The sequence below is a fragment of the Stegodyphus dumicola genome, chromosome 2, assembly GCF_044657685.1.
Source record: "Stegodyphus dumicola isolate Sdum_Otavi_A_Nest chromosome 2, ASM4465768v1".
Classification (NCBI taxonomy): Eukaryota; Metazoa; Arthropoda; class Arachnida; order Araneae; family Eresidae; genus Stegodyphus; species Stegodyphus dumicola.
Window position 1 is genome coordinate 38,807,150 of NC_140769.1, and position 288,358 is coordinate 39,095,507.

The 288,358-nt window shown below is 33.2% G+C and overlaps 3 protein-coding genes and 1 long non-coding RNA gene across 8 annotated transcripts; 1 reads left to right on the top strand and 3 right to left on the bottom strand.

Moving 5' to 3' along the window:
* Positions 1-221: 221 nt before the first annotated feature.
* On the bottom strand, positions 222-70,574 carry LOC118190015 (SEC14-like protein 2). The gene is made up of 13 exons (XM_085810611.1): positions 70,451-70,574; positions 57,523-57,602; positions 51,525-51,600; positions 51,280-51,323; positions 49,891-49,950; positions 45,533-45,626; positions 31,055-31,149; positions 24,075-24,153; positions 20,877-20,957; positions 20,705-20,791; positions 17,055-17,161; positions 10,355-10,667; positions 222-430 (listed from the first exon to the last, which is right to left on the bottom strand). Exons 2-13 carry the CDS (start codon positions 57,571-57,573, stop codon positions 324-326), a joined length of 1,194 nt encoding a protein of 397 aa, XP_085666737.1. The 5' UTR covers positions 57,574-57,602; positions 70,451-70,574; the 3' UTR covers positions 222-323.
* Positions 31,850-57,468, top strand: LOC146998383 (uncharacterized). The gene is made up of 4 exons (XR_015039408.1): positions 31,850-32,002; positions 48,822-48,967; positions 56,852-56,988; positions 57,145-57,468. It is a non-coding gene; the product is annotated as an uncharacterized LOC146998383 (long non-coding RNA).
* Positions 70,575-94,483: 23,909 nt separating the features above from the next.
* On the bottom strand, positions 94,484-159,211 carry LOC118196695 (SEC14-like protein 2). Of its 4 annotated transcripts, XM_035368146.2 has the most exons (15): positions 159,049-159,211; positions 154,730-154,806; positions 125,351-125,482; positions 125,160-125,224; positions 124,710-124,785; positions 121,473-121,516; positions 119,350-119,412; positions 116,136-116,229; positions 110,064-110,158; positions 108,277-108,355; positions 106,173-106,310; positions 105,988-106,074; positions 101,676-101,782; positions 97,620-97,926; positions 94,484-94,927 (listed from the first exon to the last, which is right to left on the bottom strand). In XM_035368146.2, the coding sequence occupies exons 4-15, from the start codon at positions 125,202-125,204 to the stop codon at positions 94,824-94,826; spliced, it is 1,239 nt and encodes a 412-aa protein (XP_035224037.1). In that variant the 5' UTR covers positions 125,205-125,224; positions 125,351-125,482; positions 154,730-154,806; positions 159,049-159,211; the 3' UTR covers positions 94,484-94,823. The 4 variants fall into 4 exon arrangements, with proteins under 4 accessions (XP_035224037.1, XP_035224035.1, XP_035224038.1 ...); XM_035368144.2 differs by lacking the exon at positions 154,730-154,806; XM_035368147.2 differs by lacking the exon at positions 154,730-154,806 and having other exon boundaries at positions 106,173-106,253; positions 159,049-159,209.
* A 20,042-nt stretch (positions 159,212-179,253) lies between these two features.
* LOC118196693 (SEC14-like protein 2) lies at positions 179,254-284,389 on the bottom strand. Of its 2 annotated transcripts, XM_085810612.1 has the most exons (13): positions 284,270-284,389; positions 243,049-243,144; positions 234,071-234,146; positions 215,390-215,433; positions 212,911-212,973; positions 210,757-210,850; positions 206,951-207,045; positions 201,114-201,192; positions 195,385-195,465; positions 195,178-195,264; positions 192,815-192,921; positions 189,893-190,199; positions 179,254-180,717 (listed from the first exon to the last, which is right to left on the bottom strand). In XM_085810612.1, exons 2-13 carry the CDS (start codon positions 243,109-243,111, stop codon positions 180,584-180,586), a joined length of 1,230 nt encoding a protein of 409 aa, XP_085666738.1. In that variant the 5' UTR covers positions 243,112-243,144; positions 284,270-284,389; the 3' UTR covers positions 179,254-180,583. The 2 variants fall into 2 exon arrangements, with proteins under 2 accessions (XP_085666738.1, XP_085666739.1); XM_085810613.1 differs by lacking the exon at positions 243,049-243,144 and having other exon boundaries at positions 284,270-284,388.
* Between the last annotated feature and the right edge of the window lie 3,969 nt (positions 284,390-288,358).

Genomic DNA, 288,358 nt, shown 5'->3' on the forward strand with positions numbered 1-288,358 from the left:
ATAGCATATTAGCTGATGCAAATTTACCGTCATTTTTTAAGTCTCCAATATTTTCCCATCACGCTCACAACTTTTAGTTCAATGATTATAAGTATATATTTAAGTTTCGTTTAACCCTGGGTTTTGATTAAATGAGATTGTAATGTATTAGAAACTGTATTTGTTGCCACAGCATGTGTAACCTACAAAAATATTCAATGAAAATAAAATAATCTCATCAATACATTTTAATACAGACATTTTATTTTTGTATTCTTCATTTATATACTTAGATAATAAACTGATGGCAGAATTTGTTGATTCATAAAGTGTTTAACACATTTCTAAGCTGATAATCGTGCTTCGTGCTCCTTAGGACTAACAAGGGTTACTCTATAATAGATTTCTTTTGAACGTATCCAACTGTAGGTGTTGTCAAACAGCATGATGTCTGAAATAGTAATATATTTGTTGTTACACATTAATTCAATATTTTATTAAAACAAAATATGAAAAATACAGTTCTAAAATATCAGTAAAATTTTTATTTTTCAAACTGAACATAAAAGAATAAATTTTTAATCAGGAAGAGAAATTTAAAGGAAAAGCAAATTATTACACATTTAATATATAGCCTCACACATATTGCAGGAACATAAGTAATACACTGATTAAAGTTACAGCTAACAAAATTATTGGAAAAGAAATGTTAGCTATTGGTAGAAAATTATTATTTGAGTTTGTGTCATAGTAGAAGAGTATTTTTTGTCACTAAATTATTTTAAATAGCAGTACATGTCAAAATCAAGACGTAATAAAAATGCTTTAGTTTGCTAAAAGGTACTGATAATAAAACTAATATTTGAGTTTGTATTTCAATAAGCAAAATGCGATATCAGGTACAATTCAGGGTTACTAAACTGAAAGTCACATGTTGCATTAAAAGGTTTTTGTAATTTTAGATTCAGAATTTAGATTCAGAAGTAAAAGACTCGAGTAAATTTGTTTTATCAGTACTATACAAAAAGTTTTGAAAGCAAAATAATTAAATGCATTTAGAACGTCTAAATTAAATTCATATGGAATGATCGTGTAAATTCATTTTATCAGTATTATAAAGAATTTTGGAAGCAAAATAATTAATTACATTTAGACTATCTCAATTAAATTCATATGGAATGATAAAAAAATCTTTCTTTCGGGAGCATAGCAATCTTGTGTATTCGTTGCACTTTATACACATGAGTCATGGAAACGCTGTGATCAGTCGCCATTTTTAGTGAGGTGTTCATTATATTCAGAGTTGCGCATTGTATTGTCATTCTTTCAATCTAGAAAGATTGATGTGGGATTATTTTTTTTCTTGCAGAATTAAACCAATGCAGGTCTGTGGCATACCATGCTATTCTAGAAAACCTCGCGCAGCTGCTTTTGGTAGTTCAGGTAAAACACCTGAATAATTTTTCTATAACTAATCTACTGCAATGATAGCGCAGATATTCATGTTGGTATGGTTGTGATCCACAAACTAGATAACCTTAAATGGAAGAAATGTTTTCTACAATCCAAATCTCTTGCATAAGAAGGCATTATCAGCTGACCCATGGTACATCGCTTGGTGTCCCCAATACTTTTACCTGTACCTGTAGCTATGAGGATTCTGTTGGCTGAATATGCTGCCGAAAAATAGCCGTTCTAGTCGTTCAATGACATAAAGACAATTGTGTCAAACACTTTTATGCGGAAAACAGTGGATTACTACGAAAAGGCCATCTTTGACATGATTCATTAATGGCAGAATTGCCATAAGATCGGCAGAAGTTTCACTAAGAGTGTACCATTGTTGCAAATAACTTTTGAATAAAAAGTTTTGCCAACATTCTTTTTAAACTGTGTGTCAAGTTGTAACATTGAGTTTTAAAAATCAGTCCTGTGGATAAGATAATAAACTAACAGGAAAGATTAATGACTTCTATCAACTTTTTAACTTAAGTTACCGAAAATGTTGTCTTTAAATTTCTTAAATACAGTTAATTTTTTATGATGAAAAAATATTATAGGTAATTCAGAAAGAATTATTTGCTTTCAGATTTTTGTAATTTTAAAAATTTGAAACGTAGAATGGTCAATAATATATAAATATATATGCACAATGTCTAAGTTTTATTTACAATTTGTTATGACTTTGTTATTGACAATTTGTTATTGACATTTCGAAGTATAATATCAAGATCTGGAACTTTCTACCAGATAGGTTCCATTTCGTTAACAGGCTTTCAAAGGAAGAAGCTGTAGAGGCTAATACCTAGGAATCTAGGAGGCTAGGTGCGTGAAACTAAATCATATGATCCATTTCTTTCGACTGACTTTCAACTGGGTTTTGCAAACTATAATACGAAAAACTTTCTTGTGTTTTAAAAATAATTTTCGTTTTTACTTAAAAACATTTTTTAAAACAATAAATTAAAGTTGTTTATTATTTTTACCCGAAAATTTATACATTTTCTCTTTACAGTCATAAAATACTTATCATATTATTTTGTTAACTTTTAAAACTTTATAAATGGGTAGTTGAATGATTCTTTCTGAATAAATAAATAGCTATTATACAATGTTTCAAAACAATTATTTTATCATGAGTAGGAAAAACGTAATTCTAAAGGCGACGTAAGTAACCTCTCGGAAATACCAGAACTAGGTAGCTGAATCTTGTGTAGAAATTAATAGAATATATTAATATTTTATGACTACTACGATTTTTACTTAATCTGACAAGGAGAATTCTGACAAGGAAACTATTTTATGCATATATATGTTTTTAGAGTGGAAAATATATATGAAGGATGTATGTTCGCCGCTAACATTCCTGACATCAATGAAGCACGTGCAAAAAGTCATAGGGGGTTTCCACAATTCAGTGGTGTCCAACAGCAGGAAGTTAAAGTGAGTTTTTCAAATCCAGAATTAACTTAAAATTTCAGTCAGATAATAACCACAGATTAAGTAAAAACGAAGGCTTTCTCAGAGATAATTAATTCATTTCTTGAAGGTTTCACTAATTTCCTTCTTTTATTTTGATAAAAGTACTCAGTTTAGCATTATATTGACATGATATGACTTGTGGAGTCCAGCTTAGATGTAATAATATAAATTATTTTTAAAAATTCTTCAGTGATATAAATGCGTTCTTTATAATATCACCTGGAATTCTTACTTTTATAGGTTTGTATCAAGAAGGATTTCTCGCCATCTTTTTAAAGAATGTTAAAAATAAATTGAAATGAAATTTACTTGTATGTTATTCTTTCCAAGCTTAATTTTGACGATATATATTTATTACAATTTTATATGTGTTTATAGCCAAATTGCTATAATAATTAATAAATTTCATTCAGTTAAACTGTAAGGATCTTAAGTTTTACTAACGTTTATTTTATTTTAAATCTTTACTATCACTTCTTATTTTCTACTTCCGGCCAGAATTATAAGCGTGAAGGTTTTTATGCAAAGTTTGTCTGGCGAACGCCAAGTATTTAAGTGTGGCCTTTTTGCCAAGCGAAAGAGAGGAAGCAGTGAGTTCGAAGCAGGCCGCTTACCTTAGAAGTTACGCAGTTGCTGTTTGCCTTCCAGGCCAGAGGTTTTAATCCTCTTGATAAATTAAACGTATTGTAGTGTTCACAGTCTCTGTGCTACATACGCTTCCTGTTATTACAAGACCAATCTTCCACGTGTATTATTCTAAAGTTAAATTAGAGTTTAGTTTTATTTTTATACTTTTACGTTAGACCCCGAGTGGCGGGTCATTGTATTCCGAAGTACGGAAGTTATTGTATATAGAGAAAAATAAAGGGTTTTGTATACCCTTCGTCTGTATCCTGTCTACTTACCACAATTAGTGAACATAGCTTTAGTAAGCTCTCTGTTCCGAGTCAGGTCCTTGTATGTTCCCGAAGAAGGTTAGAAGGAACATTGAACCTGATAGTGGCGCCCAACGATGAAGAATAACCATGGCCGAGTTTCAAGAAGAACCTGTGCTGCCTGCAGAAACGGCTCAGAATCCAGAAATGCCAGCTGCCGCCCTGGAAGGATTCGGTTACATCGTCCAGACCATGCGCGCTTCGATGAAACCAGAAGCAACGTTTAACGGAAACTCACCGGTAACCAGTTTTTTGGAAAAATTGGAGGACCACTTCATGCTCTACCCCGTGCACGAGTTTCAAAAAGTTACCTTAGCTACCAGCGCTTTGAGGGGCCAAGCGCTTAACTGGTTCAAATGTATAGGCAGAAGTCTCTTGGGTCAAGCAGGAAGTCCCACCTATACTTACGAGAATTTCAAGACTGCCCTACTAAAAGCCTTCCCTGTTGTAAGGGATCGTGCGAAATTAGAAACGGAACTTTTTAGTATATATCAACAAAGAATCGAAAACCTCTCGAGCTTTATTTTAAGAAAAATTCACGTTTTCAAGCTCTTGTATGGAAACCGTCCGGATCCTGAAATAATTCAAGTGATTTTGCCGAGGTTACTGCCCCAAGTGCAAGACTTTATTGAATTAAGAAATCCGACTACACTGGAAAAGTTATTTGAGCTAGCAATCCAGTTTGAAAGTAGAAGAACGGCGGACGTCGAAAGAAGACGCCAATATCAACAGCGAAACCAATTTGGTACGCCAAGACTACAGCAAACTCAAGCATACGGCTACGGAGAAAAAGCGAATCAGTGGGCAAGGAAACCCGAGCATTCAAAAACAGCCGGCGAACGTCGACAGTTCAATAGCAACCCAGGAAAAAAGTCTCAAGGCCAGGGGAAAAAGAAGGAAAGCACGGAAAGGAAAAATAATTTAAACTAAAACGGATTTCTGCTGACGAGAGGGTGCGGAAATCCGAAGGCCACGAAAATCCCTCTTCCTACAAGTTAAATACAGTAATGGTGAAAAATTTGACTCTTCCGAAGATTGAAGTCTTGGTGAATAATATCCCAGCCACCGCTCTCCTGGATACCGGCGCGCAGTGTTCCTGTGTGGCAGAGGAGTTTTTTAGAAAGTATTTTTGCAAATACCGCATATATAATGCGGATAATACAACAGTGTTAGCGGCGCAAGGAGAAAAATGTAAGTGCGTAGGTAAAGTACCTTTGTATATCCGTATCAAGGACGAACAAATAAAGGTGATGTTTTTTATAGTAAAGAATCTGCAAGCACATTTAATCTTAGGGATAGATTTTCTTTCAGACGGACAAGCAACACTGGATTTTAATGAAGCGTCCCTTAAGCTGACAATGAGACCAGTTCGTACTGAAAAGGCTGAACCGCCGATGGTAAATCTTGACCACTTGCCTAATGACGAGCAAGATAGAATCCGACAAGTGGTAAGTGAATTTGCTTCGTTATTTAGTGATATTCCAGGATTTACTCAGTTACTAACCATAGTATTGACACCGGAGATGCATTGCCAGTTCGTCAAAAACCATACCGGTATGATAAGAATAAGGAAAAAATTATAGAATGGCATATTACCGATATGCTACGTAAAAAAATCATAACGCCCATCTCAAGTAGTTATGCTAGCCCGGTGGTTTTATGTAAGAAAAATAATGACTATCCTTTGGAGCATCCAAAAAGGTGGAGATTCGCTATTGATTACCGTAAATTAAATTCCATAACGAAATATCCGGTATATCCGTTACCGATCATAGAAGAAATTTTAAGGAACATAAAATCAACCAAATTTATGACGACTTTAGACTTAACGACTGGTTATTTTCAAATAGGGGTGAGGCCTGAGGACGTGCCTAAGACTGCTTTTATAACCATGTCTGGCACTTATGCATTTTTGCGTATGCCGTTTGGCATTTCAGGCGCCCCGGCAACATTTCAGCGATGCATGGACATTGTGTTAAGACCTGTTCTTGGAAAGTCCACATTTATCTGTTTAGACGATATCATTATTACTAGTGATAATCTCGACCAACATGTACAGGATTTAAGACAGGTGTTTTCTTTATTAAATGAGGCCGGTCTAAAAGTTAATGTCGAAAAATGCAAATTTGCAGCCCCTGAATTAAAATATTTAGGTTACAAAATATCTCAAAAAGGGATCGAGACAGATGAATCAAAAATAATCGCTGTACAAAAGTATCCGACTCCAAACACGGCAAAGAAGCTCTCTTCTTTTCTAGGACTTTGTTCATATTATAGGTCCTTTATAAAAGATTTTGCGGCTATCTCTGAGCCATTGTTAAAATTAAAAAGGAAAAAGGCAAGATTCTCGTGGACGGCCGAAGCCAATAGTGCTTTCGAAAAATTAAAACAAGCATTAACGCAAGCCCCTGTGTTGAAATTTCCTGAAAAGGATGAAAATTTAGAAATTTCAGCGGATGCTTCGGATTATGCGGTAGGAGCGGTACTTTCGCAAAATCAGCAGCCCGTTGCATTTTTTAGCCGAACTTTAAATCAAACACAAAGAAACTATTCCGCGACCGAGAGAGAGGCACTTGCAGTTCTGTTAGCAGTGCAAAAGTTCCGAGTCTATTTTGGAAAGGCGCCGATAACAGTATACTCTGATCATGCGGCGGTAACTAGATTGTACTCAGGGAAAAATTTATCCCCAAGGTTAATAAGATGGGCACTCAAGCTGCAAGAATATAATCTGGTAATCAAGCATACGCCTGGAAAGGAAAATATCGTAGCAGATGCCCTATCAAGGATTAAAATAGACGAACAAGGCAATACCGTAAAGATGGCAATGCTGACAGCATGTACAATAAATTCCCGAGAAACTATAATAACCGAACTGGGCAAGGATCCTGAGTTTGGAAGTATTTATGAGTATTTGAAGGATCCTGAAAATTTTAGCCAGCAAGATATTGTGGCGATAAGAAATAGGACGGCCCATTACGAACTAATAGATGGTCTATTATTCTATACAAAAACTACGAATTCCAACAACGAATTTCGACCTGTTATCCCAGCTAGTCTTAGATTAAATATCCTGCAGGAGCTCCATGACAGCCCTTTAGCTTCTCATGCTGGTATTCGAAAAACTATCCAACGCGTACGCGAGGCAGTCTACTTTCCTGAACTGCAAAAGTTAACAAGGGCGTATGTCCAGTCCTGCCCAACATGTCAAGCCGTTAATTATATTAATTTCCGCCCGGCCGGGTTTCTAAATAGTATTAAATCCGAATTTCCAAATGAAATAATTGGCATCGATTTATTGGGCCCTTTCCCAAAAAGTCAGTTAAATAAAAGTCGCTATCTCCTTGTTATGGTTGATCATTTTAGTAAATGGATCGAAATTGTTCCCTTAAAACGAGCCTCCGCGAAATTAGTTACTGATTCTATTTTAAATAAATATATTTTAAAATACGGGGCGCCCCTAAAAGTTGTATCGGATAATGGTCCTCAATTTGTAAGTAATATATTTGAAGACATGTGCCAAAAACTGGGCATACGTCATTTAAAAATGGTCCCGTATCGGCCGCAATCAAATATAGCGGAACGGGTCAATAGAAATATAGTGAAAATTATCCGTAGTTATGTTAAAAATTTTCATAAAAGCTGGGATAACTATGCAAATGAATTTGCTTTCGCCCTTAGGACCGCAAAACATGATACAACGGGCAAAACTCCTGCTGAGTTATTTCTAGGCAGAAAGATTATAACACCGTTAGATAAATTATTTTATGTGCAACAAAGAGCCCCAGAATTTAAAATGGGTGATATAGAAAAATTAATAAAAGAAGCAAAAAAGAATACGGAAGTAGCACAAAGAAAACAGAAGCTATATTATGATTTGAAACGACGGGGAGTAACTTATCAAGTAGGGGATGAAGTTTTAAAAATTAAGCATTCACTTTCTTCAGCACCAGAAGATAAAACTGCCAAATTTTTTCCACGATTTGAAGGACCATATGTTATAGAAAAAATAACTCACGCTGTTGTAGTGTTAAAAGCCAGAAATGGTGAAACCTGTTCCGCAAACATTGATCAAATCAAGCCCTACTTCGATCGTAATAAAATGCAAATCTTTTCAGATCTTTTGCAGGATCCGGCACGGCAGACACCGCAGGTACAAGTTCCAGAGGTGGAAAAACGACAAGTACAGGGGCAAGCCAATGAGAGACAGAAGCAAGTGAAAAGAAAATTGCCCCGCGGAAAAATTGAAGGTAACAAGAAAAAGAAGCCGTTCCACCGTCCAGAAAACAGAGTTCACGAACACCCCCAGAATGAAGAAGGGAGAAGGACGACGTATGTGAAGAGGACCAGGAGAAATGACGACAACTATAACCCGGCTTTAAAACGGAAGATCTACTCATCCGACAGAACTCTCCGCAGCAAAAGTCGCCGAACTGCAGAAGAGCCATCAGCGGCGGAGGAAAAAGTACAAGGAAAATTTGAACGGCCAACAACGAGGTCCAAGCAGGATCACGACAGAAGTTTCCCGGTTCCGCCAAGACCAGCTGCCTTCAAACGGCCAAGACCACAAGCAGAGGAGAAAAGGAAGGTGTTCAAGGGTGGCCGAACTGGTGAAAAACGGAAGCTTCCAGAGGAAAGCACTGAAGGGCGAGCCCGTACAAGAAGGAGGATAAATCAAGCTACTATCTGCAGTACCTTTAAAGACTGGGCCCAGAAAAGGATGTCCGAATATTACAAAGATAAGTAAAATTTTATGTTACTTTGCAAACTTAAGTTAATCTTTCATTCTTACTGCAAGTGGCAGATTTCAAGAAGTTTTACCTCATGCGAGGTCTACCTTTATCGCCAAAAGGGCGAGAAATGAGTTGTGACCGATTTTCGTATTATGTTTTTCAATTACTCGTGCGTAAAACTAAAGTTGATGTATAATAGCGTTGTGTAAAAACTTAAATATTGTAAAAAGTTATTGTATAAATTTTATTTAAAACATTCTAGCAAGAGAGAAGTTTTAGTCTGAAAGACTTTTTTTGAAATGTAGTATTTCAATGTAGAAAGAATTGGCACTTGCTTTGAAAAGAATAGAAGTTAACAATGTACTACTAATGTATGTTTTCAAATCTGTAAAATTAACGGCATGTTGATATGTTCTGTTATTTTAAATGTTAAGAAATACCTTGATATGGTAAAAGTGAAAGTAATGTTAAAAATTTGTTATTCGTGTGACTGTAAAGACTAAATCATGGCGAATATGTGTTAAAGGTTGAATGATGTAGTTAGGCTCTCTGACGCTACACTTTAGAGTTAGCCACTTTTAGAATAGTACCTCAGGGTTTAGAGTTGAAATTAGGGTGTGTTAAGAGGTCTCGTTATGTTGAATTTTAACACGTTAGTGTTTTGATTGTAGGAGGAAGTGTGGCACACGTAGACAGAAACACATTCGTGTTTGGTGTTCTTTTACAACACATGTCAGAGAGCACGGGGAGAGATAATTAAAATAGTCATGAATGAAATAAGAATGTTAAGAGCAGTATAATTGTATATGTTACTTGCCATGTCATTGTGTAACATTTCATTAAACTAGTTTTCCTTCCAGATCTCTGGAAGGAACCAGAACTGAATAAAAGCTCCTGTGTAGATGCAGTGCAGATGAAAAAAAAATGTTGTATATCCTGAGAGCTGCTATTGTAACAAATTTCTTTCTTTTAAATTTCTAGTTTCTAGAGAAGTTATGTTTGTAAAAGATTGGCCTCGCGTTAGATTCTAGAGCTAAAAGTTTTCAACAAGGTCGTTTTAGACCTCAGTTTCAAACTAATTAACTCTGGCGGGAAGTATGTAAGGATCTTAAGTTTTACTAACGTTTATTTTATTTTAAATCTTTACTATCACTTCTTATTTTCTACTTCCGGCCAGAATTATAAGCGTGAAGGTTTTTACGCAAAGTTTGTCTGGCGAACGCCAAGTATTTAAGTGTGGCCTTTTTGCCAAGCGAAAGAGAGGAAGCAGTGAGTTCGAAGCAGGCCGCTTACCTTAGAAGTTACGCAGTTGCTGTTTGCCTTCCAGGCCAGAGGTTTTAATCCTCTTGATAAATTAAATGTATTGTAGTGTTCACAGTCTCTGTGCTACATACGCTTCCTGTTATTACAAGGCCAATCTTCCACGTGTATTATTCTAAAGTTAAATTAGAGTTTAGTTTTATTTTTATACTTTTACGTTAGACCCTAAGTAGCGGGTCTGTGTACTCCGAAGTACGGAAGTTATTGTAAATAGAGAAAAATAAAGGGTTTTGTATACCCTTCGTCTGTATCCTGTCTACTTATCACAATTAGTGAACATAGCTTTAGTAAGCTCTCTGTTCCGAGTCAGGTCCTTGTATGTTCCCGAAGAAGGTTAGAAGGAACATTGAACCTGATAAAACGGAAAAAATAAAAGAAATGTATTAATTGTAATCGAAGTATACTTACATGTACCCGCTTTTTCACATTTATACATTCCAGTTTCCGCATATTCTTCCGTGTCAATTCTTTCTCGAGGAACTAACTCAGTAATTTTTTCCTCACCATCTGCTACTTCTTGGTAGAAAAGTCCAAATCCTATGTCTCTACACTTGGTTTCGAATTCCCATTCGAGAAGTGAACCAGCTTCTTTCACTTCTACCTTTTCTTCTGAGAAAGATGCTCGGGACAGTGTGATTTTCTTCACACCTTCTGCTTGAGCAAGAGATTTCTTGCTTTTGTGTATGTAGTACTTCTCAGGTACAGGACCACCGTGCAAAATCTGAAACAAAGAAGATTAAGAAGTTTCACAGAACTTATTTAATTTTATTAAAGGTCTATGAATTATTCAGCACAAACTGAGATACTATGCAGGATATCATAGACCTTCATTATAAAAATAAATCACTAATTTTCTGGACTCTTGATAGGTTATTGAGGATACCGCCGCAGCTAAGACCTGATGTCACTTGATTTTTACTGTTTTACTTAAATTATCACTTAAAAGTCTTGGCTTATGTCGACAAGCTATAGACCGGAGCAAGATACGTAAGAGACTGTTGCAGTTGCTGTGAGATTTGTTCTACCGTCATTGACAATTTAGTATTGGAACAGATCTATAGACAATTGACTAGATCTGTAGGCTGTAAACCAGTGGCTGCCATCGGTGACAGTATTGGTTTAACTTCCATCGGTGACAGTATTGGTTTCCTAGGGATCAATGTAATTTTAAAAGGGATGAGTGATGATCAAGGATTCAATTGGGGGTCGACTACCAAACGATCGTCATAATGAAGATCTCTTTGATTACAAAATGAATGTTAGTATTGCAAATTTTATAATTAATTGCTTGATAAAAGCTACATCTTTGTTACATACTCTGCAAACATTAATGTTCGCTTGTAAGAAATTAAAAGTTCAAATATTCCATTATAGCTGATAGAACCTCTGAACTGCGATATATTTGATTTTGATATTATGATTCATTGAAGAAGGGGGTTTTAAAAGGTATTTATCCCTTCCAAGAAGGGTGAGATATACCTTATAAAAGATTTACCTTATATAAGAAAGGTATACCTTATATAAGATATAAAAGATATAACTTATAAAAGATATATCTTATAAAAGATATATCATATATAAGATATACTTTACCTTCGTGGTGTAGTGGTCAACACATTCGGCGCGTATTCGAGAGTCCCGGCGAGGGCATTGCTTATTTTTCACGTCTTTCTGCTTCAAAATATCCTAATGTCTCTACAGTGGCACCTGAATTAGAAAAGGTGGTGGTTTATGATTTTCTACCACCAGAATTTGACGATTGGGTCCCCTAATCCCCAGTCGTTCTTTGAAAGGGCGAGCATATAAGGTATATCCTCCGACTTCTTAGCATGCCTTCGTGATGTAAATGTCAGCACGCTCGGCGCGTATTTGAGAGATCCAAGATTCCAGTCCCGACAAGGGCATTGCTCATTTTTCACTTCTCCGGTTTCGAATCAACTTACTGACTCTGCAGTTTAAGCACAAGTCTTATTCAAAACAAATGTGTAGGTTACGATTTGGAATTTCAAATTCATCCAAGTGAAATATTTCAAAATAAAAATTGTTACCGAACAACATCATTTCTAACCGAATTTTCTTACCGAGTAAAAGTAGGCTCTACCTAACTGAATAACTTATTATGGAAAATAAAAACAGATTGAATATTTTTGAACGAGATGATTTATGTAAGCTAATCAGTTTTATGTCAAAAATTCATAAAATTTGCATCAGTACATCAAGTGCGACCACCGGAATAATTAACATCGAACTTTTGAGCAATTAGATTACATAATTTTGTTTCTAAAATATTGTTTACATTTGCAAAATTAAAAGTATTAATAATCCAAAAAGTAATAAAAACAAATTTAGTAAACCACTTTTTTTCAAAATTGTGTTTATATTTTTGGCGAATTATCATCTTTAAGTTATTTATGTGCGATTATCTGTATCCTGATTATGTAGTATACCATAACATTCTAGGGAAAAATGTAAGAATGAGTCGATGATGAAACCCATTCTTTTAAAAGGAATTAGTTGATGCTAAAAAAGAGAATGGGAATCCCTGCTGTAAACAATGCTGTATATCATTAAATGATACCTTATAGTTCGGAAATCATTCGACAACATGCTGATTTTTACAAGCGTTCATCCATTACAACAGTTACAAAAATAAGCAGTATATAATAATAATAATAATAATAATAATAATAATAATAATAATAATAATAATAATCCTTAGCCTACCTCGCCTCTCAATAGGGCACTACAGGTCATTCGTTATTAATTAATTACAAAACAAATTACATTTATAATTACAATTTGGTGTCAGTTTTCCAACTAACATTGATTAGTTATATTAGTGCAAACAAATTTGATTAGTAATTTGAATATATATATGAAAAAGTGAGTTATTTACATATTTATATAAGGCATGCTGCCTTTTACATATCGTCACTGTTTTAACCTGGTATGACTTGTATGATGGTCTTGTTATTGACGAAGCTGACAATCTGTCTTACTTCCTGGAGACCGTAGAAATCGTTTAGGTAACCTCTGAGACCTTTCCTATGGAGTAGGGCGGTGTTGGCTGGAGATCTAAGCGACTTGGTGAGTGGGCATGAAGTGATGTAATGGACTGCATCTGCTGTGCTGGCGGGTGATCCACAACTGCACTTTACGTTTAACTGTAGAAACCTCTCTAGATATTGGGGGAACCTTCCATGATTGGAAAGGGCCTGAACCGTTTAGTGGTTCGAGTAAACGCGTTATAAGGGTTACAAGGGTTATTGATAGAATTTAAATATTATAGAGATTTATAACAATGTCACCTCTATTAGCGATTCTGCGGCACAAGGGATAGTCAACTTTTTTATGTACTTTTTTTCGAACCGTGATATATAGCAAGAGGGAGAAAATGAAAAGTAAGGATTGAAAAACTTCTTTGGTGCTAATTATAGTAAGCTTATGAACTCCTGAAGCAAGATTTCTAAAGATCGAGATATTTAGAGTAAATTGTTGATATATATATATATATGTATATGTGTGTGTGTGTGTGTGTGTGTTTGTAGGTTTAGTAATTTAGAAAGCTGAAAAATTTAGAGAAGTTGACATCATGTAGATGCGTAAAGAAGAAACTTGCAGACAAAGCCTGATTAATGTGTTCCTTTTATTTGTAGTTGGCAAACACCAGCTTCGTGACAATTTTGAGATGTAATTTTGAAAACAGGCGAAGAAGTAGAATAGTTATCAAGAAATGAGGAAAGTGAAATGTGACGTACTCCACATTCAGGATAAAAGCAAAGTTCAAAAGAAAAAAATTATTTGAAATTTTATCATTGGTTGTTAAAAGTTTTGACATTGACTGTATATCTATATCTATCTATATATTAATTACAGTATCAAAAATTTTTGTTTTAAAGTCTTCGTGAATTTGGTTCTAAATTTCTTACTTTTCGTATATCAAAGTGACATTAAGACTTATCACGGCCGCCTTACAGCGCACGGACTTCGAAACATATTGCTAAATAAAATTACACTGAATTTGAAAAGTCTCAGAAAAGTGTTTTTAGCACAATTTTGGTAAAATACCATTGAAAGTTGCAGTGATTTTACATGTGCTACCATGTAAATATTTGTGTTATAGGTACCATTTACACATTTTCCTTAGAATCTCCTAGATTGAAGTTCACGTAGGCATACAAGGGAATGAAGAAGCTGATGCAGCTGCTAAACAAGCCATAACAAGTGAAAATACACCATTTAATTTGTCTTATCCATGGCCAAAATCATACCTAAAATTTCAACTTAATAATATAAAACTAAACATGTGAAAAAATGTGACTGCCAGTATGGAGAAACGGGCAGAAAACCATATCAGTTTAGCCCACAAGTGTATGAAAACTGTCTAAAAGCTAACAGTCATATTAATTGCTTTCTAGCATGACATGGCCCATTCCCCACATACTTTCATCAAAGGAATATTTCAGTAACAAACTTATGTGTATGTGGGAAAATATGAGATCCAAAACATTATATTAGTACATATTCCCTTACAAGTGCATCACACATCAGAATCCGTAATACAAACATTAACGCCTTCATAAAATTTTCAATAAAAAGTAAATACCTACGGAAAAAAAATGGAAAAGATAATGATATATTTGTCAATCAAGAGGACAATAATGTAGTACCGCGATAAAATAATGTACCTCTATAATAGGGTAGGTTTAATAACTCTGTTATAATTAAACTCTTCGATTCTTTCAAGATTCTCACATGTTCAAGAATTTTCCCAAAACTGACGTATACAAGTTATACATTCATAAGCTAACCATACCTTCAAATTTCTCAGGAACCCTTTTTATCTAATAATTTTATTATTGAATAACTTTATTGTATAAAAACCTTATTATTTAGGAACTTTATTATCTAAGAGTTTTCCAAAAGCTGACTTATACAAGCTAATCAATCATATCGTCAAGTTACTCACGATCTTTTATCCAAGAACTTTAATATCTAAAGTGTTATCTAAGACATTTCAACTATATCTATTCAACTATATCATATATATTATAACTATTCAACTATATCAACGCTTTTTAGGCCTTTATTATTTATAACTTGTGTATTTTTATTACAAGTTATTTAAAAATTATTGTGCGAGTTACTCATAATGTATTATTAGTGTGTTTCGAACACAAAGTAAGTATAATGTACTTGCAAAACACCTTATTTGTTTAATTTACCATATTTGGTTATCACGAATTGTTATGGTTTCGTTAGGATTTATTCATACGAACCCTATTTGATTTATTATTAATTATTACCCTTTTAATATATTATTCATTATTACATGCTAAATATTTTTTCACAAAATTTTAGTGTAAGCAACATTAGTATCAAATATTCTAAGTATTATAAATTTACTGGATATGTATCCAAAGTATATAAGTGCAATGGCGCCGATTGCGAACATTTCTTTTAATCTCTTTAACCATATGTTCTTAATTGTGTATTATGTAACTCATATGTCCTAAATATTAATAAATAATGGAAGTGGAATTAAACTATACCCATTTACTCATAGGAAACATTAGGTGTGCTTTCGCACTTCTGTAGATGTATGTCTACATATACATGTTCATTCTACATGTACATGTATATGTGGTTAGGCTCTAACCTATTACTAAAATGAAAAAAAAAAAAAAAAAAGAGCCGGTCCTGCACCGTACTTCTGCGCTATCATTTCATCGATTATTTGGCTTAACCTCGATAGCAAGTAGTAACCTTGTAGTTTTTTTTAGACGTTTTCCTTTGTTTATGCCTAATTATCTACCTTGGTGTCAAATTTCAAGTATCTAAATCATTTAAATTACGCATGGCTGGTGTATTGCTTTCTTTTCGGTCTGTACTGAGCTTGGCTGAAACGCTGCCGTGTGTCTAAATTATATTTATATCTGACAAAAAAAAATTATTGAACGTATTTAGTCCAGTGCATGGAAATAATTTAGTTCGGGACACTCGAATTAACTCAGATGAATGCAATACGAGACAAAAATAAATAAATAAATGAATGAAAATAAAAAGGTCTAGTTTTTTTTAAATCTTTTTATTTTGTATACTTGTTTCTCATTGAATTAATTTAAAATTAATTCTTTTAATTTTAATTTTCGTAATTAGTTTGCTTTTATCTAGATATGTTTATAAAAGTGGCTCTGTTGGAAACTCTACGGCCGCTCCTAGAAAAATATTAAAGACATTTCAACTACTGTTTAATAAAGTGAGAATTTTCTTTCCTTTTGCTAATGCTTACTAATCTAACTTACTTTTATTTCAGCTTTGCTTTAAAGATTTTTGGAATGTATTACATTATTTTGTGCTTTTCTGTTAGTAATCCTAATGACTTTCTGTTAGTGAGAGTCATGGACTTTTTTGGAAGCAGGAGATGTGAAAAATGAGCAACATCCTCGCCGGGAATCGAAGCACGGACTTCTGGAATACGCGCCCAGCGTGCAGACTACCACACCACGAAGGCATGCTAAGAAGGCGGAAGAAATACCTTATATAATCCCTCTTTTAAAGGACGACTGGGGTTTTTAGGAGACCCAGTCGCCAAAATGTGGTTGTGGAGAGCCATCATCCACAACCATTTTTGCAAGCAGGAGAGATAAAAAAGGAGCAACGCCTTCGCCGGAAATCGAACCAAGAACATCTGGATTACGCGGCCAGCGTGCAGACCAGCACACCACGAAGGCGTGCTAAGAAGGCGAGAAAAATACCTTACAATTTTACCACTACAGAAAGACATTAATTCTGTGTGATTTATGCCTTTACTTTTTAAAATTATTTTCGGAGCATTTTGCGCGATATTAATAATAATTATCATTTAATAATTATTTTTTCAAATTTCTGATCTAATATATATGTATGCATACGTGCATGTAAGAATGCATTCACAAGGCAAAATAAAGGCAAAATCACCTGTAAATATAGGCCCAATATTGCTTACAAATGCAACAGTATGGATAAATCACGTATTAATGCTTAAATCTATCTTGTTATTTTCTTCTTCTGCAACTTGCAATATATACATTAATAATTACAATCATAAAACACTCAAAGCGCTTACAGTTGTTAAGCATAGAGGATTTCCATCTGGATCAGTTTTAGTTCCTCCTAAGAATGCAGGCAGTTGATCGGCATCGAATTGTTCCAATAATGCTTCCTTCCAGCTATCTAAAGATAATAGAATATATTACATGTTTTATGTCAATCGTATGAAGTTTTTTAAAATTTAGCTACATCTCTGAGATAAAAAAATTCACAATAATTATACACTTCAAAAGGAAATTTTAACAAATAATAGGTTTACGTGTAAAGAAGAAAATATTTAATCAATCCAATTTCATCAATCGACTACCTTTAGGTTTTGATTCATATAAGATTATGCAGCATATAGCAATCCATAATCCCCAGATATTTATCCTGTAACAATTTAAAGTCATCACGGTTTATCTGTTGTTGTCTTGTCCATGAACTTTATGAAAGAATGGTTGCCAGGCCTAAAGGAGACTGGGCTTCTGCTTTCTACCCCAATTTTGAGCGCGAGCATGCCGAGGGGGGAGTGTCCGAGGATCTCCACCCTACAAGCAAACCACATGAGAGGACTTTCAGCTCGCCTTATATTTATAGTCCGCTCATGCCACAAGGACATTATACATTTACAAACATCCAAGCCTTCTCCGGCATTCGAATCTGCTGCCTTCGGTACCGCAGTAGGCTACCCTAGCCACTATACCGTCTGGGCGGCAACGAATTACTTTTTGCTAACAATTGATTAAAATAAAGAATAAGGCTGGAGTCTCAGTTTGAAGCAGTGTAGAGCTAATGTAATCAAAAAGATATTTGTGTCATTTGAGCAGAATACTAAAAAAGGGGCGTCATTTCTCAAACTAAACAGTAATTATAACTATTGCAGTAACCGAAAACTTTCTAGTAGGACGGTGAAATAATTATTCCTGACGAAACAGTATTTTAACTGCACTGAGTGGTTATAAAAAAACTCCTCTAGTATATAAACTCCTAGCGGCTTATCCACTCAACCAATCGAAATGAAATTTGAGACACTATATTTTAAAGCAATGGAGCTCCCACGATTATGGTTACGGTGAAAAATTGCGCAATTTTCAAATGGTAACAATCCTGTTTTTGCTGCTCGAATTGTTCAGCGCATTACCCTACTGAGGTACCGAAGTATAAAAACACGTATGACGAAAATTGCTGGCATGAAACATTTACAAAGTAAAGCATTGTAAAAGACCAATAATAACACAAGAGAGGAAATGGAAAAAATTGTTACTGGAATTACTAGTTTTCAGCGTGTATAGCAATTTATTACAGGGTCATTTCCCGTACCTTTGAGAGTTTCGTGGTCACCTTCTTGTCCCGATCTCACTGCGATCGATTTCTGGTTCTGATATTGTGTAAAATCTAAGATGTACACATCAAATATACGTTGTCAGAATTGAAAGATAATATAAAATGTGAAGTTGTTGAAGAAATGTGAAGTAATACAGATTCCTGGAATGTAACGTTCGTTATTGTTGTCAACAATCTCTCGTTTGTAATGCGTTATCGTTTGTGAAGGTGGGCACATTAAAAATATGTAATCCCAATAAAAGTTTTTTTCCTCCGTCTCTTCTTTTGTGTTCTTACTAGTCCTTTACAATGCTGTTCTTTGCAAATGTTTTACCTCAGCAAATTTCGTCATACGTGTATCATTCCAACGTCATTTATGGTGTTTTAAATACTGATAAATTTGTGCAGAAAAAAATTGGGTGTTGCCGTTCAAAACTTCGAAATTTTTTCACTGTAACTGTAACCGTCAAAAATCTTTTATTAGAATTACATGTTATGAATGCGCCCTCCTTCGCAGGTGATAATGCATTGCATGAGGAAGATCATTGACAAAAATGACGAATGTAACATCACAGGAGGAATCTGTATAACTTCACGTTTTATGACTGACAACGTGTATCTGACGTGTACATCTCAGATTTTAGATAATCCTAGACATAGAAATCGATCGCAGTGAGTTCGGAAGATCACGGTGGCCACGAAACTCTAAAGTTACGCTAAAGGATACTGTGTTTAAGTGTTTATATTGAAAACTTGTAATTCCAATAAAAATTTGTTTCCCTCTTCTTTCTTGTGTTATCATTGGTCATTTACAATGCATTTCTTTGCAAACGTTTATGCCGGTACCTTTCGTCATACCTGTATCATTGCAACGCAGTTTATGCTTTTTCAATGCATTAAATCAATTTAAGCAGCAAAGATGTGAATATTGACATTAAAAAATTTCCACATTTTTCACTGCATCTGCAGCCATGAGAGCTTATAACCGTGATCTTTTAAATCATAACAATCTTAAGCATATACCCACAGATGACAAGATCTGAAATTTTATTTCAGTTGCTTGAGTGAATATGCTGTTAGGGTTCAGATATCAAAGAATTTTATTTTATGTCTAGCCTGTATTTATTACGCATCAATGCGATTCTTTTCGTTGAATGTTAGTAAGGAATAAAGATCTTTGTGCATATGATTTCTTAGAAAAATTCCCATTATTTATAAGCGAGGAGACTAAATGTTCATTAAAAGAGTTTTTTCTCGCTAAAATGTGTGAATTTATCTTTTTTATGACTTTTGAATTGAAGTTTTATATGCATGTGAAGTTTCATATGCAGAAGCAATTCAAATGCAGAATGTTTCAAACTACGGCAATTCTAGCCAAGCCACAACTTTTAGTATGAGAATTGCTCAAATTCGGTATCACGCATGACTGTGGTGATAAAATCCTAAAAGGAAAAGCAAAAAAGAAGCGTCTGATGCTTTTAAGCTACCACATTACGCTCGACGAGAGCAGAAAGCTAAGACTGTGATTCCGCCGAAGATGACAGAAACCGCAGTATGCGATCCACTGCTATGCCAAAACCTACATATTTCCATAGAAGGGATCATAATCTACAGAAATATTAGCGAAAATGTCAGGAGAAATGGAAAGCTGTCTGGAAGGATGTTGCGCGTATACCTGTATTGCAATTTTAATACTTTTTGGCGTTATGGCAAGATGCCACATCAATACATTTACCCAGTTCTTCGTGGGCGTGGCGATGATTACGCCTTCGTGGGCGTGGCGATGATCAGAATTGAATTATTTAATGTTAGCAAAGCACACGAAGAAGAAGCTGCCTAAGCTTCAACCCTTTTTGATCACCAAAAGAAGCAGTCCTAGAAACTAAGAACAAAAGTTAACATTTTTTTATTCGTATAAATGTCAATGAAGAGTATTTCCCATCAGAGTTATAAATAGTTAATTAATACACGTAAACATCTTATGAATATGTACAATGACTATCTTACTCTTAGCTTATACTTTACGCTTAACTGGCAAGCGAAACACGTACTTACATACTTGCTTTCTAAAAAAAACTTAGCTTAAAATGCTAATTTAATGCTTCGGTAAATCCTTTGAGAACCATAATTAGCTGCATTCAAATTTATTGTAATGTGGCTAATTAAAAAAGTTACTTTTACATGATCTGCAATACTGTAAATACTTCGATCTTTAAATAGTCTTTATTTTAATGACATAACACATTTCAAAAAGGAAATTATTTAAATATTACGGCACATCAATTTCGTTAGCGTTATTATTTTTGTCCTGAATAACGTGACGCAAAGAATACCTAATACAGAAATTTGAATAAAGCTTACCTGTTGTGTAAATACTTATCTTGTCGATAATACTGCCTCCTAAGAAAGATTTCACGATGGAAAATGGAAGAGAAAAGTACACAGAGGCTGTAATGAAAAAATTATCAAAACATTTCGGAACCCATAATGTGATAAAAACAATATTTAAAAAGTTTATATTAATAACACCTACCATTAATCACAATTGCAGCCTTCAGTAATTCAGGATAATTATCTTGGTAAATTTTAGCAAAAGTAATAAAATCTTCGATTGCTGAAAGAAAAATAAAATATGTGTATTTTTGTTCTCTATCTAGAGAACTTTCCAAACTAAATCATCATGTATTTGGTTCTGGGTGAGCGAAGGCACCCATGAAATTTTTAGTTATGGGCTAAATAACTGTAAACATGGCAGACATACAGATTGCATATTAGATGACTGGAACTTCGGAAAGCAAAACTAGCTTTAGAGTCACAGCATCACTTTATTATTTTTTTGACGCGTAATTTCTTGGATATATCTTAAGACATCCATCTCTTCTTTACGCACACAACACTATGAGTGCAATAATACTCCACAATCGTGTATCACAGATATACGTGTATACATATATACATATAGACGTATATCTCATATATACATATATGTGGGATGGCATCGTTCATTATAATCGGATGACGCGACAAGCTGTGAGAATAAATCTTTTACTTTTAGGATGATCGGAGATCGGAGATCATCATTCGTTAAGTGGTGTTCGACCCGAGGGCCTTTACCACTACATGTTTATCAATCCCCTAAGGACCTGTAAAAGTTCGTTAAATTCCATAAACTGGAAAAGTCCTGTGCACTTGTAATAAAAGTGCAAAGTCTCCAGTAGTGAAGAAGTTGATCAGGGGTGGCGACTTATATCGGCCACAGATGAAGTCTTCGTTGGATAAGCTATAATAGCAACTAAATTTTGGCATATCTTTTACACATTATCGTATATTTGACACAGTATCGTACATTAGTAAGATGAAAAGGATGATAAAAATGAAACAAAATCTAGATTAAATAGTTGAAAATAATAAAATATATACAAGAACTACCATCTAACATTATGATGTATAGTTCTGGGCCGTTTAGAAGTCAGACGATTCCGCCATTAAGACGATGACGCGATTAAAAGATGTTTAATGTTTACATGCCATTAAGACGATTTGCATGTAAAAGGTAATTCCTTCTCTTCATCTGTAAATAATCTCATCTATTTCCTTCTACGTATGTAATTACTTTGTAGTTTATAGCAACTATTCATGTTTCATTAAATATTCAAGTTTTACATAAATCGGACTAGTTTATTAGCCCCTAGACAACCACATAAGGAGTAAGTTTACAGACATCATATTCCTAGACAGTAAGATCCGATTCTACATATATACGTGTATCACATCTTTAAACAGTAGATGAAAGCAGCAAAGTGACAAGACCGGTGTTAGATAAGCAAGAGAAAGAAGAAAAGTAAGTGTATATTCAGCAGGGCTAGTGGTAAAATAAGTTAGAAATTTATTACCAATTCTTTTTCATATTTTATGTCTTATATATATATATCCTTTTGGAGCAGCAGCTCTTGGTAACTTTTAGGCGAGCTTTCTACAATTTTTATTTTTTACTTATTTTGCAGCATATTGCGCAAGATGTTTTCTTGACCAAAATTGGTTTTTCAAAAATTGTTATTACTGCTTTGCTTGATAAATTATATATATATATATATAGAGAGAGAGAGAGAGAGATAAAGAGTAAGAAATTTAACACTCATTCTGCACAAAGACCCAAAAAGACTGAGATTCAATACTAATAAATTTTAAATTTCAAATTATCCAATAAATACAAAATGAGAATTAAAGAAATATGAAATTAAAACAAAAAAATAATAAAAACCTCAAAACGTCTACCAATAAAGTGCCAGGTGCTTCTGCCCTCCGTTACCTGTACAATAGAATTGTGAAAATGTATATCTGTTTTAATGTAATTTCTACCACCCACAAGGGACATATATGTATAGGTATATAACAAGAAGAAAAACTTTAAAATTAGTGAATTTTAAAATTATTCAAAAGAAATACAAAAAGGAAATGCAGTCTTGAAATTTAATAAGAAATTTATAATTGTTTGCATTTAAAGTAAACACTACTGGTGAATGAAATATAACTGGCAAAGCTAGTAAATATAATGATTAATTGTTACAATATAACGGTCTGAGAAGTGCTTCCTCAGCGAGAAAGTAATGTTATGCATTGTGTGCGTACACACTTCAAATGCAAATATCTACTAAAACACCAGTGTTTCGGGCAGTAGGTAACCAAAATGATAATCATCATAGGTCAAGTCATGTGGAACTGAATGTCATCTCAGCAGGAAATTTTATCCGAAAAATATATATAAATAATAAAAAATAAATAGATTTAATGCAAAATTTAAATGAATAGATATTTCAGAACATGTCACGGCAAACGCATTATACAATTAAAACATTATCATCATTATCAATATCGCTAGTTTCAGTTACTGTATGCAATTGTAATATTAACATTCATCACTAAGCATAGTGTTGAGTACAGCATTATAATGCTTGCTATGAATGTTTACCTAAGATTATGATATATACAAATATGTATTAGATGCAAATATATAATAATAGCATTAAAAGCAAATTTGAATATAGAAACGAGGTATGACACAACGCACATGATAAGTTAAAAAAAAAAAAAAAAAAAAAAAAGAAAAAGAAAACATGCTACAAATCACATAAAATTAGATTCAAGCTGCGGGAAGAGTATTATGCAACTGAAGAAAGGATTTTCAAAATTCACAGACACAATCATCTTTTTCCAGCGATCAGAAATTTCCATATATTTAGAAAAACTGTAATTAATAGTCCTTGCAATCCTGAGCTGTATAACTTTTGATGCCTTCCAGTGATCAGGACCCAATGATTTGAGGTATCGAATTAAATGACATTCAGATAGTTTATTAACTCTCTTCCAATACACACATTCACAGATAGATATCTTGTCACTGTATTTAAATCTACTTATACGTAACGTAAAAAACTAACATGTTAAAAACTGACTGAGTTTACAGATGAGTTGGCAGTTAGTTTTGTCCTAACTTTCGGCATCAGCCGATTGATACTACTGCTTGCCGTAGCTTAGTTCCAACGATTCTGCACTGCGAATGCAGACTTTGCACTTCGTAAAAGAACGCAAATTCGAACTTTAATATGGTTTTATACATTCCAAAAAGCATATTACAGGAAAACATTCATTGACAGAAATGAAAACTAAATTATCGAAAATATGTAAATAAAAACGAGTATATATGTGTATATTTTAATGTTATTGTACTCACTTCTTTTATCAGTAGCCTTCGCAAATGTGAGACCTTCCATATCATATATGTAAATACATCCACAGGCTTTTCTTCCGATCTATAAAGCAATAATACGCTGCAGAAAGCAGAGCTAATAATCATTGAATTGTACTATTTTTAAATACAAAAGATTCAAGTGAACGCATTTTTTAAAATTATAAATTTATCTTTATTTTCTTGAGATACGATCCTATGGACTATGAAAATTAAACATTTAAAGCTATGTTGAGGTCTAAAAATATATATCTCATAATCTGGAGTAAGAACGGCAAAACAAATTGCTAGATATAGCCAGCTTACTATATTACATGTTGCAAGTTTGAAACATTCACAGCAGTATTTCACTTTTACTTGTCTACAAAATCAGGCTAAAAATGCATGTTTAAAATTTATTTTCAGTTCTGTGTATTTCTAAATGAATTCGCAGAGACGCATGTGTGACCAAAAGAGGACTTGAGGCATTGAAACCTCCGCATGAAACAATGGACATGTGCTGGAATGCTGCTTGGAAGAATGTAGTTGAGGTTCTTTTAAGTGCTATCTTGTTCAAGGTTTGAGGGAAAGATGGTGGATATGATTAACTAAATATTGTTCAGAATGCTAACTGAAATACTATAGTGACCGTGTATTACGTTGTGAAAATGGTTGTTGGAGAAAGAAAACCTCATAGACTATTACAGCAAAGTTTTTAATCGATAGGTTTTTGGAATGATTTGGTGAGCCAAGGAGTTTGTTACAGTAAAAAAAGGTCCTCTAGTAAGGCCAGATCTACAAAGTGTTCTCATAGAACTTGGAAAATGTGACTAGTTGCAGTTTTAGGTTTTTGTAAATTGCATTGCAAAAATTTCAAGGAGGCTGAGTTGCTTGAGGTTGGAACATTGGTCAGATTCTTAAATTGTGAACCGAACTTGTACTTATGCTCTCAGTTGCATCAGTGCATAAAATTGTATAAATCGTTGTCCTGTATATTTGACTGACTGCCAAATTTAATTGCAGGTCTTGGAAACAAAATACGCAGAATAGTACTCTTCCGAAGCCGCCAATAGTGTATCATTAAGTACTAAAGAAGAATTTATACATAAAAGATTAAAAAGAACTCAAATTTTACCTCAGGCTCTCTCAGTTCTTCGCAACCGTATGTTCCGAAATCAGTGCTGGCTGGGTGGGGGGAGGATACTATTTCTCCATTGATTTTCCTCCAGGTAAACGTCACTGTAAATTTCGAGCTTCGGATGAAACTTGACCCCAATATATTTTTGCTTGAACAATTTTATTTAACCCCTGATGGTAGTATTTGATCTTCAGAGGAACACACAGTATTTTTAAACATTAATCGAGATGGCTTTTGTTATCCACCATTGCTTGAAGACAAGTTTAGACGCTACGGGCAGCATGAGTTAACGTGTCTGTAAACATCGTGGATACATTTTGTAGGATAATGTCTTACAAATACTGGCAGTGATGATAGGTGACTTCTGATATCAGTGAATTATGGAACAATAGCACCATATCAAGTCAGAAATGTAAATAACCATTTACAGTAAAAATCACAGCTTATAACTCTATTTCTTTGTAAACGTTTAGAGTAAAAGTTGTTTAAGCAGATAATAACACAATACACTGCAAATATTTATATGAAATATCATTTTATATTTAATAAGTGTATCAAAAAATTTTTGGTTCTTACGCATTATCTCATTGATCATGAAACTTCAGCCATACAGCGGGATTTAACTCCAATTATGGATAAGCGTGGTATAACATTTGCGCATTCGTTTCATGTAAGCTTGACTGATTCTCAATACCACCTTTTGGTTTTATGAACAGTAGTATAAGAATGACAGTTCTGCGACAGAAAGTCAGAGGGTCAGGTGCATCGTGCAACGTCATCAATGACATCACACTAGGGGCGTGGCCAATGACGTCACAAGTTGAGTTGAGTGGTTTTCGAATTGCTGATTGAGTTGTAGACCTCCCTCTTTTAATTTAAATTTCGTTTTCCAAAAATAGGCAACAGGGAATATTTTTGCACCTTAATTTTGATGATATGACGATGCTGCTCCCTGTTGAAGAAAAAGTTAATTATACGTTTCAGAAATATGTTTTTAAGTCTGGTGTTAAAATTATTCAATCCGCGACTCTGAAACCAATATAAGAGAAATAAATATAAAAAAAGACATCCCTTTAATGACAGTTCATCACGTCATGAAAATGAAACTACAAGATATTTTTTTATTACTCAATTTTATTTTGATACTCTTATCCTTTCTAGTTTTCCATGAGCATTAAAATTATTTCTTAGGTTTTCTATTCATAATAACATATTTGTTTACTGTCATATTTTAACACTTAGCGTTTCTAATTTGTAATATTTTATTTAATTTCCACATATTATAATTTTTTCATATCTTTATATAATTTTTAACATATAATTTTTACGTTAGATTTCACAAACGTAATTTTTCCCGTACATACTGTTTATTTGTTACATTACTTAATTTTAAATGCAATATCGTACTTTTTTAATGCTATAATGTTCAAAATATTATGAATTTTAATTTCATTTACATAACTACTGTTTATTGTAGCATTTAATTTTAAAACATAATTTTTAACATCTGTTTTTTTTTTAAACCTTTCTAGTTTTCTATACACACTTTCATTTTAACTCTCTTGTTTTAAATTCTGTTTAAAAAGAAACGTTTATTATTATTTTTTTTTTATTTTATTTTAATTCTTTTATTTAATTTTCTACAGAATTTCTAATTTCTTTCACATCTTCCTTAAACTACCCAATATTTTATTTTTTTTTTTTTTAATTTTTAAGTCTATAACTGTTAATTACTTTTCTTACGTTAATAATTTCAATTCTTAGTTTATATTTCATAATTCTAGTTTAACTTATTTATTATACTGTTTTTATTTGTGTCTCATCATTCGTAAATCCAACATTTTATTCCATTCTAGACATTAACACGCTTGTTTATAAATATAAATCGTTTTCATTTACTGCATATTCAGACATTTCCTTATGATTTTTTAAATACTTGTTACATTCTCCGATCTTAATTGATCATCTACAGGTTTTATTCAGAAATTTCCATTCACAACTTTACAGTTTAATACCATTTATAACTAAATGTATTTCTTTCTCATATAGTTTTAAGGTCTTCGAAAGTTTCTAACATGATGTTTAGTTTTACATTACCGATTACCTTTAAGTGTATTCATAATTTTCGTTTCTAATTTTATATTACACATCCAGTGTTTCATCCACGAGTACCAAAATATTTCTTACCCATAAAGTGGATGAAAGTGCATGTTTTAAGGAAGTTTTAAGGTCTTCAAAAGTTTCTAACATCATGTTTACTTTTACATTACCGATTACCTTTAAGTGTATTCATAATTTTCGTTTCTAATTTTATATTACACATTGAGTGTTTCATCTACGGATACTAAAATATTTCTTACCCAGAAACTTTTGAAGACCTTAAAACTATATGAGAAACAAATAGTTTTGGATATAAATGGTCTTAAACTGTAAAGTTGTGAAAGGAAATTTCTGAGTAAAACCTGTTATGATCGGAGAATGTAACAAGTATTTTAAAAATTATAAGGAAATGTATGAATATGCACAAAATGCAAACAATTTATATTGTTAAAAAGTGTGTTAATGTCTAAAATGGAATAAAATGTTGGAATTACAAATGATGAGACACAAATAAAAACAGTATAATAAATAAGTTAAACTAATGAAATATAAACTAAGAAGGGAAATTATTAACGTAAGAAAAGTAATTAACAGTTATAGACACAAAAATGTAACAGAAAATATTGGTTGGTGTAAGGAAGACTATATATTACATTGCATTAAACATGTGAAAGAAATTAGAAATTCTGTAGAAAAGTAAAAGAATTAAAATAAAAAAAAAATAAATAAATAAAGGTTTCTTTTTAAACAGAATTTAAAACAAGAGAGTTAAAATGAAAGTGTGTATAGAAAACTATAAAGGTTTAAAAAAAAAAAAAACAGATGTTAAAAATTATGTTTTAAAATTAAATGCTACAATAAACAGTAGTTATGTAAATGAAATTATAATTCATAATATTTTGAACATTATAGCATTAAAAAAGTACGATATTGCATTAATAAACAGTATGTACGGGAAAAATTACGTTTGTGAAATCTAACGTAAAAATTATATGTTAAAAATTATATAAAGATATGAAAAAATTATAATATGTGGAAATTAAATAAAATATTACAAATTAGAAACGCTAAGTGTTAAAATATGACAGTAAACAAATATGTTATTATGAATAGCAAACCTAAGAAATAATTTCAATGCTCATGGAAAACTAGAAAGGATAAGAGTATCAAAATAAAATTGAGTAATAAAAAAATATCTTGTAGTTTCATTTTCATGACGTGATGAACTGTCATTAAAAGGAAGTCTTTTTTTATATTTATTTCTCTTATATTGTTTTCAGAGTCGCGCATTGAATAATTTTAACACCAGACTTAAAAACATGTTTCTAAAACGTATAATTCACTTTTTCATCAACAGAGGGCAGCATCGACATATCATAAGATGCAAAAAATATTCCATGTAGCCAATTTTGAAAAACGAAATTTAAATGAAAAGCGATGGGTCTACAGCTCAATCAGCAACCTAAAAACAACTCAACTCAATTTGTGACGTCATTGGCCACGCCCCTAGTGTGATGTCATTGATGACGTTGCACGATGCACCTGACCCACTTTCTGAAAAATTTCTTATACTAGTATGAACAAAGATATAAGTAAATTGTTATCACTAGTTTTAAAGATAGAGAATCACATTTGCGACTGTACTCCGGTTTATAACACATATAAATAACAGTCTCTACCAAAATGAAAATTAATTCGAGAGCATCTAAGATGAGATTTTCGGATTATAAGACAAAGCGTGTTTTTGCCTCTCAAGGCCACTCGCTAGCTGATATAAGATTTAATTCTTCGACTTTACGCATTATCGTTGCCGACATTTGAATTGCTACCCCGGTGAGAAGTTTGAGCCATTTTCGCGTTAAATCATTTGTGTAGCCCTTGTCTATTAGATTTAGTTTTAAATTTGAATTTACTTCAACTTTAAGTTTCATCGCCACAACAGTTTCCTGATTTTAAGTACGAGTTGTGCATTTATGTTTCAGTTCTGATTTAATTAAAAGGTTTGTTAAGCCTTCTTAAGACTGTATTTCTCCTCATATGAAGCGATAATTCGCTCCAAGTCTGTTAGGAGTTTGGACTTCATGCTACCAAAAAATACAAAATTCCATAAGGTGATCAGTGTCAATAATCCCATTTTAATTTCGAAAAGTAAATTAATCAGAAGTTCTACCGTGGCACTTAACTATGTACTGATTATTCTCTAAAGGAATGATATTGTTACGAAATGTACAGGCGTGGTGAGATACCTTCCCCACAAAGCAGTTTTAGGGTAGCCATAAAATGGCAAGAGAAGGCAGGGTTGCCACATTTTGCGAAAAATCTCCCATTTGGCGACAAAATTGGCGATATGCCATGGATGGATGGAGAACTTTCTGGAACCAATTCTTACCGATTAAGCCCAGACTGTTCTCGAACACAAGCCGAAAGCTATATAAACAGTGCTGCTCCGCAGTTAGTGTGTGTGTGTGTGTGCCTCGCGTAGAGTGCGAGATAGTTGGTATCGAGTTGGTGTCTCGTCTAGTGAGTCAATCGAGTTCGCAGCCGGGCAGCGAATGCCGAGTGTGTCGTCGAGTGCACCAAAGAAGTCTGTTAGTGTATCGCGGTTAGTGCATCGTCAAGAGAGCGCGAACTATCTCTGCCCGTGAGTTCATAGTTAGTACTGACGTGACACAGCAACATCGGATCTCAACAACAGTTGAGTTGTAACATCCTCCGGCCCGGAAGGACATTTTCTGAGTGCGGGATAGTTAGTATCTAGCGTGCGAGATAATTAGTATCTAGGGTTAGGCAGTCCGTGGAGAGTCGATCGAGTTGACAGCCGGGCAGCGAATGGCGAGTGGGTCGTCGAGTTCACCGAAGGAGTCTCTTAGAGACTTAGTGTATCGCGGTTAGTGCATCGTCGAGAGAGCATGTTGAGCTCCGGCAACGACTGAACCGAAGAGTCGGGAGCTGTGCTCATGTGTCGTCGTGTGCATCGCGAGTTGTAGCCTGGAGAGAATCAAGAGTACTTGGAGTTCCGAGAACGACCAAGCAGAGTCGGGAGCTGTACTCTGGTGCTTTGCAGAAAGCTGTCTCCATGGTTATTGCCTGACAGTGTGAAGGTTGTGTCACTGATTGTTCCAGCGTGTTTATAGTAGATCTTCGACGACTGTAAAAAGTGTTGTTAGAGCTGTCCTGATTAATATTGGCTAAATAAAACGTGTTTTGATACTTCATCAAGTGTCTTCGTTATTCACTCCAAATCTACGAACCCCGTATGAACGTGAAGGAAGAAAATAACGTAACAACTGATGTCAGAAAAAGAAAAACGCAACAATATTAAATATTATATTACTTGACATATACAAATGGATAACTAGGCTCAGCGTTTTTTGAGTTGCTATTATCCGTTTTAATATTTATTTAAAGTTGCTTCATGAATGTGAATTCAAAGAATAAGTTTTGCTGAAAAACTAATAAATTAGTACTTTGTGAACAGTTCTCGCATACATAATTTTGTACATCTGTGTCTCGTATATCAGAAATTTAATATAATATTTTATACTAATTTTAGAAAAACGTTTATTTAAAACTTAACGTGCGAATGTGCTCTTTTTGTTCTAGATTAATTCAAAAAAATTATGAAATCGATTCTAACTTTGAATAAAACTCAATGAAATACGAAATTTTTGTTCAAATTCATATTCATATTTTTAATTGCATTAAAATTGCTACAATTCCTTAATTTTTCAGAATTTTTAGCTCTTACCTTCTTTTGAAGTTCTGTCAAATATTGTACGTCAACTTCCAGCTCACACTCAATTGTTTTTAAAAGATCGCTAAATTTAGCTGACATTCTTACACCTAGAACAAAGTAACACACAAAATTGCAGTAAACTCTAATCTTATCGTAAGTATAATAGTGATTATACGAATATGATGACTTAATCATACTATTAATTTAATTTATAGCAGATAATATTGTTTATCATCATGATAATCGTTCAATCTACAGCAGATGGCATTATTTATCATCATGCTAGTCACTTAATTTGTAGAAAACGGCATTATTTACTAATTAAACAAATGTGTGACCTAAAGTTAGGATTAGATTAAATGTAGGACTAATAAAAATTCGAAATTTTAAATACATTTTGTATGTTACAAAGTGCTTGCATTTAAATATCTTAATACATATGTCACAGAAACAGCGTATTTATTAAAATCTGTAGATCTTGAAAAATCTTGATAATATCTCTGTACCTAATGACAATTTTGTTTCTAATATTAATTAATGTGAAAAGATACGCTATTTAAATTTTTATGAGTTCATGTCTGATATTCTTAAAATTTACTTAATACAATATAAAGCATTACAAATGAAATTTTACAAAATGCTGTATTTAATTCTAGCTTAGATAATTAAATTCGATTATAACAATCTTTGCATGCAAGTGTTTTGACGATAAAAATATATCATTTATGTGATAACGATAACGCGCGTGAAGTAAATTTGTTATTGTAATTATGTATAATTACGCAGCAGATCAAAAACTTCTGTCAGTGGACAAGGAACAAAAATTTTTAAAGGCGCAAAATGCAAATTGTTCAAAGTGAAATTTGAATTTTTACCAGCTTCAGAGAATACATGCATTTCTATATATTTGCACGCGTCAAAATTTACGAAATTCTGAGTTTAATTTCTTTTTTATCAAAGGTATTCATTATGTATTCCTCCTTCATTTACATGTATAGTGCAATATCAGTGCAACTCTTAGATGCGTATATGTTAAAGCTCATGAAATTTTTTATTATGTTTTAATTTTTTAATTTCATTAATTCATATATATACATATATATATATATATGTTAAAAATCCTGAAATTCTCTTTCTTCACCCCAAATATATTATTTTCAATTTTATGTTTTCAATTTTATGTATTTTATGTTTATAATTTTATGTCGAAGCAATTTTTTTTGCAAAGAAATCGAATATATGGCATACATATATACGCATTCATATACATACATATGTAAATAAAAATGTATGGCATGATATTTCATAAAGACTACAATTTAAAGTCTTTCTAAAGACATTTCTAAAGTATTTTTAAAGTTTTCTAAAGACTTTCTAAAGTAAATGTAATGTAAAGTGCTGTCTTTAGAAAGAATTTAAATTGTAGTCTTTATGAAATATCATGCCATACATTTTTATTTGATGAAATGCAGTATATGATAAAAAAAAGTAATATTTATCGTTCGCCGTTTATAGACAGTTTTGAATAATTCTGAATTGACTGCAAAGACAATATCAATGATTTTTTTCTTTTCCCTCTGTTTGGAACAATCCTTCCTCTTGAGTTGACTGAATTGAAAATGAGCATGTACATATTATCTAAAGTATTTCTGTAATAATTGTTTAGAACTGTAATGTATAATTTAGTGCATCCTAAGGGCATTATATGTTAGGGGTTTTATTTGACAGTAATAATGCAATGATAATTGTCTTTTTCATTTGTTGTGTTCAATATCCCAGTTTAGGATTTGTTACATTTGCATTCCACATAATATTGCTAAATCATGTTATAAAATTTCCCTGTAGAGATCAGAGGTTTGTTATTTAGATCTATATCAGACATCTATCAGAGGTTTGATATTTGCCATTTAGAATGCAAAATAATCTATAATTATCTCTGTGCAACTAATGTCTCATAATTACGGAAACTTATTCAAATCGTTGCAAGCTTAGTGTTAATTTTTCAAACATGAGTGTTTATTATTATTATTATTCGGCAACATATGTCAAAAATAAGATATATTACTTATACTTATCAAAGATGTTTATTAGTCAAGGCATAAATCGTGGTAAGTATAATTACTACGAGCCTTGACCAATAAACATCTCTGATTAATTATATTTGTTTTCAACTAATGATTTTATGCTGTTACATGATTCCAGGTAAAATAGCTTCCTAATTAAAATCAGTTAGGATTTATCTTAATTTTTTAGGATCTATATCCTGCTTTCATGACTTAAATCGTCTTTCTGTTTAATTATTGCGTACAAATAAAATACCGATTCATTAAGTGTGAAGTTTCTTTCGTTAACAAGAGTTTCACAGCAATTAAATTTTGTAAAATCAGTAATAACTTTTAATGGAATTAAAAATTCTAGTTATTCGTATCGAAAACATTCTAAAAGTAAAAATTTCGGTTCTTCACAGTTTAATGTAAGCAAGGTCTTTTCCCGATTTATAAACGATTAAAATTAAATATAAAAATTTCAGTTTAATTATAAGCCTGTCAAATGGATATTTAAGAAGGCATCCTTAAAGTTAGCGAGGACGAAAGTATCCCTACTCCAGTGACGTCACGAACTGCACGTCGTGGCCTTTAGTTAGTTCTAGGGGGTGTTGGTATAGTCCCGCCGCATTAACTGTGCAGTTCCTTCCCCTTCCTCAATTTTGAGGAGGAAGCCCGAGGGTCTGCCATAACTCTACCCTACCATCATCCTCTCGAGCAGACTTTTGGCTAACCATGTATTCCGTTTGTCGCCTTCGCTTAGAGACATTATACACTTACAACCATCCATGCTTTCTCCGGGATGCAGACCGCGCCTGTCGGTATAGCCCTCAGCGTCAACAACTATACCAGCTGGGCGCCTTTCGATTAGAGCAACAAGTGAGTAAGAAATTGAGTTTTCACCGGGAATGTGGCAAACTGAGAAACCTTTGTATAACCTAAGGCGAAACTTTTTTGCCATGGCCTTAAATTCCATTTGGTGTCCTATTAATATTTACACAAGCAACTCACATTATGAATAAAGAAAGAAGAATTCTGCAGTGAATTAGAAGGTGATTTTAGAAATGTTTAATAAAACTATTGGGAATGGAAGTAAAATGCATTTAGCAGTATTAGAAATTTCTTATTATCAATCTTCTTTATACATAGAGTATAAAATTTTTAATTCAGTTATTTAATTTGTAGAGACATTAGGTACATTTTTGGTAGGAGGAGAATTGAAACATTAGCAACGCCTTCGCCGGGAATCGAACCATGGACCTCTCAATTACGCGTTGAGCGTGTAGACTACTACCCCACGAAAGTTCGTTAAGAAGGCGGGAGAAATACCTGTTATACTCCCCATTTTTTTAAAGGGCGACTGGGGTTTTTAGGGGATACAATCGCCAAATCCTGGGTGTGGAGAATCATCATCCAATACCCGTTTAGTTCGGGCGTCACTGTAGAGTCCAATAGATGAACTTCTTTCTGAAACTGGAGTAGCAGAAAACTACACAAGAGAAGGGTTAATGTACTCTTTATTAAATCTTTGAAAATTTTCAATGCGTCAACTCGACGCTAACAAACTTCGTCTCTGCTTGGGCGGTAACTAAACTAAAAATTTGAAGGTATTAACAAGCGATAGAATTAGACTACAGGGCTCAGCGAGATCTCGTAACTTAAACCCCCTTCGAAGCTAGTGGCAGCAAATAAATGCAATTAAGCCACTTGAACTAGCAATAAGCAAACGTCCTACGGCAGAGGGTTGCCTAACTTTCTCTTTTTCCTACCGAAACTGAGCTTTTAAATACTTTTTACAAAGTAGAAGTATGCATTCCTTCACAAGCGCTACAACATTTAGCCCTTTGCGGCACAGTGTGTCCAATTTGGACACACCTAAAAATTTCCTTCTGTACGCACAGAAAAATTGAATGAAAAATTATTTATAGGTTACTATAGGTTATTCTGAACCTTAACACAAACCAGACCATATATTTTAGCCATGTTTAGTTTTTTAAGACCCTCATTTTTCAAAGAAATCTTCCAGATTTTTTTAGGGTATAAAAGGAATTGTTTGAAAAGAAATTTCTATGTTATTTTTTTGGCTGTACGCTAAGATCCTTATTCTATATTAGTTTTTCCCTAGGTGTGCCCAGACTGGGCTCACTGATAATCTAGGACAACTGAGAGTCTGTATTCTTTGTTTGTCCGCATCTCATCGGTCAGTTCATTGACAACAATGCTCTTTTCAGCACTCTTTTCGAAGCTCTATTCCAATCAGTGTGCCCACTTTGGGCACACCCACAGAATGAAACGATAAGTGCTATCTTCCCAAAATTTTACTTGTGTACTCCTCTAGGCCTAATTAGACTGCCTACCTTTTTTTTAATCAAAACTCCAACTTTAAAAGGTAGCGTGCTGGAAAGGGTTAACTCATCTGGAATAGACAACTAGGGGAATGAAGGCTTATAGGAAAGTTTGAACTTAAACTTTCCTATAAGCCTACTTTTTTAAAGCCAAATCTATTATTATTTCGAGCACCTTATTGATAAAATATAGATAACATACAGATAAAAAATAGAGGTAAAAATAGAACTTAGTCAAAATAAGAAGAAAACGTTAAAATACAAATTTTCTCCAAATGTATTTTTTTTCACGTGGTGAAAAAGTGGAACAAATGGAGAGTGAAGCAAATTTGACCAAGTTTTTTCCGGCGAAGTTCAAATTTTAAAATTTTGGGAGGGATGTGTGTGTGTGTATTTAATTATGGCAAAGCACATTAGGGCTATCTGCCTAAGGGGAGGAATGCCTTCGTGGAGGGCTTTCTAAGGGAAACTGGCTCGTATACACGTTACACATGGGGAAAACCACGAAAACGCCCATGCAGCCAGCCCGTTCGCGGGATTCGAACCTCGAACCGAACTACCAGTGTTCAGCGACTTTACCGCTCGGCCGCTGGTGGGCCTTGGGAGGGATAACTATTAGAACTGAAGTTACTGAAGTAAACCTGAATTGAAAATATCAAATAATTCCTTAATGTAAGTAGTTAAATATTTAACATAAAATAAATATAATAATGCAGGTAATAAAAAGTACAATAATATGCATAATAAATAAGGAATTTATAAAAATACTTAAAATAAAGTGTAGAAATCAGAAGAAAAGTCTATCTTTAAATTATTTGCTTATTTTGTATTTTTTTTAAAATAAAATTAAAAGTCTTAATAGTCTTAAGTAGGAATTTTGATTGATTATTTAAAGTCTTAAGTAGGAATTTTGATTGATTATTAAAAGTCTTTAGTAGGAATTTTCATTGATTTATACTTGAATCAGGTATTTCATTTCGTTTGTGGTCATTAGGCACCCCTTGCTCATTGCTACACTTACAATTAAAAATATTCCAAAACCAACTCGGTTATTTTCCCTTGAAAACTGACGCTTCGTTTAGCTCTTAGTATAAATATAAAAGGAGAAAAAACAAATGGTATTTGATAGAAATTTAATATATGTCTTCAGAAATATCGTTCATGAATTACAACAAAGATGCAAATGTTTTTGGATATGTTTAAATGTATTTTAATTTATTAAATAATTTGATTTTAATTTGTATAAGTTAGACACGCTATTTCAAAACGTTTAACTTATAAGGAACTTTATTTATTGCTTTCGGCTAATTTACTAAAAAGTTACAGGTTGGTTAAATTTTTACAGATAAATTATGTTGTTAGTTTGGCAAAACGTTCAGATATGTTTTGCCAAATAACAACACTAGGTGAGCTGACAATGGTGAGTCGGTGCACAAGGTACATGAAAGATCTAACGTTCTGCCCCACGGCAACGCTTGCTAACATGTGTGTATATGTATGAATGTTAGGGTAACTTAATCTAGCGAACATAACTATCCAAAAACTTTTCACCAACGTGATGAGTATCGACAACACCCCCTAGAATATAACTCATTCAGAGGGTGCTGGTATCGGTATGACGAATTTAACGGCTTCAGAAAGACTTGGAAGCCGGAGCGACATGTGGTCGTCTTTCGTTCTTTCCATAGAATCCTGAATCTTCTCTTGGTTACTGGCTAATGGCATACAACTTGGGTTAGGTTTAATCAGAAAATTCAGGTATTGATCTCCTCAGATATAGTAGTTTTAGTTACTGCACATCCATAAGATATCGGTATAACGCTCAACACGGAGTCTGAAAAATTAGAAACCGACGTCAACTGATTCTTGTTGAGCATCTTCTCGTTTTGATTACTGTATATCCATAAGATGTCACTATAACGCTCAACTCTGAGTTTAAAAAGAAGAATCCAACGTGAACTGATTCTTATTGATCATTAGCCTCGAAGTCAAAAATTTACAATATTTTTCCTCCACCAACTTCTTTTCAATAAAATTATGAGAGTCGACTTTTATTGCATTTCATTATTTTCAAATTGTTCTCTCTTTTCTTGAAAATTCAGGAAGGTATCACAAATATTTTACATTAAGCTGTTCTCATTTAACTTAGTTTTCTGTAGTATGTACATAACGACAATTTGATTGAAATTTTGAAATTCTTTTACATTATTTTTGTTTATCTGATACGCAGCAAAACATATTCATTAAAAGTCCTGTATATCAACTCTTAGTAGAATATGTGTACTCCGTTAAGTCTCAAGGAAAGCGTACATTTCCTTTCTTAGACTGGTTAGAACCAAAATTTAGAAAAAAATTACTCAAAAAGAACATTCCATTAATTAAAGTTTAATTTTTATTATTTTATTTAGGATCAAACTAAAGTTAATTTCTGACATGGTACGGGGTAACTTTAAAGTACTGAGGTGGTTAACTAGGTGTTGGTGTATTTAATTATAGCAAAGCACACGAGGGCTATATGCCTAAGGGGAGGGATGCCTTCGTGGAGGACTTTCTAAGGGAAACTGGCTCGTATACACGTTACACATGGGGAAAACCACGAAAACGCCCATGCAGCCAGCCCGTTCGCGGGATTCGAACCTCAGACCGAACTACCAGTGTTCAGCGACTTTACCGCTCGGCCGCTGGTGGGCCATGGTGGTTAACTAGGAAAGATAAGCTTCACATAAAAACGCAAGCTTAAATTAGCATTATAAATCAAATTGTGGATTTAAAATAGCCACTGAGAATTTGAGGTAATTAGCTCTTTAAAAAAGCTTCTGTCTCGGTCAAAATGTTTATATAAAATTTTGCACCAAACATGGCTCTTAAATTTAATACTTCAATTTCAAAGTTAATAAATAGCTGAATAAAATTGGGAAATATTCAAACTTAAAAACGCACACATACCTACGCACAAATTTATTAATCATTAAATTTGTATTGCTTTTTTACCTTTGGTTTAATAACAGACGGATATGTTAAGACCAGTTTGAAACTGGAACCAATAATATATTCACATTTTACAAAAATGAAAGAAAATATTATTGCTTTACTAATATATTTATTATTGTTTCATTAATTAAGTTATATATATACATATTTACTCGTGTTTACCTCAATACAGATAGCATACAAATTGTGCATTTCAGTGTTATATGACTCCCTTTGCTTATATACAGTACATTTAGTTATTCTGTAGGGTTTATATTTATTTTAACTAACATTTATTTTAAGTTTAAACTATCTTTCCTGTCAAGCCTTACTTTCCCCTGGAACTGCCAATGCCAGAATATGTAAATTTGAGTAGAACGCGCAAGCATTCAAATTATCAGCGGAAGTAGTGTGGTTTAAAATAGAAGGAAACGAGTTCGGTGAGAGAGTTATTCTTACTTCGCGAGCGCGGAGGTAGAAATCGAGAATTAAAGAACCCCGCGTTGCGGCCTATGTGCTTGGCGGGAAGTAGTTGCAATTGTTGCAGTGAGCTTCAAGTCTGCTGAATTAGCTGCGGTATTTGTAAAACGCGGTGAGTTAGTTATTTTAGAGAGCCTCGTAGTTAGAATATTGCCTTTACTTTCTTTTCAGGTTTTTATTTTTATTTGACTGCCTAGTTGGCACAGTTGTAAGCGTCAAGAGGACGCAATTGTAATTTAGTACATTGAATAAAAAGGGACTTAAACCCTTTATAAGACTTTGTGGTTTATACAAGCTTTCACAGTCACCTCTAGGTTGCGTGCTAGTTAGAGGCGCGCAACGTTATATTGGCGCTCGAACACTTATCGAACTGAAATGGCCGAAAACTGGATGGAAGCCGCTGGACAACACCAAGAAATGACAACGCAGTTAGAAGGATTTGGATACCTGGTCCAGACTTTGAGAGCATCAATGAAGCCAAACGTCTGTTTCGACGGAAAAATTTTCGACGGACCGTATTTTTAGAAGGTATAGAAAATCACTTTCAGCTCTATCCTGTGCCTGAAAGACAAAAAGTCGCCATCGCCACATCAGCACTAAGAGGACAGGCCGCGCTATGGTGGAAAAATATAGGCAAATTTCTTCTAGGTGAATTTGGAAGCCCGACGTATACATTTGAAAATTTCAAAAAATCGTTAGTAAAGGCCTTCCCCATAGTGAAAGATCGCGCACGGCTGGAAGCCGAGCTATATAGTTTCTATCAACGGGATACAGCACAATTGACGGACTTTATTTTACGAAAAATCAAGCTAACGGATATGCTGTATGGCAAGAAACCCGATGCGGAGATTATTGAAATAATATTACCAAGATTGTTACCCGCTGTCCAAGACTACTTTGAAATTAGAAACCCAACCACATTGCAGGAACTTTTCGAATTGGCGGTGAAATTTCAAAATCGCAGAATCGCGGAAAGAGCGAGAGGGGAAACATATTCTCAAAGTACCAGAAGGAAGGAGGAAACAAGAAATGGAAATCGCTCATATGGGGGAAAGAACTATCAAGCTAACGCATCGAAACTTGAAGGGCAAGGCCCAAAAAGAAAATTTGAAAATAAGCATCCGCGTACCCAGAAGACACAGATTGAAAGGAAAGCTTTAAACGACTAGAGGGGCCTGTGAAAGGGAGGGTCCAGACCCCGGAAGTTTTAGAAAAACCCTCAAATAGACATCTAAATACAGTCATCGTAAAAAACTCACAGCTACCAATTATACAAGTCCTGGTTGGCGATGTACCAGTAGAAGCCCTCATCGATACAGGAGCAGAAGGAAATTTCATGAGTGAAAAGTTCTTCAAAAAGAATTTTTATAGGATACGACTCTTTAAAACCATAAATACGGAAATTATAGCGGCGCAAGGAAAAACATGTCACTGCATCGGGAAAGTATCATTGAACTTACAGATAAAGGAGGAGGGTCTCAAAGTATTAATTTTTGTGGTGAAGGACCTCCAACACTCTCTTATTTTAGGTATGGACTTTTTAAGGGCCGCGAGGGCCAAATTAAATTTTCAAGATAGTTCCGTGGTTCTGGAGATGGACCAGAGGGTGGTGGAACCGGTGGAGACACCTGAATTGGACCTTAGCCATTTGAATGACCAGGAAAGTAAAGCAATACAGCAAGTGGTGAGTAATTTTTCTCATTTGTTTTCAGAAAAACCGGGAAACTGTCAGATCGTGACTCACAAGATTCAATTAAATGCCGAAAAACCTTGTAGGACTAAACCTTACCGCTATGACAAACAAAAAGATGTAATCATCGAAGAACATATTCAGGAGATGTTAAAGAATAAAATAATAACGCCCATAAATAGTGAATACGCGAGTCCAGTCGTACTATGTAGGAAAAAGAACGAGTTTCCTCCTTCGGATAAAAGGGCTTAGAGGTTTGCTATCGATTATAGAAAACTAAATAGCATAGCAAAATTTCCAGTTTACCCTTTGCCGTTATAGACGAGATCATTAGACAGATCAAATCGACGAGATATATGTCTACTTTGGACTTAACGTCTGGCTACTATCAAATAGCTATGAGACCCGAAGATATACATAAAACCGCGTTTATAACAAAATCGGGCACTTATGCATTTTTACGCATGCCTTTTGGGTTGTGTGGGGCCCCATCAACATTCCAGAGAGCTATGGACATTGTTCTAAAGCCTGTCCTAGGAAAATCAACTTTAATTTATCTAGATGATATAATTATAACGAGTAGTACGTTGGAACAACACATTAGTGACCTCGAACAAGATTTTAAATTATTAAAAGAGGCCGGTCTTACAATTAACGCCTCAAAATGCATGTTCGCAACTAAAGAACTTAAATATCTCGGTTATAAAATTTCGCAAAAGGGTATAGAAACGCAAGATTCAAAAATAAAAGCTATTAAGAATTTCCCACCGCCCAACACCGCCAAGAAACTTTCGTCTTTCCTTGGACTATGTTCTTACTATCGATCTTTCATAAAAGATTTTGCTAATATTGTTGAACCACTCTTAGTAATCAAAAGAAAAAAGAGTAAATTTACGTGGACAGCGGAAGCGAACACAGCTTTTGAAAGATTAAAAGAAGCGCTTATTAATGCCCCTGTTTTAACATTCCCTGAGGGGGACGAAAACCTGGAAATTGCGGCAGATGCATCAGACTATGCGGAGGGCGAGGTTCTTATGCAAAATAACCATCCGCTGGCATTTTTTAGTAAAACATTGAATCAAACACAAAGGAATTATACAGCTACAGAAAGAGAAACATTAGCCGTATTAATGGCTGTACACAAATTTCGAGTTTATTTCGGCAAATCGCCAGTAACAGTCTTTTCGGATCATGCGGCGGTTGGTAGACTTTACTCGGGAAAAAACCTAACGCCCAGGTTAATAAGATGGGCTTTAAAACTCCAAGAATATAATATCACAATAAAATATAAACCGGGTAAGGAAAACAATGTAGCTGACGCACTTTCTCGTATAAAACTGGACGATGAAGGTAATGAACTTAAATGCGCTGTGTTGACTTCAAAAATTTTAGATTCTAGAGATACGGTTATTACTGAACTGAAAGCTGATCCTGAATTTGGAAATATCTATGCTTATTTGAAAGACCCCGAAGGCTTTGAGCATACAGATATCGATGCGATAAGAAATAGAGCAAAAAACTATGAAATAATAGATAATTTATTATTCTATACGAAAACAACGAACGAAAATCTTGAGTATAAGCCAGTCATCCCAGCCTCGCTTCGATTAAGCATTTTGAAGGAGTTGCACGAAAAAAAAACAGCGGGCCACCTCGGGGTCAGAAAGACTTTAAAAAGGGTACGCGAGGCGGTATATTTCCCGAAATTATACAAAATAGTAACGGCGTATGTCAGGTCCTGCAATCAATGTCAGTTAATAAATGATATTAATTACAGCCCGGCCGGGTACTTAAATAGCATTCGCGCTACATTTCCGAATGAAATTTTAGGCATAGATCTCCTTGGTCCCTTCCCCCAGAGCGAGTTAAATAAAAATCGTTTTCTTTTAGTAATAGTAGATCATTTTTCAAAATGGATAGAAATTGTTCCACTTAAACGCGCGTCAGCCAAAACAGTCGCAGATGCATTCTTACACAGATACATTTTAAAATACGGTGCACCGATAAAAGTCATTAGCGATAACGGAAAACAATTCATTAGTCAAATATTTGAAAACATATGCAATGGACTTGATATACGCCATATCAAAATGGTTCCGTATAGACCACAGGCTAACATAGCAGAAAGAGTTAATAAAAACATTGTAAAAATAATTCGCAGTTACGTTAGCACACATCACAAGCGCTGGGATGGCTACATAAATGAATTAGCTTATGCTTTAAGAACGGCACATCATGATACTACGGGAAAAACTCCAGCAGAATTATTTTTAGGCAGAAAGTTAATTACGCCTTTAGATAAATTATTCTTTGTGCAACAAAGAGAGCAGGAATTCAAACAAAAGGACGTGCAAAAGCTAATTGATCAGGCGCTTAAAACCTCGGATACGGCAAGAAATAGACAAAAGTTATATTACGATAGAAAACGCCGTGAAGCAGATTTTAAAGTTGGGGATAAAGTATTGAAACGGAAATTTTCTTTATCAAGTGCCCCAGACAATTTTATGGCAAAGCTAGCTCCAAAGTTTGAAGGCCCCTATGTAATTCAGGAAATCAAAGGAGTAGTCTTATAACTTAAAAACGAGAGAGGGGAAATCTGTAAAGCAAGTTCCGACCAGGTGAAAAAATACTATAATCCCAATGATTTTGAAATCCTTAAAAGTTTCTTGCAGGACTCAAGTCTAAACGAAATAGAAGGGCCAGAGACTGCAACAACTATTCCACCACCCAAGAAACGGAGAACTGAAGAGAGACCTAGCACTTCTACAACCCGGACGTCGGTATCAAAAAGAAAAAAGGATTTTCAAACTCCGGCGTTTAAGAAAAACAAAAATACAGATGAACCGGGTAAAGAAACCGTGGTAAAGACGAAAACACCACCTATAAAAGATGGCAGGAGAAATTACACATCAAGGAGAACGCGCACACGGCCACAGATTCAGGTGCCAGCAAGGCCGCCGTTCCGGAAACTGAAACGCCAACAGGAGGCACAAAAATACGACGAACAGAAGAAATTCAAGAAGGACTCCAGACCGGAGGACGTCAAGACCAGCCGTCCCAGGCAGAAACGCAAAGGACAACAACCAGACGATTACTCCGTCAAGAGGCCAGCATGTAGAGGACGCAAAAGAAAGATCAACGGGGACGACACGCGGAGATCAACAAGGAGAAGATTGACATCCATGACACCTCTAACTTGGGATCAATTTTGTCAAAAACGGATGACGGAGTTTCAAGCATCGAAAACTCAAAGATAAGTTAAAACCTTCTATAATTTTTTTTCTCTTTTGTTCCGAAATGTTATGCATAAGTACAAAGTTCTATGTTTTGACGAAAGTCAATATGTCTCGGTTGAGACTTAGTTTTGTTTTACTTTATTTAGCTAAGGCAAAAGTATTATTTTCTTTAAGTGTAAAAGCTAAAAACAAGCATTTTCTGTTGGTCGAAAGACTAATTCTGTTATGTTAAAGCCAAAATTTGGCCGGAGATAAAAATAACTTCGTATTCTTGTACTAATAAGAATTTTAGTTCCAGTGCCGCCAGCTTGGCGAAGAATGAGTAAAGTAAAAATTTATTTTCTCTTATTCATTTTATGGTAAATTGTAAAAAGCATATGTATTAAACTTTTGTAAATGTATGTAAATACTTGCATGTTATGTAAAAGTAGAATTTAGTCTAGAAGCATAAAATTGTAGATGCTAAAAGTGAATGCTTAAAAGCAATGAAGTCAAAATTTAAGTATTAAACTGTAAAGTCATGCTTTAGAGCGAAAGCCTGCATGTTTAAAGATGAATGAGGGGGAAGTTAGAATGAATGTGTTTTGTAGGGTTCTCCACCTACATTTGAATTTTTAAGAATGTTAAAGTAGCTCATTGAGTTGTAGAATGTCGAGTAAGGTGTGTCTATTTGGTTGTTGAATTCTAACAAATCATGGTGGTTAGGGGAAGTGTTGTAAGACTAAAACACGAATATTCCCGTTTGACACCACACATGGTGGAGAGCCAGGGTAAAGTTAAATTAATGCTTGAAAAATTGAATGAATGTGAAGTAAGCAATAACTAAGAAAAACGAAACGTTAAAAACAAAAATTTATTGTGTCAAGAAAGTGTAAATTATAATGTATGTAGAAAGATACTGATACTTATTCCTTCCAGATGCTGGAAGGAAAGACCAAGATTGATTGATGAAGTCCAGGAAAAGTTGCTGTAAGAAGAAAGCTTTGTAACGACTAACAGAATTTTAATTGTTACATAAGATTTTTTTTGTGTAAACGAGGCTTTCGCCAGTTAGTTCAGAATTAGATAAACTTACAACAGGTCGTTTGTAGGACCTGCTTCCAAGTTTTCCAAATTCTGGCAGCGGCAAATGTAGGGTTTATATTTATTTTAACTAACATTTATTTTAAGTTTAAACTATCTTTCCTGTCAAGCCTTACTTTCCCCTGGAACTGCCAATGCCAGAATATGTAAATTTAGTAGAACGCGCAAGCATTCAAATTATCAGCGGAAGTAGTGTGGTTTAAAATAGAAGGAAACAAGTTCGGTGAGAGAGTTATTCTTACTTCGCGAGCGCGGAGGTAGAAATCGAGAATTAAAGAACCCCGCGTTGCGGCCTATGTGCTTGGCGGGAAGTAGTTGCAATTGTTCCAGTGAGCTTCAAGTCTGCTGAATTAGCTGCGGTATTTGTAAAACGCGGTGAGTTAGTTATTTTAGAGAGCCTCGTAGTTAGAATATTGTCTTTACTTTCTTTTCAGGTTTTTATTTTTATTTGACTGCCTAGTTGGCACAGTTGTAAGCGTCAAGAGGACGCAATTGTAATTTAGTACGTTGAATAAAAAGGGACTTAAACCCTTTATAAGACTTTGTGGTTTATACAAGCTTTCACAGTCACCTCTAGGTTGCGTGCTAGTTAGAGGCGCGCAACGTTATAATTCTAATACTTTAAACGAACTTAATTTTACCTATTGGGTCTGATTTGCCAAAAGGAATGTATCGGGCTGGACATCCATCTTTATCGTATCCACATATACTTTGAGCCATAAATTTCTGCAATACCTAAAATCAATAAAATGAGTAAATTTAAAAAAATCTAGTTGTTTTCTGTAAAAGAAATAAAATTATTTCTAAAAGGAATAAAAAAATGAAATAAATAAAAGTCTAATTTTACTTAAAGAAAGAAGGCCGTATTTAGCGGAGCACACACTACATTAATACAATAATTCACCGTTTCTCAATTTTTTTAAGTGGTGGCCACTTTTATAAATTAGAATATTCCGCGTATCACCTTACTTTTATCCTTCCTTTCAAAGCAATTTTTACCATATATTACAGTGTATTTACATTTTTAAATATGATTCATTCAAATTGATTTAATTTGATACGCTATTAAGAAACTAAGATAACAGAAGAAAATTTATATTCTTTTGAATATATAAGGCTATTAGATTTTGAATAATCTTTATTCTATTATGTAAAACTTCCATAGTTGATATTCACATTAATTAAATGAATGTGCCTGCCGATCCTTGAATAGCTGCTCTGTGTGTGGAAAGCTTAAATTTGAGATCGGTACATACATCAAGCCGATTTTAATACTTTTATTAACTTCCTTTTTAACCTCATTCAATAAGTGATAAAAAATTATTTCTCACATGAATACGTTAAAAAAATGTACTACTGTGCGGTTCAGTATAATCCGTTTTTGTTGGTAATGAGGTTCAGAAATTGGTCATATTATATTAATTAATCAGAAAATATTAATTAATCAAAATCAGAAATTAATCATGACATTATTGGAAATTAATCCTACCTAATAGACAGAGATTTGGTTGATTTAATTTCCATAATACATCTGAAAGATATTCCAGTGTACTTAGTTACATGCATCAGCAAGAAATTTTACATGTATCAGCAAGAGAATAATTAATGAAGTTCGATTTGTTATACGAGGCGTATTCGGAAACTAAGTACCGTTTTGAAAAAAAAAAAAAAAATAGTAAAACAATTTTTTCGAATCCAGTTTCATTTTTACATGAAAATACATGTCTTAAACTATTTTTCAACATAGTTTCCGTCAATGATCAAACACATGTCATAGCGGGTGACCAGTTTTTGTATACCATCGTCAAAGAAACTTCCCGCCAGTTTCGATAACCACGACTCCACAGCATTTTTCGTGTCACCGTCAGATCCAAAGCGCTTGCCACCAAGCTCGCGCTTCATGTGCAGGAACAAGTGATAGTTGGACGGCGCCAAGTCCGGTGACATTGTCACTTCGAACTTTTGTTTTTTCGGAGAATGAGTGTGTCTCCACTCCATCGATAGTTGTTTCGATTCTGGTGTGAAATGACACACCCAAGTTTCATCACCTATCACAATTTGGTTTAAAATGTTTTCTCCCTCATCACTGTACCGCGTGAGAAATGTCAGGGCACTACCAAGTCGCTTTGTTTTGTGAACATCAGTAAGCATTTTTGGAACCCATCGGGAACACAGTTTGCGATAATTCAAGAGGTCGGACACAATTTCGAACAAAACAGTACGTGAAATTTGTGGAAATGCCTCTGAAAGAGTTGTTACTCTGAAGCGTCTGTTCTTATGAATTGCTTCAACTTTCCTTACCAAATCATCGGTGACAACAGAATGCCGACAACTCCGAGCCTCAGCGTGGACATTTGTTCGACCTGCATTAAACATTCTTCACTTTCTCACCATTCCATCACTTATCGCGTATTCACCGTAAACTTCTGTCACTTGACGATAAATTTCGGCCGGTTTAGCATTCCTCGCGTTCAAAAATTTAATAACGGCACGAATCTCACAGTCAGCGGGAGAACTAATTGTCTTAAACATTTTGAATGTGCACAGCAAACTGAAAACACAACATAGAGCAACCAAAATGGCGACAATTGAAAGTCAGTGAACAAGAAAGACTAGTGCGCATGTGCGGGATGCCTATATATATACGGGTATATGTACATAAATGAAACGGTACTTAGTTTCCGAATACGCTACGTATATTTATTGTTCAAATGAAAGATCCATGATAAATTCAGATTCTTCCAGATATTCAATTAAATTGTGATGAAATGAAGCACTCTGAAGTCAATATATTGCCTTGATCAAGAAACTGTCGCTGATGACCATAGCATTTTTGTTTCTTAGTTTAAAAAAGGAGCTATTTAATGTAGAAATTAAGCCAAAACATTTGGTGATTTATCACATTTCATGTCCCCAAGCATAAAAAAAATATTTTCTTTATTACTAATAACTAAATACCAAAATTTGTTGTTTCTTATAAATGTAGAAACCATGTCATATATCACCTGATGAAGGAAAAATGAAAGTTTCTTGTATATTATTTATGTGCATCTTGTTCATAAATTGTATATGTAGTACATAAATTGTTATGTATCAAAGAAGTAATCAATTTCAAAATACAGTTAACTGCATTTCATGATGTAGCGATTCCAAATGTAAAAAATTCACTGGTGAACTTCTTGTAATGTATATAATATATTCTGCTTCTTTGATACATCTACAGAGAGAAATATTTATTAGGAAACTTTTCTGGAGACTGGTAAGGCCAAGAAAACCACACTTAGTCATCTTTTGCACTTTGGGCGACCGAACCATTAGACACAGCTATATTGAGACAACGGACTGAACGCAAATGAATACCAGAATAATCTCGTTTTTCTTTCCTATATCCAGTGATCTCACTTATGTATATCAAAAATATCATTTTTTGTAATGAAGTAAAATCTCTTTTATGAAAAGTGACAATGATAGACATTAATCTACAATTATCAGATTTTCAAAACTAAGGAGCAAAATTTGTCTTGATTGTAAAATTAATATTTCTTTTAATTAAAAACATGCGTCATATTCAGTAGTTGCTTATAATCTGTCCGATGTGACATACAGTATATTCTCCTTCTGAAAGCTAGAAATGTACCTCATTCCAATTTCTGACAATATGAGACACGTGCAAGTTTGTTTGATGCAATAATAGCAGCAGCACAGCGAGCATTTAAGAGACAAACAGCTTGAAAAAGGTCAGCCATGGAAATAAACGAACTATGGGCTAGTTTTTGTCATGTTTTTAAAATGGGGAATTATGCAAAATCGCCGAAAAATGTACAATCTTCTGACAAAGGAACAATTGTTATACTTGTATACTGTTATTTAAAACAGATATTATATTATCAAGAATTTAAAATACTTATAGCAATTTCTTTCTGTTTACAGGTTTTTCTAGCTACAGCACTGAAAAATACGGCAAAGGAATTAAATAGATGGCTATATACCTAAATTAAATGACTTAAATATGCGCCTGAGCACCATAGGTCGCTATAGCAGGGAATTTGCATTCTTCAGTTGTTCCTCGCAACATAGTGAGTAATAAAATTTAAAAAAAAAGCTTCATTTTTGACATCATTGATTGAATCAATATAATTGGAAGTATGCTCAGCTCTCCTGAACAGAAGCGAGGTTTAGAAAGCTGGGGATGAAACTTGTTAAGGCAGATAGCCCGAGTGCGCTTCGTCTTCATCAAAAAGTTAATCGTATATAAATTAGAGATTTTTGTTTAAATTTGATTGCACGAAAAGATGCCAAATTATGTTTAGAAACGTCTGTAATAGTTACTTTGCTTAAATAACCTTTCATGAAAAGAATGTTTTCTATAAACGTTCTATAAATGTTTAAATGATCGTTTCATTTTAATATTTCCAGATTGCATTTTAAAGACAATATGAACTGAAAATAGACAATTGTATGTAACTGACGAAAAAGGTAAATATCCATATTGCTTAAGGATTTGAAAAATTGTATTTGGCTGTAAACGTAACAAAATTTAAAAACCGGTGCTAATAGGAAAATGTTAACGATATTTGAAAGTATTAGTATCTTACGTTTTATTTATTACTCTGCTTATGAAAATAAAGCATTTCAAAACATTATTAACTTAATAATTGTTTCTTTTTTTATAAAATAATTTTTTTTCCTTAATTATTAACAAAAAATTCTCCGTCTTCATTCTTATGTAATAAATCCTTCCCGTGTTCATGATATATTGCTTTAGAAAATATGTACGTAGATTAGTTTGATATTATTTGCAACGAAGCTATGCTATGTTATAACATACAATCATATCCATTTGTTAATACACTTTTCATCAATCATATGCATTTCAATACAATTATATGCATCATATGCATTTCATATGCATTCTATTATACAATCATATGCATTTGTTAATTGAAAATGTTAGTAAAGTTCTCATACATAAAACATTTTTGAAAACTGAAATGTTTACCTCAGAAGGTTTAAAGGAAGAGATGTTGTCAATATCTTCTGCCTTTCTCCATTCAAGATGCTATGTAAAGACAAAAAAGTGCATTAATGTTTTCTAGATTGATATAAATCAAATTTATGTCCGAGTATAAGGCGATTAATTAAAAATTTAAGACTGGTATAAAGCTGATTTTCTTCCATTCGACTACGGATCTTAAACGAACTACAAAAATAGCAAAAGATTAATTAATTTATTTTGTTGTTGCTGAATGTTTATATTGTTTCAGTACTTTTAAATAAAATTCGTAATTAACAGTAAAATAGTTTGGGTAATAATGATTATTTGTTTAACAGAATTCCTATTATTAAGCTTAGAATACCATCTAAAAGATAGCCACATGTAAGCACGTATTCGAAGCTTAAGGCTCAGCATTCGTACTCAAATTTATCGCCGCAGAATACGATGAATCATCTTGTTACAATTCACATTTTTAAAACATGCGAAAACTAGTGAATATGCGAAATTCTGATTTTTGAGTTTATTATGATTTTTTTTATTTTAGCTCCAAAGCAGGTAAAACTAGTGGTAGTTTTTATCAATAGAATGTATATACATATTGTCGTCGACTTACGAAGACTCGCTTTTACGGAGACCAAAAACTAAAACTAAAGATCTTTTAATTTAAGTGTACCATTAGATACGTGCATAATTTTTATACGTACAACACAGCATGGCATTTAAAATGGTTTTGCGCCAACAAAATGAGATGTGTCACTTTTACCGAAAATACGGATCCAAACGCTAATCATTTTGCTAAAACTGGAATGTAAATTAGAGAAGCAGGTGGATGTTAATTTGAATATATAAAATTTGGATACAGACACTAAAAAGTTTTCTGATTAAGAAAACGACTAAATTGATGACTGCCTATATGAACAGAATAATAGACGTCTGACTTAAAAACAAAATGGAATTCAGTAAAAGCATTTAACAGAATACTAAATAACGATAAAAAGCTTTTAATGAAAGAATTGCTTATTATTGCTGGATATACCAAATTTAGACATATCTACCTTGCTGAAAATATATTTTATTAGTTTCCGGACAAAACTACAATAAATAGATACCTTGAAAAAAATAACTTTATAATGAAAATAAGGCAAAATTAAAATTATTGCTAATGATATTACATTTTTCATGATATATAAGACATAATTTGCCATTCGTGTACAGAATATATACTTCTTAAGTTTTTTTTCTTTGAAAATAAAATGATTAAAAGTTTAACTTATAACTTATGTTTTATTCAAACATAAGCAAAGTGTTCTTTAAATTAAACATTTTAAGGAATTTTAAGGAATTTAAATGTTACAATTGTAAGATAAAGGGAAAAAGTTAATTATTACCAACCTTTCTGAGCATAGTTTCGGCATCATTTATATTGAAATTTCGAGCTGAAATTTCAAAAGGAAAAATTATTTATAAACCAGAATTAAACATCGAGGAAAACTTCATGTAATAAAATAGATTCATATCAAAATATGCGTCAGATTCAAAGGAGACAAATATTTTTCCGTTTTGAGAAATGTGCATACTTTTAATTTGAACAGCTTTTACTACATCGTAAGTAAATGAAAAGAATTTAGTTAACATACCTTTTAAAAATCGGTGGAACATATAGGTATCCTCGTACATTTTAGGACTTAACTCTCCATCAAATCTTTTCCTTAACTAAAACAAAAAACAAGCAAAATAAAATCAAAACAGTACTTATTTTAAATTGAAATTTACATAGATACTTTTCTTTAGATTAATTAGGTGGTCTGAGTGATGCGTTATACTACATAACAGTCTATTGAAACGTAACGTATTTTTTCAGTTAGTTTTTAAAGTGCGTAAGTTAATTTTTAACGTATATTATTATGTTCGATTCTAACTTAAAATCGAAACTTGCATAATCAATTAACATTTTATAAAGAATGACAAAGCTGTGAATATTTTTACTTTCCATATATTTTTTCATTACTTTTTCTAAATACATTAAAGGAAACCTCTTCGAGGGAATTCCTCCCTTATTTCTTTTGTTTTTATGTCTTGACAAAATAGAAAACTTCAAATAATGCGACCTAGTGAAATAATTTTCATTGTCTTGAATAATTAAGCCTTTTTACTTCCTTGCAAGAATTAAAGGAAGTATTGTAATCAAGAAATTTTCTGGTTTCAGAACTTCAAAGGAAATATCCATTTTGGTTGCTCTCGAATCCATTTTGAGAATTCTTTTGCGTTGCCCTATACATATAAAAATAATAATGTACTCTTTATTCTAAAACGAATTATAAAATTTATTAAAAATCGTTTTTTTTTTTTTTTTGTGACGCGGTATGTATGTATGAATGAATCTCTCATAACTCGAAAACCATTAACTGTAGATCGTGGAAATTTTGTATATCGGACTACTATAACATCTATTTGTGCATCTCCCTTTCCTATTGCAATTGTCAATATCAAGCATATATTCCCGCATTTTTTCCTGCAAGATACATCAGATCATGCAGACACTTTTTTTAAAGATTTTCTAGAACTAATGAGGACGTAAAAATGTTATCAGATTTACTAGAAAAGTAAAACTGATAAAAGGTACAGTCGAGGTTTTTCAGAAAGACTCAGTTATAAAAGACAGTCAAGCTGCTAAATGTTTATACACTCTTGAAATCTGTATTTACCTTCTTTGATGAATGCAATTGGGTTATTACAGGTTTTGAAGATTAAATGCAATTTGAAAGGAATAAATATGTGAATATTTATACACAAATGATAATGAACGACTATAAAATTTATAAAATTATAATAAAATAAACGATTTTTATAGTTCCACCTATTACTTTCACAAATGATACTGAAATAAAAATCTTAGAGCTAACAAATTTCAGATAAGTGCTTTGAAATAAACTGAAATGTATTTACAGTTGAAAGATCAAACACACTGAAAAACAGGGATGGTATGTCAAGTTAAATACTGATCAGATGAATTATTAAGTGTCTGTGTGATTTCAAAGTGCATCAAAAGAGAAAAATAACATAAAAGTGAAAATATGATATTTGACAACTCAGGTATAACTTCTTGCTGGTTAACACTGAACAACAATGTAAATTTTTCAAACGAACCGTAGAATATGGATTTTGCTACTAAGAAATAAAACCAGTTGAATTCGGCTCTTTTAGGAGCAGAATTATTTGAATAATATCAACACGTTAAAAAATGATAATTATCTAAAAGCTCATTATCTACAAATGATAAACTAATTACTTTAAAGATGGAACTGACACTGGAGCATTAAGTCATTCTAAAAATTTTATCATTAATAAATAATGGAGTAATTCAACAGCTTTTAATCTTAAACTAAAACTCTTAAATTGAGTGACATAAATTCAATAAAATATATTCTGATATTTTTAAAATACCCTGTCAAAATCTGGAGATTTAACAAACAGTAGATGATGAAGAAATAAGTTATTAGCTTAAAACGTGTGGTGGTAAACTCTCGGATGAAGCCACTGGAGAAATAAATAGTGGAGATTATATTTTTTATTTCAAAGGAAAAGTAAATAATGAATATTATATTTATGCGCTGGAAAAAATTGTACTATATAAATGAAAATCAATTGGGCAGAAGTTACGAGGATTCCAGATTTTGATTAGAAATTTTGAAAATACTGTGGATTTCACAATAATTTCAAAATGTCAGATATAATCATAGCTTTTAATTTTAGAATATAAACATAGTTTTAGAATATAAAGTATATTAACATAATATTTATGCATATCAAAGACTATCAGAAAGATTTCTAATCGAGAATAAACATTTAACTGAAAAGTTTATAATGGAAAATGCTTCTAAAGTGGATTGGGAAAAAATTTCAGAATTTCAAACATTAATCGATAGTTACATAATAGAGACTCTGGTACGTTAAATATAACATTAGTTCCTAAATATAAAATCATCCGAAAATACTGTAGAATGCTTGAAAGATGTTATATATTAGAATGAGGTTTTCAAATATCAAACTCTTTCAAAACCTTTCATAATTAAGTATATTGACAAAATAAAAAATTGCGACCTTATTCTGAAAACGTATTTGTCTGAAGAAGTCACCGAAGTTATCTTCAGGAAAATGGTTCTGAAATATCTGGCTAAACAATTTCCAAAAATCTAATTATTTCTAATTAAACATTTTTTACATATACTTTTATCTATGCTATATTTTTAATTTCTCTGTCATTTTAAGTACATGTACTCTTGGATTGAGAAATCTCCTAAATATTTTGTTCAAAGAATTTTTTAAAATATACATTTATTTCGTATTCTTCCTAATTACAATGCTTTTATGTATTCAAAAAATAATAATACTTATATTTTATTAATTAAGCTATTTATATTTAAAAAACTATTATAATAATTCAGCACATTTATTAATTAATTTATTTATATTATAAAAACTGAACAATTTATATTTTGAAATATAAATTTAATTATTTAATTTTTGTTCTTTCTAAAATAAATTATTTTTTCAATATAAATTAATGTTTTTCTTTTTAAAAATATTTTACGTTCTGTAAATAATCATTGTTCTTTGCTAATGAATTTCTCTTTTATCGGATGTTATTTGCGTATTCACTAAAGCCATGTTAGACGGGAGTTAAGTGAAAGGTTTTTTAATATTGCAGAATCCTCTGAAATCATTGTATGCGAAGATACTCGTCACTTCTCAAAGTGACTTCTGCTGAAAAAAATAACAGTCAAAAATGAAATTCTAAAAAAATTCTTGGTTAATTGAATCGGCATGATTTCAAGATCAAGAGCTTGATGGAGAAAATGCAGGAAGTACGTTATGCTTTCATAAAAGTAATAAAAGTTTCACTTGCAAGCAGATAGTGTGTACTTACTCGCATAGCTTTTACCGTTCAAGCACCTCCTTAAGATTGTTTTTTTTTTTTTTTTTCATGTAAATATTCGTTCGAAAATCTAATTTTTATTATGTTAAGTAATTGTATTTTTAACATAATCCATTTTTTAATTTTTATAATTTTTCCCTCGTAGTAGTCAAGTTATTTAAATTTCAACAAGTTATTGTCAATAGTTATTTAAATTTTATTATATAATTTGTCCTCGTCATTTTTTTAAAAAATCATTATCTCGTTAAGAAATTTCATTTTATGCATATCTTAATTTTTTTAAACAATTTCACTTTCGTTTTAATGCTTCAGTTTTAAGGTAAATATTAGAAAATTTGAAACTCTCTCAAAGTGTCCTCGTTCAGGTATCAATGTTTTTTACATACAGAATATTTCTGGTCACTTTTTCGGGTTTTCATTTTTATTAGGAAAGGTTTAAATCTCCTGCTTAAAAGTTCGAGCCTTTAAATAAAAAAAAAATTGTAAAGTTATTAAAACTGATAATTTAGACATATCTTTTGATTTTTTTACTTTTTTGTATGCTTTCTCATTAGAAAAATTACATTTCCTTTTTTTACGTTTAAGTTGTCCTCGCGCAGGCATTATTAACTAATAACGAAATCTAACTTTTAATGCGGTCTTACAGTCCCAATACTTATACCTGGGAAACTTTTATACTCTTTATGAAAAACCTCTCGTACGAAAAAAATTGACTGGGATATTTAATTTCAAAATTTGTAATGTTTGATGTCATTTTTAACTTTGTTTGAGCGATCGGATTGTTAAGTTATAAAATTTTTTAAAAATAAGTTTAAATGAAGTGCAGCCACAACTGTGTATAATTTAATAGGCGGACAAAGAGTCATGTTTTGTCTAAATCAGATTTTTTTTACTAAATAAATGCACAAGTTGCAGGTGGCATTAATTTCCAATAATGTCATATCAATTTTTTAATTTCGATTTTTATTTAAAAACATTTTTTTTAGAAATTTTTATTTTTATTTTAATTTCTTCAAGGTTTTATACTGTAATCTAAATTTTTCACATTACAACCGTTTTGTTTGTCTTGCGATAACCCAAACAATATTCTGACCGTATTAATTATTCACGTGAATACACTGTTGTCAAGAAGGGGCTATCGATTTTATTATCTTAAATATCAAGCCTAGATACATAGTTATATAATTTGCTGATTAATTGTGTGGTTTTTGGTCAACTGATTCAGTGTTGATCTGAAAATGGGATAGGTCCAGTAAAAATGTAATTTTTTATATATCCTTTGCAAAGTAAAATTTCAAATAGTAAATTACTCATTAAGCTGTAATTAGTTAAAATGTAGAAATGTCGCCACTTTTACATGCAAAGCTTCCGTACTAAAGTGAGGTCATTTTCTAATGTATATTTAGCTACGTGTTTTTTGTAACTGTAAGGATATTTTTGCCCATACGTTATTTGCAAGCGCCAAATAACATGCAGAAACTCAGACAAAAAGCATGTCATCAAAAATATAAATACTGAAGGTGGGTTAACTAAGACACATACTGGAAGACTTGTATAAGACATAATTTCCAGGTCTGTCTGTCTTAAGTCTGAGATGGGAAAAGACAAAGAAAAAGACAAAAGTTATCTTAGAAGAAGATAATGTGGAAAGTGTAATAATGCTGAGAGGCATGGATAGAGACAAAATATGAAAACCGACCTTAAACCGTAAAGAATCAGGGGAAAATTCGTACCGAAACTAGTGCAAAAAATAAGAAATTAATGAAATTAAGTACAGGTATAATTAAAATCTTTCAAAACAAATGTTGAAAATTGCAGCAAAATTAATAATTTCTCGCTTCGATGATTATTGGTTCCCTCTTCAGATGAAAACAATATTCGTATTGAATCTGTTAAAAGCATCTTTAAAACAAATATTAAGCTTATTTTAATGAATTATTAAATTAAGTATCTCTTCATAGTTAATTAATAAATGCATAATGAATTGGGATCTTCGTGTTATTAATATCATTTTACTTTTGTTTTCAGGTCTCTCCCCATGCGGGCACATCATTGAAAAGAAACTTTGAAAATGAAGTTGCAGCTTATCTAGCGCAGTTCTCAATCGGTGCGGAGGAGGAAATTTCATAGTTAAAGGGGGATGAACTCATCCTTTTACTTAACTGGTAATATTTTATTATTACTAGTCATAAGCTTTTTATAAAAAACTGATTTTATTCAAATTTTGGTATTTATCAACATTTTCTATACTTGTTTTTTAATTTGAAAACTACGTTAAAAATAGTCTAAATCTAAATAAATGTTTGCATGTATTTTTCTAGTTTTGGAAGGACTGGGAAATGATCTTCTAACAAAGGTGAAAGGGAAAGTGTCTTAAGGAAGTTAAGGTCAGAAGTCTTAAAAAAATGCTGCATAGCCACTACTTCAGCCACTACTTTAGCCACTACTTTAGCCACTACTTTCACTACCATGTAAAATCACACAGTTATTATAATAATACCACTTCATCTCTTATCCCTAACCGAGTTACATTAATATGACCGAGATCATTGATATTTCTACTAAAATAAATATATTGAGTTATACATCAAAGATTAAGAGAAAAGATTTCATCAAAAATAAGAGCTAAAGTTAAATTTATAATACCGAGGCTATTTATAAAATATTATTTCTATCAAAATAATCTTTGTATTACTTGCCTCTTCTATAGCTTTATTTTCAGCACTTGTTTCTTCTTCCGTAGCTGTCATTTCTGTTTTTACTCAGCAACTTGAGATATCTGAAAGGAAGCTCATATAAGATTATTTAAATTTTTAGAATCATATTCTGCTAAAAAATATATTTATTAATTAGGAATTTTTGCCAACGTAGTGGCCGTTTTATTCACTGTCCTTTTATTTTTTTAATCCATTGAAAACTAAGCCCACCAGCAGGCAAGCGATAGTGTCGCTGAACACTGTTAGTTCGATTCGGGTTTCCAAAGGCCAATTTCGTGGTTTTCGTGCATACGAGTCATTTTCACTTAACCCTTTAACTGTCAAGTTATTTTGATGATTTGGGTACACAAATTGTCAAACTTTTCGCGAGATGCAGTCGGGTTTGACAAAGAAATGAAGCCGAAATAAACATCTCCCTATATATATTCGGGTATAACAATACGATGCACTCAAAAAAAAAAAAAAAAAAAAAAAAAATTACCCCGAGTAATACTCGGGCGTGACATTTTCGAACACCAGTGCTGTGCCCGAGATTATCTCGGGCATGACAGTTAAAAGGTTAAAAAGTCCTCCACGAGAGCATCCATCCCCGTAGGCAGATAACTCTCAAGTACTTTATCGTAATCAAGTAAGCCAAACTACTGGAAACGCAAGTAACGAATAGCTAATTTTTTATATTTTACAAGATATCTAACAAACTAGAAACTATTTGAAAACCTTTATATTCTTATAAAACACTGAATACGATATGTCATAAAGAGGAAAAGGTACACTTATCAAGATAAAGTTTACCTCTTCAAACATTGTGGTAGTATTTCTAGAAAGGGAAACTTGTTTTAGTTAGCCGGAAGCTTACTTAAAGCATTCGTAGGAAATGGCTCAAACCCATTTATCATTTAGTTGTCTCATCATGGATAAAGTTGCCCGGGGTGTATGCCAAGAGACGACGATTTACAAACGAGAGGAAGACGAAATTTGATTGCAATTTTGATAAAGAACATTGTTGGGAACAGATAGAGGAATGGGATCCGATGGTCAGTTACTGATCTTACATTGGCACAAACCTTTGAGGAGACATTCGGCTCAACAGCATTTTAAACACCCGCATGCTGCAAAGGCACTCTTCACCATGCCTTCTTCGGGATTCGAATCAGGATCCAAGACTATACAATAGCTATTTCTACTAATAGCATGCGCGACACTTCTTCATATAAATGGAGTATTTTTGCATGGTTGATAGCAACTACCAAGATAATATAAAGAACGTAATGAAATCCCCTGTAACTTTAACAGAAGTAGAGGCAGTTAGCTTGGAGCAGAACAAATTACAGGATGGTACTTAAAGCTGCGATTTCTTTGATTTACAGATATGCAGAGGCCTTTAGATTTTTTTCAAGGCGGTAAATATGAAAATCAGTGTTATCGTCACCGGGATTCGACCTACATATTTTCCACTTGCTAGATCGATGTTTTAATCATGCGCAACACTCATGGCAGAATGGAAAGATTCTTTGCATTGTGCCCCTAAAGAATGACTGATAACAGAACGAGATCCAGTCGATTAAATCTAGGAGAAGATTAGAAATATTTGGAATCAAATATCATCCGCCACATTTTCAGTTCTTAAACCAACCAGCTTTGTTCCATAGGCAGAACTGTGAGAAAATAAATGTGTGTTCATCAAAATTCAAACCACGAGTCTTTTACAATAATTATTTACAAATATATTTCCTACTCTTTCTATTAAATGTTTTTCTCCTTAAAACTTCCTATTAGTAGTGCTCATATTCTTTTCCTTCCCTTAAACTAGAGACGAAAAGTAGCACTGTTAGTGCACAATTTCAGCAACTGTAGGCCTTTTTAAATTTCAATGATTCTTAATTAGTTGAAAAATTGTTATCCTGCAAGTAGTACCTTAATCAGTGATATTTTTGTGTATTGACTAATTTTATGCTAAATGATTTAAGAAATTATTCAAACCGTATTAAACCTCCTTGTTTTGTGATTTCGTCATGTCCTTTAAAATCAAGTTGTAATTAAAAGAATTAATTCAAAAAGTTAAACTTCTTTTACTATAAGTAATTAGTGAACTTACTTGTCTGCTAGCCTTCTGACTGAAGCTTTACTCTCCACTGTTGTGATCAAAAACGAATTATTAATTTACTAGAATAGCAAATCTTCCATAGTGAAATTTTGTGTTCTTAAATGGTTTCTTTAACTGTTCCTTAAAGGCCGTTTAAACACGATACAAATTTCCTGTTAACACGTCGCAACATAAAAGTTAACAACTCGCAATTTTGAGTATCGCGATGCCATTATTTACAAAATAAATCACTTCAAATTGCTATAATATTTATCGGTTACAGTTTTCTCCTAAAAATTGCTCTGGTCCATAACTTTCCATTGTATATAACTTCGCTTGACACACAAGCCTAATACAATGCAGTCAATGCAATTCCTTCCTTCTCACTGAGTGACAGCGCCAAGTTTATTATTATTATTATTGCTACTTATGAGGCGCATACCAAATAAATCTGTACAACTTGATTTTTTTTTCTAAATTTCAGTGTGGTATATAAATTAATACGTATGTAGCGAAGTAGCTGCTGCTTCTCCGCGCGCTTCTGTTCATAACCATTACCGCTATCAAGTAACTTCTACTTTTATTGCAACTGATTCTCTTGGGGTAGATCTCAGTTTTAATATCAGTTACTGAATGCTAAAGAATGGACACTGCGCAAAAAAAAAGGACAGGTCTATATTTCCTGTTCTACTTCAGCAATTGGAGAATTCAAATTGCGCTTTTCATGTCTCGAAAGCGCGACTTAGGATATGTATTAGATGTATTAGGATATGTATTATATTTATACATAGCATTGCACTAATATAGTTATTTTGACACAAAATCGGACTTTTTCTGAAACAGCATACCATTTTTTTCCATATTTCCATTCTACGACTCAAATTACTTTAAACTACCAAGTTTTAGTAAAAATCGCCCGAGTAGTTAGTTTCTAAAAAATTAGCTCTCAAAATTTTAGATCCTCAATGTTAATTGAGTTTGGTATATATTTATTTATCTCTCTTTTTTATTAATCTTGATTCTTCCTTTCACATTTCGAAATTCAGGTTCATTCCAAATAAAATTCACCCATTTTTTATAATTTTTTTTAGATTTGAAATTTTAAATAATTTTTATAAATGTTTCAAAAAAATTTGAATTATGACCTATAAAACTTTCACCATCATCTTAAAGTAGATGTATTTCTAAGTACACCTGCAAAAAATTATACTTTTTTATTCAAAATTTCCTAAGATATACATGAATTTACATATTGGCGCGTTTTGAAATATGACATATTTGTTATAAGCGATAATAACGCCAAATGTAGTTTACGAACTTTGTTAAAATTATTTGAAATAATGAACGATGGCTTTTTCCACTCGTTTTACAATGGAAAAAAAAAAGCAAGTAAAATACGTTACTATAAATTAAGAAGTTCGCCATGTGAATTATTCTTGGCGCAAACTGAAAAAACTGCGCAAAGATAAATTTTTAAATTTCTCCATAAATTTCGCACCAAATTTTACAAAATTTAATATTTAGGCATAATGTAAATAGTAGAATCGAAATGGGGAAAAACTTCGCATGTCATTTCAGAAAAAGTCCGGTTTTGTGTCAAAATACCTATATTAAAGCAGTGTTATATATAAATCTAATATATATCCTAAATCGCGCTTTTGAGATATGAAAAACACAATTTGAATTTCGACAATCGGCCCAGTAGAATGGGAGATATAGAACCGTCTCCCTTTTTCTTCCCGCAGTGTACATTCCCTGTATGAATAATTTGGCAGATATATGAAGAAGAAAACTGCAAATTCCATGCATAATAAATTTTACACATGAAGAAACCAATTAAAGGTAGCGTACACTAAATCGAAAGAAATCATTCTAATGTTCTCTGATCGTAATGGATTCTCGTTCTCGAACTGTTCAGGCCGATTCTGGTTATATTTCAATCAGAAATGGTAGTGACAAGAATTTTTTATATCCATCAATGCACTTTCTAAATGTAAAAATCTGTGTTACACTTTGAATCGTTATTTGATCATGTCGAAGTTCACTTAGCTGGTATTAGCGGTACGCATGGAAATGTCCACGAAAACACTTGCGCGGCCACCCTTCTTCCTGATATTTGAATTTAAGTCAAAATACTAATGTTCCACAGCCTAATCCACTCTACCATTGTTGGTATTTAAATTCTAGAAAATGTGTAGAAGCTGCCAGAAATGCTTACAGAAACTTCCAACTTCCAAATGGTTATAAATTGGTGAGAAGTCACTAAAGATTACCAAGAGGGGTTAAATTTTAACAGCCTGTATCCCCAGTTCTAATTGTGCTACTTATATAGTCCAAGCTTGTGTCTACTCCTATAACAAAGTAAAATGAATTACATTCACGTTAAAAAGTATACAAGATATAGTAAAAAGTATACAATGTATTAAAAAGTATGCAATGCTAGGGTCAATGCGATTGCAATAATGAATAAATAAACGGGTTAAAGTAAATAATTTATACAAATTTATCACATGAGCCAATTGTGATTTACAATTTCCAACAGTTAACGGTAAGTGTAATAATTTTCAATGCGTTCCGCATAAGATTTGCAATTACGCATATGGTTTTTTCCACATTAGCGGTTCACACTTGTGCAAATGTATGATAGATGTTGCGAACGCTCCAATTTGGTTTTGTTGCTTGGCAAGAGCTAGACGAAATCAGTTGATTGTTTCTTTTAGATGGAGGTGACCGCATCTTTCAGGAACATTTCATAAATACTTCCATTCAACAGCTGCTATTGGTCTACTTTCTGTATAAGGCCAATTAAATGTTACTTTTGTTGTCAGTTGCAAGCGAGCGCATAAATCTGAAATTTCTACAAATTTTTCTCAAATTTTTAAAATTTTTTTGTGAGTAAAATAAACGAATGATGATTTAACAGTTAAGAAATCACATTTTAACTATCATTTGGACACTCGCGAATCGAAAAAAGAAAAAATCACCAATTATTTACAGGAGAAGAGTCATTTTTTTCAAAGGATAAAAATAGCATCGAGAAAACTGCTGACAGAAGATTATTAACATGGAAACACGAGAAAATTATCAATAATTATCAAGCTATGATATTGCAAAAATTGGTAATGTTGAAAAATTTATCTTTCAGTTAAAAATGTAAAAGACCCAGTTATTTGTTACTTTCAAAGAGGTAGATCTTTAAATAATTCAAGAGGTTTATATTGCAGATGTCATGGTGAGCGGAACGGTATGATGAAAACATTTAATACAAAGTATAAGAACATAACAATTGAAATTGTAATAATATATTTAAACCTTTGTGAAATCTATGAAAAGAAGCAAAGCGTTTAAGAAACGGTCTTGTTAAACCAATTAAAATCAGCGAATTGCATTCGAGGTTTCATGTTGATCTCATTGACATGCAGTCATGGAGACTTTATAATGATTTATCAAGACAATGTAACGAAACGTACTCAGGTGAGGGCGTTAAAAACAAAACGATCCGCGAACGTTGCACTGTTGGATATATTCACATTATTTGGAGCACCGTGCATCTTGAAAAAAGGAAATCGCCGTAAATTTGCTAAAAAATAGGAGTAAAGAAGTTTCTGAAATATGAAATGAAATCAAAAATGTTCATTGGAAAGCCAAGCTATAATTAATCACGAGGCTGTGTTGAAAGAGCAAGCCATGTCATTGAAAAGATGCTATTCATTTGGCTTGTAAAATTCTATGCAACAAAGGATTTAGAAGTAATTAAATCCGTTCAGTTTACAAAAAGTAGAGCACATCATTCTGAAACAAATCGCAGTCTATGTGAAACTATTATTTAGCTCTAAGCTTAAAGTAGTTTTAAGAACCTACGTGCCAGTTGCCACTTAGTCAGGAATTACAAATGCAGATCCGAGGATGAGGATACAGGTTCAATGAATTAGGCAATAAGGAAGTAGAACTGTGTAATTCGAGTGAAGAACTGGAGATAATAACTGTTGCAGGTCCAATCAAAAACGGAACTAAGAGTGTTGGGTATATAGAAGGTGAAGCAGCATATCTGAAACAGAAAATGCCAATGATAAAAAGAGAAAAGCAAAACGGTACGTCGATGTTGAAATGAAATATTGGGAAGAAAATGTTCTTGGGGGAAAAATATTGGGAAAATATCTTGCAGTCGATGAAGTCTCAAAATATTGAAGTAGCTCGACGTTCTGCTAAACAAAGCTAGCGGAGAAAATGTTATGGCTTTTGAAATTAAACCCTTCAGCTGCTAATGTAGAAAAAACCATCTGGATAAGAATACGAGGAGGCCAACAAGTAAAGGCTGATAGCTAGGATATTATACCTGTTATAATTTTTAAGGAAAATAGAAAATTCTATAAACTAGGTATAAAGCACATCTTAAACCAACAATACTTAAACTGTAAATCACAAAAAACAAAAAGGTTCTTCATGGAAATTTTTTTATGTAATGCATAAAAATTATGTAAATTACTTGCGTAAATGTAATTATGGCGTAGCTATATTTTTGAAAGAATAAATTATCATCTGCTACTTGACAATTTTCTTTTCATGCAAAATGGAGCTTTTAAAGAAACAATGAGTGGTAGGCTATGCTTATGCTCTTTCCGAAAAATGTTGTTCGTATCTAGTTACTAAAAAAAGGTGTGAAAGCCATTGTTTGTTGATGTCTAAAGCTATGACAGGAAATATTATCAACAAGAAAGGAAAGTTATGTCAAAGTTTGGATTCAAGTGTAAATATTATTCGAAATACACACCCAAGGAACAACGGAATGTTTCAAATGTTGCAAAGGTAAGATCTTTAATGTTAAAAAAAACGTTAAGTCACTGAACGATTACAAAATTATTAAAATGCTCAATGTCAAATGTGAACAAAGTGATTAATGCTGACTTTAATATTAAAAAAGGCGAAAGAACATAATGTGAATCGTCTTTCTCCATGACATATTACCGAACGCAGAATGAGCTGCAGAATTCCTTATAATGTCATTTAGAAACATTTAGCCGGACAAAAATGGAAAATTATTGCCACATTACGTGAATACTGGATGTATTTAAATGACTTCAATAAAAAGAGATCCATTTATTTGAATCAAAGAGGAGAAATATTTTCAAAGCATGGTTCCTAATATCTAAAGAAAATGTGTCAAAGGGAGATTTATGATTATTGCTGGTTTTTCATATAATGGCAAATTAAAAATAAAGAGAGTAGACAAAAGTGTTAATATCAACTCCACATATTATCCGAAACATATTTTAATATCCTATTTTCAAATATGATATGCATTCTCTTTACCCACAGTGCCATCAGTCGTTAAAACTGCATCAAGACAAAGCAAGCAACCACACTTCAAAATCCACTGTGAATTTCATGGGAAAAAATGGAACAGGTAACGGGAATCAAGGTCATATCTTTCACTCGCATCCCTATTAAATCTCCTTTTATATCACTCATGGATATTTGAGTTTTTCGACTTTAAAAAAAAATGGATTCTCCAGACGTCGATCTGCAATCCTCCTTGGATTTTGGAAAATTGATCAAAAGGAATCGGATAAAATACTTCTTCCGAAACTATAAGAAGCTTTATTGTTTTCAAATTTACGCTGTACGAAGATAGTAAAGAATAAATATTCTCAAACAGAATGTTTAAAATACAAAACGTTTAGGAAAATATTTCTGTAAATACAATGAAAATCGTATAAAAAATGAACACACAGCCTCTGTATTTTTTATAGCGAGTATATACAGTTTCCCTAAATAAAGGATTAGGTGTCGGAGGAGCGTATAAAAAGTTAGTATAGTAATTAGTATAGTAAGTAAGTATAGTATAGTAAAAAGTTAGTATAGTAATTAGTATAGTAAGTAAGTATAGTATAGTAAAAAGTTAGTATAGGTATAGTAATTTTTAGTTCAAAACGGGCAATTTGCACAGAAGGACTATTAATTTCGTTTTGGCATTTTGCGTTGATTCACTACAAGCGTTGTTCGACTTTTCAAGTTGTTGCCACCAAATATTATCGCCCTGTATTATACTGAAATAAATTAAACAATGAAGAATATGCATAAATGTATGTATGTTTCTCGCATTGTGATAAAACAACGGTACCTAGAACCATCCAATTTTGAATAACGTAATCCTCCTGCGAATATGGGCATCTAGAAGCCCAAATTTGAAATTTGGAATTTGTTTTATTGTAGTACATTAGTAGTATACAAATTTGTACAGACATTAGGTATTTTTTGGAAGCAGAAATGATGAAAAATGAGCAACGCCTTCGCCGAGAATCAAACCACGGACCTCTGGAATATGCGCCCAACGTAGAGACATTAGGATTTTTTTTTGGAAGCAAGAGAAGTGAAGAATGAGCAACGCCTTCGCCAGGAATCGAACTACGGACTTACGCACCCAGCGTGTGCACACCACCACACCACGAAGGCATGCTAAGAAGACAGGAGAAATACCTTTTAAATTCAATATTGCCTTTTCCTTCTATTTGCATTTTAGCTTTAATTATGGCTAAAGTAAGGTAGCTTTATTTTCTTCTAAATTCGCGTTATTGAAAATCATATATTTGTCTTAAACTTTTTTCCGTAATAAGTCATTTCACTGTTCGGAAAGTGTTACTATAAAATCAGGCAAACATATTATGAGTTTACAGTCAGTCTCTTTTAAGTACAATGATAACGAAAATATGACTCTCTTTGAATAATAAAATACTATAACATATACATATTTTAGTAAAGGAAATCAGATATCATCCCTTTAGAGTACGTAATAGAAATCTGTTTGCTTTATTCATCATAACTTATATTCCGGAAAAGAAAGACAAAACACCTACAGATAATTGGCTGAAGTATTATCTCAATAATTTCTGTTTAGAGGGAATTTCCTTGTGCGTTATTGGTAAAAGAACAATAAACAGAAGTTGCTAAGACAGTGAAATCTACGAGGAAAGCAATTTGTCTGCTGTATGGCATGTAAAGAATAAATTCAAGGGGAGATAATAGTAGCAATAATATGTAAATAAATATAATATGGCATCTGCTTTCCCTTAATGATCTTTCGGATAACGAAATATTCTATTGTCTTTTTTAGAAGATACAACGGAACGTTCCACGGAAAATTATGTGCATGTAATATTTTGTCATATGGGCATGCTATCAAAACTACACGTTCGGAGGAAAACAAAGTCCAGGTGTAAAATGCTACTCAGAATGTAAGCATACTTTTCATACACTGAAACTGTACATGTAAAGCTCCGTTTCCGTTAACGTGTTTCGAACGGATAGAGTCATTAGGGAAAACGCATTTAGAATGGACGACCGTTTATACTACTGCTTTAGATTCGCGCTTGCGGGAGTTCAGTGATTAGTTGCATTTTATTGCCATCAGATATGTCTGTATTTATCTTACGAAATTCGGGCATTTGTAAAATACTTAAATTCAATTTGATTGGGAATTTTTATTTCTGCTTATCAACTGTGAAAGTGAAGCGTGTTACCAAGTTTTAGATTAGTAAGGTTATAATGCACATTATGAACATATCTAATTTCATAGAAGCTTAGGCAGTTTTTAAAAATGTCCCTGCATTTCAAAAGCTATAACTATTTATGAAATAAAACTAAAATGTACTGTTAGGGCAAAACAAATAAAAATGTTAAACACATGTAAAACTAGCCGGTGGTTTTGAAATACAGAGCAACTGTAGCTAAAGGTTAGCAATATTTGCACAGAATTAGCAGTGTTTTTCACTATATACAACCGACTGCCATGTGGGATTCTATATTTTTAAAATAAACCTAAATTTTGAGGAAACATAGATAAAATGTAACATGAAATTTTATCATCAATTTCTTTAGTGTAATACTGGATAATTTATTAGAAACCTCGTTTTATATGATTTAAAATGCTCTATGCGCAGTTACATTTTATGAATAATACACAAAATATTATTTCCAAATTATAAACTTTAAATTCATATCTCTTTTAATGAAAAAGGTATATAGATAAACTTTTGTTTCCTTTTATATATATTAAAGAACATCTCTTCATAATAAATTTTGGTAAGTATTTTGAAGTGATATTTGGTGAGTATTTTGAAGTGATATAGAAATCCATTCTCTACTATATAAATAAAACATCCCAAAGTCATTGTACATTCACATAAAAGGAAAACGAAAACATATGTATCTATTCAGGCAGTAGGCTTTAATTTATTGTTGTAACTCTAAAAATAAATTCTTGCAGAGAAAATTAAAAATTAAAATAAATAAATATAAATAATATATTAGATTTAATACATATAATAATATAAATAAATTACGAAACACAAATATAGATCAAATTGGAACACAAAGCTAAGAAAGTTTCAGACAGGATCGAAAACAGAGCACAGGATTCGAATTCACGACCCAGTAAGTGAAGCAGCACTACCACATTCACCTCCACGCTTTTGTCACAAAAAGACTTTAGCTACCAAATTTGGCATACCTGTAAGATCATATTAATGAGTTTTTAAACTAATTTTTTGGTGCTATCTCATTGTGCTATCGCCTAAAAATTTCATCAGAGTTTAGTTTTGAGCTTCTAGGGCATTTCCAAAGAAAACATTTTTTCAGAGCGGTGTTTGATTGAAGTTAGACTGACTGCTAAAAATATATTCAAAATAAAAGATGTGCTTACAAATATGTATTAACTATAAAAGTATATTTATAAATAGAGAAATACAAATTTAGCATATTTTAATGCTAAAAATGCTATAAAATTTAATATCTAAATCATGTTATTAACTTTTTACCTGTTTCAAAAGATAAGAAAATCTGCTAATGCCTTATCAGAATTCCTATAGCAGTTTGAGATACTCAGACATTCATTTTCATTAAAAGTAAATGTGTATGCAGATGTACTAGAAAATAATTTTCAAAGAAACTTTTGCTAATTCAACGATTTGAATCATACGTTTTGATAGGCCCAACAGCGGCCGAGCGGTAAGGTCGCTGAACACTGTAGTTCGGTCCGAGGTTCGAGTCCCGCGAACGGACTAGCTGTATGGATGTTTTCATGGTTTTCCTCGTGTGTAACGTGTATACGAGGCAGTTTCCCTTAGAAAGTCCTCCCTCCCTTTAGGCAGATAGCCCTAGTGTGCTTTGCTATAATTAAATAAACAAAACCAACCGTACTTTTTAATGCCTAAATTTCCTGACAGTTATCACTGCCCTACGTGAACAAGTATCGTAGTTGTAGTTGGCCCCCCTCCTTTTTTAATTAGATTCAATAGATTGCAGTTTTTTTTAATGCTCAGATTTCTCGCTATTATATCCAAGTTTCTGTAATTCATAAAGAAGTGTTTTTTTAGAAAATCATTCTTTCCTTGATCCAGCTTTCATTGTTGCTCCTGTCGCCATTATTTTTTGTTGACAGCGCCTGATTGCTCCACTTTTAACACGTTACTCGTAACGCTTTTGCAGACATACTGATAGAAATTGAACATGGTTTAACTCTATGCAGTCCGCCTTCCGGCAGTGTACCACAGTGTCACTCAAAGTTAGTTCGTTCGCTGATTGGACAAACGCATACGTACCGCAGTAATGGAAACGGGCTGTAAACCTACCAGGAAAAGTAAAAATATTTTATGCCCTATTACGTTTAACGTACTTAAATCGTATGGAAGGAAAAGAAGCATGAAACGTATCACTATATACTAATTTGAATTTCCGCATATGATAATTTTTTAATTTAATTGTAAGACATAAGTTAAATATACCATTTATAAAAATAAAATATACATAATTTATTTTAAAAATTTAAATTTAGCATACTTAGGTAATACAGTTTAATGCCCCTAAATCGTAATGCAAATTAATAAATTTCCTGATGATCTGGTTTTACTTAATTACGGCGAAGCACCCTAGAGCTATCTGCCTAAGGGGAGGGATGCTTTCGTGGAAGACTTCCTAAAGGAAACTGGCTCGTGTATACGTTACACATGGGGAAAATCACTAAGACGCTTATGCAGTAGCCTGTTTGCCGGGACTCGAGCATTGGACAGCATTACCAGTGTTTAGTGACTTTACCACTCGAGCATTGGACAGCATTACCAGTGTTTAGTGACTTTACCACTCGGCCACTTGGTAGGTCGAATATTTAGATGATCCAGCATTTTACATAAGTGGATCTAACTACACCTGATTATTTACATCTGATAATTATAGTTCTGCTAATATTTAATCCAGCGGTTCTCAACCTATTTTGACCCATAAACCACTATCATAGTGTTTATCTAAATAAATGCATACGCACTTTTCAAGTTTTTAGAAGAAGAGATTATTCCCAAAACTTGAAAAATACGTATACATTTATTTAGATATACATTATTTTTTATGTGCTTTACAAATTAAACAGCACACCGTTTATAAAACTTTGATACAAACTTAAATAAAAGTAGTTTTGTTTAATCCTCATAAAATAGAAGTAAATATTTAACAGCTATATCAAAGGCTGCAATATTCTCCTCCTGAAACTACGAAATTTCGCCCAGTTGAAAACCACTGATTTAAGCAATATATATTATATATATCAAACTATGAATTTATTAAACTTTCTTGTTGCTCCAGTGCTTAAAGAATGGGCTTTAGTTTCAAATTTATTTGATTTTGAGCTAAAATAAGCTTACGTTGGCCCTGAACAAAGTTAAATCTAATTATGTGCATAAAAATATTAAATTTTACTTGTTTAGTTTTAAAAAGCGAACATTAGTAAATCATTATTAACTGTAACAGTTATCTGTTTCCATACGGAGTATTAATTCTTACCTTCTTTGATAATACAGTCAAACAGGACCAAAGTACGTAAATTACACTTTTCAGTTGTCAGTTCCTGAGATGCCTGTCGCTAGGGATGAAATGTTGATAAAGTAATATTTGGTTGATCTTAGTCGTCAGAATTAAACAATGAAAATGATTCGACCTTGAAACATTAAGGAAATTCTATAATTTTTGGAAAATGCCTATCAGAGAAAAAATCTTTCCTTCTTACAGAAAACAGGAATTCATTATCTAATACTTTAAATTACGATTATTTTCATTGTAGTATTTTTCGGATTGTAAGATATTATGTTTTGATTTTATCTTATTATATTTAGACTTTTAATTATAGAAGTTATTAATCATAAACAACTCAATTTCTTTCCATAAAAAATATCTTAGTGAACAAAATCAAAGGCTAATTTGAGAAAAGATAATTAACGCAAATTTATTCATAAACAATTCTATGAAAGATACTGTGTGTGTTAATTAGTAATTACAAAGCTGATAAGATGTAAGCATTTACGCAAAGAATTATCAGATGAATAGGAATCAAATTTACCATTTGCAGATGTAACAAGGAGAGTAATAGCACGATTTCTCATAAACTAATACGTTCGCTGGCTGCGTACCTCACTACCTAATGTGAGTTAGGCATACGAGGCATTCATAAAATAATTATTAATTATGGGATTATAATTATGGTGAGACAGTTCTATATCTCCCAATCTACTGGGTCGATTGACTAAATTCAACTTGCGTTTTTTTATGTCTCGAAAGTTCGGCTTAGGATATGTATCAGATTTATACATATCATTGTTCTAATATCGGTATTTTGACACAAAATCGGATTTCTACTGAAATAACATACCAATATTTTTCCATATTTCAATTCTACGACTCAAATTACGTCAAATTACCAAGTTTTGTAAAAATCGCACGAGTAGTTTAAAAAAAAATGAGCTCTCAAAATTTTAGCTCCTCAATGTTAATTCAGTTTGGTATACATTGATTAATCTCTCTTCTTTTATTAAGCTTATTTCATTCTTCCTTTCACATTTCGGGTCCAAAAGCGGCCGAGCGGTAAAGACGCTGAACACTGGTTCGAATCCCGCGAACGGGCTGGCTGAATGGGCGTTTTCGTTGTTTTCCCCATGTGTAACGTGTATACGAGCCAGTTTCCCTTAGAAAGTCCTCCACGAAAGGCATCCCTCCCCTTAGGCAGGTAGCCCTAGTGTGCTTTGCCATAATTAAATAATGCCACAATACACACACCTTTCACATTTCGAAATTCAGGTTCCTTCCAAATAAAATTCACCCATTTTTATGATTTATTTTTTTAAATTGTGTTTTAAAATATTTTTATACATTTTTCAAAAAAAAAAAAAAAAAAAATTGAATTATAAGCTATAAATGTTTTACCATCATCTTAAAGTAGACGTATTTCTAAGGATACCTGCAAAAAATACAAATTTTATTCAAAATTTCAGGAGATATACGTGAATTTATATATTGGAGCGTTTTGAAATTTGGCATAGTTGTTGAAAGCGATAAAACATCATATGTGGTTTAAACACTTTGCTAAAATTATTTGCAAGTAGAACCTTTTTTTCCTCTCATACATAATGTAAAAAGTTAAGAACAAGGTGCCTTTTTTGCCGCTCCGGCATAATGGAAGGGAAAGGAAAATTGGTTGCCATATATTAATAAGTTCGCCAAGTGAATTATTTTTGGCCAAACTGAAAAAATTTTGCCAAGATAAATTTTTGAATTTCTCCGTAAATTTCGAACTAAGTTTTACAAAACTTAATATCTGGGCATAATTTGAGTCGTAGAATCGACATATGAAAAAAAGTATAATTGGTATGTTATTTCAGAAAATTCCGATTTTGTGTCAAAATACCTATGTTAGAACAGTACTATAAATATGTCTAATATATATCTTAAGTCGCGCTTTCGAAACATGAAAAACGGAATTTGAATTTTGTCAATCGGCCCAGTAGAACGGGAGATATAAAAACTGTCCCCCCCCGTTTTTTTTTTCTTTTTTTTTTCTGCGCAGTGTACAATTAGTTAGTTTATCTAAGATATGCGTATGAAGGACTTCCTTCTTAAAGAATTATTGAATTGTCAACCCTTTGGAAACTCGTACAAGAGTGGGAGATATTAATCTTGAAGTTGGTGAATTTTTCATAAAAGAAGGTTTGCTGTGGAGTAATTGCATCGGTGCCTATATAGACGGTAGTGGAGCAATGGTTGTTGCAAATACTATATACGTACCCAAAGATTAAAGCTAATGGTGATGAACCCATCGTTTTTTACTCTCTACATGATCCGTCGAGCAGTCGTAGCCGAAATATTAATTAATTAAGTTCAGAAAATTGCCAACCTGTTTAAGTGTTGTGCTTTGTGATGCTATAAAAATCATTAATTTCACAAAAAGCATTTCGCATCGATATGAAATCCCAACCACCAAAATTTAATGAGTTTGCTACATGCAGGAGTACAGTGGTCCTTAAGAAAATGAAGTTTATACAAATAGTTACAGTTGAAAGTTGAAACTTTTATATTTTTAATTAAACTTGTAAGCAGATCCCCAATTTCGTTGATTTTTTTCCACCGTGAAGTATGGCTATTAAAACTGTATTATTTGTCAGATATTTTTAAAAATCTGAATGATTTAACATGTCACTTTAAGGAAAACATTGTTACGTATTTACCTTTAATATAAAATTAAAAATTTTAAGGAAAACATTGTTACGTATTTACCTTTAATATAAAATTAAAAATTTTATAAAAACTACTGTTTTCTTTTTAAAACCGTGAAAAAAATTTTGAAGTTTATTTTAACACGTGTTCAGTATGGAAAAATAGAGTTGGATGGATCATTAGAAATATTTACAGCTATAGAAACTTTTATAGTTGAAAATAAACTTTTATCTCGAAACGCATGATTGAAGTATCTATAGAAAAATAATGAAAAATATTTTCCTTTAAATTTTAATGTATGAAAAGAAGATACTGTTGATAAACGTTTCAAATGATCTTTAATTGTTCAACTGTTCATAAACGGTTCCGTCTGTTCGTTTCAACTGAAACGATTAATGTAAGTTACCATTAAAAGTTCAAAGCTTTTTTTAATTCCCAAGCGAAACAGGTTTAAAAATTTAATTTTCCAAAAAAATCTTTAAATGAATTCAGGCTGGGATTAAGAAGAATTTCTTACACTCTCTGAAATGGGCCTCAGCTTACTATTGAAAATTTCTGTGCATATTTAAGTTAATTTGATTGCCTTCTTATTTGTTTGTTTTGTTGGAATATTGTGAATTTATATACTTATTTGCAGCTTTTGGAGTAATTATTTTATTATTTATTTTTTATTATACATAATGTTTATTTCGTATACAGAATTGTAATGTTTTCAGTTCTGACTCAAGTAGAACGCGAGATACGAACAAATACTCTCCTCGGCGGCTTTGACTACTTATTTTTCCCGAAGCTTCCAGAATCCGATGCTGCACCAAATCCGTGCTCATGTTACCGTACATAAATATGACTCCGAGAGCTCTTGGACTTTTGCCTCACCAGTACTAGCATTCCCATGACCCTTGAGGAAATTGAACTCTCATCGGACTCCTTCCCAGTCTTGAAAAAAATTCGAATCGAAAGCCAATATCTCCAAAGCTCAAGGCCAACATGGATTGGCGCCTGTTTCATAATGTTTTAAAAATTACCCTCCAAAGCTTGATGGCTTTCATGCCAGACTTTGCGCTGATGCAACTATTAATGCAATTAGGCATGCACATAATGAGCCTATAACTGTAGTATAATGCAGCCCTTCATTTCGCAACTGCCTGGGAAGATTAGAAAGCTCATGGGAATTAAGAATCGACTTAGGAAACATAATCGCATCCCCTGGAACCCGGAAACTAAATCTAATATTAACATAATCAGCAAAGACATTAAGCACCAAACTAAGGAACACAAGAAAGGGACATAGAGAGAGATAATCGGAAATTTGAATATCTATCGTCTTGCTTTGGAAATTCTCAAAAAAAAAAGGGAGAACCCAGTGTACAGAGAGACTCTTCACTTTGAAAATCATACAGCACACACTGATAGAGAAAAAGCAGAAATTTTTGCGAAGCACTTGGAAATACAATTTATTTCCAATTCCAACCCTGCTGATCAGTTTTTTACCGGGCAGATGAACACATACGCTGATGACTGACTCAACTCGCCTGTAGCTAACGTCATCGAACTCACGATTCTAGGAGAAATCTAAGCTATTGTCAGGAGGCTGTTCTCAAGAAAAGCGCCAGGCGAGGGTGGAAAGGAACAACATGCTTACCGAGAAGCATGTTATTCCATGTAATGTATGAAATGGAAATTAATGTCATCACAAAGTTAACGAGCACAATGTATTCGTGCCTTGCACGAATACATTGTGCTCGTTAACTTTGTGATGACAAAGTGCACTTATACTTCAATTGACCATGGAAAAAGGAGAACATATTCCAGTCCCCAAAGTCTGGAAAAAATCATACGGCCCTGGGTGGATTCTGCCCGATTAGCCTTCTATCAGAAATTGGAAAATTACTTAAAAAGTTGATCCTGCGTTAGTTCAAGCCTTTTTTAGATCTACTTCTAGACAAGCAGTTTGGATTTAAAAAATAATTAAACACAACGAAGCAATTATTGAAGATTGTAGAGTTGTGAAAGCTATCGACCACGTTTGGCATAATGGGCTAATAATTTACAAGCTGCTGTCTTTGAATTTCAGCAAAGAAATTATCTAATTCTTAAATCCTCTATCGAAGAGCGCACATTTGCAGTAAAACAAAGCTCAACATATTCTTCCTCGAAGAACTGCCGTGTAGGAGCTCCGCAAAGTTTCTCTTTTGTTCTGGTGCTTTATTAAAATTTAATAAAGCACCACTATTTAAATGATTTTCCTAAATTGGAAATGACTACAATCAGCTCTTGACCTGCTATGCAGAGGATACCACATTTGCAATAAAATCATTTTCGCCTAAGATTGTATATTTTGAATTTTTTCGTGTTGTACACAGTTGGATTTCACCTCTTCGCCTGTAGCAAGCGTGGTGGTTTATACTTCTGTTATCTTATTTGTTTCAATTATTTCATGATTGCATACTTGAAATATTACCCGATAAACTACTAATTATATCACTGCATTCAGACCCTCTCTTTGGAGTACGCTCTGACAACCACTATTCCATATAATATGAACACAGCAACAACATTAGCCATTGAGACGAAGGTCTCACTCCTTTCATCTACTATTCTTTCCAGCGTTCACCTCATCGAACTTCAATAACAGTTTTTTAGGCAAATCTTTAGTGAGTGACGGCTAATCGGGCCATAGAACTGCACACGTATAATACTTCCGTCTCCGTTCGGATGAGTTAGCGGTTAAATTGTTAATTCGTGAGATTTAATTTCACTGAAAGTTAGGTTAACTACTATTAATTATTTAGTCTGTGCATGAGTGAGTTTGGTAACTGATTATAAATCTTGCGCGCTAAAATGCTTAATAGCTGCCTTTTCCTTCATATATATATATATATAACTATTTATTTTGTGGTGTTTCCTGAACTTTTGTAATAAATAGTTACGTTTTCCTGCTAGTCTGAAGTAAATATTTAAAAAGGTATCAATGAATCTGTAGCCCGCGATAATATTTCCAACATATTTTATTATGTATTCATATGAAGCGCATTTAAAATTCTAACCTTTATGAAATTAAAAAAACAGCTAAGTCTTCAAAAGGTTTAAACGTTCTACATTCTTCAGTATCAAATATTCATCCAATTTAAGATTTGCGTAAGATCTTGTGTAAAAAACGATACGCAGCACATAAGTACATGGCTTTGTGTTTAGTAAAATTATATCACTATGCATATAAAAAAATTTTTTTTCGAAAAACTTTAATCATGATCTATTAGTAGCAGATGTGATGTTTGTATTCCTAGTTCTATATCCTCATTCACGGAAATATTTACTAGAATAAAAGAGGTCACCGAAACGAAAGAGAAACTTTGCTTTAGAAGATACAGATAAAATTCACCGATTTCTCAGATCAAAGCAACGTAGAAGCAGCTTTGAAACAATTAAGAAGCAATTTGTAGTCATTGAAGTATCCCAAGCAAATTATGACTGAGATCTTGACTTTATGTGGTAAAGAACAATTTTACTACAAATAAATACAAATAAATTCTTGTAACATAGAAAGCATTCACTTAATTTACCATAAACAAAAAATTTAAAAAGTGCTTGTAATAAAGTAAAAATAATTATCAAATTACATTTCCGATATTTAAATGTTTAGGGGGAAGTTCTTTACATTTTTACATGTGTTGACATACCAAGATCTCACTGTGTATGTAAATCGGGATTATATTTAACGCTTTTGACATTGTACTTAATAATTTTTCTTTGAGACAAAAGGATCTATTCTTTTGGTGCTTAAACATTTCACTCCAAGTGTTGTAAGGGGCCCACCAGCGGCCGAGCGGTAAAGTCGCCGATCATTGGTAGTTCGGTCCGAGGTTCGAATACCTCGGACGGGCCGGCTGATTGGGTGTTTTCGTGTTTTTCCTCATGTGTAACGTGTATACGAGTCAGTTTCCCTTAGAAGGTCCTCGACGAAGGCATCTCTCCCCTTAGGATAATTAATAATTAAATAAACCAAACCAAGTGTTGTAAAATTATTGCGTTAATATAAAAATTTTTAAGATTGCAAACTAATATGGTGAGAGTTAAAAAGATAACTGAAAATCTAAAATATTTATATAAATTGTTTGTAATATCTCACTTGTTGATGCACGTGGGAAGATTTTATGCCCAGCCTATACTTTATACCAAAGTTTACAAATTTAGAAAGTGTTTTCTGTATGCGTATCGATCACATTTAACACGATCAAATTCATTTTGGTTTACTTATTTTTATGTAAGTGGCATGTTTTACCCGTTTTGCTGATTCCTGAGCAATCAGACCTGATGTTCTTTCAAGCGACTTTGACACATTTTCCCAAAATTGTTTGGTACTTGTCTTCTTGACACATGCTTTTTATTTAGAAAGTTGTTTTCAAGAATGTTTTCAGAACACTATTTAGAAATTCTCTTCCCCCTCCGAAGGGAATGTTTTCAATGTTTGTATTATAACAACCGCTCTTGTGGTTTTATTTTGATTTATACTGTAATTATCTACAATTTCCTGGAATTACTAAGCTTAGATCATTGCCCATAAAATAATATCCACCCCAACCAGGACGAAATACAAGGATACAATTGTATTTTGAAGCAAGGAAAATGCAGAAGAACATTTCTATTTTCGTTTGAAAAAGTTCTAAAGATAACATTGTCTTGTCTTTTTCTTATTGTCCCAGTCAATGTAATATTACGTTTCAATGATTCTATTTGACCTTCCATGTAGGAAATGAAAAGGTTATCACAAATGAAGTTGTATCCTTGTAAACTTAAAATAAAATCTAATAAAATCCTTAAACTTCGATTCTTTTTTAGGTGCAGATCTTGGTTGCTTTATGAGGTATATTCCAAGTGAAGCAAAAAGAATTTATCACATAAAATCCAAACTCTTATCTCACATTTTCCAAGCTTATTTAGTATATGTAGCGGCTTAAAGAGGTATTGGGATAAAAAGAAATTTTGAAACATTTAGCGATAAAAAATTCTGTTATTATTCCAAAACTAAACACTTTCCATTGTTTTTTTCCCATCTAAGTAACATGCTAAATCTATTGTGAGAAATAATATTAGATAACACTAATGAAAAAAAGGAGATAGTTCAGATACCTTTCCTTTAAATACAAAATTAAGGTACAGAAAATATTGGGGTATTGCATTACAAATGTTATAAAGAGTTGATTCTCGATTTTTTTTTTCAAACATCTGGAAAAAGGATTTTATGGCTGGAAATAACGTTTAAGGTTTGTAGAGAAAATAGGATTTTTTTTGGAAGCAGAAGAGATGAAAAATTAGCAACCGTCTTCGCCTGAAATCGAACCACTACCTCTAGAATACCGTTGCAGCGTGTAGAACCACTACACTACGAAGACACGCCAAGAAGGTGGGAGAAACACCTTATATACTCCCCCTTTTAAAGGGCGACTGGGGTTTTTGGAGGACCCAATCGCCAAATCCTGGGTGTGGAGAGTCATCATCCATCACCCTTTTAGTTCGAGTGCCATATTTCGTGTAGGGACATTAGGTATATTTTTGGAAGACGTAGAGATGAAGAATTAGCAGCCGCCTTCGTCGGGAATTGAACCACGGAACTCTGGAACACCGGCCCAGTGTGCAGAACCACTACACCACGAAGGCACGCCAAGAAGGTGGGAGAAATACCTTATAGGTTGAAAAACTACTTTGTTTATCTGACTGTAAGAAATTGCGATTTCTTTTGATGCGCGCAAACTTAAAATCTATCATTTTAATAGAGAAAAATCTAAGAAGGAAATAGTTGAATTATTGAATTGAAAATAAAATCTACAATTTAATTTAAGTTTGAAATGCTGCAAAAAATTGCTAGGAAACAAACCAAGGCATCCAAGGAAACTCACTGAAAGCATCATTCGAAATGTTATTTATATTCCTAAAAAGCAATGAAATTAGATTCACTTCCAAAGCTTTAAGAATATTTCGAAGACTTAGTTATGCACAGCTTGCTAGAAAAAGTTTAATAAAAATTAACTTTTATTGTTGAATAGCTATAAGAAAACCATTTCTCAGCGAATGGAATCTTAGAGGCATGATTATAGTTCATACTAATACCTGTATTAAAATGCCTAAAGATCTCTGGAATTTGGTTAGATTTGTCACTGAGAGTAAATTTAATATTTTAGTCTTGATAAAGGGCAAATAATGTTGTGAAAATCCAATACTAAAATTCAAATGAAGATTCTTGCTCCTTCAGTAAACCAGGTGGTTTAGTGGAGTCAATCAGATGGTCCTGAGCTATGTGAGTGATTATTAGCTACAACCGGGACAAGGAAATTGTCCCAGGGGAACAACTGGAAAAGGTGTCAGATTACGGGAGGGGTGTGAAAATGTAGAAATTCATTTTAAAAAAGAAATTATGACTGTTAAGTTTCACTTTTGGAGCACATCCAAAACGTATCAAAAGAATTTTGTGTCATAAATAATTCAACTAAATAAAAAGAAGGAGTAATAGCATCAATTTATTCTCGAAGGTGCTGTTGTTTCACAATACTGTATATATCGTTTTCCATTATTAAAATTTATTATTGGAACCTAACGTATTGAAGTTCATTTAAGTATGTTGTAACGAAATGAATAAACTTAACTTGCCTAAAATGCAACTTGCTGTCGGCATTAGTATTTCTGCGTTATCTTCCTTAAATATTAACTATAGTTCCTATTACTTCGCCATAACAAGTTTTCTAAAGTCCACTAACTGAGTATAGACGGAGACGGAATTTCCAACAATTTGTTGCAGCAGACATAAATCATAAGGGTTTCTGGAATACCATAGGCAGACTAAAGAACAATGCTTGAAAATGAAGTGTAGCGTATTTACGAACCTTTTGCGTCATTTCATGTGTAAACTTTGCCATTGAATGAAACGTTTAGTTCGAGAGTTTGTTTTGTTGCATCTATATTTAATTTTCACAGCTAGTATGCAGTTTAAAATTATTTTTAGAGCACTTACACTTGCTGTTATATGGATTAGACGAATTTGCACATTAGTTTATTTTATTCTTTGTCGTACTCCCCAGGGTTGCGTACAGTGACATAGTATCATACTATTACAGTGGCGGCTCTGGAAACACAATAGGCAGACCGTTTTATTACTGCCAGAAAAAGCAGACTAGGCAGTCCTGGACAGTAGTGGCTTTGGTCATTCCGGGTGGATAGCGTAACGGTCAAAAAGACGAAGTTATATTCATTGCTGTCCCCCTCCGTCGTAGTCACCGTACACACGAGGTGAGACGGGTGCTCGGTGGATAGGTTTGACGATGGCAGCAGATGAAACAGTTCTATATTGTATAATTCTGCATTCCAGGATGCATATTTCACAAGTGCACATCAGCGTAGCCACTGAGGGAAGGTTTCGAAAATGGACCAATGAGCTGCTATTGCTCATGTGATGCTAAATGTTCGTGCATGTGAGCGTATGTTGTTTACGTTTTAATTTGCATTTGTTTCGCAATTATAAATATATGGTGTAATAGTAAAAATCTTGTAGTGCTTTCGTTTTATGAGTTTAATTAATCGCTAACATTTCACTTTCGAAATTTTTATCATGCATTAATATTTGGACTGATGTTCACGGCATATTATGTGAATTAAGAGAATTCAAGTGTATATTTTTTAATTGAGATGAGAATGACTGAAAGTGATACAATGAATCTAATGTTTTCTTATTTCAATGCATTCTTTTTGAGTTTTTAAAGTGTAAAATTCAGAACACATATGATCTGATTATATCCATTGTTAAAATTAAAAGTTATATGTGAATAAATCGAATATACTCGTTGTCGTTGTGAATAAGATAAATTCACTCTGCTTGATGAGTATTTCTAGTGTAAACAGTTCACTTAAGAGTGAGCAGTTATTAAATGTGAAATTTAACACGCTAAATGTATACGAATGCAAATGAGTAAATTTCACTTTGACTAAAATTCTGCATTGGTTATTATTATAGAACGTCTTTTTCATATACACTGCAATAAAAAGTGCTGACTTGATTGAAATAAAAAGTGCTGACTTGATTGAAATCATTGAAAATATTTTCATATATAACTGGTGAAAATATTTTTCTCATACGCATAGTTTTATGTAAGGATTGCGTTTGGGCTCAGATGTTTAACACATATTTCTTTCTTCATCTTATTTATCACTTATTAAGTAATATTTTACATTGATATTTTTGTATCCAACATGTGTTTGTATTTATTTCAACCAGGTAGTGAATTCTTCATAATTGCCTATATTGGATCTAACTTCGCAATGAAAAGTTTCAGAAGCAATCGACGATCCTTTAATTATTTTTTACAGAAAATTGCTTGGCACAATATTTTCAACTATATTTCTTAAATCTCAAAGCACGCGAAAGATCATGTGACATGACAGAAATATTACTGGATGCTCATTGGTCCATCCTAGAAGCCACTCCGTCGGTGGCTACACAGATGTGCCCTTGTGAAATATGCTTCCGGGATTGAGGTTCCCGCTTGTAATATGACGGAAGTTATTGTATCCTCTCTCCGACAAGATTTTGACTGGTTTGCTTACCTTCTGCCTAATAGGGAGGCTTCTCAGCTGGGATCCCTTAGCCTTAGTTGCATCAAGTTGCAGGAAAGGCTAAGTAAATTTATTTGATTATTCTTTGTCAAGACTGGTTTTGCATCTAATGGTCCTGTGAGACTAAAGGTGCATCCAAGAGATAATAAGAGGTTTTGTTAACAATAACAACATTTATTTACAAGAAAATATACGAAAATTTTAATCAATTAGAGATATATTATTAGGCATCTCTGCCTTCCACGTCTTACACCTTTAGTATCCTGCCTGCCACTGACTATTAGGACGAACGCAGCGCCCTCTAGTCAGAATGACTCCGGAAATACGTAATAACTGGAATATAAACACATGAACTAAGCTTAACTGCTGTTCTATGAGTTGTTCTGCTGTTTGAACAAATGCAACAATAAAATGAGCTATTTAATATTAAAGAAAAAAAATAAATTCAAAATCAGTTATTCAGAGATTTGCATCAAATGATAAATCATTGAAAATCCCAATTAAATTTTGTATGCAAAAGAAAATACAAAAAATAAATTGTGTGCGAAAGAAATCCCAATTAAAATTATGTATGCATGTTATTGGATGTAATTTAATATTAAAAGAAATAATAAAAAAGTAAATAAAGCCTTGTAACTAGAAATTATAGTTGTCTATAGATTTCTATTAAAGCTTAGAACTTTAAAAAACAATTCGGGGTCATAATTTAATTCAATCATATCCAAACTTAAAAACAGCGATAAAAATATTTAACGTTGCCTCTTACTGTTGCTTTGTAGAGACATTAAGTTATTTTTAAAGCAGGTGTGATGAAAATGAACAACGACCTTGCCGGGAATCGAACCACGGATCTCTGGAATACGCGCCCAGCATGCAGACCACCACACCACGAAGACACGCTGAAAAGGCGAAAAAACTAAATTATATGCTTCCTCTTTTAAAGGGCAACTGGGGTTTTAGAGGATCCAACCGCCAAATCCTGGGTGTGGAGAATCATTATCCATCCCATTTTTTTAGTTCGGGCGTCACTGGAGAGATATAAGCTTATTTTTAAAGCAGGAGTGATGAACATTAAATATTAACAGTATAGCACAAACACACGAAGAATATATATAAAAAGCAAAAAAAATCTGAAAGTTTCAGATTTTGTATTACGCCCAAGGAGGCGTTTTTGAAACGTTTTGTGTGTTAATTTTATTTATTAAATATCATAATCTTCATACTTAAACTTAATTCAACAGCACTTAAGCTCAATTCAGCAGCAATATCACAAAATACTTAAAAGAGCATATCTTTAGAATTTCCGATAGTCAGTCTCGCGCGCTGAAGATAAAAATGTTTTCTTTTCTTTTCCGTACAATGTTGTCATTGCTCACTTTGAAATGGTTGAGTTTCTTAATCAAAACCTCATAAATGCTTTACAAAACAAGAAATAGAAAATAAAACAAATTTCAAATTCCAAATTTGGGCTTCCAGATGCCCATATTCGGGTAGAGCCGTATTCTCTTCAAACTTTGATGGCCATAGGTACCGTTGTTTTATCAACAATGCGGGGAAAATACACACATTTATGTAGATTCTTCTTTATTTAATTTCTTAAAATATGAAGCAATAGCATTACTATAACTTTGTTTTTAGAAGGAGGCATAGCCAATATTACGTCATAAAAAGCCTAAGATAAGAAAACAAGATCTCGAAGTGTACAGCATCTGCTAGGATAGAACATTAAGTGTAATTAATTATTTGTATTATAAGCATGGATAGTAATCTTGTCTATGACTCATGATTGATTTCAGAACAGCACCGGCGTCGACCGAACTACCTGTCAGGCAAATGAGATTTATTCATAATTACGAGTTTTGGAATTTTTCTGGCTTCCGAACAGAGGATCGATTTCAAAAACATTGTTTTTAACTGAAAGAGTGCGTTTGAACTTCTAATTAATGAATTAATGAATAATTAATGAATAAAATTATACTTCATATTAAATGACATTAGACCTCGCAAGGTTTATGAGAAAAAGTGTTAATAATTTATTGGCATCCTTTGATTGTCTGAATAAAAGAGTGGAATATATTGTTGCGTGCGTACTGGTTCATAATAGATTAAATGCACACAGGATCGATGAGCGGTTGCTAAAATTTATTTTATCAAAAGAAATACTTCAATGTCCTAGAACTTTCCACAAAGATAGTCGTACAACTCTTGACAGTGTCACAGAGTACAACCATTGGTCACACTTCAAAATACTAAGAACATTAAACATAATGTAATGCAAAGCTTATATAAAGAGCAAAATTAACCCGGAGATATCTCAATACTCCGAACTCAGGCCGAACTAAAAACCACAGTAACAATTCAGAAAGTGATGCTCTTCCCGGTCCTATAAAGTTTTCATCCGGCCGCCGAGATATTTCCAGTACATTTTAAATTTTCGAAACTACTACTGGAAGGCATATGAGGGACGAATACAGTTACAGTCATTAAATTACAATATCCATTACAATTATACAGTAACCGAACCATTTCAACAAATGGTAGACATGTTTGGTGACTACTCACCAAATTTGGAGACAAAATTAGTCGCCAAAACCATTGTCAGCATGGGATATGTCATCAGTTTCGCCAGATAACCATTTACTCAATGTTAAAGGTGTATTGGTGTATTTTTAATTATGGTCAAGCACACTAGGACTATCTGCCTAAGGGGAGGGATGCCTTCGTGGAGAACTTTCTAAGGCAAACGGGCTCGTATACACATTACACATGGGGAAAACCACGAAAACGCCCGTTCGCGGGATTCGAACCTCGGACCGAACTACCAGTGTTCAGCGACTTTACCGCTCGGCGGCTCGTGGGCCCTCAATGTTAAAGAGACTTGGCCTTGTATTCTTACTTTTCCGGAACGTTCTGCTCCTTTAGATTTTCATGTTACATTATACAAAAGAAATACAACAATTTTACATATACATTCACTAAAATTATCCATTATACGTACAAAATTCGTAACATTGCCCCTTTTCCAAGGACTGCACGTGTTAGGCAGTACATTCCCGGGACAGGAAGCCATAGTTACAACTGGGGTAAATCAATGCAATACTTAAACAATAAATAATTCAATAAGTGGGCATAAAAGTAAAGCAAATGCTAAACCAATAAATGCATGCGTGAATTTACAAATAGGACTATATTCTTAGTGTACTATTTACAATATATATATATATATATATATATATATATATATATATATATATATATACATTGTGGAGACTATGTACTATGGCCATAGTAAGGGGTTAGGATGTTGTAATACCAACTTTAGGCTTAGAATTCGATGACTTACGGATCTGAACTACGACGTCGTTCAACCTGTTAAGGACTGTGTAAGGACCATCCCAAGATGAGTGTAGTTTGGGAGAGAGTACTTTCCATCGACTCAGATTCCACCACCATACCTTGTCACCTTTGTTGAATCGAAGCCCCGTGGCTCTCATATAGTATCCTGTCTTCATCTTCTCCCTACCAAACTGACTCGCTCTCGTGCAAAATTGTTCACCTTCAAAATGGACCTGGAGATATTGGACGTACTTCTCAGGCGATGAAGACGCGTCCGGAGAGCGACTAAACAACAGATCACAAGGCAGACGAAGGTCATGACTGAAGAGCATCTGGGATGGGTAATAAACAGTAGTCTTATGGACAGCACTGTGATAGGCCAATAAGAAGAGTGGTAACTCCTAATCTCTCTTGTTGATTTCTGAAAACCCTCAGCGAGAAGTTATGCATTAATAAAACTTCTCTACCCTGTTGTCTGTATGGGGATGTAAAGGTAATGTTTGGGTTCTCTCGATGCCGAGTAGCTTGCAGAGTAAAAATTTCTTCTTTGATCGGAATTAACTGAAGAGGCTCCCCGAATCTGGGAATCCAATTTGTATCATTATCTCTGCTACCGCGACATCCTCTCGATCAGGAATAGGATATGCTACAGATCTCTTGCTGAAGTAACTAATGACAAAGAGTATGCATTTGTTGCTCTTAGCCTTTCATGGCAGAGCTCCCAGGATGTCAGAAGGGATTCGTTAAAAATGTGCTCCTACATTGTTAGGTTGAGGCTTGCCTTAGCTGCGTTTCTTCGTTCTTTCCGACGTGCACAGGCATCGCAAGATTGGCACAAATTTTGCACGTAAAGCTCCTACATTATTTTTATAGAAGTGCGCCCGAACTCTCTGCATTGTCTTCATTATTCCAAAATGGCCTCCTGTTTTATTGCTATGTAATTCTCTAAGGACGTCCTTGATCCGTGATCTTGGAATTATCAGTTGCCATCAGAATACCTTTCAATCATTCTGTTTGAACTTCCAGCACAAAATGCCTTTTCGAATATGGAGTGAATCCCAGAGAACCTAGTATTGTTTTGTTGTAGAAATGTCTTGCCAGGTAGACTTTTCTATTTGAAGATTCCATTAAAACAATTATGGGTATAATGTCGCCGTCTTGCAGCTGGTCTTTCGTAACTTCGTCATTCCATGAATCTCAGTCAACCGATGCTGAAGTTGTAATTTGTCGTGCTACCGGATTAAACAGCTCGTATTTCGCTTCGACCCTGGTACGATATCTGCAGTTCTCTGAGGATGGTCTTCTAAAACAGGACGTCGGCATTTCCCATGTGATGATCTCTTAAATCCTAGTATATTTAAATTTTTTCCGACAGTTTTAATTTAAAATCCACCCTTGTTAGGAACTCCACGATTTTATTCTTAATTGTGTATAAACGAGAATTTTATGAGAAATTAAAGAAAAATAATTTTTCAGTGCGCTTGAGTGAAATTTATAATTTTAAAGAATTATTTAAAAATTTTATTTTGTTTAGTTTATAAAAAGCGAAAAGTAGTAAACAGAAAATCACCGTCATGTAACTTAGAGAAATTAATCACTCTAATCTGGCTAAGAATCCATTTAGGTCACGGAAATTTCTGCTTGATTTAGAAATCCGATCTCATCATCATTTAAAATAATAAGCCTAACAATAAGAGACTGAATTTTTTATATTCAAAACCGCTCATTTTTTTAAAACTGCACAGTAGCTAAAAATGTAACGCACAATTTTTTAAAAGCCGCCAAAATACAAAAATTGTATTAAAACGTGTAGAATGGCTTCATTTGGAAGATAACTATTCGATTCCACCAATCAAAGATAAAAATTTTGCGATGGTTAGTTTATTTATCCCACTTTCCTAGCGTGCCTTCGTGGTGTAGTGGTTCTGCTCGCTGGGCCGGTATTCCAGACGTCCGGGGTTAGATTCCCGACGAAGGCGGTTGTTATTTTTCATCTTTTTTGCTTCCAAAAATATACCTAATGTCTCTACAGTGGCGTCCGAACTAAAAGGGTGTTGAATGACGTTTCTCCATACCTAGGATTTGGCAATTGGGTCCCCTGAAAACCCCAGTTGCCCTTTAAAAAGAGTATATAAGGTATTTTTCACAACTTTCCTAGCGTGCCTTCGTGGTGTAGTAGATCTGCACGCTGGGCCGGTATTCCAGAGGTCCGTGGTTCGATTCCCGGCGAAGGCGATTGCTATTTTTCATCTTTCCTCCTTGGGGGTTCTGCGCATGTCAGCGGCCATATTGGTTGTGGTTTTGTGTGCTCCGTTAAAAGTGCTAAAATCTTGGTAATTATACCACTTGTGTTTGTGAAAATGTGATTCTTCCGTGGATTACTAGTTCCGGTTGCGATATCTGTGGTGTTTCTCTGCGAAGAAGGGAAATCTCCGAGGATAGGAAGACTTTTAAAATTGTTGCTGTCCGCCGCCCTCATTTGCATATCCTGAGTAAGCATTGTCTCTCAAGGTTTTTATATACTGTGCTAATAACTTTTGAGTACAAAATAGGATTTTATATCTGTTTCTCTACCTATTTTTTGAAAATTGTGATTTTGGTACATGTATGAAAAATGTTATATGCATTTGTAATTCTGAGTAAGCGTTAGGCTTAGTGTGGCGGATATATGTTGACACCACGAATTTGGTGCACCATCCACAAAAGTCTTTCTGCCCGCCGGAAGGTGTGGGGGGTCGGATCTTTTGGTGCATCGTGTTTGAAGCCTTCCTGCCCGTTGATCGATTTGTTTAATTTCCGTCAGATAATTCAAATTTCTGCTTAAAAATTATTTTGGAACCATTTAAAACACAAAGTGAGATGGTTCGTCCAAAAAATAAAGAGCCTAAGGGGCAACGCCCCGACAATGAGACGCAGTCGGCCAGTGCTCCAATAATAGATAAGACACAGAAACAGAGCAGTACACGACAGCTAGACGTTGATATAACTTTGGTAGATGCCAGTACAGAGTATCAAGAGGCCTCAGAGTGCTATACTAATCTAATTGGATATTTAAATAGAGACGACATTTCCACAAAAGCAAACGAAAAGATACGAGGTTTCTTTGACCACATGTTAAGAATAGTCTCGAGGCAGAGTTACAAAATTGCCAATTTGGAAGGACAAATTGAACAAACTAAGAATATAGAGACATACATCCAAGGAATAGTCGCCACTCAAAAGCTGTCTTTTGCAGAAGTTGCAAGATCTCGTCGGCCCTCCAGAAGTAGTTCTAGATCTAGACGATCACAATCAAGATCACGGCAAGAGACAGAGCATGTATTACTAGTCTATCCTAAGACTGAGGGTAGTACATCCGACGAGGTAAAGGAGAAGCTGGTGAAGTACATAGATCCAGGAAAACTCAAAGTAGGCGTCAAGAATATAAAGAGAGTCAACAAAGGAGGGCTCCTAGTAGAAGTTACGAAAAAGGAAGAACTGGCAATACTTGAAGAGGCCATAAATGAAAATCGGAAGCTGAAGGACGTAGTGGAGACGAAACATCCACAAAAAAGAAACCCCAGAATAATAGTCTACAATGTCAACGAGAACATTAATAAAGACGAGATAGTAAACTTCATTAAAATACAGAACACCGACCTAGCAGAAAGTGAAATAGAGATTCTGTTCGCCATGAAGGCCCGCTTTGGACAGCACTGGGTTCTATCTATAGACCCAGTAGCTTTCAAGATCCTTATGAAAACGAAGAAGTTGAACATACAATGGTCAAGATATAACGTAAGGGAGTTTATAAAGGTTTCGCAATGTTTCAAATGCCTTGGGTATAACCACCCAGCGAAATATTGAAAGGAAGATAAAGTCTGTGCCGGATGCGGCTCCACACACCACGAGAAGACCAATTGTGACCAAAAAAACAGTCAGCTGTGTCAACTGCACAAAGGTGAATAAACGATATAATACAGGCCTCGATGCCCAACATGATAGCCGAGATAAGAAATGCCCATGCTACCTAAAAGAGCTCGAAAGATTAAAACAACGAACAAATTATGGATAGTATCCAAATAATCCAGATTAATCTTAAGCACTTCAGGAGTGCAACAGAAAACTTAAAGATAAATTTTGAACAAAACGACAAACTCAAAGTAGCATGTATCCAGGAACCGTACACAGTACAGAACAAACTGTACGGATTCCCCACAAAATATAGGAAGTTCTACTCTCGAACAGACGCAATAACTGCAGTGATTATAGCGGACTCAAATCTCCCAGTTCTGGAACTTTTCAGCTCTCCGGAGATTATAGCGCTTGCAATAGGCAGTGACTCAAGATTTATACTAATCACGGTATACTGTCCTCCATCGCGAGATATTGCACCAATCCTGACAACCCTAGAAAGGTTTATGCAGGACAATAACAACATGACTACAATAATTACCGGAGATTTCAATGCCAAAAGTCCCCTATGGAGCTCACATAATACGGACACACGAGGCCTCAAAGTATGCGAATTCATTGCCAGCACTGGACTATCGATAGTCAATGAAATAGGGGATACGCCAACCTTCGCAGGAGCAAGTGGTAACAGCTGGATTGACCTCACACTTATCATTAAGTAGAGACAGAATCCGGATCGATAATTGGAAGGTAACGGACGAAGCAAACAATAGCGATCATAATAATATCTATTTTGACGTCTCCAGCATTCATTACCCAACATGGAGAAGATCGAAAATCAATGTACGACGTACCGACTGGCTAAGTTTCAAAAGGTATATCTCAAAATCTTTAGCAGACCCTAGAAATCTGACAACTATCGAAGAAATCGATAAATATGTAAGAGAAGTTACCACTAGTCTTCACGAGATCTATCAAAGAACAGTTCTCTCACATAACTCGAAACCAAGATCGCGCACCTGTCCATGGTGGACAAAAGATCTCACTATTCTCAGGAAAAAGGTCAGAGCAACAAGGAAAAGATTCCAAAAAACAACTGGAGAGGAAAGGACCCATAACAGGCTGCTTTACCAGAGGGTACGTGCACAGTACCGGCAAAAGATGTATAAAGAAAAGAAAAGAAAAAAGCATGGGACATGACATGGAACAAAATCACTGTTAGCTCTCCGTTCGGAACATACTTCGATCTAGCTAAAGGGAAGAGCATGGATCCATTACAGATAGGTTCAGTTCAAAAAGAAGATGGCACAATGACGAGCACAATTGAGGATACAATTAGAGAAATCATGAGGTTCCATTTTCCAGAAGACGACCCCAACGAGGACTCTACATACCATGCAGATATTCGTTCCCAATCAACCGAGATTCCAAACTCGGAAGACGATCAGCCGTTCACACTCGAAGAAATGCAACGTACGATAAACTCAACACGCCGAGGTAAAGCTCCTGGGCTGGATGGCCTCACGATTGAAACCATTGAAGAGCTTAGGCTCGCGGACGACAAACAAATTCTAGCACTCTTTAACAAGTGCCTTGAATTAGGTTATTTTCCAAAGGAATGGAAAAACGCAGAGCTAGTATTGTTCCAGAAAGAGGGAAAACCAAAGTCCATGCCCAGTTCTTACAGACCTATCTGCTTACTCTCAGCGTGGGGCAAGGTCCTTGACAAGATGCTTACGCAGAGATTAACGTATTACCTGGTCAAAAACAAACTACTAAACCCCGCCCAATTCGGGTTTACTAAAGGGCGGAGCACCACCGACGCCCTTAACCGTGTTCAAGACATCATCTTAAATAACAGACAAAATAACCTCCATACGTGTATAATATCGCTTGACGTAGCTTCCGCATTCAATAAACTATGGTGGCCAGCGCTCAAAACAAAACTAAAAGACCTGCGATGTCCAAAGAATCTTTACCAACTGATCGCAAGCTACCTCACAGAACGTCAAGTGACCTACAAAAGAGACGGCTTAAATATCACGATGAATTACCACAAAGGAGCCCCACAGGGGTCTAATATCGGACCCATCTTGTGGAACATAATTGCAGACTCAGCGCTGAACATCAACTTTGGAGACAATGCCAAGATACAAGCTTACGCCGACGATATTATACTCATAATAGACGGAGGCAATAGGACAACAATAGAGCGTAAAGCAGACGCAGCACTCAAATTGCTTGCAAAATGGAGCCAAGACAACAAACTGTGTTTCAGTATTGAAAAGACACAGATGATAGTCTTTCCAAAAAGTTCAAAAATAGACGCGAATCCACCACGCATAAAGTGGGAAGGGCATCCATTGCGACGCCAGAATACCTCGGATTCACGCTTGATAAGAAGCTCACGTGGGTATCACATCTTACGGAAGTCCGAGATAAGACGCATCGAATCATCAATAAACTAAACAGGATAATCACAGGCAAATGGAGCCAAAAGGGGCGTCTGTTAAAACATCTATATCTTAATGCAATTGAACGCATGATCCTTTACGGCTGCCCAGTCTGAATGAATGGCACAGCAAGAATATGTCAAAAACTACATCAAATACAGCGAGTAATCCTGTTAAAAATCACCAGTGCGTATAGCACCACATCAACCGCAGCACTTCAGGTCTTAGCTGGCACGCTCCCACTCGACCTAAAAGCAGAATTAGAAAGATCAATCTATCGACTTCTACATTACAAAGAGGACCTTCACACTAAAAAAGATTTACATCTATCATATGCCAGCATAGAATGCTTCCAAGATTCCCCTAACTTACACCCAGGAGATCTACCCATCCTTTCCTGGTGCAAATCGCCACCCTCAGGACAACAAAGAGAGATTTTTTCTGACGGTTCAAAAATTTCAGGACGAGTAGGGGCAGCGTTCACGGTCTTTTCGAACAATCAAGAAATTTATCAAGCACAATTCTGTCTAAGCGATCATGCTTCAGTCTTCCAAGCCGAGTCCCTAGCACTCAAAGAAGCAGCACTATGGTTAGGTACACAACCAGCAGCTCACACTTCATTCTTCACAGATAGCATGAGCGTTCTGAATGCGCTGAATTCCTTTCCTCCAAAACATCCGCACACGGCAGCACTTAGAGAGATCTTCTTGACGTTAGGCTCTTCCATACCTTTAAAGATCAACTGGATACAAGGACATACCGGGCAGAAGGGCAACGAACGAGCGGATGAACTAGCTAAGACTGCAGCTCTCAAACCAGAAATTGACAAGGAAGTTCCGCTTTCCGCAGAAGTTGCAAAAAGGCTCCTCAAGACAGCATTTCAAGAGACATGGTCATCACGATGGCAGGAAGAAGAGACAGGAAGATTTACTTACAACATCTTCCCAATACCTTCTCTCAAGAGGCTGAAATGCAACCGACTCTTCCTCCAAGCCTGTACCAACCACGGGAAATTCCCAGCGTATTACAGACGTTTCCTCAGACGGGACGTCAACTGTTCTTGCGGTTTTCGCGGGGAAGACGCGGACGCACTTCATTACCTGCTCTCCTGCCCTCTGACAGAGCACCTTCGACAGCAGTTCTTTCCTTCCGACTACATCACATATCCTGTGAATAGACTGTTCACGGACTATTACTGCAACAAGGCCATCTTAGAGATAATGAAGCAAGTGAATGAAAATAATTATATCCAAGAAATTACAGATTAAAGTAAAATGTAGAAAGGCGGCCTAACCGTCAGATTGCTAGCAATGAATAGGATAACTTCCTAACCCTGTAGTGCCATTAACTCAGTTTGGCGGAACAGGTTAAGTAAAGTGACCATATCTTTCCTCCTTCCAAAAACATACCTAATGTCTCTACAAGTTCAACCGTTAAACATTACTAACATCCAGCCTTAATTGAAAAAAAAGGTACATGTTAGATTTTGCTTAGATTATATTCAATTAATTGGCAAAGCTTTCAATTAATTTGCTTAGATTTTAATTCAATTTCAAATTACCTGATTATGGCAAAGCATGTTCAAGCCATCTGCCTAAGGGGAGAAAGCTTTCCAATGGAGGATTTTTTTAGTGTCGAATTTTTAAGACATTCCTATGAAATATTGTATTATCACTGCAAATATCACACGAGAAACTTTCAAAGGGAATCTGGTTGGGAGAAGGCTGCCAAAAAGTAATTTTGGGATCTGACTCAAACAAACTCAGAAACAGAGAAGCAATGTTGAAACAACCACTTAAAAGTTAAGAAAAACCGAACGTGAAAATAAAATTCACCTAAATTAAACATATGTATTTAAATGTGTATGGGAGAGGTCGTTTAAAGCAAGGTGAAGCAGCAGTGATTAATGATATGTTAGGATTTCCCAGAACACAGGCTGGGTATCTAACACTTGAATTTAGCCCTACGACCAATTATGCGAATTTGAATCAAAAGAGAAAATTTCAGCACGTTTCAAGAATTATTTGTTGAATTATTGAATGAATTATTTATTGAATTAATTAAAATTTGTTAATTTAGAAAATGGTTACGAACTAAATTCATTTAGATTACTGAAGATTAACCAAATAACGATGATCTGATTTGGAAATTTATGAATGCGAAATTAGTTCAGATAAATTATTAAAAAGAAGAAAATTGTTCATATCTCAATAATAAATACACGTTACCGATTCTTTCTGGAAGATTTTCATTTTAGAAATAGATACAAAATTCTGCGTATCATAGTTGTTATTTTTTCAAAAGGTGGAATTAATTCAAAACTTTTCTGCATAATGAGCTGGTGACTATTTTGAAAATGTAAATCTGAACCGGAGCAAGAAAAATATCATCACAACTATTTTTTTCAAAGTAGCTCCTTCGATTTTTATTTCTGATTTAATGTATTTCTTGCTTTGAAATCTAATCACTGCGAGTTCTCGTTTAAGGCAGATTGCGTCATACGAATCTATTACGCTTTATCTGAGATTTATTATCTCTGTAAGAAACTCTGATGCAAGTGTTCAAGACAGCAAGTGTAAACATCCTCTTTCCATGGACGACTTGTACACTATCCATTGTATTTAAGAAACTGAAGAGCACTCGCTTTCGTAAGTTTTATTTCAATAGCTTTCAAAAAATTGTAAGATGTACCTCTGTTTAGAAGAAACTGATAAAATTCGAAATCTGAAACAATTATAATTTTTTAAATTTATGAGACAATATTCTATGTTTAGGAACTTGGTGAATTCATATAATTCATTTTCTTCCCTCTTCTTCTTTTCTCTATTTCTAACTCACTCCTGGTATAAATCAAGAGTCTTAAAAATTTGAATTACTATGACTTAAGAGCCCAACTTATGTAATAATATCATAAACGGCAGAAATATAACAGTTCATTACTTTAAAAATATCCGTACATAAAAGCAAAATAAAATAATGAATAATTTTCATTAATAGAAGGCTATTATTAACGTAAAAATTCATAAAAATTAATAAAGTAATCACTCTAAAAATTTAATAAAATATATTTATTCGAAAAAATAAAACTGCACATTAGGGACGACATTACATAAACACTTCATACAATTAATAGATTAAGCACAATGATACAAAAATTAAGCTATGCTTCGCAATACACTTTATAGCTGGAAATTAATTTTACTCAGAAACTGCGTGATGTGCTTGATATGTCCATTGAAGTTTAGATTTTGAGCAGAATAAACACTGAAAAGCATAGTTACACGTGTTTAAAAATTCCGTTAAAGGCAAGAAACGCCTGTTACACAATCTAAAATTCGCAAAGAAAAATAATAAAAAACGCATTTTTCCATGTAAACAATTGCAACATGTTATGCTGATCGTGTTTCCTCATCTTTTGGATTCACTAGTGTTGCTCGGCAATAGATTTCCTTTGGATGTAACCAACTGTACGAATTGTCAAATACCATGATGTCTGAAAAAAAATAGCACTTATCAGTTAAAATGCAATGAAAATATTATTTAACAAAGAAATTAAAAATATCATAAAATTTATCTATAATTTATTATCAATGAAATGTAGTCAGTAAGTTTCAATTTGTGTCATAACAGTAATCGCAATTTTCAATTTTTTTATCATTTTTAATCTTTTTCTTCGTAAAAGAGTAATAAATTGTAAAAAAAAGGAAAACTGCCTACTTCAAATTTTAGAGTAGCATTTATTTTATTAAAAAAAACTATCTATTTCAGGATAACCAGATACGGAGTCTCTCTTCTGCACAGAAAAACAATCCGTCCTATGGTCCAGAAATACGTCATTTAAATTAGTGAAATAAAATAAATATATTAGTAAAAAAGAAGGAACTATCCTAGCGTCAACTGCAGAATAAAAGAGAATTAAAGGAATAAAAAATTATGAGCTGAGGCCTTTGAGAAAAACTACATTGGAAGTAATATCATTAATTGCTACATTTGTATTAATTAAGATAAAATAACACGTCGAACAAGTTAGAAGACAAACAACAACAATCAGCGTTATATTATAAGGTATTTGTCCCGCCTTCCTAGCATGCCTTCGTGGTGTGGTCTGCACGCTGGTCGCGTATTCCAGAGGTTCGTGGTTCGATTTCCGGCGAAGGTGTTGCTCAATTTTCATCTTTCCTGCTTCCAAAATTCCTAATGTCTCTACAATATAAATAACGCTGATTTTTGTTGTTTGACTTCTAAATTAACATTTGTTAACATAAACATTTGGATAAATTAACATAATATAATAATAATAACATAAATTAACATATGGAAAGCTTCAAGGAAATCTAATTATCTAACTGAAAAAATGTTTGGGATAACTTTGGTTGAGAAAAAGTTAAAACTATGATTAAAGGTTGAGCGGCTACTTGTATAGTAACAATAGCTATTTGTGTAGTACGGTTGAGCGGCTATTTATTTAATATTTTTAGATATTTCATAGCTCTTTAAAGAAAACTTTAATGCAGTTTTAATTTGTTAAACTAGCCTGATCAGAGAAAGTTATAAAGTCTCCAAGACTTAAAATTCTACAGAAGAAATCACAGGTACACAAATTTCAAAATTTTGTGTACTTTTTTATTCTTTATTATCTTTTATATTCTATATTACTGTTACATGTCAATTTTTGATTAAGTAGAAAATACATATATACATGCAGACATATATAAGAAATCCAAGTGTGAATTTTAACCTTTAGTCAGTGTCAAGCCGTCTAAACATTTAAATTAACAATTTAATATCACATATTGACATTAACTTTGCAGCATCTTGTGCGACTTTGATTTTATTTATTATTATGTTTTTCTTCATTACTAATTGTTCTAAAATATTATTCAAAATGTTTAAAATTCATCCAGAAGTAAACTCAGAAATGCGCCTGATCATAAGAAATTGTGATTCGCTTATGATAAAAAAATGAAAGCAAAATTGTAAAACTGACAAAGGGTTACAATTTTACCATTTTTCTTTTTTTTTCTTTCTTTTTTTTCTTTCTTTTTTTTTTTTCTTTAACCACAATCTCCATATTTTAATGTTTTTATTTATTAGGTTTGTCAATAATAATGGATTAAAATTTTCTCACATTTTACTTACATTATTTATGTGGAGACAGAGGGAGATAAGAAACGTTAAGAAAATATTTAGTGAAAATGACAAATCAAGAAAAATAAACAATATCAGATAGTTAAGAAATTATGGCATGCCTTCCATGCGCTTAACTATAGCGTAGTCATTAGCACATCCATGTATCAGCAAAAAGATCTTCGATTCCATTCCCGGCGAAAGTGCAGTTGATATTTTACGTTTCTTGTTTCTAAACACCTAACAGATTTTACATTGTTATCCAAGCTTAAAATATAACGGACGATAATTGTTCCTACTTCGGTTTGGTCAATAGGGTCTTTTGCTTCTTTTAAGTTGCCCATTTAGGGGTATGGACGAGTTAGGAATTATTACATGCTTCCCGTATGCCCTTTTGTGTTATAATGGTTAGCACATTCACCTAGTAATTGGAAGATTTGTGTTTCAACTCTCGGAAAGGACACAGTTTATTTTTCAGATTTCTCATGCCAAAGAAATTTAGCAGTCTGTAACTCTGCAAAACGGTGACGACAGTGGCATATAATGACAACGCCAAAAAAAAAATAAAATGAAATTATTACATGTTCTATGCTTTGCAGCAATCCCGATGTCAGTATTATGAACATGTTTTTTAAAGCAGCTCAGAAATTTATAAAAACATAGACTAGAGTAGCACAAAAATATGAAAATAAAATAAGAGACAAATGTTATTGATTTGGTCATTTTGCTTTTCTCTAGGAGCAGTGTAATATTCTAATTAAGAGATGAAATATCCTTTTGTGAAAGCAAACTGAAACTTGCTGCTTGAGAAAAGGCAATGGATATATATGCAATTTCATTTATGTTTGAATCAAAACATTCAGAAGGGAATAAGATCGTATTCAATACAATGACCTGATTCCTTTCTTTTATTTTGTTCTTGCTTAATTATATAGCTAGTCTTTAGATAACTATCTGATAGAAATACACTTTACTCGTAAATCATTATTACCCATTATGTGATAGGTTAATTATTAGCGTTTTTTCATCACTAAAGCAATGTGACTAAAAATACTTACATTTGCCGGCTTTATCACATTTAAACATTCCTAATTCAGGTTCCATGCTTGTGTCTATCCTCTGCTTGGGTATGACTTCAGTGACTTCTTCATTTGTGTTTTCTTGATAAAATAGTCCAAACCCAATATCTCTACTCTTCGTTTCGAATTCCCATTCAATTACTGTCCCAGGTTCTCCAACATCAAATGTCATATCGACGCTGGAGAAACGTGTGACCATAAGTTTCTTGATTCCTGGAACTTGGGACAATGATTTTTCGCTGCTCTTGAAAAAGTATTTTTCGGGTACTGGATAACCATGATTAATCTATGAAAATAAATATAACCATACATAAACCCTCATATTTAGCAAATTAATTTAAGAAACATGTTTTTAGAATCAGATATTTTACACAGTACTCATGAAACGTGCCACAAATGTCCTTACGCGGCCTTTATTTTCGCAACTTTTGGTCGTGGGCATATACTTCCAACTACTAAAATATTGTTAATGTTGAAAGGATCGCTGTATTCGTATTTTTAAGTTTTAAAAGAAGCTAAATGTTTGCATTTGCACTAAAAATAAAATAACGTTTCGAAATTTTTTTCTGATGTTTAAATCATTACGTGACAAACATTTCTGTGTGGATTATAGTGAAAAATATTGATCAATATATTTTTCTTTTCTTTTTGTTTTTAAAATCTAAGATCGCTCGTAATATTATTAGCATAAAAAGTATTTGTACTTTAATCAGTTTGTGTACTATCATCAGGTTATGACTCTAAGATAATAAAACATCATGAAACTATCAATAATGCATTTATAGTCTTTGAAGGCATAAATTATTAGTATACATATAATACATAAACACATAAAACATATAGTTATTATTAAATTAACATATAAAACATTAAATTACTTGCATATGTTATAAAATTATAAATTAAAGACACCAGTAAATCACAAAACAGCATTATTGAATGATATTTAAGGCAGGAAATATCAACCTCAATTTATTCTTATTTATTCATTAACTGACCCTTCAGTTCAAATTTAATACGGTGTCAAAAATCGCTGATTTTTAAAATTAACTACCTGCATCAGTTTTTTTGTCGTAGAAGAATCAAACATTTTGCGTCGTATTTTTTATAACAAATACAACATTTTCCTACGAATAAGCATATGGGATGGAGAAATGTATAAAAAGTTAGGTTTCGTACTATTGATAAAATTGAAGTATTTAAAATTAAAAATGCCAAAATATGATTATTTGTGTCATTTACAACATTTTTCTAACTAGAAGTACATATATACGACCAATGATTGGGAAAAGGAGTAAGGGTAAGTAAGGACATTGTGAACGCTTTGTATATAAGTTGATAAAAAAAGGATGTTTTGAATTACTTTTTAACACTTAATAAAATACTTAATACTGTGACATGTGACAAATGTTGTTTATACGTTAGATATATTTTTATACAATAATATTTTTAAATCTGGAAACACAAATGCAAAATGGTAATTCTGCTTCAATTTGAAACTTTTATCTATTTTATAAGCAATATATAATCTGTAATTTTTAAGTACAATATATAACCTTTGTCAGCTGTTGAAAAGCGTATCAACAGTAAAGTCTAATCACAAGGAAAGCAAGGAATTTTGATTTTGAAAAGTTATTACTTTCCTCTCTTTAAAGGCGTTGAAAACTTTCTCCGAAGTGATTAATATCAATTATACACAAATTTATTCCTCAGGTTAATGGCCATGACCAGCCAAAGTATGATTAAGAATAACTGTCAAGAACGACTGCCCTTGACGAAACATCCCTGACATGAATAGCTTGCAACATTGACTAAGACGCTACGATTAGCTTACAAAATTGGTTAAGATAAAACTTTTCTGTTCATCTGAGAAATTAATTAATTATGTATTCTACATCAATGAAAAGTATGAAGTTAATTTGCGTTACAATTTAAGCATATATCAGTTGTCTTTTGAATATAATTATGCGCAACGTGCGGCATTTTGAAATTCTGTTGTATGAAAAATTTAACAAGCAGCATTACCAGTTAAATAATCATTTGTTCATTTCCTCATATCTTGTCTTATTGCTTCTTTCTGCAAATTTTGCATATGTGCAGAAGTTAGCATCGTATATAAGTTCTAAAATGGCTCCGAATGTCAACTAAGGTTTATAGATTAAAGTATACAAATCTTTTGAAACACTCAAGTATTTTCATTACAATAATTAAACTTTGTGGCGAACTTTGGTACAGTACGATGGCGGAACTGTTAATGAAAGAACCGCATACAGTATATCTTAACTCCTTCTTAGGCTCCTTATCTAAAGATGTAAGCAATACTCTTTCAACGGATTATTTGGTTTACTGATTAAGGCAAAGCACATGAGAGCGATCTGTATTAGGAAGACGATCTACGAGAGCATAGTTCATATTTAAGCTATATATGATTAAAAAAGCAAAACAAAACCATTGCCTGGGATTTGAAGGTGGGTCGAATTATTAGTATTCAACCGTCTTATGCACTCTGCCATTACCGTCGTTCACACGGTGGTTTTAAAAGTCATAACACATTTAAAGAGCTTCGTTGACCTTGCAACTTCACAAAAAATTGGCTTCAGGATCTTGCCTAAAAGTTCTAACTTTTCAATTGTAAGCCAAATTGGTATGAGAACCATCAATCATAGCGAAGTAAACATCGGTTGACAGTTTCAATGAGTCAGCTACACATTTACGTACGCGCACCTTTCCCTTCCCTGACTGTTGCATGGATCTAATGAATTTTGTGCCTTAAACTACAAAGATTTATAACAAAAAACAGTCGTCTGAACGAAGCCTTATGGGGATATTCGATCCTATGTAACTCTGCAAGTGTTACGCTTCCCATTTTTCATGATTTCCTGATTTTAAAATTTATTATACAGGGTGATTCTGGACATTGTGATTGGAAGCACCATGTCTAGAATTTGTTTTCTCTAAAGCTAAATATTTTATGAGATTATTTTCAGTACTGGAGATAGGAAGCTTTCGCGATTATAGTATTTGACTTCCGTATGATCCTTGTATGGAAAAATTTCTAACTAGTAAAATAGTCATCATGATTTAACACGTTTAAATAGCTAGGCATTTCCTCACATTTATATACGATCTTCGCAGATATTTATAATTTGGAATTTTGCTAGGCCAGTTAATAGATACGCAGTAATTACCAGGCGTAGTATGTTTTGAGGTTGAGCTGTGAATTTGGACGTAACTAAAATTTAATTTTGGATTGGTTGTAGAAGCAGGTAAACGAATGTATCTCACTGTTTCTTCATAGACAAACCGAAGAACGCACAAATGTAAATAGTAAATCTCTCTAAAAGGATTCACTTCATAAATGATTGATGATTAACTTCATAAATGATTCACCATAAATGATTCCGCATATACAGGGATTATTCAGGTATGGCAAAGCACACGAGGGCTATCTGCCTAAAGGGAGGGATGCTTTCGTGACGGACTTTCTAAGGGAAACTTGCTCGTATATACGTTACAAATGGGGAAAACCGCGAAAACGCCCATGCAGCCAGTTTTTTCGTGAGATTCGAACCTCGGACCGAACTACCAGAGTTCAGCGTCTTTAACACTCGGCCGCTGGTGAGCCCTCCGCATATACAGATTTTCATAACTTTTTATTACAATAAATATTGATTTTAATGCTTTGTAAGTTCATAAATAAATTATGATGAATTAAAAATAAATTTGGCTGCGCAAATATATAGCTGTAAAGGCTTAGGCTTTTCACATGATTAAATTACAGACTACATTCTTTTAAGACAAATGGATTGAAATTCTTCTGGAAAACAAAATTTCACAGAATAATTAAAAGTGTTTTGCGTTAAAAATAATTTCAGTCAAAATTTACACGATTTTCATCCAAGTTACAACAACTATTATTTTAATGAATTCTTAATAATTAAGTATATTTCCATGTACTAAAATAATATTGTAATGTACAAAAATATTTCAGGAGCATCAAATAGTTTAAAACATGAAATACAGCAAAAAACTTACAAATGTGTTGCAAAGTGGGTTTCCATCAGGATCGGTTCTTGTTCCACCAAGAAATGCTGGTAAAACATCTTCATCTATCTCCTCAAGCAGTTTCTCTTTCCAACCATCTGGAGAAGAGAGAAAATGCATATTAGCTTTTATGAAAAGTAGAAAATCATCATGCTATAACTGTAAGCAAAGAAACATGCAAGGTTAAGAAATAAGAGGTTCTTTCAAAATCTTCTGCAAAATGCCTTTTTACAATGCAGAAAGGAAAGATATTATGAAACTTTAAAAGTCTCTTTAAACGTAATTCTTTTCACTTCCAAAAAAATCTGAAATCGTATATAATATGAAGTCGGGCTGTGGGAACCCAAGGGTAGATGGTACAGTGGACAACTGATTTATGAAATAAAAAGAGAGGAAGTCAGTCAGAAGAGAACACGAATACACGATTTGACGCAAGGATGTAATGATATAGCGTGGTTTGAAAACAATAAAATGTCAAATTGGCTATTGTAGCTTGGACATACTGAAGGATCAAATAATTGAAGAATATAAATAACGAACTGAAAGTGAATAAAATATTAAATATAGCAAGTTAGCTACTTTCATTTTTTAAAGCTCGGCTACTAAAAAGTGAAAATCGATGATTGTAATACCTCTTTTCGAAATCTCAACATGAGATTTGCTGCATCTCTTCTTTTAATAATATGCAACATCAAATATACACTATATGGTGAGTGAGTGAGTGCACCGCTATGATGGCTTCCGACCACGGACATACACTATATGGTGTAAAAGAACTGTAATATTGTGTAAATAGTGTGCTGTTCCGTATGTATGATTGTATGTACGTATTTCGCGTAACTGAAAAACAGGTGACCATAGAACATTGAAATTTTGTATACGGGAGTGCTGTAATATATAACTGTCTTTTTTTTTTTTTTATTGAATTCCGCACTACCAAACGTACACAAATATATATATACATATAACCACACCCTTAGCCGGCTTGAAAGTCCTTACACGGCCTTTATTTTCGCAATCGTTGGTCGCAGTGATTGATATACTTCTAATTACAGAAGAGATCATTACGAAAATATTCATGTTTCGGCAATGACAAATTTAAGAAGTAATCGCTGAAATTGAATTGCTGATCAACTGAGCTATCTCGCCGATACTTTGCTATACGTACGTGATTAGCGATTGAATTTTGGAAATCGCTATAATAAGGAAGTAACTAAGCGTCTAATAATATTTAATATTAGTTTATTGTTGATCTAAAAAGAATATTCTATAAATTTAACGCTGTAATGTTAAATTCTTTGGACATGCTTGAACTGCACATTGCACATGTTATGTGCCGAATTACACACGTTGTAGCTGAATTATTAATAACTTACAAGTTAATAATAATTCAGCTATTTAACAGGACAATATAAGGAAAATAATGATATAAGGAAATCATGTGGTGCCCACATTACATTTTGTATTTTTGAATATACCATAAGAGCAAAACAAAAGATCGTAACACTGACCTTCATGTAAAAAAGAACAGACAGCTAGACATTTATTTGCAACAGACATGTTTGGTTCGTATTCAATCAAACTGTGCTTCCAGTCAGAAAAAAAATTACGAAGTTTTTATTCTGATTGGTTTACCAATCAGACTTTTTATTACTATCGCCTTAGATTAACAAATACCAAATACATTTTAAAGAATAACAAAGTCAGCGAACCAGTGTATTAAAGTGTGTGTGGCGTGCATCTACAGATTTACACTAGAGGAATATATTCGATGGTAGATGTTTCAGGAAAACGTAGTGCTCTTGTTATAATTTAAGAATAAAATAAGAAAAATTAAGATTAGGCAGCATTCATTTGACTGTCCTCAGACTTATGGCTCTTTCTGTGTATAAGTTTTTAGGTAACTTAGAAGCAAAATAAAAATAAAATTTAAAAGTGAAAAATCAATTTTTTAAATTGCAATGATTTTAAGAAAATCACATTATATGTTCAGCTAAAATATTCCGACAAGTTTGTTAGTTACATCTATGGTTTCACATTTAAATTAGGATACTTCGACGGGTAAATGAATGATTTTTCTAAAAACTACTTCATAATTCTGCTATGAAATATTCGCGTTAAATTAACACATTATGCGAGCTAAAATAGATAACCAAATTTTCCTCCAATAATTTTGCAAATATTAATGTATATTTACATAAAATTATTATATTAAAAGTAAATGAAATAAAGCTTAAATTAGAATATGAATATATACTACAAATGCAAATGGTCTAAAAACAACTAAGTAGTACAAAAAGGAAGGGAGAAAATGCACAAGTTCTTCCCTGAAAAAGACATGTTTTACAGTAAGCTTTCGTAATGTAATATTGTATAGATTCGAAATAATAAACAATTGTGAAAGTTTTAATAAGTCTATTAGAAATTTAAGTAGATCAACTGTGAGAATGATCAAAGCAGTGCCTCCAGACCACTGTATCGAGACATAATGCAGGGTCGTAAATCAAGACGATATGCGTCGCGAAGTTTTCAAGTATAAATATGTGTTTCAAAATTTTGCTAGAATTTCGAACGCCATACTTGTAAGAATTAGCATTTCACGCAATGTAAATAATTTTAATAAATTATCTATGAGCACTTTTAAGATGATTTAAGGGTTGATCTATAAATTCCAAAATTATTATTATTAAGAATTTTTTTATATTTAAGCGAAGCTTTTACGTTAATATGCGAGTTTTAAATAATTTTCGTGACAGTAATAATTCAAAATATGTCGGAGGTCACAGGTGTTTATTCAAGAGTGTTTTCAATCGCGAAAGGATGAAAATTCATTCAGGTTTTAGAGTAAATCATACTTATTAAGTATAGGGTACATAATTATTTTACAGAGGAAATGCAATGGCAGGAAGATTTGCGACGGCCATAGCACTATTCAAAGACAACAATCGCAGCACCTATGCAAATGCAACGATCTCAATAGCGTGCAAATTTCAGAGTGTAATTAGGTAAATATTTTAGCAATTTCTAGTAAAGTACGTGAGCTAGAACTGATAACTTGGGTAACTGGCCTTTTTCATGTATGGATACTTTTCTGTTCGCTGGTGTGTCGGATAAAGATCGAAACGCTGTTTGGAACGTTTATATCGAACGATTGTCTTTCCTAGGGATTTAGTTCCAGATTGGATCAAACTTTTAAACAATGGTTTGAAAAATACAATGTGATTGGTCCCGCACAGACCAGGTTCATGCAGTGACTGCCCTGCAATTCAAAGTTGAAGAGATTTTTCGGAGTATGATCGTGACATTTGGATATTGCAGTATCATTGCGTATAAATACGCTGTCATTTAAGGAAAACAAGGTTTCAACTAGCCATCCTTTGCAGAGATTAGCCCTAAGATCTGATATCATCGCTAAAACTTGCTGTGGTGTTTCGCTATATATATTGTGTAATGAGTTGGTTGAACAGTGCTGCGCTCAATGCTAGTTTTGCCTTTAAGTCAACAACAATGGCTGATAGTTAATAGAGGCAAGTTTGGTGATTAGGCTGACTTTTGTGCTTCTGAATGTCACATACTAGGATAACATGCAGGCATGGTTTGGGATACAATCATCAACAACAGATGATGTTGTGTTTAATGAGGCCATCCAGAGGATACGGCGATGTATTGATGAGACGTTGCAGACCAATGCATTACCGTTTATTATGGAAAACAAAAATGACAGTTTTTTTAACAATAAAGCAGAAAGCGTGCAAATAACAGAAGGGAATTCCTTCTGTTCCTTAAGTAAATTCCTTTATCAGCACGATATTCAGATTTATTGACTTTTGAGAGGCTATGGAGCATATTGATTAAATATACTGGCTGCATATTAAGTTGTCGTGTGTGTGTTTAGCAGCGAAATCTGTGAAACAGTTTGCAGTTTTATGCAGTGGTTTGCTATCAAAATAAAGATGAATAAAATTTTTATCTATATCACATGGTCTACATACAGATTTAGATACCCTGTTAAATCATTACCAAGTCTGTAGCATTCAAAATGATGGCCTGCTTTTTGATGATTACCATACACATTTTGTCACTAGATTACGTGCAGCAGTTGAATTTTACAATCATTTTCTCAATATATACTACTATCCGTGTGCCAAGTTTTGTTTCATTTGTAGCTAAGCAGTTTTTTGTCAATAAAAAAAAAACAGTAAGAATATCAAAGTTAGCAGATTTATTATAATATTTTTTAGTTTACTATTACAGAATGCACAATAAAAAAATAACAAAAGAAAGTTTTTCATCAAATACATACCTGTTCCGAAAACACGAATTTTCCGAATAAGGTCTCTTGCCAAAATTGTTTTGATAACAGAAAAGAAGATAGTGAAGTACAATGAAGCTGAAAAACATTAAAGAAAATTATAAGTCTTCATATTTAAAAATATTTTTGAAACATATTTAATATACAATAAGCTAATTTAAAAGATTATTACTCACCGTTTATGATATAGACAGCTTTCAACCGTTCAGGGCAATTATCCTGATATAATTTTAGACCTTGTAAAAGTAGTTCAAGAGCTGTCAGAAAATGCAAATACATAAGTAATTTTGGAAAGCACAGCAAGTCTTGAAAAACTGTAAAATTTAATAGAAAAGATGGCATTTTTTGAGGAGATTACTTCCAAAATTAGTTACTTCCAAAATTATTTCAGTAAGTTAGAATAGGAGTCATAACAATAGAACAATATATTTGAAATTTGACACTCCAGATTTAAGTTGAATCATTTTAAGGTGTTGGAAAACTTGCAATTCAACACTTCTGAAAATATCCAAAATAAATTTTGTTTTATGAGAGGCATATTTACTCTCTCTCTTTGAAATAGTTAATATTCTAGAAATAATCCTTATTCTCGTTATTACATATTGAAGCGGCTTATTTTATTGCATTGACAAGCATTAAATTTTTAAAATTGGGGTTACTAAAATTTTCGTATTAAATATAACAATAAATTTCTCCGCTGTTATTCTGTTCACGATAACTAGCTGTATCTAATGAATTTCAAAGCTCCATAAATTCTTATAAAACAACTGAGTATATATATATGGAAATTTACCGAGATTGAATGAACTAATTTTACTGAAGGAAATGATACAAAGAATTACATTTTTAAAAGAAAAACTTTATTTATACGAATATTGTGAAACTTTTACTTTTCTTCACTGTAGCTCCCAACATTGTGAACATTCCAGCAGCAGAACAAACGTTGCAACATGATTTGCAACATGATTTAAAATCATGTTGCAATGTTTGTTCTGCTGCTGGTTTGAATGGAGCTGTTTGTTGCGTGTAGTAGCTTTGGAACAGTTCCAAACACGAAAGCTATCAAGTAGTTCCTTCATTTTAGGGATCAAATGATAACCATAGTGGCATAAGTTTGGGGACTGCGAGAGATGGTAGAGCACTTCTTAGCCCAAACGAGTGAACAATCAAAAATAGATTCATTGTGTTAGATGCACCCTAGCATTGCCCAGCAAAATGCTTGGAAAGATTTCGCAGAGAGTCGCCGTTTCTTTTGCAGCACTGATCCCAGATTTATTTTCAATAATGAACAGTAATATTATTCATTGGTGATCTACCATTGCGTTAGGATAACATCACACTCATACAATATAACATTCACTGATAGGGTTCCGATGAACGTTTGATTTTCATAAGGACCAGTAATGATACCACTTTTTCTACTAGAGTTCCAGATTCGGCTTGTGTAATAAGACAAGTGTAATGGTACGACAGCAGAAAGCCTCTCCTTTGATATATATTTGTAGGAATAAATTAAACTCAGGTTGATAGCTCTCGAAATGAGTTTGAGTAGCATTTTATAGCAACAACTTCTAAATTTCAAATAATTTTGCTGCTCCCGAGTACTGTAATTAATTATTCGAGAATACTTTGGTTACATAACGTTAGGCCACCAACTCTCAAACAGACAACTATTCTCGTCAAGGCACATGAACGTAGCGTTGAGTGAGAGTCCATATATTAAACGGTAGGCTAGCTATCGAATTAATACGTGGAATGTGAGAGGCATTGGTTCCGTGTCAAAGTGCATGTAGCAGTGTTCCCGCAGTCACAGTTACAATCCATTAACATTTATTTATTTAATAATATTAGCTTAATGTAAAGGAGGAAAAATTAGATTACTATATATTTGACAGACTGCAATAACTAGAGGCATAAATACAGATACAATAAAAGAATGCGTCAATTCTTATCTTTCTGGTAATTTTTTTGCACATGATGCGCATTCCTGAAAATGGTGAATATTTCATAGGAATTTTCAAACATTACTTGCGAGGATTAGCATGCAGTTTATCGAAACTTTCAATATTTCTAACTCAATAAGGCGAAATTTCGATGCTTAATATAACGCACTGACGTTTAGAAGATTAGAATGTAAGTGAAAACCAATTGCAGGTTTAGAATATGCAAAGTACTAAATTCTAAATGAAGCGACTACTTTTCTTTGATCTCAAAAATAAAATAAACTTAAAAATTAATAAAAGAAAAGTTTTTATAGACAGATTTATTAGATATACTTACTTGACTTATTAGTTGCTTTGGCTAATGTCATTTGATCAAAATCATATATGTAAACAATTTGGGTCAGCAATTTTCCTAGCTGCAATAAACAAGCAACGAGATTAAAAGGATTTTTTCATGGAAATAAATATATATATAAAACATAAATCCAAATTTTAAGCCATAAAAGAAAAAAATATTTCATTGTATGCAAATAAAACTAAGCAAAATGGCCTTAAATACATGAATTGTTCTTGAATTTTTTTATTTAATTAGCTATGGCATAGCAAATGAAGACTACCTGTCTGCGGAAGAATGCTTTTGTAAAGAATTTTCTAAGCGAAACTGTTCGTACTTACTTATACATGGTAATAAACGTCCACAGCTAGCTTGTTCCTCTGATTTTGTACACTAGTGAAACTTCCAATGTCCAACAATCTTATTCAGTGGGACACTGATGGGCCGATAGACATAAAAGAACATGGTTATTTCCTTAACATTTACCCTTCTAAAAGTAGAAACCGAACGCAATGAAAGCAGGATTAGTTCTTAGGCATATCCCGCTTCCATATAGATCTTTAGCCATTAACTCTTTGAATCATTTTCCATCCACAAGCACGCAATAATGAAGATAGTTCCGATAATGGGACATTGTGGCCGAAAAACCAGCTAAAATCCCATTGATGATGCTCAGTTATCGGTGGAAAAGGTTAAAAAATATACTATTGTTTACTAATTTATTAGAATAAATTAAAACTGAACTCAGTAGCAAAATTGCTTTCATATTAAGCATGGAAACTGCTACTGGCTTTAATCCTAGTGTATTTATTACGCACGGAAACAGCTATTGGCTTTAATCCTAGCGTATTTATTTAGTATACTAGTTCTATACTTAGTATACTAAAATCCCGTTGTTTGGTGTTCAGCTATCGGTGGAAAAGTTAAAAAAGTATTTCAAAATTTAATTTTATTGAAATACGCAAGTCTGAATTTTTTATTAATTTATAGGAATAAATTAAACTCAGTAGCAAAACTGCTTTCATATTAAGCATGGAAACTGCTACTGGCTTTAATCCTGGAGTATTATGCTTCAGCAATCTTAGTGTACTAGTTGTTGTTAATCTGAGAAATAACAGGTCTCTTTGGTCTTCGGTCTAAAACAATTTGCAGATTAGTTAATGGCAGTCATAGCTTATCAGTTTTACAGAAATTTGTATTTAATGTCAAAATATTCACAGATTTCCAATCCATCTCCACAACTTCGATACAAAACAATTGGAATCGAATTTAAACTGTTTCTGAAAGAGGGTTATTAAATAGCTTGAGAAATTTGCCAAAACTTTCCTTAAGCAACTGCTGATAATGGTTAAATGTATTTTAAAGAAAAAGAAGCACTTAATACTTATTTAATAATATTAGCTTAATATTATATATAACATTTATTTAATAATATTAGCTTAATGTAATTCATACCTATATCATAATAGACATATAATAGACATATAGCAGCATAATGAACATATAATGGACATATAACATTTATTTAATAATATTAGCTTGATGTAATTCAGGAGGAAAAATTAGATTACGATATATTTGACCTGCAATAACTAGAGATATTATATAATATTATATAATATTTGTAATTGCATTAAAAGCATAGATATAATGATTTTAATTTTTTGCTTTGAGCTTAAAAATCTCTCTCCAGGTGAAGGAGCTGATTGAATGGGTGTTTTCGTGATGAGGTACTGAGTGTTACTCCCATCATTTTACGCAAAAAATCAATGCAAATTGAAAGATATTACCTTTTTACTTTGGCTCTTCAAACGCTCGAGATCATGTTCAATTGTCAGTGAGACATACTTTGTTAGCTCTGTGAACTTAACAGCTTTGAAAATGCCTGCAATGAAATAAAGAATAATTTTTCATTTTTGAAATCAAGATTTCTTTTTTTCCTTCTACCTATTTAATATTTTGTAAACAAATTGGAAGTAAAGATAGTATACAAAAAGGACAAATAAAAATGAATCGATAGGAAAAATACTATATACAAAAAAAAAAAAAACTCTTATGATAATGAAGATAAACGAAGCAGCCATTAAATAAATTACTATGAACTTTAAGGACAAAAATTATATATAAAAAAATTCTCTCCAGTCTTTAATATAAAACAATTTTTATATCGATCCTTTAAAAAATATTTTTCTTCGACCCCTTATATTTTTCTTTACAATATGCAGCATAATCTTACTTATTATTACTTCCTTGTCCTTGTACCAAAGAGAGGAAGTATTGTAATCACAAAAAATTCCGGGTGCCATATTTACACGAAAATATCAATTTTGACCGTTATCGAATGCAATTTAACGATATTTTTGCGTGAAATCTGTACGTATGGACAGAATAAAGAACTCTTTTCCCCCAAAAAAATTATAAAATTGATTTAAAATAAATGGATTCAGCAGAGATTGTTTTGTAGCGTCTCTACGTACGTTTGTATGTATCTCGCATAACTTCAAAACGAGTAGTTTCAGAACGTTGAAATTTTGTATATAGGACTGCTTTGTGTACCCCCATTTCTTGTTGCAATTGTCCACACCAAAAGTATATATACCCACTCTGTTACTCCTCCGTGAGCACAGTGTTTATTTTATTTTATTTTATTTTATTTATTATTATTCTTACATGTGTTCTTAACTTCATTCTTAAACATCTCTTTTAAATATAGTCAACATATTTTCCGAAGTAAATTATGGAATTGACCAAAGCCAACTTCTGCTTGATAAGGAAAAACTGAAGAATGTTATTCGGTAACAGTTTTTATTTTAGAACATTTTTTTTTTTTCAGATGACGTTATTCCAAATTTAGCATTCTCAAGTCTTTCGAAGAAGACCTGAATTTGTATGACACAGCGTTATACCAATAAACAATTAATTATTAGTTTTAAGAACTTTTTGGCAATCAATGAGACATAGATTGCCAGAGCATATTTGGATACCATTGAGAGTTCCTGCTATCGAGTTACTGTCCTTAATATATACGGCCTGATATTGAGAGAAGGATAATTTTTAAAGGCACAGAACAATGCAAGAGGAACTCTTATATGAACAGGAAACTGATTAGAAAGTTAGATTGCAAGAAGGTTAATTTCCCCGTTGTCAAGACCAGGGACAGAGACAGTTTTAGAATGTAAAGAGACAGATTTTTAAATCAAGATATAGAAAACTTCGCTTAAATAATAAAACATATAAGAAATGTGTGTTAAAATAGGTAAGAAAGGCAAGGAAAATTTAAGCATTCTTTTTACTGCAAAACAAGTTGGAAAAAAGATGCTCGAGGAAATACATGTCTGAATGTTGAATATAAGAAAACTAACTTCAAAGTAATTACCGATTGGTTTTCAATGCCTAATATACTGATATTTTTCTCCAACATAATTACGTGTGATTTCATCTGCTCTTTTAACAGTATATTCATCATCCAAGATAGGAAAAAAAATTTTAATATCTGTTGTATACGAAAATATTCATTATTAACAATAGATTTTGTTCCCAAAAGAATAATACATCTAATGAGTATGGTGACATAGGCGCACATATTTAATAGTATTATTTCATATTTGAAAAGATTTCCATATTTTGCGTTTATAGAAACTTTAGAATATCGCCTTTTTATTCACAGATTCATTTCATAATTTATCATATTCATTCATTATATAGGATGAGTCAGAAATACGACTACAGGATCGCATCACGCATTGAAAACAGTCAAGGAAAAATCAGATAGTGCAGTTTGACAATCGAGTATTCATACTGAAGAAAATACATAGTAGTGCCAACCAGACTCACTTTATTGCCTAATATTATCTACCGTTTCGAAGCTTCAGGAAACTTTTCCGATGTTGCTGCATCGGTGTCGCAGCGGAAACTTTAATGTAAGAATTTGTTTCTCCCTTTCATAAGAATCGACGGCAACACCGTTAATTTGGAATTTTGCTAGAGATGATATGAGCTCATATGTGTGACTTATTTCATATAAAAAACTAAAGTTTCAAGTTTAATATACCATTCACAATTTACATTTTGCAATGGCACATTTACTTCAGACATATAGCCATGTTACTGATTCAGAAGATAAAAGCTGAACACTCTTCAAGTATTATATCATAAATGTCATTTCCTTATCAAGAATACGAACTCGAGTTCGTCAGCTTAGTATATAGTGGCGATCCCGCTCCTTGCATTTAACTAACTCAGATGGCCAAAATCTGTCCATTTGCATTTTGCGAGGGCATTTCGAAAAGTAAAGATACAATAGCTCGCATTCCTTAAAAAAAAAAAGCATTTATTTAAAAAACATCATTTACATCTTATTAACTGGATTATTTATTATTTTTCGACATGATCACCCCCGTTATCCAAACATTTGTTAAGTCGGTGCACAAGCTTTTGTATCTCACAGTCATAGAAGGTTGCCGCCTGTTGGAACCCAGCGCGCACACAATTTCCTGTACCTTACTTGACAGTCACAACTTCATAAAGAGTTCTCATTGACACTTCCGGTATGATCTGATACAATTCTTTCAATTTGAGACGTCTATTCGTACGAATTGCTTCCTGTATTCTCTGAAGAAGGGCATCAGAGATCACAGATGGCCGACCTGTTCTTTGTTCGTCATGAACATCGGTCAGAGAAATGACGACACCATTTCGTTACATTTTGTCGATTCATAATGTTCCCATAAACAGAAACAATTTCTTTGTGAATATCCGCTGTTCGCTGACCTTTTGCATGAAGAAAACGTATGACGGAGGGCACTTCGCATTTGGCGGGATTCTGAATCGGCGCAGCCATTTTAAACACGACCTACTCCAACCAGAATCAACGTTGAAATGCCGAACGACCGCGAGGAGAAACCTAACGGTTCAAGGTTAACACGTGTGTTGCCAACTTGCTCACAAAAACTTTTTTCCTCTGGCGTACGGTGTATCTTTACTTTTCGAAATGCCCTCGTGTATGGATTTTTATGCGAGCCCAGAAGAAAAAGCAACATGTCCAGGTCATGCCGTCATACACAGTAGCACAAATACCTACTAATATTTTGCAAGTATTTATGTAATTTTCTTTATAATGTCGAAATTGAAAACTGAAATATATTAGCAAAGAAGGACTATGTAAAATTAAGACTAAATTCATTTCACGTTGATGATCTACTTTTCCGAAAGAGCAGAATATCTAGAAGAAATGTTGCTACAACTTTTATCTTTACAAGGTATATAAAGTAAGCAATACAGAATAAATGATCAGAAGTTCAAAGCAATAAGCATTATACACATGAATACAGTTTGTATTATATCAACACACCGCTGGCTTTTATTTTTTACTCAAAACGTTTAATGGCGTCTTATGAAATAGCCATCCAAGTTAATTAACTCGCACTGAAAGTTCATCAAGATTTAATGAAGGAATAGTCTGTGCGATTATGGCAAAGCCTCGAGAGCTATCGGCCTAAGGGAAGGGATGCCTTCGTGGAGGACTTTCTAAGGGAAACTGGCTCGTATACAATAATGAAGGAATATAATATAATAACTCATCACTTTTATTTGACCTTATGTAACATATCTTCAGTAGTGGATCAATTAAGTGGTATAGGCAGCTAAGGAAGATTTGTGACATGGTTATTTTGAAATTCCGCATTGTCGTTGCAATATAAGACTACGTATTGTCCTGAAAATTGTCCTTGGGAAGAATTGCAAATACGAAACAGCGACAGACGGCAAAAAGTCTCTGATGTGTCAAGTACTCGTTATGAAGGCTTGAATGCTCATGAGAAGTAATATTTTGTTAAATCCTGAACAAGAACGCTTTCTGCTGGCGCCCGGTATGCTGAGTAGGTCTTCCTGACGTCTGTCACCTTTTTAGTGAAAGATACATATGAGACCATCAATTTAGCCTATCAAAACTGCGTTTCATCAGATATGAAATAGCTCTCAATTTGGCATGCATGATGTTAAATTCAGTGTTGCAGTCTGGCAGAACATCATACAGGCATGAAAGCTAATCTGAGAAGCAGTTAATGTACCCATAATTCAGAATAGTATACTATGGTGGATGATATTGGCAAACCTTTTACTTCTCGCAATAGCTGTGCCTATGCTCTTGATGACGCAGAACGGTCATTCAAAGTCAGTTTGACAGGGCTGGCCTTAGAGTTGGTGCAATCTCTGCGGTTAAGTTTTGCTACCTTCCTAAATTCTCAAAATTTTACAGCCTCTAAATTCTGCTGTCCAGTGCCTAGTTTCTCAACACGAAAAATTGCCATCTCGAAACTAAACAATTATATCCCTGCTCACGGTTCGTTTCCTACGTACTTCTGTCGTTTCAATGTTTCGACGTAATTATCTGGGCCTGCGGAAACGACCATTTTGCTTTTCAGTGCCTCCTAACGACAGCAAATCATTAGCGTCTTGCGTTGAAGCGTATAAGAGGTCTATAATCACCAACAGAATGGCAATATAATAAAATCTGTTGAAAGATAAAATTTATATCAGCAATGGGACAATATATCTATCACCAAATGAGCAACACTTTTCTCCAACAAGTGAACAATTAACATAACAAAAGTTATGCGTGTAATTTTAGTTTTACTTTATTTCAGGTTTTTAGTTTTAGTTTAATTTTAATGCTAATTTTTGTTTAATTGTTGTCGTGTTATATATTATGTTTCAAAACTGTGTGTTTAATTAGAAAACACGCTTAACTTCTGTTGAGACCAAACTGATCATTATGTAGAAACAAAAAATCATTCTATAATATTTCATTTATCAGCCTTTGACCGGCCACGTCAAAATTATTTTTGTTGCAATAAACTCTTGATGGAAAGAGTGAAGATTCCTGTTAACCAGTGGTAGCCCTTACGTAAATTCTAAAAATTTTGCCATCTTTGAATTGGCAGTCCTCTGCTTCTCTAAATTCAAAAAAATTCCCCGTTCCTTAAATCTCGCCATCCGATGATGCGGCCACATCGGTTGTACAGCCTCTGACACCAGTTCTATATTCTGATGAGATAACCACCCTTTCTACGTGGCTTCTCCGCGTCTGACGTCCAGAACTTTCTTTTTGTGTGCTACGTTCTTCTTTGAGCCAGTTATTGCATATGCCTACAACCACAGTAAATTTTCAGCCCGCTTTCCCGACTATATTATGGAAAGAATCTTCCGGTTCTCTCATGCCAATTACTGAATTTTCTATCAAAGTGGCAGCTGTGATTCTACGATTTTTTCTTTCAAAACAGATGCATCCTTAATCGCTTCTGAAAAAGGACTAACATTACTATCTCGCATCTCACCATCATGCTTCTATAAAAGAAATAAATTTAATTTACATATGGGGGCATGTGAACTCCCGTTTGCATAGCTTTGGAATTTATGTGTGTGTGTATGTATGTGATAATGGCAAAGCCTTCAGCGACTTTTACAACTCAGCCGCTGGTTGGCCCCTATAGAATTTATGATCTCGGAATTTATGATGATCGTTGGTCCTTTATTGCCTATTTTACATATTCTGAATAATTTAAGATTATAGAAGGTTTAAAACGCTTTTAGCGAGATACCATTTGGAAACAAAGCTCATACACATTTAAAAAATATATTAAAACTAAATGGAAAAATTTCACAAAGTATTAAAATTTAATATAACATGTATTTAAATAAAATTAAGTATCATAACTTTTTCAAAATTAATATTGCACTTCAGCATTATATTATGCCTTAGGAAGTATTACTTAATTTTTTGTGCCAAACACAATAATATTTTTCAGAAATATTTCTTTGCATGATTTGAACAAACTAATTCCAATAGATTTGAAAAATTATACCTTTATAATCTGTATTTCCTATAGCACAATAACGAACAGGGCATCCTTCTTTATCAAAACCAACAAAATCATTAGGGACGTACTTTACCAGAACCTAGATAAATACATAAAATTTCATAAATGCGTAACTACAGGATTTTGTTCGTAGCAACATCCATTTACACATTTATAAACACAATCACAGGCATTTACATGCACAAAAATCTCAAAATAGTGTTATCAGTTTAATGAATGAAACTTTCTAGGGACTGGCAGTTAGTTTCCTTTTGGTTAAGTCTATACTGAAAGTACGTAACGTCTATTATTAAGTAATTATTTTTACGTTACAATTACTGTAGTCTATTATGTTAAGACTATATTTTCCTTTAGTACCATAAATATTATTTCAGTTTCTGCAGAGAATCTTCCTCATAATGAATCGCCGAGAAACAAATACCCCTCAAATTCTTTGCTTTTACTTGTTAAATTCACTCACTTGTCACAGCGATTAGTTAGTTAGCTTAGATCTAAGGTGATTAAATGAAAAGCCACATACCACTAGTTAGTCAGTGGCCAGCAGTAATAATAACACAATTCAATATTATTATTATTCAGCATGGATTTCCTGTTGAAAGCATGTTTTTAGACTTTTGAATATTATAAAAACTCGTTGGAAATAACAATAATCTCATTGAAAATTCATCTTGTAGAACCAGTTTCGTGACTAGTTCCAGTGTTAGCATTTCTTAAAATTTTAAAAACGAATACTTTACTGGAAAATGTATTCCAAATAACTTTCCAATTTCTTATGTCTGCTATTTTATGTTTAGTAGCATTGCTATTGTATTTAGAAAAGAGTTTACAAAGCTAAATTAAAAATAAATCTTAAAATAAACTGAATTTATTATTTCAGAAATCATTTTTAAATGTTGCCTAAACACTCTGTGCAGCACAGAGCCAGTTTACGTATGACACTGACCGTCACGTGTATATAAGTTGGCCCTACTGGCAAACTGCTTTTTACACTGCTGGCCATTAAAATTGCAACATCAGGAAGAAATGGTTGAACGAACGTCAAAATCACCTGAAAGGAAGTAGAGGTTGGGATACGCAAATGATCAGTATTTCAGCGCATTTAAACACCGCAGGAGGAAGAACTACATTTGAAGCACTGCATAAGAGAAACGTTGTGTAGTGGATTTCTCATTCGGAAACTGCTTTATAATCTTGGAGTTTGCTCAGGATATCCTGTTATGCCTCGAATAAGAAGAGGAAATGTTTAGCAGCATGTTTCAAAATTCGATAGAGGGACGATGGTTGCCTATCGAAAGTATAGATTATCGTTCCCTGATATCGCTGGTCGCACTGGTCGACATCCAAACACTGTCATGCGAATATCTAATGAATGTATTCCTGAAGGTCATACTGAATCGCATGCAGGACCTCAAAGCCCTCCCATGACTAAGGCCTGAGAGGATATATTGTGAGGTCAACCCTGTAAAACCGTACGACCACATCACGGACCATTAGGCAGGAAATGGACATGTTTGCAGCCCGCCCAGTATCAGCTCCTAAGGTGTGTCGACGTTTGCAGCAGCGTGAACTATCAACAGGGTGACTATTACTTCGGCTTCCCTTGACAATGCAGCATAAAGAGAGCAACTCTGGTGCGCCAGACGACAAAGCTGATTACAGGAGTAACACTTTGTCGCCTTTTCAAACGCATTACGGTTCTACGTGCAATATTCTGAATTACGTATACGTGTCTGGAGTGACCGAGGAGACCGCATGTCTATTAAACTAGTCACGCAGATGAACGCAGATGGATACATTTCTGGCATCTTACGTCCAGTAGTTGTGCCCTATCTTCGAAACCTGCGAAACGCCATCTTCCAACAAGATAATGCAAGATCACATATTGACGTCGTGTTCTGACCTTGATACACAGGGTGTTCCATTGCTACTCTGGCCTACATGGTCTCCAGATATGTCATCCATTGAAACGATCTGGTCATGGATTGCTGAGCGCCCGTCACCCCTCTCCAGATAATATGGTTGAGGAAGTCTGGCACAGACCTGAAGCAGCATTGAATGAGTTGCCCATTTCTGTCATCCAGGACCAGTTTGACTCCATGCCTAATGGGTTAAGGGCGTTTTACTCGTACTTCCAGGAACGACAGCTGTTTCTACTAATTTCGCACCCCTGTAAAACCTCCAAAATGCTTACAAATTTAAACATTTTGTCTTCATGCCATACTGTAAATGCAATAATATCTTTTTTGTATTTGCTTTTCTTCATGGCGTTGCAATTTTAATGGCAGCAGTGTATTATGGTAAAACACGGGAGTTAGTTCCTGAGAAGGGATGACTTAATGGAAGACGTTTTAGGAGAATTAAGCTGTAGCAACTATACACTCGGGAAAGCTAAGAAAAAGCTTAATTACCATTCTATGCACTTACAAGGAAGACAACTGGGGCTAATGACCAGTGATCAGCAGAGTCTTATCCAATTGAGCATAACTTGAGAATTACTGGCCATTATAGAAAGTAAAATAATAATTCTTTTATTTGTTTTCAAAAAATAAAATCTGTAAACTATAGCCCTGATTTTGACTAGTTTAATATTGTATGATGTTAAAGCTAAAAATGTACTTATGCAACTAGAATTACTTAAATACTTTGTGATAAACAGAAGAGAGAAGACAATAACTTAAATTATTTTGATATATGATGATATTTGATATATTATATATTCTGATAATTATCTTGACATTTGTATTTTAAAAAAACGTATTTTTGAGGTTTAAAGTATTCTTTAAATATTAGAAGATTGAAAATAATATCTCTTTGGATAGCAATTTCTATACTTCTCAATAAATAGTATTTAGTGGACACTGAATATTGAAAGTGAACTTTTTTTGGGTTATCTTAATCATTATTTTCGCCTTTATCTACTTATATGTTTAACCCAATTATATAACGTACAGTGAAGTAGAATATTTATGTACTCATTAATGTATACTATAAAGCACATTTAAATGCATGACTTATGCTTGCTGAAAAAGTCTTCTTATAAATTTTACATTATATAAGTTACATTATATTACGATTAAGAGTATAACTTTACGCATGTTGAAAAAGCTTTAAATTTCACATTAAGTAAGCTATATGTATTTATAGTATCATAAATTAGAAAATTTTAGCGAAAAGAAATTATCAATTTCAAATTGCTTACTTCTGGTGGCTGATAGTTTACTAATATATCTTCTATTCCATTTGCTTTATACCACTGAATGTGCTGCAAATGAGAAAAAATGGTGGGTATCAAAACTTATAACAAAACCATTTCTGCAATTAATTTTCTCGTTTGAATCGTAATTGTAAAAGTATCTATACAGTTTTTCTAAACAAAAAAATTAGAAAACGAAAATGACATGGCCCTGAGCTTTAATTAAAAATATTACTATACACCATTTGCATTAGCACGTTATTAGTTTTCGGGACTAAAGAATTCCTCACACAATACAAAGTTTTGAATAAAAAATTACGATTATGTGTAAATCTGTACTTTAATTATCTTTATTTGTATACCAAATTAAAAGGATATTAGTTTATTTAACTATAAAAAATAAATGAGTATATATTTTCTTTAAAATTGATAAAAGCTTTCAAAAATATTAAATTTTTTTAGCCCAAAGCAGCGTTAGCTTAGGAGGGCTAATAATTTCTTTAATGTTTCTCGCATTGTGATTAAACAACGATACCTAGAGCCATCAAATTTTGACTAACGTACGTCTCCACCCGAATATGGGCATCTGGAAGCCCAAATTTGGAATTTGTTTCATTATCTATTTCATATTTTGTAAAGCATATATGAGTTTTTGGTTAAGAAACTCAACGATTTCAAAGCGAGCAATGGCAACACTGTACGGGAAAAAAATTTATCTCCAGTGCGCTAGACTGTGCATCAAAAATTCTAAATATATGCTCTTTTAAATATTTTGCGATATTGCTGTTGGATTGCATTTTATGGTTGAATTGCGAAGAACATGATATTTAATAAATAAAGGTAACACACAAAAGGTTAAGAAAACGCCCATTGAAACGTAATATAAAATCTGAAAACTTTCAGATTTTTTAAAAAATTTCTTAAATAATCTAAGTAATTTTGAAACACGAAATGATGTTACGATATATATTTTACTGTAAATACAAAATATCGCAGCAAGATATTAGCCCTTTTGTACGACTTTCTGTAGCAAGTTATCAGTTAGTAAAATCAGAGTATTGCCATTGCAAATATACCATCAGTCTTACACCCTTTTCGATTTATAATGAGTAACAAATGCTCGCATCGATTAAAATGTATTTATCTGAGATGATTAACAAACAATACTTTAACCATCTTTGCCTAAAGAAATAAATACATTAACTATTTTTGCCTAAATCGATGACAATATATTCCGATCCAGGTGGAAAAGTATTTACATATATAATGTTATTTTTTAAGAAATCTAGCCTATAAAAGTACTAATGAATATAATTGCCATACCAACATTTAGACTACTGCTAATGTTTGTTTTTTGAGTAAAATTATTTTCAAAAGAAGGAAATGAGAGACATATATTTATTTACTTATCTGGGAATTCCCTGCACGGAAACTTGCACATATATCCTAAATTACACTTCATTGATTATTTTACTCTTTAGATAGTTTTTTATGACTTATTTTCTACATGAAATTACGGAAATATTTGTTCATTTCATTTAATTTCAGCTGAATTTTACAAAAATAAAAGAAGAGCCGACTTTCTGATTTTTTCAGGGCTAATATAGAGGTTTGGTTTGGTTAGGTTTAGTTGATTACAGAAAAGCATTTTAGGGGAAGGGATGCCTTCGTGGAGGTCTTTCTTTTATGGGAAACTGGCTTGTATACATGTTACACATAGAGAAAATCACAAAAAATCCCATGCAGCCTGCCCGTTCGCCGGAACCCATAACTAGTCATAACTAGTTCTGCGATTCTCAGTGTTCACCGATTTTACTGCTAGGCCGCTGTTGGGCAGGTAATATAGAGGGAATAAACTTCTAATTTAACATTATTCACTAACCAACATTCATAATGTAGGAGAATTTTTTTTTTCCGTTATAAGCAGTTTAAATTGATAAATGATTAAAATAAGAATTATTAGATTATTAAATTTCTGCGTTGTGCAGGTTTTCTTCTGAATTTGAAATCGTATTTTAACCAAGTGATTTAACAATTAACGAGATAATAAAATTTGCAGTTACACATTTTAAAATAAATGTCTTACATTAAATCTTAGTTAAAAGTTAAAATCTTTTAAAGGGACTTACCTTTCTCATCATCAGCTCAGCATCTTTCAGGTTAAAATCTCTTGCTACAGAAATATATTTACGCAAGAATTAAAATTGATATGAATATTATAAATCTATGTTATTTATAATATTTTGAGAAAGTCAATTATGTAATGGCATTTTTAATGCTATAAAGCATATAATATGTCATATGAATGAAAACTTGTGCGTTTGTTTTGTTGAATGAAACGTTTGTGTTTGTTTTGTTATATGTATGAAAACGTTTGTGTTTGAATACTAAGCGACGATTATTGGAAGATTTAAAACAACAAGAATCAGAATAATATTCATGAATTTGCAGGACTAGTTTCGAAGGTTGAAATACAGAACTTTTTTCATTTGCTTTTCTGCAGCTCATAAAGAATGTTCTAGGAACCTTCGAAACTAGTCCTGCAAATTTGTGAATATTACGCTGATTCTTGTTACCTTAACTCTTCCAATAATCTTTATTCGGCGTGTTATTTTAACTTAAACTATGTCATGATATTTAATAATAAATTTTTTAAGCTTCTTTTTCAGCTTTCTTAATAAATTAGAATTAATAAACAGCTGAGAACATAAAATTAATGAAAATTATAGAAACCTTAATATATTCTTGAAGAAAGGAAAAAGACAATAGAGATTATCGTAAAGAAAATATGCAAAATCAAAACAACCTTTCAAAAGCAAAACTGCTAGATGATAAAGTAATAATAAAAATACAGAACTTAAAGGTTCGGTTTCTGTTTATTTGATTATGACAAAGCAAGAGCTATCAGCTTAAGGGGAGGGATGCCTTAGTTGAAGACTTCAGAAGGAAAAATAGCTAGTATACATGCTACAGACTGAGAAAGCCACGAAAGCGCACACGCCGCTAGCCCATTCGTCGGAACTCAAACCACAGACTGAACTACCAGTGTTCAGCGGCTGCTGGTGGACAAAACTTACAGCGGAAAAAAGGAAGGAATATTTAAAATTAAGCAAAAATAAAGGAAGAAAAGTAAGGAATATTTCAAAATTAAAATTTTGTTTAAAGCAAGCCGATTGTCCTTTTCCTAAAGAAGTAAACAGGATAAGTAGTAAAAAAATTAAAACGTTCAACAGCTTGGAACATGTTATTGTTGAAAACCGGTGTAAGCTTTCGTCATGAAGATTTAACATTTTTTTTAACTGACAATTTCATTATTGTCGCCGAAAAGAGCAATGCGCAGTGTGAATAAGGAAATAAATAATTTATAATTTTAAGCACCTTTTGTAGATTTCCTTGCATTTTTCTTTCAGAATATATTCTTAAAGATTGAATGCTTTAGTCTTATAATCTACATAATACTTAATACTACATAAGCGTTATGGTTACCGAATTATTACATCAAAGTGGAATCCTTTTCCGAATGACATCTTTATTCAATAACAAATAACTAGAGCTGAGAAGAATCCTAAATACTCTCGAATCCAAATTATAAAAATTTCTCGAATGTCTCGAATCCCGAATAGTAATAATAAGAATAGTATTATTATTCGGAATTTGAGACATTCGAATAGTAATTTTAAATTAAATCAAAATTTGAATTTTCCGTCTTATGAAAAACAAATTTAAGAATAGTGATTTAAAAATTCGAAATAAATTTAATACATGAAATACATAATTAAAACTAGTGAATTTTAAGATTCATTTTTAATGTTATTTTGGCAGAAAAATATTGGATTAAGAGTTCAGATTTTTTACATATTTCCACATCAAACCAGGCTTAGAGAAGAGAATATTATTCCAGAACTTTTGAGCAATAAGCATGAAACCTTAAAATTTCAAAAAGTTACGTCCAAAAAATTAAGAATGTGGCTTTCAGCGGTGTTATGAGACGGTATTGATGATCCAGGGCCACTGCACATAGAGTTCTTTGTTTCAGAGAACAAATGTATTGGATTGTAACAAAAATAATCTTTCCATAATTTTGAAATAAAATTTTTAAAGAAATCTTTTTTAAGGATTCGAAATTTTTTTAATGGCGGTATAAAATTGTGCTTGACTGTAAAATCATTTAGTTGTACTTAATTTATTCTGTTTAAAATTTTTATTAATATATACAGCTGTCTCATATATATATATATATATATATATATATATATATATATATATATAGGTACAAATTTTAAAGGCGGGTAGGGTTTGTCAAAATGATTGAGAATTTGATTGCATTTCATGACCGCAAATGTCATTTAACGGACATGCATAGCTGTTCTTCGCAACTGTTAGGTGCAGTCATCGCTGCCGTGTGCTGTTCATAATGTTTGTTTCGGTTCACTCGGCGACTGCTTAGTCGGGCCTTACCTGCTACCATCACCTATGACATGAACATATTATCTCATCTGTTTGGGACAGAATCTATCAGGCTTACTTCATCCTGAGCCACAAAATGCGAGACGCAACGATAGAGGGTCTCCTCATTATGGAAGATGTACTCAAAAACATTTGAGTGTGTAGTTTGGTCAAAGGTGGATTGGGCGTAGTGGACTGCTTGCCTGATCCACATGTTCTCCAGATATGAGCAGCCTGGAATTTTTTTGTTGGAGAGCACATAAATCTGAATGTCTATGAAACAGTTATTGAGTCTGAAATGGTTCTGGATGCAAGAATCGTACGTGTTGCTGCAAATATCCAAGCAAATTACGGTGTTTTGGATTATATCTGCAAATCTATGGTCCATCAGTTAACGTAAACATCTCTTGCAATGATTATAACTTTGATCATCTTCTCTAAAATGTGGAAATAAATTTGTACATCTGACTTGGGTCCGTTCATTTCTAGTATCTCTGATACTACCTTTCATGACTCTTGCAATCATGTATTGCTATGTAGTCCTCAATGCTTTTGACGTGCTCTATCTGCCCTTTGAGGTTGTACTAACAGGGGCACTCTCTATAGAAAATTGCATCTGTAAAGCAAAATCAGCAAGTACAAAATTAAAACATTGAGGTAAGCAATACAGGATGCTTATGCTCTTTTAATTAAATTTACTTCTCATAAATTGCTTTAAAATATATTTTTTGATACAATTCGTCCAAGAACATTTCTGACTAAATCATTATTGTGTTGTCAATATTGAGACTTGTGCAAAAAGTACTGAACTGTACATAAAGCGACAGCTCTTAAAAACATGTAGCACTTTAACTGCGTTTACATTTAAGAATGTAATATTTTACAGATAAATTTAATTTCATTAATTTGAAAACAATTACCTTTCAAAAATCTGTAAAAGAGAGAGACTTCTTCAAGCATTTTAGAAGGGACATCACCTTTCATGCGTTGTTCTAGCTGTAACATGCAAGATTTAAATCTCAGTTAGTACTTTATAGAACATATAATTATAAATACATCAATGGTTTATTAGAATGAAAATTATATATATATAAACAATATTTTTAAGGGTTAGGAGTTAAAAAGTTAAAATTAGTAAAATTTGAAAAAATATTATTTTAACCCATACAGTTAAAAGTTTGCAAAGCTATTTACTCCTTCATAAATCTTTTATTTTAAATAAATGGATATTTCTTGTAGTCAAGACGTTTTTCCTGATTTTCGTCAGCAAATGAAGTTTTGTTTGGTGTTAAGGCCTATAATGATTGTAAATTACAACTAAATTTCGAATAAGTCATTGAAGATTTTAAATGTAAACTAAAATTGCTTACCTCTTTGATTGCTTCAGCTTCCTCGGGTGTCAGATTTTCCAACATATTTTAGTTGACAGCGAAGGCTTTAAATATAAGAAAAATGGTTGTGATATAATACTATTGTTTATGAGATATATGAAATAAAAGTATAAATAATATGAAAATAAAAATATGTCATAAAAGTACTTTCCCGATACATCTGAATTTACCTTCAGGGATAGAAATATTCTTGCACTCTTCAAATCTAGAACCCGATTTTGCAGAGAAAACCTCACACTGAAATTCTGATCACAACATTAAATATAAGTTGTTTGCTCCGATAAACGTTAATTGGAAAATACCTGAAAGTATAACCACAATTATTAAGTAACCTTGCTAAACATGAAAGATTTTAGAAAATAACGAAATGCATTTTATAATAATTGCGTACAGATGATGAATAAAAAAGTAGAGACGCACATTAGTTTTTTTTCGAATATACTTCCCAGTAAAAAAAAAAAAAAAGTTAAATAAAGAGTTCTCAGTAGAAGTATTTTCTTCACTTAGACGAGTAACTAAAGACAAGAAAAACACAAATTTAAACAGTTGCTTTTTTTTTTTTTTTTTTTTTTTATTTAACATGACACAGTGCAGGGTGGTCATAAAAGTACTTTCCCGATATGTGAACCCATAAGCGACCTATTCGCTCACCCAATAGAAATGAATTTTCAGACATTGTCATTTGGAAGTATGCGGTCGAGATTGCGTTGATTTAAAACAATAGATCTATTACGATTACGGTTACAGTGAAAAACATTTCGAAATTTTCAAATGGAAATACCCACGTTTTCCTGCGCAAATTGATCAACGCATTAAAAAAAAGGTAACGGACGCTGAAACGATACACATATGACGAAAATTGCTGGTGTACAACACTTGCAAAGAAGAGCAATATAAAGGACTAATGACAACGTAAGAGAGGAGAGGGAAATGTCTTTTATTGGAATTACAACTTTTTAACGTGCTCTCCTAAGCGGATGATAACACGTTCTACGACGAGGGAGATTGTTGATAACAATGACGAAAGCAACATCTTAGAAGGAATCTGTATAACTTGAAATTTTATGTGGTTTCATTCAGTTCTGACAAATCTCTTGGATTTGATGTGTATACCTTAGATTTCAGATAACCCGAGAACTAGAAATCCACCGGAATGAGGTCGGGAAATCGTGGTAGCCACGAAACTGCAAAATTACGAGAGTGTATCGTTCGAAAGCCATTTATGTTTCTTTAACGCCCTCATCGATTTTCGCAGGAAAAAAACTGGATGTTGCCATTCAAAAATTTCGAAATGTTTTTCACTGTAACCCTCTGTAAGAGGATGGAGGTCTTCATGTCGGTTTTCTATAATAACTGGCTCGCATTTACATGATACACCAGGAGATCTACAATGAGTCCCATGTCGCCGTGTTTGCCAAGAGAGGAGATCGAACTACTAGTGTTCAGTGGTCTTATTTACTCCGCCACTTAGAAACGAAATATTTATCAAAGGAATAAAAATTATAAATGAATTTAATAGTTTTACGTCTAACAGTTATAAAACCTACATTGAAACATTATATATCGTTTTAATCGAAAACGGTTATCAAAAACATCCTAGACAAGATCCTTTGTATCACATATCGCAATCTATTGTGGAAGAGAAGCAATCTGCTATAGCATGAATCAGCCTAAGACGTTTGTTAACAAAAATATTCTATTAGCCTGTCAGTTTGTGTTATTATTTTACGAATAAAATGCAACAAGAATTTAGTTTGATCAGCTTGAAAATATAAGGGTTTTTACTCATGCACGTAAGATGAAGGCATTTGCATTGGTACGGATCTTCTTGCTAATGGTATTGTCAACAATTTCAATATCTTTGGCATTTGCATCTGTACGGATCTTCTTGTTGATGGATTTGGCGACAATTTCGATATCTTGGTTGGTTTCATTTGACTCGGGTTTTTTAAGGATAAAGAAAGAAGCCATGTTTGAAAGAGAAAAAATTCGGGTCCGACGGCCCCGCCCACCACGGAGCCCAACAAGGGAACACAGATTCCTGTGTTAGGGCTAGCCGGACCTATACGCAAACTGAAGCCCCACAGTCGGCTTTCCCGAAAGCGGGTACTCCCGACAGCTTATCCCCAAGGCACTGACACAAGTGACCAGCCTATTGACACCCGTGAGGACGACTAAGGTGCCTCCCGTTTAGCTGAAGCAGAGGCCAAAGCAGTGTGTTGGGGACAGTACTTCGCCCCTCAACTACCAGGACCCTCCTTTTCAGCGACACGGGTCTCCACGTACGGCAAACACGTGGGCAGTTTTCTCGCCACTCGAGAACTAGAGACAAGAGCTGTTCCAGTTTCTTGTGACGAGCCCTAAACTCCGAAAAGAGAAACCACAAGGGAGAAGGGAAGGGGAAAAGTTCCAGCCAAGAGGAGAGGAGACGGAAAAGAGGATAGATCACTGGGGCTCCAGGATCGTGACACCCGTCTCACCAAGAAGATGATTCCCTGAAGGGCTAGGGTACCTCGGGATTGCCACACCCGCACTCACAAAAGTGAGCCCCCTGAGGGGGGCTGCTGGTAGGACCAAATACAAACTGCTTTCGGCTTTGAAAGTTTATTTACTTTAGATTATAGTTCTTAAACTTATTCATTTACTTTCTCTAACTACATAACATCTCACGAACAAATTAAAAATATCTACTTTGAATTTTCAAATACTCCGTACCCTTTGACTTTTCTCTTCTGACGTAATAGAGATTTTGGTATGATTATGACAAAGCACTTGAGGATTATTTGCCTCAGGGGGAAATGCCTAACACGGAAGACTTTCTAAGGGAAACTTGCTTGTATACATGGGAAAAATTACGATTGGTTTGGTTTGGTTTATTGAGATTACGGCAAAGCACACTAGGGCTATCTGTCTAAGGGGAGGGATGCCTTCGTGGAGGATTTTCTAAGGGAAACTGGCTCGTATACACGTTACACATGTGGAAAACCACGAAAACGCCTATGCAGCCAACCGGGCGGGATTTGAACCTCGGACCGAGCTACCACTGTTCAGCGACTTTACTGCTCGGCCGATGGTGGGGGGAAAAATTACGAAGATGCCCGTGCAGCCAGACCGTCCGCAGGAATTCGAACCCCGGACCAAACTCCCAGTGTTCAGCGGTTTTACCACTCGGCCGCTGATAGGCTCTTGACGTAATAGAAGTTAATTTTTATAGCATGTCTCCGTGTATATATATCTATATAAATATATAGATATACTCGTATATACAAATATAAATATATATATAAATAAATAAATATATATATATATATATAAACACACACCATATTTTGGCTTGATTCCTTATGCTATTTCAACACAAAAATTCAAGGAAATATGCAGTTTTTGGAAGTGTTATATTGGCTAAGTTTATCTTCTGTAATCACTAATAAATTTTAATATTCCCCAAGAAGACATTACAAGTACACAGGATTAAATCAATCGTACTAAATAATCTAAATCAAAATTCTAAAGCCAGTTTTCTCGAAAAATGTTAATATCTATGCAGAAGATGATAAACTTTGGAAACCGTCACAGTACAATGAAAATTTTTAACTGAAGACCATCTTTTGCACTCACAGTAGCAGTTACTGAAAATGCTTGAATTTGTTAAGTGGCCCTCCAGTGTCAGAGTAGACACGATCCTTTGAATAATGGCAATTCAACCTGAGTTTAGATCCTGGCGAATTAGTGGCTATACGGGCGTTTTTGTTATTTTCTCCCAGTGTAATAACACACGATTAGGTTTACCTCGAAAATTCCTCCATGAAGATATCCTTTCTCGTAGGTAGATAACCCTGGAGTTCTTTGCCATAATTCGTTAAATATAATTTGATAGATAGTCTAGTACAAGTCCTCTTCAGGTGAATATTTAACTAATGGTAATAGAAGGCCCTTCAGAAGGTTTTCTTGCTATTCTGAGAGTGAAAAATTAGCTGAAAGATATCAGAAGTTCGAATTATGGAATGAGGTATCCTATCTTTGTAGTCAAAAGCGACTATCCTACATTTGTCTTAATCGAAATGAGGTTAGCTTACTGAAATATGACAAAGCATAGAGGCTTATCTGCCTAAGAGAGAATGCCTTTGTGGATGAATTTCCAGGAACTGGTTCATATTTATGTTACACGTGGGGAAAACCAACCAAGCGTCAAGCCTTTCGTCAGGGATCGAACTCCTAAAATTCAGCGGTCTTAACTACTCGATGGCTCGAAATGTGATAAGATTATTGCTAAGTTTTATGTTAAGAAATCATTCATCTTAGTTAAAAAAATACCAATTTTTGTAGAGGTACCATTATTTATATTCAGAACATAAAATACAATTTTTTTAAGTAATGCCTCGGAATATTAAACAGTAAATATTTAAAAAAACATCTAAAAGAGTTAATGCCGTTCTGCTTTCTATAATCAATTTGCGTAGCGTAAAACTATTTTAATCTTAGGTTGGCAGATTAATGCAAAGTAAATAAAATGTGTAGTTAATGTTGGATTATTGTATTTTACTAATAGAACTTTGCAGATAAAGAAGTTTTCAATAAGATTCATAGAAAATAGAAAAAAAATCCATAAAATTCTTTAAAAAACAGATGTTTACAGTAAAAGGTTAAACTTAATTTGACTTAAGGTAAACACTTGTCGAAACTTTTACACGATTTTTTGTCCCGTCTTTGTCTATTGAAGTTCATATTTGTTACGAAAATTTCAGTTGTATTTCCAATAACACTAGAGAGAAGAGTTTCTTTTCCTTGATTATAATCAACGTAATGGCTTTACAGTGTTCCTTAAGATCTACAGTATCTACTGAATATTAAACACGAATCCCTATCATGCCACAATATTAAGAATTTTAAAAAATGAACTCGTATATACAAATATTATATAATTATGCGTACATAACAAAACGGAAATTCTAGAGGAAAAATAAAGCCTTAATTCCTTTAAAGCTTAAATAAGGCTAGAAGGAAACGCGAAATATAGCAGACGTTATATTGCTTAAAATCCCAATGAAATAACGATTTCGGTTTTTGATTCTGAATAAGGAAAACCCTTCCATTTGCATATTTTGATTTATTTAAAAACTCACCTATGTGAATAGATTTTGGGTAGAAGTGCTTAAGAAAAGGACAACCCCAGAAAAGTGACTAGCAAGCACGAAAAGTAAAAAAAAACATGAAAATTGAAAACTAGTTAAAATGCATAAATTAATGCTACAGGTACTCATAAATGCGCTTACATGCATATAAGAAAAAGAGGCAATGATCAATGAATTTGGTAAATCTCTTAAAGGCTTTTGAAAGCAAAAATCAAAAGACGGTGCAGTAGCTATTTAGAAACAAATATATGGGACAAGGTGTTCAGCAAATTTTAAACTTAACTTGCTTGCACAAGATAAATACTTAAAATTACTCAGTTCTCTAAGTAATTCCTTTTGACTTTGAGGCACAGGAAAATTTCGTCCGATTCCAAACAAAAAAGGACTTGTCACATTTTCCAAACTATTCCTTAAAAGCATCATTCACGTCCTAATTTCTATTGTAACAATAACTAAAATATATACGTCACACTTTTCAAATTATTTCTGAACAACATCATTCAAATCACCATTGTTGCTGTAACATAAACTAAAAAATACGCATCACAATTTCTAAATCATTTCTGAGCAGCATCATTCAAGTCCTAATTGTTTCCATAACATAAACTAAAAAAATACACGTCCCACTTTTCAAACTGCCACACTTTTCAAACTGCCACACTTTTCAAATTATTTCTGAACATCATTCAAGGCCTCATTGTTGCCATAACGTGGACTAAAAAAATACACGCCACATTTCTCAAATTATTTCTGAACAGCATCATTCAAGTATTTGTTGCTGTAACATGAACTAAAAAAATTCTGCTTCAGATTTGAAACAAAGCCACTTAAGATAGGTCTGGTGCATACACTGGATGAAGGCAACTCAAAATCAGCAGTGTTCACTAAGAGTCTGAGAAGTCTGAGTTTTGCATACTGGACTTCTCATTGTCGAATCAAGTATGTTAGGTTAAGTGATAAATGTAAAGCAACTGGAGGTCTATTTGCGTACGGGGAGTGATGCCTTCAGGGAGAACGTTTTAAGAGATACTGCCTCTTATTCACGTTATGCATGGGGAAACCAAACACCCAGCCAGCCCTTCCGCCGGGACTCGCTCCCAAGTCGAATCACCAGTACTCAGCGACATAGCCGCTCGGCCGCTGATGAACAATCAATCTTTCTGCATATTTCTTACTTCTAATCTTACGGGGTTTGAAAAATTAGCAAGAATCTCACACCAGGTTTTCTTGCTTTGTTTTGGGGTTACAGTGGCAATGATGTATTTTATATTTTGGCACTTAATGTGAATAAAATGTTTTATCGATGTTTATTATGTAGAGTAGTTCTTGAGAACATTCAAACAATGTTTCATTTCTGATGTGAACATTCTAAATATTTATTTGATGCAGACTAAATATTATGTGATGCATAGATATTTTCAGATTTCCGTGTAAGACGTTTTCCTCTGATCCCTTTATGAATTCTGCAGCAATTTTAGAAGCTCTCACTCGTCTATTTTTCACCACAGTCAATATTCCTCGATATTAACATATATTTCTTCAGCCGTCACATTCACAATGCGGTGTGGCATCTTCAATAAATTACAAAATTTATCAGCGATACAAAAATAAAAATGTTAACACAATGTTTGTTTTCACACTTCCAAAGGATGATACAACCATTTCATCATGATTCGCCGTGCCCCGATTATACCACATTTAGGCTTGAAAATTCTTAAAGTTTCTCGTAAATTTTATACATTATGATAGTCGTGTGTCTTGTTGTATTAAACTACCAGTTACGCACTGCAAATCCTGATTTAAGAAAAACATTTAATACAGAAATAAACCTGTGTCGTACACCTGTGTCGTAAAATAGGATTATTCCAAAAAATTTTAAATTATGCTCGAGTACCTACAGAATGAAAAAGATATAGCTATGAAATCTAAAAGGTTATGTGCATGCAGATATATAAACTTTCTCCAATATGAAAAAGGTGTAGAAAACTAGTCGTAATTGTGGTAGTTTCTTAATCTAAAATTATGATTGCATCATTAAATTCCAAACATGAATAAGGTAAGGTAGGATCGTTTCCGCAACAGCATAACATGCGCCCAAACGCTTTCTACAGGAAGATACATGCGCCAATGTTGTGTGTTTGGCTTCCATTAATATCTGTTATTTGTTATAACGCATCTTGTTTTAAAAGTAAACATTTTTAATATTTAAGTAGCTAACCTAAGAGATATATTTCTCGTGTTTGTGAAACATTTACCACAGTCAAAATAACTGATAACGAAAATACGTTCTTTTACTGGAAATGTAAAGTTGACAAATACATCTTGCTTAAGAAAGTTCTTTAGTGCGTACTGTAGTAGTTGCTTCACGATAAAAAAAAACAATTTGTCGTTGGCAAAAGTACTTATAACAATTATCAACTAACCTAAGAGATATATTTGTCACGTTTATGAAAATTCTGATAACGAAAGTACTCTTTCTTGCTGGAAATGTAGAGTTGGTAAATATATCTTACTTAAGAAAACATTTTGTTTCGTATTGTAGAAAATGAGTGGCGCGGAAAAAATAACTTGTGCGTTGGCGAAAGGACCTTTACGTATGTTAAAAACTAACATAAATCATTATCAGTTTCATAGATATGGCATGGAATAGTATATTTCAGTCTGATATTAAAAATGATTCTAAAAATCACAACAGCACGGAACTCATGCTTGAACGTCACAATTTTTCTGTGGCATTATAATCAGCAAACAACTTATCCAGGAGCATCAATGAAGCTACAAAATTCAATACAACTTTCTGTTGCTCATTTCTGGGGTTCTATGAATAGAGGATAACCCTTAGTGCCACTTTAGGGGCTAATGATCGGTGATATATTTTGCAATTCAGCCTTGCCAATTCTCGGTTACTGATGATAAATCACTTCAGGCTTCATCAGTCGCCAAAGATCGATGGCAAAATCTTTTACAAATCTTATCTGCGAGTATCTCCAACCAAGCACATTAAAATTCCTATTCAAGCCTGGTTTTGATCACCTTATAATGAAAAATAAAATATCCGTTTTTCAGTTCTTGATGATTAGTAATTAATATTCTGCTCAATTTGTTCGATTCGCTACAAATTCGTTCTGCAATCCTTTGTTATCACTGATCGAACAAACTGAACAGAAATTTACGTCATTAAAATCATGGTGGTTATAAAAAAGCAGTTTTAGTAATTTTAATACATTATTTAATATTCACATCAATGTGCTTTATAAAAACATATCTAGAAAAGTTTTATGTTTTTAATCATGTATATTATAATTTTTCCCTTAAACAGTGTTAATACACTTCACATGTTTGAAAAAAAAGCAAACAAAAGGTTTTCTTTCAAATATTTGAAAGTTATAAACCATGATTTTATATCAGATATTTAGATATATAAAGACCATTATTCATTCTTTATATCTTTCCGCAGTACAAGTGCCAACAGTAGTGGAGACTTATTTAAACCAGAAACTTACTTGGAATACGCACATAAAGTATGCTGAAAGTAGAATTGATGCTACTGCCGGTCATTTGCAAATGTTAATTGGTAAGAATTATGGGCTTAGAATTATGGAATTTTCGACAACGATCACCAATCATTACTGCGGAATTCTGAAGCATAGGATTATCCATAACTGGTGCTAAATCCCGCTATGTGGCCTGTCGACGAGATAATACGTTAAGTACCCTAAAAAACGTTTTAAGACCGTACTTACCTCTTACTAAAATTCTAAAACTATAAAAATATGCTGAATGTAACTTTAAGATGCCATCAGTTCCGAAGGAAAGATTTTTCCAGTTTTAATATGCCACTTCACTTTTAAACAAAATTATTCAATGCATTTGTCTGTTCATCTTTACATAGCCATTTTCGAGAAATTTCCTATGTGTATTGTGAATAGGTATAATTTTTCTGTAGAAAATAACTGCGAACTTAATCGCATCAGAATGTGTTTCGTTGGGCAAACAAATCTCGTGTACTTTGCTGTAGCTGATTACTCAGCAACACCACCATATTTCGATTACAAATTGCCATATTCTGCATTCTGATCTTACTCAAAGTGAAAATGAGATACGTCTTACCTTAATAACCATATAAATAACATTTCATATATAATTTGTAGAAATTCAAGCACACTATAACGATTTAATTTTTAAGCTTAATCCCATAATCTATCTACTAATATTATGTTGAGCTAAAATTCGTATGTTGATTTAATCTCTTTATTAACGCCAATACTCCCACAGTTTTATATATTAGTCTGTTACTGGAAAGCTATCTGCACGAAACTCACGAAGACTATCTCCCTAAGGGGAGGGATGCATTCCTGGAGGACTGTCTAAGGGAATTCGGCATGTGTTTACGTTACAGATGGGGAACAACCAGGAAAATTAACCGTAAAGAAAGCCTTCTGGCTTGGGTTTGAACCCAGGACGAATTACTATTAAGCAATTTTAACTTCTCGGTCAATTGTGAAGTGCCCAAATTTTGTAGGAAGTAAAATAAATTCTTAAGTATTTATATTTATGCCTAATTTATATACATCATGTAAACTCAAAATACAAATTATAAATGAAATTATTTCTTGACGAACACAATTTATTTTTAAATTTAAAGTATGTTGATCTAATAAGAGTTTCTTTACAGTGTATAGATTTCCTTATAGCAATAAAGTTTTCTAAAATTTTTTTCTGTTTGGAGAACAGTTTTTAAATCTTAGTGCTTTTCAAGAATTTGAAATTTCTAGCATTTTTCCGTAGAAAGTGTTGTAGATTTAGAGTTTTTCTTTTAATGAAATACCTTAAAGATTCAGATGTTTATGCTGTCTGCGATAGATAATTTTGTTACAGTTATAAAAGCAACAGCAAATTATATTCTTGAGAATTCCCTTATTTTAGATGTCTCTATTTTTCTTGTTCCCTTTATTTTGCTGCGTGAGCTTTGCCATTAAACAAATACATAAGAACTTTGAATTTTAGAAATTATTAATGCTATCATTGGCACAGGTTAGAGACATTTGTTAAAATATTTTCTATCTGTCAACATATATTTTTTTATTTATTAAAATATTTTTTATCTTTAATATTCTGTAATAAAAGATATAAGCAGACATTGAATTCAGGCTTTAGTGATGTTTATGTGACAGATGTACTGCTGCTCTCTGATTATTCGTACCATCGGGTTTAACATTACTTAGCACTGTCGTGATCCTTCCGCCCCCCCCCCCAGAATACGGGCCAACAGCCAACCCACGCATGCGTGTACTGTGTATGGATTCAAGTACACTGGAATTTACACACTATGGTAGATTAGTGCGTCTCTCCCCTTCTAAACGCAAATTCTTTCTTAATCAAGATGAATTAAGAGAGCTGTAGAGTTTACCGACTGATGAGAACTGGGCAGTAACTACCTAATATAAAATCATAACTCGTCCTATAGATTTTTTTCATAAAATTTCTTTTTTTATAAAATGCTTTTCCTTGTTATTACTTGTGAACAGAACGATAAATAAAAGTCAAAGATGGCCTAACAAACGTTTCTAGCCAGTTCACAAAGTCACCAATAAAAGTAATAAATTTTCGCCGGGCTGCTAATCAGAAAGTATTTTCCTCATAACGTGATTGAATAACGAATATTTATGGTGCCAATTCTTCATTCCAGAAGGGCATTTAAAATTGAGAGTTGCACGATTTTGAAGAAATTGTTTCTCTAATAAAATAGTCATTTTTTTTAAAATAATATATTTAGTTTTCAGTATGGAATTCACAAGCGGAAGAGGTATAAAATCGCTAAACACTGGCTAGCTGTGTGGGAGTTCATATGTAAATTGAACAAGCTAATTTCTCCTAAAATGTCTTCGCGAAGGCATTCCTTACCTTCTTCCCTAAGTAAAAAGCCCCGTATCCTTTCACTGGCAGCTAGTGACTTCAAAAGAAATAAATTCGAGATAAAAATTTAGAGTTGTTCATTCATTATCTTCGAGGGAAGCTGGATTCTTCCTTGTCTTGGGGAAGTTAGGTTTCATTAGTTGTTATTTTATTTTTATTAGTTATTATTTATTACTTTATTTTTGTTTATTATTTTATTTTTTATTAGTTTTTTTTTTACTTGACCTTTTCTTTTCTATAACCTATTCCTGTTTAGGATAAGCATTTTTCTGTGCTGTACGATTGATTACTGCATAATATTATAACGAAGATCAAGTTTCATGGCGTTTCGAAACTTTTCAAGAAAACGGTGACTAAAGATTTAAGTTGTATAATAATACTTGAAGTTTGTTTTATTTAAATGTAAGTTAGATTTAAATTTACACACAAATGTTTTTATAAAAACTGACTTGGAATGAATTAACATAAGGCAAATTTAAAAGCTTTTCTAAATTGAAAAATGACAACTGGTTTTTTTTGTCATATCAAAGCTTCTGGTTATCTAAGAGTGGCATGCTTAGAGAAAATAAGGTAAAGTAATTTAATGTGCCCCTCCAGCACATATAAGAAAGAAACCAATAAAATCTATTTCTAAATATTAATCTGTTTCCTTATAGCAATTACTCATACTAATGATTCTATAATTGCGAGAAAGTAAGTAAGAAATTAATTTATTACGTTTTTACCTGCTGATCACATGGATTTAATAATTCTGTAATCTAGCCGAATGAAATCATAACGTTTCGCTTTGTTTTGTTTATTCAGGTTTCAGGAATGACGTTCCTTAGATTAACAAAATTAAATTATTTACATAGTAGACGCAAAACATGTAAAATATTTCTTAGGTAGTTTTTTTTTCACATGTTTGATTCTCTCAGTAGAATATAACAATTTCTACATAAATTTAGATCACGACTGACAGACGCTTAAGAAAAATAAATATTAATGGAACGGAGTTATACATGTCGATATTTCTAATTGAAGAAACATTTGACAAATGTTCTTGTTTACTTGAAGCAGACTAATAGAATAATTTCGTACATATTTAGGCCCAGCAGTGGCTAATGAATAATACAGTTGAATACTGTTAGTTCAATCAGAGTTCAGATTTCGGTGAACGTGATGGCTACATGAGTGGGTTCTTTAACTTTGCTGAGATGTAACACGAATCGAGCCAGTTCCCTTAAAACATTCTCAACAGAAGACATTTCTTTTTTTAACCAAATAACACTCGTGTACTTTGCCTCATTCATTTAATCAAACCAGGACTAAAATTTAAATACTATACCATTTATTGAATAATTTTAATAACAATCGCCTCTGTTTTAGCGAAGGTCGTTGTCATTCACTCCGAGAAATAACGTCACTAACTATATACCGCCTACAAAAGCATAATCTTAATATCAAACCTCTAAATATGTATTATTAGATAAACTGAAAATTTGACACGTTAATCTAAAAAAATCTGATGTGTGTACCACATGACTTCCTTGTACGGAATATTAAATTATAAATATTTTTTCTTGCATTTCAGCTAAACTTATTGGATTGAATTAAATCTACTTCGTCGACAGCGCATAAACCACAATACAATAAATGCACTCTTTAAAATTCGCTATATTGTTTACCATAGTGACACTCTGGCCCTAGGTTCGCTTAACAGCGCTACATTTCAATCATTTTTTAACTCAGAATGCACAAAATTTATATCATCTTAAGAATTTTCTAATCGTTGCTACATGTTCTATTCAAATACTATAATAAATCTAAAACGATGTATAAAAGAAATTAAACAACAACACAAAAAAGAAACAGTTTTTCACAGACGATTCAGTATTTCTCATTCAATTAATTCAGTTCTCACTTCGCGACAAGGCAAAAATACATAAAAACTCAAAATGTCTATATTGAAAATTATGAAGTAAATCTTAAACACTTATTTCCTCGAATAAATTCCAGAAAGTATTAAGCATGATTTAATTCGCAATAATAAAAGAAGGCGTTATCTTTGTTATTGCGAAGCTTACTTTCTCTAGATGGACAACAAATCTACTATTCTGTTGTTTCAAATGTAAACAAGCAATGGCCGACATGGCAAAAATTATTAGGCTTATCGGCACTTAAACAACTGTTTAAAATTGTTGATAATTCTAAATATATTGCATACAGATTCACTAAAGGCATAAAAACCTTAACCCGAAGATAAGAATTGTATAATTTAATCATTTTTAAAGCAAAAAATGCACAATTTACAAACATATAAGAATAAAGAAGCCGATATCACTGAGTCGAGTAACAAAGTGGATATATACTATAATCATATATTTATATACTTTTGGTGCGACCGGATTGCAACGAAACTACGTGCACATCTACATGTTATAGCAGTCCTACATACAAAATTTCAACGTTCTGAGGCTACTCATTTTTGAATTATGCAAGATACGTATGTACGTAAAATTTTCGAAAAATTTTCTTCAGAATTCATTTTAAATCAGTTTTATAATTTTGTTTGGGGGGGTAAAAAAGAGTCCTTTATTCTGTCCTTTCTTGCGGATGTCACGCTTTTGCTTGAACTACATTGGATAGCGGTGAAAATGGATATTTGCGTTGAAATATGATGCCTGAAACTTATTAAAAAACACCTGAAAAAAATACTTCCTTTTTGCTTCGTACAAGGAAGTAAAAATACGTATACGATTCAATGGCTTGAAACGAAACTGGTCTTAATACGTAAAATTTCAAGTTAAAATCCGAAACAGTTTTAAGTTAAACGAATACGATAAGCCTATTATTCTAAGAATTAAACTTCCAAAAATTAAATATATAGAACATAAAATTTTATATTTAATATAAGCTCTTTAAAATGGCAAGGCCAAATGGCAGAAAATGTGTGCATTTATATTATTTTGTGAAGTAACGATCTGTGAATATTTGTACACATATTTCATAAAGAAAATTAGTCAGCTGTACATTTATTACATTGGATCACTTACCGCTAGCAAAAATGATTTATCCGTGGAGTGAGCATTTTTATATATTTAAAATGTTTCTTTCAATGATTTAAAAAATTAAATTCAATAAAATATTAATCGAAGATAAATTAAAATTTTGTTTTCAAATACATATTTGTTCTATTTAATTATAAATGAGTTTTCTATAAATAGTTTCTCATTTTTATCAGTCTATAAAATATGGTTAGATTAAATGAATGGATACGGCAAAAAATACGAAGTCTATCTACTTAAAGAATGAAATGATTTCATGGAGGACTTTTTGAAGGAAACTGGATAGTGTTTTGATACATGTGGGGGAAACCAACCAAAAGGACAGCGTGTTCGCCTGGGGGAGGGACAAAAATCGAGCTACTAGTATTTAGCGATTTTAACCACACGGCTATTTTCAGGACGTTTACAGAATAAGATTCATCAATTTCCTTTTACCTAAAATTTACTCATATAACTAAAGCATCATTTTTTTTAAGCTGATATTTTCTTGAAAACCTTCAATGTAAAATGAAACTCCATAATTCACTGAAAACATTTTAAGAATATCTTCGATTAGTTTTGAACACATTCTTGAACAGAAATGTGATTTCAGATCTTCCCACACCCAAAGAAAATCCTTTGCAGAACTGGTAACAAAAATCTTGTAATCTTATGCAGTGATACTGTTTTGTACTCAAATTTTTTTTGTTTTTCAATTTTTCTTTAAGAAGCGTAAGTATCGGTTTTATCATATCTATGAGGTAAAAAAGTAAAATTTGATCAGTATACTACTTTACGCGTAATTGGGGCATCATGAATACACACACAAATTACTGAATGTTTTCTGACAATTCTTTCTTGCAATTTTAAAAGACATTAATCTTAATTTGCCTTCTTAACCTAAGAAAGTTTGCATTTACGATACTTGCAAAATAAGTTACATATTATATTTCTATACGTCTTAAGTTTTTAATAGTATTTTTGGGTTGAAATAGTTGCTCTCACATAAGCTTCTTATATTTCATTGACATTTCTGTATATAATAAAAAAATATTGGATAATATATTTCGTACTTCCTCTGTTTCAAAAGCCTTAATTGTGTTATGATGATTTAAAAATCCTGTTTAAATTTTACTGCAATACGGTATGGACAACTAAAGCATTTAAAATATGGAAAGCTTATATCTAGTAGGCATGTTTGTATTTAGTACTAGGGCTACCATCCATGTGTACTATTAAAATCTGTGCGCGTCTGTATGTTTGTTTGTAACATATCTCCTCCGGAAAGTCGGAGAGTTTAGTTTCGACACTGGTACTCGTGGATTCCAAAAATTAGTGGGAAGCCATTTCGATCATCCTTATCCTCATATGATTTTAAATAAAAACTCTGAATATGCTACTTTAGCAACAAACAATTTATTTTGGTTGTTTGCTTGAAAACCAGCTAACGTGGCGGGCTTGCCCGCTAATCTCTATTAAAACGGAGGGAGGATAAGCCTAGAAAAGAATGGATTATTTAGGATGAATTACGTTAGTTAATGAAATTAATTAAGTACATCTGGATAAAATTAGATGTTTATGAAAGTTTCTAAAATGTGAATGAAATAGAGAAAGTAAATTACACAAATGTCAAACACTTAGAAAATTTAAGATAAGAATGCATTCATCTTTTTCAATATGGTACAGTTAAAAGGAATTACTTCTAATGCTTTAGATAAAACTAATATTTCTAATCAGATTTGTTTCTTCTATAATTAAGACACAATAACACGCCGAATAAATACTAATTCAGAAGTCAAACAACAAAAATCAGCGTTATATTTACAAAATTTTCACAGGACTAGTTTCGATGGTGTTACCGAACCACCATCCTCAGCTGAAAAACCGCAAATGAACAATAACATTTCTTGTTCATTTGCGGTTTTGCAGCTGAGAATGGTGGTTCAGTAAAACCATCGAAACTAGTCCTGTGAAAATTTTGTAAATATAACGCTGATTTTTGTTGTTTGACTTCTGAATCAGATTTGTTTCGTTAGCTCATGTATTATAAATAAGATTTCAGCTATCACGTAAGAAAGAGGGCTGAGTAGATATTGGTAATCTTGTAAGGGAAAAGAAGAGATGGGATTCATTTTTGTTTATTTACGAAGCGAATTGCAACTTATTCATATATTTTGTCACAATAATATTACAATAAATTTATCAGAATTAATGGGGCATTAAATAATTTGGAATTTTTAATTTCTTTACCTGTTAACTTTCAAATAAGAACGTCAGTATGAATTTCTGCAAATTCAAATGAAATTAGAATTCCTTTTCAAATCTTTCTGCCGTCTCAAGAAATCACAATCGAGAACATTTGATACACGAGATACTATATTTGTACACAAAATACACAACAGTGGTAACTAACAATGACCCGGTAAGACGAAGGTGCTGTTCGACTTTTTATCGCAAACTGCATGAACAGATTTGAGAGAAAGATATCTTCAAACAACTGATAAAAATGTGGGATGTAGGCATTTTAGCGAAAACTGCTAAGCTTGAAGAAAATCTCATTGTAATGTCGAAGAAATCAAACTATCTTATAATCAGCGAAGTTCAGCAATTAAGCATTTAAACTCGATTGTATAACTTCATATAAAATCCATCGATCAATGTGCGAAGATGAAAAATCATTTAAAAGTCAATTCATATTTAAAATATGTTTTAGGAAATGTTACGTCTACCACACGGTATTTTTTTACAAATTCTGAATCGGGAATAGTAAGTTAACAAACATTTGATTTTATAGAGTTACGAACGGAGAATTAACTCTAGTATTTTTTAGACTTACCATATGAAATCAGTGCTTGACTTAAAGATTTCTTTCCTTTACTACTTATTAATGACTCTGATTAAGTTTGCAAATGAAATGGTTTTTTATTTATGTCATGGTCGAAATTTGTAAGAAATAGTTACCTCAATTTCCTTTTGTTATTTCTATTAGACTTACAATAATTATTAATTCATTAATCTCATATTCTTGGCAGCTAGTTTTAAAAAAGATTCAAGAGTTATCTGCTAAGGATGCATTACCTACGCTGAGTAACTTTTAATCTTACTTTGAGCTGACGAAATAACGTAATGAAGCTACTGTTAATTCCTTGTAAGGACGTTTCACCAAGAATGTTTTATCAAATAACAACAGAATGATGTTGATTATTGTTGTATGTCAATTCATTGTTAATAGCTTATGATATCTTTCTGGAACACCACCATCTGCTGAAAGTATCCACCGCAGTTAAATAACAACAATAAAAATGTCCACTTGAAAAAAAGGACATTTGTTCTCTTCACTAGTAGATAGTAGAGTTGGACTATCAGTTGCAGAACTGATTCAACGAACAAATTCACTTTACAGAGTGAATTTGTTCCGATTCTAAAAAACGGAGTAATAATTCTTTTACAGTTCGCCGAAAGTTCCTGTTGGTAGCGCGCCAAGGATCTGCTATTCGTTCAAGAATTGATTCACTTTGCTGAACGAGCTTACGCCTGACTGGTGAAAAAAAGAATCGAGTTCTTGTTGGAAGCATGCCAGGAAGTTTCGATAACCATTTTAGGAGAGACAGGAATAGTTATCTTCCCATGTAAAAGGTGAATTTACTTCTTATCACTTCGCAACTTTAAAAAAAAATATTCTACACTTTTATTGTCCATTCTGTGTGGAAAGGAGCTTTTAGGGAATCTTTCACCTACAGCTGAAAGAAATCAGTTCAGATAATTAGTGTATGATTGAGCTTGTTCTTCCGATTCCACTACTCTTTCGCTATTCGCTCTATCCGCGGTAACCTCTCCTGATCCCTTTATTCCTTCGATTCTTTCTGCTCTTCACTCGATCTTCGTGAATCGCTCATTCTACAGTCTTTCCGAAAATTGCTTATCAAAGTTATTTTTAGTGAGCGGCGAGTCGTAAAAAGGAACCGATTCATGTCCATGAGCGAACCGTTCTGATCTCATCCCATAAAACAGAGATTTTCCCATCTCTAATACAATGGGCATTATCCAAAGTATTTGCTTGAGTACTGGAGTCAAAATTTATACCAACCATTTGCGGCAGTATCTGAATCAAATGTTTCATTACAGGGAACAGGATTGCATATATTAGATTACGCTAAAGTGTATGAGAGATATCTGCTTAAGGGGAAAAAAGAAACTGGCTAAAATTCATTTCATTTATTTGAGAAACCACGAACCCCCCCCATGCAGAGACAAACTATTTGGTAGGATTTGAACCCGGATCGAACTACCCGTCTTCAACTCTCTTATCCAATCGGCCACTGGTGGACTCCTAAATAAATAGGATGGGCAGGGCAATAATGTGGTACGTTAATGCGTTGGACACTTCTGTATAAAAATTTAAATTCGTGAGACATTTCCTTGTGGAGGTTTGTCACGAACGCTATTTGTGCCACCACATCTCTCTGAACTCGTATTCAAAATGAAGAAAATTTGAATATTTTGGCGTTATTCTCTAAACGTAAAGAATACGAAGGTACGAATCACGTACTCTTAAAAATACCCTTTATGTACTTCTAATCGCAAAGTTCAGACTTTAATGCGAAATATTCATGCATATAAATGAGTGTAAATTATATAAATGAGTGTAAATGATATAAATGAGGCAGCGTATTTAGGAAAACGTTCATTAAAAGCGCATGTAGTATTTTCCGCGCTTTGTTCACTCGCACTCCTCGGTGACTTCCGGGTTTTCTTCCTTTGATATTTAGCGAAATTCAAAAGCAGACACTTAAAATGAGTAACTGCTAACATTTGGATGGTATAATGTTGGGAGTCTGAAAGCATGGCAGTGTTAAATGCAGATTGCTGAAGACGTAAATGTAAAGCCCAAAGTGGTTTGTAACTTCTGGAAATAGTTTAAGGATACCGGATTCGTAAAGAGAAATTCATTTGTGAGATAAACTCATTATTATATTAATAAAATTTTACTGAGAGCAATCCTGCCCAAAAAAGTTTGAATTTGTTCATTTCAGTGAGGCATAAAAGGAGTGCAACAGCTTTTCGGGTTTCTCTTGTCTTCCATGTGGCCACAGGAAGTCGAGTTTCAAGTCGAGACTGGTGCGGGCCACAGGAAGTCGAGTTACTTATTCCAGAAGGCTACATGGGAGAGGTCTATTAGTAAGGGAACCCGTTACTTACATCCCGCATACTTCTGCGCACAGGACAGCCCACTTATCTTGGGTTTGGTGGGTTTTGGCAGACGACTCGAGGGCTATCTGCCTAAGGGAATGCATGCCTTTGTGGAAGATTTTTTTATGGAGAAATGGCTCGTACACGCGTTACATATGGGGAAAACACGAAAATGCCCATGCGGAACCAAACTGTTTGTCAGGATTTAAATCCCGCACCGAATTACCAGTGTTGAGCGGTATTACCTCCTGGCCGCTGGTGGGTTATTTTACCATGGGGCAGAGAATGTGTTTAGACCATAGATCAGAGGGGGATGTTCTGTTAGCAGATGAATTGCGATTAGCTTAGCCTTCGAAATGTCTTCGAAGTTCTCTCATCGAAATCCGACTCCGAGAAAACAATATGTCTACATAAGATTCTGACAAGTTTCTTACATATACATTTAGCATGAATACTTTTTCATTATCCTGAGCCAGTTTTCTTTAAAAAATTTTTAAGAATGCTTTTATTTAGTCAGATAGCTCTTGCTTGCTTTAGCATGCATTTACAGAGCAAATTCTGGTTCAGATGCAGGTTAGCCCACCAGTGGTGGAGCTGTAAAGTGGGTGAACACTGGTTGTGACGAGACTCGAATTCTGAAGAACGGGCTGGCAGCATGAGCGTTTTCGTGGTTGTTTCCTCATGTGTTACTGGTATTAGAGCCAATTTTCCTTAGAAAGTCCTCCAAAAATGCATTCCTCCCCCTATTCAGATAGCCCTCGTGTGCTTTGCCGTAATCAACTAAACCAATCAGATGAGGAGTAAAACGATATCTGAAATCAGAGTTCAGTTATTTATTTAATCTGATCTAAATTATTTAAAAAAGATTTGATTACTCACCGATTATACTTATCTTCTAAGATAGAATAAAAGGGCAGGGCAATAAGTGAAATATTGATATTCAAAAGTTTATATAACCTCTATTTTATTCGCGTGGTAAGGGACATTGAATGCTTGATACAAACAATTGACATATAGGATAACTGAATAAATTGGAACTCTTCCACGTATTCTATCTTGATCATGGAGATAAGAAGAAAAATTTATCTTACCTCCATGGGCCTACTCTTTTTCAGAATTATGCCAAATTTGAATCTATACCTGACCTGTTATCGGTACATTTCAAAACTCTTTTTTTTATTTCAAGTAGAGGAAGCTTGTTGGTAAATGCCTTTACGCAGGATACAGTTGAAATAAATGATCAAATTATAAAAGTTTTCCTAACAAAGAGGTGGACCCTTCAACGGCCGAGCGGTAAAGTCGCTGAACACTGGTAGTTCGGTCCGAGGTTCGAATACCCCGAACGGGCTGGCTGCATGGGCATTTTCGTGGTTTTCCCCATGTGTAACGTGTATACAAGCCAGTTTCTCTTAGAAAGTCCTCCACGAAGGCATCCCTCCCCTTAGGCAGATAGCCCTCGTGTGCTTTGCCATAATTAAAATACACACATAATTCCTAACAAAGATATACTCGTGACAATATAATTTGCATAGGTACTGCGTATACTTCTGAATCTTGCATTTCCACTGTAAATTGAATACCAGAGCCAAAAGTTAATGTCCAGTATAAAGGTTCTTGAAAATTAAACAATGACTCACACAAACATTTAATCTTACGCATGATGTTGAAGTTGTTTCACTACTTTTCAGCAAATAAATCAGCACTTTCAGCTACCTTTCAGCAATGAATTTTCTGTTCGTTTCTTTACATAAACAATGTGCAGCATTATCAATATTCTGAAAGAAAATTATTTCAAAAACCTTTTGGAGAATTCTTTAAAAAACAACATCCCGCTGTCAACCTCATTGCAGAATTTCTGTTTTTTATATCACAGAATCCCGTCAATGAACCTTGAATATTCTTTAAGTATGGAATATTTAATTTTATATAAGTCTGGAACACGATTGAATTTCCGCATACCAACGGATGCACAATTACTAATTTAAATGAAAATGTGCTTAAGGAATTAGCTAGAGGAAATTGCCCTATAGCCATTTCTGAAAACTAGAATTATCAAAGTAATCAAGAACAGTTCATTCAAGGATGTACTTGATAGCTTTTTCTATAAGATATAAATATATGTTTGAAATTATTAGCTTGCCAACTATTACGTGACTCAGAAGTATGCGGATCGTTTAATAGCATCGTAGTTTATCTTGAAATAGCTGTTATATTACACTCTAATTGATAATAGTTTTCTCCTGTCAGAATAAAAGTTATTACATATCTCTCAGATTTACCTGCACGCAGTGTAAATTATTCTGTCTGCTGGTTCACTTCAGGGTTCTGTTACTCATTTGAAATTTTGGTTAGAGAGAAATTTAAAGCTCTAAATGCAAGTTTCCGAACAATTCCTTGTGCCAAATTATGTTATATATATATTTTTTATCAAGAATCAAAATATCAGTACAAGACATACTTAAATACATATACAATCAAGTCAACTTGTGAATTTGTATAATTTGTGAACAATAAAGTTCATTTATAATTTTTAATGATTTAGTTATTAATTAATAATAATACTAATAGTATTAGTTAAATTATCATTCATTCAGTTTTGTTTTTCTATTTATAATTCTCACGAGGTTTCTTTATTTTGTGCGTAACATTTCTAGCATCAATACATTTGGGTACCATTTTGCTGGCAATCTGAAATTTTCAAAAGCTGAAAACAAGCAGCTTAATCATTTCTGGATTAGCGGTTGCAGTGTGTCATTGAGGTGGTTAAAAATTTATAAATTCCCTTAGACTTCAGAAGGAAATTATCTTTTATAAGAAGCATTCGTATAATATTACGAAAAGGCATCCCATTACGAATTTGGGGATTTTTTCCATGTGTAACCCCTGACTGATTTTTCCTATGTGTAATGTGAGCATGAGCCAATTTCCTTTTGAAGATTTTACGGTTGCAAGTAGTCATGTAACTAACACCTTTGAACACAGTTCGACTCAGGTTCAAATTTTAACGAACGAGCTGGCAACATGGCAAGTTTTGTGGTCTTCCCCCATGTGTAATACGCATGACAGTATCTTAGAAAAGACTTTTTTTTTTTTTTTCCCTTGTGTCCTTGTACGGGATATCTGCTTAAAAGGCATAACATAAATAAACTGAAATGCCTTATTAAACGTCTGTAAACGTCTTCACGAAATTATTCCTGCCGGTCTTCGCTTGCGTTGTCATAATGGAATAAAATATTTATTTCTGTTTATATCTCTGAAAGGTTAACTACAGTTATTTCTTTTCGAAACGGATTTCTGTATCTATTGGAGGCGAAACAGAAGATCATTGTCCAAGAGTCGCCGAGATGCTGTAACAGGGAAACATGGGCATTTTTTTTAGGTTTCTTTTTGCTAGTTGTGGAACAGTGTGGCTATATGATATATCTGCTTTTTTCTATTGCTTATAGTAGAAATTCCTCGAAGATGAATACTTTCCTTAAGCAGTTAACTCTAGCATTCTGTACCACAATTAAATACTCTAATACAGAAGAAAGGTTCTTTCCACTCATTCTGTATAGATACAGTATTACAAGATTTATTAGGTTATGCCAAAGCTCGCTACAGCTACCTGTTTAAGGGGAGGAATGTCTTCGTAGAAGAGTATCTAAGGGATAAGAGGTACAGAAAAGACGAAATAAATAGAATGTAGATACTGAAATATATAAAAGTAGGAGAGGTTATCTGCCGAAAGAGAAGGAAACCTTTGTGGAGAAAATTTTAAGGGGATTTAACTCGGATTCAAATGGGACATGGGGGAAACTATAAAAACTACTCACATAACTATCCTTTTCGCGAAGATGCGAACCCAGGTAGAGCTATTAGTGTTCAATAGCTTTACAGCCCTTTCGCTGCTAGACTGTTCAGCGGCTTTACCGCCTTGTCGCTGCTGCATTGAAGGCTATCTGTCTAACAGAAAGGATGCCTTCCATTAGGTAGATACGTGGAAGATATTTTAACAGAAATTGGCTTTTTATTCACGAGATACGGAGGAAAATCAATCAAATTTATGCAGCTAGTCCATTTAGCTAGATTTTCAAGGGAGACGAACAAGCAGTGTTTAGCGATCTCATCTGCTCGGCTCTGGTGTGTAACACAATAGTTTTCATTTCAGCATTAAATGTTAGCAGTTAAATAAACTACTGAATTCAGATGGCTACTGATTTGTAAAAGCAGTAAATAAAATTGCCTTCTGAAATTTAATTCAGCAGTTACCAAATTTTATTTAAAAAAATTTTTTTTCTTCCTTTAAACATTGTTATCAACTAAAAGACCGTCTTGTTTTCTTAAAAGACTGCAATATAAGATAATTTACTTAAAACAAGTATTATTCTTATTCTGTACTAAAAAAATTAATTTAATAAATAAAAGTCAAAACTTAAAGCAAATTCGCTAAAAATATATTTCAGGATGAAAAGAAAATTTCTTCTGAATTATACGTCGTTTCCGGAAGGAGCAAAACTGCGTTATTCAAGTGGCGCTGCTGATATGCCATTATCATGCTGTGAACTTTAGAATTACAGATTACCGTGCCCTTTTAAAACCGCTTCAAGAATATAATTTGTGTCTTTGAACTATGGCGTGAACTATTAAATGAAATTTCAAACACTGATAAAGAACTAATGTTATTTGTATGTACATATTTCGTAATGTGTGTTTTTATGTCAAAAAGCAGTGTTTTATTTGGCAATTTTGCAATCTATCGTACTTAAGAGTTTCCAGATAAAAAGCAGTTCAGGCCATTTCTGACTACATATGAAAACAAAATAAAAGAGCAGTTCCAAGGCTCAAACTGTTTATTTTCTTGAAATCTCAATATTTGCATATATTATTTACAGGGAAAATTAATTATCTTTTTACTTCCTTGTACGAAGTAAAAATATACGCGATTATAATACTTTTTTTATACGATTCGCGATTATAATACTTCCTTTTTACTTCCTTGTACGAAGTAAAAAGGAAGTATTATAATCGCGAAATGTTTCAGGTAGCATATTTCAACGAAAATATCCATTTTGACCTCTATCGAATGCAATTTAACGATGTTTATGCGTAACATCTGAACAAAAGACTTTTTTCCTTCAAAAAAATTATAAAAATGTTTTAAAATGAATTCTAAAGAGAATTTTTTGTGGCGTTTGTACGAACGTATGTACGTACGTACGTGGCTCATAAACGAGTAGCCTCTGAATGTTGAAATTTTGTATATAGGTTTGGTTTATAAGATTACGACAAAGCACTCGAAGGCTATCTGCCTTAAGGGAGTGATGCCTTCGTGGAGGTCTTTCTAAGGGATACTGACTCATATATATGTTACACATGGGAAAAACCACAAAAACACGCTTCTATTAGAAGCCTGTGCGGCTATGACCCTACTGTTGAATATGTGGTCAAAAGACCCCGCACCATACATCACAGCCCGTCTTGGTAGTTGTATTTATGTAAATAATTTCCAGCTTTTTTCTATGTTTTATAATTACGACTTTTGTTATTTTTTGAATGCAACTTTTGCCACCACGACCAGGAATGCCAGTCCCAAGTTCTGAAAGTTTTTACGCTTCCGGGTGACAGATGTACCTAAAGTACATCTCTTATTTTACTACCGTGATTGGCCTTTGGCAACGCTGAACTTTTGGTAATACCTCTGTGTAGTTGAAACCAAGTGCGAGCGAAAGCAATTGGAAATTGGACCACAAAAAAACCCATGCAGCCAGCCCGTTCGCGGGATTCGAAACTCGGACCGAACTACCACTGTTCATCGACGTTACCGCTCGGCCGCTGGTGGACTTTGTATATAGTACTGCTATAACATGTAAATGTGCACCTCGTATTTTGGTTGCAATCGGCCGCACCAAACGTATATAAATATATTTATATATATATATCCACTATGTTACTCAGCTCAGTGATCTCAGTTTCTTTACTCTTATATGTTTGTAAATTGTGCATTTTTTGCTTTAAAAATGATTGAGTTATGTTGTTCTTATCTTCCGGTTAAGGTTTTAATACCTTTAGTATATCTGCAAGCAATATTTGTACAATTATGTACAATTTAAAAGCTGTTTAAGTGCGGCTAAGCCTTATGTTTTAAATAACGTGGCGGACATATTTGTTTACATTTGAAGCAGCAGATTAGTAGATTTGTTGCCAATAAAGAGAGACTAAACTTGGCAACAACAGACATGACGCCATCATTTATTATTGCGAATTAAATCGTGCTTATTCCTTTCTGGAATTTCTTTCAAGGAAATAAGTGTTTAAAATTTACTTCGTAATTTTTAATACAGATATTTTGAGTTTTTATGTATTTTTGCCTTGTCGCGAAGTGAGAACTGAATGAATTGAATTAGAAATACTCAATCGTCTGTGAAAAACTGTTTCTTTTTTGTTTTATTTGCTTACTTTCTTTTATACAGCGTTCTAGATATATTAGAGTATTTGAATAGAACATGTGGCAACGATTAGATAATTCTTCAAATGATATAGATTTGTGCATTCTGAGTTATAATATCAAAGAAATATAACGCTGTTAAGTGAACCTAGCGCTATAAACAAATATAGTGAATTTTAAAGAGTGCATTTATTCTATTGTGGTTTATGCGCTATCGACAAAGAAGATTTAATTCAAACCAATTTGTTTAAATGAAATGCAAGAAAAAATTCGTATAAATTAATATTTCGCACAAGGAAGTCATGTGGTGTACACATCAGATTTTTTTATTAAATTGTATTAAAAACTTTAGTACCTATAATCATATATTTGTAAACATTCACAGAAAACAAACGTCGCTATTAAAATTGTTTTAATATTTTTTTTCCCTTCTGCTCACTTCAGCACATTTTGATGAAGGTACCTATTGCGAAGAATTAAATGTTCAGAGTCACTACATAGGAAAAAAAAAAAAAAGGTGAATGTCTGCTTTAAGACATCTGGATCGCACATAACAACAACATTGTTCTAATTAAATAGTGTGTAAACATAGGTGGTTACTGGACATATTAACACAGATTTCTTTTATAAGAAAACTTACTATTGATTGAAAACTTACTAGGATTGAGGAATTAAAGAAATAAAATTACGAATTACATGTGCAGGTAAATTGACTAAAACATTGTCTCTTCAAGCTGCACTCATATATGCATGTCCGTTTAGAGAGCTTCCAGAAATAAGATAGAGATTACTTTGAAAACTCTATCAGTAGCTGTGAATAAGAGAAATTTGTAAAAATGAAATTTTAATTTCTGTAGCAGAATTCTAAAATTCTTTTGCTGAACTTTCCGCTTTCAAGCAATTAAAGTAGAGTTGCTATTTTACTAACTTGTATTTTTATCTACGAGCACCATATAAAAATAAAAAATTCTCATTGCAAAGGTTTTCTATCAAGATAGTTATTGTCCCTTAGCGGCGGAGAACCAGCTTCCTTTAGAAAGACAGTTTCGGCAAACGGTCTGGCTACTTCGGAGTTTTCGTAATTTTTCCTATGTGTAATGTGGATGCAAACCAATTTCCTTTAAAAAGTTCTCTACAAAGGTATTCTTGCCTTAGGTAAATAGCCCTTATGTGCTTTTTTATAATCTAAATACTTGAACAGTCTTCATGAAAAATCCCCAATCTTAATACTTATGAATTTTGCATATTAAATTAAATATATAAACAACCGAACCAGATATTCAGCGAAAGGAAATCGTAATTTTTCCAGCACAACGTATACCATCATGTTTTAAAATAAACTGAAATTATTCGCAAGAAAACAGTTTTATAAAAAAAATTATCATAAAATGTGCAATTTTACTTACGGGTTCTGAAGAAATGATCATGCTAGTTGAGCAGAGAATTTTCACCTTATCAGTTAAAGGTCAATGTGCTTTTTTTCTTTGGAGTAAATGACCTTTTACACTGTTTCGAAATGCCGAACAAGAAATTCCAACCTTCGACATTTCTTTTGTACAGTGTTCATGATTTAATAAAGAACCTGGAAATTTTTGGCTTTAAGAACGTGTTTTGTTGATCATAAATTTGCTTCGATGATGTCTTACTGATAGAAGATTCTAAGGCAATGAAATATCACACATTCGGGATAGCAATCAGTCAACTGTTTTCGATAATTTCAATAGCAAATTTGTTTGCCTGCTTTATGAATTTACTTCGAAACGTATTCCTTGAATCTCCACTTTGCCATCTATATAGAAATTATGTAACTCGTTTTTAATCAGTTAATCAGTTATTTGAAAGATTGTTCTTCATTATTTACTGTCAAACTGTAAAAATTAGTATAACTTATATACAGTAGAATAAAAATTTGAGATATATTTTTAAAGGGACGTTTCCTAACTCTAGAATTATGGAAAATTACTCTCTTGTTCCTTAAGTATAAGAACTAAATACATGCGTTATTACGGTCTTTAAGAAGATTGGTACAACAAAAATTCTCTTTAGATACATCAAGTACAAATAGCACAACAGGTATGGATTTAATTAAGTATATTTTTAAAGATATTTCGTACCTCTTATAATCTTATCTTAAAGAATAATTTTAATTATTTCTTCAGCGAATATTTTGAATTTATTTAAATAAAAATTGAAGGATACACATAAAATGGTGGATCGTCACAGCCAGAATAATGTCCCTATGTATCTTCTGACTTCTCTGTGGCAATACAATTGACAACAATTGAATTCATTATAAAACAATGAATCAAGAAATAATACAATTACTGCTTTCTCATGCTATAAAATGCTGAAAGTATATTTTAGATGATAAAATGTTCTAAAAGAAAACAAAATAAAAAAATTGATATTTTTGCATACTGAGAAAATTTTATTTTTCTAATGAAAAAAGATTTATAAAATTGTAAAGGAATGGTAAAGAAATAGGAAATATTTGAAGACATATTTATTCATTTTGTGCTAGTTATTTTCTACATAAGAATCAACACTTTAAAAATTTTGTCACTTTTTATTGCTTCAGATAATAGTTTCTTGTACTTCTAATTTAATTGTGAATTAAAACTTCGTATCTTTCAAACGTTTACAGAGGTCTTGAAACACCCAACGACTGCCATGTATGAAGAACTTGTAATTCCTTCCGCATACTAGAAAGAAAACTATCATTGGACTGAGTAAGATTTTATGAATGAAAATAAAATTTTAATTCTGCTCAGAAGAATTAGTGAAAAAGGAAGGATGATTTGTTTGGTTATGGCAAAGCTCACGAGGGCTATCTATCTAACAGGACGAATGTCTTTGCGGAAAGCATTTATGAGGAAAAGTGACTCGTATCTACATTACAAATAAGAAAAACCATGAAAATGCTCGTATAGTGAGCCCCTTCGCCGGGATTTGAACCCAAGTCGAACAACCAATGCTCAGCGATTTAACCGCTCGGCTGATGGTGAATCCTTTCAGGAAAGGTAATAAATTTGAATTTCGAATAAACCTATAAAACTTTCAATTCTTTTCCTACTGTTATTGTAGAATGGGAAAATGCCTATGTGTTGGAATTTTAGTTGTTATGAGAACAGAAGAAAATACAGTTAACCAGTACCTGTTTCTATAGGTGTAAACAATATCGATACCTAGAAGTGTTTTGCTCATTTATAGCAAAAAATGTCTATGAGCCTATTGTTACCCTATTTTCTAATTCTTACAAAAATATGCTTTTACGTTGCTTGTACAGTAATATAAATTTATTTCTAAACTGAACTTTAATGTTTGGTCCATTAAATAATGTTTGGTCCATTAAATTAATAAGTCCATTAAAACTGAATTTTAATGGACTTATTTGATCTGTTACTGTTCTGCTATCAAGACCAGGTTCAGAAATGTATGTATGTATGCATTGATATATGTAGGTACTAATGAATATGTGTGTGTATACATATACACATATATGCACATACGTACAAACACACCTTCATACGTTTCTTAATCCGGTCCCGATAAGAGAACAGTACCTTTCATCTTTATAAGTAAAACTATAAAAATTTGCTGAACTTCTTTAATAGTTTCGGAACTTCTTATCCTTTCCCATTATACAGTAAAATTTAATTTCTTCCTTAAAAAGTTTTAGTTCAAGTCTCTCGTATTTGAATTACGCACGAGAAATATCAGCACTCATACAATCAGGCCTTTTGTCAGTAATCATACACCGGAGTTGAATAGCCAGTGTTCACAGCCGTCTTATACCGCTGTTGGAGCAAAGTTTCACATGAAGTTTACTATTGAATACAAATAAGGAAACATTATTACCGGTTTCGCTTCGCTTACAAGATTGTTTCGCTTTCATTGTTTTCACTCTGAGTTAAAAAATTTGGATGTTTCACCAGCTGGAACATCAAATTACATTTATTTTATGAGTGGAACAAATATTCTAACTGAGATGAATATAAATTTTATATCTAGTTTAATGAAACATACACAAATATAATAGCAGAATAGTAATTATTTAACTCATTTTGAACTTCATCCCTCACAAAACTCTCAAGTATATATCTCAAATACGGATATTTTATCAATTTTACGAACATTCGGTGATAACATTGGCTTAGTATTTAAAATGTAGTTTTTCACTTTAAATATGAATGCACAGTAACTTTAGTAGCCCAAAAATATGGGTTATGTATTTAAATAAGAACAGATAAATTCATGATTAACATGAAAGTTTTAGAAATTAGGAACTCGTCGCGTTTTCTGACATCAAACTACCGCAACTAAGGATTAAAAATTCGAAACACATTCTTTCGCAGCTGATTTGTAATGTATAAACGCGACTAAAGAAAAGATTCTGTTTTATGAGTATTTATTTTCATTATATCTTAATTTTAAATTTAAGAAATTTCAATTAAAATAATAAGATTTATTAAAATTTTGGTATCTTTTAACAGGAGCCCCTAAACGACTATGTTGGCGCAGAATCTAATTTCAGATGGAAATGACGACCCTAGCCATACTACAGCTTCGTTTGAAAAGAATAGCTATTTCATAAATCCAAAATAAGTCAATAGACAAATTCAGAAATAAGATCGCACAATTGTATTTGACAGGATCCTGATAACACAAGCTGTTGACCCGAGAAATACTAAATAAACCAAATAATTATCACAGGAAAGAAGACATAGCGCATTTTCAAACTAGACATCCGCTCTTTCTTTGTAGAACCGTTTTGGTGTAAGTTTCATACAATCGTTTTTCGCATAATTTAATATATTTTGATTTCTTTTTTCTTTCTTTTTTTAATCAGTTCTTTAACAAAGAAGGCAACTGAAAATATCTAAGGGAAAATTATTGAACTCATTGTTACTTCACGGCTTATTTCTAATAACGTCTTTGCATGGCTACTCGAAGAAAGAAACGAAAACTTTGATACTTCGATGCACAATTACGACGGACGGCCTGTTAAGCGAAAAGTACCAAAATTTTAAATCTTAGGTTAGTAATATTTATTGCTTTGTATTAGCTAATTCTATGTATAATTTTACTTAGAAAGAAAACTGATGAAGAAATAAAACGCAGGTTTATTCAAAATGCATAAAAAGTTCCCAGTAAACTTAAGCATGAAATATATCGTTATTGGAGAATCTGAAGAATCAAATTTCTGTTAAAAGAAACAGATTGAGGGTTCATTTTGAGTAAGGATATCGATGATGGGACAGTTATGCATAAACACATTTCTAACATATTGTGAAACTGGCGTACTGCTCTTTTGTAATAAAAAGTATCAGGGTTAATCTTTGGATTATGGCAACTTGGCGATTTTTTGGCGAATATTTGGCGACCGACGCTGCTACAGCAACCTGCTAGTTTTATTTCTGGACGCCATTTTGTTTTCACAAAGTAAAGGCTTTTTTTTTTTTTTTTTTTACACTCAACATTTTTTTCCAACAATCTGCTAGCCGAATTACGCTTATGCTAGAACTTTTATGGAACAAAAGTGCTTAATCATGACGAAGATTAGGTGCGAAATTGGGAGAAAGTGCAGAATCGCCCACTGCTTGTCGCGTTTTTAAGAAGTGCACATACACGGTATCATCCATGTACACGTCAACCTATTTTCACTTAAAAAAAACATCCCAGAATTGCACAAAAATGGCATTGCGCACACTCTTGACTTTATCCATGTACACTGCTAAAGTCCTAGCTAGTAACCTTTATCGCCTTACCAAAATGTCGCCAAACCACCTGTTACCATATTCCAAAGATTAGCCATAAATTTTTCATTTCAGCTGTTTTTAACTCGAATAGAAATATGTTACTTTCGAAAAATGTTTCGAAAGAATAATTTATAACACATTAATATTTATATAATTATGGCTGTAATCTGAAAAAAATGCAATTTCTAATAGTTTATTTTTAAAAAATGAAATGATGTATTCTTGGCATTTTAAAAAAAAAACGCTTTCCTAAAGCGTGTAATTTATCAATAGAAATATTTTCGGAAAATAAAATTAAGCTCTGCATTAAGACTAATGAAGAGAAACCCGTTGGCATAACAAGTATCAATTATTTTATGTTATTAATTAATTTATATTATATAAAATCAAAAAGTACTGATTAGTGAAAGTACATTTTAATATAATAACTTGCTGAGAGTGCCCTTGACATTCAATACTATCACTTATTTAATCAAAATATGTTCTTTACCACTAAAGATTTAAACAATCAACAACCACTAATCCGGAAAATTAGTTAGGTTTGGCGATTTAGGCAAAGTAATACGAGAGCTTTCTAGCAATAGGGAGGGATAATTTCGTAATGGACTTTCTAAGAGAAATTGGTTGGTGTCCACATTACACATGGAGAAAATCATGAAAACTCTCATGCAACCAGTTCGTTCGCCTTGATTTGGGTCCGTGTCGAACTACTAGTGTTAATAGACTTTACCATTTGGCCATTGGTAAGTCTCCAGAAACTGAGTTTAAGAATTGTTTTCGTGAAAATAGTTAACTAATACTTGAAACATTAATAACAAAAGGTTAATAAAATAATTTTTAATTTAAAGTTCAGCTAAAATATTTATGTTCGTAAGATTTGTTCTTTAAGTCCACCAGCGGCCGAGCCGTAAATTCCCGCGTATTTCTGTTGGAAGCGAACCGGCCTGGCTGCATGACGTTTTCGTGTTTTTCACGTGTGTAACGTGTATACGAAATAGTTTATCTTAAGACGTCCTTCACGAAGGCATCCATCCTCTTGGGCGGATTGCCTTCGAGTACTATTAAATAAAGAACTTTTAAATTTTTATATTAACCATGAATCTATATTAAAATGAATGGTTACTTAATCATAGCACTAAACCACTCTTATGAACTGGGACTAATTAATAGTCCAGGTTCATAATTTGTAAAGTTAATTTTCATATTTTGCATAACGCTGATGTGCTGATTAGTGTGTGATTTTTCAAGTGCTAATACGTTGAATCTAAAGATTCGGCAGTGAAATAAAAATAAATATACTGAGACTCTGCCTAAAGAGAGCGAAAAGAAATACAACTTCCTGGACTGTCAACAATAAAATTATGTTTTCCCAAATTTTTCTTTCAATATGATAGAAGTATCACACATCACAGAAGGTACATCACTTGTGACGAGATTATTATTTTATAAATTATACCTATATACTTGCTTTTTTAATTGGTTATGACAATAACCCATCTAAGGGGGAAAATGCCTTCTTGGCGAAATTTCTAGGTTAACTTGACTCGTAGTAATTCTAAATATGGCCCAAACCACAAAAATGCTCATGCAGATAGCCTTACAAAATAAAATTTTCAGAAAAATTTCATAAATTTGGTAGCATTAAAAATAATACGAATAAGATTTACAAAACCGTTACTGAGAGAAAAAAAATTAATATAATAAAATTCGAAGTTCTTTTGATTTAGTTGATTACCGCAAAGCACACTAGAAAAAATCTAATTTTTCCGTCATTTTATATCGTATCATATATTTCTTTTCAATAAACTTAGTTTCAGCAAAAAGCATGCAGATATAATTAAATTAAATTTTTTTTTTCTGAGGAAAAATTTGCAACAGCAATAAAACGCTTATAAAATCGACATAATTGTTCATAGAAAAGTGACTTTGGAAAAATAACTTCAGAATAAAGTTGTATAAACTTTTACTCTACTAACTGAAGATTTTGTTTTAAAAAAAAGCATATATCATATTCAAAAATTTTAGCTTTTAATTTTCATAATGAAATTTTGTACGCAACAGCTATGCGTTAATGAGTAATATACTGTGTTTAGAGAATGTTTCAAATATATAAATAGTTGCTGATTGAAAGAAGTAAATTCGCTCAATATTGTTACTATACATGATCAACGTAGATGTATTTTATCTATTCCAAATAAAAAGAAAAATAAACCATTTGATAAAGTGAGATGCTGAGTAACTGGGTACCATATCATGATAGTTAAAATTTAGTTTTTAGCTAAACATTTTGCATAGATGTATTAAAACTGAAAAAACGTTAATTATAATTATAAAAACCGATCACTTAAAGATATTGCTTTTATTTAATTTAAATAACATTTATTCACTGAAAATAACAAAATTCCACTTTTAGCTTACCCGGTGCGAAAAACGCCTTGTTTATAAAAGTCTTTACAAAAGCACAATGATTTTAAAAATTTTGAGTACCATTAAAACAACCACAACGAATCATTCCAAGAGCACAGACGTGTTTGCTACTATCATCATTTTAGCTTTAATTGTGCTCAACATACACAGAAGTGCCTCGTTTTCTTCTTCTAAACAAGGCTAACCACATGTTTATAACCTTCCGTTGCACAATCTTACCTGTGACGCGAGTAGCTAGTTCCTCGAATTTTCACGGCCCTTCATATTTTTCAAAAATTTCACTTTTACCTGTAAGCTACATATGTTGTAACTAATTAAAACTGTATTTATTTGAACTTTAACGCAAAACGCAGAAGCAATATTTAATTTTGAGATATATTTTGAATAATAATAATTTCTTAGCTCAAATCCTTATTTTCTTGAATCATTTTTGTATTCTTTTCTGTAAAATCAGTGGCATTACTTAAAATTTTCTGCTATAGTGTCAAATCGTTCTAAAAGTTTTTATTTTCCGATCTGTTAACTGAAATTAGGTTACTGAAATCATAACTATTAGTGCTTACGAATTCAATTTATGTCGAAATATTTTTGATTGATAAAAAGACGTAAAATTAATGGCAAGAACTCACTACTATTTTATACATTTTTAATTTGTGAAAGGATTTCCATTGCAATATTCTTAGTTGTTTTCATTCAAAAACATTCATTCTTATTCTGTTATGTGAATGCAGAGCAAAAATCTGTTTCTTACTCTTGTTCGGTGCAATTAGGGTCAACTAACCTCATTCTATGACCCAATGGGTGAAGGTTGGATTTTAAAATAGTAGTCGAGCAATTATGCTTCATAAACCTGTTTGCAAAGATCAAGATACACTTTCTATTGACCATTCTTACACTTCCTGTTTTAGCATAAGAAGAGAATCCAAAAGAATATAATTAAACGATTTAAATAGCAACTTGAGTATTTTTTATATTCAACAATAACTACTATATGAACTTTTCTCTATAAAATTTGAGAATAACAATCATTCAATAGAATTACTTAATAAATGATTAATTCAGAAACATTCAATTCTTGAATAACAGAATTTAGCTATCAATATTCAAGATAAATTTTCAGCACTTTCAATTCATAATAAGCATTCTGTAAAAAATCATTCAGCTTAACGGTACTGGTACTTGAACTTAGGATCTCGAGGAGCTTTACTTTATGATGCAGATTTTAATTTTTTTGATCTGTTTAGTTCAAAGTTAGCTAATAATTAAATGTGTGCTAGATATATATATTTGAAATTATTATTAGAACATCACATTTAATTTGAAAACTATGCGAAAATTAAAATTTACAATTTGTGTAAAAAAATAAAGAAAAATATAATAAAAAAAATCTGTAAGGTTTCAGATTTTAAATTACGTCCAAGAGGGCGTTTTTTTAACATTTTTTCTGTTACCTTTATTTATTCAATATTACATTTTTCGCACTGTTACGTCACTAGATTCGCACTAGGATTACGTCATTCAAAATTCGATAGCACTATGTACCGTTGTTTTATCCCAATGCGAGAAATGTACACACATTTATGCAGATTTTTCATTATTTAATTTCTTCAAGTATAGTGCAGGACTCTAACATTTCGTGGCAACAGTTTGAAAATTAAAACGCACATTTATAGTGAGCCAATGCAAAATCGCAAAACGAAAATAATAGTCCTTCAGGGACAAAGCCCCTTTGGACTAAAATGCTTAAAAAAGCTTAAAAATTCTAAAAATTATAATTACAATACTTTGGGGATGCTTTTTCTAGTGGCAAATGTAGTACAGGTTGTTTCCTGTTAGATATATAGATATAAAACTTCAAACGTGTACTCTTAAATCTGTCTTGACCCCCAAATCAACTTTCATATGCTCAATACCCGAAATTGCCCTTTTGCTTAAATATATGCATAAAATTTATATGCATATGATTACTTTATATGTATCTGAGGATTTATATGCATATGCTTTTTATGCACATGACCATGCATAAAAGTAGTTTCTTATCATAGCTTATTCTACCAGTTCTGTGTGATTATTTTTAATCATAACTCAGAAAGATTATTTTACTACATCAGATTTATTATCGTAATTCAGAAAATTGATCCCTTTAGGAAAAATATCAGTCTTTAAGAGTCCCTTGATATGAAATAATTCACAATAAAATTAAACAGTGAACAAAATTTTGATTTGAAAAATCATTAGAAGGTTAGATCATCCAAAATTATTAAACGACCCAATATTATCAATTGATCATCTTTCTCTCTGTAAGCCGAATATGTTATTACGGTAGTGAATTAGGTAAAATTACATATGATTTCAACAAAGATTATACGGTTAAATAAAGCATTTTTATTTCCACAAATTATTGCAAAATACATTCTTCAATCAAATTAAACAAAGAAGTATTTTTTATTTCTCTTATTATATAATCCAATAAAGCTCTGAGAATTACCAGCTGGAGTTTGAATGCCATGCATTCGCATGACTGAAGAGCAAGGTTACTTGTTTTCATAATAAAATAAATACCTAACCCAAAAGTAAAGCGAACAGACATTTTAGAAGCTAGACATTTTAGAATATTTTGATGACTGGAAGGGAGTAACCATAAAGCAGACTTTGTTTGAAACATGATCTTATTACTATTTCAAGGAATTAACTCCTTAAGTGGTTTTTTTTTTATCATTTTGCATTCGTTACAATGAAACCATACAAACAGAATTTGATTGGATAGATCTCACGATTCCTATCGATTTCTGTACAAAATATGACAATTAGTGATGTTTAGCATCATTTTTTACTTATGTTCTCAAAAATTCTATCTAGTCTCAGAGAGGGTCTCCAGAAAAGCTTTCACCATATTTACTACATTTTTTATTGAATTGTACACTGTATTGCTGCAAGTGTTTCCACTAAGCTATTCAATTATGTATGTTACAGATTTTGAGAGAACACGCGTATTTGATTATGAAAGAAACAGTTTTGTTCAAGTTCAGTTTGTTCTCGGGCAAATGCTAAATTTTTCGGCTATTGTTTCATCTTTATAAAAACGTAAATAACTTGGTTTTTCGTTGAATAACTTGCTGTCAGACAACTGGTCTTCCTCAAAATATTTTGTTTAAGAAATTAGTCTTTCCTTCAAGTGTTATGGGGTAATATTTAAAACCATGCACTAGAAGTTCTTCAAATTTTTAATTAATTTTCATGTCTAGAATAGAAATTCAGCAATTCTTTCAGATACCAGTTTTTCTGTGAACCTCTAGAGTTCATTAAACTGCATATCTATAAAGCACTATATTTGATTATTAAAAACATTGTGCCCTAAATAGGTGATTTTACGGAGCGACAGTAACAAAATCCATAGCAATTAACAACATTCTGTAAATATTCCTAGATTTCGTGAACATAGTTGCTACAGATTCTATAAATATCCTTAGATTTTTTTAAATAAACTTTTTTTCTTTAATGTTGAATTTTCTAAGATATATCCTGAAGAACGACAGTGCACTGACATACTGGAATATTCCCGTAGAATGTCTGGTTCTACGGGTTTTTATTTAAAAACTGGCCGCATTATGCAATTACTAGATTGAGGTATTGTATAGCACAAAAGGCTTGTAGTATGTCTCAAAATGCTGGGACATTTTGAAATGGACATATAAAGAAGAAACCTTCTCGTCTTTAAAACTTGACTAAGCTTTGAAACCATTGTAATGAATAGAATTTCTCGTTGCTCTTCCCAACAAGGAATCTTTCGAATGTGACGTCAATGGCTCATAATCTGTTCTAAAGCAACTACTTGCTTGAGTAATTAAATGTAATCATAAACACAAAAACACACGTCCTCATTACTGCCACTTCTCTAGGGCAAGTAATGTCAGTGAACTGGAATTTCGGGGAAAACATAATCTTGTGAGTTTACTGACTTTGGGATTTTGTTTTAAAGATGACGCTTGTGCTTTGGTGAACCTAAACTCACAACATTGGATATAACAGAAGGCCCGCGAAAGAATATATTCTATCATTTATAGTGGTTGCAATTTAGAAATTGAGCAAGGGAACATTAAGAATTTTGGGAAGAAAGGAAAAAAAGCATTGAACGGAAAATGGAGCTTAGGGAAACAATAATTAACGCTACAATTTTATTTAAAAATAAAACAGTATCCATGTAAAACATTTAATGACCAGTAGGAATATATTTCGCTTTTGGCCTAAATAATCAATTACCTTTGACCTTTAGACTGATAAGCAGCTGGCATGGGGCATATGATCCGACAGGGAATTGAAAATTGCCAAATTTAATGTTGCTCGAGATTGACAAGAAGATTTTGTTCACCTTATGTTAACCATATGTATTTAGTTACGAAGTTCATCCAAGAATATTACTGTGAATTTTAAGTCTCTCGTATATTAAATCTAATAACGAAGACGGATGTGTACTTGCCAGTGTCTCTAGTCTCAAATAATGAAAATAATAAACTAAAACGCAGTATCGTTGCTGAAAACAGTTATCCTTTGATAAGATACACTTGTATGCAAAGTTAAAAGAATTTGTACATTATATCGAATTTCTGAAAAACTATTGGATAGATTTTAATGGTATTAATATAAATATTCATTTATATCAAAAGTCATTTTATGAACTCATGATTATCAGTAAAGCTCATAGTGCAGGAATGTCCAAAACCTATGTTGTGATATCGAACTGAAAATGAATTTAATCTGGGGTAAGGTCTTCTCTCACAGCCAGACAGGTCGCATAGCGTGACAATATACTCGACGAGAGGCAGTTGAGGAGTCCCTGTCGCAGTCGATCCCACTCCTGCAGCAAGGCAGTTTTCAACTCCGGAATGTAGCTTGGAAAAGGAGGGCGAGATAAAATTGCCCTAAAAAAGCGTCTCAGACATACTCTATTAGGTTAAGCTCAGGAGGTCTGACCAACCAACCTATGTGATAAATATCTTCACTTTCCAGGTAATTGTCGACCAGTTGTCGACGAATGTTGTCGCCCATTAATAGAAACCCTGGACCAACTGTGCTTCTGAAAAGTCGAACATAGGGCTCCAAATCTCCTTTTCGTATCTCCTCACGGAGCCAGTCACGAAGCGTTTGTCAAACACATGCAGAGGTATGCGGCAATCCAACATAATGTCTGCCAGCACCATTACACCTCCGTAATGATCCTTCACCCTGATAATATCGTGGTCCACGTCTCCAAAAACGTGTACGCTGAGAATTAGTGTCCAGTACTTTTATGTAAAAAGCATGATGCTTCACTTAAGTCTGATTCAAGGCGCGTGTTATCTACACCATGCTAAATTCGCTCTCTTGTGTGCTGCAGTAAGCTGGGCGTAAACAGCGGAGCTTCAGGCAAACATCCTTATTTTATGATGCCTTCCAGCAACTGTAGACTATGAAACTCCGGTTCCAAGTGCCACCGTACGATCCACGTGAGAGCTTTGAAGCTGTAGCAGTTGTCTTTGAAAGTACCAAATAACGATCCTCATTCGTCGTTGTGGATCTTGGTCGACCTTATTTTAGTCTTTTCAATACGGATCTAGTGCCCTGAAACTGTTTCCAAAAAACTGCTGACCTGCACTGTGCGTTATGTGACGGAAAGTAAAGTGATCTCTGTAGCCACCTACGCTTGTGACTGGGGCCTACCTTCAACCTTCCGCCAATTCTCCCCCTCATTCTGTCATCAATGTGTTCGTGACTACTAAATTTTATGCTTTTGTATTGCTGTCTCTTGGTTAGAAAAATAGGGGTTTTAATGGATAAACTGGCCGACCTTGACACAGACCTGTGCCATACTTAATCAGCCATATAGACGAATAGTAATTCAGTGTCTAGCACCAACTACCAACACCACAGAATAGCTGTGAATTATCGTAAGGTGTATCCAACACTCCTAGTAATATAGCAAGAATCTACTATTTAATCATTTTGCATTATGCCAACCAACAGAATTTTGTTTATTACCTGTACCGCAATATGTAAATAAGGACGATCTGTACCTGTTCATAAATGTATTTTAAGTACCATCACCATATAGTTATGTTTTATTATGTATATGTATAATTCACCCAATGATTCTATACCCATTGTTAATTATGCACCTTGTATCTGTATATATATGTTCTAGAATAAATGTTACTGTATTGATCATTAACTGTATTAATCATTGCTGTATTATTGTATTAATATTATTAAGCATCATCAAATTAATAGCGTCAATTGCTAGCTGTAGCACCTTATTAAGTACTTCCAGTCTAAGTATATTTATGCATAATGCTTACGACACTAAGGTACTATGTGCATTAAGTTTGTGAGCCCAATGCATTAAGTATGTGCCTAATACTATGTATATATCCTCGTATATAGGATAATGTAACCATGCATCCGAATATATTATCACGCAACATGACATTTTATCGCATAGTGTTAATCCAGAGTCTTAATTCTAAAAAATTCATTGCATCAACTAACTTCTATAGCATTGTATTATGTATCGTCTGTATAAAAAATTCATTGCATCAACTAGCTTCTATAGCATTGTATTATGTATCGTCTGTATACCATGTATATAATGTTTATAAATCCAATGATTACTGCGTGACTAATAATTGTGTATACGTGTTTTAGTATGTATATAACTGAATCCATGGCTCCGCTCATATCATCCTGTTGCATGGCACTGTACCGCACAGCCTTAAACTAGGATCTTACACTAAAACTAACACCACCAATGAATTGTTCTAGCACTGTACTAAGTATCTTATGTATTATGTACGTATATGCGTAATACACCTAATAATTATGTATCCAATGTTAATTATGCGCCTAATATTTGTATAATTTTCTATATATAAATATATATTAACAAGTAGAAATATTACTGTATTCATGCGTCAGTATTTAACATTGTGTAATATGAAGCCGTTTTGCATAGTGTTCAACTAGAATCTTACTATAAAATTAACTGCATTTATTACTTTCTATAGCACTGTATTATGACCCATCTGTTTATATATATATATATATATATATGTGTGTGTATGTATACAATGCACCTAATATCTGAGAATCTAGTGATTATTATGTGCCTAATAGTTGTGTATATGTATATTAGTATATATATTAGTTTATCCATCCAATCGCATACAGCATCATGTAACATGTAAAAATAACAGCACCAATTACTTGCCGTAGCACTGTATTAAGAAACTAATATATGAATATGTATATGTATTATGCGCCTAATGTATATGTACCCAATGACAATTATGCACCTTATAACTGAGTATAAATGCGTTATTTTTAAAATACTATAAAATTAATTGCATCAATTATCCTCAATGGCACTTTACAATGTACCATAAATGTGCCATGTACTACCTATTGATTATGAAATCGAATGATATAAGTATTGTAAATAGGTAGCACAGTATAGCATTGTAAATAGGAAGCTGTACCCATGCACCCGCATATATTTCTACGTAACGTGGTACAGTAAGGCAAAATATCAACCTAGTATCCTATTATGGAATTAATAAACACCCATTACTAGTTATAACATTATTTTATGGATCTAGAGTTTATGTAAGTATATGAAGTAAGTACCAAATGTTTATGTCGCCAATGAATATTGTGTACCATATATAAGCGTATATACACTTTTGTCTATATGTCCTTGTTTATATGTAATTGTATCCATGTATTTACTAGATCTCTCACATATCTTGGCACTGTATAGTTAATATACATCTATTACGCACTAAATAATCATGTACCTAATGTGTCTGTACTCAAAATGTCTGTATTTATGTATATTAATTTATGTTCTGTATGTATGATAATGTAACTATGCATCTCCACATTTTGTCCTGTAACACGGCACCGCATCGCAAAAATCAGACTAGGGTCCCACTCTAAAATTATTTGCAACAATTATCTGTTCAGCATTGTATTAAGTATCTATTGTTAATGTATGTTAAAGTAGCACTTACCTAACGCTTGGGTACCCACTGATTACTGTGTACCTAATACACTTGTTTTAATATCTTCGTACACTGGTTAATGTACTTAGGAAACAGCAGAAATAATGCTATAGCAAGACACTGTACCAGACATTACTAATATAGGGTCTAACTTTTAATTCACCGTACTGATTACTTATTCTAGCATAACATTGCGCACCTATTATTTCAGTATGTACATGTCTTGTGTATCTAATGATAATGGTTCAAAGGACCATAGTGTACTCAACATATGAGTACAGATTTTATGTATATATGCTACCGTATCCATGCTTTTGCATACACTTTGTAACATGGCAATGTATTATCTAGTGTCTAACGTTAATTAGCTTTAACGCCACTGTATTAAGTACCAAATTTGTATGTATGTTTATGTATTAGTGTATTAGCACAATGACTACGTATGGTTATCTAGATAAAGGTGGACGTGGCGCTATACCGACTAACCATATTGGTAGAGGGGTTGTGTCCAAGTCCTCCGTCGCATGTCTTTGCGTTGGCTGGGCTGCCAATTCTCTCAATTTCATATGAATTTTATTGAGAGAAATTTGTATTTATAACTGGACGAACGGAACTGAAAATGCATGAAGATCATTTGACTACAAAGAATGATTTTGAAAAATTTAATAATCATTTAATACATGCTTCTAATAGACTTGGTTCTGATTCTGATAAAAGTGATTCAACTGTTGATGTATTTGATATATATACAGATTGTTCTTGATATCGAGGGGAACGTAGGAGCTGTCTTTCTGGTTTTTTGCTATGGAAATGAAGTGGGATGTAGAATGTTTAAGTTGAATATATAGAATTCAGTCTTCCAAGCAGATAAACATTCAAACAACCTTATTATAGATAAAAAATATCTTGTTTTTACCTACGTCTGCAAATATTTACAGTGAATGCCGTGCGCTCTCCCGCTCAGACAGTTTCAAACTATTAATTGTCGAAATTAAGAGTCATTTTGAAACTTTGAGTTTACATTTAAATATGAAGCTACATTGGATCTTGGATTGGCCATCTTGGATTTATTGGTAATGAGACGGCCGACACCCTGGCCAGGCAGGCAGTATCAGATCTCAGTGTAATTGATATTGTAGTAGCAGGTTCTAAGAAAGCTGCTATTGGACGAATGAAAGAGTTTTATGTTAACAAAAACAGCGGTTCTCTTCACTTAAAAACAAAGAGTTTATGAATCTAATTAAAATCACGAATAAGATGAAATGTATGAACAGTATTGACGTTAATCAGGTTTTAACTGGACATGGTAGGTTTCTTTAATCATTTATTATTGCTCTAATGAAGTTTATTAATGAAAATAGCAGTCTTGTTGGAACTGCGGAAAATAGCGGGCTTGTTGGAACTGCTAAAACTGAATTCTGTATTTGCATCGTTTTTAAATATCTGCGGTGTGTGGTTCTATGTTAAGATTCTATCTTTGTGGCTTTTGTTTGTAATTTTGTCTTAGGGTGTATTTCCTTATTTTAGTTCTTTTATTTATTGCCTGGGGGCGGCTGAGTCGCTGGCTGCCCTTGTTTGTGGAAAGACGAGGCCCCTTTTTGGGGGCTACAGGGACACTCGGGTCCAGTTGAGCTGAAAGGAGACTAATTCTTATAATTCTTACTTGATAAAATTTACTCAACTCTTGCCAAAACACGGGGAATGAAGTAGAGGAGTACGAGCATTCAAATCACTCCTAAAACCTTTTGTGCGCTTACATTCCCTTCACAATTACAGCTTTTTAGACACGTACGTGTACGCTTAGGTATTCTACTCTAAATATTTGCATAATTCTTCAGCGGCATAATTACTACCTTTGTTTCAGTATGTTTCGGAGAAAATACACGTAATTTATTTAATTGTCTTAATTTTGTACACGAGTGTATTTCTAATGATACTTTTTATGTCATTGCTTCAACTTGCTTGGAGGACTTTATAAAGGAAAAGGTTTGTTATAATACATTGAGAAAATTCCGTGCAGCCAGGGCTTCCAATCATTGAAAACGAAATCGTTGCACACTAGCAGCTTTTTATGGCTTTTGCCATATGGTCAGTGATACACACGAAATGTAGATGACGGCATTTAGGAAAAGAAATACCTGTAAAATGCTTTTTTATTGAGAGTTATTTTTAATTACACGTATTATTGGATACGGTTTATACTACTCTTCATTCCTTCTCTATAGTTAATTAATCACTTTTGGCCATAAAATAATCTTACGGAATTCAGTTAAGTGATAAAAATGAGTAGGTTTCTTACCCGTTATACTTGCCATTACGCAACTAAAAATTGCAATTTAAGAGCTCGTTGCTTATGAATTAAAATAAGTATAACTGATATTCGCTATTCGAAAACAATAAACTTATTTCTAAATAATTTAAATACTTATATGTTTGTTGATAATACGTCTAACTGATATAAATTAAAATACATATAATTTAGAACATATTCGCTGATAATTCCTAAGAACAGTTTCATTTTGTTTGATTTTGTCTCATTTTATTGTTATTTATTTGTTGTTCATTTTGTTATAATTAATAAGAGACGCTTCTAGTTCTGTTAAGTGATATAAAATCATTTGTTTAATAATTTATAATTTCGCTGTTTTACAGTTTTTAATGTTTTCAATATTTTTATTATATTTTGGAATTTATAATGGTAAACTTTACTGAATTGTTATACTACAATCCAAAGTTCTTAGTCAGTTTTTTTAAAAGGTTTTGAACAGTAATAAGCAGGACAGGACTCACTGCGGATGAGTATTTGTCTGGGGATGATTGGAACAGTATGACTGTTAGGAGACATTTCATACGAGGTATTATAAGGTATTTCTCCTACCTTCTTAGCATGCCTTTGTGGTGTAGTGGTCAGCCCGCTCGGCGCATATTCGAGAGGTCCGTGGTTCGAGTCCTGGCAAGGGCATTGCTCATTTTTCATCTCTCCTGCTTCAAAATAATCTAATGTCTCTACAATATAAATTTTATAGTATACGATAAAAAATTTTTAAACTATAATTTACATATTTTATAGCAGACATTTTAAAAGAATATTTTAAATCTTTTGTTTATTCTTTTAAACAATATCAAATTAAAAACTAATTAACGACTTAAGAAAAAGAAAAAGATTCAAATTTTCTTTTGTTCATTGCTTTCGAAACATCAAACTTGTTAAACTCATACAAATTTCGAAAAAGTAGTTTACTTAACAAATGTACTAAATTTATGTATTTTACTTTTAGTAAAGCGAAGATTTTTTGGGGGAAAAGTAAACCGAAACAGAAAGGAATACGATTTTAGCTTTGTCCTTTTAAGTTAAAGTAATGATTCAGATTTTAAAATTTCTTAAATTCGTGTATGTTTCATTTAGATAATAGTAAATGAAAGTTTACTATTATCTAAATGAGTTTCATAGAAATTACGGAAATAGAAAGCACTGTTAAATTGCTTAAGTTCACGCCGGGAAATAATGTTATGAATCTTACTTCACGGCACCAATGTTATATCTTAAATTCATATAAAAATGTTAAATATGAAACTACTTGCCGTAAAAGGCAGTAATCGTATAGTGAAACGTGTACAGCATTTTTGCGTTGTGAAAAAAATGCATTCCGGGACCGCGCCGTGAGAGGATCGAAAACATAAAACATATACAAGATATAAAGGAAAAGTTCATATTAAATATATAAAGAAAACATACTGTAAGAGGTTCCAGATTAAATATCAGCTTATTCAATTACAACACAATAAGAAAAATCTTAACCTCATCTGAGAGTCTGTTCATTTAAATTCATAAAAAAACTTAAGGTTTGTCTGGTGATTTAAAAGAAAGGAAAGGGAAACAATTTAAGGCCTGAGAGTTAAATTTTAGATTTGACGTTGTTTTTTTTCTGCTAAGGACGTTTTTGAAAAGCTTGCCTAAAGTTCAAACACACCAAAAAAAATAAAACTTATCTTGAAGGGACATCTTGAAGCGGAGGACTCTTATCTTATCCCGCGTTGATGTCGGCCGGGCTCATCTTGACACTGGTTCTAAAAATGTAGACCCACTTCACTACTGTAGAACAGAAACAGGAGCACTGCTGCCCAGGACGGCTATCCGCTTGGTCCTGAAAGTCCTATGTCAACACGCAGGTAACTCGTTCAAATTTCGCCGGTCAGAAACGTTGTTGCTAGGAAATTACGGCTCGCCTGTTCTTACTCATCCCAAGAGCAAGCTTCACGGGTAACGTCCCAAGTAAGTTCCAGAGTAACATCCACAAGTCCAGCCAACCAGTAAGTGCGCGAGTCCAAAAGTAAGAGTGTCCAGAGTAAGTGTGTAAGAGAGTCTCGCCTCTTAACCAAAACGCGGCCGGGGAGCATATTTGCCGCTCCCCGCCGGAAAACACCTCTCGGAGTCACTTACATTTTGTCCAGCAAGCCCAAAAATCAGCGAGTCAGTCCGAGAGTCAGCCAAAAGTAAGTATCCAACTCAAATTTCCTTCTTGTCCTTCACCAAACGGGCTCCCACTATGGCTTCACTTATCGCCCCCTTAATTATGGCAAAATCTTCGTTTTCAACTCCAGAATGCGGAAAAAAGGGTGATCGCGCATGCGCGCCCTTCTTCACTTAGCCAACAACCGGACCCTCAATCGCCAAAAACCTGAATGACTTACATTGAAAAACAAGTAGCAACCTTTGACCTTTCCGTCACGTACTTTCCTCTCTTAAGGTCAACTAACAATGAAAATTCTTTCTCGAACATTCTAAAGCGCGCGAAATCATGACTTGGCGAAAATTGCCTCCCTTTCCCTGCTTCTTTCACAATGAATAAAAGTTTGTACAAGATTTACAAATAAAAGAAAATAAATAATATTCATTTATACTAAATAATATTTCCAGAAGCATCTGTTTCTCCCCAAAATTAAAGCCTTAAATTAAATAATTCAGAATCAAAATAAAATTTAAATTTCCATAAATCATAAAATCATTCACATAGTTTTTACAACGCTATCAGATAATTTCTCTACATAACAGCACAGGCTATTGTTGCATGAATATTAAGTGCAATTATTACAGAACTGATTTTGCCACCATTCACAATCTAGACCAAAAGGAATGAAGTTTTCTCTATACGTCCTCAATGTTATTCATGTAGGTATAAGTGTTTTAAATCATGTGGCAATTTATCTTATTGTGATCCACCTTCAGAAGGAATGAAAAGTAAAAATTAAATAGCTATTTCGAAAGAATAATGGTATTATGTTTTCATTTTCACCATTGGTTTCACTTTTGTGACTAAATTATGAATAATTATTTTATTTTTGAGCTTCCTGAAAAGGAATTTTTGTTTGAATTCGTCTCATTGTTCTCCGGAAACAAAGCAAGGACAAATCGTCATATATCTGTTACGAATTTTAATGTCTTCTAAGACAAAAAAATAAAACTTCCATTTTCTACCAAGCAAGAAATTCTTACTGAAAATAAGCAAATTCTGAGCTTTCCTTGTTACTGAGTAAACTCATGTACATTTAAATCATAATAATTAGCTGAGATAGATAAAAATGCATTAACCGGTATCACATAAGTTATATACGCAAAGTACTGAAGAACCTTTCGTAAAAAGAAATAATTAGGTTTGATAAATATTAATATTAATATCGCTAAGATGTCGGAAAAGCGAATCATTTTTAATCTGCGAAATAACATATGTATAAGTTACAATAAAAAAGTACCAATAAAGTGAAAATTGCTGTCATTCATAAATTTTCAGCCTTTCACGGACTGTCTTATTATGAATAAAACCTATATAATTATAATAAAATTGCCTGTAATTAATTAAATAAGCAACTTGATTATCAAATATTGTAGTAAGCACTTGTTGATTCATTAATTATTTATGAGGCAAGAAGAAATCATAACCACTTCTAACTACGTTTCATTGAAATAAAGGTGTGGTCTATATTTCTTCGTATCTAAATCTGAAGGTTTGCAGAATAAATGTCGGTTTCATTTAAGGAGCCAGTTTTTATAAAATATGAATATTTCGTTTAATTACGAGGGCTATCCAGAAAGTAGATTACGTTTTGGAATAAAAAAATAAACAAAGTATAGGAAACAAATTTTATTATATACAGATGAAAGCCACACTCAAATACTACTTTTCTACATAGTCACCATACAAATTAAGGCATTTATCGTAGCGATGTACGAGCTTGGAAATTCCTTCGTCGAAAAATTCGGCCGCCTGCGCCTTCAACCACTTCGTTACCTCTTCTTGCAGCTGTGCGTCGTCATCAAAACGCTGCATAGCCAGCCACTTCATCATTGCTGGGAATAGGTGGAAGTCGCTCGGTGCCAGGTCGGGACTGTACGGCGGATGAGGAAACAACTCCCACTTAAAAGATTCAAGAACTTTACGAGTGACATTTGCCGTGTGGGGCCGGGCGTTGTCGTGAATCAACAAGATCTTAGAGCTCAACATTCCTCTGCGCTTGTTTTGAATTGCTCTTCTGAGTTTTTGGAGAGTTTGGCAATACCTTTGAGAGTTTATTGTAGTGCCTCTTTCCAGGAAGTCCACCAAAATTACACCTTTTCTGTCCCAAAAAACAGTCGCCATCATCTTCCTTGCCGACATTGTTTGCATGCATTTCTTGGGTTTTTGGGGAGAACTTGTGTGCCCCCACTGCATTGATTGCAATTTCGTTTCACAGTTCACATGTTTCACCCATGTTTCGTCACCAGTAACGATGCGATCGAGTAAAGAGTCACCATCCTTATGGTAAGCGTCCAAAAAGTTCAACGCTGCAGCCATTCGCTGATTTTTGTGGTCCTCTGTCAAGATTTTTGGAATCCATCTTGCACAAAACTTGTGGTAACCAAGCTTTTTGCTGATGATTTCGTGCAACAAACTTCGCGAAATTTGTGGAAAACTCAAAGAAAGTTCCGTTATTGTGAAATTTCGATTTTCACGGACTTTAGCATCGACTTTTTCGAGAAGTTCGGCGGTCACTATGCTGGGTCTCCCACTTCGATCTTCGTCGTGAACATTGGTTCGGCCATTTTGAAATCTTATGACCCACTGACGCACTCCACCTTCAGTGATAATGTTGTCCCCATACACTTCACGAAGCTGCCGATAGATTTCTATCGGTTTACAGTTTTTTGCAGTCAGAAACCTTATTACTGAGCGCACCTCGCAGCTCGCGGGATTTTCAATTAACGCAGACATTTCAAACCGTCACAGTATCTGAACGGAGCACAGCACGAACCTCTCACTAGCACGGCTAGATGCAGACTGAGCTGCGCAACGCTCTGACCCCAAGATGGCCGCGCTAGCCCCGCCCCTAGCGGACACAGACGGAAACGTAATCTACTTCCTGGATGGCCCTCGTATAATAATACTCGATATTTTGAAACAAATGATTTTTCTCAAATAATATATGCGGGTTCTTCGCTAAAATGTAAAAAATAAGATATTTAAAACTTAGTGGTTCTTAAACTCAGTTTTATGCCAAAGAAATAGTATTTTTTTTACATTTAATGTTTTAGAAACCAGCTTTCTAATTTGATTTGAATTAGAGAAAAAGTAAGACAAATGTATCTTTTCGGTTTCCTTTATATTTGTATTATTTATTCAGCTCATAGCATAAACTTCTTTCATTTGTTGTATGATGGTCTGAAATGAAATTTTTTTTTCGCAGGAGAAGGTTCTTCCAGGTTTCGCATGGAAAGGTTCTTAAATTTCTCTGACACAGGTAGATCATCATCCTTCGTTCACGAGACGACTAAGACATTTATATTAAATAAAATAGTTTTAAATCTAGTAATTCCTAAACGTCTTGTCTTTTAGTGTACTTGAATGGGATTACCACCGTTTCACATACCGTACAAAAACTTTTACGTAACATGTGATCCACTATTCCTTTCGAAAAAAGCTCAAACACACATTTCTGAAGCCCAATATCCACAATCTTGCACTTAAGGCAAAAGGTGTTATTGATAATTTAACTAACTAACGAACGCTCGAAGAGTTGATTATTCAGTTCGAAGTGCGTTACAGAATGGACAGAATTTGATTGTCTGATTTAATGAAGAAATCAAATATCGAATTGATTATCCATCAATATGATATAATTTATAGCATCACTCAGCTCTAGAACTCACGCGCAAATTATCTATTCCAAGCAGCTTTAATTGTTATAAAACTTATTTTTTTAAAAATAATTTTGTATATATGTAGCGATTTTCTCATGTCATTGATTCTGACACCGATTCGGATCACAGGTTTTAGAAGATATCAGCTTTGAAACTAAATGGTTTAAATTCGATACCACATGAGTCGAATTCATTGCTTCCAAGAGGGTATATGAAACTTTCAGAAGATTTCTCTGAAGGACTTAAATTATGTGGATGAAACATTTCAAGAAAATATTAATAAGCAGGAATAATTTCCCGATTCCTGTGATATGTGTCATAACTGCCAAATAAAGCCGACAACTCCAGTCTTATCTCTTTTGTTCTTTAATATCATTATTAGAGGTAGACTGTAAGGATCTTAAGTTTTACTAACGTTTATTTTATTTTAAATATTTACTATCACTTCTTATTTTCTACTTCCGGCCAGAATTAAAAGCGTTAACTTATTTATGCAAAATTTGTCTGGCGAACGCCAAGTACTTACGTTGTGGCTTTTTGCCAAGCGAGGGAGAGGAAGGAGTTAGTCGAAGCAGGCCGCTTGCCTTAGAAGTTTTACTCGGTTGCTGTTTGCCTTCCAGGCCAGAGGTTTAATCCTCGTGATAATTTGAAACGTATTGTAGTGTTAACAGTTCTCTGTACTACATACGGCTTCCTGTTAATATAAGGCCAATCTTCCACGTTTATTATTCCAAAGTTAAGTTAGAGTTTAGTTATATTTTTATATTCTTACGTTCAGACCGCAAGTAATTGGTCTCTTTATTCCGAAGTACGGAAAATATTGTAAAGAGTGAAAAATAAAGGGTTTTGTATACCCTTCCTGTGTATCTTGTCTACTTCCCACAGTTATTGAACATAGCTTTAGTAAGCTCCCTGTTCCGAGTCAGGTCTGTGCATGTTCCCAAAGAAAGTAAGACGGAACATTGAACCTGATAAGACTACTTTAATATCATTATTAGAGGTTACTTCACCGTATCACCAGTTTTCAGACGGTATCGTGCAGCGATTCTACCTCCGAAGAATCTCCAAACAACCCATTCAAGTGCCATAATTACATTGAAATCTGCTTTTGTGCTGCTTGATCTACGCTCTTCGTTTTTAGAAAGAGATCTCCAGGGTACATGAGACGAAATGGCATATGGAATGATAATTCAGTTTCTCCGTGAGTTATTTCAGTCTCCTTCTGTCATAAATGAACTGTCGTCCATCCTTTAGAATTTATAGGAGATCTGATTTGCTTTATTACATTTATTCTATAAATGTAATAAAGCAAATTAGAAGTTCTCAGCCATCAATACTGCACGCGGAAGCGTTAAAAGATCGATGTCTTAATTGGTGAACACTGGTGAAGAACACTAGGACGTTAGAATGCTGAACACTCGCAAATTAACTATGGATTTGCACTGAGCTTTGAATACCATAAATTTTCTGTGAACTCAGTACCTATGCATCAAGTACATAAAATCAGTGCCAAACCCTTGACTTCCGAAGCGGAAAAACTAGTTTTGTGAAAGAAAGAAGCTATCGGAATCACTTAATAAGTATGTAATAATATGGAGGAGCTATATTGTAAAGTAATTGATTAAATTTTTTGAAATTCCTATAAATAATTGTAAAGTTTGTCTTTTTATGTTTTAATTCACTGATTTACCATCATAGCTTTCTCAGGGTTCGATAATTTCTGAATAAAAATTTTCTGTAACATCAAAGATGTCCGTAATAAAACAATTCAATTGGATTTTCAAAAATAAGGATTGTATTTGTTGCTTGGCTTAAAAGCTCTCAATCCGTACATAATAATTTATGTTAAATCCTCGTGCTATTAACTCCAAATATTTTATTCAATGGATTAATTTAAGAAAGACTTCAGATCACAGTTTTTAGAAGATATCAGCCTTAAAACTAAATGCTTTAAATGTGATACCACATGAATCGAATTCATTGCTTTCAAGAAGTTATACGAAACTTTCAGAAGGTTTCTCTGAAGGACTTAAATTAAGTGGATGAAAAATTTCAAGAAAATATTAATACGGAGGAATAATTTCTAGAAAACGTGAACAAAGTTACCAGTACTTCTTGAGCTTGGTAAAAAGTTGCATCACCTGATACTCATGGAAAGACTATTCTCTGGATGTTGTCTTATTGTATATAGTTTTTCTCTTGAGATTATTTATTTCCCCATCTAGGAATTTCAGTGTTAAAAGTTCAATATTGGGTGCTAAGATTAGTTTCTAAATATTGTATATTGGTGGCATAAATCATTTTCATTGCTCCTAATTGAATAGTAATTGTTATTTTAATATCAGTGTATCTACAAACATTAAACACAAAAAAGTGTGCTACAGTTAAATGAATTTCGGTTGGAGGCAAGCGTATTAATTTTTTATTAAAGGTAATTGGTCAAAAATCAGTCGAAACAAGTTGCTCTGTTTCATGACACTGAACCAAACGTGAAACAATAATAAAAATTCTATTATGTGAGACCACGCGGTCCAGCCAGAAGAAGTCATTTTCATCAATATAAAGGAACAAACCGTCAATAATAGGGATCTGGCAAGCAATATACATAAATATAGAGTCTAGTTTGGTAAAAACGTTAGATCTCATCTACGCGCATATTCGTAGAAATACGTCAATGTTTTACTCAAATAAAATGTGTTATTTTTCGAAACAGAGTATTTATTCTTTCAGCAATCCTCTTGCATGTTTCGTTCAAATAAAATGTTTCGAGAGGTCCGTGGTTCGAGTCCCGGCCAGGGCGCTGCTAATTTTTCATGTCTCCTGCTTCCAAAAAATCCTAATGTCTCTACAGTGGCGACCGAACTAAAAGGGTGGTGAATGATGATTCTTCACACCCAGGATTTGGCGATTGTGTCCCCTAAACCCCATTCTTCCCTTAAAAGGGCGAGTATATAAGGTATTTCTCCCGTCTTCTAGCACGCCTTCGTGGTGTAATGGTCAGCACACATGGCACGTATTCTAGAGGTCCGTGATTCGAGACCCGGCGAGGGTGTTGCTCATTTTTCATGTCTCCTGCTTCCAAAAAATCCTAAAGTCTCTACAGTACAACTAAATTAATTTTTTTTATGAGAATGGAAGAAATTTTAATAATTATTTTACAAAACAGCACAATAAAATTGTCTTTCTTGATATCAGAATAAATAATAATTCTCATCTTCATCCTGAAGTATTGAAAAGATTACTAATTTAAAATCTAATTTACTGTGTATTCTCTAGAAGTGTTTGCTTGTTTGTTTGTGGAGACCACTCATCTAACCACAAATGGTCCTGTGGTTTAATTAGGCTGTCCCAATAATAAGTACAAGCACAACACACGCACTAAAGTTAAATTCCCACAGTTGACTGATTATTATTGATATAATTCATAACTTTCATGATAGACTGATCTCTAGGAGCGTACTAAACTCGGATATTATTAGGTAAAATCTAACACCTTTAGAAATTTGCATCGTTCAAGATTTTAACTCTAATTTGTCATCTAATTTATAACTGTGCATTAAATTCTAATATAATTAAAAGTAAGTAAAACTGAATATGTAGGAATTTTGCTTCAGTCATAGACAAATTTGTTCACGGTAACAAAAGCACACATAATTAAAAAAATTATACATTTTTTTTTTTTTTTTTTATTTTGAATATAAACTTTTATTCATTTTCTAAGAAGGCATCATTTTATTGCAGAAGTTTGATAGTTTACTGTTTAATCACTACTCCATACAAGATATTTCTTGACTTAAAAAAATCAACAAAATCTAAAGAATTCTATAATTTAAAATTCATTAACATACCGTTTTGTACACCCGCAAGTACTAAGAACTTTAAGAGTTGTTTTCACATTTTCAATTGTTGCAATGAAAATCTGCACACAAACAAAAAATTGCTTCTTATTGCTTGCTTGTGTTCAAGTGCCGAATTCTTAATACAAGTATATAATGCTTCCCAATAAAATTTATTGCTTTTTTATCATTAAATAACATAAGTTACGTATATGATGGTTAAAAAATCAACAATGAAACAAAATGCATAGTTATTTGATGAAAATGGTGAAAATATTAACAAAATGAGCATTTATAGGCTACAGTCACGCAACAATGTACACCATTAACTTTGCACAGAATTCAGAGTATTTCCAAAAACCAAGAAATTGCCAAAACAAATCCATTCCATTTCTCTGTTATGCATACAAATGAATTTAATGTGAAATAAAAATTTATTTATAATTCATATCATAAAATTAAGTACTACAAAATGATTCATAGTTCTTTAGAATTTGCACATCAGTATATTTAACATTTTAGCGAAGCAAGAATCAACAAATCCATTCCATTTCTCTGTTATGCATACAAATGAATTTAATGTGAAATAAAAATTTATTTATAATTCATATCATAAAATTAAGTACTACAAAATGATTCATAGTTCTTAGAATTTGCACATCAGTATATTTAACATTTTAGCGAAGCAAGAATCATTTAAAATGAATTTATTGACATAATTGTGAACAAATACTTAAAAGTTCTCATGTTTAATTTGTCTCATGTTTAATTTCTCATGTTAGCAAGAATCATTTAAAATGAATTTATTGACATAATTGTGAACAAATACTTAAAAGTTCTCATGTTTAATTTGAAGAATTTAAAAGATTGAACATTGAATTTAAAGGATTAAACAGATTGAAAGAACATTTAAAAGATTGAATAATTAAAACATAGAACATAATGACAATAGCTGTATCGCAAATGTTTGAACATTGAAACTGCTTCATACCTGTATATCAAGCTGTCATAAAGCTTATGCCAAGAATTCCAGATGGGATTCTCTGAAGAATATTAAAACTAATTCCTCATAGGTCTCCTCTAAAATTGAATATTTTTATCAATTTATTCTCAAGATTCGGATCTTATATTATTCTTTATCATTCTGTTAGAGATCAAGTCCCATCTGGTGAAGTTAATTGTAACTAAAAAGCGCACTAAAATGTTTTAAAAAAAGTAATTTAATGATTTTTTTTTATATTAATTGGATACAATACACAACAAAACAGTTTATCTAATAGTTACTGATTTAAGTTACTGATTTTAGTCCTGATAATTTTCCTCGTAAAAAATAAGACAAAAATACAAAAATCAAATAAAAATATTGAGACATAAATGACATAATTGCCTATAAATTTGCAAAAAACAAGGAACTTCAGTTTAATTTTTGAGTCAATATGTTACAAGTGCTCATTAATGAAGAGTAGAAAGCACAGTATTCATCATCAAGCGGCAGTATTAGTAATTATATCTGTTTCTGAAACTGGTATAACATGATCTTCTGGTCTAACTACGGTAGCTTTGAGGTAGATTTCTTTCGAATGAAACCAACTGTAAGTGTTGTCGAAGGTCAGGATATCTGTAATACATAAATATTATTTCATAATATAAGATCTGTATTATCAAGATATGTTGCGTATGTTAAGATTTCATTTGTTTCTGAAATAAAATTTTAGATTGACATAAATTATGCTCAATTGTACGATTTAATTAGCAAACTCCCAATAAATTAGCCAATTCCCAATTTAATTAGCAAACCCCCAATGTATAAAGAATTGCAGAAAGACATTAAATTCTATAATAAACGAAAAACGTCCTTACGGTTGCAAAACAGCCGTTGAGCATTTTTCAACTATTTATTTTCAAATCATCTGGTTACGTAATTATAATAATAATAATATTTGAATATTTGCTTTACTTCCTTGTACAAAATAAAGGAAGTATTGTAATCGCGAAAAATTTCGGGTACCACATTTCAACAGAAATATTCGTTTTGAACGCTCCCAAACCCCTTTTCATGTTTCGTGACGTCTGTATATACGGACAGAATAAAGGACAATTTTTTCCATCAAAAGGAATTTTTGTGACTTACGTATGTATGCATACCTAGCAAAACTCAAAATGATAAGCCATAGAACGTTGAAAGTTTTTACATGGGACTGTGGTAACATCTAGTTGTGTACCTCGTTTTTTAATTGCAATCAGTAAAACCAAACATATATATATGAACGCCACCTTACTCTGCTTAAATGTTCGTATCCGCACTTTATTTCCGCAACTGTTGCTCGTAGTCATATTCTACCAATTACAGAAGTGTTTTAAATGAAGAAAATTTTCATATTTTGGCAATGTTGAATTTCAAGGAACATTTCATTTTATAATAACAAAAGTATATAAATTTATAATAACGAAAGCTACCTTTTAATGCGGTCTCCCAACTTCTATATTTATATCGGGTTTTAACGAAAGTTTCCCGCCACTGCAAATATCGTCTGCACAAAATAGTTCGCGCTGGGGAGTTTAATCATGTTTTCTCAAATGAATTTTGAAATGTAAAAGAAAGAGACTTGCTTTATAACATTGTGTTGTGCAATTTGTAAAGCAATATCGTTATCATTAAGTGCAAGAAGTCAGAAATGGAACTATCACGTTACCAAATTAGAACCGTTATTTACTTCTAGTTCTGTCCCAGAAAGTCAACAAAAATGTGTACAGTTTTAGGGACTGATGTCGTATCATGTGACACTGTGAAGGTTTGGTACCAAAAGTCAAAAACATGGACTATGACATTCAAGAAGCACTGCGCTCTGGCCGGCCTGCTGATGATGGACTCAACTGCGACAGCTTGTGGAAGAAGATCAACCACTCGAGAGCTTGCTAAGGAGTTATATCTTAGTCCTATGTTCACTAGTCACCTGCGCATCTCATAAAACTGACGTACAAGTTCAGTTGTTGGGTGCGGCATAAGCTGACTCAAGCAGATAAAGACAAACTTGTTCAGGCCTGCACGAATCTGCTCGATCATCAACGCAAGAACAAAATTTTGGACCAGATCGTCACTTGTGATGAAAAGTGGATTTACTTGAACAACAGACGGAAAAAAGGCACTGGTCTGCGCCCAATGAGCCCGTTCGCAGCGTCACAAAGCGCAGTTTAACTAACAAAATGATCATGTTTTGTATCCAGTGGAATTGCCGTGGTATTATCCACAAAGAGTATCTGGAAAAGGGTAAAGCCTCGACAGTAAGGTGTTCAGCGAGATGCCAGTGCGTGTTGAGGCTGCTATCAAGAGAAAACGTCGAACTGAGTTCCGGTGCAAAAAGGAAATGTTCTGTCAAGGTAATATAAGACCACATGTGTTTGTATTCACCATCTGGACTCTGTAACAGCTCGAATGGCTTTTTCTCACGTCTGCAGCTACATCTTGCACAGAACGTCCATTCAGCACAGGACGTCCGAAATGAGGTTTACCTGTTTTTGGACACGCGGCCACCAAGTTCCTGGCCGAGGACTATGAAACACTACTAAAACGGTAGCAGAAAATCATAGATACGGGTGGTGACTAACTATCCGCACTAAAGGTACTACTTTCATGATTTTTTTTTCTAACTGTATTAAGAACGTTTATTGGCGGAAAATGTTCGTTACAACCAGATATTTGAGAACGTTTTATACTCTTAGAAAAAAATGATATTAAAAGATGTTTGACTCTCGTAAGGCCAAAAACTGACGGTTATATTTAATTTCAAAATTCGAAATTTTTGATGCGATTTTTTTTTCTTGAAAGATCGGTTTATTTAGTTAGAACAATTCGAGGAAATTAGTTTAAATGAAATGCAGCTAAAATGTGTATAATTTAGTAGGCCGCACAAGGAGGTTATACAGCGTGCACGTCAGATTATTTACTTTCGAATCACTTAACTTTTCACAGGATAAAAGTTCAGCTTACTCTTTTTTTTTTTTTTTTCATAAGTAGGCTTTAAATATGATAGCTTTTCTGTTTCGTGGGGTAGAAACCATGACATTAGCTCTGACGTTTCAATATTGTAGCTGTTGGATACTAGAACATATTTTTGCATGCGTACGGGTTCGTTACAAATTGAATGCACAAGTCCGATGAAAAATGAACAAAATTTATTATTATCACAACAAACATGCTTAAATTTCCTAAGATATTCGTATTGCAATAGCTCACAGTAGTTATCTTTTAACTACTCGAACGTTCAAAAGAACTTCACAAACAGCTAGAGAAATTCAAAACAGCTAGAGAAAGCTAATCCGCGAATCCGCTTCAGTCAACAAGAGCAGTTTTTTAAACAAACTCTTAAAGCAACAACTAACGAATTGAGAGGTTTTTCATGCCGCTTTTTACTTCCTTGTAAGAAGTAAAAAGGAAATATTGTAATCGCGAAAAGTTTCAGGCAGCATATTTCAACGAAAATATCAATTTTGACTGCTATCGAATGCAATTTAACGATGTTTTTGCGTGATATCGGTACGCAAGGACAGAATAAAAGACTCTTTTTCTTCAAAAAAATTATAAAACTGCTTTAAAATGAATTCTGGGGAGAATTTTTCGTGGTTTCTGTACGAACGTATGTACGTACGTACGTACGTATCTCGCATAACTCAAAAACGAGTAGCATCAGAATGTTGAAATTTTGTATATAAGTCTGCTATAACATGTAGATGTGCACCTCGTATTCTGGTTGCAATCGGCCGCAGCAAACGTATATTAATATATTTATATAAATATCCCCTCTGTTACCCGGCTAAGTAATCTCTTTCTTTACTCTTATATGTTTGTAAATTGTACATTTTTTGCTTTAAAAATGATTGAATTATGTTGTTCTTATCTTCCGGTTAAGGTTTTTATGCCTTTAGTAAATCTCTATGCAATATTTTTAGAATTATCAACAATTTTAAAGTTGTTTAAGTGCCGATAGCGGTCAAAATGGATATTTTCGTTGAAATATGCTGCCTGAAACTTTTCGCGATTACAATACTTCCTTTTTACTTCGTACAAGGAAGTAATAATACGTTTTATTATGCATAAATTCCGTGTTTTAAATATTATTTATGGCTTCTAAATATTAAAAATCAATTTAATTTTGCATTTTTATTTAAATAAAAATTTTATTGTTTACAATATTCTATGAAATTTTATGTTGTGGATGATGTAATCAATGACGTCACCTTACTTTAAAAGTAATTAGTTTTAATATATATAAATTTAATCTAACGTCTTAAACATTATTTATGGCTGTTAAATATTAAAATAAAATTTAATTTTGCATTTTTTTAAATGATTTTTATTATGTGTGATTATTTAAATAATTTTAATTCTAGGCGTGATGTAATAAGCTCTTTGATTGGTTATAGAATATTTGTGCATTAACGAGCTGTAATCAGCTCCCTGATTGGCTACTGAAAATTTGTGCATTACCGCGCTATTTTAAAATTTAATTCATATCTTCGAATTCTTTCAAGATGTCTGTTTCAAGGATGAATGTTGTTATTGGTAAATACCAAGAATTATTGGTATCGGAATCAAAAAATTGTCCTTTATACTTCAGGGAGGGGCGGTTAAAGGATCTTAGTCTTAAATACAATACCTATTATTGGAGGTGTTTTTTTTTTTTTTTTTTTTGTTTGTTTGTTTGTTTGTTTGTTTGTTATTTTTAATCTTCATGATCCATTAATTTGGCTCTAAATTGCCTTATCTATTTATATTTTTTTGTTTTTTTTTTAATTTTTTTATTCCTGCCTTTGATGTTACATTTTTCAAATTTTTTTCATCGATATCTAAATTATGATTCCGATTTTTTGTGATACTTCTCAATAAACGACAGGTTAAAAGACTCAAAAAACTGTAAGTACATATTTTTCTTTTATTTTATAATTGTATACTTCAACTTTTGCTAAAACATTAATACACTATTTTCAAAAATTGCTGAGATAATTATTGTCACATATGTTTTAATGTTAATTATATTCTATATAACGTATTTTAAAGTATTTGAATTTAGTAATATTTTAATTCTTTTAAATGTTAGTATAATGTTTTTAATTCGATATTCAATTTGAGTAATATTGTAATCTAATTAAAAGTTGGCACAATGTTTTTATAGCGGTGTTTTTATTCTCTTCTTTGCTATATGAAAGTAATAATAACGTTACTTTACTATTTTATTATTATTTATTTGCACTTGCCTGCCATCTTAAAAAACGACATTTTCAACAAAAAATTAATCCATTACTTTTAACGATATTTATTTTTTTTAAGTTTCGAATACTTAACTATGCGTAAAAACAGCGTTTTTCAAGATGGCTGACGATTGTAAAAACCGCGCCAACGAAAATCGCCAAAAATCGGTGCAACCGTCTACCAAAGTAGCACCAACTATTCTTTGGTGACATAGTCCTGATGTTAATTTTGATTTTTAAAAACATCTTTGGCGTCATTAGTGTTCTATCAAGTATAAACAGGTTACGCATAAGATCTGTTTTCTTATTAATTATTGAGCTTTTTTAACGTCAAACTTCAACAAGTTTGTATGTACTGAACTTGGTCATTGTACAACGTAAAATTTATTTTAAAATGTAACTTAAATTTGTCGCAATAATTAGCGAAATTCCATAAAGTATTATTATGAGGACTTAATTTCAAAAATTAGGAGAGCCGGAGCCCTATGCAAGATTATCAGGAAAGGTAATCGAAATTAAATTAATAAAACAATAAATACAAAGTTATGTAAAATGTAAAAATTTATTATATGGATGACAAACAGTTAAATAAATTAATTAAAATACAGGGATTCATATTATTTGAGGCTCTAGGGCGGAAATACTATTCTACTAAATACTGAAAAGTACGGAAACCGTACTTTAGATAAATATAAGCCCTTTTAAATTAAAAGAATATGACTCAGCTACCTGTAAAAAAGCGCGTTTCTAAGAATATCAATACAAATCCAAATTAACATTCATTTCGGTCTAGTTATATTTTTATTGCTGACACCTGTCTATTTTCAATGCAATTATCTATTCACAAATAAGTTCACATGAAACTGATGCTATATAAAATATAATTATCTAATTTTATCTAATTTCGAGCTAAAACCTTAGCGGGAAGTCAGGAAGAAACCACCTCTTTAAAAGGAATCACAATAGTTTTACTAAAGGGATCAAGTTACAAAACATGGGCTCTACTTTTCCTTTTTCAGTGATAAATATTTATTAAATAAGCAAAGTAACTTAATCCTACATTCAGACATATAATGCGCACTTTTAATACAAAATATCAAAGACAAATTTGCGGGTGCGTGTTTTACGCCAGATATAAAAATGGTAAATTTTAAAATCAGGAAAGGATGAGATAAAAAATATATACAATAAAAAAGATAAAAATTATGTATATATAAATATATTAGATTTGTACATGTATTTAAATGCTTTTTATTTAAAGAAATAACATATCTTATGAACTTAAAATTTTCATTATCGGATAGCATTAAAAGTTCGTCATATTCGTTCATTATATCGTCAAGCAAATCATCGAATTTTGTTTCATCTTCACCATGACTGTTACTCTAATCCTTAAGCAAATAATCATCTTCCATTCCATATAGACTCTTAGATATACAACTGTTTAAAATTGACTTTTGAATTTTGTCGAGTTTAATTTCAAGCCATACTTTTGTTATCAACTCTTAAACTCTTTTCTAGACTGGCATGATGCATTTGGCCTCCGCTTATTTTTTCACATTCTATCATCTACGTTGTTTTATCGCTATCCTACTGTCGTTTTATATTTTCTTTGAATGGTTTATTGACAAACGACATCTAAAGGCTTAACTAATGGCGTTTTAAACGCCATTCAACAATTTCTAACGTCTTTCAACAATTTCTTTGTATTATCTATTATATGGGATCTGAATATGTTCCAAACTAAAAGACATTCTAGATTCCAGCGGCCGAGCGGTAAAGTCGCTCAACACTGGTAGTTCGGTTCGAGGTTCGAATCCCGCGAACGGGCTGACTGCATGGGTGTTTTCCTGGTTTTCCTCATGTGTAAGGTGTATACGAGCCAGTTTCACTTAAAAGGTCCTCCACGAAGGCATCCCTCCCCTTAGGCAGATAGCCCTTGATCCTTTGCCGTAATTAAATAACCTAACCTAACCTAACCTAACCATTCTGGATTCATTAAGGCAACAGGACGCTTTTGTCAAACAGGTCTTATCCACAGTTTTACAAGTTTTTCATCCATTCATCCTTTCTCCTGAACATGAATGAAAATAACCTTGTAGGAAATTATATTTTGGTACCGTCTTTCTTTTAAAAATAACCATCGGTTTGAATTTTGTACAGTTTGCTAAGCAGGGAAACACTACGGTGAGATGAGTTGTTGTTTATGTGACTTGTTGTTTTTATGTGAGTTTTTGTTCCTTTTACACGAATTGCTTTATTTCCTATCATATCAGACATTACTGGAGTTTCATCGTGTTTCAATTATATCGTGTCTTAAATCGACTGTACCAACTCAAAGCTGCTTTAAAATTTTCACTTTCTTTTGCATGCTTTTTGCCTACTTTAAGGCAAATAAAAGTATTATTTTCCTTGTTATACTTATTCTACTCTAGCGATTATCTAGGACCCAGTTCGCAAAACTTTATTTTAGGATAGACCATTTTGTTACTTCTTTACACAAAGCACATTTATTCTTTGGCATATTAATTACCTTGATTTCATTTTTCTTCCACTCTCGTATGGCCGTTCACCAACACCAAATAGCCTTGCTGCAACACGATTTCTATTTTGTTTCACAAATTTAATGACTTTGAATTTAAAATCATCACTCTGTTTGTTTCATTTGGCAGAAACCATATTTGCTACTAAAGAAACTCTAGATCAACTTTAAAGTAAATACGAGTTACTAAACTCTTTGTTGTTCAATTCAAAATTACGGCTTCTAATGATTATACAAAAAGAAAGGATCTGACTATTAATTCCGTGAGTTCATTCTGGTGGGAAAGGCATTCATACCTCAAATTATGTCCACTTTCCTTGAAATATTCTAATAATATGCTTTTCCATACCTGCAACGAACACAGCACCTTACAGGTGACAGTGCGAATTAGCTCACTTCTGGCCCTGGTTTTGATGGAGATCACCACGAGGGGGGGCAGGTCCAAGGATATCCCACCCCTATCCCCCTTCACCAAACCACACACAAAAAAGAGGGCCTTCGGCTCGCTAAATATTTAGGGTGCCGTTAAGTCGAACCGACACTATACATTTACAAACATCCATGCCTTCTTTGGGATTCAAACTCGGGCGGCGCGACAGTCATTGACGCTAACCAAAATACCGGTTGGTCTGTGGAAATTCGGGTATCATATTTCAACAAAAATATCGATTTTGATCGCTATCCAACGCAATTTAATGATATTTTTCGTGACATCCGCAAGTATAGACAGAATAAAGGACTCTGTTCCCCACAAAAAAAAAAAAAAAAAAAAAAAAATTATAAAACTGATTTAAAGTGAATTCTGAAGAGAAAATTTCATGGCGTCTCTGCGTACGTTCGTATGTATGTACGTACGTACGTATCTCGCATCATTCCAAAACGAAGTAGTCTCAGAACGTTGAAATTTTGTATGTAGGACTGTTATAACATGTAGATCTACACCTCGTATTTTAGTTGCATTCGGCTGCACCAAAAGTATATAAATATATGTATATCCACTCTGTTACACGGCTCAGTAAGCTCAATTTCTTTATTTTTATATGTTTGTAAATTGTGTATTTTTTGCTTTGAAAATGACTGAATTATCATTAAAGTATCATCTTATTCCGGTTAAGGTTTTTATGTCTTTAGTAAATCTGCATGCAATATTTGTGGAGTTATCAACAATTTAAAAGTTGTTTAAGTGCAGCTAAGCCTAATGAATTTTGCGATGGCGGACATGTTCGTTTACATTTTAAACTTGGCAAAATAGCGGATTTGTTGCCAATCTAGAGAAATTAGGTTTCGCAACAACAAAGATAACACCTTCTTTTATTATTGCGAATTAAATCATGCTTAATCCATTCTGGAATTTATTCGAAGAAATAAGTGTTCCAGATTTACTTAGTAATTTTTAATATAGGTATTTTGAGTTTTTATGTATTTTTGTCTTGTCGGGAAGTGAGAACTGAATTAATTGAATGAGAAATATTGAATCGTCTGTGAAAAACTGTTCCTTTTTTGTTTTGTTTGCTTAATTTCTTTTATACATCGTTTTAGATTTATTATAGTATTTGAATAGAACAGGTGGCAATTATTAGATAATTCTTCAAATCATGTAAATTTATATGCATTATGAGTTATAATATGGACGAAATGTAACGCTGTTAAGCGAACCTAGCGCCAGAGTGTCGCTACGGTAAACAAATATAGTGAATTATAAAACGTGCATTTATTCTATTGTGGTTTATGCTTTAACGACAATGTAGATTTAATTCAATCCAGTAAGCTTAGATGAAATGCAAGAAAAAGTGCGTATAATTTATTATTCCGTACAAGGAAGTTATGTGGTGTACACATCAGATTTTTCATTAAAGTAGAAAATGCCCCTCTCAATAGTATACTCTATAATCAAATAGATATTCATAACTTCAACATAAATAAATAGAAATTTCAGTAACTTCCTCGAATGCATAATCAGACACCATCAATATTTTCAATTAAATAAATAAATGTCAGAACTTACAAGTTCCTGTCCTTTCGCATTTATACATTCCAGATTCAGATTCAAAACTTGTATCTATCCTTTGCTTCGGTATTAGTTCGATGAGTTTGTGTTCTTTCGAAGTTTTTAGGTAGAGTCCGAAGCCAATATCTCGACATTTTGTTTCAAATTCCCACTGAATAAAAGAACCAACCTCTTTAACTTCGAATTTTATATCAACACTAGAGAACCGGGTAACAATGAATTTTTTCACACCTGGAGATTTTGATAAGGATTTGGTAGATTTGGTTAAGTAGAAGCTTTCTGGAATCGGGCCTCCATGGCTTACCTGTAAATACAAAACAGGTATAAGATAAAGTGTCATATAAGGTAACACAAGGTTTAAACGATAAAGTTTAAAATTTATATTTTCTCATTTCATAACTCTTTACTTCTTTGTATAAAGTAAAGAAAGTAGCAATCGCAAAAAAATGTCTGCTACCATATGTCAATGAAAATACCCAATATGACAACTCTCGAATGCACTTGAATGCTTTTTCTGTCTGACATCTATACGTGCGGACAGAATAAAGGACTCTTCTTATAAAACGGGTTGTAAAATGGATTTATTTGGGAAAGATTTTTTTCGTGACGTCTGTACTTACGTATACATATCGCATAACTCAACAATTAGACTTACAATACTTAAATTTTGTTTATGGGACTCCTTTAATACCTAGTTGTGCACCTCCCCTTTTGGTTGCCATCTGCCTCCCCAAATGTATATATACATATATATATATATATATATGTAAGATATAACAAAATACGATGGCTGCTTTAAAAATAATTGGCAACCTCAAAATTTGGTGCTCTCCCCCTAAATTCATCTGTTCTCCCAAATTTGAGATTATTCCATAACACTGCTTGAAAAAGGTAACTAAAACTAATATTAACCAATAGCTTAGAAAACTCTCTGCACGTACGAAGTATAAATACTGAGTCACGAGCACTACTCTTCCCTTTATTCCTGACTTCTGCCATGCAAACAACTCCACGCCGCTTTTATGCTTCCCTACCTGAAACGACGTCGTAGCTTTTTATTTGTGTATATAAACATTGTTTGTATTCAACTGTGATCAAAAAGTAATTTGTCTGCCAAAGAAATAAATTTTTGATGTGCTTAAAAATAAAGATGTTGAATCGCCAAAATTAGTTTTGTCAACGACTTATTCCTGCCTTATCCACCCAGCCATGTCTACAGTCAAAAGTACCAGATTCATGAGAGCTTAGTATATTACATAAACACACACACATATATACATACACACATATATATATATATATATATATATGTATGTATACACTCACTTCTTATTCAGCTCGGTAAGGTCTGTTTACCTTGATTATTCACCTGCTCTCTCCCGGTATACAACGCAAATGTTTTCCACGTAATTACGATCCTAAAAATGTGAACTTTGGTGAAATTGAATTAAGGGATAAATTAGAAAGAGGGAATATGTTGCTTTATGTAAGGTACACTTTTTTTCTTTGGATATTAAAATTCGGTTAGGTATTTGAACCAGGTTTTATTGTGTCAGAAAAAAGCACAATAAAGTATTAGTGCCATAACTTTAGCCCTTTGACAGACCAGGCAAAATAAAACAATTCTTATATGTTGGTAGATTGTGAAATTTTGCTTTAAAGAGTTTTTAATTATGTTTTTATTATATTCCGATTAAGGATTCCTCTTTTAATTAGTCTGCATGCTGCAGTTGTAGAATTATCAGCAATTTAAAGTGGTAAGTGGCGCTTGACCTGTGCATTTGAATCTCTTAGTAATATAGTGAATTAAGTCAGTTGGAGCACCAACTTCAGAGTCTTTTTGCCCGTTTGGACAAAAAATTAATTTTAGTGCACCAAAATTGATTTTCTCTGTCCTTTGGCCGAATTGCATCTTTTTGTTTAGAAACTCTAATTTTAATAGTAAGAATGTTTTGAACTGTTTTTAATTGTATTTGGTGTTTTAGGTTTTGCTGTATTTCATAATTTTTAACGAAGATGTTTTGAGTTTTTATATACTTTTGCCTTGCTGTAAAGTGATAACTGACCTGATTGAATGAGAAATCTATCTCTCATGAAAATCGAGGAAATAAGTTTAAATGAAAAGCAGCAAAAAATGTGTATAATTTATTGGGCCTTACTAGGATGCCATGCGGTCAGATTTTTTTATATTTTTAATTTTTCGAAATGTTAATGGCAATAAGATTTTTCATCAATATTTATCAATGACATTGAGCTTAGTTTTAATTTACTGTTTAGACCTTAATACCTTAACTGTTTTTATAATAAACCGAGTCATTTATATGGACTCTCTGGTTTTCGGGAGCTGCAAACAGGAAAAGTCAGCTATGCTCTCCTTGGAATTCGAACTGTGGAATTTTTAATTGCTGGCGGCACAAGCGTACAGCTTACATCGCAAACGCATGCGCAACAAAATGCAATAAATCTATACATTTAAAAGAGAATGAAAAATTATTTTTAAGTTCATTAAAAAAGAACCTTCTCCAATTAAAAATGAATGATTATGCATATGGTCAACTACCTTAACGGGTTCAGTAAGAACATCAAATACTTTTGTAGAAATTACTTTTGTACCATAAATAAATCTGCGAACAGCAAATACCTGCTGGCGCCGAACTTCGAGTGTTATATCATACATAAATTAGGGAATTTACGTTATTTCCTTAATCGAATATAAAACATCTGAAACTTTTGCCATCCAGCTCATGTTCTATGTAGCCTGTAAATTCTGCAGTACTTTTGCCCGGAAATATCAAGAGTGCAAAAAGAGGAAAGACTTAATATCTCACGACGTCGACCGTATTGACGAAAGTAATCAGTACCAAGCTAAGCATTGATAAGTCAAACTTTTATAATAAGTATTAATTTATATATACTCACAAACGAGTTGCAGTTGGGATTACCATCTGGATCAGTTCTTTTACCTCCTAGAAAAGCAGGCAAGACGTCATCATCAATATGTTGTAACAAGATTTCTTGCCACCCTTCTGCAATAAAAAGATTTTATTTCAAAGTCAAGAAAGAAATGCTTGTGGAATGCATCATTTTCTGAAAACGTGAGCAGCAATAAAAGGGTCGACATGAATCGAGAAAAATTAATACATAAGTTATGTATTTATATATGCTCTGAACTTAAAATAGCATGAAAAAGTGTCGATGTATAAATTTATCCAAACTGTCTTAAGCAATTTATTGTAAAAGTTACATTACTTGAATCGCTTGTTGTTTTTAAACAAAACTCTTTTAAATTTTTGTTTTAAATTAATATTTATCTTAATTATACTTAGAAAAATTAAGCTTTTTATTAATTGATTTAAAATTAAAAAACGTTTGTATAATTCCATACTATTTTAATGAGATAAAACTACTAGAACCATAAAGACAGTCAGTGAAACTTATTGTAGACTGACTATAACTGCAGAAAACTCAGAGTGGATATACTTAAAATTAATAGTTAATCACAAACGTAGAGTGAAGTTTTAGAAGAATAACCTATTTTTATGAGGTTAAACAGAAGGTCGAATTCACTTTATGAAAATGATTTTGATAATTACTTTTTATACATAAGCCCGTATTTCTTGAGACGATTTTCTCATGTTTGATGAACTTGATTCTTGGTTATAGCTCTAACTCGAAATTTCCGTTAAAGTAAACTTTTCCTTAGCACTGATCTCTCAAATTTATCCCACTCCCCTTAAGTAGCTTTCCAAAGTCCCTTCAGTATTCTTGAATGCTGTTATCCTAAGGATCTTTTTAACAAATCTAAAGCGCAGAAATACATAATAGACGCTTCAGGTGCTTTTAAAGATATATCATTAAATGTGATGCATTTTATTCTGCTTCTGATTCTTTCTTTGCTTAATAAACGGGAGTTGTCTTAGACGTGTGACTAGAGGCGATTTGTCCATATGAAGCTCGACATTACTGGTGTCCTTTCCATATAAAGCTGGAATTTCTTCTTCAAAAATTGGATGTGAGACTTTTTTCACTTTTTAATTTGGGTCCATCAGCGGTCGAGCCGTAAAGACGCTGAACGCTGGTAGTTCGGTCCGAGGTTCGAGTCCCCCGAACGGGCTGGCTGCATGGGTTTTTCCGTGGTTTTCCCCATGTGTAACGTGTATAAGAGCCAGTTTCCCTTAGAAAGTCCTCCACGAAGGCATCCATCCCTCTAGGCAGATAGCCTTCGTGTACTTTGCCATAATTGAATAATCCAATCCAATCCACTTTTTAAGTTGCCATGGTAACGGAGTCCTGCAATTATGATGAATCCCGTTGGAAACCTTTCTGTGCAATCATGAAGCCATTTCATACAATCATTTTCTTCAACTGTGTAACAAAAAATTATCTTTTTTACGGCAGTTACATGAATATCCTCATGCCGTCAATTATTATCACAAATTTCCATTTATTAGCAACTAGTTGTCTTTTATCTAATTCTCTAGACTTTGTTTTATTCTTTGGCAAAAGCAGATGAACTTTAACTTAAAACATCATTTTAACTTCAAATCTTTATGAATGGGTGTACTTATAGTGCCACAACACATTCCCAGCTCCCATACATTAGATTTTTAAATCGGTGGAGTTTCTTTCACGACTAGAGATTTAACTTTCTTGACATTTGCCGTAGTCTAACGGCGTTAGGATACAACGGCCTTTGTTGTCAATTTACTTCTTTACACGAAGTAAAGAAAGTACTGCAGTCACAAAAAATGTCAAATTTAAAAAAAAAATCGAAAAATAACGAAATCTAACTTTTAGTGCTGTCTCCCGTTTCCTATACTTATAATTAGGAACGTTTTAAAACTATACGATATTTGACTTCTACGCGACAAGACTTGACCGTCATATTTAATATAAAATTTTGTAATTTTTATGCCATTATCAACTTAATGGATAGGTTAATCAAGTTAGAAAAATTCGAGAAAATAAGTTTAAATGAAGTATAGCAAAAAAGTGTATAATTTAATATGCCGTACAAGGAATCCATGTAGTGTCCACACCTGATTTTGGTTTTCCCAAAATGCAAGAAAAAATGTACAGCAATAATAGTTAATTTATATCTTTGTTCATAAAAAACAAAGCGCGGCTTATCGAGAATCGGTAAGGTTTACATAGGTTACGCGAGTTATGCCGCGATTACTCATGATTAGCGCTAAATTATGTTGCATATAACTACAGAAAAATCTTTTAAGAACAGTTCCTATAAATACTAAATTTAGATAAGAAACTTTGGACATACTCACCTCTACCAAAAACCTGAATTTTTTCTATAAGAACACTGGCTAAGACTGGTTTGATAACACTAAAAAACATCTGAAAATATATGGAAGCTGTAAAAAAAGAAGCAATAAGAACTAAAGGTTTTATCCTTTATATACCTAAATTATGATGAAAAATCTGATACATTTAAAAAATAATAATCTTAGGGTTAATTAAGAAATTTTACTTACTGTTGATGATAAAAACAGCCTTTATTCTTTCTGGATAGTTATCTTGAAACATGCTGGCACCCATTACATACATATCAAGAACTTTAAAAAAAAAAATTTAATAAAAATCATACATATTATTCATGTAGGGTGTTCACGCAGGAATTACTCCCTTCCACCAAAATAGCTTTAAGAGCGAATACAATTTATGCTGAAATTTGAACACAAAGCTTCTTCACAATTACATCGATATCGCAGAGGATCCTGAAAATTTTCATTATTGGTACCCAAACAGAACTGAAAAAAACGTTGGATATTTTCAAATGAGCGTTTATGCATCCCGATGTTTATTACATCAATTACCTTGTTTTTGAGTAGCTGAATTATCCTGGGCTAATTGTTTTGTGCAATACTTTTAAGATGATTTCATAAATAATAATTAAATATTGTGAAATAGGGAAACGGAAGAAATTTCAAATTTCAGCCAAGCTGCCATCAAAAATATAGCCCGCCGCATTATTCTGATGGTAGAAGCTATTCTATATATCGGTGGCATTCAGTTGATCCGCAATTTGTAAAGGTATTGAGATACACTTATGTTTGTTTAAAGAGTATGGGACTGCTTATTTAGTAATGCATATTGCAACATGCAATATGTTTGCTGTTTTTTATGAGATGCACTCGTTTCTTTTGACCGATACGAGCATTTACACTCACTTATATTCGAATATTCTGTGAATTTATATAATCTAGAAGGCCTTCGTGTTTTAAATCACTAGTATTTAATATACCTGGATTTTGATTGACAAATTTCTAAACCATCGGCAATAATGTATTTGTTTAGCTTCCTCACTTATCACAACTCATGGTTAATTTTAACACGTTATGGTTCAACATACCCATTTTGGCAAGTGTCTACCTGGTGGAATAAGATACTCCTGTTTGTTATACGTAAGGCTTCTTGCTGATACAAATTTCTTCGTATGATTTGAATCCATGGGCTTCGAAGCTGGTGTTTGCCTGTAAATTTTTTGTAACGTCTTTTAAAAGAGCTAAACTCACAATATCTTCGAAGGTAAACTCTAGATTGGTTATTGTGAATACCAAAATGCCCTCGATGCCAGCGAACGGATAAGGGAAATAATGGAGAAGCATTCTCATCAGTAACCATGCATTATAGCACTATTTCGATACATCAACTAAATGGCGTATATATTGGAAGTCGAATGCAAAGCTTTTTCTACTAAAAATTCAGCCCCAGATATTTTTCTTTTTTAAAACTGTATTATGGAAGGTATTTTATCAGAGGGTAAATTTCCGTGGGAATACTCCTGTAACCAAAATATATATAATTACATAAAATAATTTTAAAAAGGTAGTATTAAATACAATCTAAGTAATTAAAATACAGCAGAATTCCACCTGTCTACCTATTATTAAAGCCTTCTGGATAGGCAGCATATTCATTCCATATCCACTAGTCTAAATCTAAAGGCCACTCAAAGCATTTCCTGTCTTTTATCCATGTAATGTATAAAGTAAACGAGAGGAATGAGCATTATTATCATACGTTAATGTGTTATTCTTCAATTTGATGAAAAAATATTCAAAATTTAAATCGTTCTATGAAACTACTATTTTTGAGAAATAAACCACATAAATGACTAACATGCCCGCGAGATTTCCATAAATTAATTTTAGATTCGCAAACATTTCAAACTTTCCCTTTAATATGTATTTTTGTTTCTGGAAACACCTTAAATCTTCTAACTTAAACGCTGGTCTCCTTTCCTTTGTACCGTATGTAAATGCACATTGCTGCAGTATGGCTTTAGCTGAGTTACAAGCTTGAAAAATTCGTTTGGCAAATGTTGTGGCTCTATCTTGGGTTGAAGTATGGGTCCATATATGTGTACGAGAAGAAGCAGTACCATGAACTAGACATTTAATCAAAGAAAATATATATTTTGGGAAATTTTAGCGAAAAATATTTACTTGCGTCCTACAAAGTTTCATGCTTAATTGGTAAAATGAAATGCCGTACACGATTTTAAAAGATCTTGCATTACTACTGTTTTTAAAATGGTAGAAATACTTCGCGAAAGTAAATGAAACGATGAAATTCGGAAAATGTCTTTCCCCCCCCCCTTTTCCAATTTTTTTTTTTTTTTTTTTCCGCCAGTAGAATTTCTGAAATTAAGAACAACCAGGTTGAACGATTTATTATTAGACTTAAAGAAAGCTCAAACTTTACAATTACACTTAAAGAGAGCTCAAATTACCACTGATATTACAAAAAATAGCTCAGTCATTCGTATATGTCAGATACATTTATAAAGATCATTGATAAAGAATAATTATCTTGATTATCTTGCCTTGAATCCTTTGCAAGAATATATAAGAAAGGAAGACACAGATAGCAATGTAGATGAATTAAAAAAGTGGTTTAGAATGAAACAATTAGCTTGGAGATGCACAGATGGTGCAAAAGCGATGGCGAGCGAAAATACTAGTTTAAAATTGTGCGTTGAAACTGCTGGTAATTAAGAATCATATAATTTTTACACACTGCTTATCCATCGTGAAGTACTTGCAGCATACAGATTAGTAACAGAATTAACCAGAGTGCTTCAGGATGCTGAAGTTATAAATTTTATTAAAACCCTTGCCCTTACCAGCTATTCATTTTTTAATTTCTGTAAAGACATGGACTCTGAATACAAAAATGTATCATTACACGCAGAAGTGAGATTGGTGTCAATAGGGCGAAATTTAAGATTATTATTATTACTAAACTAAGAAATTATTATATTTTAAGCCGAAGCAATATCCAGTCTCGCTGCTGTTTTTTAAAATAACTTAGGGTTATCAAAAGTCTTTATGATCTACTTTCGAGAAACTAAACTATCTCACAATCACGACTTGTCTCGAGGAAAACATAATAACACATTTAATTTGAATGATAAAAATTTACATTAATAGGAAAAGAGAGCGGAAAATAATTCACTTGAAACGTCTCTGACATCGACAATTTTGTAACCGAAAAAATAATTGTAGAATTTTATTTGTAGATTAATTGTAGGTCACCCCAAAAACCTACAAACATAGTTTTGAAAACTTTTTATGTCGAATTTTGATTTCAGAAAGTTATCTTAGAACTTTATGTCGAATTTTGATTTCAGAGAAAGTTAGCTTAGATTCAAAATCATTTTAACCAACATTAATGAGATTAATCTAATGCCATATAAAGCTTAAGAAACACTTGCTGAGCTACTGAGTGACTCGAAACTTGAGCTTCTACAAAAATCCTTCACTGAAATTGTAGACCGGAGCTAAAACTGAATTTCTCAAAATTTGTGAAATGACATTAACCCTTTTTGCATACAAATAATCTAGAAAAGTTAAAAGAAAATGTTTGTATTTTTTCTACTTAAAATAACCTTAGTAATAATTTTTAAAAAATTATTCAGATTTCGTTTTGAATAATTGCTACAGTTTATTCCCTACAGTGGACAGCATGCATATACGTACATGCATACAAATCTCTTCCCAACTATTTATGGTCATTGCATTTGAAATCATTTCCTGCCTTGTTTGCAGTGATCACTACCATCTTCTAAATGGTAAATCTACATTGGTATGGTACTTCTAATGGTAATCTTAATGGCTTGATAAGCAGTACATTTGGGTTTCAATTCACTCTTTTCGGTAGATCTTTATCTACTCACTCCACAATTTTCTCAAAATGACATTTAAATAAAATATCTAAAATTACTAATTATGAATAAAAAATGGCAGTATAAGAAAATGTAAGCAATATTATATAATGTTTACTATGAGAAATTGTACTAACTTGGAAACAAAAATAGCAGCCATTTTCCAAATAGCAATGCTTTACTTAGTAATGCTATACAGCCATCTATGATCGACAGTTAAAAGTGCTAATAATATAGAATGAGTAAACACAGGAATGGAAACTGTTAAGGCATCTACAGAAGAATAAACAAATTAAAACTTTTATCTACTAGAGTGGACATGATGCAACAAAGGGTTAAGTATTCTTCTCCTACTGAGTACCACATACGCTTGTGAAAGGACGTTTTCAGTTTTAACCATTATTAAGTCTAAGAAGATGAAGATGCTTTACGTCTAGTAGCGTCAAATATTGCACAAAGATTTTAAATTGTTACGCAGTATAAAAAGAAGCACATCTCAATAAAGATGATTTTCTTTCAATAATAGTTGCATATTTGAAACAAATACTAAAACTAGTCCTTTACATATGCACACTATTTAAAGAAATAAATTATTTATTGCAAAATATATTTTTTATATCTTTATTTTATAATTAATATCTGAGGGCACGAAAAAGTCTCGATAATAAAAAGGGATTGCGAATAAAATGCATTCAAGAAGCGCTGGTCTGTCATAAGATCAGGTAATTTCACTCTCAGAAAGTAAGCATTCGGGTCACGTTTTATTTTGTTTAACGCTTCGACAGATTTGATGTCTGTCAAATGACGTATGCATTTTTGGGGGCCTGCGTCAATACTTTCCGCAGAAGTGATGAAGAAAGACAATGAACAATATTTTAAAAACTTCCAAATCTAAAGCAGCAAGGAAGAATTTCATCAATGCTCAAGGTAGCAGGAAAACAGTATACCTGTATAAGTAATATTTTTCCTGTCATGACTAAGGAAATAAAACAATGGTTATGGGGGATGCATAAAGCACAAATTTATTATGTAGGCTGATTCACTATTAATAATTAAAAATAAACTTAAAAATTATAGTTAAACTATAACATCTCCAGATTTTTTAGAAATATTATCCAGATTGCTTCCTAATTCATTCCGATTTTCGTTATTATATAACATTTCCGTAAAGAAACTGCTTTTGAGTGTTTTTACAGTGCTTTCTAAAGTAATCAAGCAATTACACGCAGTTTATTTTATTATAAAATAGTGTTCTATTCGAGATAATCCATTCAATGAAAAACTGACCTTTAACCTGAGTTTCTATTTAGAAAAGATAGATTCAGAACAATCATGTATTCATTTATTCTTTCTCAGTACTTTGTCCAAATGTTGTGGTATTTAAAGATATTTAGCTCCTATCTATCGAAGTGCTGTCGATCATAACTCAGATGGAGATGAAGCTTTATAACCTTTGTTAAATAATCCAATCTCATCGAGGCCTTCGTAATTTACAGTTGTAAATATTATGCCTCTAACATTTTGCTGTATAAGCACTTGGCGAAATCTCCTTGTAAAGTGTAATGTGTTTAAATATTTATATTAAAAGGTAGTTTCTCCTTCCTCCCAGCATGCCTTCATGGTGTAACACACTAGGAGCCTATTTCAAGAGATTCAGGTTAGAGTCTCGGGGAGGGCTTTGCTTTTTTTCATGTCTCCTTCTTCAAAAAATCCTAATGACTCCCCAAATTTTTTTTTTTTTTTTTTTTTTTTTGCATGTTCAATGTGCATAGTTCAGCATTAGTTTCATTATTATTCTGTGCATCGCAAGTATAACAGTTTTAAAAGTCAAGGTGATTATAAATGCATAAAGAGATGACAATTATTCAATAAAAATTAATAATTTGAATTAAAATCAGTAAGACTGGTGTTAACTCCTGTATTTTAAAAATACAGCGAGGGAAAAAATTTAAGAGAACAGAAGCGAAAATCTTATATAATTAAAAAGCTACTTTAAACAAACTATCAGCCTGAATTTAATAAAGAACAACTTACCCTTCTTACTCGTTGCAGTGGTAAATGATATTTTATCGAAGTCATAAATGTATGTAATTTGTGTCAGAAGTTTACCTAACTAAAAGCAAATAAAAACATAATAAAAATTAAATTAATATTTAAAACTGCGATTAACCTTACGAAAGAAATATAAAATAAACAGAGTATAGTAAATTTATAAAATAATACAAATACAAATTTAGTAATATTTCAGGATTTTTCTGCTTTTTTCGCTTGAATTTATCTTTTACATAAAAATTAAACAGTGAAAAAGAAACATTACTGTTCTTTAATGAATTGTGAAATTCAGCCTTTAATTAACATTGATTTTAAATGGTAAAACTAAGTTCTTTTCTAAAACAAATCATGCTGTTTTTCAAATTGCGTTAAAATAATTTTTGTTGTAAAGAAAAAAAAAAAAAAAGAGACTATGCCCGTTGTGTTGTGACGAGACAATTGATAAACATTGCAGCAAATGAAAATACCCAATCTTAGGAGCAGATATATTTTAATTAGATTTTAAGCTCCACTTTCACAAAACATAATAAACACACGGACATAACAAAGAAACAAAATTACACTAAACAAAACATTGACTGATCGCTACGACTACATCATTAATACTGTGCTCCCAGAGGATCATGGGAGTGGCGTTAGCTGGCTAAGAATGTAGCGTCCTCTAGTGCATCAAAAGAGAAGGTATCAGTAAATATACCCGTTACAAGACTAGTTTAATTTTACGGATATAAAAATCGAAAATTCATTCGAGGTTGCTGTTTATTGTTAAATAACTCTTGGTTAATTCTTTAGGGAACTAAATTTAGCTATCCGCTTTTAAATTGCAGGTGGGTATAAGACATAAAATGAATTTACTTTGTGCTGTAATGGTTAAAACTTCCGTCCAGCAACACTAAGATTCCATGATCGGATCCGGAAGGTAGCACAATTTATTTTCAAATACTTCTGGGTCCAGGATTTCTCTTTTCCACACTGAATTATTAGTTCATGAATTCGTCTGCAGTGTTCTGGATTATTTAAAACAAAATGACACTGAAGTGTTTACATCTCGACTTTGTTTCCTGTATATATTACTTTAAGTAATCCTGTATTCACTTTATATTATTTAATATGTTTACCGATACTTGATGCAAATTTCTTGAGTACACCTAGGCATGAGGATGTTTCATCACAAGCATACATGTATGGTGGATTATAAGCAATATAATATAAAGTATTTTGAAACGATTGCAAGAGTAAATATTTCTTGTATGACTGGTTGGCGATAGAACCCTATTAAGACTTATAAAATTATCATAATAAGACAGGCTTCCGATGTGCAACAATTTTCGTTACGTGATACGTTTTCATAAAATAATGTAAAATTTAAATGTTTATTATGAAACATGAAAAAAATAGCATTATGAGGTATTTATGGAAAATCCCTTCGACCAATTTTGCCTATTAAAGAAAAGACGCTGTGATACGGTCGCATAAAAGAAGAAGAATCTAAAGATTAATAATGGACAAGGATGGGTCTCGAAAGCATAAGATGAATATTATTATTATTTAACTTTCATACGTTTCAATAGTTGTTAAGTTGAATTAATTCTTTTAAAAATAATATTAAAATGTTGGCATTGTTTCAAACGCAGGCTCGAGAGCCACGTATGGCTCTCGCACGTAAAATGTAGAGAATTTGAATTTGTTTAAATAGGTTACATAGGTTTTTCTCTTGTTGATTTATGTAGCCATTTTTTGAGGCCCTCAATAAAATTTTCATACGGTCTTCCATCATTAGAGTTTTCATTGGAATTCAACACCACACCGTTGAAGCATTAACGCTACACCACAGCAGTAAATATTAAAAATTGGCGGCAGCATTTAGGGATTTTTCCTGAGAGTACATTTAGGAACGGTCTTTTCGCCTGTGAACTTCAATTAACATCGTGCGTTGCTTTGCGTACAGCTCGTCGTGTGAGTGTACCGGATCGTCGAATGGAAGTTCTAGAAAAGGCAGTATTGTAAAGGAGCTTTATGTGAGCAGTCAAGGCTTTCTTCTCTGCACAAGAACGATCTAATTTTGCGTGCAAGGACAGTTCGCGTGGTGAATCCTCTTCAGACATCTGACAGTGTATCAGAAGCGAATGCCGGAGTGTGATCTAGTGTCGCAAAATAGTGAAATTTCCCAGAAGAGTTGGAGTATCCAAGTTAGTGCCAGGAGAGTCATCGAAGGCGTCTTCAAATTGGTGAATACCATTTTTGTGATTTTGGAGAAGTTATGCCAGTTATTCGAGACTAGGTTTATTTTGGATATAGCTCTGTTTTGGGGGATCAAAAGTTTTCTGGTGATTATTGAAAGTTAGTCTTGTGATTACTTTTGCTAAGTGGAATTTAATTATTTGTTCTATTGTTTTAGTAACTGTTTAAATTGTACGAAGTATTGTAAAGGTATGCTTTAGAAAAAATTAGTTTCTATATCAGCCCAGAGTTAGAGTTTATATAGTTAAATAGAGCAGGAAAAGGTTGCCACTTCACTAGCATTTTTGATATATGTTTCGTATGTAGGCATAGGTATTATCATTTAGTGTTGTAAGGCAATTAGTGTTCAGACCTATTAGGGTACTATTCAGTTTTGGAGAGATAGACCTGTTGTTTTTGTGTTATTGTATTTTGGGGTAGGTTATTTTTCTTTAATTTTAATAATGGTTGAGTTTATGAGGAAATTTACTAAAACTCTGCTATTGGAGTTAGCGGAGGAGTTTGATAGAAATGTGTCTCAAGCAAATAGAGTAAGACAAATTAGGCAGGCTATTCTAAATGCAGAGGGCTTTGGAGAAGAAGCGGCGGAAGAATACGCGGCAAGAATTTGTGCTGCAGCTGAGCAGATAAAAGCAGAAGAAATAACCGAACAAGAGAGAGTAGAGCGTGAACGTGAACAAGAGAGAGCAGAACGGGAACGTGAACAAGAGAGAACAGAACGGGAAAGTGAACAAGAGGGAGCAGAGCGGGAACGTGAGCAAGAGCAGAGCGGGAACGGGAGCGAGTTTTTGAATTGGAAAAGTTAAAACTGATGAATGTGGTTCAGACTAATAGCCTAGCTTTCCCGGTTTCGACAGTTGAACAATCTAGAGGGAAAAAGGTTAATTTGAAAGATCTAGTACCGCGTTTTGAACCGAGTAATATAGATATTTCATTATTCTTTATGCTATTTGAGAAACAAGCTCAAAAAGAGAACGTTAATGAGATTAATTGGGTCTCGCAATTAATTCCTTTATTACCTCACAATGTAGCCCAGTTAATAGTGAAAGAACCGGCAGATAAATCGGATGATTATCAGGATGTTAAGAAATTACTCATGCAGAGATTCAAGCTTAGTTACTGGGCACTAAAAACAAAATTTGAAGAACATTCTAGAAAAAACGGAATGTTATTATGAGTGTATTTAGTGTATGAATTCAGAGTGTATTTAGAGAATTGGTTGGATTCAGTGGAAGTTCAAGATTTTGAAAGTCTTAAGGAACTTATACTCACAGAGCGTGCACAGAGATATGCCGCATTTGTGACGCATTTTGGATCTTTCATCCCGAAGAAGATGATGTTTGGGCCTTTAAATGCGCCTTTCTATTTTTGTAAATTGATCGTTTAATTTTTAGGAGGGCTGGACAATTTTTATTCTACCGTATATTGACGACATCGCAGTCTTTTTGCCGACTTGGAACAAGCATATGAAGGATTTGGATGTGGTTTTAGGTCGCCTTCAGGAGGCTAAATTGACTGTTAAGCCCTCGAAATACAAATTCGCCCAAGACCATGTGAAATTTCTGGGTCATGAAGTAGGGTCTGGGAAAAGGTCGCCTAGTGAGGCCAAGCTTGAGCTTGGTACTGTGGACTACTATGCAAGGTACATAAAAGACTTGGCACGTATTGCAATACCTCTGATACACGCTTTGAAGGGGAAAAACAAAAAAGGAAAAGTGATTTGGACAAAAAAGGGCGACGAAGCTTTCAATAAAATGAAGACCAAACTAGTAAAAAGTCCGGTTTTATTTGCACCAGATTATTCTAAAGAATTTATTGTGCGGACAGATGCCAGCTTATATGATGCAGGTATTGTGTTGTCTCAAATTCAGGATGGGGAGGAACACCCTATACTATATCTTAGCAAAAAATTTACTAAAGCGGAGCGAAATTATCGCACTATTGAAAGAGAACTAGCGGCTATTATTTATGGACTGAGGAAACCAAATCACTACTTAGACGGACGAAATTCAAGATCCAGACGGATCATAACCCGTTGACTTTTTTAAACAAAATCATGGGATCAAATTCTCGTTTGACTCGCTGGGAATTGTGTCTCCAGCAGTAAAACTTATATTGTTCATATTATTATTGTTCATAGGCCAGGCATATTATTATTGTTCATAGGCCAGGCATATTATTATTGTTCATAGGCCAGGCAAATTACACGGTAATGCAGATGGCTTGAGTCGTGCCCTAGTCTAGTGACTGAATATCACTAGTGGATACAATGTAAGGTAAAAATTAGTGAAAATAATTTTTGTAGTGTTTTGGAATTATATTTGTGCAGATTTAAAATTGTTTGCATTGTGTGTTTCATTTTCAAAAATTGGTAGAATTAAATGTTTTATCTCGTTGGGAAAAGTTCCTTTGTGAGGGGAGAAGTTGTGATAAGGTCGCATAAAGGAAGAAGAAACTTGAAAATTAATATGGACAAAGATTTCTCGAGAGCATAAGATGAATATTATCATTCTTTAACTTTTATACGTTTTCAATAGTTGTTAAGTTGAATTAATTGTTTTAAAAAAACAATATTAAAATGTTGGCATTGTTTCAAACGCAGGCTCGAGAGCCACGTATTGCTCTCGCACGTAAAATGTAGAGAATTTGAATTTGTTTAAATAGATATAGGTTTTTCTCTAGTTGATTTACGTAGCCATTTTTTGTGCGTTCAATATAATTTTCATGCGGTGTTCCATCATTAGAGTTTTCATTAGAATTCAACACCACACCGTTGAAGCATTAACACTACACCACAACGCCAAACTATGCGATTTTTCGCCAAAAGTGGAAGTTTTCTTCAAGCATGCTGTGTTTGGTGTAATCTTAGGCCGTAATTTTCGCGAAAATGAAGATATCGGTGATTACACGAACTAAAAATTTCGCGAAATTTGTCACATGAAAAATTTCTGATTTTTTATTGTTATTCGAGGCGAAAAAAAAGTATTTCGCGAGATTTACATTTGCTCGCGAAAATTAAAACCCAGAGAAAGTAATTGCTTTTACAATATATCTCCTTAACAAAAAATAAGGAAAAATTTTAATGAAAAATTAAATATAAATAAATAATAATATAATAAATTTGAAATAAAAATAAAAACAGAACGTTTTTTTCCCTTGTATTTAGCAAATGTTTTTTTTTTTTTTTTTTTTTTTTTTTTTGTTTGTTTGTTTTTTGTTTTGTTTGTTTGTTTTGTTTGGCGCGATTTGCGCGGTCTCTTGTGGTAGACGGGATTTTCCGTAAGTACCCATTGAGATTAAAAAAAAAAAAAATTCACGGTAATTCTTACCACATATTTTTCAGGTTGTCCCTTTCTAGAAATCTTCTTGATTAGATTACGAAGCAATTAACTAACTGGAACATTCTTTGTAAATGACTCATATAAAAAGATGAATTTTGTATTTATTAAGTGTGTCACATGACAAAAACCGAACGAAAACCTACATTGATTCATTTCCCTGCATAGCAGCTATGGGTCCATCTACGATTGCGCATAAGTAACATTTTATAAATGATATATGCAGCAGACAGAAATTACCTTTTCACTTTGAGCCCTTAATGTTACAATATCTTGTTCAACTAGTAGTGCATTGTATCGAATTATGTCAGACAGTTTTGCTGATGCTAGTATTCCTGAAAATACATTAGCATACATGTAATGTCCAAAATGGAAATACAAATAACTTTGTATCAATATTGAAATAAACATGTAATCAAGCAATTTAAAAAGTGTGCTCAGTTTTAAGAAAATGCACTTCACCATATATAGGAAATTTTAGCTAAAAGTAGATAGAAGCCTATAAGTTAATGTAAACATTTGTTTCGTAGTTCTGTAACTATTATCCGTCATCAAAAGTACCTGTTATTACAGGTAGTGTCTTATTCAGTATACCATTAATATAGCACAAAGAAGAGATCTTTGTGTGGTGCTATTTATCGCTGAAATCTTTTAGATAATTTGAAAGTTATTTGCTTATGAGCTTTTAACAATTTCACAACAGCGATAACAATAGATTATCAAGAAATTTCGCGAGAAAATAAATTTGTTTAACCGGATATGTGTGAGATTGCCCCCTTGTAAACACATCTCAAGTAGAAGAAAGTTTTTCTTAAAACTGAAAGGTTTTGCGAAGGCTTTCTCAAAAAAATACTTCGATTATTTTATCATTTTGCAATTTATGGACAGTTTTAGAAGGAAGTTTAGACAATCCAAAGTAACGATAAATTTGAGAGCTTTGTAGATAGTTCGATAAAGCAAAATGGAATAAACTTCAATGAATGTAGGGAGTAGCTGCGCAAGATCATACTATGTTTAATATCGGCAAAGCAAGAACCAAACTTAAGATTACATAAATAGCCAAAACAGAAGATATTGATCTAATCTATTGGAATATGAAACGAGGGTCGTGCTGTGCATAATTTAACTTCCAAAATCATTGATTTCATTTTCTTTATTAATGATATAATTTCGAAGTGTAACATAAACGACATATTCAAAGTATTTGTGCAATTGACATATGAGACGCTGAACCCATGATTTTAACAAGGCAGGACATACGGCACATACGGCAGAGATATTTTTACATCAAAAGCACTGGATATTCAACGATATCAACAAAGAAAGAAAAATTGGTGGCTGTCCTGTTCACTTCATCATGCATGTGTCTGTTATATATTTATTTACGGAGAAATTTTAAAGTTTTTCAAAATAATCTAAACGTGCTTTATGAATCCAAATACAGAATTACAAACATTATCAACAATATTACTAAGGAAGAGTTACTCTCTCCTCCAAAATGTGCTCAAGAGAATGAGCTATACTGTCTCTTAATTAGCAGCACAGATATATTTAGCACCTTTCGTGAATAAAAGACGTTATTGCTGCATTCATAGTACCTGTGAAGATTGAAATAAAGTGATAGCAACATCATTACTTGTTATCAACATTGAATCTTCAGTTTTTACAGTACGTTCACCTTATTTCTTGGCATCTCTTTAAAGACGCTTCCACAAAAGATACTTTGTCTTTATTTTCACAACCGTTGGTCGAGACATATGTCCAATTGCAAAAATATTTTAAACAACGCAAAATTTCATATTATCATATTTTCATGTTTTTAAGTGTTCAAAGATTAATATTATGCAAAATCTAACTTTTTACATGTATCTCTGGTCTTTATAGTTTAGCAACATTTTGCACTCGTTATAAAAAACAAAACTAAAACATTTGACTCCCATACTCTAGAGTTTGACCAAGGTATCTGATATTAAGATCGGGAATCATTCTCAACAGCTGCACACAAATTGAAGAACCAAATGTTTTCATTTCTAGTAGAATAAAAATAAAATATCGTTACAAAAAGGCTACTGTTATTAGGATATTATGTAACGAGCATTTTTAGGCAGATTCATTTTAAAAAATATTGATGCATATAATTTTTTTACTTCCTTGTACCAATTAAAGGAAGTACTGTACTCGCGCACAATTTTGGGCATCATGTTTCAAAGAAAATATCCATTTTGAGCCCTCTTGAATTCACTCAAACAATGATTTTGAGCGACATCTGTACGTACGAACAGAATAAATGACTCTTTTCTCCAAAATGGATTTAAAATGAATTCAGAGAGATTTTTTCGTGACGTCTGTACGTACGTGTGTAGGTATCTAGCATAACTCAAAAATGAGAGCTTCAGAAAGTTGAAATGTTTTACGTGGGACTGCTATAATATTTAGTTGTGCATCTCCGTTTTTAGCGTCACTTAGCAGCACCAAAAGTATATAAATATATAGATATATATACCTTGTCTGTTACCCTGCTCGGTGAGCTCAGTTTTTTTAATACTTATATATTGGTAAATTGTGCATTTTCCCCTTTAAAAGTGATTGAATTATGTGATTCTTATGTTCTGGTAAAGGTCTTTATGCCTTTAGTTAATTCTGAAGGAACAGTTTCAGAATTATCAACAATTTAAAATTCGTTTAAATGCTGGTAATCTAACGAAGCTGCCATCTGTTTACATGTGAAACTATTAGTAGAAAGGAAAATTAAATCAGTTTGTTCTGCGCCAAATTCAGTGTAATTTTTTCGGGTGGAACCAAAAGTGAACTTTCAGTTTTGTGCAGGGAAAAATCTGTTTTCCTGCCCGTTGACCGAATTTCTTGTTTTTATGTAGAAACTCTAATTTTAATTGTAAAAATTATTTTTTAACTGTTTTTGAGTGTATTGGGTGTTTTATGTTTATTTGTATTTTACAATTTTAAGGAACATATTTTTTGAGGTTTTGTGTATTTTTGCCTTGCGGCGATGTCAGAGCTGAATTGATTGAATGAAAGATATATATCTAATGGAATTCGAGGAAATAAGTTTAAATGAAATGCAAGTGAAAACGTGTATAATTTAATAGGTATTACCAAGTTCATATGGTGTCCACATCAGATATTTTAAATGGAGATTTTATTCACTAGAATTTTACAGAATTTGTGTTCCAGTAGACTTTAGCAGTGGCATGTATCCAACTCATAATATTGTTTGCTTTAATCATACTTGAAAAATAGTTGCATTTTAATGAATTTTTACGATTAGCAAATAATGATTCTAAAGTAGTAAAGCTCAATAAGAATTCTAATAATGTATTTTTAGAATTTGAAAATTTATTCGGGTGAAAACACTTTGGAATGACACATGTAGCAGAATCTTAAATAAAGATACTAGTATACATCACGAAAGGCTACCACTAAATGGTATTTAAGAGGAAAAATTAACTTCAAATTATTATAATTTATTTATTAGAATTTATTGTTTATTAGAATATATTTATTTATTAGATCCCTAAATGGAAATTTAAAATGATGTGAAGTGTGATAAAACTTTAAATTAAATATCTTGAACAATACCTGTCGTAGAGGAGTCAAACTTTTGTCCATTTTTTAATAACGAGTACAAAATGTTCCTGTACTATACATGTATAAAATATTATATTTGGTATTTTATTCAAGGTTAGTTTTTCATTTTATTTAAAAATCCGTAAAAATGAAGCTTTGCCTCACTTAAAATATATTCGTAAATGGAAGTATATATCTGCAACCAACGGTTGTAAAAATTAGTGCTTATAGTGATATGATATCCTATGTGCAACAACGAACTTTTAATAACTATGTGCAACAACGTATACCAGTTAAAACTAAAAGCCTAATAGCACTTCTGTGATGCTAAGCATAGTGCAATTATTATGCAGGTAACCAATAAATGCTAATATATAATTAATCTGCTAACTATAGTTATAATGATAATAATAATAATAATTTAAAATTTAGGAATAAAGTTTAATTGTACTCATTATTACCTTTGACATCCAGTGTTCCAATCGGCGAATAAATCACTGGGCTTCCCTCCTTATCATAACCAATTCGGCTGTAAAAGCCAGATACTTCAAAGACCTGGCAGAAAAATTTATTTGTATAATCAGTAAACCGCTTGTAAAATACTAACATTTTTAATATTTTTATTTTAAAAATAAAATCATATACATGTATTATGACTTGAAGAGTTTCAGATTCTCAACCGAAGAATAAACTGGATTCAAACAGTTACTGGATCCGAAAACGTAAATTGTAGCCTTAAATTCCAACTATACAGAATGTTGGAATGAATTTTATATTTTATCACATTTTAAAGAACGAAGTTCGAGGAGCAATTATATTCCTTTCGAGAGATATCTACTCGACATTTTGTAATAAGATCACAGTCACGTGGACTGAAGTTACTTGCGTAATTAGATACATGAATGCTAAAAATGTACTCTTTTACTTCAGATCAACTTAAAGATGTTTTTGATAGCATCTTAAAACAATGTCTGTTTGTTATCCTAAATAATATAATTTCTTTAATTCCTTAAAATTCTTTTGTCTCATCAAGTTGAAAACAAATGAGATTAAAGACTTTTTCTAAAATTAAAATACATAAAAGCCATTTTAATAACTATAGGGATCTGTGAAATTGACTGAATGTTTAATTGTTGAAACCGCTGAATCTGAAAAAGATCTGAAAATCTGTTCTATTGCAATTTAATATTAACTTCTGATTGAGTAAAGTACACAAATTTTCCGACCTGAATAACGTAAGAAAAGCCAAATCAAACGACATTATACGGAAATATTAAGTAAGCTTCATTATAAATAGTTCATAAAAATAGAAAACATGTTTTTACATATTGCACTAAAAAGTTGTCATTATGTAAGGAAATTCACAATAATCATTAGAAGAACATGCACTGTCTTGCGATACACAAACTCAATTTGTTGCTCGTAAGCGATGCCTTTGGATTTTGCAGTATAACAACCTGAAATCGTATTAGATAACTCCAGTACCATTTTCCATTTTTTTAAATTCTTATTTTACGAGAAACAACATCTAGGCGGGAATTTAGAAACTGATGTTCTATACTTATTAAACAGCATAAACATATGAATTTTATCTTAAACTCTGCTCAGGCAGTTAAGATCTTCATTGTTACCACAAAACTTTCTGTAGAGCAATCCAAATTTTGTTTTCAATATCAATTATAACAAGTTCAAAGTTCTTATCGAACATTAATGCTGAATGCCTGGTTTGATGAAAATATTGTACTTCCAATAGGAAGAGGAATTTTTCAAAATTACTTGTAAAAAATCGTAGTAAATGACGTCCTTTGTCAAGGCCCTCACCAATTATTTTATGAGGCACAGTTTTATATGAAATTAGGATGGATAACTAGTATCCCGCTTACAAAGTCCTTACTATAAAACGTTTCTGCTACCAAAGGAAGAGATTTTCTTAAAAACCAGCTCAGATGAATTCTTGCCTGACTTATCTGTAATAAGTAAAACAAAGAATTGTCATCGCCTGTACCGTGCACAGCATTTAATCTCTCGTCAAATCATTAAATCGTAATCACAGTGTTTGAAACTCTTGAGCACGGATTTCAAATTTTCATAAATTTTCTCGAGAGATACAGGATGTGTAAATGCATACTCGCTACGCAAAATTATTATTATTACTAAATCTTATTTAGATAAATTAAAAGTTAAAAACTCCTGATCAGTAACAAACTGAAATCAGTAACAAATTCTTAATTAAGTATTCAGATTTGCTCATTAAAATTGCTTCCTGAAAAATGATAGTACTCTTTTAATGCATATCAAATTTAGAAATCACCAAAATGATATTAAAAACAGCTAGAATTTTCAGTATGTTTTTTCGATGTAGGATTCTGTTATCGTTTATAGAACAAATAACTTCTATATTATCTGAAAAATATTAAAAAACAATGAGAATAATATTACCTAAATACTTATTAAGCATTTCCTTTTGACTTTTAATGTAGCTCTGCGAGCTTCTTCTTCTTGTGAATATCCTTCATTAAATTTTTGTCATCATTCTCAGCTTTCAACTCGTTTTATCTATGGATAGTATGTTTGTTTGTATATAACATAGGAAAGGAATAAACGGAGGTAATTACCTTTGGCGGCACGTAGTCTGTTAGTATATTATCTACTTGATATGTTTTCCTCCAGGTTATATTCTGAAAGGAACAATAAAAAATATTCATAAATCAATTTATTATTAAAAACCTTAAGTAGGAGAACTGACACGAGTAATTACAACATACTTGAAAATTTAACCCCTGTATCTTTCCGCATGAAAGCTTAGTAAATGTCCAAGAGTTGTTGCTTTTCACTAGTCTGAAGGTATATTTTTAATAAAAGATTAAAACACTATCAATCTTACAACTGAGAAACAGTTGCGCTGTACTCCTTGCGCTCTTCTTTTAACTGTACAAAATATTTACTACTTCGCTGGCGAACACAAAATTAATTAAATATTCTATTATAAAACGATCAACATACATAGTGAGAACTTTCTTTCCCCAAGCATATTTCTAATTAACATCCACTGAGTTTCGCTTTAAAAGCGATGCAAATTTTAGAACTTATGATTACATTGAAAAATGAAATCTATTAAATGAAAAATGTATTTATCACAAAAATAATTTAAGCAAAACAAATTAAAAATCTTAGAGATATTCTAGAATGCAGTAAAAATGTGTTTATCACAAAAATAATTTAAGCAAAAAAAATTTAAAATCTTAGAGATATTCTAGAATTTGATGGTATGGGAAAGATAGCAAATAATTCTTCTTTGGAAACATGTGAGGTGCATTTAAGATTTCTAATTTTTAAGGTATTCTAAATATTAGGGCATACAAATTGACTTAAAGTTTCACTCTAAGAACAACGTTTTACATTCGTCACCTCGAGATTCAAGTGCAAAATTTCTCTTCAGATGAAGATTAGAGCGCTAACACACAAACGAATTGCTTTCACGTCACAGCAGGCATAAAAACTGAAAGTCAGTAAATAAACATAAACTGTATTTAATCTCCTCTAACGTGCGCATTGTTTGATAAATATCTCGACTTAGCCTATTTTCAATTTATCTTTTAAATGTAGTTTAATTTTATTTTAAATTGAACAAATGACTTCAGATTGATAAAGGCAAAAATAAGTGTTCAGACTGATAAAGGCGAAAATAATGTTCAGACGTATCAAATCAAATCTAGAAAGTAATATTAAATTATTTGGTCATCCGAAAAGTTCTGCAGATTTTATAAATATAAATGAAGCAGTAAAAAAGCATAAGCAAATTTCATTGAAGCACATAAGCGCTATTTTGTTCTACGACTTACTCTCATCTCTCTGAAAGCTGAAAAAATTCCCCGTCTTAAAAACGTAAGGTTTTCATTTACAAAGAAATTATCGAGGTGCTGTTTGATATTCTCCAAAGAAGTAAACTCCAGTCCGTTCTCAGAATTTTGAAGTGACCTGAAGAGATAAAAAATCCAAGGGGCAAGATCAAATAAACATAGAAAAGTGATACAAAACTTTCCAGCTTGACGTTATCTTGATCTTCATCGAAATATGAGATCGAGCTTTGCCATGCTGAATGATAGCACCTCGAAACCTGGTCAGTTTTGAGCGCTTTGCTTCAATTTCTGCTTTTAAAACAGTCATTTGGGAATAGTACTTTTCCAAATTTTTTGTCAACAGTTCTCAGTTTACAATTCCTTTAAGGGCCCATCATCCAAAAAGCAGTACTTTTTTGGGATGCTACCCATTCTCGATGGTACTAAAGCAGATTCTTCTGGCTTACCCCATGATCCTTTTCTTGTAACATTATTGTATAGCGTCTACTGCTTGTCTCCGGTAATAAACCGTATAAAAAATGAGTTTTTTTATTTTTTTCAACAAAGAAGCACTTGCCAAAATTCGAGCAAGCATATTCTGCTCTGTAAAATATTGGGTACCCATATATAATAGTAGTTCGCATACAAAATCTTCAAATGATCATATATTGCATTTTTGGAATATTTAAACTATCTGATCATTCTGAACTGTATAATGTGGATTTTCAGCAATAGTTTCTTTTAATTGGTCCTTATTTATAATGGATATTAATCCAGAACGGTATCTTCTTCGAAGCTGAAATATTCTATGCTTAAGCATCTCAAATGCTTCCAAATTGTCATCAGAAATAGCATTTTCTGAATATTAGCACACATGTAAATGCCAGTACTAGAACAAATATAAACTTTGTCAATATTAACACAAATTTTACAAGATGTCCTACTGGGAATTTTCCTTTTTTTAAAACAAAAGAACTTTTTCAATTTTTTTTCGTGATAAAGATGATGAACTTCTGATTTTTCATTCCTAGCACTATATTGGGAAAACAATTACTCAACAGTTCATGCAGGAATTAAGCAACATGAACAGGAAAGACTACATTTAAATATCTTCAATAAATATCACTCCTTATCAGCACTACCAAAATAATTAGAAGAAAATGACCTTTGATTTGAAAAACCGCAGAACTTTCTGGATAGCACAATTTAAAAAAAAAATAATGCGATGTAATCAATTACATAAGAAAATTCTTACCTTTCTTAGCATATATTCAGCATCTTTTAAGTTGAAATCTCTAGCTGAAACGAAAGAATAGCATTTCATATATGAAACGCCAGTCACTGTTAAAGTCAGAAATTAATTGTATTCGCATAATAGAAGTAATTCTAAAATTAAATTAATATTTAATTTTTATAAATTTAACTGAAATTCTTACTTCAGAATAATTACATGAGGGCAGAAAAATAGTGCTACACATTTGTTTACATACCTAACATTTAAATTTAGATTCGAAATTTTTATTATATTATTTTTCGACTTATTAGGTTATTTAAAATTCTGTTAGAGAAAGTACATTTGAATTAAGGGTGATTTTAATAAAGCGGGAATTAAAGTACTAAATGTAAATAGCGTGTGGTGACTGCCGCATCCTAAGGATTAATCACTATTTTCTAATTCAGTGCATGAAGCGACAGTGCATGAGTGAGTTCTCAGTAGCCCTTTCGAAACTTAAATCTCACAGCAATCTCTTACATGTGGCTACTATCAAACTTAATAACTACTTATTTTACCTATTAAATAGCTCCTAATACATTACATCTTCGGTTCTGCCGAAACCATTACTGGACTGAAACGCCTGGATGAAAGGCTCTGTCACAGGCGTCGTTAAATTGATCTGATCACCACTGAACGTGTGTCATTGGAAGGTCATTGTTATTACACCTGCTGATCTGTACAACTTTTTACCTTGCCTATTCAATAGCTCTTAATATATTTCACCTTCTGTTGAACTCAAAACATTACTGATCTGAAAACCCTGGAAGAAAAGATGTCACATATGCCGTTAAACTGAACCCATCGCCATTAATCTTGTTAAAGGGCTATTGGTGTTATTACTCCTGCTGAAGTGAACCTCAGTTAGGTCAGATCTTCGAATTTTGTCTTGGCCTAGAGGCAAGAGGTAGCACATGTCGTTGTTCTAGAGTATAAAACATTAAACAGTATATAAGGAGTACGAGTTTACCCGGGTCTGCCCCAGTTTTATAATGAAGAACTCCCAGATGATGGATCCGACGTTCTCCCACTACTCTTTCACTTCCAGCAGTCCCACAAAAGGACTTCCAGTTCGGTAGCTGATTAAGTGTACCTATGCAACAAAGACACTACACAATTACATACTTGCAAATATTCGTGTGATCTCCGGGATTCGAACTGAGGCCTATGGCTATGGCAACAGGCTACGCTACTATCTTGCGAACAGGTCAGCGTTATTAAAGTAACAGTATTAACTGTATACATGGGCTGTAAACAGTAACGACTGTAACTTTTCACTGTATAGAAGCTGTTAAAAATTATCTGCTATAAGCAAAGAAGGTAATTTTAAACAGCTCCTGTAGCATTCTTTATGATGCTGCATTTACGAAGCACTTTTTTGATTAATTTATTTTATTTTGGCATTTGCCTAAAGGAAGGAGTGATTCATGAAAGGCTAGCTAAACGGCATTGGCTCTCCTTGTTACGCATAGGCAGAACCATGATAACGAATCATAAGTTCTGCCTATGCTGTCATCCCGTTCACTGGGAATGAAATCCAAGTCAAACAACTAATTTTTAGTGGCCATGTCTACTCAACTTCTGGTGAGCCCTTTGAAACGTGTCTCGAGCTCTTTTCAGAACAGGGACATTGTTATCTTTAATACATCGTAACAGAAAAATAAACATTGTCATTCTGAATGGACTGACTACGGACCTTAATTGAATGAGATGTAGAGCATTTTACACACAAATGTTTGCCCTTTGTTTTTCCCTACTTTAATCTTATTTGAAATTTCAAAATCGTACATGCAGCTTTACCTGTTTGAAAAGAGCATATATAGCTGCTGCAACTATAGTGGCCTCATATAAAAAAAATGCTTGATACAGATGTGTGGCAATATGTTTTCATTTTCAATAGAAACTTTTCTAAGAACAAATGTTCCCAACTCTTCAAAGCAGAGCTATTTTTAACTTTTGATTTGCATTTATACCTCTAATACTGACCCTTTATTTGGAACCTTAATGTCATAATAGCGTATTATACAAAAGGTGAAATTAATTCCTTTTGCTCTTTTACAAATAGATGCGAATTCTTGTTCCCACGTTTCACAATGACTAGAATGTTTTGTGGAACGAGATTTTTGTGACTAGAACGTAGAACGATAACAAAATGTATTTACAGAAATCTGAACTTTTAACATTTAAACTACAAGATCAGCCTATCAGATGCCTAAAATTAGTAATACTGCTTATATAATATCAAAGACAATTAAGTATCGGCAACAACATATCTTTCTAAAGCACAATGTTATGCAAGGTATAATGCTAATAATGTTAATGTACACACCTTTCTCAAACATACATTAGCATTATATCTTGCATAATATCATGCTAAAATTAAGTTTTGAAAAACTGGATTATTTTTAAATCATAAAAGGATAAGCTGGTTCCAGCTTATTTACAAAGAGGGGCATCAGGGTTGCTCCTTCAAAACCGGATGGCCTGGTTGCGAAGCCAGAAGTCTGACAGTCCTACTCGAGCAAAGATTCTTTGTACTCGAGTAACTGGTTTTCCCACTAATGCACAACTCTGGTTTTCGTATACCCTTTTGCTGGAGTGGAGAATACCCTTTTGGTGGAGTGGAGTTAGATAGTGGAGTTTATTAAGGAACATCTAGATATAGATGCTAATATGAACATATAATTACTTTCGGACTCGGGTTCCATTATATTGTATACATGTTTTTAACAAAATTATTGTCTATATTGTGTTTTTTATTGTATATACTGTGTTTTTATCTTGAAAATTTTAAAATGATTATTTTAAGTCTGAATTTTAATCATTGTGCTTTAGCCGCCTCCCAGCTCCTTGTAATTGATAGAGTACTGTGATTTACACCAAAAATAGTTTGCCTACAGGAGCCCTATCTCATAAACAACGAGATGGCTTATTGTTATACTGGTTGGCGCGTAGCAATGAAGCCAGGTGGACGCTCTGCAGTTATAATTCTCGATCCAAAAATTGAATGTCCTTTCGACCATCAATTGGATTCAATTACTTGTGTGACGGTTTATGGAACACAGAAATTCTGTTTGATTTCGTGCTATTTTTCACCGGCCGAAGACCTATCCGTGCACTTGCTTACTCTGGAAAACTTATGCATGTCCAAAGAAAATTTGATTATTGGGTGACTTTAATGGCAGGCATACAAGTTGGGGTGCCCCCCATGCGGACCCCAGAGGGGCTCTCATCTTTGATTTTATTGTAGCAAATAATTATAATCTTTTAAATACTGCTGATTCGTCACCCACTTTCCAATCTACAGTGGGTATAGGCTGGACTGATTTAGTCATGATTTCTCCAGGCATCGACTGTCGTTCGAAAGACTGTATTTCCGAAGAAGAAACATTAAATGATCATAAATTTTTAATTTTGAATCTGGATCGAGAGCGTGTTGAATCCTTACGGCGGGGCACTACAAGAGATTTTAACCGTATCAGTAATTTCTGTCGCTCTTATAGGAGCAAGATGACAAAATACTATAAAGCCTTATCGGATGTAAAATCCGCTGAAGAACTTGATAAATTTGTTAAGCGTTTATGGGAGACTTAAAAGATCGTCCAAAATGTCCAAGAAATTAAAAGTGAAGTCTCAGCAAACTTCAGTCATTGCATGGTGGACCGAAGAACTTACTAGAGCGCGAATCTCAAATAATCGCAATCACTGAACAAGAGAGAATTGATAGAAAGACTAGTTATAAAAGAGAACTAGCAATTTACAAACGAACCCTACGCAAAGCAAAACATGATTATGTTAACAAAAGTTTCTTGAAAACTGATGTTTACTATGGTAGTTTCTTGAGGAGCACTTCGGGTAAGGTTAAGAAAAAAGGTATGATAGTGAACGCTACGAGCAATGATGGTATGAGTAAGAAAGAGATAAACACGAGACTTATTAAAGAGATCTTCAAATTAGGGGCTCCCGAGGAAATTAATTCTGTTCTTGAAAGATTGGATGAAAATGGTCCTTATGATCCTCAGATTACCAATGAGGAATTATTATGGGCAATACATGGGCTTCGAGTCAGGAGCGCTCCCGGTCCTGACGGCATCCGTGCTGGATTTTTAAAGATCTTTTATCGATTATACACGGATTTTATGCTTTTACTATATAATAAATGTCTTTCTTATGGTGTTTTTTCCACTGTGTGGAAAAGGGAACGAGTTCTTTTAATTCCCAAACATAATGGTAAAAAGAGGCCCATTCTACTTTTGGACTTTATTGGAAAGGTATCGGACAAAATATTGGTAAATAGGATTTTATATTATGTTTTAAATGGCAATTATATGAGCAGTAGGCAGCATGGCTTCTTGCTGGGCCGCAGCACTGATACAGCTCTGCATGAGGTTACGAATTTCATAGCCAAAAATAGATCGAGCAAACATGTCCTCGTTTTGTCATTTGACATCTCTTCAGCATTCTACTCAATTAGGTGGATTTCTTTATTAAAGAACTTGGCCGACTTGCATATACCGAAAAACATCATTAATTGTTATATTTCTTATTTCCGAGACAGATACTTGATTGATAATGGCATTGGACACGACGACATCGATGATGCTATAGTCGGTATCTACAGGGGATGTCCACAGGGCTCCTGTAGTGCACCCCTGTTCTGGAATCTGATAATTAATAAGCTGCTAAAGATAGAATTTCCAAGTGGCTTTAAAATCGTCGCCTATGCAGACGATATTATTGTTCTAATGAAAGAGGATTCCTTAGAAAAATTGGAAAAGATGTTTCAGAATATTGTACCACACCTTGAAAAATGGTAGACCGAGGAGGGTCTTGATTTCTGTCTGGTAAAAACGAATGCAATGTTCTTCCCCAGCGGGGGAAGAAAATGTAGAAACCCACAGATAAGATTCAACGGAACAAGGATTAGGTTTGTTACAGCAATGAAATACCTTGGTGTTACAATCGACCATAAATTGACATTTGATGAACATTTCAAGGAGGTTAACAGGAGAACAAATGAAATTGTTTTATATTATAAACGTTCCTTTTCAGCCCACACCCTGAGCTTGAAGAGTAGAACAATTTTTGAAATATACAAAAATGTAGCAATTCCTATAATTATGTATGGTATAAGCAGCTGGGGATCCAGGGCAGGCGAACTCTGCCGCATACGTATGAAGCTTGACACAATACAGAGGAGTTGGTGCTTGGCTATCACTAGATGTTTCAGGACGGTCTTCACTGAAGTTTCATGTGTTTTGGCTGTCACTCCGCCGCTCTCATTACTATATAAATTATACTATGATAAATTTTTGTTGAGAGCTGGAATATTGGATTTTAAATTATGTAAAGATAACCTCATAACAAGACATGCATATGAAAAATTCAATAGGTTATTAGTCCATCCTGCACGAAACAATGTATGTATTTTTGATAGGAATATTCCTGAAATCGGCATGTATGACATATACACGGATAGATCAGGACTAGAAGAGGGGATAGGTGTTGCTTTCGTGACTTATTTTTATCGTTCGGAGATTTATTACGAACAGTATAGACTAAATTCTTTTAACTCTGTTTTCCAGGCGGAAAGCTGTGCCTTGGAGAAGGCACTTCAGTACATTCTTGTAAAAATCCCAAGTTCTTCTATTGTAAATGTATATAGTGACTGTTTATATCTGTTACAATTATTATGTTGTCCTTTATCTTCCAATCTTACTGTTTTTAATATTAAGCATCTTTATTGTGAAATCTCTAATAGAATGGTTTTAAAATTGCATTGGGTCAAGGCGCATGTCGGATATGCAGGAAATGAGAAGGATGGACGTGCTAGCAAAAGAAGCAGCTCTTTTTAATAATTCCAAACACATAGAAGTCCCTGGTTCAAAGAAAAAGGCTAATAGTGTGATCTTGGAAAGTTGTCTTAATGACTGGCGAATAATGTGGGCAGGTTCAGAAAAGAACAAGGACCATCTACAGTTTATACAAATTAAGAAATATATGCCTCTTCATAATAATATCGATGTTAACCAATTTCTTACGGGTCACGGCAGATTTCCTGCCTACCTGGCCAGATTTCATATTCAAGATTCGGACCAGTTCCCAATTTGCAAGACGACCGCTGATGCCAGTCACTATTTTTATAAATGTAAAATTTTGAAAAATCTAAGAAAAGTTCATGGAATAAAAGATGGTGTTTATATAGATATATCGAAAAACGTTAAATATGTGGAGGCCGTCCTTGGTTATATTAATGTAAATAGAGCTGAATGCGGTGTTTTTATATAAGTTACTCTATTTTAATTTTTGTATGTTCTAGTTTATTGTACAATGTATGGCAATTTTGAAATTGTGATTTTAAGGATATATCTTATATTTGATATTTTATTGTAAGTCAAGTTTTAATAATGTGATTTTATGAAGATATTTTGTACTTGTATTTTATTGATTTTATTGGATTTTTATCTTATGTAAAGTCTAAAATTTTATTGTATTTTATTGAATTTGATGGTCTGAGTGTACTCAGACAGTGTTCTTAACTTTATGTGATTTTATTGGATTTTTATCTAATGTAAAGTTTAAAATTTTAAAGTATTTTATTGAATTTGATGGTCTGAATGTACTCAGATGGTGTTCTTAACTTTATGTGAATCTTATCATTTTGATGTTTTTGAATTTTGTGTCAGTTTATAATATTGTAAACCGGAGAGAATTTTATATTTTGTTTGTAGCTGTTTATTTATTTATACACTGGATAGGTAGACAATTGATACATTTAAATTTTGAAAATAGTTAACTGATTTAGTACATGGAGCTATATAACAAAAGTCAACTCTGTGCTTTGAAATACCAATACATATCAAAGTTTCGATTTTTAATGAATGCATTGTACTGACTTCAAGATTGTTTATTCAGAATATATTTATTATCTTATTTTATAAATATAAAGAACCACTGAGAACTGGTATCTCAGTGGTTAAATCGGTTGATCCTTTCGTTGGTCAGTTAACTATAAAGGTAGTACTGGTCCTCAGTTTATAAACTATCATTGTTTTGGGAATTCCTCAGCGCTTTACCTTGTGCCTTTCCAGATGTTTTTGTGCGTTTGTATTTGTGGTAAAGGTGTTTTGGTGTTTGGCTGTTTGTTTGCGTGTTGTGCGTATGTGTAACATTTTCTTTTCCTTCTTTTAATTTGTTTAACTAACTACATTTATCTGATTTAGTTTTCTTGAGTTTCTCTCCCTTTCCTTTTGCTGTATGAAATCAGCTTTGTAGCCAATGAATTGTAATTTTTTATATTTTTATTTTAGTTTCTTTTTTTCTTAACGTTTTTTGTTGCCCGGGATCATGCTTTGGTTTCTCGGGCTTTAAACCTCGATTTTGGCTCGAAGAGCACGGCCGGGTTGCTGGTTGCCGTCGTTTGTGGTTTGACGGAGGAAGATATGAGGGCCATAAGACATAAATGTCAGGAGGGTTTTCTTCCTCCTATTTCTTACCCTTTTGGTGGCAGAAATACCAGACCACCCAAATTAAGATTCTATGGTACTTTGTTGAAAAGAGTAGATCACATGAAATATCTAGGAGTAACTATAGACGACAAATTGAACTTTGAACTTCATTTTGGGGAAATACAGAGGAAATATGATACAATTTTGTTGTTTTATAAAAGGAATTTTCCAAAACATGTGTCGATTACTAAAATAAATACTCTTAAAATGATTTATAATGCTGTTATTATACCTATAGTGATGTATGGAATAGGTTACTGGGGCCTCAGGGCGACGGAGCTTCAAAGAATAAGGAGTAAGTTGTTAACAATCCAGCGGCCCAGGCTTTTGGCACTGACTAGATGTTTCAAAACGACTCCATCTGAGATTCTTTGCATCTTAGGCGGCGTGCCGCCTCTTTCTATATTTTATAAGTACTATTATGATACATTTTTATTATATACCAATAAGATTGATTTTATTCATTATGAAGATTATTTTGCTTGTTGTATTGCCTTTTATAACCTGAGCCCTTATTGTATACATCCTGCAAAAAGAATTATTATTGATTATGAACTTTATTTTATTGAATATGGTGAAAGTGATATTTTTACAGACGGCTCTGGAATTGAAGGTAAGATAGGATACTCTTTTGTAGTATATTATTATATTATTATGGCACTGAAATTTATAGTCATAAAATTAAATTGGAAAATTTCAATTCAGTGTTCCAGGCAGAATTGACAGCTATCTTTTATGTTATGAAATGGATAAGAGATAATTTATTCAAACGTTATATAATATCAATTTATAGTGATTGTCAGTCTGGTCTCCAGGACTTAAAAAGTTATGAATGTAAAAATTCATTGATTATAGATATTAAATGTTTTTATGAGGAAATCACTAAAATTCATGTTGTAAAATTTAAATGGGTTAAGTCCCATGTTGGGATTTTGGGTAACAAAAGGGTGGACATGTTGGCCAAGAAGGCAGTTTTGGGTGAGTCCGGGGAGTGTTCCATTGTCCAACCATCTAGAAGAATTCTTACGAATAAAATAAAACAATTTTATATTAATAAATGAAAACAGGATTGGAATGACTCTGATAGAAAAAGGGATTACAGTTATAATTTGGCTCCTATATATAATAAATGTATTTCATGCTGTTTAGATCTTAATCAAATTATTACAGGACATGGACGCTTCCCGGAATACCTAAAGAGATTTGGATTACAAGAAAACGAGCTGTGTTACAATTGTGGAGTTATTGGAGTTAGACACTTTGTAAGTGTGAATGTGGTTGGACCTATGAAATAAGAAAACGGTTTGGTCATATTGGTACATTTACTGGAAAAAAATATTGAATTTGAATTTGACAGGGAATTAATGAATTTTATTAATAATAATCGAGTTAATGTCGGAATTTTGATTTGATATATTTTTGTGTTTTTTATTAAATGTGGTCTGTATATTGTGATTTGTCTTTTCCTTTTGTTTTGTTAGTTATTAATCCTTGTTTTTATTTATTTGATTTATTATTATTTCTTCTCACTTTCCTTTTGGGCCGTTAAAGTCCATTAGGTTATATCCTAATGGTCATATATTATTATTTTATTTATTTCTTTATTAAGTGCATTTAGTTACTCGGAGCCCCTTAACATTTTGTTGGTTTCCCGGAGTTGATTTAATATTTAAATTTACTCTGGTTTTTGAAGTTTTAAATTTATTGCTTGTTCTTTTTATTTTTCTGCCTTTAAATGGGAGCATGGCTGGGCTGCTGGATGCCCTCGTTTGTGGTTGTGACTTGGCGCTCCCCTAAAAAGTCATTAAATCAAATCGATTAGGTGGACGGGGGCTGCGCCTTCTTTTGTACCCTTTTGTATACTCATTAGCTTTCGTATAACTATAGCTCCTCGTTACGCGTAGATAACTTTGTGCTATAGATTTTTCAGTGTATTTTCTTCACTAAACTTGGACGATCTACGGACGCAGAGCGTTTAAATTCGTATTCTGTACTTAATGGTTTTAATTATGCACTCAGAAAATTAGGAGACAAGTCGACTAATATCTAAAATCCCCAAAGAAGGGTAGTTTTAAATAAATATTTTAATAAAAAGCGTATATTATATTGTAAATTGTAAAAAGAAAAGTTTCTTCTTTCGCATGCCCTTTCCATCTTGTAGTTTGTACCTGAACACTAATATCCGCATATCTGGAGTCAAAAGACCATCACACTTTTATCATTTAAATTGCCATTTTTAAAGATAAGAAATTCGCTTGATGCATAAATGTATGTTGTAGCCGTACAAGAGTATGTGGTCAAGTTCAAGTGTACTAAATGATAACACAAAATGATAAAAATAAAATTATCTGATTCATTGTTGATTAAACAGACAGCACAAAGTAAAAGAACATTTTAATCTGTTCTTGGATTTTTGACACGATTACAGTTAAGATTTCAATATGACTCAAGTTCACGATATGATTTTGTTCGGAATTATATCCCTAAATGGAAAAGGTACATTGTTGCTAATTTTTAATGCTAACAATTAAAATCTATTTCATCTAGAAGTAAATGTATATATTTAAAATTATGCAATTTTTACGAATCAAAAAGAATAAGTTTCCAGTGTGCCAAGTAGCTCATTAAATATAATTTGACTTAAAGTCTGAAGTGAGTATTAATGATTAAAATTTAACAAATAACCATACAAATGCTGTCCTAAAAAATGAAGAAAATTTTATCTCGTACGTAAGAATTTGAAACTAATGTAAAGAATCTTCTTATTTACTGTTTATTAATAACACTGTAAATATGAATTAATTAATTGGATTTTATCAAGTATAGATTTTAAAAATAAATCGTTCACTTTTATTAGCCCAAATGGACGTTAGCCCTGATCAGCTGACGCCTATTAGTATCAAAACGGCACTTTGCTTTAAATCACTCAAAACGCTGAATTTCTTTTCAGATTGCTGCTACCAAATATTATCGCCCTGTTTTATATTTAAAGAAACTAACTAATGAAGAATACACATGCATGTAAATATGTTTCTCGCATTGTGAATAAACAGAAGTACCTAGAGTCATTAAATTTTGAATAATACACTCTTTTCAAAAAAATCGAAGCACCATGAAGGAAGTGGTTGTTTTTGATGAAACTAAATATGTGTATAGCTCAAACACAGGTATTAAAATGATTACAAAATCAAGATCATAGTACTTGTTCATGGTTCACAATCACACACTGAGTATTCAAATTAGTAGTTGGTCGATCCGCTCCTGGCGGCAATGCACGCTTGAATTCGTGGAGGCAAGGAGTGGTAGAAGTTCTTGATGTCCTCTTGCGACACATTCTGCCAGGCATTCATCAGTTGTCGCTCTAGATCTGCGATATTTTGTGGTGCCCGAATCTGGTGGTCTACCATGCCACAGACATGCTCTATTGGTGAAACGTCTAGTGACCTTGTTGGCCAAGGAAGAGTATCAACCGCACAGAGACAGTCCAGAGATATGTGAACGGTATGTTGCCTGGCATTATCTTGTTGGAAAATGGCGCCAAGATGACGTGCCATGAGGCGTAATACAACTGGCGGCAGGATGATATCAACATATCGTTCAGCTGTTCAAGATATACGGAGAATGACTAAAGATGACCTGCTGTGCTGTCATAAGAAATAGTGCCCCACACCATCACACCAGGGGTTATGGCTGTATGCCTTAAAGGCTGAATGAGACCACTGGCCCCGTCCTCTTTAGACACGAACACGGTTGTCATCTGCTTCAAGAGTGAAGCGGGATTCATCGTTGAACACTATACGATGCTAGTCTGATAGCAGCAATGATGATAGGCTTCGACACCACTCCAGACGACTCCGCCAAAGTTGTTGGGTCAAAGGCAAATGTCTTTGACCCCACAACTTTGTCTTAAAGGCCTCTGTGAGCGTAATCACGCCTCAGATAAGCGCCGTGATATGGTGCACGGAGGATATAGAGCCACGGGAGATATAGAAGTGGCTGTAGTACGTTGAATAGTCAACAATGATACCGTTGGGGCCGTTCCGGCCAGGCGAATAATCATCCTATCTTGCTTCGCATTTGTTCTCCTTGGCCTTCCAGAGCCTTCATTCCGTCTGCAATTTCCTTGTAGCAACTATTGCTGCGAACATCTTTGCACAGCAGTGTCTGTATGCTGCAGGTGGCGGCCTATTGCTCAGTATGACCACCCAGCTTCCCGCAACCCTGCGATGCGACCACGTTCGAAGTCGTTTAGTTGTCTGTAAGGTCTAGTTTTATACTTTGGGAATGGCTCACTAGAAATGCGTGCTATGATCGCACTTGAAACTTTGATCATTAGCATGTTCGATGAAGATTTTTTTGCATGCTAAATTTCGTCACGATCGCAAAAGTTCTTGATGCTTTATTTTTTTTTTGCAAAAAGAGTGTATATTCCTCGATCCGAACATGGGCACCTAGAAGCCCGAATATGGAATTTGTGTTACTGTCTCTTTCATACTGTGGAAAACTTTAAGGAGTTTTTGATTTTAAAAAAAGTGAACAATTTCAAAGCGAGCAGTGGCTACACTGTAGGGTATAAAACATTTTTATCTTCAGCGCACGAGACTGTCTATCGAAAATTCTAAATATATGTTGTTTTTAAATACTTTTAGCACACGCCAAATTCTCTCGAAATATGGTGTGTGTCTGCAAATGAAAAAAAAAAAAAAAAAAAAAAAAAAAACTCCTATTTGGACATAGTATAAAATTTGAAATCTTTCATATTTTGATTTTGATTTTGATTTTCTTTATAAAATCAAATAATTTCAAATTACGATACTTGACATCATTTAAAAATGATGAGACACAAGAAATGCTTGTTTTCTTAATGGTTTTTAACATTTTCTTTAACTCTGATTAAATTTCATCCTTATTCTAGCTAAAAATATTGAGATTTTAACATAGTAGGAAATATTTTCTCAAAAAACAAGGAAAGATTAATTTTGGTCTAATAAAGGGATAAAAATAATAAGATCCTAACAAAAGTAAAGCAGAGTTAAATTGAAGCATTTGCATTAATAATAATACACATCCAGAATATAGCAGGCATTTTTAACACAAAGAACTGATTAATGGAAATTTAATTAACAAATACTGTTATTTTTTATACATACATAAATATAATTTAGGTAAAATGAAGGGATAATATTTTTAAAAATATGAGCAAGTATATTATAGTTCACATTCTCTTAACACAGCTTATTTCATACCTGTAACCCCGCAGCATTTTATCCGATTTTGATTTCACCAAAATTAGCATTCTTTAGTCTTGCGTTGTAACATCTTGATAACAGATAACCTGTACAACCTTCGTACAAAGCTGGACACATTACAGAGAAGTTGGTGCTTGGCCATGACAAAGTGTTTTAGAATTGTCTCAAACGTGGTACTCTGCGTCTTGGCCGGCACAATGCCTACCTCCGTTTACCATGAATTATTTTATGATAATTTTCTCATGTGAACTCATAGACAAGATTTTAAATTTTATGGAAGTAATTTAATTACAAAATATATGTTTGAATATTGTAATCCATATAAAGTACAGTGTGAAAAAAGAATAAGACCGTTCTATATCACCCGTTCTACTTGGTCGATTGACGAAATTCAAATTGCGTTTTTCATGTCTCGAAAGCGCTACTTAGGATATATAATATTTTTATATATAGCATTGTTCCAATATAGGTATTCTGGCACAAATTGGGACCTTTTTCTGAAATAACATACCAATGTTTTTCCATATTTCGATTCTACGACTGAAATTATGCCTAAGTATTAAACTTTGGTGCGAAATTTACGGAGAAATCCAAAAATTTATCTTGGCGCCCTTTTTTCAGTTTGCGCCAAGAATAATTCACTTGGCAAACTTCTTAATATATGGACACCTATTTTCATTTCCCTTCCATTGTGCAGGATCGGAAAAAAAGCCACTTCGTTCCTAATTTCAAATAATTTTAACAAATTGCGTAAACCACATTTGATGTTATTATCGCTTTCAACAAATATGTCAAATTCAATACACTCTTTTGCAAAAACATCGAAGCACCAAAAAGAACTTTAGCGATCGTGACAAAATTTGGTACGCAAAAACATCTTGATCAAACATGCAAACGATCAAAGTTTCAAGGCGAACAGGAATTGCGATCATAGAGCACATTTCTAGTTCGTAACTCGCAAAGTATAAAACCAGTAAGATTAGCGAAAATTTTTTTTTTTTTTTTTTTTTTTTTTTTTTTTGTTGCTGCCATTGTAATTCCGTAAAGAAGCAATTAAAGATGCCATTACGACGATATCGAAGACCTTACAGAAAACTAAACGACTTCGAACGTGGTCGCACTGTAGGGTTGCGTGAAGTTGGGGGTCATACTGAGCAATAGGTCTGCGGCGTACTGACACTGCTGTGCACAAATGTTGGCAGCAATGGTTGCTACAAGGAAATTGTCGACGAAATGAAGGCCAAGGAGAAAAAATGCGAGGCAAGATAGTTTGATTGTTTGCCGGGCCCGAACCGCCCCATCGGTATTATTGTCGACTATTCAAAGCACTAAAGCCACGTCTATACCTCTCGTGGAACCGTCCACCATCTCACGCGCTTGTCTGAGGCGGGGTTACGCACACAGAGGCCTTTGATGTTTCCCTTTGACTTCATAACATCGGCGGAGTCCTCCGAAGTGCTGTCGCAGCCGATCATCGTGGTGCCATCAGACTGGCATCGTATAGTGTTCAGCGATGAATCCCGCTTCAATCTTAAAGCAGATGACAACCGTGTTCGTGTCTAAAGAGGACGGGGCCAGTGGTGTCATTCAGCCTTTAAGGCATACCCCTGGTGTGATGGTGTGGGGTGCTATTTCTTATGACAGCACAGCAGGTCATCTTTAGTCATCCTCCGTATATCTTGAACAGCTGAACGATATGTTGATATCATCCTGCCGCCAGTTGCATTACCCTTCATGGCACGTCATCTTGGCGCCATTTTCCAACAAGGTAATGCCAGGCAACATACCATTCCCATATCTCTGGACTGTCTCTGTGCGGTTGATGCTATTCCTTGGCCAGCAAGGTCACCAGACCTTTCATCAATCGAGCATGTCTAGGGCATGGTAGGCTGCCGGATTCGGGCACACAAAATATCTCAGATCTGGAGCGACAACTGATGAATGCCTGGCAGAATATGTCGCAGGATGACAATAGAAATCTTTACCTCTCCTTGTCTCAACGAATTCAATGATGTATTGCCGCCAGGGGCTCTTTGACCAACTACTAATTTGAACACTCAATTATTGTGAGCAGTGAACAGGTGCTATGACCTTGATTTTTAATCATTTTATTATCTATGTATGCGCTATACACATATTCAATTTCATCAAAAGTAACCACTTCCTTCATGATGCTTCGACTTTTTTGAAAAAGAGTCTATAACATCACGTATATCTTCAGAAATTTTGAATAAAAAACTGTAAGTTTAATAAAAAAGAGATATTAAAAAATATATACCAAACACAATTAACACTGAGGAACTAAAATTTTGAGAGCTAATTTTTTAAGACCTACTCGTGCGATTTTTAAAAAATTCATTTGGCGTAATTGGATCTGTAGAATTTAAGTATGAAAAAAATATCGCCATATCATTTCAGAAAAAGTCCGATTTTTGAGTCAAAATACCTAAATTAGAACAATGCTATATATAAATCTAATACATATCCTGAGTCGCGCTTTGAAGACATGAAAAACGCAAGTTGAATTTCGTCAATTAGCCCAGTAGAATGGGAGATAAAGAACTGTTCCTTTTTTTTTCGCACTGTTCATACCTCTGCAAATTTCTCAATGAAATAGGATAAGGTATAGCCAATTACTGGTGTTCACTGATGGCTATGGGCAGGATAACTGTTATGGTGCAGCATTTACTGTATTTTACTATGGTGTTGAAATTTATTATGAAAAATATAAACTGAATTATTATAATTCTGTATACCAGTCGGAATGCTGTGCATTCAGGAAAGCTTTGGATAAGAGTAAACTTAAAAATTTCAGAGTGTATTTATATTTACACAGATTGTCTTACTTTGCTACAGTCATTGTCCAGTCCAGGGATTAAAAATTTAACTATATATAATATCAAAGAAAATTTAAGGTCTTAAGGAGAAAACATAATACTTTACTTCATTGAGTAAAAGCTCATGTAGGTTTTGCCTGAAATGAGAAGGCGGACGTGCCAGCTAAAGAGGCTGCTGTTGTAGAAAATGTTGATTGTATAGAAATATCTGATTCTAAACGTTATGAAATTGGTATTATGAAAAAAATATTGTTTTGATAAATTGATAAATCAATGGAAGAACTCAATGAGAAATAGAGGTTTATTGAAAAGAATAACAATAGCACCAAAAATGCAAATTTATCATGATATAGATATGAACCAGTTTCTGACAAATAATAGTCGTTTCCCAGAGTATTTAAGTAGATTTGTTTCATATTTACACTTCTCTTAGATCAGTACATCATTTCGCGGTCGGATGTCACTTGACTGCAGTTATTTGTCAACAAATGGAAATTATAAACTTTAATAATTGTATACATTGCAACAACATAACAATTCCCACTGGCCATTGCGGTTTAAGAGGAGGCAGTGGGTATATACTATTAGGGTCTTTGCGGTCGAGGCACCTGTGTGATTCCTCCCGATTTCACAAGGCGGTATCTCTACAGAATGGTGAACGTGGCGTTAAATTGATTAACTACTATGGTATAGAAATGGTCCCCACGCCCCACGTCACTCATTCTTTGTAAGACTGAAAAATTTCACTTCTGTTGCAAAGAATTTTTAGTAGCATATTTAAGTTGTGTCAGAGCAAACACTAAACTAAATGTTACTAAGAAAATATAACTGAAATTTTACACTAGAACGCTTCCATTCGATATCAAGTAGTCAGGTTTTATCATTTTAACGCGAAAGTTGAAAACTAGCAAACAAATTGTGCATTTTGTGAATGGAAGATTAGTTCTTGAGAGAAAGAAGCAATTAAAAACAGGAAAAAACCACAAAATAACGACACACAAGCTATGATAAACTTCCTTGAAAAAGGCAACCTCTAAAAAAAAAACCTTATGGAAAAGGACAAAACTGAAATTTTGGAAACTAATGAAATACATTTAATGACTCTTATCAGAGGCGATGTTTTCAAAAATACGGAGAAAGAAATCTTATCACTGATATCGGAAGATGAAGAGGGGAATGTGAGGAAACTGGTGCCATTGCTATACAATGCCGTTCGTCGCCACCAAGGCTAACGAACTTCGCTCACATAAAGTAACAAAAGAAAGCCTTGAGTAGGACGCAAGTAAAGTAATAAATTTCATGACTACGTACGTGTAACAACTTAATAATTACAGTAGCTTAGAAAGGTTAAACGGGAACTAAAGGTATTGTTTTTAAAATTTTAAAGTAAATTGAAGAGAAAAATAATTTTCTGAATATTTGAGTTTTATTTCCAGAAAGGCATTTTATGCAGTTCCTTTTGTTTTCTTTTCTAGAAAATCATTAGTTTCGAGAGAGTGGTTTTTTGAATCATAAAATAATTCGCTATTTCCGTCTTCAAAAGAATATAACATTTTTTCAAATATTTCATTCATCTTTCGTTGTTAGAATACTGGAGATTATGTTACTTCAAGTTTAAATTTATAAATTAAAGAATTATATAGAACATTTGAAGTATTTAAGATATCTAGTTACTTTTATATTAGCTTTCTTTAGAAAACAGCAAAATACGCATATAAAACTTAACAGGTGAGAGATTAACACTCCAGTTTGAATTTTAAAACAAGGCAACATTCAATCTTAGATCGAGGAAGATGTTATTTAATAGAACTTCCCTAAAAAGATATATATATATTTAGCGTCAGGATTACCTATAAAATTAAAGTCAATACAACATTGAATTTTCTTGATTAAAAAATTAAATATTTATAACAGATTAGAAACCATATTTTGACTCCACATTATGGACTGTTTATGTTTGTACGTTTTAGGCTCACTTTTGGCTCTTTCAGCTGTTTTAGAGGATCAACGTTGTTAGTTTTTCGATAAGTGACTAGGGAACACAAAAGAAATTTTATCCTGGGTATGGAGGGTGAAAGGTAGGCTGTAGACCAGGAATGTTAAACTCATAGGTACACTTGGGCCAAACAAACAAGGTTTAACTTTAGGCGGGACGCAAAAACAAAAACACTTTAGGCGGGCCGCATCATCTATAAATATCTGGATTTTTGTGGATGGCAAAAGCAATTACTAGATATTTATTTATTAGGTATTAAATGCATGCGCTGTTCTATTTTTAACCTTCCAACGCAGCTGTCTTTTCAAAAATCGTCTGCGTCGCTAATGCAACATGAAGCAAATCTAATTACAATTCTAAATTAAAAAAAACTAAATAAATAAATAACTATGAAATCCGTAACAATATGAATAAAGTAATAATTAATTATAAAGCAAAGTGCATGCACCAATATATCGTACAAAACTATGATTGGAAAACTGAGACCATGAGTTCGGCCACATTCGGCTATCGGGGGATGCGTACAAGTTCTGAGTGCACGTGTCCCCTAAAAGCCGAAGGTAGCTGAACGCAAGCTACTCACACGCATTTGTAATTTAAGTAGTGTGTGTATGTCAGCTCGCTGTGAGTAATCTAACAACACTGAATAAATTATCGTTAATTACTTAGCAGTAAACATTTCATGTTTTTCTTTGTCGATATGTTATTTTATTATTATATATTATTATTTGCCGATATATTGGCCGGGGCGCAAAAATATTTGTTGTGGGCCGCGAGTTTGACACCCTTGCTGTAGACCTATTTAAGTCTTGACTTATGGTGGAATAAGAAAAGAAACATTTCTAAGGCTAGATTCAGATGCAAAAAGTTTACCTTTAGAAGAAAAAGAAGCAAATATTTGAGTTTTTAGGACGGTGAAGTTGTTAATGTGATTTCTTTGTTTAGTATTATCTTTAAATGTAATTTTGAAAAAAAATTAAAAAATATTTATTTAAAATGCTATAAATTTAACTTCGTAAAAGGCTGAATAGAGATTCTTATTGCTGTTCTATAATTTAATAGAATATCCTTACCTTTTAGGAATCTGTAGAATAGAGTAGGATCTTCTAACATTTTTGGAGTCACATCTTTTTCAGTCCGCTTCTTTAACTGAAACATTTTTGCTGAATTAGTACTTGTGCATTCGCATGGTACTGCATAACATTTCATTTAGAAATGCTGTAAACGCTCACTTATTTGGAAGCAAAAATGCTTTTGTTTTTACACTTTTTCTCTTGCCTAATAACTTCAGTAATGACTAGGTCCATTTTCAAAGGCCTTTTTGAAATTTACCTAATTAAAACGTAATAAGATAGTAATAATAACGTAATAGAATAAAAGGGAAGCATAATTTGTACCTTTGTAGACAAAAATGTCAATAGCCAGTTTTCAAGGTTTGGGAAAGGGTGATTTAATTTTCAATAAATTTATGACCCATACATATGGAATTCAAAGACATATGTCTCCAGTGATTAGAGTTTCCGATACTTAGGTATTTTCCCGGCAACCTTCGATACTTACTTATTTACGAACAATACGCGACAAAGTTCGCAGAAATCTCCCCAAAGTTACAACAGTCATTTCGACAAACGTTTGAATGAAAGAATAATTCTGTATATATTTTGATAATCACCAGGTAGAAGTTAGAGATTCAGCAAATAAATATGTCCTCAGACTTGCGCCAGTCCTTCCAAATAGTAGTTTGATAAAAAGAGATTCCCTTTACTTACAAGGATAGGACCTGCATTCTACACAACAGCAAGCAGCATATTTTGTCAACATTATGGTATCCTAACCTCAGAAAAGTGCATATTAATGGACACTATATGATCAGCTGAATATGGCAGAGAAAGTAATATAGGAGGAATTACCAGAGGGAAGTTTGTACTCATTGCATTCTAAACACAGCTTCTGGTAAAATCCGTGATCCTAACAAAATAGAAGAAACTGACATAATTTCTTTTAAAAACCGCAGAAACAAAACGGGTCAAATACTGTGTGTTTATTAAATAAAGAGGTGTCATTTTTTTTAGAATTCAACAGGAACGATTTGCGCAATTGGCTTTGATGGTAAGTTCGTCAACTTCCAACATTTCATAGTACACACCTTTTACAGTCGACGGGATATTACGTTAGTAGCTAACAAGCGTTTACAAATTACAAGATTTAGTTATGCGATGCTATTTGGTGACTTTCGAAATTTTCAAAATGCAGGTCTGAAAATTTAGAAAGTCGCTGGGCTGACGGATTCATTCGACAAAAATATAAATAATTAAAGAAGCGATTAAAACTCGAAAGAAACATATTTTGACAGTCAACACACAGTAATTTAAAGTGAAACGTTAAACAGAACAGATGGAAATCTAATCCCTGAAAAATGGGATCACAATATTCGAAACGCTGGAAATTATGTTATTATAGAAAAATGCCTCATAATTTTCCTAATGTCAGCGTGATACAAAGAGTGTACCTTTTATATGATAATAAATAAGCTACATATGAATTGAAAGTTTAATACAGATGAAATGCAGTAAAAAAAGGGATGAAAGTAATAATCTGTTACACCTGTTCCAACTAGCTAACTGAATCGAAATATAAAAGTTTAAAAATAGCAACACCACTGGTAGTCGAGATGTAAATTCGCTGAACGGAGTTGTTTGAAGTGGGCTTAAATCACGATGAACGAACTCGAAACATGAAGGATTTCGTGGTTTTATCCATCTTTAACGTAAATGCTATTCATTTCCTTTAAAACCTTTTGCTTCTTTTAAAATGAAAAGTGCTGCAAATATTTCACCTGCTTAATCAGGAGACACTTTCAAATATGTAACCTGACTCACTTTTAGAACCATACTCCTCAGCTGATGAGGCCAGGATTCCTTTTATTACTTGGTCAACCGTAATATCACTTGGAATTTTATAGTCTTGCAAAATTTCAGAAATGGGATTTTTTCATTTTAATATCCTCTTGGATAAAATATACTAATTTGAAATTTATTCTATGTAATCTTAAAATAACATCCAGACCACGCTGTATGCATTTATGTCACCAAATAATAAAGACACAATTTAAAGGTCTAATAAATAATAATATTATTTGCCGATTGTAATAAATATTTGTATTTAAGCGCTTATGTGCAAGGTAATATAAATAAATCGTAAAACTTTTGATTAGAATTAACTTCAAAAAACAGACTGCGTTTTTCGTAAGGCGAACGCACTGAGATTCTCTTTATAGAGCTATGTAAAAAATGAACTTTTAAAATTTGTCAGCACAACACAAAAGTTACGAGTTTAGACGCATTGCATCTAGTATATTCGTACGCCACATCTGTTTATTTAAATTGAAAATATCATGGATTAGCATGGATTTTATTTATTTGGAATGAAGTTTACTTGTAAGACAATGTATCCATTACAAAAATTAAATGTCATCGAAATATATTTAAAAACACAACAAAATTTGCGATTAAATAGGCGCAGTTATTTAATAGAACTTTCCTAAAATGTTGTTAGGTTAAATTTAAAATAAAATATTAACTTAAGTTTGCGGAATGAATTTATACTTTATGGGTTATAAAGTATAAATTCATTACGTAAACAGTTTATTTATGGGATATCTGAAAAGATAGCATTATACACAAAAGCATCTTTTTTTTTTTTTTTTTTTTTCAATCTGCACTCATGTCTATAAATTAAGGATAATGCAAAATCAGGCAAAGGAAGAGTTAGAAGCAAAACAAATTTGACTTATTTGTAAAGATTATTTATTAAACAAAAGGTAAAGAGCAAAACAAGATGGTATATGTTTGATATTATTAAAAAAAATTAGCGATTTTTTCTCCCTGGAGCAAATTACAAAAAAAAGCTATTTACAAAAAAAAACAATATTGCATGGTTGGTATGATTGTTAATACATTGTATGTCTCCCAGACGATGCAATACAGTACATACAACGCCTAGGCATGCTGAGTATCAAATTATCGATCTGATCTGGGGGGGATATTACACCACTCAAAAAGCAATGCTCTCCGAAGTTCCGGTAGACATGTAGGAGGAGGTTGACGGGCTGCAACTCGTAAGCCAAGCATGCCCCACACGTGCTCTACTGGATTCAAGTCCGGTGAGAATGCTGGCCAGTGCATACGGGTGATATCCTCCGATTGAAGGCATTCGCTTACGATGTTTGCACGGTGAGGACGCGCGTTGTCATCCATAAACACAAATTGTGCGCCCATGGCGCCCCGAAACAAACGTACATGTTGTTCCAGAATGACGTCCCGATAGATTTGGCTTGTCATGGTTCCAATTTGAACATGCAGGTCAGTTCTGGAACCCAGAATAAATCCACACCAAACGAGCACTCCTGCACCACCGTAACGGTGTCCTTCAATGATGTTTTCTTGGTGGTAACGGGTACCTGGAGCTCTCCATATGAAGGTCCGGCGAGAATCAGACTGCAAGCTAAATCTGTACTCGTCGGAAAACATCACACAAGCCCACTGTTGCGTGTCCACAATGCATGCTCTCTACTCCAGGCTAACCGCAGACGACAGTGAGTTGTAGTAAGTGGAACGCATCTGACAGGTCTACAAGCATATAGACCAATCTGCTCTAAGCGTCTGTACACGGTCTGCATAGAAGTTGTTGTACCACTGGCTGAAGAGAGTTGACGAGTCAGGTCTGAGGCTGTGCTTCGCCTGTTTCTTTTGGCAGTAACTGCCAAATACCGGTCTTCATTCGGCGTTGTAACTCTGGGGCGACCTGTGCTGTAACGTCTACTCACATTACCATCATCTTGGAATCGTTGCCAAAGCCTGGAGATGACACTCTGGGCAATTCCAAGTTCGTCTGATACTTCCAGTTGGGTACGCCCACATTCCAGACGGCCGATAATTCTACCACGTAAAAAATCATCCAAATGCGTCTTGTGTCATAACTATTAGGTTATTTCACTGTAATGCTTATAAAGCGCCTGCGAACAATTTTACTTCTTTGCCTGTATTCCTTATATATCACTCTCTTCCACTCTCGTCATTGTGACGTACCATCGGTGTCATCTGGTTACTTTCTGAAATTTGCATATGATTCTTGAAGATGTGTGTAGTAATTTTACAGGTGATATATTTATTTTAGAGTTCGATTTCCGCGTGACTCCGAATTATCCTTAATTTATGGACATGAGTGTAGAATGAGCAATATTTTCCTCCCAAATCCAGTAAGTGCAGATTTCAGTTTAATTGTGAAACTGAGTGAAAGTTTAGAATAAAACATTGAAATTATTGGAAATACAGAAATACACAAATAAAAATGAGACTACCTTCGCTTGTTTAAAAATATACAATATTTTAAAAAAATAATTACTAAATCACTATGAATAAGAAATCGAAATGTATAAATGGTGATGTAGCACCGGTTTAGAGATTTCATGAAATTTAAAAATTTGGTTAGAATGTTCATCATTGACGTTCAGATTTGTCTGAAAATTTCGGCACTGGGGATGGTTTGGTTTGGTTTATTAGATTACGGCAAAGCAAACGAGGGCTATCTGCCTTAAGGGAGGGATGCCTTCGTGGAGGACTTTTTAAACGGAAACTGGCTCGTATACACATTACACATGGGAAAAACCACGAAAACGCCCATGCAGCCAGTCCGTTCGCGGGATTCGAAACTTGGACCGAACTACTAGTGTTCAGCGACGTTACCGCTCGGCCGCTGGTGGGCTCCCACTGGAAATGAAAAGCTTCGTTTCTCACATTTTTACTTCCATGTACGAAATAGAAAGGAAGTATTGTAATCGCGAAAAGTTTCAGGCAGCATATTTCAACGAAAATATCCATTTTGACCGCTATCGAATGCAATTTAACGATGTTTTTGCGTGATATCTGTACGTAAGGACAGAATAAAATACTCTTTTCCTTCAAAAAAATTATAAAACTGCTTTAAAATGAATTCTGGGGAGAATTTTTCGTGGCGTCTGTACGAACGTATGTACGTGCGTACGTACGTATCTCGCATAACTCAAAAACGAGTAGCCTCAGAACGTTGAAATTTTGTACATATGACCGCTATAACATCTAGATGTGCACCTCGTATTTTGGTTGCAATCGGCCGCACCAAACGTATATAAATATATTTATATATATATCCACTCTGTTACCCGGCTCAGTGAGCTCAGTTTCTTTACTCTTATATGTTTGTAAATTGTACATTTTTTGCTTTAAAAATGGTTGAATTATGTTGTTTTTATCTTCCGGTTAAGGTAAATCTGTATGCAATATTTTTAGAATTATCAACAATTTTAAAGTTGTTTAAGTGCCGCTAAGCCTAATAATTTTTTTGATGGCGGCCATTGATTGTTTACATTTGAAACAGCAGACTAGTGGATTTGTTACCAATCTAGAGAAACTTAGCTTCGCAACAACAAAGATAACGCCTTCATTTATTACTGCCAATTAAATCATGCTTAATCCTTTCTAGAATTTTTTCGAGGAAATAAGTGTTTAAGATTTACTTCGTAATTTTTAATATAGATATTTTGAGTTTTTATGTATTTTTGCCTTCTCGCGAAGTGAGAACTGAATTAATTGAATGAGAAATACTCAATCGTCTGTGAAAAACTGTTTCTTTTTTGTTTTATTTGCTTACTTTCTTTTATACAGCGTTCTAGATATATTAGAGTATTTGAATAGAACATGTGGCAACGATTAGATAATTCTTCAAATGATATAGATTTGTGCATTCTGAGTTATAATATCAAAGAAATATAACGCTGTTAAGTGAACCTAGCGCTATAAACAAATATAGTGAATTTTAAAGAGTGCATTTATTCTATTGTGGTTTATGCGCTATCGACAAAGAAGATTTAATTCAAACCAATTTGTTTAAATGAAATGCAAGAAAAAATTCGTATAAATTAATATTTCGCACAAGGAAGTCATGTGGTGTACACATCAGATTTTTTTATTAAATTGTATTAAAAACTTTAGTACCTATAATCATATATTTGTAAACATTCACAGAAAACAAACGTCGCTATTGTCGTTGTGTGTTGATTTGTTAGTTATGAGGAAATATTTCCGCTAAATAATATTTCAATAAGAGCTTTGGATTTATTGGATTCTGGAAAAGCATCCTAGGGCTTTCTGCTTAAGGAAAAGTATGCCTTTGTGAAGAACGTTCTCAGGAACTGGTTTGCATTCACATTATACATTAAAAAAATCTCGAATGTCTCATGCAGCCAGTTCACCAGTTACCGGTCAAATGATATAAAAACGAACTAATTTCAGTTAGTATTTCCCAGCTGAACAAGTCAAACGCTGACGAACGATCAAATCGCTGAACATTGGTAGTTCTATTTGGCTCAAGAGCTGGTTGCGTAAGATTTACTGATTTTTCTAATAAATCATGTAGATACCAGCCAGTTCCTGAGAAAGTCCTCCACAAAGTCATTCGCTCCCTTAAGTACGAATGTCTTTGTGCAGGACAAGCCCTAGTCTTCCTTGCTATAACCCAGTAAATCCAAATTCCCTATTGAAAACATTTTGCAGTTGAATCGTTTCATAATACTTAACAAATAAACAACCAAACGATTGATTGTAAAGTGCATATGAAAATGTTAATGACACTTTAAGAAGACTAAGAAACTGAAATAAAGCAAGATTTAATTTTCACTAAATATCAGATTAACAAAAACAAAAGAAAATAATTTTAAATTGATTAATTAATTACATAATTTTAATATAGTTAACTTCATGCAGTTACTCATCTTCCTTTTATAATCTTTTTAGACTACATTTTTCCTGAAAATTACCATTAAAACTTTAAAATTTATTAATTAAATAATTACATTTATTAGAAAATTACATAAGTTTAAAATTGTATTAATTGTTATAAGTAACATTAATTTCCTTGTATTAGCTGATACAAGTAAGATTAATTTCCTAATTACTTTCACTTTTGAAATGCTCAAGTTTCCTTCATACTTTGCCAGCAAAAATTTATTAGTTAACTTAATAATATGAAATATACCAATATGGGTATTTTTCCATTTCGCCGGCGCAAATCTCGCCAAGCAGACTTTATTGGCGACAACATACAAAATGTTAACAAATGTTTATTCTAAGAATATTTTATTTTAAATTTTATTTTATTTATTTTTTATTCTTATTTTTTGTTTCATTTTAATATCGTTTAAAATTTTGTAATAAGCCAATAAATAACCACAATAAATTTGTAAAAAGACATTAATTTAAGAATTTACTATGCTTTAATGGTTCAACATCCTGATTCGCCGGTTCATATCACGTGACCCCAAGTGATCTCATCTTACGTAAACTACGCTACAAAAATATAATTCTCTCAGTAATTTTCTACATTAATTTCAAGTTAAATCTTAATTTGGAATACAAGTTTAAATATAAGAATTATTTCAATTCGTATAAATTGCTTACTCAGAAATTATGTAAAACCGCAGTGCTTTTCTTCGCTAGTGCATTCTCATTAGAATTCATGAATTTAACACTTGACCTTGCCTGCCTTTTCTGTACTTTCCCCGTCAGGTGAGCCCTATGATTGATTGCATCCTAATTGAAATAATTACCGCGGATGCCCTTAAGGCATAAAATTAAACTATCTGGTACAAATTCTATGTAATTGTATGCGAGTATTGAAAGAAACAATCAATATGATAAGAAATGTTTGCGAATTGTTTTGAAAATGAGGCTTAATGGTTACCAGCGAGGATATTCCGTTTGGCATCCAGTTGTACCATTATTGGCGATTTCATTGCCTGCGACGGCAAAACGGCACCAAAATTTGTTGTGAGATAAATAACCTCAGAGGTTCCGTTGAACCGAAATTAAAGTTTTATTTAGATATGATAGGAAAAGCTAGATAAATGATTTGGCGCAATAAAAATGCTGACAGCAATTATAACTAGTATGCTTATTTGCAATGTACTACGCAGTTCCTATACATGCTTTATATGTAATTTTAAAACATGAAATCATACTGTTAACATAGAAAATAAAGGGTGCGAGATTATATACACAACAGTAGCAAAAATATTCTCCATTCCTTCTTACGCTCACAAATTATTATGCGAATGTGCATTAATAATTTTTAAAGCCCAGAAAACGCATGTGTGCGATAATTTCATGATGGATGATTTGTAAGTATTTTACTTTTATCACGATATCTTCTACGATTATGTTTTTATATTGCAAAGTATTTGAACCGCTTTGTTTTCGACGATGATGTTTCGTACTATTACAATGTTTTAGAACTCTTCCTTGCTTTTCTTCCACATTGTTTTGAACGACGACTTTTCCTCTTGCATTGTTTTCTCCGCAATAGTTTTGCCTTCAACCTAATGAGCCGAAATTCCCAGCATTCCGTTCGGCGACATCGTATTTCACGTGACTCAGTTGACAAAATGGCTACGTGTGTTAGTGGAAAAGCCTTGTTATATATTGTCAAGCTAAGTGCAGCAATATTTGAAATGAAATTTGTATTCAATGAATTTTAGCAGCTTTCTAAAAATTTTCCAAAGTGTAGACTTTGGAATCTGAAGTTCAAGACTTGCCCTCATTGCTGATTTACTTGGACTTTGTTGGAAAGCAGCAGAAGACATTGAAATTGTTCTTCACAATGCGAGATGTTCCAAAATTTTTCTCTTTGCTTAAAGAATCTATATTTTTAAATTACTTGTGATCGATCCTAGAAAGATTCCTTTCTTAGAAGCGATTTTCTGAAACTTAATCAAATTTTTCTATAAACTATTCTGAATGGTTGCAGTTTTCTGAATTTGAGCTGTAGAAGACGTAGCCATTCTGCTGTTCACTACCGTAACACGATCGCCTGTAACACCGCGCGAAATATTAAGGAACAAATTCATATCTGCTCGTACAAAAAAATTATTGAAATTGTGTACATCTTCTGTGCAAAACCAGAAAAGATAATATACATCATGATGTTTTCAACATCCTGATTAACATTACGATTTCCTTACCTCTTCTATAGCCTTCTTTTCATCTGACGATAAATTTTGAGTAAGGTGACTTTCAAGCAACATTTTCAAGCCTCAAGTAATTTCTCCTGTCTGATCCTATAAAATAATTACTATTTCATATAAGGGAATAATTCGTGTGCACAAAATAATAAAATACATTGTAGGGAATGACAATATGTCTAAGCAAACATTTTTTAAAATTATAATACACGTCAGTGAGTTATAATACACGTAACATTTGATTTTTGTCTGCGCTCTAAAATCAGGTATGTTTCATTTCTTATCTTTTATTGCTGCAAAAGCTCTCGGTAAAAAGTTTACAATTGGGTGCCTTTTGTTTTTTGACGATTATTTGTTTACGCCAAGATTGGCGCCAGGAAGGCACAATTTCAAGATGGCCGCTGCATAAAACCAAAATAAGAAGTCACAGAATTGCACAAACTCTCTGTCCACACACAAACACATCCTTGCACAAACACATCGGTCTGTTTTCACTTAAAAAAACATCCTAGAATTGCACAAACTAGGCATTGCGCACTTCCTTAAATTTGTCCATGTATTGATGTGTATCAATCTATTTTCATTTAAATAAAATCAAGAAGCTAAAACACATTTAAAAATATCAAGGTAACCAAAAGTGAGGTTTCATCGCCAAATTTTTTTTTAAAAATGTCGCTAATGGAAGGCGCACCCAATTCTACACTAGAGCCAAGGTCTCATTTCTAAAGTACTATATTTCAAGCTATTTTACTATTCCAACAGAATACCTGTCCCAGTAACTCCCCGTCCCCTCCCAGATATATTGTAAGATTCTCGTTTTCTTTATAAAATAGTTCTTATTTTCTAAATATAAAACACACATTATCTTAAATATATATATTATGTATTGTTTTTCTGTTCATTTGCGGTAAAGTATTGTTGTTGTCTGGAAAGTTACATTGCTATCTAGAAAGTTTAATTGCAAAATATTATAGTCTCTAAGCCGCTTTATACTCTGCTAAGATACAAATTAGTATAGTTATGCTAATGCATTTTCCTTCAGTTTCACCTATTGTCTCTTTAGCAGTGTAAAAATTAGAACTCTATCATACAGATAACACTTTTTACGGAGCGTAAGAAAGTAAATTCAAATGAGTTTCCTGATAATTTTTTTAAAAACGCTTCTATCCATAAAAATGTATTATTTTATATGAAACAGATGGGTACGGAATTGTACCTAAAATTTTGAAACATACAATCTACATACACACAACATAAAATAAATCTCTGAAGCTAAAAACGAACAAACAAAAAGAAAAAAAAGTGGATGCATTTATAAAGAAACAAATCAAGTTTAAATTCTACTGCAAAATTATAGAACACAGGCTTATTATTAACACTTAAAAGCATGTATAATATTATAAATATGTACTAATATTATTTGGACGAAGAAAGAAAGAAAATTTTTCAGTTCCCTAGTAATGTTAATTAAAAGAGACCTTAAAATAATTATTAAAAAACACCCGATAATGTGTCTACTCTCAAAATAAAATGCGTAAACATGAAAAGTATAGAAGATATAACAAAAAAGTATTATGAATGGTTCAAACGATATAAACAGTAACCATTAAACGTATTCCGAATTATTATTCAAAAGCTAAAATTTAATTATTAAAAATTGTTTTACTTAAAAAAAAAAGCTTCTAAGTATCATTTTCATTATTTTTTTAACATAGTCGCAACCGATAACGGCAAACATATAGCTTATCTACCATTACCTGTTTAAACTGACTACAGAATAGAGCAAAGTTTAATATTCAACTATCCGCTGCCATATAACACCAAATAAATATAAAAATGTACAAAAGTGTTAGGAAATATTAATATCTTTTTTAAAACGAGTAACAACAAATCATTAATTAGTTAAATAAATTCAGCCATAGTACAGGATGGCAACAATATGAGAAAATTGTTTCCAAAGGATAATATTCAATTAGATTGCCAAACTTTTACAAACTGGTAAGAAATCAAGTCTTACCATATGCATACTATATTGACAAAACATAATAGAAAAAAGTCCTTTTGAGTTTTTAACGTCATTCAGTTACACATAAAATGAATGTTTATGGTTACAAAAACCTACAGTCTGGTTCTGTTAGACATGAATTAACAAATCTGATATAAAAAGCATCCTAATTAACATTACTGATTAACTAAGATTATAATAGAGTAATTACAATAGCTATATAGCTTTGCTAAAAATATTTTTATAAAAAAATATTTCTAGCTCTTGGCTTTTGAATCAAGTAAAATGATAGCGTGTACTCATTGATCAAGTTTTCAAATCTCTCTTTTCCCCTATCCATATTCGGGTATACATTTAAAGAGAAGACTTTATAATAAACGCATTTTACGCATCACAATTTGGGGTTGGTGTATTTAATTATGGCAAAGCACACGAGGGCTGTCTGCCTAAGGGGAGCCTTCGTGGAGGACTTTCTGAGGAAAACTGGCTAGTATACACTTTACAAATGGGGAAAACCACGAAAACACCCATGCAGCCAGCCCGTTTGCGGGATTCGAACCTAGAACCGAACTACCAGTGTTCAGCGCCTTTACCGCTCGGCCGCTGGTGGCATTACAATTTGGGTATCAAATCATTTTGATGTTAGAGTACCATACTACCATTGAACAAATCAAATATTTTTTACTTTTAAATCTTTATTTAAAAAATATGAATAAATAAATAAGATAAAAAAACACAGATTTTATAGAATGGTAATACATGTTTCCTTCTTCTAATGTTTCAAAACGGAAGTATGTGACCTTGGAATAACCGACTTCAGTTAAATATCACACCAGTAGTTCTCAACCTTTCATTTCCTCTTACACCCCTTTCACCACTTCTAGACTTATTAGAATTAATTTAGATTATTTTTAATGTGTTTTATAGATTAAAAAAGAAAAAATATAGAAAATGTTGATAAATGCCAAAACTTGAATAAAAGTGGTTTTCATAATAATAAATTAAAATTAAAGGCATAACAGGTAAATAAAATACTGACCACAATCCTTCCCTGAAATTATGAAATTCCCCTTTAGCTGCCGAAAATTCTATTGTCGAAGGCAGCTGAATCATTAATACGTGAACCTCAAATTATGGAAGTGGAAGGTTCTTTTCTCTGTGTTTATAGACTTTTTGAGTGTTTAGCTATTTTTACTAGAATTAGAATTAAAGTTGTTTTATATTCCCGCGCAATGCAGCACGAGACTTATTTTAAGAGAAAGCTACGCCGGAAAAGTAAAAATACAGGAGTACGCGTATTTAACATTCAATAAATAGCTATCTCGTAATTTATATTTAAATTGAATAAATGTAAGTTAGCTGTAATCGTAATTCTACTCTTTTGCTTTCCATAAACCTCAAGAAAACAGAAATTACCAGAACCTTCTTGTGACCGATTAAAAAGATTTAAAAAGCCGAAGAGAAACATCTCAGTTCAGTTGTTTACTTAGTTGTTGATGCTAATTGTAGCGAATTCGCGGTGAAATCGGATTAGCTTTTTCTGCGCTTTGGATTGCGTTTTATTTAACGTTTTAGTAGTTTAAGTTATAGCTACTGATTGTATTGCGTGATACTGTGATATTATACGAATATCTCTAGGGAAAAAATTCAGCATTTTCTTTTATTTCTTGTGATAAGAATAAATTTTATTAACTTTTTATCCGACTTGTGCATTCAATCTATTACGAACCTGTGCGCATACAACAATATTTTTATAGAATATAGCGAAAATGAAAATAGCTATGCATATTTCTCATAAATATTTTTAAAAATAAGATTATGCTGATTATTGTTATTGGTAGAAGTTGGCAAGGAAATTGATATCCTATTTTAGATTTTACCATTTCAAGCTTACTGGATATGACAATAAAAAATCATGCTCTTAAAGCCTTTTCTTCCCTTTTGCAGATACTCATGACGAAAATATAAAAAATTATGGCATTTTAGTCTTCTTTCTTATTATGAAAGAATTCCCATTCTCTCTCCCTTTTTTTCCCAAACAAATAATTCCCCTTCTTCCTGCCAAATTCAAATGGTATTATGTGAGTAGAATGGTATTATGTGTCCAGACTGACTTCATTAACTCCGCATCAAAACCGTTGTGTTTTTTGCCATCGGATGTTTGTTAGCGAAAAAATCCTCTCACTGTTTCTTTAAAAATAATAACTTTAAAGATAACTTTCTTTAAAAATATAACTCACAATATTAATTTGTTACGTTATAAATAATTCGAAAGAAATTCTATGTATAATGAAGAAAACCCATAACGCAGGGCCTTTTTATAAGATGGAGAAAATGCTGTACTTAGGTATTATCCCGTCGATCACGATGCTGTCACCAAAAAGCGCGATTTAGTGTTAATTATGGTTAAGCGTGAGGTAACGACCCAGTGATTTATCTACGCTTTCGTTTGATGTAAACCCCATCGGTCTCGATGAGCCACTTCATGTTTTTATAAACAGGGATATAAATTAGCTGTTACTGCCACATTTTTCCTGCATTTTTCACAACGTAAATACAGTTCAGGACCCGAGATCTACAGAACAGCAAGCATGATTTATTTTCAAGGTTATGACACCTTACCATAAGAAAGTGTTTAATAATAGATACGATAGGGCCAGCGGAATATGATCGACAACACTGTAACAGATTAGAACTGTTTTGATCAAATCAAATCAGACAAATTATTGCCGCTCTAAATCAGACTTGCTTTTATATCCAATTTATTTTATTTACGAACACATACAGACGATTATTTACATGTAGAGTGTAGTATAAAGATAAAGTGTTCCGTACATCTTGATGATAAACATTCCGTACTTCAGTAATGTAACTAACTGAACTACAGCTTTAGAAGAACGGGAATTCCCCGATCACAACATATGAAACTGGTTGCCAGATTCATACATCAAACTTAACAAACAAAACAAACTCTTAAATAATAATAAACGGAAATACTAAACTTAATAGGAGTCATAACATCCTCCCCTCCTTTGCATTGCAGCCATGTTTTCTTAAAACAATGCAAAATGAAGTAATGAAAATGCATATGTTACGGTGAAACACCGAAATCCGGAGAATGTCGACTTTCACCGGTGAATGTCAACAATCACCTAGTCGCTTGGTGTATGTCCGAAATATTTTCCAAATATTCTTATTTCTGACTTACACCGATAAATGTCGACATTTACCATGTACTAATGGTGAATGTTCAACATATAAGAATATTATATTTTCTTCTCCGTAATTCAGTCGCGAAAAAACGCACTTAAGAGTTAAAATAAGAACTTAAGAATATAAGAACTTAAAACCCACGGTACATTCAAAATGAGAAAGGAAAATAATAGAAGTTAAAAACTTAATTATACAGTAAGTTCTAAATGAGAAAATAAAATAATAGTAATAAAAAACTTACTCAATTATGTGATTCAAATGTTATTTATTGCAACAATACAAACTATTATGATACTTTATGACCTCTCTTTTGGACCTACACCAGAACATACCTGTGACTGTCGACATACACCGGTGAGGGTCCGAACGTACAAGAATGTAATGCAATATTCGATCTTTCACCGACGTATTTGGTGAATGTTGACATTCTCCGGTGAAAGTCGACATTCTCCAATTTCGGTCTTTCACGGTAACATATACATATAACAGACATAAATTTTAACACATGACATTACAATTATGAAAGTCTAAGAAAAAAGTCAATAACAGTTCATAAGTCCATACGTTTAACAGGCACTACTCGACGACCGCTGCGCGCTACCCTTACACTCTGCGGAATTTCGTTATCACAAGTTTCTGATTCTGGGATGGTCTCAATTTTTTGAGAAGCCGATAACTTCATTGATGTAAGCTCCAAAGTAAGCTCCAAAGGATAAATGCGCTGGAGGGGCCGTATGATTTCACCATTGGCGACTCGTAGTTTTGCAACACGTTCAATATTGTCTTTACCAGGAAACAGTTCAATTACATGGGCTAAAGGCCAATTTATCCTGTTTGGATTCTTTGATTTAACTAGAGCAATTTCTCCTGGAGAAATAGTTTTTCTCCGTGAAGATGATTTAGGACTTCTTATTAATTCTCCAAGATATTCCTTACGTTTTCGTAGATTTAGCCGTAAAGTATGAAGACAACTTACACGTTTCAGTAAGTGCTGAGAATTAATTAAATCCAAATCAATGGTTTCTCGTTCCCCTAAATCTTGAATAAAGTGAGCAGGCGTAAGTGGTTTCAATTCGCTAGGGTCGTCTGACAAATGACAAATGTCTGACAATATGTCAGTGGTCGTCCTGAGCAAAGTCAACATTTCTTCATATGTGACACAGTATTTTCCCAAACACTTTCGAAGAAGTTCCTTGATACAACGAACCATTCTTTCCCAAAACCCGCCATACCATGGGGCAGATGGAGGGCTGAATATCCACTTGATTTTAATTACTGCACATTCTCTTTGAATGAAATCCCAGTCCAAAGATTTCAAAGCGTTTGCAGCTCCTGTGAAGTTGGTACCATTATCAGTATAAAGAGAAGAACATCTTCCTCTCCTTGCCCAAAATCTGCATAATGCTTGCATAAATGCTTCAGTGGTCAGGGAGGAAACTAGTTCCAGATGAACTGCTCGATAGACAGCACACGTGAAAAGGAGAATCCACGCTCTGCTCCCTCCACGCAAGAAAAGAGGTCCAACCAGATCTGCACCAGTTACTTGAAATGCTGAAACTCGTTGTGTTCTGTCAGGAGGCAAAGGCGCTGAATCTGGGTTAACATTTCCTGAAGTTAGTTTCTTGCATTGTATACATTGTCGTAAAACTCTTCGAACAACTCTCCGTGCTTTCAGAATCCAAAATCTTTCTCTTAATTGCGTTAGTGTCGTTAATACTCCAGCGTGCATCAAAGAGAGGTGGGTATGCAATATCAATCTCTCTAGAATTGGACTGTCTGGAAAAACTATGGGACGTGTAAAATCCTCTGGATCTTGACTAAGAATGAGTCTTGTCTGAACCTTCAGAATTCCATTTTCTGTGTAAAATTGTATCGTAGTTTTATACTTCTCACGTATTTCAGAAGGCCATTCAGATTGGATGATTTTTATCAGAGTATTTTCTGCCCTTTCAATCTCTTCACATGAAATCTCATTTCTCAGCTTCATAGAGTTTGTCTTAATGTTGTTACAAAATCTCAAAACATAAGCAGTCACGCGGAGAATTCTTTTGCAGCTTGAAAATTACAGAAATCTTTTACTAAATTTCCTTTCCTTTTCACTAACTAAATTTATGACAACTGTTTTGCGTCTCTCCAGAAGTTCTTGCTCTGGAATCGATAATTCCGATATTGGCTCTTCCCTTCCATACAACCAAGTTGGTCCCTGCCACCATTGACTCTGCAGAAGGTCTGACCAGTCACAAATTCGGGTAGGTAAGTCTGCTGGGTTGACGTCTCCAGGAACATGTCTCCAATCATCTATATTGGTCAGTTTCCTGATTTCTTTCACTCGATTTCCAATGAAGGTATTCTATGGTTCTGTTTTTGTAATCCATGCCAAGACGATCATCGAGTCCGTCCAAAAATATGTCTTCAAAGGAAAATTCAAATTTTCTAATATTGTTGAACCAATTCTAGCTCCTATGACAGCTCCTAAAAGTTCCAGTCGCGGAATTGTCGGTCTCTTAACCGGAGCTATTCTAGCCTTTGCCAAAATCATTGAAACTTTCACTTCTTCCCTTTCTTCACAGCATAGAAATGCACAGCGAGCATACCCTTGAGACGAAGCATCAGCAAATATGTGTAAGCTGGCCATTTCCGAAAGTTCCATACAATATCCTTCGAGATATTCGACATTTCTGAACAAGATCTAAATGTTTAGCCTATCTTCGATAACGTAATTGCAAATCAGATGGCAACTCTTCGTCCCTGGGTTCAAATCCTGTCGCAGACGCCAGTTTTGTTTTGATTTTAAATCAGATTTGGTTTTATATCCAATTTATTTTATTTACGAACACATACAGACGATTATTTACATGTAGAATTTAGTGTAAAGATAAAGTGTTTCGTACATCTTGATGATAAACATTCCGTACTTCAGTAATGTAACTAACTTAACTGCTGCTTGCTTAGAAGAACGGGAATTCCCCGATCACAACATATGAAACTGGTTACCAGATTCATACATCAAACTTAACAAACAAAACAAGCTCTTAAATAATAATAAACGGGAAATACTAAACTTAATAGGAGTCATAACAATAAGCTGCGGGGAAACTATACTCATAGCGTTCTAAACAAGGATTCCAGTAAAATCGGAGGGTCTTAAAAATAGTGGAGATCGACGAAAGCCATTTTAGGAAGTGCAAAAAAAAGCGAATCGAGTACTGATTGTTTATTAATAAGCAGGCATCAATTCTTTCAGAATTCCGTAAGAACGATTGGCGCAACTTTGGCAAGATCTCCACCAACATTGATGGCTTGATGTTAGGCAACGTTCACGGTTGACGGGATAATCCGTAGGTAGCAAAAAGACTTATTTCTGTCGAAAAAGCGGAACATATCATATATTTGAGCGCCATATACTAGCTGTGCTTAACGTACAGGCATAGAACCCGGTATCTCTATATATGGCTCAAAATTCTCCACCATGATTTAAATTAGTCATAAATAATTAATTGATTTTATTAAAATCTCCGATAGGTATATTACTTGCAATTTCTACAAGTGTTCGTAGCACTGAATTGCAATTAAGTACTACAAGAATTTATATTTACTGTATTAGATGTGACTACTACACTGGTGTGCAAAACTTAAGCAACAGGTTTTTTTTTTTTTTTTTTTTTTTTTTTTTTTTTTTTTTATAAATGCCTCAAAAATTATTTGAGAGACATGAAATTTAGAAATGAGAGACAACACTTAGTATTTAAACGATGGAGAAAGCATGGTTGTGCAAAAATCAATACAATGGTTACAGTACAATAACACCTACTATCGCTTTCTAGACTAAACCTGGACTCATTCGTAAAGAGAACCACCCTCCATTGATCAGGCGTCCAGTGGACATTGTAATATCTTGTTATTTAATAAATAAATGTAATTATTGTTGAAGTGGCAACGCCATATTTTTATTAAACCGTTACTGAGTAACGTGAGATATTGTTTTAAAAAGATTAGGATTCTGAAGATTTTACCAGCTAGGGAGTAGTATGCAAATTTTGCCACTTAAGAATTGTATAAAATTTGTCTATCACCGTGAACTAGAAATAAAGTTTATGTTCTACTAAGAAGATTGTCTGTTTTGTAAATTACTGCAAAATACATTACAGTCTTAATTAATTGGAGGTTCCACCGAGATCCTGAAAATTAGGAGTGCAATTATCAATTTTGATTGTGCTGGTCTCCTAATCCCAGAAATTTGCTGAATTTTTTTAGAACAAGTTTGCTAATACCAATTGCCTAGTTTGTTTATTTCAAGGAGAAATGGATGTAAGAAGTCTGCCGTTTTAAAGCCAGATTTGAAGCGGATCATTCAAAGGTGATCATTCTGTGCTTCTATAACTTGCGTCCGAGCAAAAATCTGTCAATACAGGATACTGCTGATCTCTGAAGATAAGAATAACTTTGGGTTTTCTTAAAAAAGCTTTTATTGAATTTTAATAGATTGTTTCAGAATTATAGTTTATCGTGTAAGATTTTGTTTAAAATAACTGACACTAAAAATATTCAGCTTAAATTTATAATTGATATTTGTGGTAAAGAAGTATTTTAAAATTATTGTTTATGCTTAACTTTTATTTGTATTGAATTTTTATGGATAATTGATATGTGTAAGCCATCCCGGCGTTTATAAAAAAAAAAAAGAACTGCTAGCTGAATTTTGAATTTGTTGCCAAGCAGGCGCGTGGAAAATAAGTAGCAACGTCAAACTAACGTAGTGTGATTTGATTATACTGCAGAATTTTTCAAAAGGTTTTTTTCTTAGTTCTCGCCATCCAGGCGTGTGATAGATAGTAACGTCATCCCGACGTATTACAGATTGCATATTCTAAAAGTTGTATTGCCAAACTGGCAAAAATTGTTTTTGTTATCGCCAACCAGGCGTGGAGATAGATAGTAAAATCGTCAAACTGACGTTGGTAAAATTCCATTGTATTGCCTAACTGGCAAAGGTGTTTATATAGTTATAGCTAACGAGGCTTGTGAATAGTGAGTTAAAACGTCAACTCGACGTAGTATTAAATTATTTTGTGCCAACCTGGCAAAGTTGTTTAAATAATTCTCTCCAATTGGTTAGTGTGAATTTCGTATTCGAGAAATTAAATCTCGCCAGAAATTATATATTTTTAATACAAGTACGAGATTTTAGATTGAATTTCAAAAGGAAGCCTATTAAAAGTAACTTGTGTCAACATGTCATTCTTAGCTAGGAGTAAAAAACAGGATTTAAAAGTACTAGCAGAAGAGTTAGGTTTAACCGTGAAACCTGAATTTAAGATTGCTCAATTGCATAAACTGATTACTGAAAGTCCCGATTATGATGAGGAGTTTACTCGAGAACTACTGGCTGCAATTAGAGAAGAAAGGGAACGAAAAGAAGAATGCGAAAGAGAAGAAAGAGAAAAGGAACGCGAAAGGGAAGAAAGACAAAAGGAACGCGAAAGAGAAAGAAGAGAAAGAGAAAGAAGAGAAGAACGCGAAAGAGAAGAAAGAAAAGAAGAGCTTGAAAGAGAAGAGCGAATTAGAGCCTTTGAGCTACAGAAACTTCAACTGGAAGCAATGGCTGCCACAGCACAGCCGGTAGAAACTACGCAGTTACCTGACCAGCCTTTAAAAATCAGAATTCACGATGTCATGCCACGTTTCAACCCTAAAGAAGATGAAATAAGTTTATTTCTGGTGTTATTTGAGCGTCAAGCTAAAATAATGAATATACCTGCTGAAAATCAAGTGACTCAACTTATTTCATTGCTGCCTCCCGACATTGTTCAGCTTATTGCTAGTGAACCAGAAGAGGACGCGAAAAAGTATGAATATGTAAAAACTTTACTGTTACAACGATTTAAATTAAGTGCGGAAAAATTACGACAACTATTTAATAAACACCAAAAATCTACTGAAAGTATTTGGTATGATTTCTACTATGAATTAAAGAATTATTTAGAAGGATGACTTAACGGATTAAACATTAAAACTTTTGAACAGCTAAAAGATCTCATGCTTGTTGATCAAATAAAAAAGCGTACTTCTCCTGATTTCAAAGAACATTTCATGGATCAATGGACAACTATAATTTCACCTACTGAGATGGTTAAGAAAATTGAAAATTTTGAAGATGTCAGAAAACCAATAAAACCGAAATTTTCTGCCAGTCAAACTGAGAGATTTAACAAAGGATCATTTAAACCTCTTTCCGATAATTTTGCGGAAAAAAATAGAGCATCCGCCTCATTTTAAGCATTTTGATAAATGGGATGATTCAAAATACCAGAAAGATCACCGACAAAAAAGTCAATTTCAAAACACAAACCAAGAAAATTTATATGACAAAAGATATCGACCATGTTGTTTCGAGTGTGGTTCATACGAACATTTTAAGCCTCAGTACCCTCGCTTAAAACCAAATGAAAAGGTAAATTGCGTATTTTCGAATGATGATTTGTTAAAGACATATACAATTAACGGTTTAGTTAATGGGCATGAAATGCCTATTCTTCGAGACACAGGAGCCACTGTTGATGTTATTTGTCGGAAATACATAGATAACGCAAAAATGACTGGAGAACATGTCTGGGTACAATATCTATTAAATGACCATTTAGTGTGTCTACCGTTAGCTGAAGTTGAAATTAATTGTGAACTTGGTCACATAAAAACAAAGGCAGCTGTTGTTACAAATGATCCTGGCAGATATGTATCACAAGAACTCCTTTTCCACAATTTCATGGTTATCTGATTAAACTTTACATTGTTGCTTAAGTTTTGCACACAAGTGTATATTAATGTTATATCCAAACAATGAGTGACTACGAAATTTCAGTGGCGGAGCATCTTTATGATATCATTTCATACGTATTATACAGTCAGCTCATATTTTTCAGGCTTATCATTAACCCTGAATGTAAAGGGTGAAAGGGGAACGTTTCTTACCTAACCCATGGAGATGGGTCAAATGGGACGATCAAAAAGTTTTGAGAAAAACTGAAAAGAAGCATAACCCAAAGAAATGGTATAAAAAGTATTACTGGAATTCGTACTGAAATATTGTATTAAATCAACCCTTAAGTGCATTAGCTGAAATAAAGCTAGGTGGACTCTTCTCATATCGAAATAAGAGTTAAGAAAGATATAGCATAAAAATAAAAAAAGATGAAACATTAACAACTTTATTTTTGATGATATTTTCTAGTAACAGTTATAAACCACTTCTAACTATTGAAAAGTGGCATAACTAGAATTCTTGTCTCCTTATGCAAAACATTTTTTGCCTCTTCCTCCAATATATTTACAGTATACCAAAAAAAAAAAAAAATTCTGAAAGGTTTTAACTACCACCCAAAAGGGTTTGCTAGGATTTTTTATACTCTCCCTGAGCTTTCACTCTAACCGGTCTACTCCTGCTCTCACTCCTACTAACCTTTCTTTTTTTTTCTTTTCTTTTTAGCTTTATTATTAAGCATCGTTTTCTTCGCACTTATGCCACATACAGTTAATACCAAAAATCACAAAGTTTTAAAAGCTGAAAAGAAGAAGTTTAGATTTCCTGATGAATGATAAGTATTGGTACAACTTTTATTTTTTTCGGTCTTTCCTCAGTTTTTCATGTTAATATTCAGTATTCTTAGTAAAACGACTAGTAATTTTTTTCTGTCTTTTCATTATTACTATTTTTATCTGTTAAGTTTATTTCATAAAAATTATCGTCACTTAACTCAAGCCACATAAACATCAATTCAACAACAAAATCACAAAATATTTAAGAACAACATATCATTAGAATTCCCGATAGGTGTGTGTATTTAATTATGGCAAAGCACACGAGGGCTATCTGCCTAAGGGAAGGGATGCCTTCGTGGAGGACTTTCTAAGGGAAACTGGCTCGTATACACGTTACACATGGGGAAAGCCACGAAAACGCTCCTGCAGCCAGCCCGTCCGCGGGATTAGAACCTCGGACCGAACTACCAGTGTTCAGCGACTTTACCGCTCGGCCACTGGTGGGCCAGAATTCCCGATAGAGTGTTAGAGTTTATGTCTCTATATTAGCTACATTATTTCTTTAAAAACTAGTCGCTCGTGCGGCCAAACGCCTAAAATACTTACAATAGAAAAACTATATGATGATTTTAGTGTTATTTCATAAAAATATTAAATATTTAATCAAACATTTCATGATTTTAATGCATGTATATTTAAATAAATCACATTAAAATGTAGAAAAAATATTTTAAGAACCGTGCTTATTGTTTTTAAATCACATAATTTATTATTAATAACCTTTCAGATTAAATTTGAATGTCTCTTAGTCTTTAATGAATGGCAACACTGTCATACGTTGAAGATAAAGAAGAATTTTACTTTCTGCAGCGGCAACAAATTGCTTTCATAGAGCATGTTAGTTAAAATTTAAAGATAACTAAACATTTTTCCGAATGCAACAGTCTGGCAAGCTGGAGGTAAAATTGTTTTATTTCGCACAGTGTTACTAACTTCTCAGTTCAAATCGTTGAATTTGTTTGCCTAAATTCATTAAAGTTTTGCAAAATATAAAATAAATAATAAAACCAACTGGAAATTTAAAATTCGGGCTTCCAGGAGGACATGTTCTGGTGAAGAATTACGTTATTCAGAATTTGATGGCTCTAGGTACCGTCGTTTTTTCACAATGCGAGGAACGTACATGCAGGTTCTTTATTACTTAATTTCTTTAAAAATAATACGGGGCGATAATATTTGGTGGAAACAACTTGAAAAGTGATACACCGTTTATAGTGAACCAACGCAATACACATTATATTAAACTGTACGAATCATTCATATTAATAAATTTTGGTTACATGGAAATGCTAAAAGCATTAAATATGCGAACAAAATTAAAAGCTGCAAATGACATGCTCCAAAAATTGGGAATTTCGAATAACATGTCACGATTCTTCTTTTAATTTGCAAAGTATATTCCAAATTATGTACCCGAATCATGCCCAGTTACTTCTTATATTTATATTTAAAAAATACATTTATTTATTATTCGATCATAGCACTGAATTATACAGAAATAAATGAATATACAAAATAATTGCATAAAAATAAAATAATACTGTAGTAGAAAATTATTATACCTGTTTTAAGCATCTATCTTGTGATTCAATCATCTTGTGCCTGTAATTTGATTAGTCTTCTTTTAGAGAAGCAAAATCATTAATTTAATTTTTTAATACAATCTAATGTTATTGGTGTCAATTTCTTGTAGTTGGAGTTTGATTTAATTGAAAGTCATACAGGTTTACTAATCCTTTCATGTGTATTGAACACTTATTACTACAGATTAAAATTAAAAATGCTTTATACATCTCTTGCAAAATCAATTTACTTTGTATACAGCTAGAAGCATAATAACTAATTACTAAAAAAGTGTGATTGCTAAAAATTCTATTCAGATTTCTCTTGTAAAAATTATCAACATTGAAACCGCCTGAATATCTATTTCGAATTTACTAAAGCGTTTTTTCACAAAATTTGGAAAGACGGAATGTTAATTTGTATACTATATAACACAGAATGTTCAAAAAGATCCTGCAGGCTTATTGTTTACATATTGATTCTGTGTGTGTACATCCAAATACGAAATTCCTTAAAATAAATTATGTTATGAAAATGGTTTCTGCATAGTAGGGGAGGGGTTATGTAAATCATCTACACAACGCTCCCCACTGTCCCTGTGCAAAACTAATAAACATATTAATAAATTTTTATACGTATTTAATCGAGGAAGATTTTCTAATTAGTAAATCATTTATTACAGTTTAATTAATTAAATAAAAACTTCCATACCTTTCCATGCAAACTTTGTGAAGATTCAGTAGCTAATGAATGCTCTTTAAAATCTAAGTTTCTTTGTATTTATAATTCTCTTGATTATAAATGACCCTTGCCTTTAAAAGATTGTAAAAGATTGAAAGGTTTCACTTAAAAAGGAGGTAAATAGCAATGCGCTTGCACGTCTTTTTGAGCTGGAGCAAAGGGAAACTACTAAAGACTTTTGAATCCTTTCCTTTAGGGGGTCGCCTTTGTTAATTTTCAGATAAGATACTGGGTAATGCAAAAGAGCGTTTTCTATTTTCTACTGACTTTTATCCCTAATTTGGGGAAACCCAGGAAAGTTGCTATTTCATAGTTGAATGATGGAACATTAACTTTTGCAAACTCTGTTCTATATTGAAAATAGACCTTGGTAGCAAATATTTACTAGGGACGCCTAACATCAATACATAATCTAATCAGTTTAATTTGTTTTTCAAGCTGAATATAATTTAGAATTACATGTCTTGGTTAACAGTTTTAATTCATAACACGAAAATCATTTTTGACCATTCGTTTTATGCACAAATCAGCAATCAAGTAACAGTTTTAGCTGCATACATATATATTAACCAAATCTCCTTGCACTCTTCCGATATTAGCATCTTTTTTCGTTTTCCTTTGAATATTCTTTTTAATACTCTCATAGAGTTGAAAAAAAGCCAACGTGGTCCAAATGTCCAAATTTGAGTTTGAAAGATGGCAGAGAAAATATGTCTAATATGGTGTGTGGTCGCCTCTGACAGACAGCATGCACAACGATAGCCATGCTGTTAATTAGAGAGTCCCCTGTGGAAGTTGCGCACACTCCTCCGCTAGAACATGTTTTAACTCCTGAATGGTTCTGGCTGGGGGTTGGCGTATAGCAATAGTCCTATCGAGAGCATCCCAAGTATGTTCAATAGGATTAAGGTCAGGAGATTTGGCTGCCCATTCGGTGGGACCACTGTGTGGGCCCTATGTAGTCGTGCATTGTCGTCCATAAAAGTGAACTCAGAGCCAACAGCACCCCTAAAAGTTCTGGGATCTCCTGCTTGTACCTCTAGGTATTTACGAAACCAGTGTAAAACACATGAAGCGGTGTGCGGGTATCTTGCATGATCCCCTGCGCAGACCATCATTCCTCCACCACCATGCTGGGCCTTTCCACGATAATGCCGGAATGGTATCGGGTCCCATGTTCACTTCATATCGATGATCGCCGAGAATTAGGTTGTAGACTGAATCTGGACTCATCCGTTAAGAGATCATTAACCCACTGAAGCTGTGTCCAGTGTTATTGTTGTATGCACCATTGGTAAACGCTCTCTTATCTTTTATTGGATTGGGTGAGTGGGATGCAAATAGTAGGGTTTCTGGCATACAGTCTGTCTCATAAAACCTTCTGGCAACTGTCTTCCTCGAAACTTATGTTTTTGTGGCAGTAGCGAGGTCACGAGACAATTATGTGGCTGCAGACATCGTCTAGCGCTTGGTTGAAAGTATCTAATACCAGTCATCATTGGTCGTTGTAGCTCTTCGGCGACCTAGTCCTGGTCTTCTGAACACTGTCCCGCTGTTTCTAAACTGATTCCACAAATTAGAGATGACACTTAGTATTACATCCAGTTCTCTTGCAACCTGAGATTGGGACTGCCCTCCCTCAAGCCTACCCACGATTCTCCATATCAATCCTTCGTCTAAGCTATGATGTGTACTCATTTCACTTCAAAAACAGAAAAAAAGAAAAGAAAAGAAAAAAATAACAAGACTATTCAAGAAAGACACAAAAATCACTATCCTGTTGCAGAGCGGAATGAGCTGAGCAACTGGACGAGAATTTTATACCTCCAGCTGGCGTAGCAACGCCTACAAGAATACGTAAACTCATTTCAGCGACACCACCGCCAAAGTGACATTATATGGCAACTAATTATCCAGGTTTTTTCTGTTATTTTAGGAGAAAAGTGGGAAAATGTGTTTCGTCCCTTAATTTTGTCCACCAGTATAGTTGAGAAGGACATCCAAGGGTCCCCTAAGCCTTTTTGCCCTTATGGGATGGCATTCTTTGCACATCCTTGTGTACGCCACTGCGAATGAAACATTTCTGCTGAAATGTTTTTACGGAATATATCACTTATCGAAGATAAATTGAGGATTCCTTTTCCATAGCTTTTAGATCAATTTTGCCTCTATTTAGGATTTTACCATTCTTTTTTCCCTCCATTGAAGATTTTCCATATTCTTCCAGAAACAAAATTATTTCCGCAGTCTCTGGAATCATTCCGTTAAGGAGAAATTTGTAAATGATATCGAGCCTATCTGTTTATGTATTTAAAAATCTGATAATTTCTATAAAAAAGAATAGAACGTTATATTTGTTTTTTACGACTAAAATAAATTTGTCTTAAAAATTTTCTTTTGAAAAGTAGATTATTATAAAAACTTAAACCTTTATACCCAAACATAATTTTTAATCTGTTTGATAATAACATCTTAAAAAACACAATGCATCATATCACGATGCGTAAATCTCTCCAGCAAAATTTTATAAGGAGTTCAATGTATACTTTTCGACTTTTTCGTACTTGCCCCCAAAAAGTGAATAACTTATGATAAGTATTTTTGAATAAAAGGACATTTATCTCAATCAAAGAGTGGCGACATCAGAACATCTCGAAATATTTATCGGAGTTCACTGACCGATATATTTAATCGTAATTCTTAAAATAAAAAAACAAGGTAAGTACTTTGCAATTACGATTTTTTACTAAATATTTTTTTATTTTTACAGCTATCATGATTCTCGAAGATAGCAAAATACATTTTAAGAATTATATTCATTCATAAATTTAAAAAGATCAATACTTTTTCTCTAAAAATATAAAAATAATATTAAACGATGACATATAAAATTAGATAATACAAATTCATTCTTTGTTTAATATTTGTCTGGAAACGAAACATGTTACAATAGTCGGGCTAATTGTACTGTCAAAAGTTTCATACAATTGCCGCCAGTTCAGCTAACATTGAATTTCTCACTTAATTTCTCCGCCTCCCTCTATCTTTATTTAAACACTTATGTCCATTAAAATTGCTACATCGAGCAATTAACAAAAACATATTTACTTAAAAATATATTATGATGGAACGATGAATGTTTAAAAAGCTTATGTAATTTTTAGTTACAGAACACGAAAAATTCAGTGCATCGAGCATTCGCGTGTGGGAGCAATAGCAGCTGTTGGGCATGAAGTTAAATAGATTTTGGATGACAGTTTAATGTATTACAGGAAACGAGGCTTTGCTTTTAACGTAAGGTTTCATCTGTCATCTCTGAACATGTTCCCTTTCGCCATTCTGTGGCATGTGGACCACTCCCTCAGCGACCATTCACGATACTGTTGGTGACAGATCTGTGGGACGCGCTGCTAGCGAAGAAGCTGAACATTCTGTGCTTTGAGGAAATTTATAATAGCGTAGACAGTATGTGATCTTCCATTGTCTTGTGGAAAAGTTCAGTAAAGAATGCGTGTAAGTTATGGCGCAGAATTCGTATTAAACCTCAACAATGTAAGAGCGGTGGTCAATGTAACATGATATGCGGATTAAAGATTAAAGGAAGGTGTAACCCATTGGTACCTTGTACTCTATATCCAGACGCTAAACCGATTTGTCGATGGAGAATGCAAGCTTTCGTTTGCTTTAACTCCAGACACTTCACACAATCAACGTGACTTAAGCAAAAGTCGAATTTATAAGAAACGGTGACAAGAAAAATCGAACTACTGATGCATCCATGTACAGGACATAATGTGCTCGTTTAATACCATAAGAGGTTTAATACCATATACCATAAGACGTTTTGATTCCCTTGCTGTGATGCTAAGGAAAGTGGAAACAATTGTCGTCTTTCTGACAATTCGTTGCGTTATATCATTGCATTCGCAGCGTCCCAACAAGCTTACAAGGTGTTTCTTGGTTCGATATAACACATCCGCTTGCTGATTCATAGCTCGTGATGTAATTATAGGAACTTTAAAAGTAATGCCGGCAATACATCTATCTTCCTTTGTGTAGCCCTCATGGACCTATCGATTCGAAGTTCCCTTAGCAGCAATTAGATTTCGGCAATGGAAGCAGTAGTTGTCCAGTACAATGATCTGTATCCCAACAGACTACTATTATCTTTCGATCAAACTGTGGGACAAGCTGGTATGGCTTTCTCATTCTTACACGAGGCATAACACGATCTGCAACACAAAAACCAACGAGTAAAGGTTATATTCGAATGGCAATTTGGCATTTCAGTCTGCGTTTTCGTATAGTTTCCGGGTATTATTTGCATGCTAATCTTTCGCATATTTCTGAATGCTCTACCCTATATTAAAATTTAAGCTCTACCCTATATTAAATTATGTATCTACTTCAAAAGCCTGCGGTGTAGACCTTCCGGTGTTTCGCTTCAACAAATAGGGCGTCCCAGCAATAGTACCGCAATGTTACATGACATATTCGGGAAGCTATAAGAAACAAGGAGTATACTAGAACTAGCCCAGATTTCGTATAAATAGTTTTAATACAACGGTTCTTTCAATAAATACGAATATCAAGTTGCTGTGACGTCATTTTCAGCTGAGAGAAGGAAGGAATATTCATGACCTATTCTCTGTTATATCTATTCGCTGTACACATCATACCTATTTTTATACGTTTTACCTAGTCTTTGTGTACATCATATACCATTGTCACACAATTTGGGGCACATTCTGCGTTATTTAATTCGCTTTAAAGGCCTTTATGAGATTTAGTTCAAACTTAAATGTCGCAAAATTGTAAACTTAATGCAACATTAACAAATTCAGCTTTAAAATATAGTTAAAAGTTCTCAAATCAATCTGAACTAAATAATTCATAGAATGTGAAATCAATGGAATACGCTAAATTTCTTTGAATTTTAAAATACATATTCTGATAAAATATCACATTGTATCATTGTATAATTCAGAGACAGTATAAGGTTATATGATTATCTATGGTATAATTTTTTGAAACGATGAATCTCATTACATGCTGACAAGTAATAGTTATAAACAAAACTCATTTAATTTTAGGGTTGAAGTACGGAGCAATGATTCAAAAGCGTAAATATAAATATAGCACATTATTGATACGAACATGCCATCACAAATAATTTTATTATGACTTGAACTTACATGGAGGCCTGAATTTTCCAGGTTAGAAACGCATTGCATGTGATAAACATTTATTGGATAATAAGGTCAAAGAACAGCAGTTTTGCTCTATAATTACCATCCTCGTTGTTCAATTCTTTTGAAATTTGTTTTAATTAAACTTTTCTACTAGCACGAAGGGCCGAAAGAGATTGACTCTCAAAACATATAATATGAATCCAAAAGAAAGCAATATTTTTTGGCATAGTACAGAATAGCGATCACAATTTATGCTAGTATGTAAAAATTAAGGATAGAGTACAGAAATCAACGTAGCAACACAGTGAAGAGGGAACAAACGACAGAAAGTCCAGCCAGGAGATACAGTGCCTAGACGATAGGCCATGAGCATTATGCATATAGCATAAGGTGGCCAAGGGCTACCAAAATTATCATTTAAATTGAATTGCACGACTACAATACAACAATGTACAAATTCTACTATATAAATAAATACATGAATGTAACATATGAAAAGTACGCTTAGATAAACTATCGGAGTCTATCACAATTATTTTTTTAAAAGAAACCTACGTATTCCAATAAGAATACATAGTAATTTTAACATTACAGTATGTAATAAGATATCATCCTTCCTACCTCCCTATATCCTGAATATTATTGTAGCCTAACTGCCTAAGTCTTAAGTTTAATGCTGCTGGAACTACTGTATGTATTCTTTGCTACAGATTGCATATCATTGCCAACATCACCATTGTCATGGTCTTCGCCACTGTTCATTTTGTATTGCCACGTGTAATGAATGGTCTTCAGAATCATCAAAGGCATTAGGTATTCTCATTTTCTTAAAGCTCTACACTATTATTGCTTTATCCGGACGACAGCTGATTTATCATGCAAAGCCGTCCGAGTGTCCGGCCTTGCAATCGACTGTCACCTATTATTGCTCTATCAGGCAGAGTCCATACACACAAAATCCAAAAAAATTAGTACGTTGAAAGCAATCACTGCGTGCACGAACTCCTTTTAAAATTTAAGAGAGCTCGATTTTTGAACGCCTTGAAAAAGCTGAAAATTTGGTGAATTCTTGAACAAATACTTTAGAAACTTGTGATAAAATGCTAAGAAGAAAATTATCTGAGGTAAATAGGATAATTTTTACGAAATTTTTCATTTTTCATGTTCCATTCAAGTTATTTTATACTTTGTGATAATACCGTTTTAAGCTACTTTCTTGATTTTTCTTTTCATGGATCTTTGAGGAATATTTACCAGGTTGCGTTGCATAGAAAGATAATTATTGCAGAAATAATACATATATATGATGATTGCTACAAAGCGTGTGTCCTTAATCATCAAATTCTTCAATAGAACAAAGAAAATGAAACAATTGGTAATTGAACTAATATCAGTACTGCCAAAACCTAATATTAGTACTGACAATTTATACTGAAAATAAAGCATCATAAATACAATTGAGAAAGTTTGAAGAAAAGAAATAAACTGATCCATTGTTCATATTACCTGTTTAATTGTTAACAATAAGATGCTTTATTTTGTACACAGATAAAAAAAAATCTAACGTGTTTACCCCACGACTTACTTGTATGGAAAATTAAATTATACGCACTTTTTCCTGCATTTCGTTTAAACTTACTTCCTCGAATCTCATTAGAGATATATTCTCATTGAATTAATTCAATTCCGAATTAGCGGAAAGGGAAAGATACATAAAAAATCCAAATATCTCCATAAAAAATTCAAAGATATAGAAAAACATAAAACACCAAATATAGTCAAAACAGTTTAAAAAAAAATTACAATTAAAATTACAGTTTCTACTCAAAAGCAAGCAATTGGGTCAGCGGGCAAGGAGCCAAATTTTTCGGTGCACAAAACTAAAGTTTCCTTTTGGTCCCACTCGCCAAAAAGACACTGAAGGTGCAGAAAGGCTTAATTCACTATTCTTCTAAATTTCAAATGTAAACAAATATGGCTGCTATGGTAAAAAAAAAATAGTCGCATTTAAACAACTTTTAAATTGTTAATAATTCTCTACAACTATTGCATGCAGATTAACTAAAGGCATAAAAACCTTCATCGGAAGATAAGAACAACATAATTCTATGATTTCTAAAGCAAAAAATGCATAATTTACAAACATATATGAATAAGACCCTGAACTCACTAAGTCGAGTAACAGAGTGGGTTATATATATACACAACTACATATTATAGCAGTCCATTGTACAAAATTTCAACGTTCTGAGGCTACTTGTTTTTGAGTTACGTGAGATACATACCACATACTACCTTCGTACATCTACGTACGTATATACAGACTCCATGAAAAAGAAAATCTCTTCTGAATCCATTATAAATCAGTTTTGCAATTCGTTTGAGAAAAAGAGTCCTTTATTCTGTCTTTAAGTACATATGTCACTCAAAAACATCGTTAAATTGCATTCGATAGCGGTCAAAAACGATAGATATTGTCTTAATTGTTTAAAAAAAAATCTCATGTTTCTAGATTTGGCCGCGATCGAATACGGTAAAAAACTTAGCCATTATATTTGCGAGGAGGGATCAGTGACAAAAGGCTTATCGGGAAAAGAAATAAGCAAAATAAATATTGATGACAGCGATATAAATCACACATTAAATCGTTCTCGTTGTTAATTGGTTTAGATTATTTTTGGAGTATTGTTACTGGAAAAAAAAAAAAGAATGCCAGGATCGTTAGTAGGAATGGAAACGAAACTTTGGTATGTGTTCAACGGATCTGACGCCTCAATCAGATCGAACTCTAAGGAAGTCAGAGTAATGAAAACTATTGTACGAAATGAAAACGTAAAAGAAATGGAGATTTTAAAGAAAAGATTTGATTTAGATAGTTTGAAAATCGCGTGCAATGAAAATTTTAAAGATGATGAGATTTTAAGAGAATTCGAAAGCTCTACAAAAATGGTTAATAGTCACTATGAAGTCAGTCTTCTGTGGAATGAAAATGTTGAATTTTTATCCGATAACTATATGTCATTGCCGAAGGAAGGTTTCAAAAATTATTTAATAAATTTAAGAGAAATCCTTCCTTTCTTAATCAATATAAGGAAATCATTTCGAAGCATGTTGCAAAAGGAATAGCCGAAAAGATTGATTTCAGTATGTCTGAAAGTAAAGTTTATTATATGCCTCACCAAGCAGTAATTCGTGAAGATAAATGAACTACAAAAATGAAAATTGTTTTTGATGCATCTTCTAGTGTAGCAAACTCCGTTTCCCTTAACGACTGTCTGAACCCCGATCCGAATTTAACGCCGGATTTGCTGGCCTTATTTCTGCAGTTCAGATTGAACAGTGTCGCCTTGACAGTTGATATTGAAAGTGCATTCTTGCAGATAACATTAACACCGGAAAACAGAGATGCTGTCAGATTTCTGTGGATTAAAGACGATAAGAACATGAAACCAGAAGTGCTGAGAATGACGCGGATTAATAAGTGTGAAAGTCTGAAAGTACGTATGAAAGAGACTACCCAATTGCGTTCCAAATCCTAAGTACCAAATTATATGTTGATGATCTTATGCATAGTTTGCAAGATGAAGAAACCGCCTTTGAAGTACATCGGTAGGTGAAGTTCGTTTTAGGAACAGCTGGATTTAATATGAGAAAATGGCGAACTAATATACCTCTACTTCAAGATCGATTCAATGAGAAAACTGCTTTTGATAATTCGTTTTGTAAGGTACTCGGCTATTTCTGGAATTCTTTGGAAAAATGTATAAGTATTGACAACGAAATATTGTTGAATACGAAAAATGCATATGAATTCAAATCGTCGAAAAGAGGTGTAATACGAACTGCTGGAAAGGTGTTTGATCCAACTGGACTCATTTCTCCGTTCACAATTAGGACTAAAATGATACTTCAAGAAATATGGAAGAGAAGGCTGAAATAGGATGAACCCTCACTACCAGATTTGGCAAAAAGATATCAAGCTTGGTTCGAATAATTGCAATACTTGAACGAAGTGACATCACCACGGCATTTATTTGAACTAAAAGAAAATAACGAATTAACTAATTGGCAACTTCATTGTTTTGTAGATGCAAGCAAAACAGCCTATGGAGCTGTCATTTATTTACGTTACAGCGAATTAGTTGGAAACTCTAGTTCAGTTTTAGTAGCTTCAAAATTAAGAGTTGCACCAGTGCATGAAATTACATTACCTAGGTTGGAACTACTTGCTGCGCTTGTAGGAGCGAGATTATTTCAGTACATTCGAAACAACATGGAACTTCCGAAGAATACTACATTTTATTTTTGGTCCGATTCAATGATTTCTAAATCACTGAATTCGAAATTCTCGAAAATTGGAGGTGTTTGTAAAAAACAGAGTTGAAGAAATAACAACTATTTCTAATTTAGATTGGTGGAATCACTGTTCCAGAAAGGAAAACCAAGCAGATTTTCTGTCTAGAGGAGATAACTTAGTTGTTCTTAAGGACAAGGAACTGTGGTGGAATGGACCACATCGGATAAGGAAAGACGAAGACCACTTGCCGCAATCGAGTAATGAAACTTCTATTTCGTTTGAAGCTGAATCCGAAATAGAAATTGCTATCACTTTTTTCGTAGGAACTGGATCAGAAACACTTTTTGACATACGGAAATTCAGCAAATTTAGCAACGTATTACGAATACCAGCTTGGATTCAGAGATTTATGTATAATGTGAAGAATTCACACAATAAGAAAACTGGGTGTTTAACAACAGAAGAACTTCAACTAGCTGAACAGTACTGGATCAGAAGAACACATATGGAATACTTTCCGCAAGAATATTTGACTTTAACTAAAGACCATTGCTAGCAAATTCAATCATTAGGCAATTTAACCCTATTCTAGATGAAAGAGGAATAATTGTAATCAGAGGGCGTCTTCAGTATGCTAATATTACGCAACAAGAAGCACATCCAATTTTGTTGCCAAGTGCTTGTCACTTGTCTGATCTAATCATCAAGGGCTGTCATGAAAAAGTAAGGCATGGAGGTGTAGCAGAAAACAATAACTCATCTTGAGAGAAAATGTGGATTTTGAGAGCCAGGCAAGGAATTAAGAGTGTTATATATAAATGCCTTTTATTCCAGAAATTTCGAATGAAGCTAGTGACTCAGATTACTGCTACACTGCCAGCTGACAGAATATCCTTTTCAAATGACTAGATTGGATTACTTAGGACCATTATATATTAAAGATATAGATACCATGAAGAAGACTTATTTACTGCTCTTTACTTGCGCAGTAACAAGAGCGATACATTTGGAATTGACGCTTGACTTAACCACTCAGTCATTTCTACAAGCCTTTCAAAAATTTGTTGGAAGAAGAGGCATTTGCAATGTGATCTATAGTAATAATGCAAAGACATTCCACAAGGCAAAACGAGAACTGAATTTGCTGTGGAAAATCATGAAAGGGGAAGAAGTGCAAAATTTATTTGGGAAGTTATCTATCAAGTGGAAATCGAAATCGTCGAGAGAGCCGCCTGGTGGGGTGGTTTTGGGGAACGCTTAGCAAGGTCAGTTAAGATGTCTCTAAAGAGAATTTTAGGAAGAACATCAGTTTTATTTCAAGAACTGGAAGTTATATTAATAGAGACAGAGGCAGTTATTAACTCTAGGCCTCTCACTTATGTTTTCAGCAATCCAAATGAACCAGAACCGCTAACACCTGGACATTTCTTGATTGGACGACGATTACTAACTCTCCCTCAAGCGACTAATGTAATTAAAGTAATTCCTTCCTCCGAATCTCAAATTTTGAAAATGAGAAGATACCAAGATGATTTACTTAATCAAATTTGGAAAAGATGGAAGTCAACATATCTTCTTGAGCTTAGGTCAGCTCATCAATCACGATCAGTAAACCGGCCCATAGAGCTTCGAGAGAAAACTGTGGTTTTGATAAAGGATGGCAATGAGCCTAGACTTGTGTGGGGAATGGGTATTGCGACAAAATTACATTCTGGACGTGATGGTCGTGTCCGTGCATGCACCGTGAGACTTTCGAATGGAACTTTCATAAGGAGACCTGTGCAACTGTTATGTCCTCTGGAACTCTCAGTCAATACTTAATGAACATTTGCGTCTCCTGACGAACTGTTGGCCCCGAAGGATGTTGCAAACTCAGCCGATAGGGGGCGATAGTGAGCCCTTGAATTTAAAACTGATTTGCTTACTTTTTATCTTTAGAATCTACTTAAATAGAGCTGGATGTTTAAGATGTGTCTGTCAAGTGAATTGCCCTTCGTTATAATGTATCAATAAAGGATTAAAAGCTAAGTAATTTTCAATTACTCTACTTTAGAAGCTCAGAAGATCAAGAACCAGATAAGATATATTATTTACATCTGATTTGTTTTAACCAGTGTTTCAGGACTTTCGCACTCGGTCGCTGGTGGGCCAAACAATAAAGTTGAAACTGAAACAATAAGGCTAACATTTGATTGTCTGAACCTGAATTTTGAATGAGCGTGTTTGCTTTTTAATTTATCTTACAGCAAATATCTACGCGAGAAAACAAATTCTTAATTTTGTTAAAAGAATTCATCACTATTCCAGCAGTTTCAGAGATACAAATTTCCGTCTAAGCATATATTCGTCATTCGCATAACGATATTTTGGCCCATACTAAATATTTACGAATCGATGGCTATCGGCAAAGCACCGCAAAGGTTCCAAATATACTCAATTATTTTAATAAGTATCTTAAGCTAAATAACTGTATAGTGAGAAAATATGACAAGTTATTTAACGATTTCTTAAAAGTATGAATAGTTGAGTAAGAACTGGTTGAAAAAGTTGTTTCAGAATACCGAGTTTTGAAGAGTAATTGTAATTTTTTATAAAACACACGTTGCACGGCAAAAAATATTATAAAAAATTGTAAATAAGTGGGCATCTAAATTTGCGAATACTATATTTTTATTCCTATTACATATAAGTCGAAGAGAAAATATTAATGTAAAAAATTCAGATCGTGTAATTTTAAGTTGCAAATACTTTTGTATACCCAGAAAATAGAATTCGTAACATATGTAAATTCAGACTGCTTGCTTAACCACTAAAGCAAGATTTTAATTTGACAGAAAGAAAATTTTTATAAATCTTCTAGAAGTAACTTAGATTTCAAATCGTATTATCATGTATGAAAGGAATTCCTTCTTTATCCACTGATAACATTGAGGTAACGTTATCTGACAAAAACTCTTCAGTATTGTACGTCTTTTGATCAGATTATAATCAAGTTCAAGTTCAGGAGACATAGCCTGAACTCTAATCTTGAAATTAATAATAAATGAAATTAATTAGAATCTACAAAAACTGTAGCTGATTTCACAAGAAATTAATATATGAAATTAGCTATAGTTTCAGTACAGCTATGGCCATGAACATAGCCAAGATCTGAGAGTGAAGGTTGCAAGCGAATTTAGTAATATAGTAATTGAATATATTCTTTCACAAACGGAATGAAAAGACGAATGAGTGTATCAAATAAACGAATAAGTAAATAATGGGCTCGAATTAACGAACAAGCAGATTATTGAAATCTGAATAATACGAATAAAGGTACTCTTTTTTCATTTACATTTTAAGTTATCTGTTATAAATCATTTTAACACTTTTTATCTGATTTGATTCTTTTTGTCAATTAGCTTTCCATGCACACTCAATATACATTACCCATTTAAACAACGCTCTACAAATTTTTAGTATATACCAAATGAAAGCTTAAAAGTATTCATAGCAAAGAAAACGAAATAAGAAGAGTAAGATTTATTCGGCAGGTTTAAGATCATCGCTTCTTTTATAAAGTCGTATAAAGTCTTTTATAAAGTTAAGTGCTTCATGTTATTGAACTTCACTTTCTTCTTTTTCAAAAAAAATTTTTTTTCAAGCCGTATAAATCATGAAAACACTGCACTTAAATAGAATGAATGCATCGCACATTTTTGAAAACATCTGTGTTTGTCTTTTTAACTTAATTACAGGATTTTAAAATAGTACATAAAATGTTGTTTAATTGTCGCCGGAAAACATTTACCCTCACTAATGATATTAAAATATCCAGGTAACAAGTAATTGAGTTATATTTTCTAAAATTTGTAGGGTTTATATTTATTTTAACTAACATTTATTTTAAGTTTAAGCTATCTTTCCTGTCAAGCCTTTACTTTCCCCTGGAATTGCCAATGCCAGAGTATGTGAATTTTAGTAGAACGCGCAGAGTATTCAAATTTTTAGCAGAAGTAATTTTGAGTTAAATAGAAGGGAAACGAGTTTGTAAGTGTGCTTTCTTGATTCACGAGCGTGAAGTTTGCTAGGTAGAAATTTAAGAACCGCGCGTTTCGGCCTGTGTGCCTACTTCGGCAGTTAGTTGAATCTTTCAACTTCTTATTCAGAAAGTTTGCTGAAATCTCAGCTGTATCTTAGAACGCGGTTAAGTTAGTCACGTTTATAGAGCCTCGTAGGTAGTGATCTCTTTATTTATTCAGCCTGTTATTTATTTTTAGTTGTACTTTCTGATTTTTATTTAACCGCCGGGTCGGCGTAGTTTGTGAGCGTCAAGTGAACGCATCTGTAACTTCTAAAGTGGAATAAAAAGGGAGTTAAACCCTTCTTAAGAGTTTGTGTAATTTCCAGTTCATAGCAGTCACTACTACTGTTGCGGGCAAGTTGGGGCCACGCAACATCACATTGGCTCCCGAACATGTTTTCGAACTGAAATGGCCGAAAACTGGATGGAAGCTCCTGGACAAGTCCAACAACAAGAAATGGAGAACCAATTAGAAGGATTTGGATACCTGGTCCAGACAATGAGAGCATCAATCAAGCCAAACGTCGATTTCGACTGAAAAAATTCGGTGGCGATATTCTTAGAAGGTCTCGAAAATCATTTCCAGCTATAACCTGTGCCTGAAAGACAAAAAGTTGCCATTGCCACGTCTGCACTAAGAGGCCTCGCTATGGTGGAAGAATATAGGCTAATTTTTATTAGGGGAATTCGGAGGCCAAACATATACTTTTTAAAATTTCAAAAAATCATTATTAAAGGCCTTCCCCATAGTGAAGCCCGAGCAAAGCTAGAAGCCGAACTGTATAGTTTTTATCAACGTAATATAGAAGATTTGACGGTCTTCATTCTGCGAAAAGTTAAGCTGATAAATATGCTGTATGGGAAGAAACCCGACGCAGAGATTATTGAAATAATCTTACCAAGATTGCTACCTGCTGTCCAAGATTACGTCGAAATTCGAAACCCAAGCACCTTGCAGGAACTCTTCGAGTTGGCGGTCAAGTTCCAAAATCGCAGAATAGCGGAAAAAGCTAGAGGGACATCGTATTCTCAAGGTCTCCGAAGGCAAGCCTCAAATGAACAGACCAGAAACAAAAAATCGCTCTTATGGGGGAAAGAGCTATCAAGCTAACTCATCGAAGCTCGAAGGTCAAGGTCCAAAAAGGAAATTTGAAAACAACCGTCCGCGTACCCAGAAGGCAGAAGTTGAAAGGAAAGCTTTAAACGAGTAGAGGGGCCTGTAAAAGCGAGAGTCCAGACCCCGGAAGTTTCGAAAAAAACCCTCAAGAAGATACCTAAATACGGTCGCGGTAAAGAACTCACAATTACCGATTATACAAGTCCTGGTTGGCGATGTACCAGTAGAAGCCCTCATCGATACAGGGGCAGAAGGTAACTTTATGAGTGATACATTTTTTAAGAAGAATTTTAATAGGTTACGATTATTTAAAAATAAAAACACAGAAATCATAGCAGCGCAAGGACAAACTTGTCAATGTATTGGGAAATTATTATTACAAATACAGGTAACAAATGAAAGCCTTAAAGTATTAATTTTTGTGGTAAAAAATTTGCAAAGTCCACTTATTTTAGGCATGGAGTTTTTAAAGGCCGCGAAGGCCAAACTGAATTTTCAGGAAAATTCAATTATGCTGGAAATGGATCGGAGGGTGGTGCAGCCAGTGGAACAACCGCAAGTCGACCTTAGCCATTTGAATGACCATGAAAGCCAAGCCATCCAGCAAGTGGTGAGTACTTTTTCGAACTTGTTTTCAGAACGGCCTGGTAATTGTCAAATTGTTACGCATGATATACAGTTAACTGCCGACAAACCCTGTATGACTAAACCTTACCGGTATGATAAACAAAAAGAGCAAATTATCGAAGAACACATTCAGGAAATGTTGAAGAACCAGATAATAACGCCCATAAATAGTGAGTACGCGAGTCCAGTCGTACTATGTAGGGAAAAGAATGAGTTCCCTCCTTCGGATAAAAGGGCTTGGAGGTTTGCTATCGATTACTGAAAGCTTAATAGTGTTACTAAGTTCCCAGTTTACCCTTTGCCGGTTATAGAGGAAATTATTAGAAAGATTAAGTCTGCGAGATACATGACTACGTTGGACTTAACGTCTGGCTACTATCAAATAGCTATGAGACCCGAAGACATACATAAAACCGCGTTTATCACAAAATCGGGCACTTATGCATTTTTACGCATGCCCTTTGGGTTGTGTGAGGCCCCGTCAACATTCCAGAGAGCTATGGACATTATTCTAAAGCCTGTCCTAGAAAAACCGACTTTAATCTATCTAGATGATATAATTATAACGAATAGTACGTTGGAACAAGATATTAAAGATTTAGAAGAGGTTTTTAAATTATTAAAAGAGGCCGGTCGTACAATTAACGCCTCAAAGTGCAAGTTCGCAACTAAAGAACTTAAATATCTGGGTTATAAAATTTCGCAAAATGGTATAGAAACTCAAGATTCAAAAATAAAAGCAATCAAGAATTTCCCACCTCCCAACACCGCCAAGAAACTTTCTTCTTTCCTTGGGTTATGTTCTTATTATCGGTCATTCATAAAAGATTTCGCTAATATTGTTGAACCCCTGTTAGTAATTAAAAGAAAGAAAAGTAAATTTACGTGGACAGCGGAAGCAAATACCGCATTTGAAAGATTAAAAGAAGCGCTCATCAATGCCCCTGTTTTGAAATTCCCGGAGGGGGACGAAAACCTGGAAATTGCAGCAGATGCGTCGGACTATGCGGTGGGTGCGGTTCTTATGCAAAATAGCCATCTTTTGGCATTTTTTAGTAAAACGTTGAATCACACACAAAGGAATTATACAGCTACAGAGAGAGAAACATTAGCCGTATTAATGGCTGTACACAAATTTCGAGTTTATTTCGGCAAAGCGCCAGTAACAGTCTTTTCGGATCATGCGGCTGTTGGTAGACTTTACTCGGGGAAATACCTAACGCCCAGGTTAATAAGATGGGCTTTAAAACTTCAAGAGTATAACATAATAATTAAATATAAACCGGGTAAGGAAAACAATGTTGCTGACGCACTATCTCGTATAAAACTGGACGATGAAGGCAATGAACTCAAATCCTCTGTGTTGACTTCAAAAATTTTAGATTCTAGAGAAACAATTATTGCTGAATTGAAAGCTGATCCTGAATGTGGAAGTATCTATGCGTATTTGAAAGACCCCGAAAGCTTTGAACACACAGATATCGATTCAATAAGAAATAGAGCAGAAAACTATGAAATAAGAGATAATTTATTATTTTATACAAAAACAACAAACGAAAATTTCGAATATAAACCAGTCATCCCAGCCTCGCTTCGATTAAGCATTTTGAAGGAATTACACGACGCGAAAACAGCGGGTCATTTAGGGGTCACAAAGACTTTAAAAAGGGTACGCGAGGCGGTATATTTCCCGCAATTATACAAAATAATAACTGCGTATGTCAGGTCCTGCAATCAATGTCAGTTAATAAATGATATTAATTACAGCCCGGCCGGGTACTTAAATAGCATTTGCGCTACATTTCCGAATGAAATTTTAGGCATAAATCTTCTTGGTCCTTTCCCCCAGAGTGAGTTAAGTAAAAATCGTTTTCTTTTAGTAATTGTAGATCATTTTTCAAAATGGACAGAAATTGTTCCACTTAAACGCGCGTCAGCCAAAACAGTCGCAGATGCATTCTTACACAAATATATTTTAAAATACGGTGCACCGATAAAAGTCATTAGCGATAACAGTAAACAATTCGTTAGCCAAATATTTGAAAACATTTGCATTGGACTTGGCATACACAAAATCAAAATGGTTCCGTATAGACCACAGGCAAACATCGTAGAAAGAGTTAATAAAAATATTGTAGAAATAATTCGAAGTTATGTTAGCACACATCACAAGCGATGGGATGGCTACATAAATGAGTTAGCTCATGCTTTAAGAACAGCGAATCATGATACTACGGGAAAAACTCCAGCAGAATTATTTTTAGGACGGAAGTTATTTACGCCACTAGATAAATTATTCTTTGTGCAACAAAGAGAGCAAGAATTCAAACAAAAAGATGTACAAAAACTCATTGATCAGGTGGTTAAAAGTTCGGATACGGCAAGAAATAGACAGAAACTGTACTATGATCGAAAACGCCGTGAAGCAGATTTTAAAGTTGGGGATAAAGTGTTAAAGCAGAAATTTTCTTTATCAAGTGCCCCAGACAATTTTACTCCAAAGTTGACTCCAAAATTTGAACCCCTATGTAATTCAGGAAATCAAGGGAGTCGTGTTGTACCTTAAGAACGAGAGAGGGGAAATCTGTAAAGCAAGTCCCGACCAGGTAAAAAAATATTATTATCAAAATGATTTTGACATCCTTAAAAGTTTCTTGCAGGACTCAAGCGCAAAAGAAGTGGAAGGTCCAGAAGTAACGCCACCCGCTCCACCACTCAAGAAGCAGAGAACAGAAGAGGAACCTAGCCCTTCTACAAGTCATGCTACGGTCCCGAAAAGAAGAAAGGAAAATGTTCAGACTCCACCATTTAAGAAATACAAGAAATCAACGCCATCGTGTAAAGAATCTTTGGTAAAGAGGAACCAGTTACAACGTCCCGCAGTAGAAATTCTGAGTCGAGGAAACCACTTCCAGGGCCAGATACTCAGAAGCAAACACGGCAGCCGTTCACGAGAACAAAAAGACAGAAGGGAGAACGAAAAGACCACCACCAACAGAAGAATTTCAAGCACGATTCCAGACCGGAGGCCGCCAAGACCAGCCGTCCAGGGAAAAAACGGAAAGACAGGAACCCGAAAACTACCACTCCAAAGAGGCCGGCGTACAGAGGGCGAAAAAGAAAAATCACCATGGACGAAACGCGATGAACCCAAAGGAGACGATTGACTGCTATGAATTCCATAACGTGGGATCAGATCTGCCAGAAGAGGATGTCGGAGTTCCAATCTTCGAAAACTTAAAAATAAGTTAAAATCTTCTATAATTTTTTTTCTTTTGTTCCGAAAAGTTATGCGTAAATACGAAGTTCTGTGTTTTGACGGAAGTCAATTTGTCTCGGTTGAGACTTAGTTTTGTTTTACTTTATTTAGCTAAGGCAAAAGTATTATTTTCTTTAAATATAAAATCTAAGGGGGTGTATTTAATTATGACAAAGCACACTAGGGCTATCTGCCTAAGGGGAGGGATGCCTTCGTGGAGGGCTTCCTAAGGGAAACTGGCTCGTATACACGTTACGCATGGGGAAAACCACGAAAACACACATGCAGCCAGCCCGTTCGCGGAATTCAAACCTCAGACCGAACTACCAGCGAGTTTACCGCTAAAGTGACTTTACCGCTCGGCCGCTGGTGGGCCTATAAAATCTAAGAGCAAGCAGTTCCTGTTGGTCGAAAGACTAATTCTGTTAAAGCCAAAATTTGGCCGAAAGTAAAATAACTTCGTATTCTTGTATTAATGAGAAATTTAGTTTCAGTGCCGCCAGCTTGGCGAAGAAAGCGTGAAGTAAAAATTTTATTTTTATCTTATTCATTGTATGGTAAATTGTAAAAATCATATGTATTAGAATCATATGTATTAGCGGTATAGTCGCTGTCTCGATTGAGACTTAGTTTTGTTTTACTCTATTTAACTAAGGCAAAAAGTATTATTTCCTTTAAGTATAAAATCTAAGAGCAAGCAGTTCCTGTTGGTCGAAAGACTAATTCTGTTATGTCAAAGCCAAAATTTGGACGAAAGTAAAATAACTTCGTATTCTTGTATTAATGAGAAATTTAGTTTCAGTGCCGCCAGCTTGGCGAAGAAAGCGTGAAGTAAAAATTTTATTTTTATCTTATTCATTGTATGGTAAATTGTAAAAATCATATGTATTAGAATTTTGTAAATATACGTAAATACTTGAAAGTTATGTAAAAGTAGAATTTAGTCTAGAAGCATAAAATTTTAGATGCTAAATGTAAATACTCGAAAGAAATGAATTCTAATTTAAGTATTAAACTGCAGATAAAATCATGCTTTAGAGCGAAAGCCTGCATGTCTAAAGATGAATGAGGGGGACTTTAGAATGAATGTGTTTTGTAGGGTTCTCCACCTACACTTGAATTTTAAGAATGTTAAACATAGCTCATCGAGTTTCAGTATGTCGATTAAGGTGTGTCTATTTGGTTGTTGGAATTCTAACAAATCACTGTGGTTAGGGGAAGTGTTGTAATACTAAAACACGAATACTCCCGTTTGACACCACACATGGTGGAGAACCAGGGTAAAGTTAAATTCATGTTTGAATACTTGAATAAATGTGAATTAATCAGTAATTAAGGAAAATAAAACGATCAAAAACGAAAACTTTTTTCAATGTTAAGAAAGTGTAAATCATAATGTATTTAGAAGATACTGATACTTATTCCTTCCAGATGCTGGAAGGAAGAGAAAAGATTGATTGCTGAAGACCAGGAAAGGTTCCTGTAAGAAGAGATGGTAAATTTATGTATCTACAGAAATGTATTCTAATTTTTGAGAAAACAGTTTGTTTTATGTAAACGGGGCTCTTGAATTTTAGTTCAGAATGTGGAAACTTTTTCAACAAGTCGTTTCTAGGACCTGCTTCCAAGTTTATCAAATTCTGGCAGCGGCAAATGTAGGGTTTATATTTATTTTAACTAAAATTTATTTTAAGTTTAAGCTATCTTTCCTGTCAAGCCTTTACTTTCCCCTGGAATTGCCAATGCCAGAGTATGTAAATTTTAGTAGAACGCGCAGAGTATTCAAATTTTTAACAGAAGTAATTTTGAGTTAAATAGAAGGGAAACGAGTTTGTAAGTGTGTTTTCTTGATTCACGAGCGTGAAGGTTGCTAGGTAGAAATTTAAGAACCGCGCGTTTCGGCCTGTGTGCCTACTTCGGCAGTTAGTTGAATCTTTCAACTTCTTATTCAGAAAGTTTGCTGAAATCTCAGCTGTATCATAGAACGCGGTTAAGTTAGTCACGTTTATAGAGCCTCGTAGGTAGTGATCTCTTTATTTATTCAGCCTGTTATTTATTTTTAGTTGTACTTTCTGATTTTTATTTAACCGCCGGGTCGGCGTAGTTTGTGAGCGTCAAGTGAACGCATCTGTAACTTCTAAAGTGGAATAAAAAGGGAGTTAAACCCTTCTTAAGAGTTTGTGTAATTTCCAGTTCATAGCAGTCACTACTACTGTTGCGGGCAAGTTGGGGCCACGCAACATCACAAATTCATTAAATGCAGATGTTACAGCATTTGGGCAATATTGTTGAACCTTTACAATCCTCTGTTACTTATACTTCGATGCTAATATTTTGAGCTAGAATACAAATGGACCATTATATATCCTGGTATAAAATATCTCTTAATTTACGATATTTTTTTAGATCTGTTTATGATATCCACACATTGCAGCTTATATACATTTCTCGATTATAAATTATTAGCCACAAGTAATAAGCATGATACAGGCAACATTCATATCACATACACGGTTGAAAAAAACTGAGTGTAAAAAGCCGATGCTACATATTGTTGCATCGGCTTTTTACACTCAGTTTTTTACACTTACATTGAATTGAACCTGAACTGCCAACAGGTTCGCAATTGATTGAATACACACAGGTACGATGATAGGTTAAATTTTTTTTTTTATTAAATGAAATACTTCAAAGCTCTCGAATTTTACTCAGAAATACTCGTACAGGTATTCACAGTATTATAGAGTACAATCAGTATTCACAGTATTATAGAGTACAATCAGTATTCACAGTATTATAGAGTACAATCAGTATTCACACTTCAAACTACTAAGAACGTTAAAAACAATGCAATGTAAAGCGCACCTAAAGAGAAAGTGACCCGCAGATACTATCTCAGTTCATGCTGAACTAACAGCTCGCAACAACAATAACTGAGAGCAGATGCTCTCTCCGGCCTTATATAGTTTTCAGCTAGCCGCCGAGATATTTCTAATACTTTCTGCTTCTTGAAATTACTGGAAAGCAATATGAGGGTCGAATTACGGTTGCAGCTAATACAGTGATTAATTGCATCTATTTAGTTAACCTATTACGATGATACAGGGACCGGGCCAAATGGTCGCCAAGTGTAGCGAGGTCTGGCGATTTGAAAAAATAAGTCGCCCAAACCGTTGTCAGCTTGGCGATATTTCGCCAAATTACCGAGATACCCAGTTACTCAATGTTAAATGGACGTGCCCCTGTATTCTTACTTTTCCAGCATAAACTGTCCCTTTAAATTTTTTTTGGCATTACATTATACAGAAAAATACAGCAATTTTACATATAACTGCACTAAATTCGTCTATCTGCGTAAAACATTCTTAACAGTATATTAAATTTCTTTCAGCGGGTATTCAAATTCAAATGATTGACGATTATTGAAGTAATGCTTAGAGAATTAAATAAACAACCAATGAATTTTCTATTTTAGGGCAACTGAAATTAATTTCAAATAGAGAAGTTGAAATTTTACATAATGCAGAAATTTAATTTTCCATAAGTAATGGAAGATTTCGTTCAACAGTTAGTAATCTCATGTAAAGGAAAAACTAATTTATTGAAGTTAGTACAGAAATGACTTTGTTACGTCAATTATTATTAGAGATAAAATTATGCTTATATCTATGCTAAAGGCAGAGTTTTTTTGGCGTAGGGAGCTGGATATATTAATACAAATAAACAAAGAAAGAAAGAGAAATGCTGCAGGATACTAAAAATCTGAAGATACAAAACAGAATCATGAATGGGGGATCATGCAAAATCATTCTTTCAGAAAACGTAACAGAGTATGTACAGGATTACATTTGGAAGACATTTGCTGATAACGAAGTCCGCTAGGGATATCTGCGTATGGAAAGGGATGCCTTAGTGAATGTCTTTTTAAAGTAAACTGGCTGGCATTGACGTTTCATATGGGAAGAATTAGAAACGCACATGTACAGCCAATACCAATAGCTTTGTTTTATTCAATTGGCGTAGACAGATCCAAGCAGCTAAAGAATTTTAAGATTCGTTCTAGACGTGGAAACTCCGTGTAAATAGTTTAAAAAGGTCATGTCAGGTTTATTTTAGAAATTTGTATTTTCAGCAACAAATCAAAATTATAATTTTGTTTAAATTGGTTTCTTTATTTGTCTGTTTGGTTAAATCTTGAAATCAATTTTTCTTCATCTTCTACCGACGGATTTTCTTGAAATTTCTTTGAACATACGTACTTAATATTCTATAAAAATGTTTCAAAATTTGGAACAAATAGTTTTTTTTTTAATTTAGTGTTGGTCCCACATATTTTTGCCTAAGGGTCTAACTAATTATCGCAGAATTTCAATCTTCGACCCTCATAAACAAATCAGAAAGTAATATTTCAGATGAAGAATTTCAGAACCTTCTAAAGTAATTTACGAAATTATGGGGAGTTGACAAAAATCGTTCGAGTTTTTTACTTTATCGTTTAGTTCTTAGTAGTGATAGATTTATGAATCAAGAAGTTTACCCCTTCACTGTTCGCAACCACAGTTTTAGAGCATGAAATCTAAATTACACAAGAATTTGAATTTTAACCCAGAACTTAAACTGTCCATTCAGTATGTTAGCCTATATGAGAATGAAAGATTTGCCGAGCCTTAAAATATCACAAAGATTTGTAAATAAAGATAAATAAGCTTTTTCTCAAAGAGGCCTCCAAAGCATTAAAGATTTACTAAAATGAATTAGAGTTTGATATATGATAAAATAAGTGCAACTTGAATAGGAAGTGTTCCTAAATTTATATTAAAACTGAAGGAATTGAAATTAAAATTAAAATTTTATTTTGCAACACAGACAGACGAACAGTGAGAGTATAACATTTAGAATCGACTTTTTTTTTTTTTTTTTTTTTTTTTTTTTTTTTTTTGATAACTATATTTTTCTCCTTTTGTAGTTTTCGTTAGGTTTTGCCGGAATTAAGATGACTTTTTTTTTGGTGAAACATTTTTGGTCTTGTTAATAATAATAATAATAATAAATAATAATACAGACATGCATTTATTTAAAATAATGCAATTGGCTGTAATACATCTAAAGCGAAAAAATTATATAGCCTGCTTTTAACCTTTCTGGATAATACGCTTCATATATGGCTACTAAAGTGCTAAACGCTTCAACACCTGTAAAATGCCAATGATCAAATTATTGAAATTTAATATAATACTTGTTCTGAGAAGTAGGTAAAACCAAGTATATAATTTTATTTCAAGAAACTTGTTTCGAATGTATGTTGTTAATGACTTTGACATTAGCTAGTTTTTTCTCGTGTACATTGCGAGGGAAAAAAAATTGGGACAGTTCTATATCTCCCGTTCTACTGGGCCAACTGATGAAATTAAACTTATGTTTTTCATGTCTCGAAAGCGCGACTTAAAATATGTGTTATATATATATATATATACATAGCATTGTTCTAATATAGGTATTTTGACACAAAATCGGACTTTTCTGAAATAACGTACCAAGTTTTTTCCATATTTCAATTCTGCGACTCAAATTACGCCAAATTACCAAGTTTCATAAAAATCGCACGAGTAGTTTAAAAAAAAAAAAAAAACTCTCAAAATTTTAGCTCCTCAGTGTTAATTGATTTTGGTATATATTTATTAATCTCTTTTTATTAAGCTTATTTGATTCTTCTTTCACATTTCGAAATTCAGGTTCATTCCAAATAAAAAAACCCATTTTTTATGATTTATTTCTAAAATTTGTATTTTTAAATAATTTTATAAATTTTTCAAAAACAATTTTGAATCATAATCTATGTAATGTAATGAATCTATACCATCATCTTAAATTAGACGTACTTCTAAGCATACCAGCAAAAAATTAAAAATTTTATTCAAAATTTCCGAAGACATACGTGAATTAATATATTGGCGCATTTTGAAATTTGGAATAGTTTTTGAAAGCGATAAAACACCAGATGTGGTTTTAAATACTTTGCTAAAATTATTTGGAAGTAGAAACGATGTGTCTTTTTTCCTGCTCATGCACAATGTAAAAAGATAGGAAAGAGGTGCCCTTTTATCCACTCCGGCGTAACGGAAGGGAAAGGAAAATTGGTTGCCATATATTAAAAAGTTCGCCAATTCAATTATTCTTGGCCAAACTGAAAAAATTTCGCCAAGATAAATTTTTGAATTTCTCCTTAAATTTTGCACCAAATTTAATATCTAGGCATAATTTGAGTCATAGAATCGAAATAAGGGAAAAAATTGCTATGTTATTACAGAAAAAGACCAATTTTGTGTCAAAATACTTATGTTAGAACAATGCTATATATAAATCTAATATATATCCTAAGCCGCGCTTTCGAGAAATGAAAAATGCAATTTGAATTTTGTCAATCGGCCCAGTAGAACGGGAGAAACTGCTCCACCTTTTTTTTTCCTTCGCAGTGTATCTTTTGGTAATTTGGCTGCATATACAAAACAGATACAGTTTTTATTAGCGTACTTTATGGCGTATAAAGCATCGTATTTCATGTGGGCGGTACGGTTTATATTGTTTTTTAAGAAAATGCTTTGAATGAGGCCCTAAAGCGAGATACACTGCGAAATAAGTGTGTGCTTTCATATCAATGTTGAGATTAAGAATTATTCTTGATTAAGAGACCATACAGAATATTATTAGAACTTATTAGAAGATTGATTAGGATATTAATGTACCTTTCATCGACTGTCCATGAATGATTTGATATTGAAACAAAATTAAAGCAATGGATTATTTACATTAACTTCCTACATAATCTGTTGTCATAACTAAGTACCAGATTTCAAAGTATCTTTCTAAATCTCAACTCAAGCGCTTAACTACAGTCGTTTTAATTTTTTTTAAGTTTTGTTGTCTCTAAATGTTTTTAAAATATGAGATTAATTTTCGTGACCCGACTTTCTCAAAATGTCGTACTTCCAGCCTAAAGTTTTCGCCGGTCTGTTAGGTGTTCCAGTTACAAAGGATTTTATTACAAAGACGCAAAAGAAAGCTTGACTTTTTAAAGATTGTTCCCAAAGAAACGAATGACTATTAACTTCCTATCTTATGGTAAGTTTTATATTTATCTCGTCTTAATAATAGATAATAAAAGAAAAATGTACTGTGTCAGTAGTTCTACTTTCAAATACTTCAGATCATTTTATTTTACGAATTAGCTGCATGATCATTATCATAACCAATTTCAGGTATCCATAATGTACGAAAGGAGCGTCATGAAAAGTTTCAGTACCGTTTCAGAGCATTTTGTCGTTCCCTTCTGCAGGAAAAATATTTACATTAAAGATGTCACACATATCAGGTATCAAAATTCCAGCTGTTCAACATCAAATATTTTATGACTTTTATTAGTTTTTTAATCCCATAATATTTCATTATTTTATCAAAAATAGCATTTTCCGTATCAAAGTATTAATAATACATTGACAAGAAACTGAAAACTAATAATATAATTTATAAAAAACATAAAAAATATCTCACCTAATTTCATTCAATAAAAATTCCACCCCTTTGTTTCTTTATAAGACGCAGTTCAAGAAACCACAATGTACATTAGTTCACTCACAAAGCGTGACTTGTGTCAGTTCGCTACTTATCTCTGTAGCAATGAGAAAGATAATTTGAATATCAATCGCGAATATCATTTCGGAAGCTGATAAAATCGTTATGACAATCTTAAGCTACTTCTAGACTTAGATAAGTATGTTTTCCTTGCAGTTTCAAACCTTTTAGTAGCAAAATGAGTCGAAACCTCTGAACTGTTCATCCAAAATTAGATTATGAACCATTTTAAATTAATTATAACAGTTCACCTGAAAATTCTGAACGCCCACGCCTCGTAAAGGAATTCCGAAAATGAAAGCTTTGAAATCGCAGAGTTTGTCAATTAAAAATTTGTTAAAGTTTTGTAAAATTTGAAATAGATAATAAAGCAAATTCGAAGTCAAATTTCGGGGTTCCAGGTGTCCATGTTCGGGTGGAGGACTACTACGCTATTAAGAATCCGATGGCTCTAGGTACGGTCGGTTTTCACAGTGCGAGAAACATGCATACGTTCATGCAGATTCTTCATTGTTTAATTTCTTTAAATATAATATAGGGCGATAATATTGGTGGCAACAGTCTGAAAAATGATACACCGTTTATAGTTATTCAATGTAAAATGCAGTTTCGAGACTAATATCCCATTCGGGACAATTTGGGCTAAAGAATGAGAAATACAAAGTGAAAGAAGACACATCTCCACATTTAAAGGAAAGGACTTAATATTTAAAAAATAATAATTTTATTACAGTTAAGTTTCCTGCAGCCTCAAAATGTTTCAAACGGTATGCAAGTATCTTCTATAGTATATATTAGTATGTTTAGTGGAAAAAACAACTATTGCTATTCGGAACGCATAGGCCACATCGTTAATCTGTATGGAAAGTATAGCACTAAGACAATAATAAACACATTGAATCTTGAAATAATCGAAAGAATCGCCTGGGGCTTAATTTCAACATTTTCGGGGTGATTAAAAATCAACTTTCGTTGCACGGATGATCTATAAAAATAAAATCTGACAAGGCAAACAGGTAGAACATGGGCCAAGGTCACGCAAGCTTATCTATTTGTTGCAACTGCTAAAGAAATGTAGAAAAGGTCAATCAGTTTCTACAGTTCTAAATCAATGCGGGATTTATATGCACATCATCGAAACCTATTCAAATAGAAGACTACTACTTTTTCGTTTATACTGAACATCTTTTATATCTAAAATAGAAAAATGTTTCCATTTTTCAGCGCAAATCTCCTAAGGATAGAAGGCCTAAGATCTATCATTACACCTCTAAATTATACTAACGCATTGATCAACAGTGATTTAAGGAAAATACTTATGCTGAGCCACCTCTGTGACAAAAAGGTTATTCATAGAATATTTGCTGTTGATATGCTTTAACGCGCCTAACATTGTAACGTGGAAACAAAACATTGCTTTATAATGAATGTTAATTATTTTATTAAAATTTACGTTACTATTGTAATAAGTAAAATATTTTTTAAAATCTATAACATATATATAATCTATAGTATATATATCTATAACATATACTAATATATCCAATAAGTATTTTAAGGGAATACTCTATATTTGTTTTACTTGTTCCTAAGGATTTTCATCAAAAACAAATTTTCACAATAATAACCGAATAATGCAACTGCATTGTAAATTGCAATTCATTGTGTATTACTTGTTTTTTCCTTGAGTTGGAGAATTTATGTAAAAATATTGCATTGCAAATTTATATACGAAAAAAATCTGATGTGTACATCAGATGACTTTCTTGTACGTAATATTAAATTAGACGCATTTTCCTTCATTTCATTTAAACTTATTGAATTGAATTAAATATACTTCGTCCATAGTGTATAAATCACAATAGAATAAACACTCTTTTTAAAATTCACTATATTAATGACCATAGCGACACTCTGGCGTTAGGTTCACTTAACAGCGTTATATATTTCGTTCATATTATAACTCAGAATGCACAAAATTTATATCATCTGAACCTATAGCAGTATTTAACGGATAACTAGAAATCGTACTTTACTTGTCCATAGTAGTTTTGAAAAACTATATTAAAACCTAATCCAAACCTTTTAAATTTTAGATTTTTAAGACTTTTTATATTAGTGGAACAACATATTAAATTTGGGATAAAACTGATAAATCGGAAATGATACTTTACTTATTTAATCAAAACCTATATCATGAGATAATGCAGAACTTCTCAAATTTAGTATTTAGAAACAGGTATGTGATTGTAAGCAACATATTGCATTGACAAGCATTATATATTATTAGAATTATGCTAAATACAACGATAAGAAGTTCATCTTCATTATGAAGCAGTTGAATGCATTAGGCTCAACCCTCAATTTTGTGTTTGTTTTACTTTTGTGTTCAATTACTTTTCAAATCAAAGGATACTGCCACCAAATGTTATCGATATGTATTACTTCTAAAGGAATAATATAAAAAATAAAAATAATGTAGAGAATAAAAAAGAAATTTTGGCAACAATTAACATTCTATTTGAAATTTTAAAGGCATTCTGATTTTAAGATTTTTTTTTTATTTTACTGTTGAATTTTATACCGCGGAAGTGCGATGAAAGTGGTGTTCAATAAATATAGTTAAAATGGCAAATACAAAAATTTATAACTTTTTTACGAAAACTATACACTGGTATATGATACCATACACATATATACACATGGTATATGATACCATATACATATAGTATACTATACACTAGTAAAGACTGAAAACTAAATACATAACAATACTTAACACTCTGTCGGGAAATCTAAAAATATGCTGCTATTTCTAAAATCTGCTAATCTAAAAATTTTGCGATCGTTAAGTCATTGCTCTGTGAATCTGATACATATTTATTATTACGTGCTCCACCATTAGTCAGTACACGAGAAGGAAGAGATGCCCTGTGGAGAACTTTTTAAGGGAATTCGGACAGAACTACTGGTGTTCAGCGGCATTTACCACTCGACATTCGAAACATATGATCAGAGGATATTCTACGACTGATGCGATATTTTCAAATCAGCAGCCTAGACGGTATAGTGATTAAGGTAGCCTACTGCGGTAACGAAAGTCCCGGATTCGAATCTCGGAGAAAGCATGTTTGTAACTGTCTGTCCCTTCATAGGAGGCAACGATGGCCGCCTATTAGATGCCTTCAAACTAAAATGGCCACCATCTCTTAGATGTGGCCGACGTTGAAAAGGTAATTGTCAGCCATTAGATTAGAAAAAGTATTTTCAAATCAAAGCATGAGAACAGATGTATACATGAGCACCTATAGTTATCATTGTCCATCGAATATTGAGCTAGATTATTACAAAAAATTAGATTAATACAAACAAATTAGATTTCAGTTACAAACGATCAACCGGGAATAATAGTTTATTTAAAGCTCATTGCTATTTCGCCAAATCCACGTTAAGAGTGGTCATGTACTGGCTACAGCATATTTTTTATAAAGAATTTAAAAGTATTTTGTGTTTATTTATCCATTTAGACATACTCATAGCGTCTAGTAAATGAAAAAGCTTACATATGATTTTGGGAAATGAAATATGATTTTTTTAAAAAAGCATTAATTTTAATATTCCAAAACAGAAAATGTTTGCTGGCAGACTTTAATTATAGCAAAAATGTTGTGATAGAAGAATTCATTTGAATTAGAACGTCCAGCTGGATTTGCACGACTTTAAAATAAGTCATTTAGAAATAAATGATTTTAAAACAGTTGCATAATTGGGATGTCAAATGTCGATATCTTTTAAAGGAAAATTATGTCTTTTGTTAATTATTTTAACCGTAATTAGTCTTATGTTAGTGAATAATAATAGCAAGTCATTTCTAGCATTCCTTAATTTCCATTCCATATTCATTTATTGTTTCGAATTTCAAAATAATTTCCATATTCATTTATTGTTTCATTTATTGTTAAAGACTAATTTTTAATACTAGCCTTTTAAATATTAGTTCATATTCAT

What these genes read in the sequence shown, in the direction of transcription:
- LOC118196695 (XM_035368144.2), bottom strand. Translation starts at nt 125,204, where the DNA reads ATGTTGGAAAATCTGACACCCGAGGAAGCTGAAGCAATCAAAGAG. An exon ending in TAAACTATCAGCCACCAGAA is followed by an intron (nt 116,230 to 119,349) that starts GTAAGCAATTTG and finishes GTATTTATCTAG; the next exon opens with GTTCTGGTAAAGTACGTCCC. An exon ending in AATTCGTGTTTTCGGAACAG is followed by an intron (nt 101,783 to 105,987) that starts GTATGTATTTGA and finishes TCTCTTCTCCAG; the next exon opens with ATGGTTGGAAAGAGAAACTG.
- LOC118190015 (XM_085810611.1), bottom strand. Translation starts at nt 57,573, where the DNA reads ATGACAGCTACGGAAGAAGAAACAAGTGCTGAAAATAAAGCTATAGAA. An exon ending in TGGCAAATCAGACCCAATAG is followed by an intron (nt 31,150 to 45,532) that starts GTAAAATTAAGT and finishes ACTTTGTTCTAG; the next exon opens with GTGTAAGAATGTCAGCTAAA. An exon ending in GAAGGCTACTGATAAAAGAA is followed by an intron (nt 20,958 to 24,074) that starts GTGAGTACAATA and finishes TTTTTCTTTCAG; the next exon opens with CAATCGAAGATTTTATTACT.
- LOC118196693 (XM_085810612.1), bottom strand. Translation starts at nt 243,111, where the DNA reads ATGTTGCTTGAAAGTCACCTTACTCAAAATTTATCGTCAGATGAAAAG. An exon ending in AAAAGAAGGCTATAGAAGAG is followed by an intron (nt 234,147 to 243,048) that starts GTAAGGAAATCG and finishes AAAATGTTTCAG; the next exon opens with TTAAAGAAGCGGACTGAAAA. An exon ending in AATTCAGGTTTTTGGTAGAG is followed by an intron (nt 192,922 to 195,177) that starts GTGAGTATGTCC and finishes TTTTTATTGCAG; the next exon opens with AAGGGTGGCAAGAAATCTTG.